The 247,336-nt window shown below is 50.4% G+C and overlaps 14 protein-coding genes, 2 long non-coding RNA genes and 1 other non-coding gene across 47 annotated transcripts; 8 read left to right on the top strand and 9 right to left on the bottom strand.

Annotated features, from left to right (window-relative positions):
- Positions 1–9,084: 9,084 nt before the first annotated feature.
- RAB26 (RAB26, member RAS oncogene family) lies at positions 9,085–29,905 on the top strand. Its single transcript, XM_052680188.1, has 9 exons — positions 9,085–9,307; positions 11,041–11,151; positions 24,741–24,782; positions 25,370–25,436; positions 25,518–25,570; positions 26,329–26,394; positions 26,817–26,873; positions 27,089–27,165; positions 27,294–29,905. The coding sequence occupies exons 1-9, from the start codon at positions 9,122–9,124 to the stop codon at positions 27,394–27,396; spliced, it is 762 nt and encodes a 253-aa protein (XP_052536148.1). The 5' UTR covers positions 9,085–9,121; the 3' UTR covers positions 27,397–29,905.
- Positions 29,906–30,353: 448 nt separating this feature from the next.
- LOC128079414 (small nucleolar RNA SNORD60) lies at positions 30,354–30,440 on the bottom strand. The gene has a single exon (XR_008206095.1). It is a non-coding gene; the product is annotated as a small nucleolar RNA SNORD60 (small nucleolar RNA).
- A 403-nt stretch (positions 30,441–30,843) lies between these two features.
- TRAF7 (TNF receptor associated factor 7) lies at positions 30,844–59,408 on the top strand. Of its 7 annotated transcripts, none has more exons than XM_052679780.1 (22): positions 30,844–30,996; positions 33,709–33,770; positions 40,062–40,180; positions 40,434–40,491; positions 41,576–41,667; positions 45,224–45,340; positions 46,647–46,739; positions 48,401–48,434; positions 49,652–49,835; positions 50,521–50,655; positions 51,485–51,702; positions 52,100–52,173; positions 53,213–53,261; positions 53,724–53,851; positions 54,929–55,011; positions 55,488–55,527; positions 55,848–55,964; positions 56,972–57,094; positions 57,852–57,971; positions 58,119–58,250; positions 58,373–58,492; positions 58,734–59,408. In XM_052679780.1, exons 3-22 carry the CDS (start codon positions 40,100–40,102, stop codon positions 58,746–58,748), a joined length of 2,013 nt encoding a protein of 670 aa, XP_052535740.1. In that variant the 5' UTR covers positions 30,844–30,996; positions 33,709–33,770; positions 40,062–40,099; the 3' UTR covers positions 58,749–59,408. The 7 variants fall into 7 exon arrangements, with proteins under 7 accessions (XP_052535740.1, XP_052535744.1, XP_052535739.1 ...); XM_052679781.1 differs by lacking the exon at positions 30,844–30,996 and adding an exon at positions 32,704–32,718; XM_052679779.1 differs by lacking the exon at positions 33,709–33,770 and having other exon boundaries at positions 30,845–30,996.
- Positions 59,409–60,773: 1,365 nt separating this feature from the next.
- On the bottom strand, positions 60,774–89,153 carry CASKIN1 (CASK interacting protein 1). Its single transcript, XM_052679777.1, has 20 exons — positions 88,985–89,153; positions 75,819–75,870; positions 74,104–74,201; positions 73,725–73,870; positions 73,495–73,590; positions 73,121–73,251; positions 72,934–73,042; positions 72,626–72,734; positions 72,418–72,512; positions 72,226–72,343; positions 68,809–68,916; positions 68,583–68,701; positions 67,488–67,575; positions 65,800–65,897; positions 65,366–65,476; positions 65,190–65,291; positions 64,648–64,786; positions 62,471–64,573; positions 61,971–62,364; positions 60,774–61,698 (listed from the first exon to the last, which is right to left on the bottom strand). The coding sequence occupies exons 1-20, from the start codon at positions 89,076–89,078 to the stop codon at positions 61,602–61,604; spliced, it is 4,407 nt and encodes a 1,468-aa protein (XP_052535737.1). The 5' UTR covers positions 89,079–89,153; the 3' UTR covers positions 60,774–61,601.
- A 2,364-nt stretch (positions 89,154–91,517) lies between these two features.
- Positions 91,518–97,287, bottom strand: LOC128079290 (hexosaminidase D-like). Of its 2 annotated transcripts, none has more exons than XM_052680310.1 (15): positions 97,020–97,287; positions 94,960–95,268; positions 94,695–94,791; positions 94,362–94,587; positions 94,167–94,276; positions 93,806–93,893; positions 93,446–93,610; positions 93,187–93,370; positions 93,019–93,090; positions 92,688–92,892; positions 92,528–92,610; positions 92,368–92,446; positions 92,174–92,275; positions 91,974–92,063; positions 91,518–91,872 (listed from the first exon to the last, which is right to left on the bottom strand). In XM_052680310.1, the coding sequence occupies exons 3-15, from the start codon at positions 94,787–94,789 to the stop codon at positions 91,689–91,691; spliced, it is 1,683 nt and encodes a 560-aa protein (XP_052536270.1). In that variant the 5' UTR covers positions 94,790–94,791; positions 94,960–95,268; positions 97,020–97,287; the 3' UTR covers positions 91,518–91,688. The 2 variants fall into 2 exon arrangements, with proteins under 2 accessions (XP_052536270.1, XP_052536269.1); XM_052680309.1 differs by lacking the exon at positions 97,020–97,287 and adding an exon at positions 96,715–97,008.
- A 256-nt stretch (positions 97,288–97,543) lies between these two features.
- On the top strand, positions 97,544–102,411 carry MLST8 (MTOR associated protein, LST8 homolog). 3 transcript variants are annotated; one of them, XM_052680464.1, is made up of 8 exons: positions 97,544–97,739; positions 97,971–98,022; positions 98,089–98,251; positions 98,328–98,403; positions 100,357–100,509; positions 100,677–100,801; positions 100,987–101,150; positions 101,683–102,411. In XM_052680464.1, the coding sequence occupies exons 1-8, from the start codon at positions 97,611–97,613 to the stop codon at positions 101,799–101,801; spliced, it is 981 nt and encodes a 326-aa protein (XP_052536424.1). In that variant the 5' UTR covers positions 97,544–97,610; the 3' UTR covers positions 101,802–102,411. The 3 variants fall into 3 exon arrangements, with proteins under 3 accessions (XP_052536424.1, XP_052536427.1, XP_052536426.1); XM_052680467.1 differs by lacking the exon at positions 97,971–98,022 and having other exon boundaries at positions 97,552–97,666; XM_052680466.1 differs by lacking the exon at positions 97,971–98,022 and having other exon boundaries at positions 97,571–97,679.
- Positions 102,125–107,478, bottom strand: BRICD5 (BRICHOS domain containing 5). 3 transcript variants are annotated; one of them, XM_052680471.1, is made up of 6 exons: positions 105,847–107,478; positions 104,823–104,954; positions 104,309–104,461; positions 103,955–104,062; positions 103,108–103,261; positions 102,125–102,674 (listed from the first exon to the last, which is right to left on the bottom strand). In XM_052680471.1, exons 1-6 carry the CDS (start codon positions 105,883–105,885, stop codon positions 102,580–102,582), a joined length of 681 nt encoding a protein of 226 aa, XP_052536431.1. In that variant the 5' UTR covers positions 105,886–107,478; the 3' UTR covers positions 102,125–102,579. The 3 variants fall into 3 exon arrangements, with proteins under 3 accessions (XP_052536431.1, XP_052536432.1, XP_052536430.1); XM_052680472.1 differs by having other exon boundaries at positions 103,982–104,062; XM_052680470.1 differs by having other exon boundaries at positions 102,577–103,261.
- A 111-nt stretch (positions 107,479–107,589) lies between these two features.
- On the bottom strand, positions 107,590–111,313 carry PGP (phosphoglycolate phosphatase). Its single transcript, XM_052680461.1, has 2 exons — positions 110,285–111,313; positions 107,590–109,884 (listed from the first exon to the last, which is right to left on the bottom strand). The coding sequence occupies exons 1-2, from the start codon at positions 110,976–110,978 to the stop codon at positions 109,559–109,561; spliced, it is 1,020 nt and encodes a 339-aa protein (XP_052536421.1). The 5' UTR covers positions 110,979–111,313; the 3' UTR covers positions 107,590–109,558.
- Positions 111,314–111,346: 33 nt separating this feature from the next.
- Positions 111,347–118,929, top strand: E4F1 (E4F transcription factor 1). Of its 2 annotated transcripts, none has more exons than XM_052680454.1 (14): positions 111,347–111,509; positions 111,649–111,779; positions 111,878–111,974; positions 112,322–112,527; positions 112,728–112,848; positions 113,133–113,285; positions 113,608–113,774; positions 114,206–114,430; positions 114,731–114,836; positions 115,172–115,389; positions 115,724–115,922; positions 116,347–116,507; positions 117,140–117,202; positions 117,833–118,929. In XM_052680454.1, the coding sequence occupies exons 1-14, from the start codon at positions 111,362–111,364 to the stop codon at positions 118,178–118,180; spliced, it is 2,343 nt and encodes a 780-aa protein (XP_052536414.1). In that variant the 5' UTR covers positions 111,347–111,361; the 3' UTR covers positions 118,181–118,929. The 2 variants fall into 2 exon arrangements, with proteins under 2 accessions (XP_052536414.1, XP_052536413.1); XM_052680453.1 differs by having other exon boundaries at positions 114,203–114,430.
- A 1,248-nt stretch (positions 118,930–120,177) lies between these two features.
- Positions 120,178–125,846, bottom strand: ZDHHC4 (zinc finger DHHC-type palmitoyltransferase 4). The gene is made up of 6 exons (XM_052680460.1): positions 125,459–125,846; positions 123,771–123,844; positions 122,465–122,643; positions 122,239–122,364; positions 121,366–121,610; positions 120,178–120,818 (listed from the first exon to the last, which is right to left on the bottom strand). Exons 1-6 carry the CDS (start codon positions 125,579–125,581, stop codon positions 120,534–120,536), a joined length of 1,032 nt encoding a protein of 343 aa, XP_052536420.1. The 5' UTR covers positions 125,582–125,846; the 3' UTR covers positions 120,178–120,533.
- Positions 125,847–136,671: 10,825 nt separating this feature from the next.
- GRID2IP (Grid2 interacting protein) lies at positions 136,672–157,199 on the top strand. Of its 2 annotated transcripts, XM_052680476.1 has the most exons (21): positions 136,672–136,769; positions 139,407–139,661; positions 141,015–141,100; positions 141,314–141,383; positions 142,187–142,281; positions 143,467–143,650; positions 145,710–145,887; positions 146,124–146,139; positions 147,426–147,527; positions 148,300–148,397; positions 148,814–149,350; positions 149,458–149,871; positions 150,647–150,734; positions 151,618–151,695; positions 152,314–152,510; positions 152,893–153,048; positions 153,810–153,896; positions 154,061–154,190; positions 154,833–154,951; positions 155,107–155,271; positions 155,450–157,199. In XM_052680476.1, the coding sequence occupies exons 1-21, from the start codon at positions 136,735–136,737 to the stop codon at positions 155,519–155,521; spliced, it is 3,162 nt and encodes a 1,053-aa protein (XP_052536436.1). In that variant the 5' UTR covers positions 136,672–136,734; the 3' UTR covers positions 155,522–157,199. The 2 variants fall into 2 exon arrangements, with proteins under 2 accessions (XP_052536436.1, XP_052536435.1); XM_052680475.1 differs by lacking the exon at positions 146,124–146,139 and having other exon boundaries at positions 145,710–145,864.
- A 1,975-nt stretch (positions 157,200–159,174) lies between these two features.
- SLC5A11 (solute carrier family 5 member 11) lies at positions 159,175–170,721 on the top strand. 8 transcript variants are annotated; one of them, XR_008206080.1, is made up of 17 exons: positions 159,175–159,420; positions 161,134–161,305; positions 162,031–162,102; positions 162,345–162,449; positions 162,633–162,692; positions 162,844–162,948; positions 164,020–164,125; positions 164,859–164,939; positions 165,479–165,684; positions 166,132–166,267; positions 166,488–166,595; positions 166,753–166,903; positions 167,082–167,250; positions 167,812–168,027; positions 169,188–169,350; positions 169,705–169,819; positions 170,420–170,529. XR_008206080.1 is itself a non-coding variant. In XM_052680455.1 (16 exons), the coding sequence occupies exons 2-16, from the start codon at positions 161,138–161,140 to the stop codon at positions 170,635–170,637; spliced, it is 2,064 nt and encodes a 687-aa protein (XP_052536415.1). In that variant the 5' UTR covers positions 159,175–159,420; positions 161,134–161,137; the 3' UTR covers positions 170,638–170,721. The 8 variants fall into 8 exon arrangements, 4 of the variants coding, with proteins under 4 accessions (XP_052536415.1, XP_052536418.1, XP_052536416.1 ...); XR_008206079.1 differs by having other exon boundaries at positions 169,188–169,963; positions 170,420–170,531; XR_008206081.1 differs by lacking the exons at positions 169,705–169,819; positions 170,420–170,529 and adding an exon at positions 168,349–168,459 and having other exon boundaries at positions 168,589–169,298.
- Positions 170,722–171,460: 739 nt separating this feature from the next.
- Positions 171,461–174,770, top strand: TEX47 (testis expressed 47). 2 transcript variants are annotated; one of them, XM_052680468.1, is made up of 7 exons: positions 171,461–171,602; positions 171,681–171,753; positions 172,386–172,489; positions 172,873–172,937; positions 173,345–173,573; positions 173,933–174,092; positions 174,497–174,770. In XM_052680468.1, exons 1-7 carry the CDS (start codon positions 171,495–171,497, stop codon positions 174,532–174,534), a joined length of 777 nt encoding a protein of 258 aa, XP_052536428.1. In that variant the 5' UTR covers positions 171,461–171,494; the 3' UTR covers positions 174,535–174,770. The 2 variants fall into 2 exon arrangements, with proteins under 2 accessions (XP_052536428.1, XP_052536429.1); XM_052680469.1 differs by having other exon boundaries at positions 171,467–171,602; positions 173,372–173,573.
- A 5,951-nt stretch (positions 174,771–180,721) lies between these two features.
- LOC128079360 (uncharacterized) lies at positions 180,722–185,162 on the bottom strand. The gene is made up of 4 exons (XR_008206083.1): positions 185,026–185,162; positions 182,479–182,794; positions 181,911–181,948; positions 180,722–181,610 (listed from the first exon to the last, which is right to left on the bottom strand). It is a non-coding gene; the product is annotated as an uncharacterized LOC128079360 (long non-coding RNA).
- A 1,877-nt stretch (positions 185,163–187,039) lies between these two features.
- ARHGAP17 (Rho GTPase activating protein 17) lies at positions 187,040–225,516 on the bottom strand. Of its 9 annotated transcripts, none has more exons than XM_052680446.1 (22): positions 225,364–225,516; positions 208,272–208,311; positions 205,868–205,972; positions 204,954–205,030; positions 203,802–203,913; positions 203,535–203,611; positions 203,214–203,325; positions 202,216–202,284; positions 201,982–202,063; positions 199,843–199,970; positions 199,393–199,504; positions 198,799–198,880; positions 198,363–198,443; positions 197,798–197,911; positions 197,455–197,546; positions 197,166–197,322; positions 195,703–195,945; positions 193,622–193,785; positions 192,611–193,225; positions 191,646–191,669; positions 189,757–189,801; positions 187,882–187,999 (listed from the first exon to the last, which is right to left on the bottom strand). In XM_052680446.1, exons 1-20 carry the CDS (start codon positions 225,414–225,416, stop codon positions 191,647–191,649), a joined length of 2,538 nt encoding a protein of 845 aa, XP_052536406.1. In that variant the 5' UTR covers positions 225,417–225,516; the 3' UTR covers positions 187,882–187,999; positions 189,757–189,801; position 191,646. The 9 variants fall into 9 exon arrangements, with proteins under 9 accessions (XP_052536404.1, XP_052536412.1, XP_052536406.1 ...); XM_052680449.1 differs by having other exon boundaries at positions 187,882–187,925; XM_052680447.1 differs by lacking the exon at positions 189,757–189,801.
- On the bottom strand, positions 217,596–220,095 carry LOC128079361 (uncharacterized). Its single transcript, XR_008206084.1, has 2 exons — positions 218,531–220,095; positions 217,596–218,417 (listed from the first exon to the last, which is right to left on the bottom strand). It is a non-coding gene; the product is annotated as an uncharacterized LOC128079361 (long non-coding RNA).
- Positions 225,517–225,751: 235 nt separating the features above from the next.
- Positions 225,752–244,655, top strand: LCMT1 (leucine carboxyl methyltransferase 1). 2 transcript variants are annotated; one of them, XM_052680462.1, is made up of 11 exons: positions 225,752–225,895; positions 226,833–226,924; positions 227,845–227,966; positions 228,922–228,998; positions 229,654–229,715; positions 237,050–237,152; positions 238,556–238,676; positions 239,419–239,520; positions 239,986–240,077; positions 241,693–241,790; positions 243,765–244,655. In XM_052680462.1, exons 1-11 carry the CDS (start codon positions 225,798–225,800, stop codon positions 243,785–243,787), a joined length of 990 nt encoding a protein of 329 aa, XP_052536422.1. In that variant the 5' UTR covers positions 225,752–225,797; the 3' UTR covers positions 243,788–244,655. The 2 variants fall into 2 exon arrangements, with proteins under 2 accessions (XP_052536422.1, XP_052536423.1); XM_052680463.1 differs by lacking the exon at positions 225,752–225,895 and having other exon boundaries at positions 226,848–226,961.
- The last annotated feature ends 2,681 nt before the right edge of the window (positions 244,656–247,336 follow it).

Below are 247,336 nucleotides of genomic sequence, written 5' to 3'. Positions count from 1 at the left end.
ATCCCTCCAGAGCTGCTCACTTTGCTCTGCCTGTTATGATGGTCCAGATCCTATAAAGTCCATAAAAGCCTGCTGGGTTTTAGGTACATGCATCATCCTGTTGAAACCAAAGGAGTGACAGCAGATTGTATTAGCTGGCTTCTGGCTTTCCTTATCTAAATGCTACACATACCTTATCTCAGAAGCCTGACAGCATCTTATTTCACCCCTTGGCGTAGCACTTAATGTATATGAGAATTTACTTTCTGAAAACATTTTGTGCCTTTTGAACTTGAAATTGACTTGAGGGACACATCACCGTCTTTTACATGATGCATCGTGCCCCAAATAGCTCCATTTTTGCTGCCTCCTCACGTGACCACTGCGTATTCGCTTCTGCTCTCTCAGCTGCAATTTGCTTTCTGTTTTTCTTTCCTAACCATTGGTGCAGGCAGCAATGTCCATATTTCTAAAGATAACAGCAGGGAGAAAATGTCCTGTGTATGGATGGTAATCAGATTAGGTGGCTAATGTAATCCAGTGGATGTAAGGAGGTTAAGGCCTCTCCCCCCAAGTGGGGCTGCCAAGCTGCAACACAGGCAGCAAATGGGGAAATAATGGAGCGAGTGGGGAAGAAGATGGCAAATGGTGATTGAGTGGCAGGAGAGTAGTTTGTTCACACTGAGCTGTAATTTCTGATCTTGGAGGAAGTTCTCAGCACTGAGCTGGGATGGATTTTAAAATGCAGCCTGTGGAAAATGATGGGAGTGGAAAATGCTATGGGTGGGGAGGCTCAGTGCAGGGTGTGCTGTGGGGAAGGGATCCTTCTGGTTCCTCCCACTGGCAGGCGGACGGAGAGTTTCCCAACACTGTTTACTTGGAGTAGAATTAAAACCCAACTAAGAGGGTGCTAATTCTCCCCTTCCATCCCACCAGCAATACAGGCTGAATGCACCCAGAACGTCTGCAGCAGCGCTTCTTTTCCATCTTAACCGACACTCCTGCACTGCAGGAGGAGAACAGTGTACCCTCAGTACACACCCAGGTGGGGAAGAATTGTCACGTTTTCTTTTAGGTGGGGTATGAGTACCTCAGAGGGAGCAAGGATACTATTTTCTCTGAGCAGGAAGCAGCAGTTTCCACCCCTGCAGGTTGCCAACGTGAAACACTATGGCCAGTCCCATGAGGAGGAACCTGGAGTTACCCCAGCAGAGCCATCACCTCCCACCCATGTCCACCTCCTGCAGCCAACACAAGCATTCCCAGCTGTTATCCACGACCCTGATGACTGCAGCCACCTCCTCATGCTCTGCTGCCTTTCCTCCAGACATAATATTTTCCTTGCCTGGAAGGTCTGGCAGAGAGGACAGCTGAAAGTCAAAACTTCATTCTATTTTATATTGTATTTGCCACCACGAATCTCCATTCTATCTTTCTATTTGAGCAGAGCTCTTTAGATGACTTCAGAGCATGAAGCACATCTGTCGGCTCAGTGTGCTGGTGTAGCAGCATCGAGACCTGCAGCTGAGACAGACTTCCTCATATACCAGCTGTTAGATGTAACACCTCACAGAGAGGGCTGAAAATTAAAAACAGAGGAGCTGCCAACTCCACGGTGTCAATTCAATAAATACCAGCCTGGGAACCTCCTCTGTGCCCCAGACAGCAGCACACAGCAGCACACAGCCACAGGAAGGCTCTGGGGATATGGAGCATCCGGTATCTGAGCTGTGAGCAGTGGGGCAGCAAGGCAGCCTGGATGTGGGCAGGGGTAGCCTGTGGCTGGGGAGATGGGCTGCTGGGCTGTGGAGGTGCTTGACTACAGTGATGCTGGGCTGCTCAGCTGATGGGGTACTGGGACTCTCAAGTACTGCAATATTTAGCTTGTGGAATGTTTGACTGTTGGGATGCTGGAGTGCTCAACTAAACTGGGATGCTCAGCTGCTGGGGTACAGGGATGCTTGGATATTTGGGAAGCTCAACTACTGGAATGCTGAGCTGCTGCGAACGCTCCCCTGCAGGGTTTTGTTTCGGGCCACGCGAAGCCCCGGAGCAGCGCGGCGGTTCGGCCGAAGCTCCGCTCCCGGCGCTGTCCGTGTTCCCCTGGCGCCCCCTAGGACCGCCCGCCGCGCTGCCGCTCCGCTTCTCACCCTCCACCCCCCCGCTCGGCCAATTAAACCCAATCAAACAAAAACAACAAAAAGCACTAACCCAAAAACGGGGGAAAAAAAAAACAAACCCAAACTGTCTCTAAAATCAGACACAACCCCACACGGGATGACCCAAGCAGCAATCCCCCATTCCGGAGGGCTCCTGGCTTTCACACCAGCACTCACTTTGTACGGGATGCAGAGGATGAGAACAGGATGCCCACAACGCTATGGGATGTGTGGGCAGTGCTCCCAGCTCATCCCTGGATGCCTGAGACCCCACCAGCTGTATCTGGGGCGGTGCTCTCAGTGAGACTTGAGGCTCAGTGTTGGGTTTTGGCTGCATGAGGATGAGCCCCCGTTGGGCTTTTTCTGGATGATTTTTGTGGGTGTTTTCAGCTCAAGAAGGGAATTTATTCACACCGAATGCTTTCATCCATTTGATGGAGCATGAATGCAAACCAGAGCTGAGCGCTTTCAGCCACGGTGCTTTCTGCTCAGGATCCAACTGGTGGCACTTCTGGCTTTATTCACCAAACGCTCATTCAAAGCAAACAGAACTTCAGGATCCCTCTCTCCACAGGGTTTGAAGTTCCAAGTGACAGGAATTCAGGGAATGATGCAGGGGCTGCCCAAGGGGCCGAGCACTGCTTCCCCCCAAATTGCTGCTGCTCTGCTCGTTGCTATGGCAATGCTGATGTCTGCGCACCATCAGGAGGCACCGCGGTGGTGTTGGTGTTTTTAATTGAGGCAAGTTCAGCTGGGTAAGCAGTCAGCAGGTGGCTGGAGATGCTTGTTCCACACCCCAGGAGCTATGGGAAGCATCTCCTCTCTTGTTCCCTGCTCATATCGCCCTCACTTGCCTTTCTGCATAGATCATACCCACACAAGCACAAATGTCACCCAGGAGATTGGTGATGCTGCTGAGCATCCCCAAGGCCAGGTCTGCATGGTGCTCACACTTGTGCCTCTGCCTTTCAAAACTTCAGAAAATTGAATTATTATTATTATTATTTTTTTTAACAAGGATTCAAAAGCTGCTCATTTGTAATGCAATGATGCAAAAGAAATAACTGTGCATTAATTAGTGCTGGTGAAGCTGAAGCCAGAGGGCAGCCAGCAAGAGGCGCAGAGGCAGAAAAGTGCACTCAAAGCCCTCAGGACCTGCTGGGCCCTGGGGAAGGGCAGGTGCTGGTGGCCTGAGGCAGCTCCCAGCACAGCTGGCAGGGGGACCGTGTGCTCCAGCCTGGAGGAATCGCTTGGCAGTGGTGATATTGCCTCCAATTGGCTGTGGCTGGTTGCAGTTGGCTGTGCCTTTCACAGGCAGACCTGATGGCTTCCACATGTGCTCAGCTGTTCAGATGTGATTAGTCCCTCTGATTGCAGGACAGCTGATGCAAATGTAATTGCCTGCAGACAAAATGTTTGCAGAGCTAGGACAGCCCTTAGCTTTGCTGGGGAAAAAGATGTTTCCAGCAATAAAGAAGAAACACTTTCAAACAAAGCAGGAAATTTAAAATCACAGTAAGCAGTAGCAGCAAAGTGCTGACTGCATGAATCCATCACAGCTGATTATGTCACAGAGTTAAGGGCACCTTCATATGCCTAGCTCTGGGCTGCCTGTGCTGCTCATTCACTGTCATCTTCAAGAAAAATGCAATTGCCCAAACTCACAAGAGTTCTGTTAATTGAAAACACTCAGCTTGCCTCAAAAAGTGTTAACAAACCCTATTAGCACATGTCTCTGCACCTTTGTAACCCTTGGAGAAATGCTGCTTGCTGACAGCCATGGGCGAGCATCATTGCAAGTGTGAGAGAGGACAAGCAGAAAGACAGAAGCTATTGATTTGGGCTGATAAATACTGCTTAGCCTCAGAACAGCGCACTGCCACTGCCTTGCTCTGATGGATGGCTGAATGAGATTTGGGCACGGAGCTGCATCTCCTGGCACACAGGAGCACAACTCTGCCCCAATCAGGGAGGTGAGGCTGCTTCTCCCTGATGCACAACCCACTGGCCAAGGCATGGTGCAGAACAGCGAGCAGCAGTGTAATGGCTCACTCCAGTAGGGGCTCTTTCCCAGCCCTGGCACTTAGCACTTCACCTACTGTCTGGATAGCAGCTTGATGAGCCTCTGCACACCCCTGTGCTAACTTATTACTACTGCTTATTGTTTTATAGGGCCCCAAGGAGTGCTGCACGTATCACTGAGCTGTAGCTGGCCCCAAGATGACTTTGGCCTCATAGTGCCTAAAACATAGTGTGCAAATGTGAGCTATGGGGGTTTATCTACTCAGTGCTGATGGTGAGATCCTGTGGGTGATGAAGCACAAAACAGCCCTCAGTCTGTCCTCTCTCTGACTCACATGTCAGAGGATCAGAGAATACCCCAAACTGGAAGGGACCCATGATGATCATCAAGTCCAGCCTCTGGCTTTGCACAGGCCTACCCAAAATTCAAATAATATTTCTGGGAGCATGTGTTCAGAGGATGAGCAGCCCCTCAGCACTCATCATGCTGTCTGCATCCAGAGCCTCGGCCATCTCTGCACCCTTCAGTCATGGTGCTTTCTCCATTGCTCTGCACCCCTCCTGCATTGTGCACCATTGCTCTTGCGCTCACTGTGCATCCGTGTGTGTTCTGCAGCACCCTGAGATCTGGCAGAGCACAGCCTCAGCTGGGATGAGGACATGAGCACCACGAAGAAGGCATGAAGCTGCTGCCTGCCCTGCTCCACATGCTGCAAACCTACCTGCGCATGTACTGATAAAGCTGACACTGTGCCATGTCTGCACACTTGCTTTTGAAATCATCCCCACGCCCAGACCTTCCTCACTGCAGGATGTCTCTGTATCTCACTACAAACCATCTTAGATGGTTTTAAGCGGAGATATTTCTAAAATATTTGATGTCTGTGGCGTATCTGAGAAGCATTTGAAATATACTAAATAGCTTGGAAGTATCTTCTGTCTCGGAGGCTGAGGGTTTGTTACTCAACCTGCTCTCTGTAGGACACATTTCAAAGGACTTTTGAATGTTTGATTTCATCACATCTGAAAGCTCTCGTGGGTGACTGCTGGAACAGAGCCAGGCTGAGGGCTCTTATGTGTTCGGTGCTCTGCTGGCTGAAATCATGGCTCGTTTCTGTCTTGGCACAAGGAAAACTAATTTCCTGGCCCCAGCCCAGACTTGCTGGGACCTGGCATGGTTGCCCTGGTGTGCTCCAAAGGGCTGGGCTGGCATGGTGCAGCATGGTGGTTCCATAGGGATGCTCATGGGGTGGTGCCAAGGCTGCTCTGCTGCATCCCAGCGCTGCTGGTGGTGATGTGGGGCATGGAGCTGTGAGAGCAAAGCCCTGCGAGGGCAGTGAGGTCCGTGCATGCTGTGAGCTGCTCATCCTGGGGACAGCTTCCACATCGAGTGCCATGAGTGGGTAACACCAGGTTGCCCCTCCAAGGGGACGAGGGGAAGCAGTGCCCCATTGTTGGCAGCTGCACCAATGGGTTCCCTTTCCTTCTGGGGGAGCAGGGATAGAACCCAGCGCCTGGTCGGTGGGTGACAGTCTGAGCTCAGCCTCTCGGCTGCTGGGTATGGTGCATGCGCTTTAGGGGTGAAGGAGGGCTCAGAGAGGTGGGCTAAGGATGGAAACAGAGTGACTGTGCATAGGAGAGACAGCAAACGAAGTAGCCAGACAGAGGAAGGAGGTCTGCAAAATAAGACTTGACTTGGCAACAAAAGAAAGTGGAAAGACAAAAACAGTCTCCCAGCAAAACATTGGAATTTAACTTTCACAGCTGCAAATGGAAAACAATCACTTCCCACACGAAAATAACTGATGGGCTGCATTGACGAAGAGATGTCTGAGGAATTTCAATTAAAAGCCAGTGACGCTGACAAAGGCAATGAGATTGAAGTGTTCAAAAGTAAGTGAGCAATGGGGAGGGAGGAACAGTAAGTGGCAGGCGGGGAACAATGAGTGCTCAGCTCTGCGTGGGCTGGGCCCCTTGCATGGAGGCAGAGGGAAAGCGCTGAGCTCTCAGTGTTTTGCCCAGGTTCTCTGTCACTACTGCACCATGGCAGCACCATGGGCAATGTGTTGGCCTTGTCACCATGGTGTTACCTTTGCCTGGCTGCTCTCCTAGGCCTCCCATCCGGGTGATGTTTGTCCTCTCTTTCTGTGACTTCTCTTTGGAGTCAGAGCTATGTTTGCTCTTCATTTGTAGGAGCAGAGAAAGCAGGGTGAGATACCAGGCCTTGGAGCAGCTGGGAGAATTAAAACTTGGCTGGAGGTACTGCCATAGGTGATGGCAGAGACAAAGCTGAGCCGCAAGCAGAGCATGGCAGGAGCCTGCATCAGCTTCTCTGCAGCTTCCAAGCCAGCCAGTGAAGAAGGCAGCAGACATGATGGAAGAGCACGTCCTTGTAAACTCTCTGCCACAAGGACAGCTCCACTCCACCTGAGCCAGCGATGGAACCAGAGACCAACAGGCTCAGGCTGCTGGGAGGGCACTGCCAGCACCCCCAGAAAGGAGACCATGACGGTCTCAACCACAGGTTTGGAATTTGCCAGCAAAGGCTCTGCCTGGGTCTAGCAGGAGGCTGAGAGCTGTGGTCCCTGTGTGTGCTGCAGCACGGCAGAGCTTTCGGGCTGATGGTCCTAATGGGGTTGTGCTGATCGGCTGCCTTGAGAAACAAATCCACTTACATGGAGATGCATGGGAGAAACAACCGACCGCTGCCGGCCCCACTCAGAGCCTGCCAGATCCTGCAGCCCTGCTTCCCCGAGGCACGCCGCATCTCCAGGCGTGTGTTGTTCCATTAAGCTATTTTTAGCAAACACATTCCCCTTATTTCAGCAGCAGTTATCTGATTAGTTCCTGTAACTATATGAGGAGCAACATTTCCAGGCATGACTGAGAGCTGTGAGCAGGCTGTGCCTCTTCACATGCATTTTCTCAAAGGGAAAAACTTGCTGGGGCTGCTCCTCCTGCTGTGCTCCCATGGCTCCGTGGCTCCAAGCGCCAGCATTGCATGCAGCCAAGCTCTGCAGCACGCGACCTTTGGCAGAGCAGCAGCCAGCAGGCAATGTCCCCAATGCCACCTGCAATAAGGGACCATCCCTGTGCCACGTTGCTGAGATGCAGCGACGATAAGCAGCTGGCTTTGTTTGCTCTGAGCATGAGACTCTTAAAGACTTCCATCATCATCAGCTGTAATGGGGATGGGGGAAAAACAAAGTCTCTTTGCTAACGTAGTGCTGGTCCCAGGGAGTCTGCGCACATTTCCAGCCGCTTTGTTGCTGCATGGGGACAAGCTAAAAATCCCATGGAGCCATTGCTAGCTCCACAGCATTGTACTTTGCTCCCTCCACCTCTATTGACCACAACTGTACTGGAAAATCAGATTATAGAGCAAAGCCTTGGCACCAAGTCTGCTCTGCCAAGTCAGGTCCTCCATCTCCTGGATGGATCATGGCAGGAAGAGGGTGAGAAGCCTCTGCTGTGACAGCTTTATCTCCAGCCTCAGCAGAAGGGAGCCCAGAGCTCTGCAGCCATGGCTGTGTGTGTGGCTCAGGGTGGCAGAAGGGGATCTCAGGGGGAACTGAGCCCAACTCATCTCCCCCATCCATGACAGAAGCTCTCAGAGCTCTGCTCTCTGCCTCCTCCCTCCGCAGTGGGAATGTTTTAAGAGAGCAGAACAAGAATTCACTGCAGCTTTAAATGCATTCAAAGCAGCTGTTCTGCTGCACGCAGAGAAGCACTGCCCCGGGGGCATTGCAGGTCCGGGAGGGGAGGAGAGGATTTGGGCTCACTGAGGTGCCCACTTATGCAGCTCAGCCCTTGGGGGCACCGAAGGTCCCAAAGAGCAGCGCTCGCTCTGACTGTAGCAGCAGTACTGTGTCACCATGGTGCGCTCTGGGCTCTGCCCATGGCTCAGGTTGGTGTGAGCTCCTTTGTATTGGCCATCAGCTCCTCCTGGGCTTGTGCAAGCCCTGTTACTTATTTATGCCTTCATTGTGTGCTTGCTTGGCTTCTCACCAGGGAGATTTATTTTCCTCTCCTGCTCCGATAGGACTGCTCGAGCCTCCTTCTGCAGGAAGGATAAGGCTGTGCCGCTGGAACTCTGTCACACAGCTAAAGACATTTATTTCAGTTGAGGGAGTCGCAAGTGCCTTGGGTGACACTTCATTTGCAGCTAGAAAGATGCAAAGTGTTCCTCACTGAAATCAGTTGCTGAGACACCGAGGATAGCACAAGTTGCCAGTAGAGCAGACAGCACCCGCTGCCCCCCAGAGTATGCTCTGCCACCCCAATTTCTATGCCTGCTCTTCTCTTCCCTGTGCTTGTCTCTTGCCCATGGCTCTGCCAGCTGTGGAGCAGTGCAGGAGCTCCAGCTGCCGGAATATGGACCCGGACCCAGAGAGCAGCCGCCCCCATGCACTGCTGTGAGACTGGGGTATGCAGCAGATCAGGGGCAGCAGGCAGAGCGTGGAACACAGCACTGCACCCACATGAGTGAACGCGCCCGTGCTGCACCCCTAGAGCACATGTGAGTGCGCAGTGTGCTGCTCCTTTTGTGGGTGCGGATGCACGGTGTGCAAGCATCCTTCGTGGGTGCAAACGCACGGTGCATTGCTCTCTTCGTGCCTGCAAACGCACGGTGCTGCTCCCTCCCTGGGGGCAAACGAAGGCCGCTGCTCTCTTCGTAGGTGCAGACTCACGGTGCGCTGCTCCCTTAGTGGGTGCCCTCGGGCCGCCCCTTCCCGCACTTGTGAGAGCCCGCAGCTCCGCTCCCCTCCCGCACGAGCACCGCTCGGAGCACAGCGCGCGGCGGAGCGCGGCCGGGGAGGAGCGAACGGGCGCGGAGCGGAGCGTGCCTGGCCCTCGCCGCCGCCTCCGCGGCGCTGCCATTGGAAGCGGGGCCGGGCCCGGGGAGGCGGCGGCGGCGGCGGTACGGCCCCGCGCGCTGAGCGCGGCCGCGCTGCCCCGGCATGTCGCGGAAGAAAGCGGCACGGAGCAAAGGCGGCGGCTCCGCGCCCTCCGCCGCGCTGCCTCCCCCCGCCGCCACCGCCCCGCGGAGCCCCGCGCCCGCTCCGGAGCTGCCCCGCAACGGCGGCGCTGCGCCCGGGCGGCCCTCGCTGAGCAGCAGCGGAGAGTTCTACGACCTCACCTTCAAGGTGCGAGGGGCTGTGGGAAAGGGACTGCCCGGGGAGGGGCGGGCCGGGCCGGGCCGGAGCAAAGCGTGGGGTTCCCGGGGTCATGGGGGGGTGGACCGTGGGGCCGTGCCGTGCGGTGCCATTACGAACCGAACCGTGCCGTGCCGTGCAGTTCGGAGCCGAGCCGTTCCATTCCATGCCGTGCTGAGTGCAGCAGCCCTCCCCGCGGCCACCGGCAAAGTTCCTCGGAGATGGGATGGCCGTAGGGCACCTACCGTCGTGCCCTCACCCCCCCACACTCCGTGCTTTGGCCGCCCGCTAACCGCTGCCATCCCCACTCCACATCTGCAGGGCTCAGCCCCACCACCCGACCCAAGGCGGTGTGTCCGGTGGCTCTGAAGGATGCTCCGTGGAAAGCCTTCCACCAAAGGGCTCCTGCTCAACTTTTGCAAGTGGTGACAGATGGCTTTCTGCTCAGACTGGTTACCATAACCTTCTGCTCCCTCTTTACCAAGATAAAGAATTGGGTTATAAACCAGGATGACAGTTTCTTTGCGTCGCATTGGATCTGCTCTGCCTGCTGTTGAACTATCTCCAGCTTGTGCTTTCCTGTAAGGGCTCAGCTGGCTCCGTCTCGCTGCTTTGGGTTCTGGCTTGTGAGCCAGTCTCATTTCCAACACAGCTCTCTGTAACCCAGCATGGAGCTCTAAGCTACAGGGAAGGTGGTGTTTGCTCTGGCGAGGTCCGAGTGTTGGTGCGCGGTGCCAGGAGCGCAGCACCTGCGGTGCAGCCATGGTATTGTAAGGATTTGAGATGTAGGTTCAATTCTTTGGGAGGCAGTGGTTGCTGGTACAGCTGCAGCAGCAGTGCAACAGCTGTGCTGATATGGAGCTGACCTCCTATGGATGCTGCCCTGAGCTCAAATAAACCCAACCATGCCGGGTAGCAAAGGGCTCTGCTCTGTGTCCGGGTGTTCCTCACTGATGGATGCTATGCTGTGTTTGGTGCCAGCCTAACCTAATGGACTTCCCCTGCTCCCTCTGCTGAGCTGCCCCACAGACAGCAGTAGCCCCCCAGGGCAGGCATGGGTCTAGTGCCTGCTGGCAGAGCTGCTGGGGGGAGCCCAGCCTCAGTGCTGCTGGGAATGGTGGGCTCAGGGGTGGGCACACTGGTGTTGGAAAGTTTAAAAAAAAATCAGCTCTGCTGTTTTGTACTAAAATTTTGCACACACACACACAAGACTTTTTTCTCCCCATCCCCTGGATCCACACACGTACATATAGGTTTATCTGAGCTCACTGTGTCATGGCTCTCAGTAGGGCTGCATGGGGCGGTTGCAGCAAGCAGCTGCTGTGGGGCACCCCAGGAAAAGAGCCGGAATGAGCCCCAGAAGAGAGGCATCCGTGTCTGGGGCTGTCTCCATCCAGGTGGAGTGGCAGAGCCCATGGCACTGGTTGGTGCTGCTGGCTCCTGTGTGGGTTTGCTTTGACCCAGGGCAGTGCCTGTGTTGGAATCGTTGATATTTGGTCACAGGCTGACAATTTTTGCAGGGACAATGGCAGTCGGGCTCATGGAGGCAGCACCGTGCCCTGGGTGTGTGGAGCAGTGCAATGGAGTGGTGCAGCAGCCCTAGTGCAGCCAGGCTGAGCAGCTGCTTGTATCCAGGATGGAGCTTTTGGGTTGCAGAGGGGTAATGGCTGCGGTGGGGCTGATTCAGGAGAAAGTTTCCTAACCCTGCTGCCTCCCTCCTGCAGGTGATGCTGGTGGGCGACTCGGGGGTCGGCAAGACCTGCCTGCTGGTGCGCTTCAAGGATGGCGCCTTCCTGGCGGGCAGCTTCATTTCCACCGTGGGGATTGACTTCAGGGTAAGTTGGGATGTGCCAGGTTGGTGTCTGTCTTCAGAACACCAAAATGCTGCTCCAGCCATGTGGAGCTCGGCATCCCGTACCCGTGCGTACCCCTGGGGCTGCGGGTGGAGGAGGCAGCTGATGGCTGCAGCAGCGTCTAATTATGGCTCTGCATAACAACGGGGAGTGAGTTCTCCCTCTGTGTGCCCTGGGGAGGGTTTGTGTACCACAACTGTTTGGCTCTGACCATCTGCCCAGTGAAAATATTTCCCTAAGCCAATGTCGTTGTTTTAAAAACTATGATAGAAAACAATAACAAAGTGACGCAACCCAACATCTCCTCGAGGCATCTCCAAAGCAAACCTTAGGGGCACTGTGCAGGAGCTCTGTGTCATTGATTGGGCTGCGCATCCTTAGCCCCATCCTACCCGGACTGAGGACGGTGGCCATTGCCCAGGCAGCATTTTCTAATGCTTTTGCCTTCGAGTACTCTGTTGGGAGCTGGTGACTGGCTCTCCCAGCTGTTGTTTGGTGGGGGTGTTGGATTGAATGGGGGACCTGGAAACAGGCAAGCAAAACTAGCATCCCCAAAGGGTGGTGGTGAGCCATGTCAATCTGGAAGCAGCAGTTGGAAGAAGAGTGGATGGACTGAGGTTTCAGGATGGATCCCATCCCCTAACTGCTCCCTGCAGCAGCTTGGGACATGTGGCACAGTGTGGGACAGTGGTGCTGTAGGTTCCTCTGTCAGCACCGTGGATGCCCCTGTGCTGCTTGTTCCATGGGTTGATGATGCAGAGTGGTGCCCTTGGCTGTGCTGTGCCCTCCCAGCTGCCTTTCTTCATTCAGAAGCTGCGCAGATGCTGTCCTGGGCACAGACAGAAGCTCTGGTGCCACTGTTCCTGCAGTTCTACCCCTTGCATGTGAGCCTGTCCTGCACTGCAGCTCTTGATGCAGAGTGAGGCCACGGGGGCCACAAATGTTGGTGGATTGAAGCCCATAGTGTTATACCAACATAATCACACCATATTTTGAGTGTTCTTAAAAGGAAAGCATTGTATTGCTGATCACAGTGATTGATACCAAGGGCAGTCTTACAACCTGTCACTTATTGATCAGAGTGCTGAAACAAATGCCACTGAGCAGCAATCAAATTAGGGTTAATTTACTCCTGTAATAGAACTGCTGGAGGTGCATGGGTCTGAAATGGGCGGATTATGCAGCGGGAGACATCAGGAGTGTGTCCTAAACCTCATTATTACCATCTCAGTAAGATGCTCATCATTTTTCAGGGACATGGAAGTAGTTCTGTGATTGTACATCTCCTCTGCCATTACGATAATCCTGTTTGCAGGCGCCGAGTAATTGTGCCCCTCTGCTGTTTGCATTACAATGCACAATTACAGAACTCCAGGCTGAGAGCACCAGAGGCTTCTGCTGCACAAGCACGTTTGGTGTTTAATTAGCATCCAGCTAATAGCGGAGCTGTCACGCTGCCCTTCCTTTGCCATCCCTGAATTCAAAGCCAGGTTTCTGGCTGAAGCCCTCAAGCCCATATGTGCCAAGGGGTGGCTCTGGACTTGGTATGGGCTCTGCTCTGCTCTGACCTCATCCAGTCCCTATGGGGCACCCAGAGCCCTCACCTGCATCCTTTGGGACTGCCTGGGCGAATGGCTGAAAGATGGTACTGCCTGAGCAAATGTAAATGAATAGAAATCCATATAAAATTAATCAGGCATTACAATTCTTAATGACCCCCTAGGTTTTTCCCTCCTACTGGTTTAAGTTACGGAGAGTCTCTCATGTTCTGTTGTTTGTAATTGTCTCCTAAACAAACACAAGGATGTTGATGTAAATACCAGTGTTTCCTTTTTCAAACAGACTGGGGAAATTGCAATGTTAGCATTAGGAAAAAACGCATCAGAGTGGAACCTTTACAGTTCAGAGATGCCCTTCAGCTTCCTATCCTGTAGTGATCCATTGATGGGATCTAGTGATGGGAGCATTTGGGAGTCAGAGCCAGGCTCCAGACACCTCCGTACATCCACACCTCTGCCTGTCATTGCCATTCTCCCCATCCCAGGGAGCACACCCATGTTAAACAAACACTTCTGACAGTGTCAGCTTTGGGCTCCCTGCCCTTGCTGGACAATAGGTACCCAGTTATTGCCTCCCACGAGCTATTGCTGCCAGGGCCGTGCTGAGCACTGGTCTACTTCTTCCCCCTGGGCATTGAGGTCCTGTGGGACATCTGGGTCCCCAAAGTTCCCATCCAGCATCTGTGCAGCTCGCCTCACCTGGAGCTCCCCAAAACTTTGTGCTTTAGGAGTTTCAGGCAGAAAGTTGCCCCGGAACAGAACCATGTTAGGAATCAGAGGGGTGAATCCCACCTTTCCTGGTGGGTCTGTAACATCTGCACTTTGGGAATGTGACAGAAGTGTGCACAGGAATGGGTGGCAGCTGACCTGGAGCGGTTCAAATGGGGCTGCCAGTGGAGCACAGCTGAATTCAGGGGTCTGTGCTAATTGGACCTGAAAGGAGAGAACATAAAAGAGAAAATTCAAGATGAGCCTTTTCTCCCTGGGAAGAGGCTCTAATGAGGTTCTTTGCGCTGAGCCGGGGAGATGCTTTTTGTGTCAGTCAGCCTTACAGACAGGTCTGCAGGGAGCAGCTCTGCCGCTCCTTCTCCCGACGCGTGCAGCGCGATCCCTGCGGGCGTGCAGATCTCGTGCTGCGGCCCCGCTCCGCCGCTGCATGGGCTGCCCCTGGCAGGGAACGTTTCCCGAAGCCCCGACCCAGCCCTGCTCGCAGGGACCGCTCTGCTCAGCCTTGGTAGCACTGCTGTTAATCTGCCCCCAGGAACAGCTCCCACGCTCGGTAAATAAAAGCTGTCACTGGTGGCCCTGAGCAGTGAGGGGCTGTGGTTACATCCTGTGCTGCTCCGGAGCTGCGATCAGTGATGTGTGATAGGATTTTTTTTTGCATAAGATATGAGTTGCATCTCTGTTTGCGGCTCTGTTTGTACGCTGTGCCAGACAGTGTTCCCATGCAGGGGCTGAGGGCTGTGCTCTGCCTGGCAGTGCTGTGAGCAGCAGCGTGGGGACAGGGAGATGTCCTCAGCTCACATCCCAAAAGGGCACTGCCCATATCACCTGGTGCTCGGTGCCCTGCTGGGGCTCGGAGGGAGCCTTACACTGGGTGCACCCCTCCGGTGGCTCTTCCTCTGCTTCATTTCTCGCTGCTGTATGGATGTTAATAAAAGCCAGTTGCTGATTTGCTACTTTTGCTTTGGTTGCTGTAAGGAGAGCTGGGATCCGTTCGCCCAGAGGAGCTTCCCACCCTGCTGCCAGCTTTCAGAGGGTTCTTGTGGTGCTGTTCAGGGACCCCACATTTATTTTATTGATTTATTTCATGTCCGATTCTTTGGATAGCAGCCATTGTGCAGCTGCTCCCTGCTCCCAGGACAGCCTCTCCAATAGTCGCTATTCCCAAACAGCCGAGCCCTGCTTTGCTTTCAGCTAGTGCTCCTTTCCCTTGCAGAGAGATGCAGCTTTGCAGTCTGCTCCCGATCACACGAAGGCAAAGCTGTCATTTGCATGCAGGGCTCAGTTGCCAAGAGATGCTGAGAGCAGAGCCTGGCGGGCTGCACCCTCTCCCTCCCAACTGCCGGTGTTTTATTCATGTCCCTTTGGCTCTCGCATTTGGAAAATAATAAACCTCAGTGTGCTCTGGTTCTGCAGCACGTCGGTGAGTTGTGAACGCCCGCGTACTGCTGGTAATCCCAGTGGGCAACAGCCTAAATTTCTGCCCTGGGGAAGGCAGAAAGAAATGAGACAATTGCATTCAAAGCAGAAAGTGCTCGAGTTGCTCTTTACGTGAGCCCCAGAGCCCAGGCAAGAAAACTCTCATGCAGTTTGCATGGTGATGTGAAGGTGATCTCTATGCACAAAGGGCTCTCTTATGATCCATAATGGATTTGGTACCTAACCCAGCTGTGAAGTCTTGCATCCATCCCAGCCAACAGTGAGAGCGCTGGGGCAGGGGGTGGATTTTGCAGGCATCGCTGCTCCCGGCTCATTGCTGTCCTGCAAGGAAGTGGCTCACAGCCCATAAAACATTGAAATAGGGCCAGAGCGAGTCTAAACGGTCTGAATATTTAATGGAATAAATTTGGCTTAATTTCACTTTCATCTTTCATTTGTGATAAAATATTGAATTCAAAGGTGCAGAACTGGGATTTTCTTTGAAAGCAGAGGGAAGTGGGGCCTTGTAGTCTGTCTGAGTGCTGGCTGCTGGGGGACGTCCCTCAGAGCTCCCCTGGGAACGGTGGGCGCTGACAGCAGCGGGGTCCTGGGTGCGGTGCTGCGGGTCCACGTGCACCCAGCACGGAGACAGCGTGGGCTGCCTCTCCTTGAGCTGTTGCTGACTCATTCGTTACCGCCGATTAATTATCTGCCCCCAGCAGGCTGCGGCACGTTTTGGAGTAAATGAGCCTTTGGGGCAGCGCGGCGCAGCGGAGCTCGGCGGGTGCTGGTGATATTGGCCATGCAGTCAGCAACCCAACACTTGGGGGAGTGCAGTGGGTGCTGCAGCAGTCGGGCTCCAGCAGTCATCCCCGTGTCTGGGCAGGGAATGGGTTTTGGCAATGTATGGCACTGGCAGAGCATCGTGTCCTGGCACTCATTGTGCTCCAGCACTGGGAACAGGCAGTGCCCACCAATGGTCATCTCCCTTCAGATGAAAATAGAAAACAAAAAACCTCCCCCCCTACCCCATTGGATAGTGGAAATATTTTTAATAAAGGATCCCATCTGAGTGCATGGGAGCTGTGTTTGTGGAGAGAAGGAGCTGTGCCTGAGCCATTGTCCATTCGTCCTTGGCAGGCAGTGGGGAGGGTACTGGTTACTATGGAAATGGGAAATGGGCAGATCGAGATCTTGTTTACCTGCAGAGCTCTGCCACAAGGAAACCAAACATTGAGCATGGTGCTGGTGGCTGCTGGGGACAAGGAGGATGGAGGAGGATGAGGATGGTCAGTGGGAGCTGGTGGGTTTTCTGTGCAGGACATCTCTGCCCACCCCATGGGAACATCCCTGCCCTCCCCATGGGGTTTTGCCTTTGGTCAGAGCTGGAGGAGAGCTGTACCATCCCTGCCTGTCAGCTCTATCCCAGTGGTCACCATGCAGAGCACTCCATGGCTCTGTTCATCCAACGAGGGCACGGAGTATTTTTAACCCTGGCTAAGCACCAAATCATTACCTCGAAGGACTTCAGAAACCTCTCTGAAACAACAGCAAATATTTCATATTTATGCCTGCGTGGGAGAAAATATTTCTCCCTGATTGCAAGTAATATCTGTCAAGAGCTCGTGCAGCTCTGGAGGTTGGTGAACACCCCAGGGCACAGAGCAGACCCACAGTGTCAGCACCAGCACAGCACCACTGTGGGGATGCAGCAGGTCCCATTGTGAACATCCGATGAGGTTTTGTTTCATTTTGTTTTAAGTTTTGTCAAAGCTGTTTAATGGAGGGTATCTGTGCTCAGATGCATTTGTGCAAACAATCCCACACTGGTTCCATGCCCTGCAGCGAAGCCATGGACCTGCAGCGAGCCGGGACCTTGTGGGCCTTGGTTGAATCCTGAGTGCAGCTCCTGATGCGTTCCTGCTGGCTCTCAGGCCCTGCTGTTCTTATGCCCAAGTGACACATTTGGGAAATGGAGGCTTTTGCTTTTCCAGCTTTGCTTACGCGGGTGTCTCTATGGAAACCGCTCCGCCATCCTCCCCTCGCCAGCGGGCTCCGATGGCTGAGGGAAGGGAAGGGCTTGTGGAACGTGCACTGTTTGGGCTCTGGCCCTGTGATCAGTGAAGCCACTCTGTGCTGCCAAGTCTTTTGGTGCTAGGATTTGTCACCCCATGGGATTGAGGCAGCTCTGCCCCTGCACCCAGCGCAGCCCTGCGCTGCTATCCCGACGGTGGTCCTCGAAGTCCTCTCCAACCCTGAGCGTTTGATGATTTTGTGATTTGTTCTATGATTCTACAATTGATTCACTGGTTCAATGATTCTATGAGTGATTCATTGATTCAGTGAATCTATAATTCCCTGTTCCCATCCTGCCATGGAGAGCTGTTGGCATCAGCATCATGTCCTTTGCTCTGAACCTTAAAAAAATGCCCATTCATGAATGCTCCCCTCAAATCCAGGTTGAAGGGGCTGCCAGGCAGAACCAGCCCCTCTTTGGGGTGCATTGACACTGCTGGCAAGGACCTTGCTTGGCTGCTTGGGTGGTGATGCTGAGCATTGGATTGGAATTGCTGTGTTTTGCTTCCTGGTGTTATGCTGATGGCTGCAGATGTGGCACAGTGGTGCAAAGACGCAGCATCCATTCATGCAGCCAAGCCAAGGTGATGGGACTTGGAGCACCAGTCTGTCTGCAGGGGTCGGTGTCACCCGTGAGGTCCTGCACATGCAATCAGCCCCATCCCTGTTCTGGGTTCACCCAGGTTGTGTCTGCCCCATACGTTTGGCTCACTTTGCATTTTCCCTGCAGTGCTCTGTGTGGTGTTGGAGCAACTCATGTGGGCTCCTCGGTGCACACAGCCCCTCTCACTGCACGCTTGCCGATGTAGCGGAAATGCTGAGGGCTCACTGCTACTCACAGCGCCTCTTTTTAGAGCTGAGCGTGGGTTTTGGCAGCAGTGCTGGGCAGCCCACGCGGCCTCAAGCAGTGCCAGCCTTGGGAAGGGCTGGCAGGAACATGGGTGCTGTGCCGTGCAGGACTTTCTTGAACCCATTAACATGCCGCATGTATTAATGTGCATGAATTAATGTGAGAGGTGCTTGACAGCGCCCAAAATAACTTTGTTCCTGAGCAAGTGTTACTGCATGGCATATGTGTTTTTACCCACTGAATACTGACACACGTGAGGTCACATTTGTGCTAAAAGCACAGCTCGCTCAAGAGACCCAAGCAAAACCCACCAAGGTGACTGCAGGCGGCTTTGGGTTCAGTTTTATTTGCAGGAGGGTTTCCACCCTCTCTGTGGAGCAGAGCCCAGTGGAGCACTGTCCTGGTTCTGGGACAGCAGTACAGGATTTGGGCAGATGCTGCTATTGGAGAAAAAAAGATTCGTGGATGGAGATTATTGTGGCAGTGCAATGCAGCAGTGTGCCTGCTGTGCCCAGCACCTTGCAGTCCCCTGGGAACTGCAGTGTGGTTGCATGCATGCACCGAGCCTGCAGCAGGGCTGTGTTTGCAGTGACTCGTGGCTTCTTACTGGACATTTTCATTTGACTTTTGCTGGGTAGCATCTGCACTGTGACAGCAGCTGAAGGTTGGTTGGGGTTCCACTGCCTGCAGATAGAACATTTTCCCAGTGGCAGCCGCTAGTCTCCTTTGCTTGCAGGGTGTTGGCACTGGAGGCGAATCTGGCAAAGGGAAAGCAGGAGCTGGCAGAAAGAGGAGACCAAAGCTGTGGATGCCAGGAGGTGCCCATCAGCTCCATTCCCAGTGCAGACGCTGCAGCACGGCCTGTGCCTGGCAGACGGCATCATTGCTATAATTGCTGCCGAGGTGCTGCGAGATGCCAAAGATAGGTCTGGGAGGGGCTGCGGGGTGCCTGCTCTGAGCCTCGCACCCAGACCGGAGCAGCCTGCTTTCCATCACAGCACTGTAGCACAGCTGTGTTGTTTCACAGAATCACAGAATCACAGAATCACCCGGGTTGGAAGGGACCTCAAGGATCATGTAGTTCCAACCCCCCTGCCTAGCAGGGCCACCAAACATACACATTCAGATCAGGTTGCCCAGGACCCCGTCCAACCTGGCCTTGAACACGGCCAAGGACGGGGCATCCACAACCTCCCTGGGCAGCCCATTCCAGGGCCTAACTACTCTCCTTGTGAAGAACTTCCCCCTAACATCCAACCTAAATCTTTCCTCCTTCAACTTGGATCCATTTCCCCTAGTCCTGCTGTTGTTTCTTTCTTCCCCATCTGAAATGTGCCAGTGCTCAGCAGTGCTGCCCAACACCTCTGGCGTGCCGTGGGTCCCGCATGGCTGTGGGACGTGTGGGGCTGGGCCACGGGTTCTGCCCCCAGTATTCCCCAGCTGCTTCCTTGCAGTCTCTCTGGGATCACAGCTGGCAGCTCCAAACTGATGTAGAAACCTTGCAGAGATCCCGCTTTGATAGCAACAGGAATGCAAGAGCTGGGGATATTGCTATAAAGCAGATCATGCGCTCAGTGCTGGCTTGCAGCAGGCATGGGTTCCAAGCACCAAGACCTTGTATGTGTGGGCCATTGCCAGTGGAATCATGGAAGATAGATTGCAGTCATTTGGTTGCTCTCTTTTCCCTAAATTCTTCCTTTGAAAGACTCAGCTGGACCCAGGTTTCCTGCTTAGATGGAGCTTGGCTTCCCAGAGCTGCCTGGCGGTGCAGCCGTGGGTGAAGGATGAGTGTGTTTGTGCTGGGATGTGATAAAAAGCTCCAGATCCATTTGTCAGATCTGTGGGATTATTATTATTTTTTTTTTTTTAGGGATGAGAAGTGCTATTTAATGATGCTGTTTGCAGTGTTGTCTGCAGAAGATGCTCCGTTACTGCCAGATGCTGCCAGGATTCTTTCCTTATTTCCTTTAATTGGATTGCAAAGTCATCTCTGAAACTTCAGGCAGGTTTCCATCCTTTTGGGTGCCAGATAGAAAGAAGCCTGGCTGCACCTCCAGCTGTAATTACAGACCCTGCTAATTGCATGCCATGGTGGATGGAGCCAGGGAGCCTTCTTTGGGCACATCTCTGTTGAGCTGAGGCACATCCCCTGCACCGGAGGAAGGCACAGTCCTGCAGCAGTGGCCACACAAGGTCAGTGCAGCCCCAAGGCTGCAGGGCTCAGGTGGGATTCCCAGGACCCTGATCCAAGGATTGGGACTATAATCAGGGCTGCTCCCCACCCTGTGGCTGTTGTAGAGAAAGCTGAACAAAGCAGATTGTTTCATTTCTGATGCTTCTCTAGCATAAAAACTGATGCAAGGTTTTGTTTTCCCTCAGGAGCAGAGCAAACAATTCCCTGTACAGCCATAATTGATGACCCATTTTTCATCCTCATAACACTGACAGGTGCTGTGTATGTTGTACGTGAGAATAGATGCCACAATAAATGTGCTGTGGAGATTCCTGTTCTGCTTTGCAGCATGCTGTGTTGTTGGTAAGGAAAATGAAGATAAATACGCTGAGCACCATGTTACTTATCCCCAGTGTTGGCACAGATTGGCGTGAGCCATCTCTGCCCTTTTGTTTCCAAGGCTCCTGGTTGGGAAGTCAGCATGGCTGTCTTTAAAATCTGTCTTCTGTGATAAAGCAGAAGAGGTGCAGGGGTGAGACCCTTCCACCCACGTCTCCTTGGGGCCATTCCCCAGGGCATCCCACTCTCTTAGATCCCAGTATTCTCATTCCATGGGCACTGCTGGGCTGGGATGGGGGAGGCTCTGGGGGAGGATGCTGAGGAGCAGAGCAGGGCCTTACTGTAAAACCTATGATCCTCAACAGATCCTCTTACCCCTAATCTGCCCCTGAGACGTGTCTCTCTGCTTCTTGCCAGAAAAACCTTTTATGTGCAGACTGATGTGAATAAAAGCTGATAAGCCCCTAATTCTTTGGTGTATCTGCTCTAAAAAGAGGATTGACTCTTATCTGCTGTGGGGCTGGCAGCCAGGGAGATGCTAATTGCACTTTAATGCAGTGTGCATGGCCCTAGAGGAGAGGGGCAGGTGGGCTCCTTCCCTGTGCCGTGCTGGGTGTTGGGTGCTGCCTGGTTCTATGCCTGTCTGCTGCTCCGCAAGGTGGAGACACCAACTTGGCATCATTCTGAGGGCTCATGTGAAGCTGTAGTAAGGGTTCAGCAGTGCTTGTGCTACTCCAGCGTCTGTTTGCAGTTGTTGGAACTTCAGTATTTGTTTAGATGTTGATTTCAGACCCATGAGCAGTGTTTGCCTGCTGCATTCTTGCTGTGTTTCCCCCATCAGACACCACAGGAGGTTTACAGTTAGCTGACTTGCAGGGCTGGCCCTGAGCGGGGCCGAGGGATGCTTTGGGGTTGAGGGATGCTCAGGGCCATGGTGACAGTAGTTCTGGTATGGGATGCATTCTCACCTGGGACCTTTCCTCCCTTAAAGCATCCTGCGCTCAGCCATAGCTCAGTGCTGTGTTATCAGTGTGAGCTGCGTGCCAGAATGTGGCAAAACTGCCATCCTGGGCTGCAAGTGAGCAGGGACTGGATTTTTTCCTTTTCCCTATCCACCCACTGAGGCTTCTTGAATTCTGGGGGGCTGTTCTTAGAGCATTTGTGCTGCCCCAGGCTGGGCTGCTGTGGCTGGAGTTGCTGAGCTTGCTGGCAGCACGTGTGTATTCCCTGGGGAAACTCCAGGGTTTTAATGAGCAAATTGTGGTGTCCTGCTGCTCTGGGCAGCTTTCCATATTGATCCTTCATCCATTTCCATCTCTGCTCTCACAGACAATGTGTGTGTGTCTGTCTGTAGGTGCAGTCCTGCTTGACTGTGGGGTGTCTGTGCTGGGGGAGGAATTTGGGGTCTGCGCACCGAAGGCATTTGGTGCCATTCTGTTCCAGCCTTGATGCAGGGGTGGCTGTAGTGTCCACCCTGTGGCTAAAGTCCCAGCCGCGGGCTGGGCTCAGTGCCTGCCCCTGCAGTGGGGTTCTCAGGGAGTGACCACGTCCCCATCCCTGAGTCTCCCTTTGCCATTGGTGTCTCTGTACCATAGCTGTGTATGGAGGCGATGCTGTGGCTGGGTTACCCTGAGCCCTCGGATGTGCTGGGAGAACCAGAGGAAGTTCTTCCCCTCCCCATGCTGGAGAGCTGCACTGAGCAGCTTTTGATTTGTCAAGTTTAACTGTGAAGCGAGTTAATCCATGTATCCAACTGAACGCTTAAGGCTTTAATTAATTAATGAGCAAATGAGCAGAAAAGCTGCAGGGAGGCAGAGAACACTGGGTCGGGTTGTCCATGCCATAACTGACCACGAGTTGGTGCTCCGGCCTTGGTGGGCAATGCATGTGGCTCCCAGTGGGACATCCTTGCACGGGCAGTGCCCCAGCAGCAGCTGCAAGCACAATGTTGGAGAGCAGTAGGCTGTGGGGAGCAGCCTGTGAGTCTTCCCTTCCTCTGCTTCCCAATGGCAGTGCTGGGTGGGTGATGCTGCCCATCTCTGAGGTCTGTCTGCACGATAATAGCATTGCCCCTGCATCTGTGAGGCTCCAGCTTTATTTATCTGATGTCTTGAGGACAATTTCACTTACAAACATCTTGTTCCTGCAGCAGCAACTCTCAGAGTGTTCCACACTGTAAGCTCTGCTAGAAAATGCTTTGACAGCACTGTCAAAGCCCGTGTGAAAAGCTGTGCAAGAACTGCTTTCCTGAACATGCAGAGAGCGACAGCAGAGATCAGTTGCATGGACAGCTTTGCTGCAAGCATTACGTCTGCTATAGTGCGTGTGTGAGCCTGTGCTCGAGCGCAGTGCTCCCTCACTTGTCCTGAGTATGTCCTGCAGTGGGTGACCAAAAGTATCGGCTTCATACTGCAGCCTCGCAGATTCATCCATTTTCCCCAGCCTGCCCCAGCAGCACCTCGATGCACAGCTCCCTGCTGCTCTTCCAGATGGTAATTAAGCTTAAGAATCCTCCCCTAACCCAAAATGTAGGGCAGTTGTAATTAGTGTGAATCCTGCTGCTGCTCTCTTGCTTTTAATTAAGCTCTTCCAGAGAACAGGTACTAAACGAGGTGTCAGCACTCAGAAGGTGGTTTGCGGAGCGAGGTTTGTGGAGTGAGGTTTGCAGTACAGCCACTGCCTGTTGTGCTCCAAACCCACAGCTGTGCTTTGCATCGCTCACTGAGCAGAGGGTCGAGGAGCTGCCACATGCACCCTGGGCTGCTGCCCCCCACTGCTCGGTGCCAGGCACAGCTATTGTCTGCAGCGTGGCTGGGATATGGGTATCAGCCTGAGCTGTGCTACAGGGCAGAGTGCTCTGCAGGTCCCCAAGCCGTCCTGCTGTGGGCAGCTGCAAGCTGTCGCCTGCAGGAAATCACCTGTGGCTGCTGGCAAATGCTTTCCTTTTGTCGAGCAATGAGCATAAATCTATGAAATATTTAGTGAGAGCTGGCTGATTACGACGAAGAAATGAACAGATATCTTGGAAAAATGATGTGCAATTATTGCAAGGTATTCTACATCCTACCAAGGCAAACTGCAAATGTGCTGATGCTTTGTTAGGAAGGCAGCAGCTCCAGGCTGGGCTAGGTGTTCACACTGCTGCTGCTTGAAGCTGTGATGCCGCAGATCCATCAGCAGCTCCAGCTGTGCACCTTTCCCTTTCCCTTTGCCTTTCCCTTTCGCTTTCCCCTCTGCAGCCACAGCCAGGCTGCCCACTTCTTCCACTCCTGGGCTGTGAGTCACTCCTCTCCCTCATCTCATCACTGCTTTTGAAGGTATTTATAAACCATGTTCATCTCCCTGCGCCGGCTTCAGCAGACAGTGTAAATTTAGCGTGCTTTTTCGCTCCACGCCATCCTCCTCATCCGCATCCTCATGGCCATGCTCTACTGGAAAGCAATGGGATTGGCATCACAGCAGGTGCAACCAGCATCCCACCTGGCCCTGTCATTGCTTGGGGCTTTTTTAATCATACCCCGGTGATTACTGTGCTAATTTCTGTGGAATTCTGCTCCTAGCTGTGGGACTGCTGTATGTTTAGGATTGGGTTTGGTTAACACACTGGGGATGCTGAGTGCCTCACTGTGCCTATCCTACAACTCTGCTGGCTTCAGTGGGGCTCTGAAAATCAGTATCCAGGGTGCTGGTGATGCTTTGCTGCTGCAGTCCTGGATCTGTCTGGGAGTTCATGGCACCAAATAGGAAAACTGTGGTTGGTGGTGCCAGGGATATCTGTGTGTCCTGTGCCTGCCTGGTCAGGCGCTGCTGCTGCACATCACATGGTGACAACTCGTGGCTCACCTTGGAGCCGGTCCACAAAGCAATCGCTGTTGGGGCCAATTAATTTGCTGAGCATCCTGGTGGTGTTGTGGGAGCTGCTGGATCATTATCTGCAGTTGTTTATGCAGGAAGAGGGCACCCAGCACCATGCCAGACCCCAGCTGGGGCACAGCGGGCATCACCTCACCACAGATGGCTGTGGGGACCGAGCCCAATGCTTGCTGGGAGAACAACAAGTAAAAGCAGCAGGAAAAGGAGTTCTGTGTAAGTTGCTAACTGAATATGGAGTCGCTTGCTGTGCCTTTTGAAGGCTGCTAAGATGGGATGCTGGCACTCGTTAATTTATTGCCAGAGGTGATCCAGCCCGAGCCACACACCACATTAAATCAGCATTGCAGACACGGATTTAAATATCCAAATAGATGTAACTTGCAGCAAACACAGGAAATGATCTTCTCGCTGTGCAAATACAAATTGCTCCAACAATTTGGGCTGTGATGTGCAAGTTTAAAAAATGGGGAGAGAATATCAGCAGTGCACTGGCAGAGTTGGTGTGGGGCAGCAGCTCCCGGTCTCAGCGCTGCTTCTCTTTTGTCTTGTCTTGCAGAACAAGGTGCTGACAGTGGATGGGGTAAAGGTGAAGCTGCAGGTGAGTCCCTGGAGCTGTGCTTACAGTGTTCAGGTGTGGTAAAACCCCTCAGAGCTCCAGGGCTGGAGACAGCCCCAAGAGTCCAATCTCTGTCCCATGTTTGGAAGCTGCCATCGTGTGTGTCCCCACTTCGCCAGCTGTGTTGGCATGTGGATGTGCACATGTGTACATGTGCAGCCCAGCCATGCCAATAGTGCCCACCTTCCCCTGATAGCAGCTCAGTGCTCTGGAAACATCGCTGTGCTAAAACTGGATCAATTCAGTGCACGGTCCCTGTGCATCCTTCTGCTGGTCAATTTCCAATGGAGCTCATGAGCCCTTTGTCACACACCCATGTCCCTGCAGTTGGATGTGCTGAGGAACAGGGAGGTGCTGCTTACATATTTATTCACTTGTCACTTCTCACCATTCTCAGCGAGCTCCTCTGCAGCTGCAAACTGCTCATGTGCAAATAGATCAGCCCCTGGGTTGCTGTTAGAAGCAAAATGCTGAAAAAACTTTGTGGGGTTGCAGTGTGCTATGGTCATGTGCTGTTTCCATCCTGTGAGTGGTGGCATGATGTTTCACCCCTCTCCTCTGCCTTGCAGATCTGGGACACGGCTGGCCAGGAGCGCTTCCGCAGTGTCACACACGCGTATTATCGGGATGCCCATGGTGAGCACATCCCCAGCAGGGCTGGGGGGCTTGGGGAGCACAGCATGGTGCCAGCACTAACACCTACCACTCTCTCCACAGCCCTGCTCCTGCTGTATGATGTCACCAACAAGGCATCCTTTGACAACATCCAGGTATGTGCGACACCTCCCAGACTGCTCCTGATGGCTTCGGGCAGCTCTGCGTGTTTCTGGGGTGCTATTGTTGCTCCCTAAGCTCTGAATCTCCAGCTGGTGCTCAGAGCAAACCGGTGGGTCATTGGCTGCAGATGGCATGGAGGTTTGGCAGCCTTCATGATGCTTTGTGCTGGAGATGAATGGGGTTCAGGGAGCCTGGGGAAAAAGAAAGCTGGAAGGAGCTGTGGCTGATGCTGCCCCACAGCAGAGGTGGTACTGTGGGAGGTGGCACTGTGGGAGGTGCACGCCAGCTGTGCGAGCTGTGGGCATTCCCAAAGGGCTGCAGACAGTGCCCCGTGTGCCCAGCTGGCAGCTGCTGAGGGGCTGCTGATGAAGATGCCGGAGGACACGCAGAGAACATTTTCACTTTCCTGGCAATCAGAAAGGTTGATGGACTGGGTTCAGTGACAGATTTATGCCACGTGTAATTACAGCACCAGCTGGATAGCTTGCTCCTGGTGATCAGGGGCAGCAAATGCCAGCAGCGAAGTGCTCCCTTGTCCCCACTCTGCTGCGATGTGTCCCCATGTTGCCCCATTGCCTTAGCAGCAGACCCGGGCAGAGGAGAGGACCACATCCCACTGTCCCTCATTCCCTGCAGACCCACAGGTTCCCCACACATGGCACCTGGTGCTCAGGGCTGGGCAGCCCCAGCTGACTCTTCCTATTCCTGAAGCCCATCTCACTGCATCCCATCTCTGCTTGTGTCTCTCCAGGCATGGCTGACAGAGATCCACGAATATGCACAGCAGGATGTGGTCCTCATGTTACTGGGTAACAAGGTGAGTTGGACCCATGGAGCTAGTCCTGCCAGGATGCTATGGAGATGGGCAGGGGTGGGTGCAGTGCAGCCATGCAGCTGCAGGTTTTGGGGCAGCAGAGGCGCAGAAAGTGACCACATGTCCCAGGGAGGGATGCAGTCATCACCAAAGCTGTGGTCCTGCCCATCTCCCTCCTGGTGCACAAAGCTGACTCCTGCTCTGCGTGCTGATGATCTGCAGAGTCTCTCCCAGGGATGCTGCATTGAAATGAGGTGCTGGAGATGGAAGCAGTGTCTTGTGCTCACCCTGTGGATCTGAGTCCCAGATCCCTCTTGCTGCCAGGGCATTGCTGCTTATGCTGATGGGACGGAATTCCTGGGGCATGAGGCTTATCTAATGCTGAGCTTCCAAATAATCTCCCTTTCTTCTTTTGCTGTTGGCAGGTGGATTCAGCCCAGGATAGAGTGGTGAAAAGGGAAGATGGAGAAAAATTGGCTAAGGTATGGGAGGTACTCTTTGCTGCATGTGGGTATTTGTTATGCTCAGACTGGGCAGGCAGCACAGCAGCCATGGGGATGACTGCGGAGTGGGATTCATCCTTTGTCTCCCTCTCTTCTCTCTCATCTGCTCATCCCTTAACCCTCCGCTGCCCTCCTTGGTTCGATGTCTTCACATTTCTTCTGAAGCTCTGTACAAATGCTGTCTTGTCCTGCAGGAGTACGGGGTGCCCTTCATGGAGACCAGCGCCAAAAGCGGCCTCAATGTGGAATTAGCATTCACAGCTATCGCAAAGTAAGGGGGGGGGTTCTGGCTGTGGGGAGGACGGCATGCAGCACCAGTCACTGTGAAGGGGCTGGTGTCACACAGCTTGGTAGCAAGCTGTATGGGCAGAGAAGTAAAGTGCTTTCCCCTTCCTGCAGAGAACTGAAACACAGGTCCATGAAGCTGCCCAACGAACCCAAATTCAAGCTCCATGATTACGTGAAGAAGGAAGTGAGAGGCTCGGGCTGCTGCAGGTTCTGATACGCTCGGTGCATTTGTACAGAGACTCATGCCACGTGTTTGTGCGCTCTCTCCTCGTGGACAGTGTGTGCATGTCTGTCTTGTGTCTGTATCTGCGTAAAAGGTGAGCTGAGATGTGGGGGTGAAAGCAGCAGAAGCTCCTCAGGCTGGCAACAGGCTGGCCGTGCTGCACCACAGCCGCTCCCCGAGCCCCGCAGCACCCACAGCCCCGCTGTGCTCCGCTCCTGCAGAGAAGCAGCACCTCTCGCAGCTTCTCCACTCCTGCCTTGCCCAGAGCCACTTCTCGGTGCAGCTGTGGCTCCTGGAACGATGGGTTCCTGCATCTGTTCAGCAGTGACAGTCCTTCGCCCAGAGCGTCTTCGGGTGCGTTAGTGTTAGGAGTGATGATGTCGGGGAGTGCCTGCTCCCCACCAAACATCCGGGCAGAAAAAATCCTGAATTCCCTTTTCCCACACCTTTGGAATTCAGCTGTTCAGATTCTGGGGCACGCAGGAAGGCTTTGTTTTCAAGGCAACCGTTTTTGTAGGTGCTTACTTCTGCCTGTCAGTTGTTCCCGTGTTGTAACATACCTCCTCGATGAAGATTTCTCCTCTTCCCCGCAGAAGACAGAGCTTAGATGTCTGTTTGAGTGAGCTCCTGCAAACACATCTGTTGTACAGAGATCTGACTGTTTATCTGTTTGGTAAAGGCTTTGGTTCTCTTACTACAGCCATTTCTAGTACTTTAATGAGAAGAAAGCTAATGTTCTGCAGCTTATTCTAAATACCTTTATGTAAGTGTGATAGCATTTTTAGACCACAACAATGCTTAGCTATCTCTGAAGTTCTCTTGGGACAGCTCTTTCTTCTAACAGAAGAAAGATGAGGAGAGTGCTGTAGGCATTGATTGTACAGGTCTAAGACTCTCCTGCCAGCTCTCTTCAATGGACTCCTCACCCCTTTTGTCTGGTGCCAAGCGTTTGGCTTTTGCTTTTTTCCAAGTTGCACTTCAAAGTACAGATCTGGATGATGTGTTTGGCCTTTGGCAATTTTCTTATTCAGCAATTCCACATGCACTAACACCAGGTGCCCACTGCATTGAACCTCCCTGCACTGCTCTAAATGGACCACTGAAGTCAACCCACCCTTCACTTCCCAAACACCAGCTTTCTCAGCAGTGAGTCGGGGTGCAGCTGCCCCTCATTGTGCCAGCTTGAGCTGCAGCAGCATTTCCAAAGGGCACTCAGCACAGGAGCCAGGCAGGCAGTGACAGAGGAGACCCCTCGGAGCTGCACTTCTCAGTGAGCTGCAGTAAAATAAGCAACATGCAGAGCAACTGCTGAAACGGGTCCAGCACAGTAATAACAGAGCCTAAAATAAACCTTTTCATAAATAGCTTTTTAGGGAGAAATGTCTTTCAGTTCTCTTATTTTTGTTAAAAACCTGTTCCTGGGGGATGTTTGCAGCTCGCAGCCTCCTGCCACCATGCATCCCCAGGCAGTGCCTGCTCCGTGCTGGCAGCCAGCACACAGGACCTGGGGAACAGAGCCAGGGCCTCTTTTTTCTCATCAGCCCTGTCAGGCACTCCTTCCCTTGCAATCGCCCTGTCCTGTCTAGCCTCAGCAGAGGCAGCCTCCAAGCATCACTGCAGCTGCCCTGCACTCTGATCAGACTTTATGAAGGAGTGGAAACCTACTGAACTGCTTTGTGCTGCTTTGTTGAGCTTTGTTGTGCTCCTGTAGCTGCTACCTGATCAGTACCTCTCATGATGCTGCTTAACAGCTACCTTCATTCTCATTCTGGGCTGTAGCACATGCTTGCTAGCTGAGGTTAAAAAAAGAGTGGAATTTTCTACAGCCCTCAGCCTGAAGGAGCAGCATTTTGGTATCCTGGCTGTACAGCTCCTGGGAATTTCCACAGAAGCACAGGAGACAGGCAGCTCCAACACCCAGATCCGTTCCCAAGCCTGCCTTCAGGATTGTATTTTCTCAGAATAATCTTAGCAGTGTAACAGCAGCCCCTGCCCCATGCTGCTAATCCCTGCAGACACTCCGCTCTTATCTGGGCAGGAACGCCTTGTATCTTGATGAAAAAGCTGGCAGTTACTGGTTTGGTTCTTTATGGGGGGACCAAAAGCAAGCTAAAAAAAAAAAAAAAAAAAGTGAAGTAGAGGAGATGCAAATGCTACTCCTTGAAGGTACCTTTTGGGACCTAAGCAACCAGCATAAACATCACAACTGTATTTGTGGCCTCTCCTAACACACCTAGGCTTCGACGAGGCGCAACTCCCCCTCTATCCCACCACAGACTGCCCACGCTCTACTCGTCCCCAGTGCCTGCATGCAGCGCAGCTCTGAAGCCCTTCCTCAGATTCGGCCATTTTATACACGGGCCTCGACTGCCGCCCAGCGACGGAGCAGTGCTCAGTGCACCACGCAGGCCAGACAACGCGGCATCACTTGCACTTCTCATTCGCGCTGGCTCGTTTATAGCTTTTATTTCATTCCTGTTAATAAATTTTTTTAATAATCTCCGTGGCTACGGTGGTGCTTTGGCTATTGTGGCACATACCCCCCTTGGTTAATCATTTAATTATCTAAGTTCACTGTGTGCCCAGAGCCAGAGGTACGATCGGTCTGTAGTTTCCCGTGTGACGCATAAAAGGAACAGAAGCAAAATTTCAAGCCTTCTGAAAGCTTTATTGAATCTGTAAGCTGTAGAGTCAGACCGGCACAGGAGCTCCAGTGGAAACACGGAGGCCGCCGAGCGGTGCGGGCCTCCCGACGCTCAGCCTGCACGTGCGCTCCGCACCGCAGCACGCGCCCACCGCGAGAAGCGTGCCGGGCGCTAAGGGAAGCAGCCCAGGCTCTCGCTGCCCCTCACGCCTCTGCGATCCGATTCCCGGCAGGTCCTGAAAGAGAAAAAGCAGCGCGGTGAGAGGGAGCCGCACCGCCCGGCCCAGCCCCGCTGCGGGGCCGCGAGCCTCAGCCGTAAAGCGTCAGCAGTGGCCGCGGCCGCCCGCCGCCCTCAGACGAGGTGTCAGAAAAGCAGAAATCATCCCCGGCTCGCCCCGCCCCGCCCCGCAGCGCCCGCTCACAGCTCACTCCAGCCACGCTCACCTCCAGCCTGGAAAGGCCGAAACACGCGCTCGCTGTAGAATTTATACATATCCCGCCGCCGCTATTGGTCAGGATGCCTGTGGACCCAACCAATCCCGAGCAGCTGAGGTGATCGCCGGCCCGCCTCTCCCAACGCTTATTGGTCGACGTTTTTCCTCTCTCCAATGGCGCCGCGCGGCGCAGCGTGGCCCGAGGCGTGGTCTGCTGTCTCCCGATTGGCTCCCGCGTGGCGTCAGGAGAAGCCAGTAGTAACAGTGATTGTAGTGAGGAGTGACTGCGGGAGCGCCAATCACCGCTCTGCCGAAAGGGCTGCTGGGAATTGTAGTCCCAGCGTCGCAGAGGCGCGGCGAGAAGCGGACGGACAGGACTACAAGTCCCGAGGAGCGCAGAGCGCCGCTCTTCTGGCCCGGGTGGCAGCTGAGCCGCTAGACGAGCGAGAGGGAGGCCTGGGGCCGCGATGTGCCGGGATCGGGGACCGGCGCTTCGGCCGCCGCCGCTGCCAGGTACCGCTGGGGGAGCCCACAGCCGAGCGGGGCCGGCGCGGAGCTGCGGGAGCGCTGGGTAAAGCCGGGCCGGGGATTGCGGGGCCTCACGCAGTGTGGGACACGGAGGGGTGGATTTCTGTCACCGCTCCCGAGCCGTTCCTGACACTGTACGGAAGCGTGGGCGCCTTCCAGACCCGTGGCTGTCCCGTAACGTCAGAGACGGCGGCTCAGGCTCTGCTGGAGCCGAGGAGAAGCATGGTACGAGAGCGGGGTGTGGGCTGGGGGCAGCAGGCCGGGCTGAGCGCTGTGCTGCCCTCGGAGGAGGTTCTGGGCACCTCTGCCTCGCGTCTGGCAATGGGAGGCAATTCTTTGCTCCAGCCCCGGCAGGCTGATTGTGCCTTTTCGTTTCCCCGCAGCGAGGTATTGCAGCATGCCCTAAGCAGCGAGCTCCTGTGAAACAGCTGTTGCGTGTTGGCCGTGTTTCTCCCGCTGGTTCCTGCGGACAGCCGCAGTGATCAGTTCGGTCGCAGTGTGTGAGAAATGGCCGTGAAAGCCCTAACAGAGGGAGGAAGGCAATGTCGGGGTTGGCTGCTTGCACGGTGGCTGCAGGAGCTGTGTGAGGAGAGCAGCAGATCGGGAAATGTGTATTGTGTGGGGGTACTGACCATGAGTTCAAAAAGAACAGAAAGTGCTGTCCTCATTGCACGTCTGGCAAGAGGAAATCGAAGAGCTGGGAGGTTTCCCAAGAGTCAGGCAGGAACATGTAGAATCTGGCTCAGCTTAGTGCCCATGAGTCCTGGGGTGTCCCTGAGTGCTTCTGTCCCAGGTGGGGTTGAAAATGCAGGGTAAATCTGGCTCACAGAAAGCTCTGGGTGGGCTGGTCCTGAGTGCTGGACATTTTGCAGTTGTGGCTGAAGTTGGGTGGTGTTCAGCAGTCACCTCGTGGGCTGAGCATTGGCTGAGCCTGAGGCACCTTGTAGCCCAGATTAACACTTTCTGAAGCCAAGTCCAGCTGTGCCAGGAGGAAGGCACTTGAGAGCAAATCCTGGTTTCACTAACCAAACACTTGAGTAATGTGAACATGCGCAGGCTGTCAGATCTCTTCCATCCATTTTGTTCCTGTTATCATCCCTCCTGTGCATTCCCTCACCATGGGCAGTGAGGTCCGTGCTGGCCGTGTTCCCCTGCGCTGGGGCTGGCTGGGGACATAGCAGCTGCCTGGAGGAAGCTGTTGTGCCATGGACCCCCATCCTCAGGGCTCTTCCTTTCTGTGCTAATGAGTTAACTTAGTTAACTGGTTTTCCCTGGAGCATCTCTGCAAGCACAGAGTGTGTCACTCTTTGTCGGGCTGCTCAATATTCAGTATTATGAAGCTTGAGAACTACCTAAAGAGGTCAAGACACTCAAACTCCCTTCAGTGTGAATGGTGGATGATCCTGCGGATTTCTCAGGTTGGAGGCATAAAGCAGTGCGTGCTCAGGTTGTTTTTGCTTAACCCCTCTGATCTGTGAGCAGCGCAGGGCAGCACGAGGATTGGCTGAGCTGTGGGATTTTCCAGCCGAATTTACATGTCGCCCACTGCTCTGCATGCCTTTCTGTTTACATCACTGGGGAGCAATACACACATACACAGCACCAGATAGCGGAAGAGGCATTCTGACTGAGGGAAGCCTGTCTGCAGCTCAGGAACTGGATCATGGTGGTGTGTCACCAGGCCCCGCTGTGCTGGGGCTGCCAGGGGTGAGTCCTGCGGGGTGGCGTGGGCACAGCACAACACAGGAACAGCAGAGCAGCACAACGTGCATGCTGTCTGGATCCCATGGGTCAGGCATGGTGCTCACTGGCAGCAGAGCGGAGGAACTGTTCTCCAACCTGTGCCATAACAAGGTGCAAGAGGTGTCTGAAATCCAGCTCAGAAGCTCAATTGAGGCTCATAAGCAGGTGCCTGTTGCCTGCAGCTAGTTGGAGCAGTGTTGAGCTAGTTTTGTGATCCTCCTTTGCGAGGACACGTAATATGTGTGCAGCAATGCGGCGAGTGTTTTCTGGGGTTGTTCCAGGTGGTTTCAGAAGTGTGAAACCCTCTGTTGTTTAAAGCAGGGGTGCTGGTGAGGCGAGGCAGCGTCTCACTGCCTCACCCTTGTGTCCCGAACCATTGTGACTGCAGTGCAGCTGCTGACTGTCTGCTGGGGTAATTTAAACACAGCCTTCCTAGCATGGTGTGGGACACTGAAGCTCAGTGCTCGGTGCTTCAGTGCTTGGTAGATGTGCCACAATTGAAGTGTTGATCTCTATTGATTGCTCAGGAATCAAAGATTTGGAGCTTGTTTATCTAAGGGCAGGACATCACTCTGCTCTCATGCTGCCTGTAAAGCACTACAGTTTCTGGGTTGCTGGCTAAGAGTTCCTGGCAGTGTTAGCAGCTTTGGATTGTGCCCAGTTTGTTCTCAGTGGAAAACTGTGCAAAATAACCCAAAAAGGGCACAGATGACTGAAATTTACTGGGACCTTTTATTTGGGAAGAAGCTGATGCATTTCAGATGGATCTTTAAAGTGCTCTGATTGCGCCCAGAAGGCAAACAGGAGCATGTCATCGAGTTTCAAAGCTTTGGAAGATGTTTGGGAAGAGCAGGGGAAGGAAGTGTGATATTTGGTACTTTTTGAGTAATGACAGGCTCGGATTTCTTGTGACTTTAACCTGGCCAGGTTACTTTCTGTTTTTCTCTCTTGCAGCCTTGCTGAAGTGCAAACTAACCTGGCCTCAGCCACCTGCACAGTGCTGGCAGAGATGAGAGGTGAGCAAGGCAGTCAGGAGCTGCTGGAGAGGTTTGCTGTGCATCCTCCTGCTGCTCCTGTGCTGCTTACTGAAGCCTTCCAGGCATAGGCTTTCCTTTCTCATGGGCTGTCCTGCCAGGACAGGGTGTTGGCAGGAGTGCTCCATGCCCTGGGCTTTGCTGCTTACCTGGTATGCCATAGAATTCCTTGTATGTAAAATGTGTGTGTTGGGGGAATTCCTTATTCCCTTCACTGGGTTGTGCTAGCTTTGTAGGGAGCTCCAAGCCTGACCAATGCTATTTACAAGTTTTATTGTGCATTTCTTGTGGGAGCTCTTTGCTGTTTCCAGTGGCTCCCAGGATTGTGAAGGAATTGGAGTCTTTCTATCTATTGGATTTTTGTTCTTTAAGTGAGAATAAGGGAAAGATCTGAAGTGTTTTAGGGCCAGTGTTAAGGCTCCTTGTGTGTAAGGGCCAGGTGTGAGAGCTCGGTTTGTGCCCATTCCAGCCATGCCAGCAGTGATGTGCAGACACTCAACCAGCACCAACCAGGGCCAGGCACTGCCAAACTTCATCTGCAGCTTCATGTGCAAGGAAAATGGTGTGGAAGGTGGATGCTTCCTAAAATGGAAGTAAAGCCTCAAGTATGGCTTTTGTGACATGGAAACAGCATTGAACTATGGCTCTGTTCTAACTCAATTCTAGCGTTTTGGGGAAAATGAGATGCTTTGTTCCACCAGAGCAGTTGGTTTTGATCCTGTTACAACCGCATTTGAAAGTTATTGCTTTAGGTTTTAGTGTCAAGTATAGCAAACAGCCAGTCTGTCCCAAGGGCTCGTTAACCTTATGGAAGAAAAGAACATTTACTGTGGAAGTATTTCCTTTTCTGAACTATATTTGCAGAAAGGAATGGCAGCGTTCAAACAGCTGTGCTTCTGTCACACTGCTGGATGTGCCCTCTCAGCTCCGCTGTAAAATGAAGCACTGGTAAAAGCAGCAGCAATTAAAAGTGTCACATTTATTTTTCTTGATGACAGCGCTGTGCAGCTCTGGTCTCACTTCAGCTCAGAAAAGTTTGTAGGGCTTTTAAAAGCAACGAAAAGACTTGTGCACAATGAAAAGCCTTTCTGTTCCGCAGAAGCGAGGAACCACCAGCTGGAAGTGCCACGCTCTGTTGGTAGGACGGAGCTTCATTTCACGTTTGATCTTCTGGCACTGACGCACATCTCAGCACACGTGGCTGGCTGTGTTCGCGTCACCCCAGGGGTGCAGGAGGTGCCCACAGCTCCGTGCTCAGCTGCAGCTCTGTGCGGCTGCCCTGCAAATGAAGGCTGTCAGCATGTGAGCCCAACCCCTTTCCAGCATCCATTTGCTTCATGATTTCTGAGATTCAGAGCAGATGGATTAGGAATGTGAGGAGCCATGTCCTCGGTGGATCCTTCCATATCCATTTATAGACCTGCTGCACGTTACTGAGCCCAGTCCTTTCTGAACCTGTCATTACTGCATTTCTCCACAGCGTGCAGCAGCAACAGGCACTGGTGTTCCCTGTTAGTGGGGTGAAGGAATGCTTCCTGTTGCCTGCATTAGATCAGCCTCCTGCTAGGTTCACTGGGCAAACTGTGGCAGAGGGCTGGGCAAATAACAGGCCCAAGTTTGGTTTACTCACAGGCTTCCTGACTTTGTAAATGTTAATTGGCACAGGAGAGTTTGTACAATCTGCACCCTTGGAGATTTCACTACTTATTCCGTAGATGACCACGGTGACTGAAGCTTACTCAGCAGTGCTTCTTGGGGACTTCATATTTGAAAGGTTTTGGTGTCAAGTATTGCAAACATCCCAAGGAATCATTAACCTTAAAGAAGAGAAGAATGTGTAGTACAAAATGATTTCCTTTCCTGAGCAAAGGGATCACCTGAGGAGCTGCACCCTCTCCTTCCCATGCTGTGTCCTACAGGTCAGACTAGATGCTCGTTGTTGTCATAATCACGGTGTTATTTAAATGCTGTTGCTGAATTTCACAAACACTTATGAAGGAATGCTATTTCCACCATAGACGCTGAGCAAGAAAGCCAGTGACTGCGCCGGTGTTATGAGGTGCAGAGAAACTAGGTTTTGAGCTCATGAGCCCTGCCTTGTGCTTGCTTCGTGCACGGCCCTCCCCTTTAGGCTGCTGTGGACCACTGAGAATCAGTTCACAGCTGGAAAACAACGAGAACACTTCATTAGTACAGAACAAAGCAGACAGAGTCTGCCCAAACCAGACCTGCAAGGAGAGGTCTGAGTCCCCAGCTCTCTGCACCCACCTTCTGTGGGGTGGTGCTCCATGTCCTGCCGAGCTGGGCTCCTGGAGCAGCTTAGCTGACTTCAACCTTTGTAAGTGTTTCCCCAGTGATGTACCAATCCTCTAAAGGATGTGTAACCCTTCCTGTTCTGGCTGTGGTGTAGTAGAGGAACAGAAACTTGTCTTTTACCACGAGTACATGGGCTGTGAAATAAGGAAATTCACTTTAGTGCAGCCCATTCCCAGTTTGTGGGGTAGCCCCAAGCCTGCCTTCAGCAACACATCGTGGCTCATCTGTCAGTGAGCACCCCTGTGGGTATGGTTTTGCCAGCCCTGCTGTGGGTGAGTAGCTTCAGAGACAGCTTCAGTGAATGGAGAGAGGAAGAAGGAAGAACAAAGCAGACACAGGGCACACAGCTGAGCTTTGTGGGCACAAAGTTCACTGCTGCCACTGTGCCCACAGGGTGGTGCCCGCACCAGGAACTGGCTGCAGGGTAAATTACATAGTATCCATGGAGGTTGTGCCCTCTGCCATCCCTTCTTGTGCCCTGTATCCCCTCAAAGCCCTGGCCTTGTTCTTAAGGGTGTAAGGATCTTCTGCTGAGCACTGGGAACTGCTGGGTGAGCTCTGTGCGAAGCCTTGCAACAGGAGGTGTCAGCCCTCTGCTATGGGCAGCAATCCCTCAGCAGGGCCCTCCCTCATTCAGGTGCAGTGTTAGGGCAGCAGCAGGAAACAGCCAGCAGAGAATGGCTCTGCTGGTGTCTTTCTGGGCTCTATGATGGGAGGAGTGCTGCCTTTCCCGGCTGTCTGCAGCTGCTGCTGGTTGGGTTTTTCCTTGCAAGGATTACAAAACTGGGAACTTCAGGGCTTTTCTTCTCCTTGAATCTCCAAAGCCTGTGTTGATCCCTGTGTTGTGCAAATGCTGAAAGTTAGCCCTTCCCCTACTTTGCATCTGCATCTGGTTGCTATCAGCCTTGTGATTCAGTGAATTACGGGTTCCCACAGCATCTTTTTTTTCCAAGGGAGATTTTTCCCCCCTCTTTTTACTGTCAAAAATAAACACCACTCCATGCACAGAATGCCTGGGTCACAGGCGGGTCCATGCAGGGCTGTGCTGCCTGGACACACAAGGGCTTCCAGCAGTTCTTCATGCACAGGGATCTTGCCCTCTTACTGTGGCTGCTGTTTTGCTGTCAGCCACAAGCAGACCCTGCAGAGTCCTGGGATGGAACATCTGGATGCTGTGTTCTGTGTGAGCGCTGCCGACCTGCTGCTCTGTGATGCTGCTGGAGATGCTTGGGATTTTTGCAGCCCCTTTGTGTTTGGTTATCTGAGAAAGACTTGGAACCCAAAGGATTCTGTGGTTGCTGGTATTTTTCAGTTACTCCTTGTAGGTCACAGAGTGCATGTCTTTTGTAACACAGGCTTTGACTGTGTTGTTGTCAGCATCTCCTGTGGATGTGATTCTGCTCAGATCCAACAGGTCCAGGTGCTAAGCCAAGGTTCAGAGATCTGGAGGGGATTTTGTAAGTGCTTTGGGAAGCTGCTATTACATCAGGAACACCATCTCTTCTCCGCTTCCTTTTAAGTTCTTTGATGTCAACTGACAAAGGCCTTTTTCAGTGCCTTGTGACAGTGCATTGGCAGGCTGCTCTACAGACACGTCTGCTCTGTTGAAGTCACTCCTGCATTCGATGGTTGCAGAGATTTGGGCTGAGGTTGGCTGTTTTTGTGGTAGCTGGCGTTATGCACATTAGCAAACATTCCACTTGATGTTTTTTCCATTGCTTGCATTCCCCTAGCTTCTATTCAGAGGAGACGGAGGGCAGGTTACCTCCTGCTGCTCACAGGTAGTTTGCTCAGCCACGCTGCAGGGTTTGGGGTATGAGCAAGGAGTAGAAAATCTCTGTGTTCCAACCCGTGCCCCTTTCCTTGCTTTGGATTTATCCATGATTTGTTGAAGTTGGATCTTGCATGCCTCTAGGTGGGCTTTGGAGCGAGGGAATGTGCATTTTAGTGGGGAGGTGCCCCTGAATGCCCCTGCTGCAGGCAGTTTGGAGCTGTTGGAGCTGCACTGCAGCTGGGAGGCAGCTCATTGATCTGCACAATGCAGCAGCACGGTCCTGCTTCATTCCTGCTGTTCTTGGACATCAGCAACTCTGCTTAGCATTTCCTAAGGGATCTGGCATTTGCAGGCAGCCAGGACAGAGCTTCATAATGTTTGGAAAATATTATTCAGATCTGTGTTTTTGAGATAGTCCTGAGCTTGGTTTGGGGGTTTTTGTTTATTGCTTTTGGTTGGGTTTTGGTTTGTTTTTCTTTTTTTTTTTTTTATCCTCTAGCTTTTCCCAAGAGTTTAGCTCCAAGGGCAGTGATCTCTATGAATGCTGTCCCATGCAGGACACAGTGTGCTGTGCCAGGCAGCAGAGCACTTAAGCAGGGGCTGGGGATGACTCCAGCATCATGTTCGCAGTGTTTAAAATGTGAGCATAGGATACATGCGAAGCAGGGGCTTTTGGGCTGTGACTGAAGGAGCTCTGAAGGGTCCCAGCTGCACTGCTTTGTCATGTCACACCTTGAGCCTCAGTTTCCCCATCTATAAAAGAGGTGATCACACACTGTTATGAAGTGCTTGGAGATTTGGGATATGTCACCCTTGGATAAAAGAAGATCCTTTGCTGTGAGGAGCCAAGTCACCTTGCTTCTTGATGAGCCTGCAGCAGGAGAAGCTGCATGGGGAGCAGCCCCAACCTAGCTGCAGGCTGCAGGCAGATGTTCCTGCAAGGAGTGGGACCAGGACCACTGCCCTGCCCAGCTGCAGCCCATGGTGTTGGCAGGAGGAGAGCCAAGCACCAGCAAAAAACGGATTTGGGCTGTGTATTTAGTCAACTGTGTCTGGTCAGTCAGTTCTCACTACTGCTGTTTGTTTGATCTGCCTGCTTAGCCCTTGGACTCTGTGGCTGGCAGGGAGAACACCAAGATTTTACTGTACCTTGGATAAAAAGGGATCCTTAATCGGGATTTTTCCTCAGCAGCTTATTCCTGGAGCATTGTGCGGGCTGGGACAGGCTGTGAGTGCCAGCAGTGACTTCCAGCTACGAGGATGAAGGGGCAGCCAAGGAGCAGAGCTCCCTGCTGTGCTGAGCCCACAGTGGGAACTTCTGTCCCAGGCAACATGGCAGCATGGAGCTGCAGCTCCTTCCTGGGGGAGCAGCTTCAGCACCCCTCCCTAAAGTTCTTATAGAACTCTCAAGCCAGCATCAGGTTTCAGCAGAAGTTAAAGAAAGCAAACTCCATGTGCTTCCACAGATTATTATTGTGCAATGCTTTGACTTCGCCAACTTGAACCCGGTAAACAGCTGAAGAAGAGCAGTGAGCCCTCTGAGGGAGGGGATTTCTCTCTCTGGGTGATGGTATACAGGCTGTTTCTGAACAGGAGCTGAGTGAGATCCAGAATCACAGGTGTGTTAATTGAAGTAAGGTTTCTTTCTTAGAGGGATAAGGGCTTTGCTGGTACAGCTTTTCATCCTTTTGCCCTCCGTGCATGCGCAGCTCCTTTGACACTCTGTAGGCACAGGCTTTGTCCAAGGCTTTAGCTCAGATCCCTCTGCCTGTTTGGAGTGTGGTGTGCTCTGTGCTGGGACTGTCAGACACAGCTGGCACATGCTATGGGTCTCATTGGGAACAGAGTGATAGTGGGGCAGTGGGATGCTGTCTTTCTTTGACTGCTGAGGAGTCTCATCTGCAACTGAAGTGATTGTACACTTGTAAAATGATGATGAGTGTCCCAGTACATGGGAGATTAAGGAGTCATTTTAAAAAATGCTGGATTTTTTGGAAGATGCTGAATGCTTCTCCCAGGAGTGGTTTGAAGGGGCCTGACTTTGACCTTGCCACTTGCTTCTGAAAATCCCGGCTCATGTGAGTTTAGGTAAATACTTGGATTTCATACTAGAGGAAAGTGTTCCCTGAGCCTGGAAGATGTACAGTGAACCTAACTCTCTTTCTGTCTTTTTTCTTCCACAGAGCAAACTTCCCATGACTAACAAGTGCTGGTCTGGATTATGAGCTCAAACAAGAACGCTCGCTTCAATCGTTTCTCCAGTGGCACACCAAACATCACTGCTTCAGAAAACACTAACGGGGTAAATGTGGGTGCCCTGAGCACTGGGCAGGGGCTGGGGCTGCTTCTGGTGTTCTCATCCTTTCTTTTGAGAAAATGATGACAATGATGGAAAATTTGATACTTTTTCCCCTGAAAAATCACAGTATCCACAAATGAAACTGAAGAATGCATACAGGCTATATTCATATATATAGTTGCCAGTTCAGGAGAAGTAGCAAGCCTTCAGGCTGTGCTGCACGGATACACTGACATTCATTCTGTCTATATTTCAGACAAGAATGGAAACAACTTTTGGGCCGGCGTTCTCTGCTGTGACCACTATCACGAAGGGTGAGTGCTTTTCATGTGTGGGGCTTCTTCCCAGAGCACTGGACAAGAATCTTAGGTTTCTTCTCGTCGTTGTTTCACAGCTCACAGAGCTGTTGGTACAGTCACTGTGTGTTCATTGCAGACAGGTGCCAGAGTACTGTTGTTAGTATTACACAGCTCAAGTGTTACTTAATCACGACATCTGTTCACCAGGAATGATGGAATGAGCATGAGCACAACAACTGGGAAGATCTTGCTGAAATTAGGATAGCACAACAGGATCTGATACAAAGCTTAGTTTCAAATCTTATTTATCCATGTGAATTCTCATGCAATCGTTACCAGGGCTGAAAATTCTGATCTTTGCCCGTTTGTCACTCTGTACACTTTGGTAAAATCTCTGTGGTCATTTTTAGCTCAGACAGGAGGGGGCGTGAATGTACCTGCTCATTTAGAATTCTTCTGCTTTGTTCTTCAAAGCCCAGCAGGTGAGGAGTCTGAGCTCTGGCACTCAGTGTGAATGTGAGAAGAGATCTGGTTTCACTTTGGAATAAAAATATCCTTACTTTAGTAAAGACAAGAAACTGGCACTTGACACCGATCTAGATAAGGAAATTAATGACCTTCCTGGAGGAAATGTTTGGATTACATGTGTAAACTCTGGATCATTTTGGACTCCTGAGTATTTACATCTAAAATTTTGTGCTAGTCAGTAATACTATCCTTATGCAAACCTCTGATTTAGTATAGCATGTTTCTGTTGTGCTACGAGAAGTATCCAAACCTCCCTAGATCTAAGTGATCTGACTGATCACTTGTGGGTGTGGAAGGTTTCCTTTTATTAGCATTTTTAACCTATAGGCCTGGGAGGAAATTATCTATGCTTTTTGTTGGGCAAGCTCCCTTTAAAGGATTGCGTGCACTTCAGCAAGCTGTCAGAGATCAGGATTATTGTGTGTGCTGATGTGTTCAGGTCAGGAACTGACGCAGGGGAGTCCCTACTCTTTCCTTTCCCAAGGAACACTTACAGCTACAGAAACCTGTAGCTTAGAAATGTTACTAAGGAGCTTTTTTTTTCTTTCTTTTCTTCTCGTTTGCCTTAAAGCTGATGGAACCAATACTTTTAAGCAGCATCGTCGGACTCCATCTTCCTCCAGTACACTCACCTACTCCCCACGAGATGAGGACGATGGCATGGTAGGTGTTGCCAAGAGGCCCCTCGTGACTGGCTTATCTGGTTGTATCTCAAATGACATCTGGTGTTCCTCTGTCTCCCTCTACATTCCCATGCACTGTTACATCAGTTACAGATGGCTGCGGTGGAGGCAGGAGCAGAGTTGGCATTTCCTGGCTGCTCCCATGGTGAGGCAGTGGGGCAGCAGAAGCTGCTTCTGACCTGTCTGCTGGGCCTCATTTTCAGACTGCTTGAAAGCAGTATGTTGTTACAGAGTTTGAGAGCTACAAATCCCACAGACCTACTGGTAAGGGTGTACCTGCCTTCTGTTGTAAGCAGAATGCCCTGACCTTCCTGGGCTGTAGGCACCAGTAGCTGTGGCTGTGTAAACTTCCATCAGCAGCACAGCTGATCCAGCAGCTATGACTAGAAAATACATTCCTCCTTCCACCTCCAGGTGGGGCTTCTGACCACAGGGAGCAAGCTTGAAACCTGCAGTGGGATGTACAGCCCTGTAGGCAGCTCAGCTCCTGGGGATTACATCAGCAAGGTCTCCTCAGAAAAATGTGCCCGTGTCCCACAGTGTCTTTGCAGGGAAGTACTGCCTGGTTTTGTATCCAGTTCCTCATTCAACTTACACACTACTTTTTTGGCAATTTAGTGACCCAGCAGCCATCAGGGTTAGTTGCTTGAAGAGAAATGAAATTGAATAAATCAATTAAATCAAGACTGGCAACAGCAAAGCAAACCTCAGCAACAGAAGCAGCACTTGATGAGGTGCCTGGTTACCTCAGCCCCAGCTCACAACCTCAGGCTGCTACCTAGATTTAGGCATATGAGTAGGAACCTCTCCATTTGAAGTGAGTGCATGTAGACTTTGTCAGGTCAGGAGACCCAGCTTCAGAGTCTGGGAAACTGATCACTGCTGCTGATTCATTTAGGCCCTGGGGTTGCAGCAACAGTGTGGAGCAGCAGCACTTCTTAAAATAAATTTGACACCAGATTGCAAAGAGCTTTATTGTCAGCATCCTATAAAGTTCCTTCTGTTGCTCAGAGATCTTGCTGTGTTTTATGTGAGGATGTGTTTGTTTTTCAAAAAATCCTTTGAACATTTGGCTCATATCCTTGACAGACACAGCCCTCCATCACATCACTGACCTCAGGGTGCTGAACCACTGCTTCAGAGAACCCCTGGGCTGCCAGCACCAACACAGTGGGCCAAATGCTGTGCTCACTGCTCTCTTTTCATGGCTTGTGCAGTTCTTATGGAGTAGAGATGAGGCTTTTCCTGACGAGCATGGATGCTGGGGACACTACGTTTAGCCATGTTTGATGGAAAAGCTCCCTGGCTCCTTTGAAAACCTGTGTTACACAATGAGGTGTGCAGCCAGTAGGGGAGGTCTCTCCTAGGACCTATTCTCAGTTGTCTTTCTTGGACAGATCAGGTCTACCTTTCCTGGAGTGCTAAGTATTGTTAAGCAAAAATAGCAAAAGGAGTAATGAGTGGTTCAGGAAGCAGCCTGCAGCATGAGATGCTAATAAACCATGAGCTGCTCTGCTCTGCCTGCTGATCCAGACAAATTTTTGTTAACCCCTTTATGAAGCTTTCTTTGCTTTGTTAAGAAATAATCTGGGATTTCCCTTCCTGGTCATTATGTTTACTATGTTTTATCCTTCTTCAGGGCTTGTCAGCCATCACAGAGACAGCTGGAGAGGAGTCAGAGCCCTCCTGTACCCCTCTCCCCCTTCTTTCTTTTTAAAGTTTCTCTTAATGAAACCTAAAGCAGAGCAGAGCGTTCTGTGTGCAAGGCAGGGATTAGTGAGCATCTGCTGTCATCCTCCCTGAAAACAGTGCCATGTGTTTCCAGCCTCGGGGAGCAGGAGCAAGGGCAGTATTGGAGCACTCATGGAGAGGGTGGGAGACGACCTGTTCTCTGAATAGGGTCTCTGAACTCTGCCCTAAAGATTACAGCTGAATATCGGGGCAAGTGTGAACGGCTAGATGATGGGCTTGCTGTGGCTGTCCAAGCTCTCAGCAGTTCACAGGGAGCTTTGCCTGTGGCCAAGTAACCAGCCAGCCACAGGCTATTCAATCAAAAGATGTGCGAGCACTCCATCCTTCGGGTTGTTTGAAGATGGTGTCTTACACCTAGCCAGGCCATGGCTTACGTCCAGCCTTCTGGAAATGCTCTTGGCTGCAGCCTGATGATGCACATGGGCTGTGCTGCTGCTGAAACTGCCTCTGCAGAGCCTGCCTTTGCTGCCCTCATCTCTGTCTCACTTCCAGAATAGGAGCTATGCACAGTCATTCTTCTTGTTTTAATACCTTGTGTTACGAGTGGTAACTTGTGTTACTAGTGGGGGAAAATAATAAATGGATATGCATAGAATTTATTTACTTCATAACTACTCTTCCTTGAGGTTTACATATTTAGCCAATAAACATGCCTTTTATAGAAGGAGCTTTATACTTTGCCTTCTAAGCAGATGCAGCATTGCTGATATCCTGGGATCCCAGGATCATAAAAATTACAGAGCGGAGCAGTGTGAAGAACCAGCAGGATCCTGTGCTGCTCCTCTCCTGCAGCCCAGTGAGGACTGTACTCCCCTTGCAGTGCACTCTCTCTGAAGCTCATTTTGCATCTTTTATTGCTGAATTTCCTGACTGCCCCTCCTGGCCTCTTTCATTGGTTTCACCTGCTCTTGGGTGTGATGTTCCATGTTTTCACCCAGGGCAGACTGAACACGAGCAAGGCATTTTCTGTATGCAGGGTAGCGGAGGGAGCAGCCCAGTGTGGTGGGGTCTGCTTGGAGATCCTCAATTAAGTTGCAGTAGCTGAGTTCCCAGCTGCTCTAGCCCCCTAGTCCCAGCGGTATGAAGTCTCCATTTTGGCTCTGACGTTGAGTTGTATCTCGGCTACGTGCTGCTGGTTGATACTGCACCCTTTGGGATGTGTTGCTGGTTAATATTCCAGTGGCAGCGTTCCCTCAAAACCAACCCCAAGGCTGCCGTAACCAGTGGGATTTTTCTTGATTGGTGCACGCAGTGTCCGCTGAGCTCTCCCCTCCCAAGCAGGAAGCGACAAAGTCAGCCTGTTGCTGAATTGAATAGAAGGAAGTCTGCACACTTACGCAAAAAAATTGGCAGAAGTTGGATCGCGAACGAAACAACAAGTGCTGCTGCAGAGATTAGAGAAATTGCAGGGGCTGGTAGCTGTCTCTGGGGGAGATTTACACAGCTTTCTGCGCAGGATTAATTCTTCCAAGCCATTACTTTGCGGGTGGGCGCAGTAAGTATCCAAACAAATGCACCTTTGAGAAAGGGACGTGCTTGGAATCTGGATGTCGGCTTAGTTGAGCGAGTTGGAGCTGGATGGTGGCCGTCCTGTCCCTGCGCGGCGTGGTGTCCCCAGCAGGGAGGCACGCAGAGACCATTCAGAGCAGCTTGGCAAAGTGGATGAACAAATGGAGCAGCTGAGTTTGGTGGAGGGGGGGGCTGAATTGAACTCTCTGTGCATAGGGTTTTGGAGCAGGGGGAGTTATTTGCAATAACAAGAATTGGTTTTTATCTCTTTGAAGCCTCCGATCAGCACCCCACGCCGCTCTGACTCCGCTATCTCCGTCCGTTCATTGCACTCTGAGTCCAACATGTCCTTGCGCTCAACGTTCTCACTCCATGAGGAAGAGGAGGAGCCAGTAGGTATTTGGGATTGTCGGAAGGAGCAGTATTAGGAAGTTCAGTGTCAAAAGAGTAACTTAGCAGACTCCTGTGAGTACATTCCGCTAGCATGGGGAGCTTTTCGTGTTGTCTGGCAACTAAGGTTCAGGACTCGTGGTTATAATTTTGTTTTCCCTACTGACTTCTGCAAGTTAGTTTGCTTCCTTGTGTACCATTTCCCCATATGTAAAGAGGGGATGATGGTGAGTCTTTTCTGCTTCTCTGAAAAACTGCTTTGCAGAGTGGTGCGTGATTCCCTGGCTCTGCTATAGAGCAGGAGGGAGCAGTAAATCTTGAAGCTGGTGATTGAGCCCCAGACAGGCTACACAATTCCTCCCTGATTCAGAGCCCCATCCTGCCTTTAGGGCTGTGTGGCACCCCACTGACTTAATTGTAAGCCCCAAGGGGGTGCAAGGAGTTGCCCTCATGTCCCTCCCTGTAGGGGAAGGCACTTCTGAGCAGTGCTTAGCTTGTGACCCAGTGCCTAAGCCCACAGTGGATGAACGAAAGGTCAAGTGGCATTTTGTCACAGATCCAGGATAAAAGCTTGTATTTCATATTTAGGAACCCAGGGGGTCATGTTTGCAGTTGTGAGAACGGTGTGGGATGAAAAGGCAGAGTAAGCTGCAGTGATTGGTTCAGAATGCTGCAGTGATTGGTTCAAAATGCCTTGAGCCCCATTCTGATCTGAGCTGTGCCAATCAGATAGGATGTGCCCAGTGCCCTTGCTCCAGCAGTCTCTGTTGGTAACAAATCTGAAGAGCTGGGCCCATTTGGGCAGGGCAGTGCTATTTCTGTATCATAAGGGAATGAAAGAACACTTCCTTCAGGGTGTTTCAAAATACGAAAGGGCAAGCTGTTTTAAAATGGCTTTTAAACTTCAGGCTTAGTACCCAGAATGTTTTTGACACCACACTGTTGAGTCCAACCATGCAGAGAGTACCAGGCAGTGCAGTGTATGCAGTTCTGGTGACTTGAATTTTTCACACAAAGGTGGTCTCTGCAGTTTGCTGTCAGTGTTCCAGTCCAGCCAGATACAAGTGACTCCCAGTCTGTGATGATCTGAGGGTCTCCAGACATTCCCAGTGTCATTCCTCCATTGCCTCCTGCATGCTGGAAACAAACAGATCCAAGGAAATATTTATTTAGAGATAATGACATCCTTAGTGTGTCCTGGCCCTCTGGCTCATCCCTGAAGAGTTGCTTTGCTGAGCCTTTTGCAGAGTTGAAAGCTCCTGGGTTTGCTTTAATTCTGCTCTCTGTCCTTTTCTCTCTCTTCTTTAGGAGCCCCTGGTGTTTGCTGAACAGCCGTCCGTGAAGCTGTGCTGCCAACTGTGCTGTAGTGTGTTTAAGGATCCAGTCATCACAACCTGTGGGGTAAGGCAGTACTCTTCCAGATCATGAGCTTGGCTTCCACAGATGTCTTAGGTGACCCACAGCCAAGCCATGACTGTCCCAGTGGCTGTCAGTGGCTGCAGAGATGCTGCTGAGCACGTGGCAGGTTTCCTAAAGGCAACTCTGAACCTGTCTGCATGAGGCATGCAGGGCAGTGCTGTTAGCCAGAGAAGCCCAAGGCTTGTTCACAACTGGTCTGCTTTTCCCTGAAGAAGTATACTGTCAGCTTGCCAGTCCTGGCCACATTCGGTCTCCCTGTTTTGGCTTCAGTGATGTCAAAGCTCCTATTCCCTGTGTGAAGGGCTCTGCAGGGTGTTGCTGCCTCTGGGCACCCTGGAAACAGTTGCTTTTCAGTTGTTAAAAAACTGTTTTCTATAAGACAGGAATGGCTTGAAGCTTCATTTAGTTAATGCTTGCAGAGGGATTTGGCATCCTCTAATGAAAGGCACAGAGTATTATGAATATTCTTCTATATTCCATTTTATTGAGATTTTAATAGAAGCTGTATATTATTACTGCTTCTGTGCTATGTTTGAAGAAAGATGGTTTTGTGACGGGCTCACTAATGCTTCTGATGTGCTTCAGATTGCTAGAATAGAGCTGTAACAACAAGCTCAGAGTGGGATTGTTTATTGTAGGGGGTGCTGTCCCTGGAGGTTCTGGAAGCTGGTTCAGTTTTGCTGCATCATTTCAATAAGCAGCTCTTTGTGGAGACAAAGATTTACTGGTTAATATTGGAAAAAATAATCTGCAGGAAGCAGAGTGGCTTCATTTGCAGTTCTGGTTTTGCAGCTCTGGAGAGAGCAGCATGCAGCTGTGCAGGGCAGGAAAAGGCCATGTGAGCAGGGCTGCAGAAACGCTCTGAAGAGTGCCTTGCAGTACCTCCAGTGCTGCTGCCAAGCCCTGGGGCAGGGAAATGTGGCTGAGGAGTCCCCAGGACCCCACCAGGGTGAGTTCAGGACCCATGAAGTGCCGCAGACATCGTTCCTTTCTTTATGTTCTTTAGCACGTTAGGTTGAATTTGCTACTTTATCAGGTTAAATAGCTGCCATACATTTCTGCTGTAAAAATGGAGAGTGAGCTATATCAAGGGGCAGAATTTACAGTGTATTTAATGGGTTTACAAATTAGCTGTCCCGTCCACCTGGCAGCTGGACAGCTTCATTAGAAGAGCTACGGAAGAGTGTGTATGATGGGCTGACTGGCCAAGGGCAGGGAGAGACTGATGCTCTTCTGCTTGGAGAGTGCTCAGGAAAAGGAGAGAAGTGGCATGGACTAAAATGGAGAGCAAAGTAGATAAATCCATGTGGTCTTGGAGGGTAAGAATGTCAGTATTGCAGGACATGTCTATGTCCTGATCTGAGTAGAGCAGAATCCTCAAAGCATCAAACATGTACTTAGTGCTTATCAGGAACAGGAGCTGTGCTGGAGTCTCAGCTGCCTGTATCAGCTGCCCCTCTAAGCCTGTTTTTGCTCTCTTCTACAGACCCAAGAGCACACTGAGCTACACAGCAGACTGAACAGCTGCTGAGATCCCTGTGCAACTGGCTTTGGGCTCTCCAACCTTTCCCATCATTAGCCACAGGGGATAATTTATCTGATATAGTTTATGCTGACACTGCTTTTCTTCTTTGTTTCCACAGCACACATTTTGTAGAAGATGTGCCTTAACATCTGGTGAGTACAGAACTGTTCTTGTGTGATGTAGCCTAACTGCTGTCATTTTCTGGTTTGTTTGCTTTCACTTAAAAGAAACCTGCTCATTTGGAATGATATCTGAAGGGCTTTAAACAAGCTGTCAGTCCCTGGCTACCACTGCAGCAGTGAGGGACTGGGACTCGGGTGGCTGAGCCGCCCTAAGCTTTGGTGGTATGCAGTGTAGCATGGGCACTGGAGGGCTGGGCCCAGCTTTTGGGCACAGGATGTTCTCAAATCCAGGAATAGGCAATGGATAATCCCAGGATAATACGTGTCTTGCCCACAGTTGACCCGCTGATTTCAGAATGAAAGCTTTCTGTGGCTACCCATCCAGGGAACAAGGGGGCTGTGTTTGGCAAGAAATCACCAAGCCCTCCTCCCCCAACCCATTAGTGCCAGCTCTCTGTCTGCATATCCCTTCAGTGCCAGCTCCGCCTGCAGAGCAGAGCTGCTGGAGCTCACCCCACTCTCCCAGCAGCCTGCTGGAGCCCCAGCTTCTGGCTGACAGCCTGGCCTGACCACCTCCCTCTTGGTTTGGTCTCTGCACTCCAAAAATTACTTCCCTTGGCATGAGCCTGTGTCCCTCTTGTTTCAGCACAAAGCCATTTGTATTACCAGAACAGCAAGCCCTGAGGAAGCTCCCTGAGGAGCCCAGCAAACAGTAGCTCTTTCTGCCTTAAGATGTTCATCTTCTGCATGTCAGCGAGTCGCTCTGCTTTGCATACCAATTTCTCTGTCACTGTGTCTATCCCAACCAACACTTCTGCAACCAAAGGCTTTGCAATTGTAGCCCTGGATTGTTCCTGTCCCTCAGCTTGTGTTGGCTATAGCTAGCTCTGGGCTGGGGTGGGAGATGGGATTATGTGTGCGCTATCAGCAGATGTGTGGGCACTTTCCATGTATACTTCTGCAATTCAGCATACACAAAGTTGCTTCAAGGAGAGTGGCATTCCTTCACTGATGATTATCTTGAATTGCCTTGAATTAACACAAAATAGAACTTTTCCAAGGCAAATCAGAGCTGGCAGTTTGCAGACCATGTGTGAGTATTCATGGCTCATGCCACTGTCACTGATTTGGGAGCTGGCCGTCTTGGATAGGGAAGGGTAAAGAATAAAATCTCACACACAGAGACTCTTTGAAGTTCTCCCGCGGCATCTCAGCCCTCACTGACTCTTTTTCTTCCCCACCTGCAGAGAAGTGCCCTGTGGACAACGCCAAGCTGACTGTGGTGGTGAACAACATTGCGGTGGCTGAGCAGATCGGGGAGCTCTTCATTCACTGCAAGTATGGCTGCCGGCCTGCAGCCAGCAGTAAGCCTGCTGCCTTTGAGGTGGACCCCCGTGGATGCCCGTTTACAATTAAACTGAGCGTCAGGAAGTAAGTGGTTTGTCACCAGCACACAGCCTCCCCATGCAGGGCCCCCACCACCAGCAATTGCTGAGATACCCTTGGGACAGCACAGCTCCCACCTGCAGCGTTCTTCTGGTTGTGCAAAGATGTGGAAACAGGCAGAAGGACTTGGGGGCGGTTCTTTTCACTATGTCTCAATCTGAGCATGGGGACAGATGGTCAGGTCTTGGGGAAAAGGTGCTGTTCTGTGTTCGTGGCTTACCTGGCAATCAGAATCAGGACAGGCAGTGTGAAAGCAGCCACCTCGCTTCTGGGGTGGAACATTGTGACTGTGGTCAAGAAGGGACTCAGGGATTCTTTTTGTAAAAGGAGTCATCCTGGTTGTATCCTGGGAATGTGCTTTCTGAAATTCATTTCTCTCCTTATCCTGTATCTATTCACTTTCCTGCTGTCACCTGGCTGTTGCCTGCTGCTAATAGCTAGCTGAAGGCTCAACTGACGAGCTGCAAAATTTAATGTTCCCTGCATAAATGTGACCTATTGCTCCCAACTTGCTGACCAAATAAAAGTTTAAAGCTGTAATTATGGCATTAGAATGGCAGGCTTTTTTATCACAGGTCTGCTTAGCTCCTTTCCTGATGATCTGTGTGATTTCCGTTAATTTTTTGCTTGTCACTGATTTTTCCTTCCTTTTGCTTTTCTCCATGAGCAGAGATCATGAAAGCAGCTGTGATTACAGGCCAGTCCGTTGCCCCAATAACCCCAGCTGCCCACCTCTCCTGAAAATGAACCTGGAGGCACATCTGAAAGAGTGCGAACACATCAAGTGTCCCCATTCCAAGTATGGGTAAGGAGCTGGTGCTTTTTAGTGGGAGGGATGCACTGAGCTCGTTTCCAAGCTGCTTTTTGGCTATTGCAGCCCTATGGTAGCCCCATGGGCTGTGAACAGCTCTACCATTGCAGTGCCTTAGACTGCAATTAGGCTGGCAATTAGAGCTTCCAGAAGGCAGCCTCCAGGCCTCTTGTTGAGAGCAGGTAGCTCATGCCACCCAACTGTAAGCTCTGCTGGCAGCTGGGATGAGGTGTGTGAGCAGCAGAATGAGCTGGAGGACAGAGCAAGTACCGTGGCAGTGTCTTGCAAGCCAGCCTTTCTCCCAGGGCTTGGGGACTGTTCAGAAGGCTGACCGCCACATGAGCAGAGGTGTGGCCTGGGCTAAGAGTTCTCTGCAGGCTGCACAGCTAAACTTTCTGTTGTGGTAATGATGTCTTGGCAGAAGCTGAGAAAGGAATTCCTGACTAAGCAGTCTTTACTCCTTGCCATGCTGCAGCCAGCACCACCTGAAGTCAGCAGCAGTTTTTTCCACTGGTTTTGATGGCTCTTAGATTGGGCTTCTGGTGAGCACTAGTGGACACCACATCGTGTCTCTTGCCTAAGATCTGCTGCTTCTTGCAACTACCTCGGTAGACAGACAGGCAAACCACTTTGGGGCCAGTACCCTGGCCAGAAGAATGGGAGCTACTTGGTCTCTGTAACCCAGCATGATGGTGAACTGCAGTACCAGTGCTCTTTGTAGGGGACAAACAGCTGGGGGCTCACAAAAGCCTGGAGCCAACTGAACAAGTAGGTTTCCCAGAGTGTGACCTGCTCCAAACTGGCGTCTGCCTTCCCCTTGTAGGTGTACATTCATAGGAAATCAAGACACCTATGAGACCCATTTGGAGATGTGCAAGTTTGAGGGTCTGAAAGAGTTTCTGCAGCAGACAGATGATCGCTTCCATGAGATGCAGGTGGCAATGGCCCAGAAGGACCAGGAAATTGCCTTCCTGCGCTCCATGCTGGGGAAGCTCTCGGAGAAGATTGACCAGCTGGAGAAGAATCTGGAACTCAAGTTTGGTGAGTCTGCATCAGATGAGCTGTCTGCTTGGAGCAGTAGGGACAGGGCAGCACTGGTAGGATGCTGTGTTATAGGATTCATTCTGTTTTTAAAACAAGAGGAACAAAGAGGGGTCCTATTGACTTCTGTGCTGCCTGTAATCATGGGGCCTCCAGTCGCTGCTCTTATGGCAAATCCTAGGAATGTCTGCAGACAGCTACCACCTTTCTTTTGTGGCTTCTTTCTGTGTAGTCCATTGGCACACTTCCCCATAAAGATCAGTAGAATAGCCAAAAATACTGGAGTGCCATGCCCAGCCCTTTCCAAAAGTTAGATGTCAGTGTGTGTCCTCTGCTCCATTCTCCTGGGTGCTGTGTGGGCCTCAGCAGTAACCATGATCTTGTCACTCCCTTGTAGATGTGCTGGATGAGAACCAGAGCAAGCTGAGCGAGGACCTGATGGAGTTCCGCAGGGATGCCTCCATGCTGAATGTGAGGACGGGGCCTTGGGGCTGGGCAGGGTTGCACTCAGTCAGATCCTGGCTCTTCTGTTCCTTGGGCTTCTCCTATGGTGGGGGGAGTCTTTGGGGTTCCCTCCAGCTTGCTGACTCTGCGCACCCCACCTTTGGGTTGTTTTTACAGCAACTGGTGTGTGGGTGAAGATTTCCTCTAGGCTGAATTACAGGCAGCTCAGTGGGTGTATTTAGGTACTGCATCTAGGTTGCTCTTTTAATTGTTTCTCCTGCCTTTTCTTAGCCTGTTGCTGCTCTTGGAAAGTGTAACCAGAGTAAAGGACACCTGCTGCACAGAGAGCACTGTGCTCCAAAGCCTGAATGCAGCTGTACTTTTCATACTGGCCAGGGACAACATGTCCTCCTTGCCTTCAGAGAAAGCAGGCAAATAAGCAAATCCCTGCTAACAAGCTGGGAGTGAGAGATGTCTCATGATTTTGGATCTTATTCAGGCACTGATGTTGGACAGACATTCTTCCTTAGCTCAGGCAGACTGCATCCCACTGGTTGTACTGATTAGGAGGAGCTTGCTCTGGTTTACCTAAGTGTATTGATGAACTGAATCCCCATGGGTACAGTAGTAAGTGGGCTGTGGAGGAGACTGCAGAGAGATCTTCCAGTTCTTCTCCAACAGTGTGGGCTTCAAAAGCCAAGCTGAGCAAGCAGCCCTCATAACTGATTAGATTATAGTTAGCAATCTGGTGAATGGCAGAGCAAGGACAGTATATTCTGAAAGGTGTTGTTGTGCCTGCATGAATACTGAAGAGTTTAGTGCAGGACTGAGGCGCTGACAGAATCCTGTGGTCCCTGGAGGAAGGTGACAGAGGGATGTAGACATACAGTCCTAGGGCAGGACATCTCTGATTGGAAAATGAGTCAGCTGCTGGGGGACAGCCTGCACAGGGAGTCAAAATCTGTCCAAACATGAGAGCTGTTTTAGCAGTGGATGGGGACAGTGCCCAGAAGGGCAGGCTGGTCTTGATAGCTCTGCAGCTCAGGCAGTTTGTTCTGTTTTTCAGGATGAGCTCTCCCACATTAATGCTCGACTCAACATGGGCATCCTTGGATGTGAGTATACCTGTGTTTTTCATCTGCTTGAGCTGGTTTTGGGTGATGGCAGTGAGCTCTTTCAGGCTGAGTCACAGGCAGGCAGAGTACCAGTTTTCTCTGCAGCAGTGATTTGTGCACAGGACCACCACTGTTGCAGGAGGCTGGTGGGACATGATTGCCAGAAGAGTTGGTTAATGGGTTGGCTAACTGACAGCGCTGCAGGTTTACTGGTTGCTGGGCTCAAGTGGGCTCTGCATCTCTGCCCTCCCTAGATCCAACCTGGAAGTTGCATAAGGGAAGAGAATCCTGGGGCTCAAAGCAGTGATAAGGCAATGAGCTGTAAGGGCAGGACGTGGGACCCTCCAGCCAGACTGCTGCAGCAGCTAGAAGCTCAAGGAAGGGGGGAGCTCTGTTCCCTCCAAGGTCACTCAGAGTGCTCTGGCTGTTTTCCCATGCTTACCTTCCTTCTTCTTTCCATAGCCTATGACCCTCAGCAGATCTTCAAGTGCAAGGGGACCTTTGTGGGGCACCAGGGCCCCGTCTGGTGTCTATGTGTTTACTCCATAGGAGATTTGCTCTTCAGCGGCTCTTCAGACAAAACCATTAAGGTAAGAGCTTTGCTTCTTCCACTTTGCATTTCTATATGTGCTCCAGGTGAGGCAGAAGCTGAGCTCCAGTTCAGCTGGGAGACTGAGGGGCATATTACTGCCCAATGTTCCTCCTGAAATTCTTAATGATTCTTTATGGTTATAGTTAGGCAAAATGTACTTCAGTTTTGCTGTAGGGAAGTGCTAAGTGATAGGGAAATCAAGACAAATCATGTTTTTTGTGAAGCCCTGATTAGAATCTCATTCCTGCTTTTTGTGGTTTTGCTTTATATGGTGTCTAAGGCATCTGAGCCCTGTTCAGCATCTGATTATATTTTCCCTTGTAACAAAATGTCACCTCAAAAAAACAAACAAACAAACAAAAACCTCACCATTTTCCCCTGATAAAATGAGCCTTTTTTTCGTTTTATGGCATGTTTGTTTTTCTTTGCCCTGTTTTCAGTAGCACAAACTGACAGCAGTGCTCCAGTGCAACCTAAGCAGCAGTTTCCAGTGTCACTGTGGTGGCTGCTGGCTGAGCTGGAGAGCCACTTGGGGTCAGGTTGTTTCAGGGAGAGGAAAGCCACATGGAAGAGAATGGATATTTCTGTGTTTTACTGGAGGAGAACAGCTTTCTCCCCAGTGCTGGCTGCTCTGGGCAACTCAGAGCCTGCTAAGCACGACATTCTCACATTTTCTCTGACAAGAGAGAGCTTAGTGGGGAAATGCTCTGTGGTGGCAGAGACTGAGGAGGCTGTGCTGTGTGGTTTGCCCCCAGGGACAGGGTGTGAATCGCTAAAACAGGAGCCAGAGAGCTGCTTCTGTGGTTCAGCAGTGTTGTTTTGGCCTGGGGCAGTGCTGGAGAGAGCTGGTGTGCGCTCCTCTTCAGTGTCTCTTGTTAACTTCAACCTGACCCTCTGCAGTAAATTTCCTCTCCTAGACAGGCTTATCTCTGCCTGGAAGACAGGAACACAGGTGCCCAGATGACAGCCTGTTTCCTCCTTTCCGTGCCTTTGTGGTCTGCCGACATCCTGCCCAGGCCCCCAGCTGCTGTATGTGCAGGCATGTGACCCTCTGCTGCCTTGTGTTTCCTGTTAGGTGTGGGATACCTGTACCACATACAAGTGCCAAAAGACCCTGGAAGGTCACGATGGAATTGTACTGGCTCTCTGTATCCAGGGGTGAGTGTTGAGGGACACCTGCCCTGCAGGACAGGGAGTGAGCACTGAGCCTCCTGAGTGCACCCTTATAGTTCCCATCCCAAGTCCTGCATGTGCCAGGACTGTGCGTGCATTTGGAGCTGGGGGTGGTGGGAAGAGGAGCCCATCAGTTCCCAAAGTCCTGGATCTCACCTTTAGATGGAACCCTTCATAAGTCTCACATCTTTAAAAAATGACAAACCACCTCCTGCTGCCGTCTTGGTTTCTTCCTTCCCTGCTCACCAGCATGATGCTGGGCTGCTGCTGGAAGTGATAATCCAGCACAGCCTCCCACGCAGCCCCAGCCCTGCTTCTGAGGCTGCTGCTGCTCTGGGACTTGTCCCAGTGAAGCTGTAGGGCTGCAGCTCCTGGCCCAGCACACAGCCTGGGAACCAGCTGAGGCCATGCGCTGGCTGCTGTCCTCGCTGACCTTCTTTTGTTTTGTGGTGACATTACAGGAACAAGCTATACAGTGGCTCTGCTGACTGCACCATTATTGTGAGTACCTGGGACCCCTGCTGTGCTTGGGAGTGGAGACTTGGGATTAATAGGGCAGCAGGGACCTGCATCCTGGTTTCTGTAACGTTTTTCAGCTGCTGGTGATAGGATTGGTATCTCGTGTGCTTTATGCCAAGCCTTTAACCAAGGTTCCCAAGGGTTGGATTTGGGTGTTCCCTGCAGACTGGGCACATGCTGCTCATTGATCTAGGCTGGTGGCTTACACCGGTGCCTGTGTTTTTGCTTCACTCCAGAAAGAAAGAGGAAGGGCTTCAGCACCAGCTCCTGCCCCTCATAGGTTCTCCTCCTTTCCTTTGCAGGTCTGGGATATCCAAAATCTGCAGAAAGTGAACACGATCCGAGCGCATGACAATCCTGTTTGCACTTTGGTCTCCTCGCACAACATGCTGTTCAGTGGCTCCCTCAAAGCCATCAAGGTAGAGCTCTGGGGTAGCTCCTCTTGGTTCACTTGGGGACTGATGCTGCAGGCTGTCAGGTAGCAGTTTCCAAATAGAAATCAAGTGACATTTTGGTCTGTATCTTATTACTCTGTTCTCTGGAGCTACATAGAGCAGCCAGTAGTGTGCTGTGTGCCGGTTAGAGATTTTCTGAGACCTGACTAAAAAGACCCTTTTGTTCCTTTTAATTCTGTAAACCTGAGGCTTCAGGTGGAGGACATTGGCACTTCCCCGATGTGTGATTCCCTGGGCTCCTTACACACCTACTCAGACCATTGGGAATTGTGCCTTGTGCCCAGAATTGGCTGGGGATTCAACCTGCCTGTTTGAAACCGCCTCCAAAGGATCTTGAGTCAGTGTTCTTTTCCCAAAGCATGCAAAAAATCAGGGAACAGCTTTGCAAGTTGCCCTTTAAAGCCTTGGCTAGACTCCATTGGTTCTGCTTCCAGCTCCTGGTGAGGCGGCTTATGGGACCGTCCATCTGTAAGAGAGCACATGCTCTTTTCTTTATCTGGGCCTGGAGTGGTTTTGCAGAGCGCTTGGGGCTGGAAGTGACAGCACTAAGCAAAAACAGCACATGGGGCCTTCTGTTTTTCTCATCCCCAGCCACTTTCTGCCACGTGAGCTGAGTGGGTCAGCAGTGCTGTTTGGAGCCCTGTTGATCCCTGTGTTCAGAGGGCTTCAGCCAGTGTTTTCCAGGAGCTGTGGGAATAGACAGGCTGTGAGGAGAAGTGCAGCGCAGGATTTGGTTTAGGTTTTCCAAGCCTATAGCTCTGCTAAGGAAGGGTCTGTGCCAGCAATAATGCAGGCTCCATTCAAACTTTCCCAGCCCTCGGGAACATGCTTATTCAGCATAGTTATTGTATCTGCCGGCCAGCGGGTTCAGCTGATTCCCATGGGGCTGGAGAACCAGCACAAGATTCCACTGTGTGAACTTTTAGGGCCCTGTACTGACTCTCCTGTGTGTGTGTTTGTGCTGTCCTTAGGTCTGGGATATCGTGGGTACCGAGCTCAAACTGAAGAAAGAACTGACAGGTCTCAATCACTGGGTGCGAGCACTGGTGGCTTCTCAAAACTATCTGTACAGCGGATCGTACCAAACCATCAAGGTGAGACTCGTGGCAGTTGTAAGCCATAGGCTGTCCCTGATACATATATGTATTCTGCAGCATGGGTTGGCTGAGCAGGGCAGAAGGCAGTGCTCAGAAGTGAGAACACTGCTGCAGCACTGCTGACATGCTAACTTTTACTGATTGCATCTTCGTAGGCACTAATTCAGGGCTCTGGCTGCTCCTTGTGAGTGCAGCTGCCCAGGGATGCTCACTAAGATAAAAGCGGCCACGCAGCCGTGGCGCCTCACACTGCCTCTGCAGCTGCCGCAGCGTTATCTGTGCTGACAGTGCTGCTGATAAGAGGAGAAGGTCACTGTCTGGCTCTAGAGTTACCATAAATCTGTACGTGCTTTGCAAAGTGCCCTCATCTGTGTTGGCTCAGGCTTTGATGAATAGTTCACCTCTCAGCATCTGGATGACACGAGAGAATTTGAAGTTTCCCTCCCTTATTAATAAATCCCCATTAATTTGCCCGCATCTGTTTCTTGTGCTCCCAGGAGCAGATTTGTGCACGTGTGTGCAGTCACAAACACAAAGCATGCAATCTCCGCCATTTTTTCAGCCTAGATATCCAAAGCTGGGCAGCTGAATAAGACAGCAGGACTTTGCTCATTGGCACTGAACGTTCCCAGCTGGACAGATCAGTCTGTAACACAGAGCAGGGCTGGGTGTCTGGGGGATGGTTTTAAGAGAGCTCCCTCCTGGGGAATGGTGCCTTTGTGGGTCTCATCCTTCACTCTGGTGGCTCTTTCAGATTTGGGACATCCGAAACTTGGAGTGTGTGCATGTGCTGCAGACATCAGGAGGCAGCGTCTACTCCATTGCTGTTACAAACCACCACATCGTGTGTGGCACCTACGAGAACCTCATCCATGTAAGGGCTGCAGGATTCAATATGTATGTCTTGGGCTGGGAGAGAGGGGCAAGGATTTGGGAGCCTGGCTCTGCTGGTGCACCCAGAGCTTGGAGATGTGGATGAACATCTTGTAATAGGTTATGATGACCTGCTCTCCTTCCACAGGTTTGGGACATAGAGACCAAGGAACAAGTCCGCACACTGACTGGTCACGTGGGTACAGTTTATGCCCTTGCTGTCATCTCCACACCAGATCAAACCAAAGTCTTCAGTGCATCGTATGACCGGTCTCTCAGGGTATGTGTCCGGGGCTGTGCAGCTGGGTCTGTGCTCTTGGCACTGTTGTTGTGACACAGCATTAGAAGGGAGAGGATGGATGAGTAATCCTCTTCTGTCTCGTGCCTTCTGTGTGCCCACAGGTGTGGAGCATGGACAACATGATCTGTACTCAGACGCTGCTGCGGCACCAGGGCAGTGTCACTGCCCTTGCAGTCTCCAGGGGCCGCCTCTTCTCTGGCGCTGTGGACAGCACTGTAAAGGTTGGTTTCCTTAGGCTTCTCCGTGATGCTTTGGTCTCTTAGCTAGAACTTGGGTGTTAAATGAAGGAGGAGTTGCCTTTAAGTAAACAAGGAGATGAGTTTCAGCGGGTGGGAGGTTGAGCTCCTGGCAGAGGTGCTGTGGGGGCTGAAAACCCAAAGAGAAACTCCATGAGATGACGAAGAGAAACCAGTGGAGCTGCTCAGAACTGTCATGACCACGGGTTGCTGTTGTCTCCTCCAGGTCTGGACGTGCTAGCGAGAGCCACCCTAGTTCTACACACTGAAAGACCAAAAATGCCTCCCTCCGTTGGCCTGCTGGGTGATGCCACCACTCCGAAGAACTGCTGCAGCTCCTCTCTGCACTGAGCACTGCCCGCTGCTGCCTGTCAGCTGCGGTTCTCCCCCCTTGCAAGGACCCCGGCGGGCAGCTCTCAGGATAGATCTGGCCCACGGATGCTCCAGTTGCTCCCTCGGATCTGCCACGTGGGAATGCAGAAGAGCTGCATGGTGCCCTCACCGCAGTGTGCCGGTCATATTGGCCAGCACCGGGACCCAGTGGTTTGGGTGGGCGCAGGTGGGGGCTGGGAGGTGGTCCCATGTAAATGGTAGAGCTGAGCATTAGGCCGTGCCCTGGGTTAGGTCCCCAAGCCCTTTCTGTCTCTAGTATTTAATTTTACTGCCAAGATGTCAGGCTGATCCATCTGGGAAGAGGTGTTTTCTTGAGTAGCCAGGTACGATTTTTACGCCACTGCTAGTTCTCAGATAACACAAGCCCATTGTTCACCGCCCTGTAATAATGGTTTCCACATTAAAGAGAAAAAGCCTCTGTTGCATTTTTACTCACATTTTCTACTGTTTTTAAGATTGTAATATAGATTTGATTATTTCTTCATTGACAATAAAAGTGGAAAGAGTTGTTCCTGGCCGGCGTGAGTTTTTGCAGGACGGTGGGCAGTCAGGTGGGGAGCACCCACAGCCCTTCACCCCAGGCTGGCACTGGCTCCCCCCAGGGCAGAGGCACAGGGGAGCTCTGGGCTGTGCCTCATATCCACCCAGCTCTGCACAATGAGGACCGGGAGCTCTGCGGCACCACTGTGACCCCACCATCCCCGATGGCATCAGGACCCTCGCACCAGGAGACACCTCTCGGGTCACAAACAGGGGTGGCAGCCCGGCAGGGTTTTATTTTTATTTTTTTTTTTTATTGTTTTTCTTTAAATATTTGTTGCCAGACTTTGTATAGGAGCAAACTTCTTCACAGCACCACGAGCCATCTACTATTCAGAATAGGAAGAATAAGACGAGTAGAGGTGAAATCTAAGCACAGAAGAGCAGGGAAAGCACCAAGATGCATAGCTTGACAGATGGGATACGATACAGAGTCCATAACTTAATCATAAAAAATATATATATGTATATATCCATCATGTAGAACTTTATGGATTTTTTTTTTTGGTAGATACATATTTTTTTTTTTTCCTTTCAACAGATATTTTCAGGCGGGTGATTTTTTTTTTTTCTTTTTTTTTTTTTTTTCTTTTTTTTGTTATTTTTAAAGTCTTTTTTTTTTTTTTTTTTGCGTGTGTGTGTGTTGTGATTTTTTTTATTATTATTTTTTAATTTTTTTTTTTTTTTTGTAAAGAAATTTCAAAGTTGTGCCAAACACATCTGGATCAGCGACCACAATGGGAAGGAGGGGGGGCAGGGCGAGCCCAGCCTGCGCGGCTCGGGGAAAAGAGAGGTATAGCAACACTTTGTTGGGAACCACAAGCAAAAAACAAAAAGATGCATTCATCAGAACTCAAGCGACTGAACCAGACTCCTGTTTATACATGAATGTACAGCCGTGCGCCGGGACGCACGCACACACCGCGTGCACACACACACACACACACACAGAAATGCCAAAAAAAGTCAAACGAAAACCTGAAGACACTCCGGAAAGAAACGAAACACCTCCAGTAGAAGAGTTAACAAAAACCTCCATAAAACAAGGCACATCCTTTGAGTTCTTAACTGTGTAAAAAGAAAGACGGTACACTGAAACCCAACGGAAAACCCGAACAGAACGGCTTGCACGTACCTTCCACCCAGATAAAGGTAAATATTGTGCTACTCGGAGAATGAGTTTGCCACAAGACACACAGCTTAGTATAATCTAATAGTTTTTCTCAAGCTAAAATCCAGTTCTCTCTTGATTTTTTTTTTTTTCGTTTAAACTGCTTTATATATAATTGCTAATATTTTTTTTTTAAATCTTTTAAATATATATTTGTTAAAGTTTATTCTTTTTTTTTTTATTATTATTATTATTTGGGAGATGGGGGAAATACTGCTTTATATCTCTCAGTCGTTTTTCCCCTCCAATAAATTAATACTTCGTTATAGCTTATGACGTCCTCTCCCCCGGCGGCGAGGGGCTGGGCAGGGGCACAACCTGCTGCTCCCCACCTGCCCCAAGCAGGAGCTCATCCATTTGCAACGGTACCGACAAAAAGCCCCTCTCCCACCCCGACGTGAAGAGCCCACAGCAGCAGCGCGGGGCTGGAGAGCAGCGGGTGCAGGGATCCGGGTGCTGTGGGGGTACCCAGCACCGTGCCCACCCCAATGCTCGCAAACGACAAAGGAAAAAAATGACAAAAAGAGAAAATGAAAAGAAAAATTAAAGAAACCTAAGTGCATCGCCCACCCGGACTCGCCACCAGAACAAGAGGGCACGGGTGGATGAATGCCAGCAGTGCCGCACTGGGGTTGTGCTACATTCGGGGACCGGGGCCGGCAGGGCAACCACGGGGCCACCGCGGGTAGGGAGAGAAAACCCCAAACCCGGATCTGGTGCGAGCAGGGCGCTTCAGGCCGGGTGGTGTTGCTTTGCTTCTTCTATTGTATTTTTTTGCTTCTGCAGAAGGGAGTCCTGCCGGAGCCGTGGCGGGCGGGCGCCGAGTCCGTGAGCACAATCCTGAGGTATCTTCTTCTTTGTGCAAACCCCGAGGGATGGGAGGTCCAGGAGGGGACGGCTGTACAAAGGGGATGGTGGGGCCGGGAGGTCGCGGATCATTGTGCCCTTGTGCCCACGTAAGCCCTGAGGTTCGCGGGGCCGTCGCGCCCCTCACTCCAGCATGGCATCCAGCTGGTCGGCCAGGTCATCAAACATGCTGCCGATGTCATCCAGGATGCTGCCTGTGCTCTTTGCCTCTGCAGTGGAGCTAGAAGAGTGGTGGGCACTGGGTCAGTGCATGCACTGGGACCACGTGGCTACCTCTGCCCTGTGCCATGGCCCTGACCCTCTGTGGTCAGCATCCCCAGTGCCACCACAGCCCCAGTGCCCTCCTATGCCCCAGTGCCCTGTCCCCAGTGTCACCACCACCGCCAGTCCGTGGTACTCATCCTCCCAAACCACCATCCCCACGCAGCCCAGAGCGCAGCCCCCAGCCCTTGCTCAGCTCCCTGCCATACACCGCATCCTCGCTGCCCTTACTCTGTTGCCTGGCTGTCCTCCTGCTTGATCTTCTCCTCCACTGCCTGCAGCGCAGCAGCCAGGGATGCGCTGGTCTCCTCCAGCTTTTGCTGCACCAGCTCAGGGCTGGCACTGTCAACAGAGGGTCCAGCGATAGCGGAACGCGGCGGTTTCACTGGCACCTGCTGGGGCTGAGCGCCGGGTGAGAGGGGCTTGGCAGGGCTGGAGCAGAGTGAGGGCGGTGTGCTGGAGGGCTTGGCAGTAGCACCCAGCTGCCGGGCGGGGGACGGAGTTGGCGTGGAGCCTGCGCTCACCGACTGGATGGCGGCATGGGGCTTGGGGGGCTTGGGGGCCGTGGGGGGTGGTGTGGGCTTGGGGGATACCGGGGGTGGTGTGCCGTGGACCCGCTTCACCTCTGTGGAGAGAAGGGAGAGGGAATGGGGTAGGATGGCTGCAGTGACGATGCAGTGCCCCGAGGGGCTCCCCACAGCCAACCATCCCCAATGCTCACGAACACCTACCTGGGCTGCCTGGGCTTGGGATGGGCATCTTTTTGGGGATAGGCACTGGTGGCCCAGGGACTTTCTGCGCTGGCTGCGTTAGCACAGGCTTGGGGGACACCGGTGGCTTGAAGGGTTTCTTGGGCTCGGCAGGCGGTGGGGTGAAGTCAGGGCCATCGGGGCGGGTGGCAGGCGGTGGGGTTGGGGGAGTCTCAGCTCCACTCAGCTCTGAAGCTGGCCGCCGCTTGACAGTGCCGGTGCCATTCTGGTAGACGACAAGAGGGGCTTGCTCCAGCGCTGGCTCCTTGTCCTTGGCCTTGGGCCGGCGCTTGACAGTGTCAGACTCGGTGAGGATGAAGCGGACGCTGTCCTGCTGGCTCTGCCGGGCACGGATGCGCCTCTTAAGTGTGGCACTGGCCTCCACCTTGGCCAGGTCTCCATGGCGGTGCGCTGGGGACAGCCCTTCTCCTGCCTCCACCCGGGCTGGTCCCAGGGCACGTGGTCGCTGCTTGATGGTGAGGTTGCCCTCCTCAGCAAAGGGGATTGTGTCTGGAGAGCCACCACGCTCAGCCCGCAGACGCTCGCTGGGGCCATCAGCGCCTGTCTCAGAGCGCACACTGTCGGCACGCTCGCGGCGTGCGGCCGCCACCAGCCCGGTGACAGGACCGCTGATGGTCCGGCGCCGGTTCACAACCTCCCCATCCAGCCCAATGGCCTCCTTGTGCTTGACGGTAGCCAGGACAGTGGCCACACGGGCACGCTCAGGGCTTCCCGGGGGAGCTCCTGGCTGCAGATAGTACCCATCGGGCCCCTTCCCAGGCACACCAGGCCCAGGTGGTTTCTGCAGGGCCAGCGCCCGCGCCCCACCACCGATGGAGGACATCTCCAGCATGGCTGCAATGCTGCGCACGCTGCCGGCGCTGCCCGTGTCCACGCTGCCACCCAGATCGCTGGCACGCCGCTGCTCCTGACGACTCTCCCCCTCAGTGCCAGGGGTTCCAGCAGCCACCTCACCTTCACCATCCTTGGGGAAGTCCTCGGCCATGCCAGCACTGGATATAGCAGAGCTGGAGCGCTTGGGGGGTGGTGGCGGGGGCCCCTTCTTCTTGGGGCGGATGGCGAAGGACTGGCTGCGGTTGACATTCTTGTCACCACCAGCAGGTGCCCGCACTGAGTGGCTGCGCCCCACGCGCCGCTGCACAGTAGCATAAGGCCCCGCGTCAGGCACCAGCAGCTCGTCCCGCTCCTGCTCGCTGTCGGAGGTGGCGTAGCGGTTCAGGCTGTGTGCCCTTTTCTTCGGCCTCCCCGGCTCCTCCTCACCCTCACCTGCTGGTGGCAGGCACAGCACCGGCACTGAGACGGGCAGGACCGGCACCCCTGGAGGGGCCCCCTCACCATCGGTGGGCTGCGGAAGGACGTAGGCAAAGCCACGGTGCGTGGGAGACTGGGGCAGGGAGCGGGGTGATGCGGGGCGCTCACCCGGTGGCAGCAGCTGTGGAGTGGGCTTCACCTTGGCAGTAGCATGGGGTGCTGATGGGCCCTGTGGGGAGGGTGGACGTGGCTTGCCAGGGGTCTGTGGTGGTGTCAGGTGCCCGGCAGTAGGCGGGAAGGCCTGCCGGGGTTTGCCGGGCACTGGCGGAACACTGGCACGCTTGACAGAGTGGCCGTGCCGTGGCTGGCGGAGCTCCTTGGTTGGCGGCACAGGGGGACCCTCGGGGGCCCCCTCTGCCAGGTACTCCTGGCTCTTGGAGATGGCGGTGCTGGCGGGGGCACGGGGGCCATCACCCAGCAGCTCCTGTGAGCTGCTCATCTGCCTGGCGCGGCCGCCCAGCGCTGGTGGTGATCGGTAGCCAGGGGCTGCAGGGTTGGCTGGTTTCTCGGGCGTCTCCTCAGGTCCTTCACCTGTCATGGCCACCTGCAGCTCACTGCTCAGCTCGCTGTCCTGGAACGTTGTCATCTTGGGTGACTGGCACTCGGGTGGCTCAGGTGGTGGGGACTCAATGGCCAGCACCTCTGGGCATGCCGCTGCCTTCCTCTTCAGTGTGCCTGGCTCATACTTGCCCAGCTCAGCCCGCTGCAGCTCTGCCAGCTTCTTCACTGCGAGCATCAGCTTCTTCTGGTGGCCTGGGGATGGCACAAAGCATCAGTGTCAGCCAAGGAACCATGGGCCACCACAGTGCTGTGTCATGAGACCTTACCCAGCTTGGTGATGCCGATCTCCTGCAGGTCCTCCCAGGTGATGTCAGTGATGAAGTCGATGTTCTCGTAGCCGTTCTCCACCAGCACCTTGTAGTACTGGGACAGGCCAATCATGGAGAGCCACAGCGCCAGGTTGGCCTGGGGGCGTGGGACACTGCTCAGCACCAGGTGGCACCGCATGCAGTGATAGTGCCACATGTGTCCCTGTGCTCACCGGGGAGGGCCTAGGGAACTCCTGCACCTCTGTGCTCCAAGGACCCCTTACTATGGTCCAGCTGATGGGATAACATCAAGGCGCAGACAGCATCACATCCATGTGGTGACAGCTGTCATTGGCCCAATGCCAATGCCAGGGACTTCAGCAGGGGATGTGCAGCTTCAGGACCATGGGATATGGGCTTCATCTGGGAGCAGTGAGCCAGTTCCCACTGCCACTCCCCCTGTGACAGCCCTCCCTGGATGGAACCTGCTGCAGGGCTCCCAGCACCGCTCTGGATGTGGCACTGTGGCACCATGGCACCCGGCCCCGCGCAGCCCTTACCGGCTTGTACTCGGGCAGCCACTCGGGGATGTTGAGGTTATTGATCTCAGAGGCAATCTTCTTCCTGTGCCCTGGCTTGGTGACACCAATGGCCGTGAGGTCCTGAGGGAGAGAGGAGAATCAGGATCACTCTCCACAAGCAGGTGGCAGTCCCAGGACTGCCCTTATGGCCTCACCTCTGGCGTCATCCGGCTGATGGTGGTGATGTCGTAGCCGGCGTTGATGAAGTTGGGTGCATAGAGCTGCAGCTGGAACTTACACAGCCACTGGTACACAGCTTCTGAGCTCTAGAATGAGAAGAGTGGCGTAGCTCGGGGCAGCCTTGGCACAGGGCTCTGTTGCTCTGTTCTTGTCACAGCCCCATGGGCTGTCCAGCTGCATGCTGGCCTCAGATCAGTCAGCACTGCAGAAAGGCCATGTAGCCCCTTGGCTTAGGCGTCCCATGGGCACGGCATCATGGCTAGCACCAGAACCAGCACTCAGCCACGCCAGCACAGGTGGCTGTGGCACAGCTCTGCCTGCAGCTGTTGGTGAGGGGGTGGCTGTGCCTATGCCCCCCATCACTGTGAACTTCACAGGGTACCCAGTGCACTCAGTGCTCCCCGCTCACCTTCCCCTCTGATGGTGGCTCCATCTTCTTCAGCTGCTGCTCGGCAGGTGGCTGGGGTGCATAGGGGGAGCTGGCCACACTCTGCGACCGCGACGAGCCTGCTGGGGGGGCAGCAGTCAGTGGGGAATGGGGCCACGGGTCTGCCGGGCCTCATGGTTCTAGGATCTTGGTCAGGCCCTCCTCAGTGCATCCCTAAGCTGCAGCCCCCAGACTCTGGCTGTGTAAAGCAGGGAGCAGAACCACTGCCAGGGGCAACAAGGCTAGGATAGGCAGAGGAGAGCAACATCCAGCCCCATGCAGCAGGGTGCCCTTACCTGGGCTGTGCTCCCTGGGACAGTACCATCCCTGTGCAGATGGTGCCCAATAAGGCCAGCAGGCTATCCCCAGGCTAACAGAGGAGGCTGTGCTGGCACAGAGCTCTGCAGAGTACCCAGGTCTCCCTGGCCCCCATGTCATTGTGAGCACAGCTCCCACAGACCGTGGCATCATTGGGGCATTAAGAGGATGGCGCTCACCTGGGGTAGCCAGGTGGAGGCTGAGGGCCAGAGTGATTTGATGGACCCAGCAGGAGGCAGACCCCTCCCCAGAGCTGCTTTCCTCGTCTGCCCACGTGCCCCAGGCAGCAGCCTGAGGTCCTGCTGCCCAGAGCCATCTGTGCCCACTCCTCCAGTCATGCCACTGGCACAGGGCTAGGCTCAGCCTCACTGCAGCCAGGAGACCCAGCACACTGCCACTAGCTGCCCTGTACCCCTGCACCTCAGCACAGGCATCCAGACACCCCTTGTCTTCAGAATGGTGGCCTTCAGCAGCCATCAGGTTGCACAGAAATTTCAACCTCATGTTTCTAATCCAGATCAACAAGAGCATCTCCTTCCCCCTGCTGGTAAGTGCATCCTCCTTCTATGTAATTGCACGCTGCGGGAGCATTTTCCTCTGTGTGTGTGTGTGTGTGTGTGCGCGCGCGCCTGCATGCATCCCTCTGGCACCTGCCTGCATCCTCCTTGTGTGTGTGTGTGTTTGTGCACGCTGCTCCCCCAATTCATGCGCATCCCCCAGGCGCACGCATCTCCCCCCAGTCTGCATCTCACTCGCGTGGGCACCTCCTCACACGTGCCTCCCTCTGCCATGTGCCTTCCCACCACATCCATCTCCCACTCATGTGGGCACCTTCCACATCTGTGCACTCCCTCCCCAATACCTGCACTCCCCCAGCATGCACACCACCCCCATCAACGCCTTCATCCCCCTATGGATGCACCTCCCCCTTGCAGCCTGGGCACCCCCCCGGCACGCACACCCGGCACGCGAGCATCGTCCTCCTGCGTCCCCCACGTGCCTCCCCCGCGGCGTGGGCACCCCCGGCCCGGCTGCCCCCTGCCGAGCCCCTGGGCGGCGAGACAGCGGCAGAGGGGGGGCCGGGGAGGGGAAGGGGCCGGGGAGCGCTCTCGCCCCACCGCCCGCCCGCGCCCCCCCCTCCCGCCCCCTCCCCACGGTGCCCCCACTAACCGAGGCAGGAGAAGGCCTGGCAGCAGCCGAAAGGCGAGAGAGTCATTTTTTACCCACACGTTTTCTTCTTTTGCGCCGGGTGCCGCGGCAATAAAAAAAAAGACAAATCACTCAGCCCACGGCAAGCCCGCGGCGGGGCCAGGGCTCCTCCTGCTCCCAGCAGCCGGGCCGGCAGCACGCACCTGCGGGGATGTCCTGCGCCTTGGCCGGCCCATCGCCCACGGCAGCATCTTGCGCAGAAGCCTTCTGGGAAAGGACCGTTGCCAGCAGCTGAAAAACACCCCGAGAAGGGGGGAGAGCAGGCGGCAGTGAGGCGAGCGGGGAACCGGGGGGTGCGCGGCGGGCGCTGCGGTGCTGCAGGGAGGAGCGCGACGGATCTGGGTTGCGGAGGGGAAAGCAGCGCTCGCAGCACATATGGTGCTCGCGGGTGGTGGGAGCCTGCGGCACCGCGGCACCCCGGCGCACGCCGGAGAGGGCTGCCAGCACGGCCCCCCCTGCACGGTGCAGCCGTGGTGGCCGTCGGCATGGGGGGCACGCACTGCGCTCAGTGCCCAGCCGGTCACAGCATCACACCTGTGGGGAGGTGGGCTCATGGGGCTCCCCGGGATGTGTTGGCATGGGAAGGGGCTGCTGTGCACGGAGTGCAGGGGGCAGCGAGCAGTGCGTAGCGTGCAATGAATGGTGGGCAATGTACAGTGCCGAAAGCGCAGCGTGCGGTGTGCTGTGCGCGCTGTGCAGCGTGCGCTGTGCGGTGCAGAATGTGCATCACGCAGTGTAATGTGTGGCGTGCAGTGGGCACTGCGTGCCATGCAGAGGGCAGCGTGTGGGCAGCAGCGTGCACTGGGCAGCAGCGTGCAGCGAGCAGATGGCAGCGTGCAGCGCGTAGCTGCAGTGGGCCGCGTGCAGATGGCGGCGTGCAGTGTGCGGTGCAGTGCGCAGTGCAGATGCATCCTCAGAGAGGCAGCAGAGATGCACAGCTCGGGCCTTGGCCAGATGCTGCACTGCTAGTGGGGGCTGAGCTCAGCGAGCAGCCAGCATGGGGGTGGAAGAGGGTGGCCGGATGGTGACAACCATGATCCGCGGCACTGAATGCCAACAGGCAGTGACCAGCTTCCCCACGCCACACTGAATGCCAACAGGACCTTGCAGCACGAGGTGCAGTATTGATCTCAGCAGAGGCTCTGCTCATGATCCCAGCTGCCAAGGAGCAAAGTCCCACCACGAGCCAGCACCGATGCCGGAGCCATGTGACACTGTGTGTCGGTGCACGGCCTTACCTTGACGCCCTCGGAGCCAGCATGCAGGGCATGCGCCCCGCTGCCAGTGCTCTGCCCACTCCCGGAGCTGCGGGCTGAGGCCACGCTGCCTGTGCTACCCAGGCTGCTGCGATCGCCACCTGCACAGGGAGAGGAGATGCCATCAGGGATCCGCATCCAGGCACGGGGACACTGCGGTGCTGCGATGCGTGCTGCCCTGGGAACAGGAGGGAAATGCCCACTGTACCTGTGAAAGGTTTCCGCAGCACCCAGATCTCCTCGGTGGGTGCAGGTGCAGCCGATCCACCCTGCGATGGTGAAAGGTGGGATGGGCTCATGTCAGCCCCACGGGACCCTTGGTGGCAGAGCAGAGAGAGCAGTGTCAGGCAGGTGTGACCCAGCAGAAGGGGCTCACAGCAGTGTGGCGTGGGGAGAGGTGAGCCCTGGCCCTGGGCCCATCACCACCATATGCAGGGGAAAAAAAAACAGTCAAAGGTTTTGGGGGATGCCAACGCTGTACTTCGGTCCTGTCCTCCTCAAGCAGCCAGCATGGAGTGACCATGTGCACATGGCCAGAGCCATGGCCCCGTCCTGCCAGGCACCAGTGAAGGACAGATCCACTGCAGGAGTTAGGAAAGAGGGACTATGTTGTCCCTGTGCACAGCAGGATGTGAACATGACCCACTGCAGGAGACAGGAGGCAACAGTGAGGACTCAGGCAGTCAGGACCACAGCCCCCACCCCATTGTCCCCAGCTGATGCAGCACAGCTGTCCCCATGTGGCCACCTGCCCCCATGTGAGGGTGCTGCAGGACCAGACACCAGAGTGCTGTGCTCCCCAGGGTTCCCTACAGCAGTAGGTGACACGGGGGTGACCCAGCTGCAGTGATGAGACCCAGCCCCATGCACTTCAACCCACCCCACAAGTGCAGCTCCATCAATGTGCTCCTCCATCGCTCCCTCCAGCCCCACTGGATCTCACTCACACTAGGCAGAGCTGGAGATGCCCAGCACGGAGCTCAACCCGTACCAACCCCCTGCAGTGAGATCAGGGTGTAAAACAGCATCGCGTGGTGATGGAGAGCAGCCCTGTACTGGATCTGTGCCCAAGCTGCACCCCTGTGCCACTGCAGATATTTTTATTCATGAGACCACTTGCCCAGCTCCCAGCCAGGCTGGAGCACAGGGCAGATGGTGCAAGGTGATAAATTCATGGTAGGAACGTGAGCAGGAAGCTGACAGCCACGGCGCTGTTAGGTTGAGATGTGCCCACTGTGTGTGCTGCGGCCATCTCACTGCAAGAGAAAATCTTAGGGAGCAGTGCTGCATCCCCATCCTCATCACACTGGGAAGCCACAGGCGTGGCCCAGTGCTCCTCCAACACACCGTGTGCCTCACATTGTGCAAGCACCCCCAGCCCCAAACAGCTGGCAGAGGCCCCTGAGGGCATGGCACAGTGTGCCAGCACAGAGGCTACAACCATGAGAACTCTTGGCTCCATATCTGCTCCCCAGTCACCATCACCAGCACCCACACCAGCAATGCCCATCACCTGCCTGTACCACAGAGATAGTCCCAAGGATGACGCTGGTCACTGTCTGTGGGGATCCAGCCCTGAGAGCACCCTCAGGACAGTGCCAGCCCCGCTCTGAATGCACAGACCCAGCCCTGTGGGCGCTGAACACTCCGAGAGGGGATGCTACAAGGGCAGGGGCTCGTCGCTCCTGCTGTCCCCTCCCAACCCGGCACCAGGAGGCTGCAAAGTGTTTTTGGGGGTGGATGCTGCGGGTGGGATAGCACACGGTCAGGGGCTCAGCGCCGCATCCAGAGCTGCCCGCGTGGCCAGGGATACGGGGGATGGGATGTGGCTGCAGCGGGGTGACAGCAGCAGTGCAAGGAGAGGGCAGCAGAGGGGCCGCTCTGCATGCACGCGTGCACACAGCCGCACGCAGCCGCGCACGCATGCACACACACACGCATGCACACATCTGCATGCACGCACCAGCACACGCCTGCAGGCGCACACACACCCGCGTGCAAGCACACGGCAGGCACCAAGGCACGGGGGAGAGAAGCCGAGCGGATAGAAAAGAAAAGAATAGATACACACTTCAAAAGAAAGAAATCCATCGAGAGAATGAAGCGAGCGGTGAACTACCTTGTCCGTAACGCGGCTCGTCGGCACTGCTAGGGGAGAGCCTGTGATAGCCAAAGGAACTGAAAAGAGTCTGATGGGAATGTGGTGGTGGAGGTGGAGGTGGAGGCAGGGAATGGAACGGATGGGACGAGGCGTCACCGTTTAGCACAGCAGCCCCGTAAGCCGGGAGCGGGATCTTTTGGTACTGTTGGGGGATTGTTACAGTCTCCCATGAACCTGATAACAAAACATAACAAGAGACAAAATGAAAAGAATCAAAATAACAGAGACATGTTCAGCACCACCAAAAAAAAAAAAAAAAAAAAAAAGAAATAAAAAGGAAAAAAAAAAAAAAAAGAATGAAAGGAAGAAAAAAAAGAAAATAAAAATAAAAAAACAGCTAACAAAATAAGCAACCAAAAGAAATTTGGAGGAGGCGGAACCGAGACCCAACTGAGAAGGAGTCGAGCCACGAAGCAACAGCAGAAGTCAGTACACAGCACAGGGCAGGGCATGACCCATGGGCACAGCCTGCAGACCCCCAACACCTCACAATGACACTGGGGGACATCGAGTCCCCACAGGGCTCCCAGGACGCCACGTGCCCTGCTGCAGGAGTGGGGCTGCAAGGGCGGCACCGCTGTGCCAAGCCCTGGAACAGCCCCTGTGCCATGTGGGGCTGTGTTCCTGGAGCTGCCACAAATCCTACACTCTGGAAACACCACTGCAACAAAGCCCTGGAGACACAGGCCTCGTCCCTGCCTCTGCAGCACTAGCATGCAACCTGCTGCCAGGCAAGGAGGACTGTGCAGATCGGTGCAGCCTGGCATGGTTCCGCTCCCCTGGACCTCACTGAAACGAACAGTGGGGTGACGTGGGGCTGGGAACATGCAGCAGCCCTGGGCAGTGAGCTGGTCAGTGCACTGCCTTTGAGTGCATCACATCAGTGCTGTGCCTGCACCACCACACTGCTCCTGGCACTGGGCACAGCCAAGAGCACCCCCTTGGGATGGGGAGCCACACGGCAGGGAGCAAGTTCCTCTCCCTGATACGGTCCCTGGCCACGGATAAGTCCTAGTGGGGCAGTGCCAGGTCCCTGGCACCAGTATCCAGCCCCACGTGCAGCCGCTGGGACCGTCCCTGAGCACCATGTTCCTAAACCACCGTAACACCCCAAACCATCCCCATGCACAGACAAAAACACTGCCCACCCAACACTCCTGGGCCGCCGGCACTGACCTCCCTCCCACACACACAGCGAGGGCATTGACTCTTTACATAACTGGGGGCTCTGACCCCCATACAGCAGTGTGCCCACATAGTGGAGACGCACAACGGGGGCTCCAGCCCCACACACCTGTCCCACCCTGTGCGGTGGGGACACCAAGTTCACATGCACAATGGGGACACTGCCCTTTGGTTCAGCAGTGGCAATGCAGCCCCTGAGCCCCAGCCCGACAGGAGGGTCCCTAGGGCTGGGCTGCTCCTTGGGACTGGTTTGGGAGGTAGAGGTGGGGAAGTATTTGCCTGTTCGCTTGCTTATGGCTTCCACGAGGCTGGAGGGGAAGTAGCCCACGCGGTCGTTGCCGGTCCGATTGTCGTGGATGCAGCCCTTCCAGCGCCCGTCTGCATGCTGCTCCAGCACCTATGGGCATGGAGTGGTAAGGGCAGGGCTGTGCCTCCCCACCTGCATGATGTCCCCCCAGCAACCACACTCACAGTGATGACGTCTCCAGCTTTCACATTGAGGCTGGTCAGGTCGTAGTTGTTGCAATAGTCCTTGACAGCCCGCACCTGCAGTGCAGCTGAGGCATCTGTGGGAACAGAGGGCAGTGTTGGTGGGCGTTCAGTGCTGAGATCCCCCCTGGAGGCTCTCTGATGGAGGTGTCCCACAGTTGATCCCAAGGTGCCCACCCTGCTCCCTCACCCCGCAGCATCTGCTTGATCTCCTTGCTGGCCTGGCTGGTGGTGAACTGGTTGACAATATCCAGAGCCGTCTGGTTGTACGTGTTCCGGACGTGGGCATTAATTCCACTCTGCAATGATATGGGGAGAGAGAGCTCGGGATGGCACACAGCTGGTTGAGACCCTCAGGGCCACTCAAAATGGAGGGAGTCATGCTGCCATGGGCACAGCTCGCTGCCCTAGGCCCTCCCACCAGGAGGTAAAATCCCACTGGGGTCAACCCTGTTCTGCACTCCTTCCCTGGGAGAGCAGAGCTGGGGGAGCCCTTACATCCAGCAAGAGCCGCACCACGTCCGTCTTGCCACACAGGGCTGCCTCGTGCAGTGCTGTGCCCGCCTTAGTCTGCCTGTTGATGTCAATGCCAGCTTGCAGGAGGAGCCTGTGGATGCACAGATAGGTCAGCAAAGGGTGGGATGGGAATGATGTCGGCCCGCTCCCTGCACATTAGAGCACCCACCGGATGATGTCGATGTGTCCATTCTTGGCCGCAAGGTGCAGAGGGCTGGTGCCATTGGGGTCGGTGGTGTCCCCTGGCTTAGGCTCCAGCAGTGCCGCACACATGTTGCTGTTCAGGAGCAGTTGGACCACCTGGATCAGCAAACACAGACGGAGCAGGGCTGCAAAGACGGCTCAGCCGCCCTGAGATGGCCCCCTGAGACCCAGGACAGGGGTGCCCTACCCCTGGTCGGCCCGCAGGACCCAAGAGCAGGAGATGCCCTTGCTGTAGTTCCTCCCTACAGCTGCCCCATGCCATCTACAGGACTCTCCACTCCAAGGAACCCACCACCCGCTTTCAGATCTGCCTTTCAGGGGGGCCCAGCAAAGACTTACCCCAACCCGGCCAAACTCGCATGCCAAGTCCAGGGGCGTCTTGCCTGAATTGTCCATGATGCAGGGGTTGGACTGGTGCTGCAGGAGCATTTCAGACTGTGGGTGAGAAGGACCAGGTACGGTGAGAGCAGGACATGAGCAGGGGCAGGGAGGGCATCAGCCCCACTGCTGTCCCCTGTGCCCCACCACTGTCCGTCCCCTCCTGTGCCCCACCACCGGCCCCGCTGTACCACGTCGTAGTGCCCATGCTGTGCTGCCAGGTGCAGGGGGATCTGTCCCTCATCTGATGGGATGTTCACAGAGGAGCCTGCCTTCAGCACCATCTTCATGGGCTCCTTCTTGCCTTGCCAGGCCGCATAGTGCAAGGGCCGCATGCCTACAGGTGAGCAGGAGGAGCAGCAGTGAGCCCTGCAGGGCACAGAGATGCTCCTGGGCAAAGACTGCAAAGGGGGCAGAGGGTGAGGGGCATGGGGCAGGACCCCAGGAGGGATGCAGCCTCCATGTCATAGCAAAGGGCATCCTTCACTTCCCACCCCAGTGCGCTCGCAGCCAGGCACAGTGCTCTACCCTGCATACCAGACCCAGGGTGGCACAGCCACAGGCACTCGCCTTTGTTATCCTTGATGTCCACCGCAGCCTGTGCCTCCAGCAGCAGCGAGATGAGCTCTGTGTTCCCATTGAGTGCTGCATGGTGCAGGGCAGAGAACCTGGGGAATGGGCGCAGTGTCAGGAGGGGCTCAGGCACTGTCCCTGTGGGCTGTCCACTCCAGCCTGCACCCACTGCAGCTCCCAGAGCACCTACCCTGCTCCTGCCAGCCTCCCTATGCATGCCTCTGCACTTCGTTGGCACCAAGAGAAGGAGCTGCCATAGGGACCAGACCCAGCCAATCCATATTATTTTGCTTTATTATTGTTATTTAGCATTTAGCTCTGGGAGTCCCAGGACTGGAGGCGAGAGGCCCAGCACTGCCAGGGAAGCGGCTGGCACCAGGGAACCCCTCCCTGCTGACCCACTTCCCCCAGCCTGGCCCCAGCGGCGCGACCGCAGGCAGCAGCAGGGGGGGCCCAGGCTGCCAGATGGCCACAGTGCCCCTGCCCTGTGCTGGGAGCTGGGGAAAGCCCCTCGTCCCACTGCACCCAGCTCTGCTCCCACCCGGCAGGCGCTGACCTACTTGCTTCTGGCAGCAGCATCCTCTGCAAGGCTGCACTCACCGCCCCACTGCTCCAGGCAGCATCCCCATCCCATTCTTTTGGTTACCTCAGCACCAACAAAGCATGGGATCTGCTGACCCTGAAGGCCCCATGTCCAAACTGTGGGCAGTGAGTGGCAATCCTGCCACCCCTGCAATCATCATGACCCCCAGCTGCACAGGGTCACATCCTCCCGTCCCCGCTCGGCAGCACGGTATGGCACCGCGGCCCCACTGCCTGTGATTCCCCATCCGCTCTCCGTCGGGCGCTGCGATGAGAGCAGACAGCTCGCTCAGGAGGCCGATCCCCAGCGTCTGCCTGGAAATGTCAGCGTTTTCCGCTCCAGCGCCCTGCTCAAATCGGCTCAAGATGGTGCAAATCACAACACCCCCCCTTCCCTGCTGCCCCTGGGCTGCCTCGGAGGCTTCTCCCACAACGGCAGGGAGATCTGCAGAGCTGTGCAGGGCCTGATGAGAGCATAGGGTCACCTGAGTATCAGCCTGGGAACCAGCAAGTGCTGCAGAGATGGGGAAACTGAGGCACAGCACTGGGACAGCTGAACTGCTGCAGGACTGCTCCTGCACACCCTGAGCCCATCAGGAGTTTGCAGGCAGAGTGCAGGCTCTCTCTATACCACCCCAGCCCCCAGAAGGCCTTGCATAAAGAGGAGCCATGGGTGACACAGCCCCCATCCTGCCCACGCAGCCATGTGCCTTCCCCAGTGCTGCCCAGCATACCCATACATTGCTCACACATACAGCCACGCTTGCATGCACACATACTCTCAGATGCACATCTGCATGCTGGTGTGCACCCATGCACGCAGACACATGCCCAGAGCTGACGCCCCAGCAGGAAGAAGGAATGGGTGCTTCCAAAGCACCACCATCACTCAGGGCATGAGAGGCAGGGGCTGGCAGAGCAGGAGCACAGCACACCGTGTCCTTCAGCCCTCATCTCCACTGCTATGCATGGCTGGTACACACAAAGCCACCTGCACATGTGCAGTCACGCTATCCGCATTGCACCAAGGATACCTGCATGAGATCCCCCACTCACTGCACCCCACAACATGCAAAGCCCATAGCATACACACTCAATAACATGCGCACCCGGAGCGGGGTCACACTCACCCATCGGTGTCCTGGAAATTGACATTGACTCTCTTTGCTGATCCAAGGAGCTCTGGGAGAGAGGAAGAGCAGACAGCCCGTTAACCAGGAGGCAGAGGCGGCACAGCTGGGCACAGAGTGTGCTGGGGAGGGTGACACGGCTGCTGGTGGGTTTTGCAACTTCTCCTGTAGGTTTTGCTGGCTACAGCCCAGGGCCAGGTGTGGCATGGGGCTGTGAGGAGCTGCCCCAAGCTTGTGGGTGCTGCAAGCATAAGGATTGAGGTCTGGACAGAAGGGTGGCCATCCACAGCATTTCAGGCCCAGGAAAAAGTTGCTCCTGCAAGCATCAAAATGCCCAAAGCAAATAGCTCTGGGTAGTGCTGCTTTACCCACCACCACTTGCTGACAGCCCCACAGCTGACATGGGGTTTCCCTCCCATTCCCTTACCCACAGGACTCTGCCACACCTCAAACCTCATGGTGCTGCCCTGCCTTCCTCTGCTCTGCCCGACTCCAACCAAAGGCGTGGGGGAATGGAGTCCCTCGCAGCAATCCAATTAGCGCAGCAAGGAGGGATGGAGTGAGATTTACATGAGATTTATCCACAAACGCCAGTCAGGCTTTTCAGTGAAAGTGCTCTTCCTTGTAACAGAGCAGGAACACAACAGAGCCATGGGGACATGGGACACCTCCAAGCTCAGCTGTGGCACCACTCCTGGGGCCTCGAGGAGGAGGAGCGAGGCTGAAGACTTGGCTGAGCTGCAGCCCTCTGAGGTGGGGGGGCACAGCCCAGGGCTGTGCAGCCAGGGGAGGAGGAACAGTGACCCCAGACCACGGGGTGCCCACATCTCCCAGCTGTAGCCATCCGTGTGTGCAGTGCAGCGAGCAGGCAGCAGTGCATCCCCACGCCTTGGGGAAATCATTCACTGAGGGTTGAGGAAAAGCAGATCACAGGCTGCTCCTCTGCCTGGGAGCACAGCCAGGCAAGGTGCTGCAGCACAGGCACAGCCCTGCAAGGGGCAATTTCAGGTGGAGGAGAGAGCACTATGGAAGGGCTGCTGGATCCTTGCTCATGATGCAGGCTGCAATACTCATCAGCACCTGAACACAATATTCAGTTATAGAACACAGAGGGCTGTGTCAGCACACCGGGCACAGCAGGATGCTCACCAGGTGCGGGCAGCAAGCAGCTGCTGCTGGCCCACCGTGGGGTCTGCATGCGCCAGTGGCTAGTGGCTCAGAGTGGGGTCCCAGCCCCCAAAGGCACCCTGCTCTGTCACCAGGGTCTCTTGGCACCCACCAGCACACTTTAAGGGATGCAGAACCGGGGTTGGGGGGGGCTGTACCCCCTTACCTGTAGCAGCATTGTGCCCTCAGCCTTGTCCCATTCAATCAATGCAGCATAGGACAGGTCTCACTGCAACGCAGGTAAAGCCAGTGCTGAGCAGCCAGAGTCTCTCCTGGCACGTAAAGCCCTGATTGAATTTTAAATCCCAGTCCGTGTGGTGCAGACAGGGCCAGGCGCATGCAGATGAGGCACCTGGGGATGGGGATCAGGCTCTGCCATCCCTGTCCAAAGCCAGCGCTGTGCATGGCACTGACCCACATGGGCCCCACAGCTTCATCCCAGCTAACTGACCCCTTCATGTATGTCTCTTTCCTGCAGAGGGAGGGATACGCCTGGTGGACGGTACCAGGCACTGGGAGAAGTTTCTCTCTGCCCACGCGGATGCTGCCAAGCTCTGTTTGCCCTCGCTCCCTCCTGCGCTCCATCAGCCGCCAGACAGCCCAACAAGCCGTACATTTGCTAACAACAGCGCAGCCCAGGGCCGATGGATGATAGATAAAGAGGATGGCTTCTGAATAGCAACAAATAGCAGCTCCCATCCATCAGATTCACAGCATCTTCTCCTGGCACAGTGTGACCAGGCAGCTACATGGTGGGTGGGGGCACCACAGGGTCCCCACGGCATGGGGAGGGCCAGAGGCCCCCAGTACACCCGGACCAGACCACTTGCTCCTTCTTCCCAAAAACCACACCATTAGAGCATGCCCCCCATGGCAAGGCAGCCCCCTCACCCTGGCAGTTCACCCTCCTTAACACAGTAACAAAACCCTCCAGCAACAAATCCCCATTGGTGCAGCCGGACCTCAGGGATGTGGCAGCCCCACGTCCCATCCCAGTTGCAGCAGAGCCTCAAGCACCAGGGCTGAGTGGGTGCCCGCCAGCCCATGGCTGCCGCCAGGCTCCCCAACAAAGGTGCCATTCAGGGCTGGTGGAGAGGTGCCCAGGGCTGCTTCCGCTGCCCGCTGCTGCCCCAATGAGCTGCTCCCAGTAGAGGGGCCGAGCCGCCCTGCAAGATGCAAATCGCCAGCGGACAAAGGCAGCAGGCTGGCACGCAACACTGGGTCCAGTCTTCAGCCCTGGCCCCAGGATGGGCCCCGCTTGCAGGACAGACAGATGGACAGATGGATGAGTGGTAGCAGGGCCTGTCCTCTCCCACAGGCTGCTCCCAGCGAGGGGCTTCCCCAGGAGATCAACACTGTGGGGTGCAGCAATGATGCCAAGATGATGCCGATCCCCGTGCAACCACTTTTGCAATCTCAGCTGGGATCAGCACAGGCTCATTTCCCAGCCAGCAGCTTCTAATTATCTCCTATTAAGACCCAAAGTGCCTTCTTTAAAACCAAATCAGGGATGCAGCTCCCCGAGGATGCAGCAGCTCAGCCTTCAGCTGCAGGCAGGGAGCAGCAGTGCCGGTAGCATGAGGGGCAGCAGCTATCACCGCTGTCCCCACCCAGCCCGGGGCTGCTGTGTCTGCCTGCAGGGACATGCACAGTGACAGCCCTGTCCTCACAGGGCAGTGCCACATGGTGCCCAAGCTGCAACCCCAGCTTTGGCCAAACCTGTGCTGGCCGAATGCTGAATAAACCAGAGCAGAGAAACTCTTCTCTCTGCACCTGCAGAAGAGGCTGCCACTGCCAAAATCTGTTTAGCACTTCAATAAATGCTCGTGCCAAGTGCTTAGTCAGTGACTTCCAGCCGCGCAGCGGTTTGACTTTTGTTAAAGCTCTGGCAGCAGCGGAGCACCCGCCTCACTCTGGCAGGGCTGCAGCAAGCACGGACCCCAGCACAACTCCTCAGCTTCTAACAGCTGGGCTGGGAGGCAGCTCACACTGATGGGATAACATCCTCAAATGGGCTGATGGAAATTGGAGTGGCTGCCGGTGTCCCCAGGAGGAGCAGTTGGGGGTGGTTCTGTGCCTCCCACAGTGCACCCCCGGGTGCTGCTGGCAGCCAGGTGCCCTCTGGCACAGGGGTGGAGTGCACGGATGATGGCTGGCACCCCTGCAGCCCTCACCATGGCTTCAGATGGCAGGAGCCAATGCAGCTTTGTCTCCAATAGAGAACCAGCCCTGTGCCTGCACCAGGGCCCTTACCAGAGCTTTGCAACAGCAGCAGGCAGGTCAGGGCTAGCAGAGCACCACACCAGCTAGGAACACCAAGGCTCCTGGGGGCTGTGGGGAAAACCCTTAAGGGTACATGACCCCATAGCCCTACAATTAAGCCCTTCTTGTAACGAAGACCCATACTTGACCAGTACAGATGCTGTGCTGGCTCTCAGAGATCCAGCCAACAGCACATCCTGGCACGGGGTATGGCAGAATGGTGCAGAAAGTTTAACTATGCAGCTAGAGCATGGCTGGATGCTCGCAGCAGCCAGGGGCTCGGGGTAGGACGGATGTCCCAGGATCAGGAAGGCACTCCATGCATGCTGCCAGATTTGCAGCCTCAGCCATGGCGTGGGATGCAGACTGCTCAGAGGGGGCAAGACACAAGAGAGCTCATTAATGGCACACAAGAACCAGGAAACTCCAAATAACGAGGGAGAAGAGAAGGAGCAGAGAGCGCTGCCAATTAAAAAGAGCAAACACAAAAGGCAATGGGCAGATGGGGAGGAGAGTGCAGTTCTGCACAGCCGCTGAGCCTGCTGCCACCTGCGCAGCATCTCACCTGCACCCAAGCAGTGATGGGGAACACCAGGCACACACAAGCACTCAGTGCTTTCCAGCAGTACACCATCTCCTTAGGGCATCCCCATGTCCCCACAGACTGTTCTGATGATGGATGTGCCATGCGGGAGCACAAAGCTCCCTGGGCCTGGCTCCCTGCTCTCCCTCACTCCATGGCCCAGCAGTTGATGTCTGTGTATCCTGCAGCAACGTGGGGACTTGGTAATGCGAGGCAGGGCAGGACCCTATCAGAAGAAGGAACTACACTGCTCCTGGGATCCAGCAAGCCTAGCACGGCCGGACTGTCTCCAGCCAGAGATTGCTGTGCACGCAGAGAGACGCAGACATCTGCCATAGACACTGACTATAAACAGAGTCTGCTGCGTGTAAACACCGCCTCGGGGAGCTAATCCCAGCTACTACTCTCATAAATGCCTTTACTTAAATGACGGGATCACAGTAGCTAAATGTACGCTTGGATTCAGAGCCCGGCGCGCAGGAACCAACCCCATCCTCCCGCCCCACGCGCTCCTGCAGGGCAGGATACAGTGAGCACAGCACAAGCAGCTGCATGTGCAGGGCTGCATTTGCAGGGTGAGCCATGCTGCCCAGCCAACTGCATCCCAGTGCCATTGCTCTGGGCACCCCAGAGCTGCCTGCTCCCCCCAGGTTGCATTGGGGTGATCACAGTGTGCCAGCTCGCAGGGAGCGGGCGTCTGCATCGAGAAGGTGGCTCCAACCTGCTCCACATCAACATCCATCTAATGAGGGGAAAGCTGGGCTGCCCCTCTGCCTCCCCACCTCAGTGGCCACTAATGAGCCCAACATAATGGGATGACCCCACGGATTCCCTTTGCTTCGTACGTCCACTCCCAGCCCGGCCACATCCTGCCAGCACCATGTTCCCATCTGGAGAGCACAGCAATAATTTCAGACGGTGCGGGGGGATCCTGCAGCAACATCGCTGTGAGCTGCCAGATAAAGGAAGCATCCAAAATAGCTGCTCTTAATTATATCCTTGCTGACGAGTGCCACACAAACAACGGGCGCTGAAAGCTGGCATTGCACAAGGAGCCCTGGCAAGAGCCGTCCAATTTGCTCTGTGTCACTGGGTCCCCAAGGGTGTGTGCATGGGCAGAGTGTGCGGCTGTGCTCGTGGGGACCTCATAGGGGTGCTAAGGCTGGGGCTGGTGAGGAGTGGGGAGGCTGTGCCCATAGGAGACCGCCCCTCACTACTGTCCAACAGCACAGCACATGTTCTCCTGCAGCCAAGGTCGGGCCAAGCACTGAGCCCCGCGCTATGCTGAGATGCTAATGAAGCCATTATCGTCTTCAGATCAATGTTGACGGTATAAATAATGCACCGGGAAGCTGGCGGACTGCTGGTGAGGTGCGATTGTAGCGGGGATGCGTGGGAAGGGGTTGCCTAGGGCAAAGAGGCAGTGGGGCTGGGATGGACCCATTGCACCCGGGCACTCGGTGCCCCTACAACTGGATGACAACTGCTCTGCACATCTGCACATCCACCACTCAACACAGCTGGACAGCAACAGTCCAACACAGATGGACACCCCAGCACCCACTGCAATGAGACAGCTGCCAGTCACAGCTGGATAGACATCCATTGCACCACAGCTGGGTACCCACTGCCCATCACAAACTGCCCCCTAAGACCCTAGATTTTCCACCAACATGTCACCAATCCCACTCTCATCCCAGCACACTGACACCGTTCAGGACAAGGCACAGGGTACAGGAGGACTGCGGTGGCTTCAGCGTGGCTCTCCTCCAGGGAAAAAGAGGCCCAGGGTGACGCTGAGGGGCACTGTGGAGTTGTGGGCAATGATTGCTCCTGATGCCCCGGCCCTTGCACGGAGCTTTCCCCAGGGAGCCAAGAAATCTGCACTTCAAAATCAATAGGCCGTGGCAGCCTGAGTCACGGTGCTGCAGCAGCACAGGGCTGTCCCCTGGGGCCAGAGTGAAGCAACTTAAATGCAGCTTTCAAGAGGCAGCGGGGACTCCTTTGTAATTTTTTTTTTTTTATAAAAAGGAAACTTTCTGAACCAAAGGGAGGAAGGACGGGCTGTCCCTCCAGGCTGCCAGGGATGGCACCAATGGGGGAGGATGGCACGCAGGGAGTGACGGGCGCTGAGGAGCTTGGGAGCACCAAGTGCAGAGCCAATGGCTGGGGCCAGATCCACTGCCTCGACCACAGCCCCCAGCACAAACCAACAAAACCCAGGCCCCTGTATGAGACCCCACAATGCCCACCAGCACCAGCGTGTGCTCACCGGTGGCCCCACCAGCATCCCTGCTGTTACTCATCACCAGGCCATATCCTCACCCGACCTCTGCCACGTGCCAGGGAGCCCGGCTGAGCCACACACCAGGGTCACTCCCATTGCCCCCAAGCCACCCCCCGCAGCTGCAGCCACAGGGACAGCAGCAGGGAGGTGGCACCGGCACTGCAGGGGCAGCACAGGGCTCAGCATCAGCAGCCCTGCGCCAGCCACACGCCTACCCCCAGCTCTGCTCAAATCCCTGCTGGTACCGTTTTCATGGAGCCTTAATTGAAATCCATTCTCCCAGCTCCAGGGTGATGTTAAACAGGTAATTTTTAGTAATCACACCGGCTGGAAGGAGTTACTGCCAACATGCCGAAGCTGCCGCACGGCACGGGACTGGAGGGCACACACAGGTCATGTAGGGGGAGGCAGAGATGGGGAAGGTGCTGGCACTGCGTGGGACAGACACAGTCCTGCCTGGCCCTGTCCATGTCCATACAACTTCTACCAGCCCCTCGCTCCCTTCCCAAGGGTGGGGAGCACCGGAAGCCCAATTGGGCTGCAAGAGGGGACTGGCAGCTCTGTGCACCTTAAAGCATCATTAACTAATGAGTAGACACTTTTACCTGGCCTCCTACCATCCAGCTCTGGGCATCGCTGGGGAGCAGTGGGGAGCTCCCCGTGTACACAGCAGCACTCGTACTTGTGCATGCAGAGAGCATTGCTGCAGGGCCATAACTCGAGCTCCCAGACCACAGCCCTGGGGTGTGCACCAAACACGGCACCCACAGTGCCATCATTTGTCCCTGTCCACTCATCACCACAGACTGCTCTATGCCCACCGCACAGCATGAGAACGCACAGCTGGGCTGCAGCAGAGGCATGCTGCTCTCAACGATCTCACAGCTCTGCAGGGCACAGGCAGGGCTCAAGGATCGCTCCCCAGTATCCCCAGTGTCACCACAACAGCACATACTGCAGGGAATTGGTTTGGGAGCTGGGGTGTGAGGGCTCAGTGAGAGAATCACAGAGCGTGTGAACGCTGGAGTGAAGAGAGCCAGAAGAAGAGCTGCTGCCGAGCAGCACGGAGCTGTGAGGAGCACGCCATAAACAGCCCAGCTGCAATGCAGGAGCCGGGCAGGTGCTGCTTTGTGCACGCCAGCAGCAGTGGAACAAGACCTCCATGGGCCTCAGTGAGGAGGCGGTGCAAGCTGGGCCTCCGACAGCCACATCTGGAAGGGATCAGCCGGCGGCTGCTTCTGCTGCTGAGAGCTGGCCCCAGTGTCGAGCCCCACGCCAGGCCGGGGCCACAGGCATGTGGAACACATGGCTGCAAGAGGCGAGCACACAGGCACAGGCTCACACACTGCACATGGATGCATACAGATGCACAAGGGTACGTGATGCACATGGATGCTGATGGGGCACATGCATGCACGCACACACACGTGGGCAGAGCAGAGCCAGTGCGGAGCAGCCAGCTGCAGGCATGATGCTCAGAATGGCAGCACTCACTGTGGCTGCACCCACAGTGCTGACCCCAACCTACTCATTCTCCAGCTGTTTGGGGCCCACGCACAGCACAGCACTGGGATCCCAGCAGCTCGCAGCACCCCAGTCCTCACAATAGGGACAGCTGTCACCACACAGCATGGTGACCTTGCTGGCAGGGCCCAAGGAGAGGCCGCTCCCCATAGCCCTGCACTCCCCTGGCCACGCAGCTCGCACTGGGCACAGCACCCATCCGTTACAGAGCCACAGCAGCAGGCTGCGCGGCGATGGTGCTGCATCCCTGCCTTCCCATTTTTCAGGCTGATTGCTCCTGTCGCTGCAGAGCCCAGTGTTAAACACCTCATTTTCTACTCCCATATTGAGTTGGAAAATACTATTAACATTTCATTACAGCTTAAAGATCCCTCTCAGCCTGGCATGAGAGCTGACCTGTTGGCAGCGCTGCTCCTTGCCCGGGCACGCTGTGCTGTCCTGCACATGTCCTTGCTGCAGGATGGGACAGTGATCAGGCAGAGGTGGCTGTTGGTGCAGCACACAAGCTTGGTAACTGGCCCAGCACAGAGCACCCCTCTGGAGCAATGGGACAAAGCAGGGATAGAGCAACAGAGCAGCAGCATCCGAACAGAGCACAAGCAGGTTTTGAATCTCAGCCTCCTTTCCTTGCCTGCAGGAGCCTGGTCCAGCAGTAATGCAGACCGGCCATTAAACATCAGCAAATCCATTCTTTAACGCACTCCCTACAGTGCTTTGAAGACTTGTGAAAGGCACCCTTAGCTGACCTGCATTGCAAAGAGGATGCAGAGCAGGTTTATGGTGAGTGTTCAGCAGGAGGGGCAGCAGTCCCTGAGACACAAAGTGCACTAATAGAGCATGCTGGCAGCAACAGGAGCAATGTGGAAGCTAACACACACACAGCCTCAAGCATCACCATCCTACATGATGCACCCCACAGCTCCTGCCTGCCACATGCTGAGCACAGCCACATTCATGGGCATCGCCTTTGCTGGGTCACAAAGTGGGACCCTGCAGGCACAGGGGAATAGAGAGATCTGGTGACACTCGGGCTCACTGATCCATAGATGCAATCATGGCCTTTCCCAGTGCCTGCAAGGGGAAGGGAAGGGTTAAAGGCAGAGCAGCCGGAGCAGGAGAGAGCCAGACGCCAGGCTGGCTACGGGAAACCACACGGCGGCTGTGAAGGGGGAGATGGGGCTGCATGCAGCACCCGGTCCCATGGCACTGCTGCAACCCCGAGAACTTTGTGGTACTGCCAGGACCCTGAGCTCTTGGTGGCATTGCCAGGACGCCAAGCCACTGGTGCCCAGCCTGGTCCGGGCCATGCCCAGAGTTTTCCCCCACCACTGAGCATTGTGCTGTGGGGAGCACGGTGGCACAGTACGAGGTCCCCGCAAGGGAAGCACCCTGAGAGCCCCAACACAAGAGGCTGCCTGCCTGCAGCAAAGGACTAATTGGTGCAGCCCTGAATTCACCCGGTGTGACATGAGGAAATCCAGGCCAGCACGGGAGCCCGGGACTGGGAGTCTGTATTCCCTGCTGCCCAGACCCTGCAGTCGGCCCCAGAACGGGAGCGGGAAGGGAGGGTTTGTGCCGGCAGCTTTGGCCCGGCCAGAGAGAGATGCAAGAAAATGTAAAATAAATACATGTCACCCCGAGCTGAGTAATAATCCCCCTCTGGAAGGAAACTTGGCGCACGCCGGCGTGCTCCCGGCTGCCAAGTCCCCGCTCAGAGCAAGGCTTCACACGCAGTTATAAACCCTGAAAAGAAGTTTATAAGGGAAGCACTGACACCTTGTTAAGCATTGCAGCAGTGGGAGCCAACTTCATCCCCTGTGCTGGGGGTGGGCATCTCCCCATGGCCCGTAACACATACAGAGGGCAGCATCCCACGTGGCTATCCCTGCAGCACTCAGGGGATATGCAACAGCAGGAGCCGCACGCAGCAGCCATGGATGGGGAAGTTTCCTGTGTTACAGGATGGATGAGGGGGAACAGGGCTGTTCTGGCAGTTGCCGGCCACGCGCGCCCTGTGCACTGCACCAGAATTGGATTTGCAGCTGCCCTGCCTTTTACTGCATGGAAATTGAATTGTAAAATGTCAAAGACATTTCCTAACTGCGCCATATTAGCCTGGTTTTATTAAATACTGTTATCAGAGGAGATTATTAATGCAATCAAATGCAGGCAAAAAAAAAAAAAAAAAAAGAAGCAGAATTAACTGGCCACCTCTCAGGATACATCAGAGGACAGGATGCTGTGTCCTGGGCCTTGGGCATGACACGGCTCTGTGGGGACCCCACGTGCCCCAAAGGGTCCAGTTCCTGCCTCCTGCCTCCGGCTTTCACCTGCTGACCCCTTCACATGGTGAAGCAGCAGGTGAAGCTGTGTTATGCCTGGAGGTGCCCAGTGCCCCGGGAAGGCAGTGCCCAATGTGGGGCAGCCTCAGAGTGTTTGCTGAGCTGCAGTTGCCTCCTGGTCCCAACGTCCACCCATGCTGCTTACTGCCCCATGCATCAACCTGCACAGAGCTGCCCAGCTCCTACACCAGCTGCTTCACTCATGGTCCCACCAGTGCCACACAGGACACGGTGCGGAGTGCAGGTAGCAACACAGTCATGCTGCTGTCCAGGGCAGAGGCATCCTGAGAGATGCTTGTGCCCCATGGCAGTGGAGTTAGGCTGGGCTGGGCCCCGTGGCAGAGAGTTGTGTGAGGTGCTGAGCCTCTTGTCTGTCTCCTGAGCCTGGCTCCAGGTGTCGTGGAGAAAGGGACCCAGAGCACATGGGGACATGAGCCAGGACATCTGTGCCACACAACCTGCTGCATGTAGAAGTGATTCACAGAACCCCCAGCCCAGCAGGTGGGAGAAACTGGGGCAGAGGGGTCCATCCCGCAGGTCAAGGCAGGGGCCCTACAGAAGCCATTTCCAAAGCGGGTGAGCCAACTGTGGCAGCAGTATCTCAAAGACAGAGCCCACCTGTCCAAAATACCAATGCTGAGGGTCTCCTGCAGCAGCACAACAAAAACCATCTCCTGGTGCCCAGCGCCCCAGGACAGACCCAGCTGGGGACACCTCAGGCCCCCCATCCCACCCCACAGTGTCCAAGCTGCGGACAGAGGCGAAAACGCCAAGTCATGACAATTCTTCGAGGTAGCACCAGGGAGGAGGGGACAGGGAGGGAAACAGTTTGCTGCCAAATCCCTGCATCTGATTTGCGTAACTTTCAGACAACCTCATCAATTATGGATGCCCGGGAAGCGAGCGCGGTGCGCGCTGCGGCCGGCATGGGCCCCACAAACTCTTACTCCACTCTGCTAAATTGGGCCCCACGTCACCATGGTAACCCGTGTTAATTCACGCAGGGATTTTTAAAATCTCATTTATTAAACCCCCACATGAATAGGATATTATCCAGATAACAGAGCTAGAGTTACAAATCTTCCTGGTGCCGAAGAGTGCAGGGAGTGCCCAAGGTGAGCAAGGAAGCTGCACATAGAGGGGATGGTGATATGGGACACCCCGGTGGTGCTCTGCATCCCCCAGCCCTGCTGCAGAGCTGCTCGCGTGTCCCCACACCAGGAGCACGGCACTACAGGTTGGGTTCTATGAGGAGCAGGAGTCACAGCACAAGAGGCTCTGGCACAGCTGGAGGCATGCAGCTCAGCTAAGCATGGGACAGGAGGGGGTTTGACCTCATGGGATGTCCCTTGTCCCCTTCCTGTAAGCCCAGCACACAGAGCGCTGCCAGTCCCCACAGCCACCCCAGCCCATGGGCTCTGCAGTGGAAGATGCAGCAGGGCTGTGGAGAGATGAATGCGATGCAGGAGGAGGTGGTAACACTCTGGCACCACTGCCTGTTGCCACAGCAACGCCAGCTGGGCACCCAGGCCGTGGGGTTTGAGAGGGGAGTGTGGGGACAGTGCCATGGGCCACACACAGTCCCATCATCACACACCACTCTGAGGCCATGGAATCAGCAGCACCTGAAGTGGGTTGGGATGAATGAAGCTCACAGCTGGAGCTTGTTCTCTCCCCACACAGGCCCTCAGCATTGACAGCACCTGGGCAACACCGGGGACATGCGAGACACCACAATTGTCCTATGTGGCATCTGGACATAAGGAACACCATGCCAACAGCTCAGGACACAGGATCACAACCACTACCCTGCACGGCACCGAGGGGACATGAGGGCCAGCCCTGCTCAGCACCAGGGCATAGAGAGCACAATGCCCTGCTCAACTAGAAACCCCAGTATACAAAAGGGAAAGCACACGAACCTACATGGCACTGGGACCATGGGGTGCCCACATTTAGGGCACACTGGGAGGGAAGGATGCAGAGCGCAGTGGCAGTGGGGCTGTGTGCTGTGGTCCCGTACTCAGGGACAGCCCCTGGCCCCGCACACCAGGCCAGAAACCTGCGGCTGCATCAGCACCATGAATAATTCAGTCCCAAGTGAAACGCCTCAACAGAGCCATGCACACCGAGCAGAGACTCCGGGAGCTGCACACACGTACGCAGCAAGACACGGCTACACCCCCGCAGCCCCGTGCACAGACACACAGATCGGTGTGCACGCACCGAGGTGTGCAAAGCCCCGATGCAGAGCTGCACGCAGGGAGAAACCCGTGGAGATGCATCCAAACACCCCCACACAGAGAAACACCAACACAGACGCATCCCAACACACATATGCCAGGGCACACACCGGCACGCAAACACAGACATGCACCCAAACACGGGCACACATGCACACCCGAACACGCACGTACACGAGCACAGCTGCACACACGTAGGCACACGCAGCTGTGTGCAAGCACCGGCAGTCCTGGTGCATACACACACACACACTGTCCATGCACACACATGCATGGTCTATGCAGACACACACTGCACACACACAGATGCTCAGACGCCCCCAGCCGTACACTGGGGCCGCAGCCCCTCGTCCCTCCCGATCCCCCCGCGGGCTGCTTCCGAGCACAGGACAAGGGCAGCCCGGCCGCTGCCTGCCTGCCTGCCCCGGGCGTATCGGAGCTGCTAAGGGGCCGTACCGGGACCGCACCGGGACCAGAGTGCACACGGCTCCTCGCAGCCCCGCGCAGCGCCCGGGGATACTCCGCCGCCTGCAGCCCCCCATATCCCCCCACCTCCGGGCTGGGCCGTGCCCCCGGGGCGCCGCCGGGAATACCCCCTGGCCCCCGCCCGCGGTGCCGCGGTGCCGGCGATGGGCACGGTGCGACTCGGCCGGGCCCCCGGAGCAGCGGGTGGGTGCCAATGCCCGGGGAGGAGGGGGGATGCCCGTGGTGCCGTCGCCCCCGCCCGGCCCGGCCCGGCCCCGCGTCGCGGCACTCACTGGCTTTGCCGGGTTTGGGCCTCTGCAGCAGCTTCTGCACGGCCGCGATGTCCTCCGCCTTCACCGCCTGCACCAGCTCCTGGTCCTTGCCCATGGCTCCGCGGCGCCGGAGCTGCCGGCTGCGGGCTCACGGCCCGAGCATCCTCCGCGGCGCGGCGAGGGGCGGCTCGGCTCGGCTCGGCTCGGCTCGGCTCCGCACGGCGCGACGCGGCGCGGGCCCCCCCTCCCAGTCCGCTCCGGAGGCGGGGGCGGCGGGCGCCCGGGGCGGGGCGGGGCGCGGTGGGGCGGGGGGCACCGGGAGTCGCACCGGGGCGACCCCGGGGGCGATGCGAGAGGAGAGGGGGGAGCCCCGGGAGGGGCCGCAAGGAGGAGCGGGGCCGCCCCGAGCGCGCGGGGAGGGGTCTGGCTGCACGGGGGGAGGAAAAGGAGGAGGAGGAGGAGGAGGGGGAGAAGGAGCAGGAGGGGGAGGAGGAAGGCGCGGGGGGGCCACCCCGGTGCCTGCGGGCGGGGCGCGGGGATCCCCTCCCCGGAGCTGGGGAAGGTGCCGAGTCCGGGGGAGGTGGCAGCAATCAGTGCCCCCGGAGCGGGGCGAACCCGCCGCTCTGCCCGGCGACAGCCCCCCACCCGCCTAGGGCCTGTCCCGGCTCTGCCCGACCTCTGCAGTCACCGCCGCCGGCCCCCGGGTGGCTGATAGCGGAACCGGGCTGAGCAGCTTTCCCGTTTCGTTAAATAAAGCTCTGATTGCTGCCTAATTTTCCACTGCCGTGGACGCAGTAGCTGGTGACATATGTCTCCGTGCAATTTTTTTGTGGCCTAAATGATCGGGACACGGGAGGTGATACCTGGCTATATGAAGATGCTGCAAACAGGCTCGGAAACGGGGTGATGATGGATGGCCCCATCAATGTGCCAGTGGTGTCCGGTCAGAGCTGAACACAGCACAGAATCACACTCAAATTTCTCTCTCTTGGGTGAGTTACTGCCTAAAAGCCTCACTAAGGGCCCAGCTCTGGCAAAATAACCCATATACAAACTTATTTATACATACATAAATATTTATGTTTATATATATAAAGCACCTATCACCTTATTTATAAACATTCTCTGGAAGCACACTGACAGAAGGGATAACCAATCTGCAGACCCCAAAAGGCTGGCACCCCACTGACATGCACAGGTCACTGCAGGACAGCAGGGGTGAGCAGCTGCAGGATATCCCAGAGAGCAACATATGGGGACAGGCAGCTGCAGGACATGGAGAGGTGCATGGAGCAGAAGAAAGGATGTGGAGAGCAAAGCAGCATCCAAATATAAACACAGCTCCCCTGCCACTGCCATGCCCCTGCCCACCCCAGGCCCGTCCATACCCTCAGGTTGCAGCCTAAGGACACCTTCTGCAGCCCCTGGCTCTCCCTGCAGCCCCCCTGCTCTGGATGACCCCCCACCAGGGTGCTTCTCTTTTCCCCACCCCCACTTTCCAATCCAGGACATTTAGGTTTCCAGCACAAAACGCTGCCTAATCTGTCCTCTAATCCAACAGGCTGGCACTGCATGGCTGTGTGGGGACCTGAACTGCTGCGGGGTTCCTGGGCTGGGAGCTGCCACCATGCAAGGACATAACCGTGTCTTCTCCACAAAGACCTCTTTGTACCCACAGCCCTCTGCAGTGAAGCTCTCCCATCCACAGCCTCCAAGACACCAGGATCCCTGCAGCTAGAACCAAGCAGCAAAGCTGTGCACCCCTCCTGCCCCTCTGAGCCACACTGCAGCAGCAGCCTCGGACAACTTTGTAACCCTGCAGCTCCCTCCAGGCTCTTGCCAAGCCCGTTTGGTCCTTGCAGAATAGAATTTCATGCAGTGAACCATCTGCATCCCTGCTCCGTGCACACAGAGCTGCAATCAGTGCCCTGCACTCAGAGAGCTGTGGATTTGGGGGTACACGGGACCCACCCCCCCACTACACAGAGCCCCTAGATGCAGCACTGCTGCAGGAGGGTGGCACATCACAGTGAGCATTGCCAGCACAGGAGGCTCCAGGCACTGGCTGAGAGGGAGGAAGGGAGAGATGAAAGGCTTTGGGAAGAGCTCGGTGCAGGAAGCGAGTGCTGCTCTCTTCCCTCCCAGCCATCAGGGAGTCAGTGGCGGCTGCTGCTTCTGAAAGCAGCCATGGAGATGTGGAGCAGGTGCTGGGGGACTCTGCCAGGCCTTCATACCGAGGCACACTGAGGCATGGAAAAGCCCAGAGCAGCCCTCACCTTGCTGCCTCTGCCCCCAGCATCACTTTCACTGTGCTGGGTGATGTACTGCAGGGAGATGGCCAGCCCCAGGAGCCCAGCTACACTGTGGGACAGTGGCTGCCCCCTCTCTGCCTGTAGTAGATGTTTCAACCAAACTCACCAGCTTCAGTCCCAGCCCCAAGCAGCTGAGACCTCCATGAGGAGCAGGGGTCCCCACAGGATGAGACAGGGATGATCTGTTCCTCCCAGCCCCATTTCCTCTATGCAGGCAGGGAGGGAGCACAGCTGCAGCCCCCCATCACTCAGCAGCATCTACGAAAATACTTTATTGGGAAGTGGGGCACGCCAGGGCTCTCTGTGCAGTACAAAACAAACCACAGTCATGCCTTGAACAGAAGAAGGGTGCAGGCCAGCAAACAGACCATTCCCATGGCCCCCACTGCCCAGTCCATGGGGAAACACAACCCCTAAGGTGCCTTGGGCTGGGCGTTGAGGCGGATGATGGCACGGTAATCCCGGACTAGGTCCCGCAGAGGGTCCAGGTAGGGGTTGACATTCTCCTCCATCCACTCCTCCACTGTGTCAGGGAAGTAGATACTCTCCAGGCGGGCATGCAGGTCCCGGACAAAGCTTTCCCACTCTTCATGGAGCCTGGGGTGGGGAGAGCAGAGTGGGAACACGCCACAGAGACAGACCAGGACCCTCTCCCAGCCCCCTGCAGGGCTGGGGGTATTCCAAGCCTCCACACATACTTGAGCATCTTGCTGCCAAAGCTCTCCATGTTGCGAGGGTTGCCAAACTGGTGCTTGCGGTGGTAGGGGCTGAACCAGCCCTTGATGGCACTGAAGAGACACAAGGGGATAGGAATGCAAGGGGGCACAGGACCACACCAGGCCCCATGGGCCCCCTCTGCTGCAGGGATGCTCATAAACAGAGCCTTCCCCTGTGTTACCTTTCCTCCTCCAGCATTTTGGTGATGCTCTCCTTCAGCTGTCTGTTCACCTGCTCCACCATGTGATAGATGTCTGCCCCAGGGAACGCTCCCCTTCCCTCACTGCAGGGAAAGCATGAAGAAGGGAGATTCCAGGACGGGTGGTGAACCCAGCATCCCATCCCTCCATGTACTCTTCCTGCCTGGCCACGCACCATGTGCTCTGCTCCAGCTGCATGCTGTGGAAGCCCAACACCTCCAGCACCTTTCTCCGTGTCTCTTCTGTGAATCCCCCTGGAGATGGCCATGCCAAAACAGAGGGGTGAAGCCTCCAAGGATGCTGCAGTGTGGAAAGACGGGGAAGAGGGAGCTCACCGTTCACCAGGGTCTGGAGGCATATCGCCAAGGAAGGAATGCCAACAGGCAGCAGCTCACACAGCACTGAGTAGTGGTCATACCTGCAGGATGGGAACGCAGTGCCAGGGCCTCACATGGGGTCACGTAGGGGATGGCATGCATGTATTGTGGCCCTCACCTCTGCCATCCGGTGAGGACAATGCCCTGGAAGCGCAGCGGGGCGAAGCGCGGCATGGCCTCGCGCACCCGCAGCCAGCTGAGCTGGTTCTTCAGGTGAGAGCTGAGTGGGGGCCAGCTCTGTGTAGGGCCCGTGGTGCCCTTGAAGGCACTGGCAAACCACACGGCCTCAAAGCCGCTCTCCAGGTACTTGGTGATGAACTGCCCTGCAGCAGTGGGGAACAGGGTGGTAGGCACAGGTCGGACGGGGACAGATCACAGTGGCAGCATCACCAGCCCCAGGACTGTCCCCTCTTGTTGAGCATCCCTGGGGTCCTGGCATGGCACCTTACCAATCTGCTCTGCGTCAAAGTCAGGTGCATAGAACCACACCACAGGTGAGACATGCTTTGCTATCCCAGACTCTGCAGGGCAGGAACAGTGACATGAACACTGGGCACCACTCACATCTCCACCACAATGACAAGACATTGTCCCCATCTCCATTCCCAGCCCCTCACCCTGCAGGGCTCCCACACTGATCTTCCTCAGCATGTCATCCCACATGAGCACCCGCAGTCCCCGGTACTGTGTGGAGATGAAGTCCAGCACCTCCTTGATGTGGTTCAGGTATATGGTTCCTGTGTCACCCTTGTTGCGGCTCATCCAATTCCTGGAGTCCTTTCCCTCCCCAAGGTGGAAGACCTGCATGTGGGGCTGGGGATGCTCAGCATGCCTGGCACCAGGCAATGTCTGGGTCTCATATAACCTCCCGCCCACCTCATCTGCACCAATGTGGATCCACGAGGAGCGCCTGTGCTTCTCCATCACCTGTGATAGGATGACCTTGAGCAATGCCAGGGTGTCCGGGACATGGGGGTTGAAGCTGTTGGGGAAGCGCTCCACCTCCCGCAGGTGCTGGTACTTGGTGTGTTTGAGGATGAACTGTGTGGGGAGGAAAACCACCATGGGGGGGAGGAGGACAAGAACCAGAGCTCCATCCCCAAGACAGGTGCTAGGGACTCGGGACACAGCCCCAGGCCACTTTGTGCTGTGACTGCCCCAACCCTGGAGGTGTCTCCACTACTCGGGGTCCCCATCCCACCCCTCAGCCCCCCCTCAAGCACTCCTGGCCCCTACCTCCACATGACCGAAGGTCTGCACCAGGGGAACCACCTCCAGCTTGTGGAGCTCTGCCAGCTGCTGGATCCACTCAACGTCCTCCTCACTGGGGAGGGCAGGGACAGCCTCAGTGGGGGCAAGAGTGTATGGGAACATTCCCTCCTTCTGCAGCACCCTGCCCTGCCATGCCCCAGATGCCCTGCTCCACCCCTCCTGGATTTCCATGCCTGAACTAAAGACCCAAATATTGACACCGTACAGCAGGAAATAGGCACGAATGCAGCTCCAGCACGACTATCTTGGGCACAGCCCATGCAAGTCACACCCAGCACTACCATCAGTGGTGCTGCATCTCCCAACCAGTACCAGCCCCGCTCACCTGTAAGCATAGGGGGACTTCAGGACCTCCAGCTCCCCCTTGAAGGGGAACATATCCTCGTATTCAATCAGGATCCCATTGGCTCCCAGCTGGGACAGGAGTGGGAACAGCTGTGGGATGGCAAAGTGAGCTCAGCAAGCAGGCACAGCCTGGTCAGTCTGACCCCAGGACTGCCCGGTCCCCAGGCACCCTCACCTGCTCCAGATAGGAGACCCTGGGAGCAGCTCCCTTCAGGTCCAGGTGGACGAGTCTCATCTCGGTGGCACTGAGGTCTTTGGGGAACTGCTGCTTAGGTCCCTGCCTTGGGGCCGTGATCTTTGCAGGTTGGACCTCCACAGCCTGACTTTGGGGGCCAGAGTCCTGCGCATCCCCCCAGAACGTGTTGTCCTTGCTGATGTGCTTGTGAAGCTGCAGGGTTAAGCTGCATGGGGCAGAGTGGAGCTGGGGAGGCACAGAGGTATACCCCCAGCACCAAGCCCCCACAGGACTGGGACACCATTTTGTGTCCCACTCCTGCTCCCACCTCACCTGTCACGGAAGAGGAACTTGATGCCAGCCAAGGCCACGAGGAGCAGCACAGCAATGCGCAGCAGGTTCAACTTGTGGCTCTGCTGGAAGGCCATCGCTGTGGGCACACACAAGAGGTTTGCTCATGCCACAGCACCCAAGCTGGGGCAGCCATAGAGACACCCCAAGCACAGGGCACATAGAGAAAAGGGACGGGGGGGACACCCCTTCAGCCACCCTGGTCCTCCTCAGGGCCATACTTGGAGCCATCCCATGTCCATCCTACCTTGTGCACCCCAGTACCTTTGTCTCTGCCTGTGAGCACAGCCTCCTTATGCTCCACCAATGCAAACAAGGCAGCAGCAGTGAGGCAGGTCCTGTTACTGCGTGCTCCTGTGCCACCGCTGAGAGTGATGGGATCAAGGCTGCATCACAGGGCAGGCATGGCACCTCCAGGACCTGTGCTCAGCTTCTGAGCGAGGCAGGAGCAAACACCCTCAGGTCTGAGCCCGGTGGGAGGAGCAGTGCTTTCCTCACAGAAGGCAGAAGGTTGACAGCACAACCACCCTGTGCTGTCCAGGGTCTGCAGGACACACTGCGGAGTGGGAGAGATATGGTGGATTAAACCGATGTTGGATCTCTCATGAGACATGTAGGACACGAGAGGTACAGGGAAGAGTTCCTTCCAAAGAGCTGTCACCATTAAGATTCATAAAAATGCATTTTATGTCTTTCCACACCCTCTCCCCAGACCACTTGGAACAACTCCTGAGATGGTGATCCACTAAACCCCGTGAAAATGATTCCAAAGAAAAGGCAGGCTTTGCAATGCAGGTTCTCCTTGCCCAGCCCCCTCTGTGTTCACAGAGAGGAACAGCACAGTGCTTGGACCCACAGCACAGTGCTTGGACCCCACGGTGCCACCTCCTCACTCTGGAGGATGCTGCCAGCTCTGACACAGAGAGTCACATCGGTTCCCATATAGCTGGCATTGCAGGAACCACTCTAGAACCCACATACACCTGCAGCTCCAATGCACTTCTTCGGGGAAGCAGAGCACATCCCATGCGCCCATTCCTGCACATAACCGTCAGACCCCCCAGCAGCGAGGCAGCTGCAAGCGGCCCCTTCTAGGGTTAAATTCAGCACTGACTGCATTTGGAAACTGAAAAAAAAAAAAAAAAAAAAAGATTTTGGTCGCTGCTGCTGCAGAGCCGCTCAGCTGACTGTGAGGTTTTGTTTGTGTTGCCAGAACGGTGGCACCAGGGGAGAGCTGCTGCGATCCGCCCAGCGCCGTGGGCTCTGAATTAGCCCTTTTCTAGATGCAACCCTAATCCCTGCCGACACCTCCTCCCGCGCAGCACAGCGCAGGGCAGCGCTGCACCCGCACCCAGCGTATCCCGCAGGGCAGCACGGGGCGCGCTGTGCCCAGAGCACGAGGCCCTGGCACAGGGCAGGGCAGGGCAGCAACGTGCGGGTGTGTGCTGAGCATCCTTGAGCCCATCGCCGCAGGTTGTGCCCTGCGCTCGTGTGATGTGCCTCGTGTGTGGCATGGATGCGCTTTGTGATGCTCCTGGTGTGCTACAGGGGACAACGGCGGCACTCGCTCTGTGCCATCCCATCCCTGCACCATTTCCATCCCGCCTGGCGATGGATGCTTCCGGCAGCCATGCGTCAGCCCTCGTGGGAGGAGCAGTGCGGGTGCAGGAGGGCATGGGGCTCCCGCGGTACGGGGAGCTCAGCACCTCTTGGCCGCAGGAAGGTCGTTAATAGACCAAGTGCTAATTGCACTGCCATGGCAACACAGCTCCTGATCAGAGCGCGTATAAATATTTGGACAGAGGCTGTCAGTTCGCCAAGACTGGGCGTTTATAATATACGTTATCTAACTCGAATTGAGCGCAGGTTGTCCGGATCAGATCCTGCTGGTGCCGGGCAGCAACACCGAGGGCAGCCGCGGCTCCCGCGCATGGCTGCGCGCACCTCGGGCCACCTGCCGAGTACCGCACACCCGCAGCGCCCGGCCCCGCTCCTCGCTTACCTCCCGGAGCCGCGCAGCGCTGTACCCGGCCGTCCCGCCGCCGTTGCCATGCGAAGCCCACGCTGCCGCAGAGCGGCGGTGCGTGCGGGGGCGACGGCGCCGAGCCCAGCCCTCAGCCCCGCTCCCGGAGCATCCCCGCCTCAGCCCCGGTACCGCCGCGCCCGGTCCCGGTCCCCCGAATCCCGCAGTGTCGGGAGAGGGATGCACCGCCCGCCTCGGGGAACTGCTGCGCCTCCCGGTGCGGTGCCCACATGGCATCCCTGGTACCCACCGGACAGCCCCAGTCCCCGGAGCGCGCCCCTTACCGGTAGGTGCGGTACCGGGCGGGCAGCCCTCGGGCGCGAGCACGGCCGCGGGTACGAGCACTGCCCCACGGCCGCCGCCGCCGCCCTTAAAGGGCCCGACAGCACCGCTGCACCGGCACCGGCACGGCGAGGCCCGACTCCGCGCTGGCTCAGAGCCCTGCCGGCCCCGAGACGTGTGCCCCGTGTGTGCCCCGTGTGCTTCCCGCGTGCACCCCGCGTGCCCCCACCCCGCATCCCGGTGCCCCGCATCCCCATACAGCCGCCACCCTCCCTCCATTCTGCTCGGTGCGACGAGGCCGTTTCCAGCACAGCGCCCTCTGGCGGCAGCGCTGGGCACGTAACTCGCTGCTGACTACACCCCGCAGTCCCGCCTCAACCCCCCCGCGCCCTGCGCATAGCGCTCACCGCTCGGCTCTCTGCGCACGCTCCTTCTTATGTCACCGATCGCGCGCCTGCGCGCTGAGGAAAAGTGCTCCGCGCTCGCGCAAAGCGGCCGCCGGCTGCCTGGCGCATGCGCAGAGCCTCCCGCTCCCTCCGCGCCGGCCGCCACCGGGCCGGGAGCCCAGAGCGGCTCCTCGCGGCGCCGCCGCCATGAACGCGGCACAGGGCACGGTGGGCAGCGATCCCGTCATCCTGGCCACCGCGGGGTACGACCACACGGTGCGCTTCTGGCAGGCGCACAGCGGCATCTGCACCCGCACCGTGCAGCACCAGGACTCCGTATCCTGCCACGGGGCGGGCGCCAGCGGGGGGGAGTACCTGCGGAGGGGGGAGTCCGGTGTGACACGGGGTTACGGTGTGACACGGGGGGGGGTCCAAGCTTGAGAGAGGGGCCCGGTTTGGGTGGTCGTGGTGCTGCAGTGGGATCTCTGTGTGATGGGAGAGGGAGTGTTTGTGTGACAAGGGATTCCTGCTGTGGGGTCCCGCTGCTGCCCTTAGCACCGCCGGCAGCAGGTGAACGCCCTGGAGATCACGCCCGACCGCAGCATGATTGCGGCTGCAGGTGAGCCCCGGGGTGCTGGGGGTCACTGGTACCCCCCGCACCGCTGAGCCTTATTTGCCCCCGCAGGGTACCAACACATCCGCATGTACGACCTCAACTCCAACAACCCCAACCCCGTCATCAACTACGACGGCGTGAGCAAGAATATCACCTCCGTCGGCTTCCACGAGGACGGCCGCTGGATGTACACGGGTGGGGAGGACTGCATGGCACGGATATGGGACCTCAGGTGAGGACAGGGCTTGCTGAAGGGGGACGTTCCTCTGCAGGCTCATGTGGGCTCATTCAGTGTCTTCTTGTTGCAGGTCTCGTAACCTGCAGTGCCAGCGGATCTTCCAAGTGAATGCTCCCATTAACTGCGTCTGCCTGCACCCCAACCAGGTACGCATTTGTCACTGTCTTTCCTGGAAAAGGTGATGCTCGCTAAATGCTTGGGAGTCTGAAGCATTGCTGAGCCCATGGGAAGGCTGATGGTCTTGGTTGCGTGAACTCAGCTCTTGGTGGCTTTGCAGGATCAGCAGCAGCAGCTCCAGCTGCACGTCCATCTGCTCCCTTGCAGAGCGGCTGCTGCATGACCAGGCTTGGTGCAGGTAGAGTGTGTCCCTGCCCCTGTCAGGGAGCAAACATCCCCGAGCAGGGCTGGCAGCCAGCAGATGTCCCTGGCTTGTGTCCGGCTCATTCTGCACGTGTGCTGCAGCCATGGGACTCTGCTGAGCTTGTTTGTGCTAATTAACCTGCTGGCTGTTGGACGGAGACAGCACAGTGCCTCTCGTCCCACTCTCATCCCTTTGAGACCATCCCATGAATAAAACCAGATGTGATGGGAGGGCAGCAGGTGGCACGAGAGGGGATAGCACTGCCAGCAGAAAAAAGCAGAGGCCAAGAGCCCCATTTAGGTCTGTGGTGTCTTCAGGGTTTGCTGGAGATCCACCACTCAGTTCAGAAGCTGTCAGAGAGGTCGCTTAGGCTAAGGAAATGAAGCTAATGGGGGTGGTGGGGATGCATTAGTGGGCATGGTGGTGAAAATCGATGCGTATCATTGCAGTGTTTGTAATGCATGTGGTCCATTTTGTATCCATGGTGCTGCAGGGTGGGAGCTGCAGACAAAGCAGCATAAGGTTGTTTTTTTTCTCAAAGCAAACCTTTTTAAAAGATGAATAATAGGAATGTTTCTTTGCTTTTGATTTTTATAAAAGCTCAGAATGCTGAGTTCTGCACTAAATGTGAGATTGGTCATTTGGAACAGACTTCAGCCAAATGTTGCTGCTGCAGCACCATAGGACTCAGAATGTGTTGCATTAAAACAAATATTGTACATAGATCATGCATGCAAAATAATCACTATGGCTGTGTTACTGAAGGAGCAATGGCTTGTGAACAGGACAGTTAGTTAGCCCAGAGGTGGCAGTATTTAATCAGATAACTCCGTCCTTGTCTGTGCAATTCATGCTGCGGAGCTGCTGACTCTCGGAGGGATTTCTCATGGCCTGGGTAAAGCTGTGGCAATGTTAGAATTGTTCTTGCAACTGCTGCTAAGAGTGGACTAGGAGATGCCCAGGAGATGCCTCTGCACTACACGGTCAGCTAAATATATCAAGGGATGATTGTCTTCCCCAGAAGCAAGCCATTGGTCACAGGTACAGGATTAGCTGCACCCGATGACCTGATCTCCTCTAGGGATTCTGCTAAAATTATGGACAGTGTAAGTCTGTCGATAAAAAGTCCTGGTTTTAATGGAGAGCTGCCAGCATTGTCTGCTGCTCTGAGCAGCAGGGATTGGAGCCAGAGCTGCTGCCCTTCAGCTGGCTCCTGGAGCAGGGGAGAGAGAGAAGAACCCACTTAGGCTTGTGTTCTTTAGGTGTCTGTATGCTCTTGAGTGCTTCAGCTGTTTACTGGCCAAACTACATCCTCGTACTCTCTGCTCAGACATGCTGTAAATCATTTGGCCTTTGTTGATGCTGTTTAGCTTCTGCTCCAAACAACAGTTCTGGAAACCAGGCACCTGTTCTCTGCAGTAGGGTTAATAAAATTAGCAAACACTTCTGTTAAGTTAAACAGCCTTTTTGCACAATGCAAGGTAAGACTGATGCCTGGTTTGCTGTCAGCGCATGGGGAGCTCAGCAGGCTGCAGTTTGCCTACGAGCAGGAGCTTTGAAACTATTCCCAGCAGCAAGCAGAGGCCCAGCTACTAGGGAGTAGTCCATTGGAAGGGGACCCCAATGCTTTAAAGCAGAGCAGGGCTCTGGTGCTGGAGGGGCTGGTTCTGGACCTCGGCTCCAAGGCTGCTGTTTGGGAGGTTCTTCCCAGAGGGACACAGTCACTGTTTTCTTTCAGGCTGAACTAATTGTGGGTGACCAGAGTGGGGCCATTCACATCTGGGACCTGAAAACAGACCACAATGAGCAGCTGATTCCAGAGCCTGAAGTCTCCGTGAACTCTGTGCACATTGACCCTGATGCCAGCTACATGGCAGCTGTAAACAGCTCGGTGAGCTTGGGCATGGGATGGGATTTACAGTTCTGGGTTGTCTTTGTGGGGCAGAGCAGCCAGTTTCCATGCACTACAGTTTTGCTCTGCTGTGATGGGACGCAGAGTCTGGGCTGCTTTTGGCTGAGGGCCTCAAAGCCAGCTACAGACCTCGCATCTCCTCACAGGGAAACTGCTACGTGTGGAACCTGACAGGTGGCATCGGAGAGGAGGTAACCCAGCTGATCCCCAAGACCAAAATCCCAGCACACAACCGCTACGCCCTGCAGTGCAAATTCAGCCCCGACTCCACGTGAGTGTGCTCCTCCACCAGATCAGTTCAGCTTGAATCTCGTAAGGCAGATGATATGGGGGAAAGAAATCTGATTACTAAGTACACAGGGCTTCAGTTCATTATTGCTCCAGGCCTGCATTAATGAGGCCTTTAAATGTACAGCATGACTAATAAGATTACCTGTGCCTATCATATCCTTGCAGGCTCTTGGCTACCTGTTCTGCAGATCAGACATGTAAGATCTGGAGGACTTCAAACTTCTCTTTGATGACAGAGCTGAGCATTAAGAGCAATAACCCAGGGGAAACCTCTCGTGGCTGGATGTGGGACTGTGCTTTCTCTGGAGACTCACAGTACATTGTCACAGGTGAGATCCTCCTTTCCTGCCTGCAGGCTGGTGGGGCAATGCTGGATGGTGACACAGGACCTAGCAGGTTCTCTTGGTGGAACACTGCCAAACCCTAGAGCACCCGTGTATGTAAGAAAATAAGACTCCTCTGTTAGAGCACCCAGTCTTACGCCCACTGCACTGTATGAAATCCCTCCAGCTTTCAGCCTGTGCTATAATAGGAGGCAACAGATGCTCTGTTAAAACTGGAGAGATGATCCTCTTGTGCAGTTCATTTCACCTGGTAGACATGCTGCTTGCAGCATTTGCAGTACAATAGTTCTTTCAAAACGTTATAATTTCCACAGTAATTTCTGTCTGAATTACTGAAAATCCCAATGCAGAAACACCAGGTTTCTTGCTCTGCACAGGTCCCTTGCCTATCACCATCAATGCTCATAACTGTCAAATGAAGCAAGAGGACAGTATTTCTTCTAATAAAAAAAAAAAAAAAACAAACAACTTGAAGTGTAACAATATCTCTCCCTCCTCTTTTCTCATTCTGTTCCAGCCTCTTCAGATAACTTGGCCAGACTGTGGTGTGTTGAGACTGGAGAGATCAAGAGAGAATACAGTGGGCATCAAAAAGCAGTCGTCTGCCTTGCTTTCAATGACAGCGTATTGGGATAATGATTGTATTGGAACAAAAGGACCTCTGCTTGTTTTCCCTTGTCTGAAAACAGCCAGCACCCTCTCTGGACCCTGAGATGTGCTTGTAGCCATCCCCATTCCCCTGGTGGAGAGGACTCACTCTGGCAGCTGCCTGGAGCAACACCAGACTTCAGCTTCAGGCAGACCATTACTGAAATGTGTTTGGCCTCCCAGGGAGGCAGCTGGGACAAAAGGGAATGGGAGGCACAGGGCCACTGAGGGGAGCTGGGTGCAGAGCAGCTGCTGGAGACATCCCTGTGGCTTTTGCTGTTGACAGCCTTGTGATTTTTTTTTTTCTCAAAGTGGAAAAAATCAGCCTTTCTAAATGATGGAATGGGCTGAACAGAGAGGAAAGGCGGCTGCTTTCTTGTTTTGCAGTCCCTTTATTCAAACATGTATTTCACAGACTTTCTTGGAGATCTGCTCTCTTAGAAAACCACCACCCCCAGCAAGTATAACAACCCAGTATCGAACAGGGCACGTGGCCACAAAACACAAGCTACTCCATGTGGTTCCTCTGTCTAGATCTACTGCCTACATACAAGATGCAGCCCTGGGTTGCAGCGGCAAATAAAGTTCTGTACCAACAGCGCTGAGCAGAGTTGCTTTACCTAAATTCTTCTGAACGGCAGCATGAAATCAGTAGGAAGCTTTTAGGCAGTGTTGTAGATGTTACCTTCCTTGCTGAAATCAGAGGCTTTTCAGGAATACAGTTCAAGTATGTAGAGCAGTGAGAGGGCATCTGTGGCTGCAGGGCTTAATCAGGAAGGTAATAGAAGCAGATAGACACACAAATATTGCTTGGAAAACATATGTCAATGCAAAGGTAGATCAACCGCTGCTTCCCTGGACCTGCCAAATGAGCAAGGACAAGAAACATGGTGAGAGGAATGCTTTTGCAGCCCTGTAGCTATGAGTCTCTAGAGAGCCAAACTCGTGGAATGCCTCAGGGAATGACCTTTCTCATTAAAGCACCAGGGTGAGAGCTGCAGATTGCCTCTAGGGAAAGTGAAGGTGACAGGTGTTAAGCCAACAGCATCGCAGAGAGCCAGAGCCGTGCTGCTCAGGGAAGGGGCACAGAGCCTCCAAGCAGCACTGCATCTCACTGCGGGTTGTGGGTGTGAGCCAGCAGTTCAGCAATGGCTGAACAATGGCCTGATTTTGAAGCAGAGGTCACCTGTCCCTGCCTTGGCAGCCCATTCACTTTTGTGCAGCACAGACCTGCTCTTATTGAGGTCCTCAACCAAAGTTGCTTTCCTCTTCTGCAAAAGGAGATGCAGCTTACCATCTGCTCTCTGGACCCAGAAGATGGACGTCTGCTCACAGAGAGCTTGGATGGCCTCACCCAGGCCGTTGGGGTCCACTTGTTTCCCTGCCACAATGCCCAGGAACTCCCTGTAGTACTTGGTCTGGTTATTCCGGAGTAGCAGTTTGTCACCCTGGAAAAAAAAAAAAAAAAAGCCCTGTTATTTCCCCCAAGCTCCTAATTGCTCCTTCAGCCTGAGCCCGGCTCCCACATCCAACTCACCCAAAAAGTGCCTCACATTAAGCGAAAGCACTCATTAAGGAGCCCCAGTTCCTGGCAGCTGCTTCCGTCCCCATCCATCCCTTTTAGAACTCAGAGCTGGCAGTTCCTATGTTTCTCTGTCCCGGCTGGGTTGGGGCAGTCCTGGTCTGAGGAAAGGGAGCAGCTGGCAGGGGCACAAAGCAGGCATCTGGCTGCTTGAAACAGGAGCTCTGCCCCCTCCATGCATCCATTAGCAGTTTGCTCAGAGGGTCTGTATACGTGATCGACTTCAATTTTCTTCCCTGCACACTGCTAACAAAACCTTTTTGTTTCCTTTTCCCCAGAATTTTGAGCAGGTAACCAAATACAGTGGGATTGGGTTCTGTGAAAGCTCTGCTATTCACACCTGTGGGACATAGCCCCCTTCCCCAACCCGCAGCTCTGCTCTTTCTCACAGATGGACTCTCAGCAACACTGGGAGCTGTCTGCATCCTTCCTTAGAGCCCTGTGGAAATCAAAGCATTGCCCAGAAGGCACTGTCCTTGGCAGGGAGAGCAGTCAGTATGCCAGGGCTCTATGCAAGTCCCTACTTCTGCCCAAGCAACTCTTGCTGCCCATCACTCACCCTCTGCTCAGTTGCACTCAGCATCACCTGTGTGGTTTCACGGTCCTCAGGGTCCATTGTGCGCAGGTAGCAGGCATGCTGCTCTGCAGGTCTGTAGCACACGTAGCCCTGGGAGACAGATGTGTCTTACTACAGCAAGCAGTGCTGCCCAGGAGCATTATTTCCCCCCTAACAAAGCATCAACTGCTGTGGCCATGCTGTGCCCAGTGCATCCTGAGCAGACTGTGGCTGCTTATCTCCAGTGTGATCCTGCAGCTCTGCACGGTGCTGGGGATGCAGACGGAACAGCAGCAGGTTGTGCTTTCCTGCTTTGCACCCAGACCCCAGCAGCAGGACACCATGCAGCACACTCACATGCTGGCTGTCGTACAGCACAATAGCACTGCGGTTACTCCGTGAGGTGATGTAATAGGTGACAGTGCTCCTGGACACATCAACTGTGGCTGTTTGGTTCCTCGGCACGTCCTGCTCCCCATGCAGTGTGATCCGGCTGAGCTGTGGTCCAGCCTGGCACAGAGACAGGGCAGTGGTGCCATCAGATGTTCAGCACCCACACACACACCCCGTCTCCCCTCCTGCATACCCACCCTGAATGTTTTGCTGCTCTATACTGCCTGGCGGAGTCCATTAGCAAATACAGCAACATGCTGGGAGCTGCGTGCTTAGCAAAATGCCAGCTTGGGTCTAGGTTTACAAATGAAGCGTGGAAGTTCCTCTAATTTAAGCAATGGTTCCTGGCAGCAATGCTGCAGGGTGAGCAGCAGCTGCTCAGCTTGCTGCTTGCCATGCTCTGTAGGCTGCAGGAGCTGCCAGGCACAGAGTGGGCTGTGGACAGGAGGAAGCTCTCTGCCCTGGGTGAGATCCTTACCTGGGCAGAGCTATGGGAGAAGCCAAGAATCCCCCCAACGCTGATGCCAACAGCTGCAAAAAGCAATGTGATGGACAAGATGATCCAGAATGTCCTGGGAGGGTTTGTGAATCGCGCTGCAAGTCTCCTGCCCTAGAAGCCAAGGAAAACAGGGAAAGAACAGGAATTAAAATTAAAGCTTCTGCTGCTTTTATCCTTCCCAAATTCAAAACACAATTCCTTGCTCACAAAAGAAATCACTGTGCAATCAGCTGGGGCTGCTTGAGAGCAGAACTGCCGTTTTGCAGCACAGCCCTGTGCTAAGGCTGCCTTCAGCCCCCAGGACGTGATTTGGGTCCTGCTGTGTGTTGTGCCATGCTGGCAAAACAGCATCCCGGCAGCCAGGAATGCACAGCACCCAAAAACCCTGCAGGAGGCTGGAGGAGGACGTGGCCACAGACAGAGTGATGCAAAGCAAGCAGTTACTTGAAGCAAAATAGCTTGGTGGTCATGCTAGCACTTCCCATGTCTTGATATAAAAATCACTTTAATTTTTATATTTAAACCATTTAACTTAATGGCACACAAAATCATTTTTACAAAGCGGAAGAAATGAGCTTTCAGCAAACCACAACTGTGCTTTTAAAAAGAAAAGAAGTTTAAATACTCCGAAGAACAGAGAAATTCAGTCAATTTGCAGGGTTAGATTTGCTGCGGGCCCATATATGGGCTCTGCAGCCTCCACGTCTGCAGCTGATTGTTCTCAGCACTGTGTGATTCCCAGATATATTCCACCAGGACAGCAGCGAGCTGTAATCAAGTTAGAGCTGTGCACAGCTGGAGGCTCATCAATTCAAATGCAATTGTGCCTCAAAGCCCACAGTAATGGGGAGATTCTCAACAGCCAGCAAATTTCCCCCAAGTGGGAAACCAGCGAATGAGCACAGGGGCAGGCAGACACTCAGCTCCCTGAGAAGAAGCATAGATACTGAGCAAGCACTGAACGAGAGCCCTGTGTGATCCTTTAGGGACCAGGGATACTCACTGCAGAGACAGCGTCGCTGGGGCTGTTCCCACCCTCCATCCTCCACTTCAGATGACAACCTTGCTCCTGCAGCTCTGTGTCCTGCTGATGCACAGACTGGGCATGATCTTGAGCTCCGAACGTGCTCAGGAAACTTAAGCACACACCTGCAAAACGTGAATGCGCGATCCTTGTGGCCAAAGGAGTTCCAGCCAGGTGCTCTTCAGCTCAGACCTGCGAGGAGGATGAAACCTTAGAGCTGCAGCCAGGGGAGAGGAGGAAGGAGGGGGGACAGCCAGGGGTGCAGAGTTATACTGTCAGTGGTAGAGAAGCACTCTTCCTGCTTACCTTGTGAGCCAGCTGGAGGCATGCAGGTGGAACATAATTGAGGGCTTTGTGCAGGGCCTCCCTGCTGGCAGTCCCCAGTAGCAGGACTGGGTGAGTCTCATTAAGAGATAAAATGAATAGAGAAAAGTGGCAGCCTGCCCTTGTCATCAGTTATTTCTACGTTTCAGCATGAACTCTGTGCTGCCAGATCCCCATGGGCTGAAGCCAACTGTTTATCCTGCAGACTGCTGCACTGCAAGCCTTGGCTGCACACACATTTGTGTTCCATATACGATTCTTTACTTGTCTTGATCCCAGACATGAGCTGCAAAGTCACCATCACATGAGCTGTGCTCATGCAAACACACTTCTGTGATGGGAAATACCTCACAAGAGCTCCCAGCTCAGATCAGTTTTCCTGGGCAGTTCAGAAACTCCTGTGAGAGGTTGGTATTTCTGAGCTGCCAGCCAGGAATACCTGGTCTAGTATTAAATGTGGAGGTTGGCAGCCCTGCCTGCAGCAGGGCGGTTGGAGCTTGATGATCCTTGAGGTCCCTTTCAATCCAAGCCATTCTATGATTCTACGAATAACCAAAGCCAAGGAGGCAAGGGAAATCCCAACAGAACTCCTCCATGTGGCACTGAACGGGATGACAGCTTTTGGACACCTCAAAAGCATGGCCCAGGATGGGTCACAGTCAAGAGGACTTAGCCCTGAGCTTCTCACCATTGCAGCAACAGCCATGCACTCCCCTCCGTTCGTGCTTTCTGTGCTTCCTTCTGCAAGTCAAAGCCTATTTGAGAAGAGAGCAGCACAATCTCCTAGCACGCTGCTTCTGGGGGACATGACTGCTCAGGTGCAATCAAACACCAGGTCAGCATGCCCCAACCAGCCATCTCAGACACTTGGTGTCCTGTGCTGCTGTTTTCTCTGATGCAAACAGGAACGATGCTGAAACAGTCTGACCACCAATTCTCCTTCTGCAAATGGAGATGTTAGAGAAAACATGAAGCAAACCTCCCACTGCAGTCCACCAGCTGCTTCTGCTGCAAAGCTTCTGCTGCAAAGCTTAGCACCCCAAATTGCAACACAGAAACAGCATGATCCCCATACTGAGACTTTCCATGTCCAGGCAGCAGAGTAAGAAGTTTATACCATGCCTAATCTAAGGCACAGGAATGAAACAATATCTACAAAATGTGGTGAAAACATCAGCATGAAGGGGAATCATTCAGCTCTGTGCTGAACAAACGTGATTCAAGCCAATGCTAAGAGTTCCATACAGCTCCAGGCACCCAAACAGAAGCTATGTACTGGAGGGCTGGCTTTATTCACTGATACTCTACATAAGGAGCAGAGACAGTCAACACAAACATATCCTTAACTCCCAGAATTTCCACCAGAGCACACAAAAGAGACTACAAAATAAGACAATGCAAGGGAAAAGCAGGTTTGCAAGTTTAATGTGAACTGAAGTAGAGGCTTAAAAACTGTTGGGAAGTTGATACAGAGTTCTGAAGCACAACTGACACCTTCAAGAATACATTTCAGCATAAGGGAATCGAGGTATGGGTTGTACAGTGAACAGTGCTCAACAGGGACAGCGTGCTGCACCAAGAGGCTGAACGCCTCACCTGGCATGTACTGGTTTACTTGACATATTCTGAGATTAGAAGCACCAAATGCAGGAAGTGAACTGAAGAACACATCGAGTCGGATCCTACCTGCAGTAAACCCACAATGTCCATTTCTGTGTAACCCAGGTAACATGAAAGTTTTCCTGACTTTTGCAAACCTTCTTGGATAGAGACGAGAACAGGGAAGAGGTTATTTGTGCTTCCTTACACAACTCTGAATTATGGAAGTCTTTTACAAGATCCAGCTAATACTTTCATAACAGTGAAAGACAATATGGGCTGCACAGTTATTGCTGTACCAACAAGGTGGTAAATCTACTCATTTCTAGTGTCTGAGTGGAGGGAAACGGCATTGATACAGCCAGAGCTATTCAACCCAACAATGGGAAATGAAGGAAGGTCAGTGCTTAAATTTAACTGACAACAGTTGAATCTATACATAAAATAACATTATTTGCATATATAATTTTTCACTTGATTCTGCAATACAAAAGCTTGGAACCGTAGCCTTCAAGTTAGCCTGCATAAAAATCTGTCCCATAGCCTGAGCTATGCATCACACAAAAGCTACCTAGGGATCAAAATAAAATCATTACCTGAGCAAGCAAACTCTTCAGCCAAGCAGCTTGTGCCAGGCACCCACACCAGCCACACAAGGAAGATATTAAATTCAGCTATTTAAAGGAAGCACGTGCTGTCGTCATATATAGTTGGTTCTCTTCCAGGTTTATTTCAGTGGAGAGCTGAAATGGGGGGTTCAACAGATGTAGACTGAGCTGTGACTCACTGAGGGAAGAACGGGAGCGAACCTGGAGTCTGATCAATCCAGTTACTGCTGGGGACAGCAGGAGTGAAGGACAGTCCTATATGGTTACATATTTTCTGCATTACCAAATGCATAAGCTTAATGAGAGTCAAAACTTTTGTGATCAGTGAATTACATTCCTCATAGCTTCCCTTCTGGGAAAGAAGATATATTATCATATACTATACTTAAATTTATATTTTAAATATATTCTGACATAGAGTTAGGATTAGGGTAGTTCTTGTATGTACATGTACTTTACACATACACCCAACACCCGGACAACTACAGTATACAGAAGACACCACTCGTATTTTGCATGTGGAATCACCCTAATCTGCATTACAAGTGCAATTTGTAACGGCCACATAAAGGAGACCGCTTTCAGTTCCTAAGTCACACTTAGAGTGGGCCATACTGCAGAACAGACCCAATCTGGGGTTAAAATAAATCAATCCAAAGGCCAAATACTAATTCTGTCAGCCACTGCAAGCATTTCCAAGCACAGCTGCTAAGTTACTAGACACTCCAAAAGTCATTTCCCTGAATAAATCAGACTGAGCCACAGTCTGTCCAGGAGGACATGCTGCAAGTTGCTGGGTTCTCTTCCTCAGCTCTATTGGCTCTGCTTTCCTCACCTCAGTCCAGAGGACAACATGACACTGAGTATCACAAATGTTTGGCTATACGTGTTGCTTATCATTTAAAAAAAAAAAAAAAAAACAAAACAAAAAAAACCTCCAAACCCACAAGACTTGGGTGACACCATAATGCCCTCTTTGTTTCAAAGTGCATTTTAAAAGACCAAGATGTAAACAAAATCATACCAAGAGGACAAAAGGGTTAAAAAGCTAAGGGCTGCTAATTTCAGGTGGTATCATAGCAAGTACGTTACTGTCACGAGATGATTAATTGGGGCCCTCCTCGGGGTACGGCTCCCAAGACTGCCAGCGTTCTGCTCTATTAATGCTCGAGTGCAGGAAGAAGGTCGGCTATGCTATCAACATAGTAATCAGGCACCAGGCTCTGCCGGGCAGGGCAGTCACTCTCCTGGTGCCCTCTCACTTCCTCCAGCGTGCTGACCCCGGTGAGTGTCAGCAGCGTGGTGAGGCCGCAGGTGTTGCCCATGAGGATGTCCGTGTCCAGCCGATCCCCCACCATGATGGTGCGTGCAGGGTCGATATCAAACTCGCTGGCCACGCAGTCAAATATATAACGGCTGGGCTTCCCGACGATGAAAGCCTCGCGCTCTGCTGCTGTCTCCACGGCTTTTACCAGGCAGCCGGTCCCTGGTGAGGAGAAATATCGATTAAGGACTGCAAATGACTCTCAGCACCCGCAGGAGATGGCACCCGGTTAAAATCATGTGGGTACTTCAAAAACCCAGGTTTGCACAGAGGGCTTCAGAACTTCACGCCCAGTAATTGAAAGCCTGCTAGGAGGGGAGGGACAACTCGCACCGAAATAAAGCAGGGACCGCCATGCCCGTTGGAAAATAAATCACAAAACAGCCCGGGCTGGAAGGGACCCGTACGGATCATCGAGTCCAACTCATGGCTCCCCGCAGGAACACTCAACAACCAGACCAAGAAGCACGGCGAGGAGCCGCCGCCCCAAAGCAAAGCCGCAGACAGGAGCGGCTCTCTCTGTCCGGGCGCCACCCCCCACCCCGATCCCCGCGCCCGGTACCGGGGATGGCGGAGCCGCCCTCCAGCGGCAGGCGGTGGTCTCGGTTGGTGCCGACGAGGAGGCAGTCGGGGCCGCGCAGGAGGTAGCGCAGCGCCTGGCACAGCTTGGCGTAGCTGAAGTGCTCGTCGAAGCCCACCAGCACGGCGCGCACCGCCGGCTCCAGCGGCGCCTGGGCCCAGTCTGCGGGCGCGGGGCCGGGCAGGGCGGCGGGGCCGGGCCCGAAGTGCGGGATCCCGGCGGCCTCCAGCTCGGCGGCGAGCGCGGGGCTGCCCAGCACGTAGGCGGAGGCGCCGGGCGGCAGGGCCTGGCGGAGGTAGCGGGCGGCGCAGAAGGCCGAGCCGAAAACGTGGCGGGGCTCGGCGGGTGGGAAGCCGAGGCGCCGCAGCTTCTCGGTGTAAGCGACCCGCGTGCGGCTGCTGTTGTTGGTCACGTAGCACAGCCGCTTGCCCGCCGCCGCCAAACGGCCCAGGGCCGCCGGCGCGCCGCTCAGCGCCGCCTCGCCGCGCCACAGCACGCCGTCGCAGTCGAACAGCAGCGTGTCGACATCGGCCAGCACAGCCCGGGCCGTCTCGCCCTCCAGCCGCCGGCACCGCCGCCCGCCCGTCGCCGCCATGGCCGCCTCACCGCGCTTCGGAGCGATGCCCGCCCCCCCGCCGCTCCCATTGGCCGCGCTCCGCCCGGCCTTCGCTCCCATTGGACGGAACCGGCCTCCCGAACCTTTCCCCGCCTCGCCGCGCGGCCGGCTCCGTCCGCTCTTACTGGGCACCCTCCTTGCGGCCTCGCCCCCCACGCGCCGCGGTTGGCCGGCAGCGGGTGGTCATCCGAGCCCGTTGGGCGGCCCCGCCGCCTCGCGTAGTAACTCGTTAGGCTCGGGTTCATGGGGCGCGGGGTCAAAGGTCAGCGGAGGGCACGCGGAGGCGCCGCCCGAAGGCCGTCGGACCGACAGCGCTCCCGGAACTCCCGTTCGGGGCCGCGTTCCCTGCCGAGCCCCTGTGGCCGCCGTCCCGCGGCACGCGGCCCGTTGTTATGACGACACGGCCGTAAAGCCGCCATCTTGGCGGTGCGGCGCGTTGCGACATGGAGGCCGCGGTGGCAACGAGCGCGGGGCCGGCGGCGCTTACGGCAGCCGCGGCCGAGGAGCGGGAGGGGGCGGCGGCCGCGGGCTCCGGGCCCGGCGCCGGGTCCGGCGCCTTCCTCGGCCTCCCGGCGCCTTTCGGCGAGGAAGGTACCGGAGGGGCCCGGGCGGAGCGGGGCCGGGGGGCGGCGGGGGCCCGGCCGTGACGGGCCCGGTAGGAGCGCCCGCAGCTCCGGTTTGGGCGCGATCCCCGCGATATCCGAACCCGCCGACCGAATTTACGTTGCAGACGAGGATGACGTGCACAAGTGCGGGCGCTGCCAGGCGGAGTTCACCTCCCTGGAGGAGTTCGTGCAGCACAAGATCCAGAAGCGCTGCCAGCGCGGCCCGGAGCCGGCCCTGGGCCCCGAGGAACAGAAGGTGACAGCGGGTCCCGGTGCCCGTCCCGAGGGTTGAGGGCAGCGCTGTGACTTCGGAGGGCTCTGCCCCTCCTGCTGACACCATCTCCGCCCCTACAGGTCGTTCCCGCGGTCGAGGAGTCCATAACCGTTGCTCATATCGTGGTTGAAGCATCCTCGATAGCAGAGGAGATCGGCAATGCGTCAGCTATCGTAGGTGAGTGTGGTGCTGCCTTTGTGGCCCTGTGTTAGGGGGTGGTTCGCTTTTCCAGCATCCTTCCCTGTGTTGTCTGTGCTGTGGCTCATAAATGGCATTTCTGTGTTATGCTCTTGGGGCTGAGCATTATTTTCAAGATGCAAAAGCCATTTTTAGATTTAAGCTTTCACTCCAAAACGTCTATTATAATATCAATAATACAAACTTTACAAAGACAAGCGTTCCGGGGTTAAAGCATCTGTTTTTTCCTTCCTTTCCTACCACTTGAAATTCTGGAGCAATACATTGATCCTAGGTAGGCATGTAAAGCTGCCTTTTGTACAGAACGGTCTGTGTCCTTTTCCCAGGTAGCGGGCACATAAAAGAAGTCATCGTGGCAGGAGACCACGTTTTTGAAAACCCAAATGGTCACGTTGATGGTGATGTCACTGAAGAACAAGGCAACCCCGACGATCAGGAGCAGGATATTGCCACAGAGCTGATAAAGGTTAAGCTTCTGGTCAACAAAGAAGGGCGGTATGTGTGTGAGCTGTGCCAGAAGACATTTAAAACGGTAAGTGTAACTTCTATGCCGTTTGGGTTAGCACTAAATTGAGGCTAGCTGTTATACTAAGGCAAGACTTGATAACAACATGCTTTTCTACAGTGTGATATACTTTGAAATTAGAACCTTTGAAAAAGAACACTTTTGCTCTTTATCACAGAAATATTTCACTTGTTGAAACTTCTTTCAAAATGTGATTTCTATCCCAGGCAAGCATCCTCAAAGCTCACATGATCACTCACAGCAGCAGAAAGGACTATGAATGTAAACTCTGTGGAACTTCCTTTAGGACAAAGGGGTCTCTGATTCGACACCATCGGCGTCATACTGGTAAGAGAACTTCAAATTGCCCCTTGTTGCTGGGGTGCACTGTGTGTTGTTATCCAGCATACTTTAGAATGGAGTTTATTGCTGCTTTCCATCTTCCACTGAGCTGAGTTGAGGCTGTTGAGTTCCCCGATGTCTGGGATGCTGGGAGGCAGTGCAGGGTTGTGAGATAAGCGTAATCTGCTTGCTGTAAGTAGTTGAAAGCACTCTTCTGTAAGTCCGTCACACAGAACTTAAACTGGCAGCTGTTGGTTTAATACTGTTATTTTGATTCTTGTCATTCCCAGATGAAAGACCTTACAAATGTAAAAAATGTGGGAAAAGCTTCCGGGAATCAGGAGCGTTGACTCGGCATCTGAAATCTCTGACACCTTGCACTGAAAAAATTCGCTTCAACATGAACAAGGAAATAGTAGTCAGTAAAGATGATCTGCCCGCAGGTCAGTGATGCTGTGAATAACTGCCTTGTGTCTGATAAAACCAAGCATGCTCCTGGCATTTGAACTATACGTTGTTTTTCTTTTAAGAAACATTTTGCATTGATAGTCAGTTTCTCTTTTACACCAGTCCTTTTTTATATAGATCAAAACTATTAATCCAAAGTGCACATAGTTGATGCCAGGCTCTAAAGAATGTTCGAGAATCCGTTACAAGGATGGTTTTAACAGGCATTTTGTATTCTAAAACACATTTATTGTGGGGTGCAGTAAACGGATGAGGGGTGGGCAGTACATCAGGTGATGCATTCTACTTTTCTTGAAGGATCCTGTAGTTCAAACTCAGAAACTGTTCCATCAATAGCGAGTGAATCCATTGAGACGTCACCTGTGATTCATCTAGTGACAGATGCAAAAGGCAACGTTCTTCATGAAGTCCATGTCCAAATGCAGGAGCTTCCTGTTGTAGATGCAAAATCTCTGGATGAAGATGTGAGTGTTATTTCTCTTGAATATCGTGTATTTTATGCAAGAAGTAGTTTGAAGGGTTTTACCTCATGAAATTTTCTTAGGTGCTAAGTGTAAATCTGTGCAGCGAAAAATAAATGGATAATTAGCTCCTCTCTCATCTGAAAGCAAAGAAGGCAAACTCTTCTTTGACCTTGTTTGAGTGTGGAGCATACATTGAGATGCATAGGGTCCCTTACTGGATGATGCAAAATGTGAGAAGCTGTTTACATTGATCATGCACTGCTGCAGGACGCTGACAGAAGCAAAAGCTTTTCCTCGAATGTTTTAAGAGTACAGACTGGTCTCATCTTCCCAGTTGAAGATCATTCTCTTTTTGATTTTTCATCCAAATATGTCAAAAGCAGCCTGTGCATTTGTTGTACCAAGTTTTGGACTATTTATTCCTCTAGCAGTCACATCCTAAGGAGCTGCCATGTGAGGGGGAAACAAACAGTGAGAATCTGCTAAGGCAGGCCATGAGGAATTCTGGCATTGTGATAGAGAGAGTTGCTGTGGAAGAAATGCAGAAGGCAGATGAGCCTGCTGTGGCTGCTACAGAAGAAATAAAAAATGAAGTGGTGGAAGCAGAAGAGGAGCCATGTGGGGAACAGCATGCTGAAGTAGAACCATCAGAGCCTGTATGTTTGCACTTTGTAGATTAATTTCTTAATCTTCTGAGCCTGCACTTGGTTGTGAGCAGTAGTGTAATCCTGACCACCCTGCACATTATCTTCCATGCACCTCTCCCTGTCCCTTTGTCTTTGTGCCAACTTTTGTTGCATGCTTTTCATGCATGTTAGTGCAAGCTCCTGTTATCAATATCAATCTTTTTTGGGGAGGGATGAGGGTGAAAGCTGGAATATTTAATTGGGAATTTAGTTATAAATAATTACAGAGCAGTAAAAAAGATATATACCTTGCCATTTTCTTTCCAATAGACAGATGCAGAAAGAACAAATGGCTACAGAAGTTACATTTGTCCTCACTGTACTGAAGCTTTCAGTGAAGCTGCTTCCCTTGAAACGCATATCAAAGGACATTTAGGTAAGGCTGTAACGCCCAGCTACTGTCTAAAATGCATCCTCTCTTACCTCTCTTACTCTCTCAAGATCTTGTGATCTTGAACACAATGTAGTTTTCACTGTTTCACATTCTTTGCTTTTAGACAAACGTCAGCCATACAAATTCTGTTGATGCTTAACACAAAACACGAAAAGATCAGAGCAATGGTTTGTGTTATTCTTTTACACTTTGTTCTAGAGCTTAACAAAAAGGCTCCATGCTTCCGGACCTGCCTGGCATCTGCAGAAATAGATTTTGTGAATTTTGTGAAAAGGCCAATTTAAGCATTAATGACAGAAATGCTTTTCTCTCTCTAGATTACAAGCCTTTTAAGTGTGAAGAATGCGGCAAAGAGTTCACTAAGGGCTACCTGTTAAAAAAGCACCAGGAGGTGCACGTCAACGAACGGCGTTTCCGCTGCGGAGAGTGTGGCAAGCTCTACAAGACTATTGCACACGTCAAGGGGCATCGAAGGGTGCATTCTGATGAGCGACCGTATTCCTGTCCAAAGTGTGGCAAGCGGTACAAAACCAAGGTGTGTCTGCCTTGTGTCAGGCTCGCCCTTAGAGTTTCCTTCCCAGAGCTTGGGTTTGGGATAAGCTAGGAGGCTTCACTGCTGAACAAACAAATGCCAGCTCCTCTCCTCTTACAAGAGCAGAAGACACTTTTGTATCAGTAGGGACAAGAAAGGCAGTCTTAATTCCTAGTTCTGAGGAAACTGTTCCTTCACATATGAAAACAAATAATACAAACATCTTTATCGTGCCTTAGGTGAGAAGTCCTCAAACACGCTGACTTTCACACTGAAAGCTAAAACACTGCTTGCTTGATTTAGGCATTCCCTTTAACTGGTACTTCTCTCTCTACAGAACGCTCAGCAAGTCCACTTCCGTACACATCTGGAGGACAAGCCTTACGTGTGCCAGTACTGCAGCCGGGGCTTTAGGGAAAAGGGCTCCCTGGTCCGCCACATCCGCCATCACACGGGGGAAAAGCCTTTCAAGTGTTACAAGTGTGGGCGAGGCTTCGCAGAGCACGGCACGCTCAACAGGCACTTAAAGACCAAAGGTGAGATGGCCAGGTTTATCTCTGTTGCAGTCAGGGCAGATGCACGTTTCTTCTGGGATCAGGTTTGGACGAGCTGATTCTTGGCAGAATGATGATGATTTTTCTGGGTGCAAAACATTCAGAGTGGTTCTAATGATCTTCATCAAAGGCCATTTATTTATCTGCATCTCTGTTGCATCAAAAGAGGGGATGCAGACTTGTTTTTTTGTTTTTTCCCAATCTACATTAATCAGTAATGAAGCATGGACCTCTTCTAGATCATTAATTGGCTTGGTGGGATTAAAGGCTGCTGATTGCTGGCCATTTGTCAGTGGTATCCTGTTAAAGGGGTCTCATTAGTGTTGCATAGCATTTGCCAGGTATCCCCATATTTGTGTTGGTTATGTAAATTGTCTTTTTATGGCATTTCTGGAATTGCACTCAGGTGGCTGCCTTCTGGCTTTGAAAGAGGTGGAGGAAGTGATGGTGTCTGAGGAAAGCCAGTCAGCTGACAATTTAGCTGCAACAGTCATCTCTGAAGATCCTCATACTGTTTTGGTAGAGTTTTCTTCAGTGGTGGCAGACACTCAGGAATACATCATTGAGGTAAGAAGCAAGCAAGCAGCCTTGTTGTCCTGCACATAACTGAGGCAGGAAAATGAGGATGTGGGGAAGGCTGGCAGTAATTAATTAGAAGGCTGAAACTAAGAACTTCTGACTATTCAAGATCTTCTGACCTCTCACACTTGCTTCAGCTTTCCTTCAACTTCAGTTTATTCTCCCATTTCTAGTTAGCTTATTTTGTCTGAAACAGTTTTTGTGACCATCAAAAAACAACAATTGATGCACTTCGCTTTCTCCTTCTTTGTGACAGGGAGCCAGCTCTTATCTATGCAGAATAACAGTCCATTCATTGAGCCTGTTTAGTGCTGCCATAGTAAACATTGGGGCTGCTACTAATTGGAAAAAAATCTGCCAGTTGGCAGAATCCTGCTGAGAGAGGATGCCCTCTTTCAGTTATTTCTGAGCACTCTGCATTACTGTGAAGTAGCCATTTATAATGGGATTTGGAGAAAAATTTAAGGAGTTGTCTCTAGAGTAGTTACTGCATTGTGGGGGGAAACAGGATGATTTTATAAAAGATCTTGATATTTTTTATCTTGGAAATAGAATTAAAAAAAACCAACAGCAACAACCTAATAATCTAAAAAAGGAATCATGCTATTTTGTCTTTCAAGACTGCTACTGAAGATATGGAGACCAGTGAAGCTACTGAAATAATGGAGGGAACAAGACATGAGGTAAAGCAGCTACTTAAACTGTTCTTTCTGTGACTCCCCTCTGAGTGTTATGAGCTCCTCTGAGTGTCTGGAAGTAATGCTAAATAAGCAGTTCTGCAGACTTGTCTGTATAAAATAATAACAGTGACCATACCAAGTTTGAACAAAGCTCAGTCTAACCCCAGATCCCCTCAGAGATAGAGGCTAGTAACCTGTAGTTCTTAGTACATGAGACTGAAGCTGCTAAGTAGAATTGTACAATGCCACTTCAGCCTTGAGAAATTATCCTCTTTGTGAATTCCTGAAGGCTAGAAATAGGGGCTGTTGCAAAATGAGAGACTCCTCACTTGTAGCCAGCCTGTCTTGAACAACTAAGTGTGCACTGTTAAGATTTTGCCACAAACAGTACTTTAAGTCCAGGAAGTACCCTGTTGGCAAAACACCTTCAGTAACACAAGATACGTGTTATAAGACTCTGCTTTTCTTGGGTTCATGAGAGCTTCAGGGAGCAGCTGGAGGAAATGGGAACTAAACGCTGCTTGCTGTACTGCACTGCTGATCATCAGACATGGTTTTCAGCTATGATGACGACTGTACTTCTAACAGTGCAACACATCAGGAAATAACACAGCCACTTTTCTCATAATGTAGGTTGACAGTCACATTATGAAGGTTGTGCAACAAATAGTAAATCAAGCAAACTCTGGTCACCAGATCATCGTACAGAACGTCACCGTAGCAGAAAACTCTGAAGTCACCACAGATGCTGCAGACACCATCACCATTGCAACCCCCGAAAGCCTCACAGAGCAGGTTGCTATGACGCTGGCTTCTGCCATTGGAGAAGGAGCAGTGCTGACAACAGAAGGCAGCATCGAGACAGAAGAAGCAACAGTGACAATGGTGGCATCAGAGGACATTGAAATAATGGAACATACTGGAGAGTTTGTTATTGCCTCCCAAGAAGGGGAGGTGGAAGTCCAGACTGTGATTGTGTAATGAACAGCATGCAGCTACTGACAGACCTTACACTTACTGTGTGCCTCCAGGCTGGGAAGTTTGATCAGTCCTAGGTTTGCCATTACAGTTGTTCAGAGCAGGAGTGCTTCTATAGGTAAATGGCTTAACAGGGTGGTACAGCCCTGAGGTGTTTTCTGTTTAAAATGGAAATGACAGTAGTTAAAGCCCTCTGCATGGGTTTACTCTGAAAGTGACCACTATGCCATATTTGACAGTCTGTTTTTTGTGCAGCTCCCTCAAATAAAGGAAATTCCTTTGCAAAGCATTTACCTCTGACCACAGAACAGTAGCATCTTGGTGTTTAAGAGGATTCAGAAAGTGAAGCAAGTATGTAGGTCTCATGAGAGATGACTAAAATTAATCGTATGCATTTAAAACAAACCAAGAAAACCAAACCTAAGGAGTTCTGGTGTGCATTTACCACCAGTCAAACGCTTTCATGCCTTTAACCTCACTACTTTACTCCTCCTAAGGCATGGTACTGCAGTATATATATATATTTTTAAAGTATTTTATATCCTGGACAAGTAGCCTTATGTACTGGTCTATAAAGAACACGTCATTGCACCCTTGCAAAGCCAGACAGGCTACTCTGAGAGCTAGCCTGTTGGTGTGTAAAGCCATATTGTACATTAATTTTTTACAGCCATGTATGGATTTGTAATTGCATACTGTACAGATTAGGCATGTAAATACATTTTTAAAAATAAAGTTATTTAAAGTTCTTACTACACTTTTCCTATTATTTCTGCTCTATTATCACTCAGAAGAATTTCTGGAAGGAAAAAAGAACAAGGCATATAACATTATGCTTAAGAAACCCTCATCCTTTGGTGAGTCAAAAACAAGTTTTCACCCCTAGCAAATCTCCACAAGCTCAGATTTGTGCCTGTCTGCTTTTAGAGATCTTTCAAGTGATCTACAGCAAAATTCCAGTCAGAGGGATTATAGGTTACTTTCATGGCCATAAATTTACTTCTCTCTTTGATAGTTAAGTCACAGGGTGTGCTTTTGGTTTTCTTCTTTTTTTTTTTTTTTTGAAGCCCACTGATAAGGTGCCCTTCAGAGTTCACCTACAGAATTTCCAGTACAGAAGTGGAAACCCATATTACTGCTGTACTTCTGATGGGGTCCATTTTGTGAATGCAGGAGGGCAGCCCAAGAAACAGCTTCAGCTGCTGTTAACTTCCCTTGCAGAAAAATGCCAGAAATGCAAAGAAATCCCTACAGCAGGGTCAGAATTTCAAACAGCAGAATGAAAATGAAAAATGCCAGAAGGATTAAGTTTGTAATCTGCCAGAATCTGCATCTCCAGAGCTCAACCACCATTTTTAATACTCTTTCAGGATGCTGAAATTTTATCAGAAGTCCACCATTTTAGTAATGCTAAAGCAACACCTTGTGAAATTGCTGAGAATGGGCATCAAAAGAGATTCAGCAGCTAAGGAGCAGCACTTGTAGCTTCCTTTCTGAAAATAAGGAGTTCCATAGTCACTCAAATTTGCAGTGTAACACTGGTTCTGCAAACTGCTGAATCTGAGTATTCCTGTTTTTTAGCTGAATATATGCAACTCCTACATACTGTTAATAGGTTAAACATTGGCCAAAGGTACTCACAAAAAGATGAAGCTTCCTCAGAGCTCACAACAGCTGTTAGCTCTCCCCTTGTTCCCGCATGGAGAGATTGATTCACTGCAGTCTGTTGGTCTACACTTGCACCTCCTGTCAGCAAGTTTGTTACCAGGACTTCTAACAGCTTCTCACTGAGTAACTTAAATCGAGTTCTGCTGAGGTACTGTTAATTAGAATATTGCTGTCAGCTGTGATCTCTCTGCAGGGCAAACACAGTGTAAGTAACAGACAAATCAGTGCATTCAGACATTTACCTCTTCCACATGCATGGCACTGCTAAGTTCCTCTAAGGTCTCCTGCAGGAAGATGTACATAAGATACACTAAAGTAACTCAGGAGCTCCATTTGCCAATTATACCATGGAATATATTTTGCAGCATACAAACAGTAACCATATATATAAAATCATTTTCTGTGTACATGATGTACCTTAGCTGAACCTAACTCGAGTACAGCAAGCTTCTGGACTGCAGATATGTCTGAGAAGACGAAAACACGTTGCTTTCACAGCTGATCTGAGCAGTGTTACAGACAAACTTGCAGGAGCTTCAGCTTTTTCCTTCTGGAAGACTGATCACGTGAGAAGTTTCCAACTAATTGAAATTGGTTTTTTTTTCTTATCTGAACAAAGTTCCCCATGGTATCAAAGCACGTTTTACAAAAAGTAAAAAAAATAACAATGCAATAAAGAGTTTTATCTTCATTTTTTCTTCTTTCTTTCCAGCACTGCATGAGACTTAAAGATTTCCTTTAAATTCATCCAGACTCCTTTAGCATAAGTGTTTTTGTAGACAACTTTTCTGTCACAAGGCTGCAGTGTTCGATGATGGGAATGCCTGTATCTTCTGAATTTGTACCATTCATTGAAAGTTTGGTTGGTTAAGGCCAAGTATAGGTTGAAACAGAAGTATGCACCCAGTATAAGTGTGAGAAGAATAACAAAACCAAGCATGAAGACAATCCTAGGAAAAGTCAAGAAAAGGTGCTGCAAGGAAAAGAAAATAATGATTTGGTTATAAAGCTGGGCTATTAAATCATATGGCTTAAGAGAGCATTCGTTACATATCACCTCACTGCCATGCTAAAGAAATGGATGAAGGGAATGAAAAGCAAAATGAAGTACCAGAGTGACTCAGCCACTCTTTGCTTAAATGTGTGAGAAAATATTCGAGGATCTAAATTTAGGATAGAAGGGTCCTGCTTTAACATACTTATCTCAAGGATTGATGGCCATTTCCGAAACGAAACTAAAACAGATGGTCATTGGAATATAGCCATTTTCATGTATCAGATCTGCTGAGTTAAAGCAGTGGAGACACAAAAATCCAAATGAGAATGTGAACAAAATGCTACGAGAAAAATCCCGTATTGTTATTCTTCAGTTTTCTAAACCTAAATAGCTGTGTAAGTCAGTAAAAAACTGCCATCTGTTTACATTCTGCCTCTGATAACAGGCAGACTTGAAGATCTCCATAAGCAAAGATAAAGATAAATCTTTTCATAGGCTAAGAGCCCAGCTAGTGTAAGCTTACCTGGATGAGAAAGAAAATCTCAACAGCATGCTGCTGTCCTTGGTCATCAATGTAACTCCCGTGCATCATATTTGACAGCAGCACCACTTGGATGAGAAATGCTGTAGTGATGACTGCAATGGTCGCAGCCATCACAGTCAGTGTGAAGAGGTAGAGGAAGAAATACTTTGCATTGAAGGCACCGATGCAGTTGTTGACCCACACACAGTGGTGATCAAAACGGTGCACACAGATATTACAGAAACCTGATCACAAGTGAGCAACAAGGCAAGTTCAGTTATTTGGTTTTAAGAGATTGATTCAATTTTTACACAGTTTAGGACAGCACTGCATTCAAGAAAAAAATGAGAATTGCAGTCATGATTTGGGTGATAGTGTAAATTAAAGGGAATTCAACTACTTACCACCAAACAAACAACATTAAAAACAAACATGTGTACCTCATTTCTTAATTTACCAAGACTAGAGCTCAAGTATTTTGCTTTCTCTGGCAGTACTGCCTAACACAGCATGTGAAAGGTATAGACTGTAACTAGCCTGCTTCATTTTAAATGATGATGACTGCAGCAAATTCTGCTAGTAAAACAAGAAATTCTGAACTCCTGTCAGACAATAATTTTTATTTCACCTCTAGATGTTCAACAGCTTGTCTATCCCTGGCCCAAGGCAATACCTTCAGAACTGGTCTGTGAGAACAAGTAATAGCACGAATGGGCAAAGAGCAGCTGTGATGTGGAACCCTGATGAAACTGAACAAAATTCTACGTGCAATGAACTGGGTAATAAAACAGATGCAGTATGAATTGCAATTACTGATAAAGAATTAATTTGGGAATGTATTATTTTGCTTGTAAAAGAAGTTAAAGTTCTTACTGCAATGTTTTGATCTGGCTGGCTTTTCCACGTTGCATGTAGCACACACAATGCCTTTCTGAAATAATACACCATCATACGCATAAGTCTTCATCAGTGATGCATGATTTGATTTTGTTATTATACCTGTGAAAGAAACAAGGCAAAAAAGTAGAAGTATTGGTACTATCAACATTTAAAGGTTCTATTTTCAAACAGCCACAGCCCACATTCAGCATGAGCTTACCAGGATTGGCACAGGAGCACAGAATGAAGCAGCCCATGTTCCCAAACAGCAGCAGGTAGGGCAGCAGCAGCAGCACAAGGTGGAACTCCAGTTCCCAGCAGTAAACAAACACTTCCCATGTGTATTCAGCATAAACTGCTGCTTGCAAGGCTATGTGCAGGACAACAAACAAATAGTTTCTGCAATAGCAAGGAGAAGGTCTAGTTAATATTCAGCATCCTGATCAACAGATCAAATAGGCTCAGGGAAGACTTTCCAAATGCAAGGAGACACCTCTTTCAGGTTTTCAGGCCAGCACAGATTGCATATTAAGTGTTCTCTCCACCCAGGAGCTTCACCTTCTCTTCGTGGCACTCCTTTAAATACGCCAACTAAACTCACATCCATTATCAGCACATCCTTTGGATTAATTTCCACCAGCTAGTCAAGCGCAGTCTCACAGTCCCCTGGTGCTGCCAAAACATGCCATAGCAATAGGCTATAAAACATTCTGCCAAAATACATTTGCTGTGTACTGCTATAAAACAGCGAGGTGAAGCAGTGGAACAGTTTGCTTGAAGGATCAAAGTGCCTCCAGCACAAATCGTAATCTAGCAGTGACAGCTACACCAAGCTCATTAGATAATTGCTCTGTTGCTGACTGCACATTCAACAGTGAAACCATTCTCTCTAGGGCAGTGTTAACTAACACCAGAAAATCTGCACAGCAGGAAACAAACAGCAGTGGTGTGCATTCAACAATTGGAAATATTACGCCCCTAAAGTACATGGCATACTTGAGTTTCTGCCCCCACAGGATGAGTATTTAAGAAGTTTCTGAAACAGATCTTAAAGCACCAGATCTTACAGGATGCTGCTAAATTCACCTCAATCCAGCAGGCTAGACATTGGCAGCTTCCTGTGAGCCACCCGCACATCCAGGCTGCAGGGTGTAATGGGATTTGAGGGGGAAGAGAGCAGGGATCAGCAGCTCTGCCTGAACTCATTTTGCAGCTGCCAGGGAGTTTGCTGTAATTCTCCCATGGATGTGGTTTACCACCAGTGTGATCAGCATCTGTTACAGTGGAAGTTGCTGAGCTACATTATTCATCAAATACATTCAGATGTTTCAGAGAACCATCTTCTCAACACAAGTAACAGCAAGGCAACAGCCTGACAAACCTTAATGGGAATCTGTAATCCTGATAATTTCCTGTAATTTCCTGATGGAAAGAGAACACCTAAGGATAATACTAACAGGACACCAACTGTAATCAGAAATATTAGCAAAAAATAATGTCAAAAGCATTAAGTAAATGTGCGTTACCGTGTGTGAAAGAGCCTGAGGAGCACCTTCTGTGTCACACTCTGGAGCCGAGTGGGGATTACTAATGACAGTACCTGAGGAAAATAAAAAGACTGTGTTTATCTGAATTGCACACCACTGCTACCTTGTGCACTGTTCAAATAAAAAGGTAAGTCGCTAATCCCTCAGTTATAGATCACTGCAGCCATATCACCAGGGAGGATGCTCATTTCTGGGGGCACACGAGCTCCTGATGGGCATGTTGCTGGGGCTTTCAAAAGGGAAGAGACGTTCTGCATTCTTGGAAGCCCAGCAGGCATAAACAAATGTATCTGGGTTAATGTGTGAAAGTTATAAGGAGCTTTTATCAGGTTATAGACTGTTTAACTGGCTAAGCAGGGGATAGAACTGAGCAATTTCTGAACTACAATATGCTTCATTGGGACATCTAACAGATGTAAGGGGAGATAAGCAAAGAGATAAAGCCTGCTGTTCTCCAGAAAGATCAACAATCAAATATAGGAAACCAAAAAGCAAAACAAGAAGTCAACAACACACACCCCAGTTCCTTCAGCTACAGCTACAGCTCAGTTTGACAGCTCCACATCTGCCTAATTGGCATTTCAAAAACAGCCAGACACGGGGAAGAAGAAAACTGCCTGTCTTCATTCAGCAGGATCCTCTGCAACTGTGTGTGACTGGGGAATTGTTTGGCTCTGCTGTTCAGAAGATGACATCTCTATAGCAACGCTCTGCTTTATCAGTGGAAGAAATAGAGCAGCTGAGCCTATTTCTAGCAGACAGGGAAAGAAAACAGAGTCACAGCTTTTTATCTCGGATGTGAAAGACCAGAAGGCAAAAGACATATGTAGAGTTGAGAAGATGCTCAATATTTTTCTTTTAACTGGTATGCCTCTTATCAGCAGCTCTGGTTACAAGTCTTTTCAAAAGAGACTGCATAGTGCAGCAAGGAGACATGCTACAGACAGAGCTACACACAACCTACCACACAACTGCAGAACGAAAACTAAATCAGCTGTGTGTTAATTACAGCTTAACCTTACATTCAAACCCATTATTTCCTCACTCACAGAACATCAATTCCTTGTAATTCAGTCCTTTCCTAGAGCAAAGCAAAATGCTCTCATGGTGGTGACAGAGGTACAAGGGGATGAGAGCCGTGCAGTGAGCACAACCACCCTGCACAACTGGAGCCCAGCAGGCAGATGGGGGTGGGAGATGTTGCAGGGCTGGGAACAGCTGTGCTGTGTGCATGTGGGTGACTTCCTAACACACAGAATAGTGTAAAGGATCTCAAAGGAGCACAGCAAAGAATGGCAATGCACTTCCAGAGTTACGCACTTCGTTCATTAGGGCCAGATATAAAAAAAGATAAAGTGCCTAGAGACACTATTCAGGACTACCTTTCTCTATTTCACGCACACCAGTATCAATTGTATTTCTCCAAACGGGGAGCTTAGCTGCTGATTGCCACGTTTCATACAAGTACACATTCAGAAATGTGGGGAAACAATACATTTCTCTCCACGGTGATGAGCAAAAAGCTGATACTGGGAATAAAATAGGATCAAAGTCCGCTTAGACTCTCATAAATTGCACAAGTTCAATAACCGCTTTAGTGTAAAGCTGTTCCCCCAGCCCCGCCCCGCGGCCCCGCTTCGGAGCCCCCCGCCGTGCTCAGCCCTTACCTGGCCGGCGCTGCGGGCTGCCCTGCCCAGGCGGCCGCCCCCGCTCCCCGCGTGGCTGCAGTACAGCACGGCGACGGCGAGCACGAGGCACAGGTAGAGCAGCAGGAGCGGCAGAAAGTCCATGCGCGGCTCCGAGGGCCGGGGCCGAGGCTGCAGGGAGGGCCGAGCCGGACCCGGAGAGCACCGAGATCCTCGGCCGCCCCGGAACTGCGAATCGAGACAGAGGCACCGCACCGCACGGCACGGCTGCACCCGGAAGCGGCGGCTGCGCCCGCAGTGCCGAAACGGCTTCAGCGGGGGGAGGCCCGCAGGCGCTGCACAGCGCTGAGCTGCTGCCCGGCCCTCGTCCTGTGTCCGCAGAGCGAACCGAGGACGAAAGCAGGCGAAAATAAAAGCGAAAGCTCTCGTGTCAGAGCGCTGTGCGGTTCTCGCGGTCCTGCGTGGCCCCGCTCGGGTGCAGCTTTGTGAGGTTGCTGAAAAGCCCTCGTGTTTGCTGCTTGTGGGGTGTTTGGTTTCCTGGTTTCTAACGGGAGCTCCAAGTGTTACGGTGCTGTTTAACAATGAATTGAAGAAACTTTACAGCAGAGTTTTGTTTTCGTTCAGCCAGGCGTTCCTTATTACAGTGCTGGGAAGCACTGGGGGTATTTCCACCGTGAGCACTTCAAATTCCTCCATTATATGGTACATGCTCATCAATTACACATGAAATAATTAACGTATACACACCCATCTCAGGTAGTGGTTTATGAGGTTTTCACTCTTCTATTCCGCAGTCTTTTCCACTGCCTGGCATCCTTCTAGCATCAAGACAGTCCAACCAACTGTTCCTTCATCCAGTGGTCTTCCTCACTCACCCTCTATATGGACTTTCTTCATCGATGCATGCTTGGTAGGAGGATGCCAATTATCAGTAATTCGTAGGTACCAAAATCATAACATTTTCTCACTTAGTACTTGGCTATTATTTCCAGACATCTGCTCGTCCTTGGGTAGAAATAAGTTTGGCAACCTGTGTTTTAATGATATATACTGGGGTGTTGGAAGATAAGGAAGTTAGAGGGGAGTATCTTGATGTCTGCCTGTTGCGTCCCAACATGCTTCCACAATGAAACATTTCAGCCTTGTGTAGAGGGCTTCTTTTGATGTTTGGTAAGCCTACTCACATCATCTCATCCCTGTGTTTCTTTTGCTGAAGGTTTCTTGTTAAAACAGAACAGCCTTACTTTCTAGTCAGTAATGCTACATCCATAACTATTAGAAACAGCTATAAGCTATTACAGTTTTGCAAGCAAGAATTAATTACAGAATGCAACAATTCAGCAGCTGTGTTTCTAAAAGGACACTACTAAAATATACGGTATATTTACTCCTTCAAATCAGCTATTTCTAAAAACATGTTATAAAACATGTTGCGGCCTTCTTCTTCAAAGCAACAAGGAGCTTCCTCAAGAACCAGCCCTAAAATCAGGTCCTGGCGCTGGATGGGAGCGGATGGGAGCCCAGTGCTGGCTGCTGCCCATGGCTGTTAGCTGAAACCACCCCGGCCTGGCCATGCCGCCCTGCTGCCAGCACGCAGCGATTGGGTTACTGTGCTGCGATAGTTTGCCACAGGAACTCAGCCAGGTGCTGCTGCCAGGTAACTGATCCAAAGCTCCGCGGCGCTGTGATGGTTTTGCCAGCTGATCCTCTGGGCACGCAGGTAAGGGCTGCAGGGTGCTGGGAGATGAGAAATGTGCTGGGCAGAAGGGGCTGTGGGGTGTGAGGGGCATTTCCCAGTTTGGATCTTGTTTTCCCTGATAAGCTCCTTTCGAGCAGCACACCGAGCTGGGGTCTGAGTGCAGCCTGGAGCAGCAATCTGCAGCAATCTGGGTCGTCATCAAGAGCTGTTTTTGTCCTCCTGATCATAGCACATATTCTGCACAGCTCTGGGTACAGCTGTAGGTTTGGGATGTTGGAAGGAACCATATGTATTTGGTGCAATGCTACGCTTGTGGGACACTCAGGGCTGTGCCATGTCTATGCACAGCAGAGCTGCATCCTGCTCTGCTCCCAGGCCTCCTGGGCTGTGCTGGGAGAAAAACAGCAGCAGAGGATTCAACCGTATGGTGAGCCTCAGCACAGAGCTCGCTCAGCCTGAACACTGTGAAAATCAATTAAAAGCTTTTTCTGATCCAAGTCTGGGAGATCTTCAAGGAACCACTTGCTATCTGTGCATTTAGATTGGAAGCTCACAACTAATTTCTTGCAAGGATTAAGAAAGAACATCTCTTACAGTTGTGCCAGTTGGTCGGTCAGCAGCTCAGACCCCTGACACTTTGCAGGAGTGCACTGAGGTAGCAGCATGCAAGCACCCAGCACACCAGCAGTGATGAGCAAAGTACAGTGTGCAGCCATGGGAGCTCTGCAGCTCCCTTTTTTAAGGATTTGTGCAACCCCAGGTAGCCCAGGTTTCTGGGAAGCTGCTCCATGTCACTCACCAGGAAGGCAGGATGGCTCTCTGCACTGTATGGGGGTGTGTTGTCCCTCTGCAGCCTCCTGCTCCTGCTGGTGCTGCAGCAGAACATGTAATACCCTAAAACCTCTTAGCATGCTAAGCCCTGGGATCCCTAAGTGCTGAGGAAGGAAAGGAGAAAATCAGAAATAGCAGCTTATGGGGGAGCTGGAGGCAGCATGGGGTCTGCGCTCAGGATGTGCCCCATTGTGAGGAGTTCTGCCCTGCTTCTGGCAGCCTGGTGGAGGCAGCGCACTGAGCAGCACCCCACAGCCAGTGCGGACCCAGTTCTGCAGCATGGTGTGTGTCGTGGAGTGGACACCTCTGCAGCCTCTGTACTCCTACCGAAATCCCAGCCCCAGGGGCTCAGAATGATGCATCCCACTGCTCGGCACAGCCCATCTTTGGATTTAGCCATGTGGGTAACGGATTTCCCTCCATGGGATCTAATCCGTTGTACCTCCCTTCAGGCCCTAATCTCCTTGAGCTGTAGGCTGAGGTCAGTGCAAGGCTCAGCCAGGGCTGGCGCAGCTATTGGTCCATCCGTAGTTCTCCCTGTGATAGCAATAAAGGCAATTAGGGCAGAGGGAAATAAAGGCAAAGAAAGCATTGCTGGGTGCCCGGCCTCGACCTGGAGCACCTGGGAGGGCTCAGCTGTGCCGTGAGTATATGGGGACACGGAGCAGCCGGCAGGGACCTCACTTGGCCATGTCACAGCAGCACAGGTGATGGAGGACAGCCGGGAACACCAGGACCTCATGGTGGGACAGACCTGCCCTGTCGGGCTGACTGGAGAGGAATTCTGTAAGTGCTGTAGCAGTAGGATATGGAGGTGGAAGGATGATGTGACCATGGCCATCAGCCCCGCTGTAATGTAGTCAGCACTGTGTGGAGGAGGGCATGGTTATTATCTTTAGTGCTGGTTTCCACAGAGCATTTAGTCCTTTTTAGCACTTCCTGATGAGGATAGCACCTGCTGTGTCCTTCCAATCTGCAGAGCAAGAAACTCAGAATACATTCCCAATGATGCTTCAGAGTGATTCAGTTTTCAGAGTTCCCCTAAGATAATTTGCCCAGATAAAATAGTCTGTTTCATTTTTGTAAACGCTTAATGTGAGTTAAGTAACATGGATGGAATAAACATGGGAATAAAAAGCATCTTCAGGCGGCTGAGATCAAATGAAGTGAAGCTCCGCATGCAAATTAATTGAGCGAGTGTCAGCAGACAGCAAATGCGTGTGCACTGCAGCAGAACCTGAGGGGCTTGGGAAGACACTGGCTGTGCTGATCCCATCTGGGGCAGAACGTTCTGCAGAGGTTTGGGGCTGCTGCACACTGAGCTCTCTTCCCCACTGCATTCACCAAGTGGATCCTAATACTGAAACTAACTACAAAATCAGAATTTGGAAATCATCATTTGTGTTTCAGGGTGCTGTAGCCAGGTTAGCACAGGGACACATTGGCCTTCACTTTCTGGGCAGGAAGAGATGCTTCAGGGGGCTGAGAGGGTCTGGCAGATGCTGCTGGAAATAGGGTTTGTAGCACTGAGTATTGAAAAGAGGCACTGAATGTCAGTTCACCAACACAGTGTGAATGAAGTAATGACCTCTATGGACACACAGCAGGTGCCCTGCTCCACTCCCTGGGCTGGGCTGGGTGCATGCCACATCCTCACTGCTAACTGTGGGAGAATAAGTACCATTTAGGGGGAAATACAAAAGAAAATTTCCTCTCCTGAAGCATTTTTGTGCCCCAGGGTGCAGTGTCATGGCACACCCAATGCGGCATCTCCAGCAGAAAGCACCACTCTGAACAGAACGCTTCCACACCACCGCCTCCCTTTGTGTCTTGCAGTTGCAGCCATGCCGACAACCAACCAAGGCTGGCCAGAGGCGTTTGGCTTCTCTTTGGGTGGCAGCGGGCCCTGCTACGTGCTGTGGGTGCAGGAGGGCAGCAGTGCAGCAGCGGCAGGGCTGCGCCCGGGCGACGAGGTGCTGGAGCTGGAGGGGCAGCCCGTCGCCTCACTGGGCTGCCCGGCGTTGCTGGCATTAGCCCGGCGCTGCAGCTCCGTGCCCCCCAGCATCGGCGTGCTGTCCAGGCTGCAGCGTGTTGACCTGCCTCCAGCCCCGCACCTGGGCTTGCAGCTGGTGGGCGGCAGCCCCCCTCGCGTGGCCAGTGTGGCCCCTGGCTCTCCTGCTGCCACGTGCGGCATCGCTCCTGGGGACCTGCTGCTGGAGGTGGACGGCGTGGCTGTGCGCAGTGCCGAGGCGGCGGCCGAGCTGCTGGCATCCTGCAGTAGGCGAGCGCTGCGACTGGGGCTGCTGCGGCCGCAGAGGGACCTCGGCCCCAGCGCTGCTGCTGTGCGCATGGAGAGGAAGCAGAAAGCGCAGGAGTTCAGCAAAAAGGTAAAGATGGGGTGTGAGGGGGGCACCCAGGTGGAGCTCAGCACCACGCTCCTCACATCCTGTCTCTGGCACACCCACACGAGGACACCCAGGGCAGGCTGATGGGGGTGGATTCATGGAATCGTAGGAATATTTGGGTTGGAAAAGACTTCTACTGTCATCAGTGCCAGAGAGAAGGGACCCATCTTGCAATGATTGCTGAGAGAATAAATGGGTGCTATGAAGAGCTTTGGGATTGGAGAGTGCTCATTCTTTTTGCTCTATGGGACCACATCAACACTTCCTGAGTGCCCTCCTTCTGCCTGAGCATCCCCGTGCAGTCCTACTGTGTGAAAAGGGAGAAACAGTGCTGCAGTGACATCTTCATTGTGCTCCTGAATGCTGCCTAGTGGGTAATTTACCAAACATCACCCTGCGCTAATTATGAATTTGATCGCAGTTGTTTTTTTTAATCTTTCTAATTTCCATTTCAAAGCAGCCTTTTAAAATGCTGTTATGAAAATAACCAGGCTTGTGTGTTTTTTGATCCCAAGCTAATACAGGAACAAAGCATTCCTACAGAGATCCGTGGGCCAGACCCCCTTGGTCAGCATTCCAATTACAGCCTCACAGGCACGGAGCTGTGGGTTTGCAGGCACTGCCCTGTGTGCAGATCCACTGCCTGCTGACTGCTTCTGTTCTAACAGTGCCCAGGTGGTGTTTGTAGGGCCGAAGCTGGGCTGCCCCTGCTGAACATTGTGTGTGGCAATCACCAAAAGTTGCTCGGGGTCTCAGTTGAGGTCATTGTTGCCCTCTGTCCCCTGCACACTGGGCACAGCACCTCAGCCTGGGAGAAAACATAACAGAACTGGCCCAGCACTAAACTCATTGAAACACCACATTCCTCGTCCTCACTGCGCTGGACCTTGAGACAGAAAAGTTTGTAGAGCCATCCATAGGGAGCAGCTGCTGTTCTGTCCCAGATTCAGTAACCTTGAAATGTACAGCACGTGGTGGCACCCAGAATCCATGGCAGGGGGATGGTTCCTGTGGCCACCTCCCTGGTGGCCCTGGTGGCCCTGTGGGCTTATCATGTTAGTGTCCCTTGTGCAGTGCTTATGGCATGCGGTGCAATGGGATTGGGGATAGGCATGAGATGCCAAATGACAAAAGTTTCACTTTCCTTGCCACACTGCTTCCCTTCCCATTGATTGCCCGGATGCTGACCCTAGTCAGATCTGATCTGTGCCATGTAGTCACACTTGTCCCCTCTCAGTGCCCCTTCGTTCTGTGCTGCAGGTGGATGCCATCCTGGGGGACCATCCCGAGCTCAAGGAGCAGGTGTTCGCCGCACTGAAGCAGTATGCAGCCGAGCGGAGGGTGGAGTGCTTGGCCTGTGCCCTGTGCATGCTGCTCACCCAGGAGTCCCACCAGCACCTCATCGACAGCATCAGGTACTGCCTGGCTGACGTCACCCATGCTATCAGCCTGCCTGGCAGGGCTGTGGGGGCAGGAGGCTCTGCGCAGGGCTGGGGGCCAGCTCCCACATCCTGGGCTGCCATGGTACTGCTCTGCTGGGGGTCCCTACAGTCCCCAGCACCTCTTCTGCCTTGGCAGAGTGTCTGTGTTATGGGGACCTGAGCATGCAACTGCACTGCTGTGCTGAACTCGTTGTGTCCAAGGATGGGGACAGGGCCAGGGACAGCACGCGGGCACGTGGCAGGGATTACAGCCAGGCTGAGACAGTGGCCATTAGGGAATCAGGTCTCCATCTGGCCCCGCTCTGGGCCTGGCTTTCCAATTCCTGCTTTAATCAGTGGAATTGCGAGATATTACCGTTACCATAACAACATCCCTGTGCCAGGGTATCTGCCTTGCTCTTGAGGTCCTGAAGTGGGAGAGTGAGTGCCTCTGAAACCAGGAACCCCTGGCACCTCCAGATCAGACCCCACTGAGGTACCCTCAGAGGGGCACCAGGAACCACCACCTGGAGAATTTTACGGCTTTTTGTTTTCCCCACAGAGGGGACTGCAGGAAGTTTTTCCATTGCCCTCCAGACCCAAGCCCCTCTGCCATGGGCACGCTTTCCCTGGGGCATCCCCGTCCCAGCAGTGGTCTGCTGTCCCCATCCCGAGGTGCTTTTCCCCCTGTGCCATGTGTGAGGTTGGCAGTGGGGCTGGGGCAGGATGCGTGGTGAATCGGGCAGCTCATCTCAGTTTAATGAAAATGAAATATTTAGCTTAGGGGAAAGATTTACCGTCTAATCTTGATGAAATGAATTGAAGGGAAAAAAAGTTGCTTTGGAAACAATGTTTCCCAGCTGAGGATGTATTGGTGGGAGCTGCATGCAGCTCTGTGTTTGCTTTTGTGCACAACATGAGCTGCTTACCCTGGAGTCCAGCATCAAGCAGGTTTGCTGCTGAGCAAGAGCTTTTAGTGCTTTTAATAACTCACTCAAAGGTGCTGAGAAGCTCCTGTGTGTTCTGGATGTGTAGGATGCTGAGAACGTATTTGGGTTGTTTCCACAGGGCTCAGGGCTCAGCCCCATGGCAGAGGTGCCCCAGACCCCCATGGCTGTGCAACCTTCCCAGTGCCCACAGCCCTACAAAGCAGGTGGGGAAACAGTGAGACCAACCCTTTCCATAGCATGGGGCAGGTGAGGGCAGTGCTCATGGGCAGGAAAGGAGGATGTTGGGGGGTGATGTGAGGGATGCTGGGGGTTCCCAGTGCTCCCCATGCCATCAGCTCTGTGTTCCAGCAGACTGGCTGAGCCCTGCATCAGTGTGCAGGGTGGCAACAGTGACAGTGACCCACGGGGGATGACTGTGTGGCCGTGCAGAGCTAAGCAGCAAGCACATCCCTAGTGCTGGTCTGATTGGATCTCTCCTGCAGCGCCGTGTTTATTCTGGGACCTGGCTGCCACTCTGCTCCTTCCCCACGCATCCCCCTGCCCAGCTCTGTGCTGCTGTGCAGTGTAACCCAAGACCCCCAGGCTCAGCACAACGCTGGGACCTGGGGCTGCAAGCATCGCTCCTCCTACTGCTGTCCTCAGGCTGTGCTTTTTCGAGTTGCTTTTTTTTTTTCCTTCTTCAGCTCAAATGGATTTCATCCCATTTGCCCAGAATTAAGCTCCCGCAGATTTTAATTTGCTGACATTTTCTTCATCCGTTGGGTTGTGGATAGCAGGGATAATGCACGTGCTGCGCCGGGTCCTCCCTGTGCGCAGATCCCCTGCCCATATGGTTGGTGGCTGTAGTAAAAGTGCACAATTGTAGTTCTGCTCAGGAATGATGAACACCAGCGGCGCGGGGGGAAGATGAGCTGCCTCGGGTGAGTAACAACGGACCCTTCCTGGGATCCTAGGGGGCTGGGAGGGGAACGGTTGGAAAGCTGCTTAATTCCAGGATCTAGCACTGCAAAAAGGAGATATGTGAAAAGTTAATCAACTCTTAGCAGCCGTAGTGCATCAGAGCTGCCAATGCCAGAGGCTCTGTGGGGTGGGGGAGAGGGAGATCTCTTCTCACTTTGTGCCCCTCTGTCACCTGCGGGCACCAGAGCCCAGCTGTGACCCAGGGGTTCATTCTTCTTCTCCTCATATCTGCCCCACGTGGGATGTAGGGGCAGCTGTGGGTCCTGGGGTTCAGCTCTTCTTCCTGGGATGTCTCCAGCCCAGGCAGAGCTGTGGTTCAGGCAGGGAATTGCTCTGACTCTGCTCTGGGCACCTTGCAGTGCCAGGGTTGTTGACACAAAGACAAGTGATGCAGACAGGATCCTTGCTGCATTTCAGAGGTTAGGAGCTCACTGAGCACCGTGTTCCCCTTGCTGTCTGCTGTGCCCTGTGCCTTTCCTCCCACACCAGCAGTGTCCCAGTATCCATGTCAGTGCTGTTTCAGCTCACAGCAGTGGCACTGAGGTTTGAAACATGTTTCAAACAGATGGACAACAGAACTGTGGAGCTCTGAGCACAGATCTCCATTCCCCCCATTGACCTTCAGTGTTCTAAAAGTTGTGCATGCCACTCCAGCTCCGATGCTCTGCGCACAGGCACCGTCCCATTAACCTGGATGCAATTAGCAGGACGTACCCATATGCTGGTGCACACCCCAGGTGCAAGAACCCATCGGGTTTTCAGGCTGCTGCTGCCATGGGGCTCCTGTAAGTCCTTCTGCTGTGCTTTGTTGCAAGGAGAGCACAGTGAATGCAGTTTGTTCCTTCCCAGCCCCTGCTGAGGGGCACCAGGCAGCCCCAGTGTCACTCTCGGTGCTGCAATTCTGCCTGCAGCCCTTTTGATCCCCAATGCAGACAACACTGCTGCCTGCTGGGGATTCTCTCATCTCAGAGAAATTCCACTGAGCTCATTTTAATAACACTCCCAAGACAATCTATTTGTCCCAGCTTGTTTTTCACAGCAATAACATCACTCGGCTTCTCCCCATATTAAAATGCTGAGGCCATCTGTGGCCACCTCTGGATGAGAAATTTCATTTTATCCACCAGGGTTTTACACAGGATGCACCGTGCTGCTGCCATGCCTGCCCCCTTCCCCAAGACTGCATGCCCTCACTGACAGCTCGTGCTCTGGTTGGGGCTGGGGCACTACTGGTGCATGGTGCAGCAGTGCTGTGCTGCTCTGCAGGGTAGAACTGCCACAAAGTGGGCAGCAGGAGGTGACTGAAGGAGAGGAGGTGGCTCTCATCTGCTTCCATTTAAAAAAATCCCTATTCTGATAGCTGGACACGTGTCCTATGGCACAAACAAGAGTTAGGGAGAAAATGTGCCACCAGTGGGGCACCAGTTGGGAGGGAAGTTCTGTTGGTTGCAGTCAAGTTCAAATGGGCCAAAAGGTGGTGGTGCAAAATCTCCTGTTAAGGAACTAATTTGGTTTGACAAATCAAGCTGCTGCTGTAATGCATTGCCTGCATTCACACCACCACGGATGTGCAACTTCAGTTTTGTAAAGCAGCTCTGTGACCTGAGGTGCGCTCGGGATCTCAAACAGATCACAGAAAATGGTTTCTGCTGTTCCTACACCGAAGTACACAGCAGTCATCAGCAGTTCCCCGGGGTGGGACCCGGCTGGGAGGGGCTGTGTGGCTCTGTGGTGAGGAAGGGCCCCATTCCCTCTAATGACTCTGCAGGCACATCTGTGGCACATCTGCGGCCCGATGAGCGATTATCGACCATCGGCTGCGGGGACGGGGAGACAGCCCTGTGTGCACAGAAAATCCATGGTGGGAATGCACCGCTCTGTGCTCGGGGGCAGCCACGGCCATCCCCCAGCTGCGTGTGTGCTGCAGGGTGCAGGGTGACCCGGCTGTCCTGGTGTCACAGCACTGAGCACTATGGAGATATTGGGGAAGAGATGCGGGGGACGGGGGGGAGAAGTAGGTGAGCTCTGAGATCTGTGCGATGCCATAACTCCTGTTGGATGGGTGAAGTTTTCTGTCTCAGAACCATGTGACATGGGGCACTGCAGCTTGCTCTCGGGGCAGAGGTGTTTTCTGGCCTGCGAGCCATTGGTGTGGCACAGTTTCGACATAATCCCAGTGTTGCTCAGTGTTTTCATCCTCCCTGGGATGTGCTTTCTGCACTAGGGATGCAGTCAAGATCTGCTCTTTGATAGCTGTTTTGAGGCAAAGCCATACATTTTTCATTTTTTTCTCCTTTGCTGCCTGGAGATTCTCTCGCTTCTTTAGCTCCAAAAGCCTCACATCCTCTGTATCAAACACTGTGTTTCAAGACGGTGGCATTTAAAACAGAGGATTTTATCTTCTATCCTTGCTTCCAAGAGTGGCTGTGGCACCCCAGGGAGAAGCAGTGCTCCACAGTGCTCTACATGTGCCGGAGAGCTGAGGTTCGGGTCCTGGTGCTGCTGCTAGGCCCATGGCTGCAGGGATGGGTCCAGTGGGTGCAGTGTGCAAGCAGCTCTGAACCCGCGCAATCACTGCTTGCCTTTAAGGTTTCTCACCCATTACGGCAGCATGTAATTTAAACAGAAGCACTTAGAAGTCAACTAATTAGCACCAGCGAGGCATCCCTCCGGAGTTCGGCGCGAAGCCGTGCCCTCCTTTCTGTGCAGCGTCCTTCCCAGAGAGATCCAGCTAGAAATCACACATACTGCAGGGTTAGGGAAAGCAAAAAGGCTTCAGAGCCGAGTTTTGGGGCAGCGCTGGCACTGGGGAGAAGGCAGAGTGAAACCAGCGTTGGGCACAGCGCGGGGCGAGAAGCAGGCACAGGGCTGTGCCCATCTGTCCGCTCTCTGCGTGCACGGCGGGTGCCAGGGCAGTGCCCGCTGGCACCGTGCGGGGCTGGAGCCGGCGTCGTGGGCGTGAGCCGGGGCTGAGCCTCAGCTGCATGCGGAGCTGAAGCGTCTCCTTTTGTTCCCGCTGCACCTTGGACAAATGGGGAAGGACCGGAGCTTCTCTCGGCATTTTCGGTACGTCTGCACTCCGTGCTGTGCCTGAGGATTGGTGCACGGTGTGGGGCTTGTGCTCCTGCGGTGTCTCCACGATGCACGGCCGTGCGAGGGGACCCCGCTGCCAGGGGCGCGAGGAGCCAGGGAACGTGGGGCGAAGCTTAAAGGAACGCTGGGGCCAGGGGCTGGGAATTGCACATCAGAGTCTGCTTTGGCTCTGTGCACGCAATGCACAGATGGGTTGGGGTGCTGTGGGGTTGTACTCTGCGAGCTTGTGGCTGGGTGTTGTAACCGGACGGTGCCTGTGGTGAGGGCGCTGAGCTGTGCGTACTGCGGAGCGTGGCACAGGGCTCAGCACCCACCACAGCTCCTGGGAGGCACCGCCTGGGTTGTGGGGTGGGTGCTGGGCTGCGGGGCAGGAGGGAGTCCCTCACAGGTGCAGTGGGAATATCCATTAGGAAATAAGCTGCAAATGAGCTCTCTGTGGGTTTTAAAGAATGAGACGGACAAAGGCTGAGCTGTGCCAAGCACGCTGTACCCAAGTGAGCATCAGAGCAGCTGGGGACAGGCGGGGCAGGCTCTGCCGGCCGCGTTTCCTGGCCTTGTGGGAGCACATGGCCCTTGGGGACATCTCCTGGCCTGGAAAATGCCCTCAATTTGTATTGATTCAGACTTAGTTCTGATGAAGGTGTCCTGGTATGACAGAGAAGGGCTGGCAGTGCTCTGCAGGGCTGGGTGCTGGCAGTCACCATGCCCAGGGCTGGGGTAACCTCAGCCACTGCACTCCAACAGGGAATGTGGGCAGTGCTGACAGAGCACAGGAGGAAGAGAGGGAGGAAGGCAGATCAGTGCTGGTGTCACATCAGCCAACGCCACCCATGTGCTGCCTGGATGGTGGGTCACTTGTTAAGGACAGATCTGAGTGCTCACCACATTGCATGCCATTGAAGCTCTAAAATACCTCCCTGCAGGTCTCTGAGAAGTGCTGTGCCCATCCTAAGGATGCTCTGCAAAGGGTTTTGGAAGAAGAAAATCTTTTGTGCACTTATTAGGATTATTATCACTATCATTAAGCTCCTCTCCCTGGTAGCACCAAGTTTCACTGCTAGCACTGAGTCAGTCCATAAAAAAAGGAGTCTCTGGGCCTGCTTTGAGCTCGTGCTGTGTTGCTGCTCTGTTCTCCTTTCTGCCAGCCCACAGGCAAAGGAACCACCCCAGCAAAGTGGGGCAGCCCTGTGGGAAGCTGTGGGACCGATCTCATTCATCCAGCTGAAATGAGAGCAGAGCATCTCTGCCCTTGGGAGGGAAGTGGGGCTCAGCCTGGCCCCAGCCCCTGCTGCCTGCCTGCTGCTGGGAAGCTGCTTATTAGCAGCATTGCACTCATTTCTCACTGCATTTCTCATTGTTGCCTCATCACAGATTGGCTGTGAATCGTGCTGGTGTGTTCACTAATTTTAAATTATCACCTGGCACTATGTGTGAACATCTGTCGGCCTTGGGACCAGGTGAGCTCTGCTTGCTCCGGCCCAGCAGGAGGGCATGGGCTGCTCCATTGGGCTCAGCCTTTCCCTGGGTGCAAACAGCTGTGTCCTAGTCTCAGAGGTTTGGGATCTGTGCTTCTCCTCCAGCTCCATCCTTGCTTTCCGATTCTTTTAGAGAAGATGCCCCAGGGTTGAGGACCCCCCAGTACCCCTAGCTCAGATCTTTTCAGATGCTGTCTGCATCCTGCTGTGAATCAATGCCACTCCATAACATGCAGTCCTGAGGTGCAGGGTGGTGACACCACATCCCTGCTCCCTGCTAATGTAGAGAGCATGTCCATGAGATGAGGTGTGTGCAGTAAAGAGAGGTGCCAGCGGTGCTGCATATGGAGTGGGCACAGCTGCAGCAGTGAGATGCAGTTTGGGTGCAACAGTTAGAGTTGCTATAGAAACATTGTGAGATAACATCTCCTCCAGAAGCCCCTAAATGTGCAAATGGAAAAGGTGGGAGGAGATGAATGGGGTGTCAGTGTTTCACAGCTGTGATGGGAAAAGGAAAAAAGAGAGGAAGGAAAGGCATCTCCATGTGTTGCAGTGCGAGAGGTGTGTGACACCCCAGACAAGAGCTGCAGGGATGGGCAGGGGGGACGTGGGCAGGGAGGGCCGTGCGGGGACAATAAGCACCTCACTGGGGTCCTGCAGTGTGAGAGTCTGCCAGGGTCCTTGGAGCACCTGTAACAGGGATGAAGGCAGAGAGAGGTCTTCTCTGTAGAGCTGGCTGCTGGGCCATAATCGGGTGGAAAACAACTGATCCAAGGCTTGAGCTGCACCTTGCCATTGGCCCAGCAGGACTAGCAGCTAATAGAGTCTGGGATGGGGCATCAAGGAGGAATGGAGCTGTTGCGATTGGTCTCTGCATAATGCTGTGCTGCAGAGAGCTCCAACCTTCTCACCCCAAGGAGCTGTGCATGGGACAGGGCAGGAGATGCAGCCAGCATTCATGGTGTCCCCTTGTATCCTTGGCATCCCGTGTTCCTGGTGCTCACAGGCAGTGCTGAGGCTGAGGGCACACAAGGGACTGGAGTTCTCCTTTTCCGCGCACTGCTGGATGCAGAGCTCTGTGCCATCACCCCCTCAGTCCCATCCTCACTCTCTGCTCTCCTTGCCCCTTTTCCAGGATTTTCATCCCCAAAAAACACCGGCAGCGCTTCGATGAGGTGGTGTCACAGAGCCTGATCAGCAAGCTGTGCCGCTCCAAGAGTGAACAGCACAGCAACCGCCTGCGGCGCAGCCGGAGCGAGGACCACCAGGAGAGGCTGCTCGTGTCCACCCGCGCCAGCTCTGTGCCCCGCAGCCACGAGGAGCTCAGCAAGAGCCTGCGGAAAACCACCTCGCTCATCACCAGCAATGTGGCCTCAGGGGCTGCGCGCAGGTAGTACGGCTCCTGGCTGCTGCCTGGGTGTGTTTGGTGTGGATGGCAGCATGGGGGAGATGCTGGGAATGGGGATGTCTTCTGTGCACAGGATGGGTGAAATCCTCCTGGGATGAGGCTGAGCACAGACCCTTCTTGCTTGAAGGGTGGGCAAGTTTGCACTCCGTGTCCCAGATCTAGGTCACCTTTTCTGTCCCCTTGTTGTTGCAAAGGTGTGTGTGGAGGTAAGCTGGCACTCAGAGGCTTGAAGGGATGGTGGCATGCTGGGTGGGTTGCAGGATGCCTGGGCATGTCAGCTGGGGTGCGGGATGCTTGGCCGCTCCGATGGCCCGCACTGCCAAGCGCACAGCAGGCTGTGCATGTCTCCCTGCCCTGCCCCAGCGGTGTCTGGGTGCCAGGCAGCAGCAGCAGGAGGAAGGCAGGACATGGCTGCGCAGGGGATTAACCCACTTCCCGCTGCCCAGATGGCCAGACCCCTTGCAGCTCATAGCATGGAGCTGCCCTGCTGTGCTGGCGCTGACTGCCGCTGTGCTCCCAGCCCCATCTCACAGACAAGCAGAGCGGGATGGGGTCTGTTGGGGGGCAGGGACTGCTCCTGGGGAGGCCCTGTGCCATTGTGGTTGCTCCGAATCATTCCCCTGCCTCCATCTGTTACTCTCAGGGTGTTTGGCCACAGCACACCTCCCTGTGAGGAAAATTTGTTGCTATGACTTTTCCAAAATTCAGTTCCAACACATTTTTCTCCCTGCCAGTGTAAAACTGGTCTCTATAGTGGTTTCCTGGTTGTGAATGGTCTCGTTGCTGTCACTTTCCCCAGGAAGCTCTCATCTCTTCCTGATGCTCTTTCCAACATTTCCTCACTGGATTTCACTTTTTTCTCATCAGTCTTTGGGCTCTTTGTCCTCCAGTCTCTCTTATTCTATGTAATGTATTATAGCCTGTGCTTCACTTTAAAAACACATTTGATTTGGTGCCCTGGGCTTTTTATGAGTGCAGTAATTAATAGAGTATCAATCAATGCTCACAGGCTCTGTTCCTTCAGCTCCCATCTCCAGCATCCCCACCTCCCCTGTGCTGCAACCTTCATGTTAATGTACATTCAGCTTTAGCTTGCAAAAGCCGTAACTGGATCTAAAGGCTCCAGCAGAGACCCTGTGCTCAGTAGCCACAGTGGCAGCACGCTGTCCTCATCCCAGGGGTCAGCAAGGGGTGTCCCTTTGGAAGGCATCAAAGGGACTCAGTGAGCAGCGCAGGAGGTACCCAGACAGAGGGGCTCCAGTGGGGCTGGGGAAGGAAACAAAAGCCCAACGTTTGTTGTGTTCTGATGTCACATTTGTTTTTTTCTGCCTGCAGGACAGTGCGAGTTTATAAAGGCAACAAAAGCTTTGGCTTCACGCTGCGTGGACATGCACCAGTGTGGATCGAGTCCGTTCTGCCAGGTAAGAATCCTGCTGGCCACCAGGCTCAGACCAACCTAGCTATCTATGGCGTGAAACAGAAGTGCTAAGTATATGTTGCTTGCTAGAAAATAGCCAAGGAGCTTTACAAGGCTGCAGGGTCCCTGCTCTGGGGCACAGAAGGCATGGAAGGGATGGGGCAGACCCCAGCCCAGGGGCAGCAGCTGCAGCCCCACTCCTTCCCTCTGCCTGCAGGGAGTCCTGCTGAGAAGGCTGCACTCAAACCTGGAGACCGAATCCTATTTCTTAACGGCCTGGACATGAGGTAAGTGGCTCCTGGAAGGAGTGTGCTGCTGTGGGAGAGGGCGCAGCGGTGTTCATTACTAACCCTCATAGAATAGAAGCCAGAGATGAGCATCCTTCAGAGCTATCTGCTGTGGGATGTGAGGGATGTCACCCCACATAGACACCTCCTGTAATATTCTTTCATGAAAACTGAGTATCAGAGGAATATTTCAGCCCGGCCTTGCTTGTCCTTTTGCATCACTGGTGCTGTGGCAGCAGCCTTTATTTCACCAGGTTGAGCTTTCTGCAAGGAAAAGCAAGAGCAAAGGGTTAGGATGGACTACAAGATAAGAGAGAGTGATGAATATTTAAAGGTTAAACATCTGATGCTGCTGCTGGCAGTGCTCAAGCTCTCACATTTCAGCTGATCCAGCAAACTGTTGGCTGATGCAGCAGCTCCAGAACAGAGCATACCCACCTAGAGGCTGTTCTCTGAGCCCACATTGCAGTGGCAGTGCCCCAGGTCAACCGGTGCCCTTCCCAGGGATGTATTTATCATCCACTTCACATCCTCTCCATGCAGAGTTAGGACAGGCAGAGTCCCCCAGTGCTCTGGCCTACATGTGAAGTTCACCTGCTGGGGCTGTAGATGCACACCCCACACCCATTGCTCACTGTGGATGCACACTCCATGCCCGTTGCTCACTGTGGCTGCGGTGATGCACGGTGATCTCAGCTGAGATCCAGCAAGAGGAGAGCGAGGGAGCTGCAGCCGGGGCACGGCAGGGGCTGTCTGTCTGCAAGGAATGGGGTGGCCCTGACCCAGCTGTCTGTGCCCTGCAGGAACTGCTCTCATGACAAGGTGGTGTTGATGCTGCAGGGCAGCGGGGCGATGCCCACCTTGGTGGTGGAAGAGGGCATCGTCAATTTCTCCAGCGGTAAGTGTGCTGCAGTGGGGGTGCCCTGAGGGTCAGGAACCCCAGATTCAGGAGTTCCTAAACTCCCTGTGTGCATCGGGAGCTGCCAATGCCCGTGGGCTCAAGGCACTGAAGGTACTGGACGCTGCTCCCCACTACCTGCAGAGCTGCTCCTTGGCTTTCTGTGGCCAGGCTGAATCCTGGGCTTGGCTGCTGCCCAGCAGCTCATTGCACTGTGTGATCGTCCTTGACAGCCCTTTCCAGTGTCCTTCATATGCAGTCTGTGCTGTGTACTTGACTGGAGTAATCCAACCCCGTGCATCCATAGTCGCTGTGCAGCTATCACGGCTGTGTGTGGACTGTGCTGTGCAGAACTGCTGACATGAATAATTCAGCTTGCTGCTGGGAGCGAGCTGGAGGGAGCAGGCTGTGCGTTGTGTCAGTGATTGCAGTGAGGTGCAGGAATATGGTCCTGCAGAACTCACAGTGCTGCATTCCCAATGCAGGGAGAGGGGCAGTGTGTTGTGGTGGTGCTGTTGAGTGATGCATAGGGCTGGGAACTGGTGACTGGATTGTCCTTCTGGTGCGGTGAGGGCTCCCTCGAGCCCTGTGCTATCCACTGCTTTACATGTGTCCTAGAAACAACAGCAGGAGCTGCAGTGCTCATCAGTGCACAGCAGTGGCACTCAAAGCCCCATGAAAGAAGCCAAGGCAGGGTGACACAGTGAGCTGCCCTGTGTCAGTACCATTCCTGTCATCACGCTGCTTCCCAGAGGCCAAAATCTGTCTTTTTTTTTTCCTGGGGTAACCACCCCTGCACCAGAACAACATGACTTGTGTTTCAGTGGAGCTGAGGTGCCTGTGCTCTAAGCTTTCCCGCCTCAGAGGGATTTCAGCTGCCCAACAGAGGTGCAGCAGATGTGAGCAGTCTGGGCTTCAGGCAGGGATTGGGAACACAGGTATTGGCCCAGAAGACCCTGACAAGGCCAAGCAGACTGCGTGCCATGCTCTCAGGCAGCTCAGTGCAGGGAGGGCAGTGCAGGACCCCCATATGCAGGTCACGGCTCTGCCATCTGCTTGGTTTTCAGGCTCCTGGGGGCACACAGCTGCCCCAGTGTCCTCCTGCCCTGTCCAGAGGATGGGCTATGAACTCAGCCAGCCCCTCTGCCTGTTCAATTCTCTTTTCTCTCTGCCTGCGCCTTGCAGACTCTGACTCTGCCGACTCCCCGACCAGCTCCTCTGCGCTCACCTCCCTGCAGTGGGTGGCAGAGATCCTCCCCTCTAGCATCAAGATTCAAGGGAGGACCTTCAACCAGCAGCTGGAGCACCTGCTCACCCCACCTGAGCGCTGTACCATCTGCAAAGCACTGGAGAGCTTCTTCCAACATCGGTAACTTCTTAGTGGTGCCATTCCCTTAGCGCCAGTTCTGATGGCCACAGCAGGGACAGTCCTGCAGCAGCACAGCCCTCAGCCCGCAGGCTCAGAGCCAGGCTCAGCTGTCTGCTCTCTCCAGCTGTGCATTTTTCCCAGAGTAAGAGCTGAGCAGGAACCCATCTCTCACTGGGTGTCCTGCCTGCGGACAGGGCAGCACGGTCACCTCTGGTCCCCCTGCCATACGGTGACCTCATCCCCTGCAGCACTGGCTCTCTTGCTGCCTGGCAGTCCCCACAATGGCCGTAGGTTCTGTTCCACCTCTCTGATCTCACTGGGCTTCATTCCCAACTCCTTGCTCTTCTCAGCATTTCTTGGCAGCAGAACAGCTGCAGAGTCCTCATCCCACAGCTGTACCCAGCTGAAACCCAGCCTCAGGATGTGTCATAGCAACCTGCTCTCTGCCCTTCATCTTCAGCCTTCCAGCAGGGACGTACCACCTCTCAGGGCACTGGGAGATATTCACTGCTCCTTCCCACAGCTCAGCACCTGCTCTGGGGATGCGCTGCTCAGAGCCAGGCAGGACCTGATGCTTTCATGTAGCACTCTGTTTCCATACAGACAGATAAGGATCTCAATCCTGTTTTGCAATGAAATGCAACAAACCCCTCTGTATTTAGGTCACTGGCAGCAATAAGCTCCCAAGGAGCATTGCTGGGGCTGCACCAACCTGATGTGATCAGAGTCGCACCCAGAGCTGCAGGTGCTGACTTGAGCTGCTGGAATCCCCCAGCGCCAGCTGAATGAATCCACTGGGGACCAGCAGTCAGCACGCTGAGATGATAAAGCAGAAATCATTGCTTAGAATCCCCTGAGACTGCTCTGCTCCTGCAGGATTCCCCTCTGCATGGTTGCAGCCTCTGGGACCTGCAGTGGGAAATAAGACCCAGCCCAGGGGGTTTTGTGCTTGGAAGAACCTGGATGGAATCTGAACACTCAAAACAAATTGCTCAGCCTTAGACAAAATCATCTTGCCTGTAGCTGCCCCAGTCCATCACCTAATCCATCAGCCTGCCCCAGCTGTGACCTGTACCTGCCCTGGTAAGGGCAGGTGAAATCCTCTACATGACATTTCTGCTGCTTGCAAATAGCAGCACTGCCCAGCAGTGAACACAGAAGGGAGTCAGGATGGTGGTGCCTTGTCTGGCATCACAGAAAAGGCAGAATACCCACATATAGAGAGCAGCTTAGCAGATAATCACTGTCATCTTTCAGCTCTCCCTCACACACCTGAGGGAGTTCAGTGATTAATATCAAGACAACAGATTTGTTCCTACATACAAAGTCCTAAATACAAAGTTTTCTATATGGAATTCTTGCTATTGCTTCTACATTAAGGCTGCAATAGTTGCAGTGAACTTTAACCACTGCTTTCTGCGTGAGTTTCTCAGTAGAAAAACATCCTGACCTTATCTGTGACCCAGCCTTGCTCAGCTGAGACCCACCTCTTAGAGACCAGTCCCTCTGGGACAGCCTTCTTTCCCTGGGTGTTTCACCGTCCTCACCACTTCGGGCACTCAGCCCCATTATCCTGAGCAGACCCTGTACCACCTTCACACCACACAGCATAGGACACAGCCCTCATCCCAGCTGCCCACACCTCAGGCCTTACCAGAGCACCTCTATGTCCTGGTGCTCATCCACCTACCCATCCATCCATTCATCCGTCTGTCCATCTATCCACCCACCTATCCAACCACACAACCCATCCATGCTGCCCCATACACACACAGCCTCCCATAGCAGGCTTTATGGTCTGGCTGCCAGGTGCTGCCAGGCCCTGCAGATTGCTGTCCCTGTCAGTCCCACTTGCACATCCCCAGTCCCCCACATCTCTCCCACCAGGATCTGTTCCTTGCCCACAACTCTGCTCGTAGATGACCTGGGCAGCTCGCACCAATGATGAGGCAATCCCAGCAGCAGAGCTGCAGGCAGATCGGGAGGCACAAAGCTGTGTGCTGGGGCTGTGCAGCTCAGAATGCACTCACTGCCCAGCCCTCTCTCTCCCATTTTGCAGGAACATTGACACTCTTATTGTGGATGTGTACCCGGTGCTGGACACACCAGCCAAGCAAGTCATTTGGCAGTTTATCTACCAGCTGCTGACGTACGAAGAGCAGGAGCACTGCCAGCAAAAGATTGCCAGGTTTCTTGGTTACAAGTCCTTGGCAGGTGAGAGGAAAGCTCCAGCTCCAGCAGGGATGTGCCCAGGGAGTGTGCACTGCTCAGTGCAGCTGCTGCTGTGCTCCAGCTCCTGCTAATAACCAGGGTTTGCTCTGTGAATGTTGGGCTGAAGGTTACTTCTTTTCCTTTTCTGTATAGTCTTGGAAGGGCAATTGCATTTTGAGAGCAAATGTGGTAGTGGTTTGGTTGCAGAGGTCTGGGTGCAAAGGGTGCCAGAAGCTCTCAGGCTGTTAGGAAGCTCCAAAAGGAATTGGTGCTCGAAGGTCAGTGTTCAGATAACAGGTGAATGAGCAATGATAGCATGGGGTCTGTGAGATGCCCGCAGCCATGCACAGCACCTGCAGTGAGCACTCAGGATGAAGTCTCACCCCAATAGAGCTGGCTCGGAGCAGCCATGTGCTGCTGTCACCATCCCTTATTGCTGCAGCAGCACGCAGCTGTGCCTCGGTGGGATTATGGGCTTTGCACTCAGACAGCAGAAAGGGGAGGGCAAATTTGGGCTGAAACGTTTTAATCTTTGAATCTGAGCTTCTTAATTGCTTCCAAATTCTTCTACTCTAGGGCATTAGTGTTTTGATATGTTTATTTTAGACTCGGTGTCAGTAAAATGGCACGAAAGAGGTGCTGTGAGGAGAGAGGCTTTGGGGACAACACTGTGGTTTTAGCACAGCCTTTTCCCTCACAGGGGGAGCAGCAGAGCAATCCTGCTGCAAATACCCCTGCTATGCACTGATAGGGTATTTGCTCACCCAGTTTGCAGTCTCAGTTATCACTGCTTTGTTGTGTGTAGAATCGTGCCCCAGTGTACCTAACTGCTGTATGTTCCCAAGAACACAGATCCTAAAAATGGAGTTTACGAACTTCCGAAGATCTGGGGGGAAATTAATGTGTGTGCAGATGGCAGCTGTGTGCCAGGAGTGCCAATGTGTGCCCCCAGCCCTGGCAGAGGAGGATGGCACTCTGTCCCCCAGGACCCGTCCCCCTCTGCGAGCTGCTCCCTGGCTCCCACCCTGGCAGCGAGGGGCAGTCTGTGAGTGCTGCTTGTTTTGGTTCATGATGTGTGTCCATGTGTGGGAGCATGGCCAGAGATCCATGAATTTGGGGTGATTCTTCCTCCTGTCTTCTTCCAAACTCAGTGGCAGTCTCTGATGCCTGTGTCTATTGGTCTGTCTGAACACCAGTCCATGGGACACGTCATACTGACGCTCCTGTATCCCCGTCCTGCTGTGAGTCTGAGCCTCTGAGCCATTCCACCACCAGAATGGTTCTCCCAGGCAGTGTTACAGCACTGCTCCCACTGCCCTGTGTCCCTCGAGGGCAGGTAGTTATTGCTGGACACCAATCCTGCTGGGAAAAGGAGCAATTCCAATTTTCCACTCTGTGCATCTGCGTTTGCAACTCAGTCTGCTTCCTGGCAGCAGCTTGAGGATGGGGAAAGCCGTGAGCACAGCTGTTGCCGAAGGGCTGAGGGCAGCCCTGGTACAAACAGTGGGGCAAGGGGGGGTCTGGTGGGTCTGTGCATGTCTCACCACTGTGTTTCCTGCTGCAGCTGAGCCCGAGGCAGAGGAACGCTACCGCAGCTCAGTGCGAGGGGCATCATTGTGCCGGAGCAGCCTCCGCACCAACCGCCCCGAGGAAGGAGGGGCTGCAGGTGGGTGCTGTGGGGCTGGGGTCTTGCAGACTGTGCCCAGGTGTTCTGGGCCACGCTGACATCCTGATCTGGGCACAGTTGGTGGGAGGAGATGGAGCCTTTGGAAATCCATATTTATGAAAGTTAAGCAGTTCCAATAAGAAGCCTCTTAGGCTGTTCCTGAACATTGTTTCCAGTCCCCTCTATTGCTCGGAAGTGAATTGCAAGGGCAAGCAGACCATGGGATTTGCAGTATTCAGAATCATTCCTCCCCTTCAGTGATGCGCATCTCCTCAGTGCTGCTGGTTCCCCCCTCTGGGGCATAGGCTGCAGCTTCCTGTGAGCTGTGTCAGACAGCACCAAGTTCATAGGCAGAACAGCATCTGTGAAACCACTGTGAGAAAAGCAGGTCAAAATGGCACTTTGTGACTATTGATGAAATCCATTCTTGGCTCAAACTGTTCCTCTTTTCAAAGGAAACCCCACATATCGCCCCTTGTCTGAAATGTCTGTCCTCCTGTGGTTGTCCAAACTCCTAAACGTGCACTGGATAAATGGCTCTTCTCTTTAATATCACTGTCCAGCTGTGCAAGGTACATCTGCAACCACAGCACAATCACAGCGCTGCTCAGGTGCTGAGGATTCACAGGAAACTTCCAAACCTGCCAGCATGGTGGCCAGAGAAATGCAAAATATTCTCATTTTATAACTGAGCACACGAATGTTCATGGGTCAGTGCTGTGGGGGCATGCACAGGATGGGCTGCTGAAGGTCTGTCTCTGTTTCCCAGCAGGGCAGAGTGACACCGTGGAGGTCCCGGTTCGCTTGATCCCCGGAGAGAGGCAGGCTGGCGATGGCACGTCTCTGCCAGAGACACCCAACCCCAAAATGGTGCGGGCACCACCTGCGGGCACCACTGCCCTGGAACACGGGATCTCTGCTCTCACAGGGAGCATCATCAGATCCCTTCCATGTAAACGTAGGAAAGCAGATAGAAGGGAGAGCAGGAGGGATGTGCAGCACTGCTGTCCATGCCTGGCAGCATCCCTGCCCCCAGGCTTTTCTCTGGGCAATCAGCTTGAATAACTTGGGGGTCTGTCACAGCCCTGTGAGCCGGAGGCTGCTGAGTGGGGGATCTCCAGAAAAGGTGAAGGAGCATCAGGTCTGGGTGGTGCAGTCTTCTACAGAGTGAGAGATGGGGGTGGTTGAGTCCATGGTGGATGTCCTGTCCCCGGGACATCACAGGTCCCTGGGTGTGTCACAAGCCAGGCCTTGATTCCAGCAGCTCTTTGCCCTTTTTCCCCCAGATGTCGGCTGTCTATGCAGAACTGGAGAACCGCCTGCTGGGCAGCTTCTCCAGCAAGGTGGGCAGTGCTGCCCTGCACCAGGCATCATCCCCAGCCCCCGACCCGGCGCATGCTGCAGGTAGCGCCCGATTTCCCTCAGCTCTGGAGAGAGGCAGACGTGGGGGGGTCTCCAGTGGCAGCAGGAACCGCCCGGCAGCGCCCTGTCCCACAGGTGCCCGCAGATCGGGGGTGCCCGTCTCATGGCCAAGCGACCCGCTGGCCGCCCAGCAGTGCTACTACCGCCTGCACAGCAGCCTGCGGTCCCCGAGCAGCACCGAGTCCAATCCCTACGTCAGCCTGGACAGCAGCCCGGCCCCGTCCCCCCAGCACCGGCCCTACCCGCTCAGCCCGCTGTCGCGGCGCAAGAAGCTCTTCACCTTCTCCAGGCCGCCACGCAGCCGCGACACCGACCGCTTCCTGGACGCTCTCAGCGAGCAGCTGGGACACCGTGTCACCATCGTGGATGATTTCCTCACCCCCGAGAATGACTACGAGGAGGTGAGCGTGGTGCTGGAAATGCTCCATCAGCCTTTTCCCGTGGGGGCTCAGAACATCCCACGATGGCTGATGGGAGCAACCTTCATCCTCTCCCTTCCTCCCCCCAGATGAGCTTCCACGATGACCAGGGCAGCTATGTCACCAACGATGTCAGCAGCAGCGAGTACATCAGCAGCAGTGACGAGGGCAGCTCCCTCACCTACTCCACGCTGTCGGACCACATCCCCCCACCTCCGCTCAGCCCCCCGCCCCCGCCGCCCCCCCTGCAGTTCCATGACCCCCAACCTGTCCCTGCCAAGGCCGAGCCCCCCAAGGCCAGCACCTCTTCTGCCCCCAAGCCCCTGGTGAGCCACCTGCACCCCGTTCCGCCTCCGCCTCCCCCCCCGCCTCCCCCACCTGTGCCCTGCGCCCCCCCCCTGCACCGGGGGCTGCTGCACCGCCGGAGTGAGACCAACCACATGAGTGTCAAGAGGCTGCGGTGGGAGCAGGTGGAGAACTCGGAGGGGACCATCTGGGGACAGGTATGGCCTGGGAGATGCAAGGGAGTCACAAGTTTATCAGTGGGGAACTGCAAATGTGGTTCACAGCATTGACAGGGAGAGCATGGAGAGCCCATGGGGGCAAAGAAGAAGCTAAGAGTGAGGCTCAGTGCCATAAACCTTTGGCACCACGGACTTGGGGCAATGAAAAGCTCTAGAGGTGGATTCAGGGCCCTGCAGGGAGATACAGGCCTTGGGAACTCAGCCTCCAGCCTAATGGAGCTCGGCTTCCACCCATGATGTTAGCTGGATGGCAGCTTCAAACAGCTGGACGGGAGCTGTAGGATTGCTCTCCCATCCTGCATCCCAATGGGCACGTCCCTCTGCCCTACACCATGGAGAATGAAATGTTTCTTCCCGGTGACTTTTGGATGCAAACAATTCCAGGCATCTCTGGAATTCTATGTTCTTAGTAAAGCAGCTGTTCTCCAGCAGCAGGCAGAGAGCAGCATGCTCTGTGGGGCTTCAGTGCAGGACAGGAGCTAAACAGATCTATGGGGCAAGGAGGCAGTGATGGATGGAAATGTGTCCTCCCATCTTCTCTAAAGAAAATGAGTAAATCCTGTGAGATGAGTGTAGAAGCACCTCCTTAGGCGATGAACGACTCTCCATATTTCTGCAGGGCATTGCTAGTGTTATAAATGTCTTATAAGAATAGTGCCATCAGTGTGGGATTTCCTGGGAACACAGATCTCCAGGTGGTGGTGGGGAGGGGGCACAGTGCCCAGGTTCCCACCTGCTCCTCCTCCTCCTGCAGCTCGGGGAGGACTCGGACTATGACAAGCTGAGCGACATGGTCAAATACCTCGACCTGGAGCTTCATTTCGGGACGCAGAAGCCAACCAGTAAGTGATAGAGCCCCTGGGTAGGTCCTGGGGTCAGCCTGAGAGGGGCACAGTGCTCCATGGTCACCAACCATTGCCTGACTCCGGCACCTGGAAGACAGCACCATTCACACACAGGGTGCTGGAGTGCTGGCACTGCAGACTATTAAGGTGAAGACCATTTCGCTGTCTCCCTTAATTCTCTTTGCTGCCGTTATCTGTTTTCTCTCTGCATTTCCACCAACCTGGGCAGCAGAGCTCTGCATTGTTCTGCTCCCAGCTGCCATGCTCAGTCAGCACCACGCCACCCTGTGTGCCAAAGCTGCTCCTCATTGCCACCGCAGGCCTGGCTTCCAACCTGCAGCACACGTTGTACCCATCTGTGATGGGCTCTGCTTATTGCTGTCCACACACGTGTGTTGCCCGCACACGTGGACGCACCGCATCGCAGCTCCGCTGCTCCCGAAGCTCAGCCCTCAAACAGCTGTGAACACATTTCTCTGTCCATAGAGGGCACCACGAGTAACACTTTTCTGTTTATATATGTAATAACACACAGTAATGGCAGCAGGCGTGGGCAGAGCCAATCTCACGCGGGCAGGTTCCGATGGGATGGATTGTGGGAGGGGGATGCTATGTGACCCTTGCCAGGAGCTGTCATTCTGGGGATATTTCTAGGATTTTCTGTGCGTTTCACCTCTCGTTTTACCTTTTTCAGCTCCGAGTCCTCCATTCAGGAGATCTTTGAATCGCAGAATTCAAGGATTCCCGGAGCCATTGCTGTGTGCCAAGCATCAGTCCTCCTATCTCATTCATGGTTTCACTGTTTTCAGCAGTTTTCTTCCCGCTGGAGACAGCTGAGCCTGTCCTTACCCACGATTATATCTCTCAGTTTCTCTTCCAGAGCCAACTTTCATGCCTGAAACATTTAAAAAGAAAGACGTGGTTGAAATTTTGTCCCACAAAAAGGCCTACAACACATGTAAGTAAACACTGTGGTGAATGTACCCCCAAACAGGCCCAGAGATGGGACCGGGGATGTAGAGAGCTGGAAAGGTAAAAGGAGGGAGGCTACATGAGCACCATCCCATGAGCACCATCCCAGCACAGCTCCCCTGGTCTGAGCTGCCCTTGTCACCCAGCAGAAGGCCCTGCAGACCTTGGCTCAGCCTGGGCAGCGGGCAGAGGAAGGGAAGGACAGGATGGAGATGGGATGTGACTCATTGGCCTGGGAAGAGCTTGCAGGGCTGTGGGCAGGGCTCAGCACCACATCTCAGGTGCTTGTGGTGGGGTGGGGGCATGGTGGGACCTGTGGAGTCCTGCTGTCCTGGTGTGGGGCTGGGCAGGGGCTCAGGGCACGGTGCCCTGCTGCACTGGAGATGTCCATGCAAAGCAGTGCAACAGTCTGACTGGGGGCTGTGGGAGACAGCGATGCCCCAGGACTCCCTACAGCCTCTGCAGTGCCTTGGGGAGTGGAAACCCCCCCCCCCCCCTGCTCCGAGCACAGATCTGTGCCATCTTGGACACAAGGCTAAGTCCACGCTTCTCGGCCATGCCAAACATCCTGCCTGCCGTGCCACTGACTGCATCCTCCCTGCAGCCATCCTGATCGCTCACCTGAAGCTCTCACACATGGAACTGCGTCAGATCCTCATGACGATGGAGACGGACCGCCTGGAGCCTTCCCACATCAAGCAGCTCCTGCTGTACGCCCCGGATGGGGAAGAGGTGCAGCGCTTCCAGAGCTACAAGGAGAACCCTGGCAAGCTGAGCGAGCCTGACCAGTTCGTGCTGCAGGTGCCTGCTGGAGGGAGGTGCTCTGTGCAGCATCCAGGTCATCCCACTGAGTGCTGCAGGGAAGGAGAACAGGGCAGAAAACACGCAGGGCTGTGATGCTGGGGGGGAGGCTGGGGGCACCCACCACAGGGACAGTGTGAGTGGTGCCTGGGAGCTGGCAGCATTGAATGTCCCTTGGCCAAAATGTGCCTCATTTTTTTGCTGCACACTAAGGAGTGACTTCGCCCAGCTCTGGCTTACTTTCTGTTGACCTGTGGGCATTGCTATAACACTCACTTTCCTACAGCATGATGACATTTTTAAGTACAGGGAAAAATTTCAATCTTCTAGGAGGGTCTGTGGTTCAAGGACAGGAATAATTTCCTCCTCCTTTTGCTCTCAGATGCTGTCAGTACCTGAGTACAAGATCCGACTGCGCAGCCTTCACTTTAAGACCACTCTGCAGGAGAAGACGGAGGAGATCAAAGCGAGCTATGAATGTATTTGCAAGGCCTCTCTGGAGCTGAAAAGCAGCAAGAAGCTGGCAAAGATCCTGGAGGTCAGAAGCAGCCCTGCTGTGGGGAGCAGCCCTTGGTGACCCCGGGGCTGGGCATGCTTTGCCATGCTCAGATGAGCTCAATGAGCTGCCCCAAATGATGGTGAACTCCCTCAGCTTTGCTTTCAAAAAAAAGTCAGGTGGGGTGAATGAGGATACAGTGTGACAAAAGGCATTTCCAGATGAGAGATGAATTGCCATGGGCTCCTGGCCAGTGACCCCCAGCACCTCACTAAGTGCTGGGGAGGAGATGCTGGTTGCATGGTAACAAAGAGCAAGCAGGGATCCAGAGCCCCAGGCTGGGCTCCAGGTGTTCTGAGGTCCTGTCCCTGCAGTGCCTCAGTGCTCCAGAGCCATAGTGTGAAGAGTCAGATCCTTAGGGAGGGACACAGCTCTGCTGGATTGCTGCTTTCTCTTTAAAGATCCTGTTAAAGATCCACACATAACATCTGCAAAAGGTTTTTAGGAGGAGAAGGATTTACTGGGCAGTGGGACATTCCTTACCCTGCAGACAGGGAGAGCTCAGCAGCCTCCAGAATTAGCTTTGATCCTGCAAGGGATGCTGCTGAGAGACAAAATCCTATTGTGCTGAAAGTGGCAAAGGCACTGATCCAGACCAGGCCCAAGTGCTGCAGGGAGGGAAGGTGCTCCTGGACAGTGCTAAAGTAAGCTGAATTTATTGAATATCCATCTGACCCAAAAGCAGGCACCAAAGGAGATGGGCACTGCCTGTGCTGCTCAGTCACTGTGGTTTCTCTTTGCAGTTTGTGCTGGCCATGGGAAACTACTTGAACAACGGGCAGCCCAAGACCAGCAAAACGACAGGCTTCAAAATCAACTTCCTCACAGAGGTAAGGACACAGAGCTTACTTTTCCTCATGCAGGAGGCAGCAGTGCCAGCAGCAATGCAATGAGAGATGGGCAGCACGGAGGAGCCTCTGTGCAGCCAGAGCTGCTGGGTGCTTCCCAGACCCATTCTGCATAGGGCCTACTTCCTTGCTTTGCTTTGCTGCAGCTGAACACAACCAAGACCGTTGATGGGAAATCCACCTTCCTGCACATCCTTGCCAAATCTCTCAGCCAACACTTCCCAGAGCTTCTGGGCTTTGCCAAGGATCTTCCCACAGTGCCGCTTGCTGCCAAAGGTAATGGAATACAAACATGTGGGAGCATCTACACAGCCTCATGGTTCATTGTGGGTGTAGGGGATAGGGTTTGGTGAATGGTTGGGTATTGGATTGGCCACGAGCTGCTCACCATTGGCACAAGCCGGGAGGAATGGTGCTGAGTGAGAGAAGGAGGATGCAAAAGCATGAGGTTAGCAACAGGGAGGTCCCAGCTGACCCATGCTGATGACTGCTGGCTATGTATGCTGTACGTCCACGGTCCAACCACAGGTACAGCCCAGGCTGAGGATCACAAGGCTCAGTGAGCTGCCGTAAAGAAATCACAAAGATTTTAGGGTCACCCTCTGCATGCTGGCACGTGGGATGACTGCAGGCAACCATGGGGGTCCTCATGGCACTCCATCTCCTCCTGGGTGGCAAGCAAATTCCCCTGGGAATTGGTGCTGCAGAGGATAAATAAAGATAAGATAACTCAGCCCCAGAGGTGCAAGTTTTCCCTAGATGAAGGTCTGTACTGGCAGCTTTCCCAGCTGGATTTTGCATGTGGCCTTGCTGCTGTTTAAACCCCACGGACAAGGCAGGGCAGAAGGAGATGTGCAGTGCCTGAGTTGGCAGCAGGAGGCAGCCAGAGCTGGGGAACATTGCCCACTCCTTCTGCAGTGAACCAGAGAACACTGACAGCTGACCTGAAGGACCTTCACACCACTGTCACTGACATCCAGATGGCCTGCCACAGCATGCCAGCCACCGCCGAGGACCGGTTTGCCATCGTGATGACCGTATCCTTCTGTAAAAGAGGCAAGTCCCCAGCACACTTGCTGCCCTCCAGTAAAACCATTTAGTGGCCGCTGTCCCTGCCTGGTAGCCATTAGAAGTGGTGATGTCCATGCCAGGCCCCAGTCTGGGTTGTTTTCCTTTACGCCATCCCTCCCAGTCCTTCCTGGAGAGCGCGCAGCCCGCCATGCGCTCACTGGATGACCTGCAGCACAGGGCCATGGAGGAGTTCAGCAAGGTGCTGTCTTTCTTTGGGGAAGACTCCAAAATGACAACTTCAGAAGCTTTCTTCGGCATTTTTGCAGAATTTATGAGCAAGTTTGAGGTGAGTTGTATTTTTCAAAGGCAGTCAGAAAAGGGTTTCCTTGCAGCAGCAGCAAGCAGCAAAATGGACATTTTTCCAACACCCAATAAGTTTGAAGCTGGTGCCCGATGCAGGGGGGACATTCTGCAGTGTGCTCCTCACCTCACCTGATTCTTTGCTATTTGCTCTCTCCCCACAGCGGGCGCTCACGGATGTGCAGGTTGGAGACAGCCAGCGCAGCCCCAGGATGACATCCCCCCTTGCCTGGTGACAACATGAGGCGCAAGAATTCATTGCCAATGAAGTGCAATTTGCTCCCATTGAGTTTGGTTGTAAATAGGCTGCTGCCACCTGCCACCTTCGAGCAGAACCGCAGGGGCCGGGGTAGCCTGGATGCTGAGCACACGTGTGGATGGCTGCAGATGGAGACGAGGCTGAGACACTGGTGCACAAAGGGAAACCCTGTGCTGGTTTGATGGCATCCTTCCTAGCATCCTTCATTTCTAGTTTATCACAGAATCAAGGATTGCAGACACATCTGGGTGAAACCCCGCTGCCCTGTGCTCCCATGGCACACACTCCTGGCACCAGGGCTCACTGGAGCCCTGTCACTCATCCCCACAGCCACATTCTGTGTGGTTGTGCAATGTCCCAGCCTCTCATGCAGGATGTGTCCCCAGTGTTCCCCTTGCAGGTGCAGAGCCCTGATACCAGGTGCCCGAGCTGGAAGCACCAGGGATGGGGTACACTGTGCAGCAGTGCTGAGGTGATGGGAAGAAATGAGACCTTGCAGAACCCCAGTGACACAATATGTAGTCCTAAATGAAGATCCAGGCTGGTTTTGCCCAGCTGCTCAGGGGAGCAAGAAAAGCCCCACAGCCCTTCCTGGCCATCAGCTTTGCATAAGAGTTTGACAGTGACTGACAGAAATTTTCCCAGTAATCTGATGTCATCAGCACTAGACTTATCCGAACTCACCAGGAGCCAGGGATCCCTGAGCATTTTGGCGCCTCCTTTGAAAGCACAAAATCTTTGGTAGCTTAAAAATGAACGGGAGCCCTCTGATGCCCTGGTACTGCCCTGAGAGCAGCAGAGAGCAGCCAGAAGCACCCCGTGCCTTCTGGAACCCACTCCCAGGGCTTGGGGATGTACAATGACTTGAGCAGGCTGTCTCAGGGGCCTGATGCACACCCATCCTGCAGCAGCGGCTGTTTGCTGTAATCAAGGCAATTCCCCGCCAGATGTCCCTGGACAAAGGGCTAGCAGCACCCTGCAGTCCGTGCACGTGCCTCCAGACCACGCAGCGCCCTCCAGCTTTGCGGCACAACACGGCAGTGCGTTACACAGCGAGGCTCTGCTCGGTGCACAGCGCAGCCACTGCTGTGCGCGTCCCACCCACCTGAGCCCCTCATTCGCTGACGCCTAGGTGACCCCCCATGCCGATGCCAGAGTGAGAGCTCTTACTGTGCTGAAACACACTGTTACCAACCTGTGCATTATTTATGGGAGACCTTATAACCCTCAAATCTTCTGTATTCAATACTTTTTTTTAACCCTTCTCCCCACGTGTTTTTGGTTTATACAGCTGTAAGTGCCAGGCGGTTCCCAGCCTCGTGCTGTCAGAGCTCTTCTCTCCCCCAGTGATGGTGCAGTGCAATGCGCACCCATCTCCACTTCATGGTTCGGATGTTCTCACTGCATTCAGGTTTTGGGTTTTGGTTTTGTTTTTTTTGTAAAAATGTATTAAAAATTCAAACCGCTGGAGGTTATTATGCAACCACCATTAAAAATGTGAAAGTGCTGTAAATAGATTTTGCTACGTGTTGTAACTTTGCAGGATAGCTAGAGCCCCGGCCTCCTTGGTGTTTTTATGTGAATATTTTCAAATTTCAAAACCCAGAACTTCTGAGATACGGTTCTATCATTTGATAATGGGACTGTGTGTATTCATGGTTCAGTATCTACCTGATGCCTATGTGCTGTTCCCAAAATAAAGCTGCTGCCTTCTGCATCCTGGCTGCATGTACATCTCTGCTCTGTTGAAAACTGCTTTGTACAACAGCTGCAGATGGAGGTGAGAGGAATTCTGCATTTGGCACTTGTGTGGCTGCACACCTCGCTATCAGTCCCTTGACCTGCACTGGGGAGGTGCATCATCTGACCCTGCTGGTATGGGGAAAGTTACTGCAGTCATGTAGAAAAGAGTTATTTGTGAGCAGAATTCAAGCCAGTACGATGAATATCAGCAGCAAATTCTTAAAATAGTAGGGATTTTTTTCTGCAGCCTTCAGAAGAAAACAGCTGTGTGTGTGAGAGCCAGTGAATTGTTCCCCTCTGAAAAGGAATTCCTGGCTGCAGCTGAGGCAATGTCCTTGGGGCAATTTATCTCTCTTTATGCCACCAGCAGAGATAGGGGCTGGTCTGCTATCAGATCTCCTAGTTGCAGTTTAGCTTGTTTACAGCGGCCTGCTCCATGGCAGCTGCTCCCTGGGGGCTCTGCACAGAGCTGGCACCAACCTGTGGGTAGAAGTCAATCCTGGGCACACGGATTGTGAGTCAGCCTCAGCAACACTTGCCATGTGCTCTTTGGTTTCTTCCTGATAACTTCATGAGTTAAGCAATCCTTTCCCAGCCCCATGCAGCAGGTGGGAACTCCCAGCCCTGCCCAGCCCATCCTCAGCACCACAATCTTGGCCGTGGGTCACCTTCTTGGGGAGTGTGTCCTAGGAAAGGATCCACCTACCAGGCAGCCCTGAGGTGACCCCAGGCTGCACTTCACATGCAGGAAGGGGTTACACTCTTTCCTGCAAGAAATGGGGAGGATATTAAAAATAAAATAAAATAAAATAAAATAAAATAAAATAAAATAAAATAAAATAAAATAAAAAGAGTTGCTTCAGCAAAGCCATGGTGAAGTCCTGGCCACAGCTCCAGCTGGAAGACTGGCTGGGATAAACTAGCACCAGGATGACCAGATGATCTCCAAAGGTCCCTTCCGACTCTGTGACGTTTCCAAGCCATGCTGGAACATGTCTGAACGAGTCTCCTGTGTGCATTGTTAGAAGTGCCCTAAGCTGTGCTTTTTTTCCTGGACCCTGAGAGCTGCCAAAAGGACAAATTGAAGTTTCAGCTATGGAGGGGAAGGGCTGGAAGTCAGAAAGTACCACAGCTTGGAGGTAGCACAGGGCACCCGGGTGCTCGGCTCATGGCTCCTGAGGTTCTGTGTTGTTCTAACACAATTTAGGAAATCCTGGCATTTCCACATTCTAGCAGATCAAACGAAAGCACCTCCAGCCACAAGATTGGTTACATCCATCAGTGTGATCTGATCTAAAAAACAGGTTTTCCTACTTTCCTTCTGGCTTGCTTTGGGGTGCTCCTTTTCATCACTACATATTTAACTTTCCTCCACTGTCTGTCTAGAAAAGGAAAGGTGAAAGTTGTAATTCTCATTCTAACAGCAGAGGTTTTAAGAGAGGCGAGGTTTCCCGAAAGGCAGCACAGAGAGCTGTGGCATGACACGACCTGCAGGCTCTACTAAAGGGCAGCCAGCGATGGCAGTTCTGCCTGGCCGTCAGCTGCACCCATGCCTGGGCATGAGCTGCGCCCCACTTCTTGCCGCAGCCTCTCCTTTTGGAAGGTCCCTTCAGCACCATTCAGCGCATTTTATTTGACTGCAAATGCTTATCCACCCTGATCTCAGAAAGGAACTCAGTCCTGGGGTTCACCTACAGGCTCGCAGACAGACCCCAGCCCACGGCTGAATCCTGCCCTTTGTGAAGCTCAGGCACGCATTCAGACGCAGGGCTGTCAGCTCCCTCCTGTGTCTTGTGGTGTCAGCCTGCGAGGACATCGGCGCTGACTTTCATTGTTACTTGTCCCTTCATGAGCTGCACAGATTGCTTAAGAGGATGGCACTCTTTGGAGTTTGACCTATGAGCGCTGACGGTGAAAATAACTGCTTCTCACCACAGCCTCGGGAGACCGAACGGGTAACTTCGGGCAATTAGTTTAACTTTGACTATAAATATTCCTCCTCGTTCCTTGTGACACTGTTAACAGCTCCGCTGGCAAATCCCCATTCTCTGGCAATATTTAAGCTGCCAGTCAGTTGGCAGAGGCTCGGTGGTGCCTAGCGCGAGGGAGCAGAATGAGACCCAGCTGAGCGCAGTAAGTCCTCCGGCTTCTACCTCGCGGTCGGGCGCTGGGCTGTGGGCGGCTGCGGGGCGGACCCCCTCGGGGGCGGCGGTCACTGTAGGAGGGATACAGAGCTGGGAAAGCTTTAAAAAATCCCCTTGCAGCGGCATTGAGAGATACAGCGCCGGCTGTGGCTCGGCACCCACGTGGCCGCGTCTCCCCGGACCATTGATAAAGGCCGGCTTCAGCGGCCGCATTTCAATGCCACGGATGTTCCTTGCTCACAATCTCTGGCGAGGAAAGCGCTGCCGCCTGTGCCAGGAACCGAGGGGGACCGCGCTGTGACCTGAATGCACAAAACGGGCAAAATTTCCACTGTGGCAGAGTGAGGATTTGAAGCCAGAGCAGCTGAGCTCACTGCATTCGTCCCTGTGCTCTGTGTGGCGCCCACAGACACAGCCCGGTGTGGGACACCCCCAGCACGTCTCTGCGTTCCCTCGTTGGTAACACAGGAAACAGCTGGTGGTACTCACATTGCAGAGGGAAAACATAAAGCCAAGCCCTGCATGGCACTGAACTCAGGTAGCTCAGTGCAGACTGTGCTGCAAGTGCACAGCACCTGATGTGGGAGGTGCTTTGGGTTGATAAGAAATGGCAGAATGAGAGCTCAAAAGAGAAAGCGGGAGGTGGCAGAGGGGTTAGCAGCTCCCGTGGCTGGCTCACCAACGGGCATTTCTCTTCTCCAAGTCAAGTGTGCCAGCACAGCCTCAGCGCCGGCCCAGACGTCTCTCCTTAGGGAGGTGCAACACCAGCACTCCTAGAAGATGCGGAGGGACCTGAGCATGTTATAAGGCACAGGAAAGGCTCTGCAGCCCCATAGGTTGTGCTCTCAGCACTCACCATTTAGAGTGTGGTTCTGAATGGGCTTTGGCACTGCAGTTCCAGGTTGTGGCTACCGCAGGGCACAGCTCACCTGCTGCGTACGGCAGGGGATGGGACTGTGCCTGAAAACCACCCACTGCCCAACATTCCCATAAACGCAACCCCAACCTGGGCTGGGGCTGATCTCAGCAGGGACACAGGACGCTTTTCTGTGCTGCCCAGTGAAATTGTTGCATTTTCATCTCCAGTGCATTTGCAACATTGCCTCGATGTGTAGGGATGGTGAATGTGCTTTTGTGTATCCATTCCCACTCTGCTTTGTTCACACACTTGGGCTTTATGTACCTGGCCATGCCAGCGATACCCAGGAGCAGCTGCTTGCACTTCAGACAGCTCTTTAGGCACCAGGGAAGGTGAGAGTCAAAGCTGCATTTTCCTGTATCAACAAACGGGTGAGGCCAGAGAGCATTGTGAAAGCCATGCGCAAGGCACAGGCAGATGTCTCTGTGCTGTGCTGGGCGCTGGGCTCAGGGGAAGAACCTGTTGGGCTGCTCCTCTCCCCAGCAGCAGGTGACACCGCCTTTCCCTGCCCCACCTTTTCCAGCATTTTGAGGTGGGAGCTTATAAGTGTCACCTTACAAGTGCAGCAGTAGCCAAGGGACCAGGCATAAGGAGCAGAAGGAGGAGTGGGCACTCGGTGTCCTGGTGGTGCTGTGGGCCCAGGGGACATCTCCTCAGCTCAGCAGGGTAATGGAGAGCAGATCCCGTGGCTGGGCAGAGTAGGGCACCCTGGGGATGTTCAGGAGCAGTCAGCAGCTTCCCCTTCTGCCAGAGTGCTGCAACCACACAGCCCATGTTTTTCAGATCTATGCCCAGAGGAAGCGCCCATCCTGCACAGAGAGCCATGGAGAGCACCAGCAGTACCCCATCACTGGCGACACCCCAGTGGGATGTGTTTCCCCAGAAGACACTTGGCGCCGTAGACATCACTATCCTCGTGCTGTACTTTGTGTTTGTCCTGGCTGTTGGGCTCTGGGTAAGCATTTAACATTCAGACTGCTGTTACATTGAAGAATATGGCTGTTTGGACTTCAGCTTATTTTACGTCGGCTTGAATCAAGCCATACTTCACTGAATTCAACTACATGAGTGGAAGGGCACAGCTGACAGGTCCTTTCCCCTACTTCAGCATGGAGAAGTGCCCTCACTGCACCGCAGGAGGGCTGTTCAGCTCCAGTGTTTGTGGAGGCACTGAGAGCATTTGTGAGGAAGAAGTCATGTACCCAGTACTACTAATAACGTTTTGTTTATTCGGGAAGGAACTGCTGTCCCATGTATCATCTGTGTTTGTCAGCGGTGAGGTCCTGCCAGCAGGTTTTGTAAATTAAAAATAGTCCCCACATACAATTACGGCAGCAGGAAATCCTCCTGACATGGCTTTGCAATAGCAGAAGCACAGTCTGGCTGTCACAAGGCAAGATGAATGGCTGCTGCCTCCACATGCGATGCAGAACTCACCATTTCACATGAAAACCTTTGAGATCTCTGAAGAATGGGAGTCAACATGTAATACATGCAATGTGTAGCGCTCCTCCTGATAACTGCAGGTGCCCACAACTCTTGTCCAAAATTGCTTGCCTCACTGTGGGTTTGGAGTGAGGACAGGACAGGCTCCTGCTGGGGGAGCAGCCATGCGCTCTGTGCGGTTCTGAGCAGCAGCTGATAATGGTGATCTTTTGTTCTGCTCTTCTGCTTTCTCAGTCCATGTGGAAGACGCAGCGCAGCACGGTGAAAGGCTACTTTCTGGCTGGGGGACAGATGGCGTGGTGGCCTGTAAGTATCTTTGTTGTTATCCTGCTTGTGCTCCTAGGTTACAGTGAGACCTTTGTCTGTGCAGAATTCATTTCTCCAAAAGGAAGAAAGATGTGATCCATGTTTTTGCAAAGACTCTGTAACAGTGCTGGCTTTCTCCAAGACCAGTGCATCTGGCTGGCACAGTGTCTCCCTGCCACCTCCCCTCTGTGCACCCCCAGCTTCCCAGGGACACAGTGCCTGACCCCTGCCTCTCTTCCCAGGTGGGTGCATCCCTGTTTGCCAGCAATGTTGGAAGCGGGCACTTCATTGGCCTGGCAGGGTCAGGAGCTGCATCAGGAATCGCTGCAACAGCCTATGAGTGGAATGTGAGTGTGGCATTGCATGGCATGGCATGGCTCCATATGTGTGGCAACCCTTCTGCTGCCTCTACCAGCTGCTGGGGGGCCTGAAGAGTCCCCAGGTCTCCATGCCCCTGAGTGCCACATGCTCTCCCCACCTGACTGCAGCCTAGAGCAGCATTTTGACCTTCCTTTCCACTTGTTTTGCAGGGCATGTTTACTGTTTTGGTGCTGGCATGGTTATTCCTTCCCATTTACATAGCAGCAGGAGTAAGTAAATGGGCCGTTGTGTCCATCAGTCACTTTCTGGCATTCAAATCCCCACGTGGCTCAGGAGCTCAGCCATGCTCAGTTGCAGCTGCATGGCTCCCAGCTGAGGCCCTGTGTGCTGCTGCCTTTCCAGCATGTCTGTCCCACACAGGTGACCACCATGCCAGAGTACCTACAGAAACGCTTTGGTGGAAAAAGAATCCAGATTTTCCTGGCGATTCTCTACTTGTTCATCTATATCTTCACCAAAATATCAGTGAGTAGGAAAAAATGGTAGGAAGTTGAATTCAAGCTGCTTTGGAAGAGTGCGTTACCCAGCCAGGCTGAGATCACAGAGATATAGTATGGTTTGATTGGAAAGGACCTCTGAATGCCGTGTGGTGCCACTCTCTGCACTGAGCAGGGACACCCACAGCTCCATCAGTGCTCAGAGCCCCATCCAGCCCGACCGTGGGTGTCTGCAGGGATGGGGCACTGCCTCTCTGCCCTTACTGCAAACAGCTTCTTCTTTAGATCCAACCTGAATCTCCCATTTGAGTTTGAAACTGTTTCTTCTTGTAGGTCTGTAGTGACAGACCCTGCTACAGTCTGTCCCCTTCTCTCTTATAGCCCTGCTTTAGGTACTGAAAAGATGATGCAATGGTTGGCCCTTCCCCAGATTGACAGAAATAGAGGTGTATTTTTAAAGTACCTGAGAAAGGTGAACTGTAGCTGTTTAGAGAAGCTACACAAAAATGATTACTTTTTTCCCCATTAGGGATTTGAATGCTTGCTACAGCAAGGGGAAAGCTAGATGTCAGCATCCTGAGCAATTACCCATTGGAAGGTTAAGCTGAGTGGATGCTCTGTTGTTAGATTTGTATGCCTGGCTGGCTTGCCCAGTTTCTTCCCTTTGCATGTTCATTTCCTGCACAAACACCCACTGCTGCTATCTGCAGGATTAACAAGAATGCAGGAGCTGGTATGTGCTCAGGCAGAAAGAGCTCCGTGATTTATTGCTGCTTCCCTTTGATGCAGTGCCTGGAATGAATAACAGGAGCAAGCCTTGCACAACCCCATGAGCTGCTCATTAACTGTGCAGCACTGCACAAGCTGGAGAAAGTGGAGAGGTCTCTGTCTGTGATTTTCCTGTGCACACAGGGCACAGGTGGGCCGGGAGCCTGGCGCACACCTGCCTGATCCCTGGGAGCACTGCATACTTGGGGTCCTGTGAATGCTCCTTAAGAACATCCTGTGATGCTAATCACTGCATGTCCATTCCCTAGCATCACCAGCTTATAGGGGTTGGGTAATGTCATCTAGCAACTGCCATCATTTTTGTTCATAGGTTGATATGTATGCTGGGGCCCTCTTCATTCAGCAAGCTTTGCACTGGGACCTCTACATTGCTGTGGCAGGCCTGCTAGCAATCACTGCTGTCTACACCGTAGCAGGTGCGTGGCTGAGTTTCAGGTCGGAGCACAGCAGCTGCTCAGCGTGTGCATGTATTGCACAAAACAGCCTCATGCTTCTGGTAGGAGCCCTAAATTTCACATTCTATCTGTTTTTGCCGTGAGTACAGAAAAAGGGGAGAACAGCAGATGGTAACTCACCTGTTAAAAAGTACTACCAGGAGTGAATATGCGAACGTCCCTTACAAGGCCACGCCACATATGAATGCATGGCAGTCTCTCCTTAAGAGAAGTGATGCTCATGGCATTTGCCCAGTGCAGCTCCTCCTCTGGGCTTTTTAGAGTATGAGGGATTAACATAGCAATGAGCTGCGTAATGCAAAAAGCATTGTCAGTCCTGGGTGCCCTTTTGGGGCTTAACAGTGGCCAAATGGAACAAAGCCATGCACGGAGCGAGCACAAATCCCACACAAACAAAGGTTGCTCCTTTCCCAGCGCTCACCCCTCCTGATGCTGCTCACAGAGATCACCTCCACCACTGCTGTTTTTCCTCCTCCATATTCAGCCTGGGCTTTGTTTTGGAGTTTTTCCATGCATTTCCCATTGCAGTATTTATACCGGACATCAGCTTCTTGGTGACAAAATGGTGATTCATTCTGATTTGCAACACGAGGTGCAGGGATGGCTGAGTGCGGGCAGAGCAGCACGGCGCTGCTCCCCGGGATGCTGCCGAGGGGTTCGGAGCAGATTCCAGCTCTGCTCTCTGCTCCCACAGGTGGTCTGGCTGCCGTCATCTACACGGATGCATTGCAGACCCTCATCATGCTGGTCGGTGCCATCAGCCTCATGGTCTTCAGTGAGTGATCCTCCTTGCTGAGCTTACAGAAGCTTTAGCACTACAGACGTGCTGGGTCATTACAAGTGTTTACTTGTTTGCTGTTCTGAGAACTGCTTTTTATGTGTTTTTTTTTCCCTGTAGAAATATGTGTTCATGTAATCTTATCAAGTCAAATAATCTTACAGTAGTTCTTAAGTGGCAAAAATGCACGAGAACTCCATGAAAAATTAATTAAAGAAATAGGTTCTGAGGTAATATAAAAGATGAACAAGCATCATCTCTAGCCAACAGGTTTACAGCGTGATGCCATCCCCTGCCCAGCATTAAATTTGTAGAATAGATTACACTGCCATAATGTTGGGTTGGAAGGGACCTTAACAATCATCTCATTCCAACCCCCTGCCATGGATCAGTTGCCAAGCCAGTAACTCCTGATTTTAAACAATGCTTGTGGAGGATTTACAGAGACCACAGCTATCCATCTATCGAGCAAACTGTAGAGACTAAAAACCAAGGGCACAGAAGACGTGATGACTGCTTCTCGTGACCTATTTTAGGCTTTGTTGAAGTCGGCGGTCTGGAAGGTCTGCAGGCAAAATACTTTGATGCCATTCCCAGCACCCGCAAGGAGAACAGCAGCTGCGGCTTGCCAAGGGAAGATGCTTTCCACATTTTCCGGGACCCTGTTAACTCCGACCTTCCCTGGCCAGGGGTGCTGGTGGGGATGACCATCCCGTCCCTGTGGTACTGGTGCACTGACCAGGTGCGTCGCTGCTTCCGCCTCAGTTGGGTTTTGAGGACGTGTTCTCGGCTGTTTGACTCCGATGGCAGACCTGAGGTGTGCAGCATAGCCTACACTAGTCACTATTTCTGACAGCAGCGCAGTAAAACGTGTTGCTTTCAATCCTCAGACTGCAAAACTGCAGAAGCACAACTAGGTTTTGTGAATTATTTCAAGGTAGAAAGAGGAGAGAATGTGTCTCATTGTTAATCCCAGTCCATAAGGATGAGGCACTCTTAAACTCTTTCAGCTCTGCAGGGCTCTGATCACCTTCACCCCAGTGCTCGCTTTTCTACAGTTGCGATAGTTTAGAGAACACAATACATAAACAAACACAGCGTGCCAAAGAGCAGTGCGTGACCCAACCCCACCACCAGAGCTGGCTCTGCCCCACCCAGCAGCAGATCCAAAGTGTTTCTTCCCCTCCAGGTCATCGTTCAGAGGTCCCTTGCTGCTAAAAACCTCTCACACGCCAAGGGAGGCTCCCTGATGACCTCCTACCTGAAGATTTTGCCCCTCTTCATGATGGTGATGCCAGGCATGATCAGCCGGGTCCTCTTCCCAGGTCAGTGCTGAAGGAGAGTTCTGCTCCCTCTGACAGCCGCTACAGGTTGTGTCCATTCTGTGCAGCTGAGACAGCTTTTGCAGGGCATCAAGTCTCAAAGTATGACAAAACTTCCTCCCAGCTACAACTAGCAGAATGCAAATCCTCCTGCAGCAGCCTTCAGCTATACTGTTTCTTGTGACCCCTGAATATTGCTTCTCACCTGCCTTGCTTATTTCAGACCTGGTGGCTTGTGCAGAGCCAGAGATTTGTGAGAAAATCTGTGGCAACCCATCCGGCTGTTCTGATATCGCTTACCCGAAGTTGGTGATAGAGCTCCTGCCTGTAGGTGAGCAGCCTGGGCAGGAAAAGCCAGAAAGGAAAAAACCTGCAGCTGTAATTTGGTGGGGCTACATTGGGCTAGTCGGAAGTGTGGTGAGGGACAGCATACAGCAAGTGGTTATTTGGGATTCTCAGTAAGGCTGCACTGATCTTTCTGCTTCCAGGACTCAGGGGCCTGATGATGGCCGTGATGATAGCAGCCCTCATGTCCTCCCTCACATCCATCTTCAACAGTGCCAGCACCATTTTTACCATGGACCTCTGGAAACATTTCCGGCCTCGATGCTCCGAGTGGGAGCTCATGATCATTGGCAGGTATGTCATGAGGGATCCACGATAAGGGAGAACGGGCTGAGAGCCCCATAGTGCACAGGTTTGCTGCAGAGCTAAAGCTGAGGCCTCGTGGTTACAAGTGATCTCAGAAGGAGTTTTGTGAGATGGACAATTGGAAAAGAAACATCTGAGCTAACAATACCGACATCTTCTTGCTTAGGGTCTTTGTGCTGCTACTTACGGTGGTCTCTATCCTGTGGATCCCACTGGTCCAGGCTGGCCAAGGCGGGCAGCTCTTCATTTACATCCAATCCATCAGCTCCTACCTGCAGCCCCCTGTGGCAATGGTGTTCATATTGGGCTGCTTCTGGAAGCGAGCAAATGAGAAGGTAACAGCCCCTCTAGGCAGTGCTGGACAGTCATCCCTGAGGCAGGAATTCCTGGTGCTTTTCAAAAGATGTTTTGTAAGCAGTGAGAGGACTGCATTGCTTGGCTGCAAGGTGCCCTTCATAAAGCCTGAAGCTCGTTAGGGCCTTGCTTGCCCTTCATTAGATGCACTTGTGTGATCTGCACCAGGGGGCCCACATATTTAAGGAGCATGGCACCAGGAATCCAAAGCCTGCAGCTCCTCACCTGGTGCTGAGTATGGGGTGTAAAGCCTTCTCAAACCTGGCTTCGCTTTGCTGGAGGGCAGTCAGTAGCACCTGTGGTTAAAGCAGCCATTGGGATGCAAACATCCCTCTTGAATGGCCCTCTGGCCTCCAATACAGGGCAGACACCACACTACTGTAACAGCAGCAGCGCACCTAGATAAAACAGCACAAGTGGGAAAAGGAGGGATGGGAGGCTGCCAAACAAACAAACAGGAAGGAGAAAGCCTGGCAGCTGATAGCCCTGAGTCCTGGGCGGGCTGACATTTCCTGCTCCAGCAAATAACCCTCCCTTCCCAGGGCGCGTTCTGGGGCCTGCTGATCGGGCTGCTGATGGGCGTCATCCGGTTGGTGCTGGACTTCATCTTCCCTGAGCCCCAGTGCGGGGAGCGGGACACGCGGCCGGGCGTGCTGCGCTACATGCACTACCTCTACTTCTCCATGGTCCTGGGGGCCGTCTCCACGCTCACCGTGCTGCTTGTCAGCCTGCTGACGGAGCCCCCCTCGGAGGAAATGGTGCGTCCACCCCTCCCATTGCTTCCCTTGTTGGTGAATGGATGCCTCTCGTTACACCCATGGGAATGAGGCGGAGATAAATAATCTGGAAATGGGCGTTTCCACCCATTCTCAGTCCACCAAAACACTTGTAGCAACCTGTAACAGCAATCCCTCCTTTGCTCCAGCGCCCTGCTGCTTTCCTTTTAAGGTTTTGGTCCAGTATATCCACAGTTCCACCCTGGAAACAGTTCAACAGTTGATGTTACAAAGAGCTGTTCTTAAGTTCAAACGAATGTGTTTAATGCATAACAAACTAGCTTTTTCCCTCTATTTTCCAAGAAATTCCAGATTCTGGGTCATCTTTATGAACTCTTACTAATTTAGTGAGGAACCATTTTTACTCGCAGAAAAGAGAAATCAAGGGCAGAGAGCACACTTCCTCTGGAACAGGTTTGTGCCAGTTTGACTACTTTTAATAGACATACTGAGGCTACAAAAAAAAAACGTAAATAGCAGAAAGGAGGGCCAGAAGGGACCTTCAGAAATCGTACAGCCAATGCATCTCTTGCTTCGAGACAGGACTAACCTGGCATTTCTGAAAGACCCGTGGCGAACTCGCTCCCATAAGCCCCCAGAGGGAGGTGCCCAGGGAAGCGCACCACCAGCTCAACATCCTGCCCCTCTTTGCAGAAGTTTTTCCTCTTCTCCAACTTGAATCCTTCCAGCTTCATGTTGTGCTCATCCCTTCATGTCTGCCCTGTCACTGGTATCGAGAACACTCCTCTTTAATGAGCCTTTGACATATTTCAAGAAAATTATCCTATCTCCCATCTGTCTTTTCTTCTCTAAACAACTCCCGTCCTGTGAATCATTCCTCACTGGCCACAGTTTCCATTCTTTTGCTCCCTTCCCCAGCCCGCTCAGGCTGCATCCAGCGATACCCACGCAGTAACCAAAAGTGAAGACCTCCTTCCTTCCAAGAGCTCTCAGGCTGCAGATAAAACTAACCCAGCGCCGCTCTGCTGCCAGCAGCGGGGCACTGAGCCGTTCACCTGCTCCAGCAGAGCGGGAGGACAGACTTCAACCCCTCACAGTGTTCTCTCTGCAGGCTGCTGTACTGCTCAGGCAGTTCTTTAAGCGACCGCAAAGCAGTTTAACACCACTCTTCATGCCATCAGATAAGTCGGCTTACCTGGTTCACACGTGGGGATCCTCCAGCCAAGAAAGACCTAGCGGTCAGCACTTCTCCTGACACTGCCAAAGGAGCACGCGAAGCTGAGCGCCCAGCTCTCCAGATTGATATAAGCATTGCTTCTGAAAATAGTACAAATGATAACAAATGTAAGTGCTCCAACACCATACCCAGTAACACCCACAATTAACAACCCTAGGCATTGTGCACCCTGAAGACAAGAACAGTTAAAACTGCTTCCTCTGGATTTCTGTATCTTCAGGGCATGCTAAAGGGTTTTACCTGACAGTTTCACCTAAGCAAAAGCTTAGTTTCTTTTCCATCTCTTGATGGCATTACATATGCTTGAAATCAAGAAGGAGCTGGATGGGATGCAGAAAGCCATGCCACTGTTCTGCATAGAGCCTAGTGCTGCCTGCACCTGCTGCAAGGAGAACTGATTGAAAGGGGAGGGTGGAGGAAAAACACAATTACTTTCATGAAATTCCATTTCTGTTTTTCAGTGATGTTTTCTGATGGACTCTAGCAGCAGGGAGAACCCAGAGCCCTGGGCGGAGTTCTTGACAGATCAGTGAAGGAGGATTTACATTTTTTAAAACTTGTGCTTGTCGGTATTAGGTACAAACATGCACAGCAACTCACTCTGCATTTTCCAGCAATGGTTACCATCACTTGTTTTTGCCAAGCTTGGGACACTGTTTATGCAACTGTGCAGCTGTGTATTCCTCTGATCTATAAAAAGCTAAGGAAAAGATCAGTAAGGTAACGAGGAAGTGAAGTGCAGATCTCTCAGTGCTGAGAAGTCTCGTTCTTGTTGCAAACTGATGCTTTGTCACACATGGCCCAATCCAGCCCAAAGCTGGGAGAATTTCCTTTCCACACATGTAATGTGGAGTAACCCTAACTGGACAAAGTATGCACGTGGCAAAGGAAGCTGGTGGGCTCCAAATACTTAGAGATGGGCTTTTAGATTGATGCTGTTACTGCTTCCTAAAATGTTGGGAAGAGCAGAGCTTGAGCTCAGATCTCCAAGGAAGAAAGAAATAGGCATACAGCCCAAATAGATGTTATTTGAAGGGTTTCCCACACCTCAGAGTAGCTAGTGTACTTGTCTGAAGAGTGAGAATGTACTTCTGCATCAAAGCCCTTTGTGCAGGGCCATACTGACATAGATCTGGGATCTGCAGTTGGTGACGCTTACTCTGTGCTGCCCTGTAGGTCCGACTGGCACCAAGAAGGACTCAAAGCTGGTGAGAACCCTCCTGTGGCTCTGTGGGATGGAACGCAGACAGGAGAACCCTGAGGACGTGGCGCCAGCCAAACCCGAGTGTCCCATGGCTTCCCTGGAGGAGAACCCACTGGTGAAGCATGTCCTGAACATCAACTTGATACTGAGCATATGTGCAGGGGTCTTCCTCTGGGCCTACTTCGCATAGCAGTCCGCCGCTTGATCCCAGATGACATCAACTAATGTTAATTGGTGTAAATAATAATAATTAGCAGAGGATTAATGTAACTCATATTGCTTTCTAAGTTTTATTTAAGAAGACAGACCCTTCTCCCTAACGCAGCCCTCATTTCACCTCTAGCAGCACTCGGCACAGCTGCAGACCTGAGCTGGATGCACGAAGCTGAGCACGATGAGCTGAGGCGGGAGCGCGGTGTTGGTTATTCCAAGTATATAGTTATGCTTTTTGGGGTTAAAGCACTACCTGGCACTTAGGACATCTGGATTCTGTTCCTATTTAACGTGTAACCATACATAAGACACGCGGCTTCCCTGCGCTGTAGCCCCTGTAATCGCCAGGGTGCACAACTGACCTCGGGGCGCGGCTTACAGCCTGGATTCCCGTATCCACGCCCCGCGCTCCGCGGTTGCTGACCTTCCCACGGGACTGCGCTGATGGCAGCGTGCTGGCAGGCGGTGGGGCTGATATTGCCGGAGCAACTCAGGAGAGGCGCAGCGATGGCACGAGCGGCGCTGAGCCCAGTGGCACACACTCCTCCAGGGTGGGCTGGGAACGGGCGGTGCAGCGCGGTGAAAGCCTTCCGCCAGGAGAACGGATGTGCTTGGAGGTGCATCTCGTCCTCGAGAGGAGAAACGTAACCGGGATGTGCCGCCGACTCCTTCAGCTCGGTATCCAACCCATCCCCAGGGCCTCGTGTGGCTGCCGGAACTCGCAGCATCTGCCCGAGCCGGAGGCGTGGCCCTGGCGCGCGGCACAACGGCCGTTCCCCGGCTCCGCGAGCGCAGCGCGGCCCCCACCGGCGGCTCCCGGCGCAGGGCCCGGCCATGGAGGAGGAGACGGGAGCCGTGCGACGCGGCTGTCCGGAGCCGCTGGAGTTGGAGCGGAGGAACCTCCTGTCCGTGCGGCGGCGGCGGCTGCGCCGAACCTTGCAGGTGGGCGGGCGGCGGCCCGGGCGGCGGCGGCGGCGGCGGCTTTTGTGGTGAGCTGTGCGCGCTGTGCTCTGCCCGCAGTGCCGCGTCCCGCTGCAGCGGCTGTTGGTCGTGGCCCGACTCCGTGAGGAGGTGACGGAGGAGGAGGTGGCAGGTGGGTGGCTCTGCTTGTGAGGAGCATTAAGGGAGTTGGGTTTTGTTTGTTTTGTTTTGTTTGTTTTCCCAGAGCGTTTGTATGAGCTGGTGCCAATGTCGGGGAGAGGCAGGAATTCAGCTGCACGTGCACAAGTGTGGCTGTGCTCCATGCTTGGGGCCTGCAGGCAGTGCATCCACAGCAACAACGGTGCAGCTGCACGTCTGGAGTAAAGGAGTGGCACAGGGTGCCCAGAGAGGTGGCAGTGCCCCAACCCTGCACACAGCCGTGGTCAGGCTGGACGGGGCTCTGAGCACTGATGGAGCTGTGGGTGTCCCTGCACAGTGCAGGGAGTGGCACCACGCGGCATTCAGAGCTCCCTTCCAACTCGTGATTTTGTGATTCAATGAATGCCAACAGGAATTGGACTCCAGCTACGCCTAGTAGTGAGGTTTGGGTGCAGATTTAGGAGCTGACACAAATTGTAGTGCTGCATGCTTCAAGAAGCAACCTGCATGTTCCCGTTAAAGTGATGCTTTAATGCCTCTGAATAGAAAAAGCATAATTTGTAAATCTGAGCACTCAGGACAGAGAACTGACCTGCTGGAACTCACATTGTGGGCGTTGTAACAAACTACTTCTTTTGAAACAAGGTTATCACAGAGAATTGTTTGAAGACGCGTCGGAATACCACACAACAGAAGGAGTTTCGGGGCTGCTGCTTCTCAGTTCCAGACATGTTCTTCATGTAGTGGAAGTAAGTTAAAGGAATTCCCAGAGGGATCCAATGGCCTCAATTCAGCTTTGTACAAACGAGGCTGTTCAGATGCAGCTGACTGCAAACATGTGACCGCCTCTGACTCCCACTGGTTTAAAGTGAGAACTAAGAGCTGAGGGGTGTGGAGTCGGCAGCTTTCCTCTGGAATTTGCTGCCCCCTGTGCTGAAGCGAACTGCCCCAGAGCAGGGAGGGATGTGACAGCATGAAGTGCTGTCAGGCACGATGGGAACATGCTTTGTCCTCAGAGCGTGGGTCTCAAAGGCAAGGACTATTTACAGGATGGATACTGAAGAATTACTTTTTATTCAGATAGTATTTTATGATATGCAATTTCATAAAAACTCTACCCTTTCCTCTGCAGTCTTGCAGTAGCACAATACATTTTCTCATCCGAGCTCTTGCTTCTCTCCAAAATCAGGGTCCTAGGTGAGTGGTTTCCATTACCTTTGCTGAAAAAAAAATTGTAACAGAAGTGGTAGGCAGCTCCTTTCGGGTTAATCAGAACGTTAGGTACAATTACACTGACTTTCCATTCTCCTTCTGCGTGCCATGGGCCCAATAGCATCCCATACCTCCATTTGCTCACTAAATCCCGCCTGCGTTTCTGCTCGTTTCTTACCCTCCCATCCACCTGTCTGCTCAGACCCTTGCACAGCTGTTAGAGCACAACTGGAAAAAAGCTTCTGTTGGATGATCCGCTTCGCCCAAGGGCCAGGGTGGGAGGTGTGCAACACGTGCAGCACGTTGTGCTCGGGAAACACTGGGTGCAGGTCACGCATTGCTTGGGTTATGAAACATGAATGTGATGATACAAACTGCTTGCTGTTCTCAAGGGCAGAATTCACTCCCTTTCCACTCAGTGCTCTTCTCCAGGAAATCAAAGCCCTGGTGGTGGCACACAACATCCCGAGCAGGCTGTTCGCGAGGTGGGATGTGGCAGTGGTGACGCCTCCTGCGACACATCCAGAAGACTCAATGCAATCACAGTCTATAGAAGAGGTGGTCGCAGAGTGTCTTACGCTCCTGGTCAACGTGGCAGACTATGTGCTAAAATCTGCTGAGGTAAAGTTCAGTTTTTCCCCCCCAGCCCTGCACTCCCCCACACCATTCAGCAGCCGCAGAGTCCATCAGCACGCTCAGAGGATTCTGGAGGCAGCATGGAAGCATCACAGAAAGTCATTCTTTATTCTGCGCTGCTTCTCAGACCTGTGTCTGCCTGTTTTGTGTGGTTGTTTGAGTGAGATCATTTGAGATCATTCACACTGCCACAGGCTTGTGTCCCATGAGTGCCTCTCCTGGGCTTTGTCCCTGAGAGCTCCCAAAGGACACAGGAATGGGGAGCAGCTCCAGTCCTGCTGCTTAGGTAACCTGTAGCCCTGTGCCCTTGCTGCACCTGCATCAAAATGCTCTTTGTTCCACAGGGTGACAGCAAGGCCAGCAGTGACAGTCTGCACATTCTTGCCCCTGAGCTGCTCATCCCAGCAGAGACTATTGGCTACTTGTGCAAAGCTGAAGAATGTTCAAGCCCTGTAGATTTTCTGAGAATGTATTTGAGTCCTATTCAGCCTGCCCTGGATTCAGGTACGTTGCATGCAGTTTTGGGGACAAACATCAAATTTAATCACACAGCTAGAATCTTGACTTGTAGCTCTGAACTTAGAGTTTGGAAAACTTGTTCCAGTGGCAGAGCAAGGACCTAGAGCAGGGAGCATCCTTCCTGCCACAGGACACCCGAGCAGAAGGAACTGGGCAGCTGTGGGAGTTTCAGGCTGCAGCAGCAGAGAGAGCAACCAAAATATTGGAGCATGTCAGCAAGTGCAATGCATCCTCTATGGAATGCAGTTTGATTTTGCAGTGAGGCTTTAGGTCTAGTTTAGTAACCTGAATGAAACATATTATGGAACATGATGGAATTTATAGGTTAACTAAATTAGTCCAGTGAGTTATGTGACTATTGCTGTTACTTGCTCTCCTTTCATTCACAGAAGCTGTATGGCCCGTTCCCTTGCACTTATCTGCCTGATGCAGTGTGTTCCCAGTGCTTCTTCTTGCACTCTCCTGCTTCACACGAATTCAAACACAAAGATGCATGGTTTCCATTGCAGTCCATGAGGCAGGAGGAGCTGAGCAGCAGCAGCCCCGCAGCTGCAGAGCCCAGGGATAACTGCACTGCTGTGGGTGTGGAACTGCCATCTCATGGGCTGCAGAAGTGGCCACATTAGTGATGCACTTGAATAAACATACCTTAAGTTGACAAAAGATGATCTTTAAGTTTATTATGGAGATGCCTGGAAGCCCAGGGGGATGGTAGGGCTGAGCAGCACCAGGCCTGGACCCTGGCATGACTGTGCACTGAGAACTGCACCCAGCAGAGTCCCTGCGTGTCCTCAGGCTGGGCTGAGGGTGCTGCTGCTCCCTGGAACAGTGGGCAGCTGCTGCTGGGGTTCAACTGCCATCCTCAGCCCAGGGAGCAGCCAGAGCAAACATGAGAAATGAGGCATCCACCAGCAGGCAGAGCTCCTGCTGCCAGCTCCACATGCACACAGCAGCTGGGCACAGGAGCTGCATCTGGGGGTGCTGTGGCCCCACTATTCCCCACAGTCCACATTTCCAGCTCTGTCCCCGCAGTTCCAATCCTGATGCTGTTCACTCCAAGTAAGAGCTCTGGTTTCCCACAGCTCTGCTGGCGGCTGCATTTCTACCTCTGCCCACATCCCACGTTCAGCCCAATCCAGCATTTCAGCTCACGACCTGTGCCTCATGTCAAGATCTGTATTTCCAGGGCACCTTGGGAACGCCTTGCGTTTCGGTTTCAGATCTGCCCCATCTTACAGATGCTGCAGTCTGTGGAACAGGAGCTCTACCTTCCGACAGCTCCAGCTGCTGGATGTGCCATCTGCTTGCACGTTTACTTTGGCTCAGTTCTGGAAAGGTGCAACTCACATTGTGCATGTCACCCCCAGGAGTTGGATACTCGAGCAAACAGCACCCTGGCTTTACACTGCACTGTCTGAAAGTGAAGTTTTCACACCAATATTTCCTCCAAGAATCTTCGCAACTTGTCGTCTCTGTTTCAGATACAGCTCCGCTTCATCAGATCCAGGCAGGAAATGCTCCAGCAGATGGATGTGCCTTCATGGCTGCACTGTGGGCTTCAGGAGCAGCTCTGCACTGTCAGCTCATGCCACGATGTTACCACCTCAAGCTTTATTTCCAGCTCACATCCCATTATTTCAGCTCCTGTCCTATTTCCCCTGTGAAATTTTGTAAGAAACTCACACCAGCGATTTCAGCTCTTGTGGATTCTGCTCACATCTTTATTCTCAGCTCCTGCTCTCATTCAGCTCCAGCACTGCACAGCTCTGCCTCACTCACACAGCTTCACCCCTGTGCCTGGGTTCCAGCAGCAGCTCTGCGTTACCAGCTCATACACACTGATTTCAGCCCTTGCCCTGTGTCCCCTCACAGATCCTCATTTGCAACCCACGTCTCGCCCTATTTCCCCCAATGAAGAATTGTAATAAACGGACACCAGTGATTTCAGCTCTTGCCCCGTTTGCCACAAGATCTTTATTCTCAGCTCCTTGTCTGCTTCAGCTCCAGCTCTGCTCCATCAGCCCCAGCACACTGTGGGTGTGCTCCAGCATTGCACAGCCCTGCTCACACACCTGCATGCCCTGAGCTGTCAGTTCCTGCAGCAGCTCTGCACTGTCAGCTCATGCCCACGGATTTCAAACCTTGATCTCTGATTCCCCCCCTCAAATCTTGATTTCCATCTCACACCCCACAATAAGGACTCTCATTCGATTTCAGCGAGCTCAAGGCTCTGTAACAAACTCACACCAGTGATTTCAGCTCTTGCCCCGTTTCCCACAAGATCTTTATTCTCAGCTCCGTGTCCGCTTCAGCTCCAGCACTGCACTCCAGTGAGATGCCCTGGCTTTGTGCAGCTCAGCCTCTCCAACACACCCTCACACCATGCTGTGGGTTCCAGCAGCAGCTCTGCACTGTTACCACATGCTCTGTTTCCCGCCTCAATTTTTATTTTGAACGCATATTCTGTTCTTTCATTGCCTCCCTTTTTGTCCCCATGAGGCTTGATTTCCACCTTATGCCCCACGATTTCAGCTCTTGCAATATTTGCCCACAAAACCTTATAGGAAGCTCACACAAGGATTTCAGCTCTTGCCCTGTTTCCCATAACATCTTTATTCTCAGCTCCTTGTCAGCTTCAGCTCCAGCACTGCACAGCTCTGTCGCACACACAGCTTCACCCCGTGCTGTGGGTTCCAGCAGCAGCTCTGCACTGTCCGTGCTGCTCTGTGTTTCCCACCCCAATCGTTATTCTCAATGTGTGCCATCATTTCAGGGCTTCCCCTCTGTTCCTCCCATGCAGCTTGATTTCCAGCTCATGCCCCAGGATTTCACCTCGTACATGATTTCCCCAGAAACCTTATAGGAAGCTCACACCAGTGATTTCAGCTCTTGCCCTGTTTCCCACAACATCTTTATTCTCAGCTCCTTGTCAGCTTCAGCTCCAGCACTGCACTCCAGTGAGCTGCCCCAGCACTGCACAGCTCTGCCTCATATTCACACAGCTTTGCGCCCGTGCTGTGGGTTCCTGCAGCAGCTCTGCATTACCAGCTCATACGCACTGATTTCCGCCCTTGCCCTGTGTCCCCTCACAGATCCTTTTCCCCAGGGAAGTGTTGTAACAAACTCACACCAGTGATTTCAGCTCTTGCCCCGTTTACCCAACAACATCTTTATTCTCAGCTCCTTGTCCGTTTCAGCTCCAGCACTGCACACTGGAGTTGTGCTCCAGCATCGTACAGCTCCGCTCTGTCAGCTCACACCGACTGATTTCAGTTCTTGCCCTGTGATGCCCCCAAATCTTTATTTCCAGGGCACTCCCCATGATTGTAGCTCATGTCCTGTTTCCGCCCAAAATATTTATAATAAACTCACACCAGTGATTTCAGCTCTTGCCCCGTTTCCCACAAGATCTTTACTCTCAGCTCCGTGTCCGCTTCAGCTCCAGCACTGCACACTGTGGTTGTGCTCCAGCGTTGCGCAGCTCTGCTCACACACCTCCATGCCTGCGCTGTGGGTGCCAGCAGCAGCTCTGCACTGTCAGCTCGTGCCCCACGTTTCCCCCTCAAGCTTTATTTCCAGCTCACATCCCGTTATGTCAGCTCTTGTCCCATTACCCCTGGGAAGCTTGATAAGAAACTCACACCGGCGATTTCAGCTCCTGCACTTTCTGCTCACATCTTTATTCTCAGCTCCTTGTTTCAGCTCGCAGCACTGCACGCTGCACACAAGGTGTTGTGGCTGCACGCAGCTCTGCCTGCTGGACGCATCTCTGTCCCGTGCTGTGGGTTCCAGCAGCAGCTCTGCATTACCAGCTCATACGCAGTGATTTCCACTTTGCCCTGTGGCCCCCAAGGATCCCATAGCCCGACTCATGTCTTGCCCTATTTCCCCCAGACGTTAATCACAATCTCACACCAGTGATTTCAGCTCTTGCCCTGTTTCCCACAACATCTTTATTCTCAGCTCCTTGTCCGTTTCAGCTCCAGCACTGCACACTGGGGTTGTGCTCCAGCATCGTACAGCTCCGCTCTGTCAGCTCACACCGACTGATTTCAGTTCTTGCCCTGTGATGCCCCCAAATCTTTATTTCCAGGGCACTCCCCATGATTGTAGCTCATGTCCTGTTTCCGCCCAAAATATTTATAATAAACTCACACCAGTGATTTCAGCTCTTGTGGATTCTGCTCACATCTTTATTCTCAGCTCCTGCTCTCATTCAGCTCCAGCACTGCACAGCTCTGCCTCACTCACACAGCTTCACCCCTGTGCCCTGGGTTCCAGCAGCAGCTCTGCGTTACCAGCTCATACACACTGATTTCAGCCCTTGCCCTGTGTCCCCTCACAGATCCTCATTTGCAACCCACGTCTCGCCCTATTTCCCCCAATGAAGAATTGTAATAAACGGACACCAGTGATTTCAGCTCTTGCCCCGTTTGCCACAAGATCTTTATTCTCAGCTCCTTGTCTGCTTCAGCTCCAGCTCTGCTCCATCAGCCCCAGCACACTGTGGGTGTGCTCCAGCATTGCACAGCCCTGCTCACACACCTCCATGCCCTGAGCTGTCAGTTCCTGCAGCAGCTCTGCACTGTCAGCTCATACCCACGGATTTCAAACCTTGATCTCTGATTCCCCCCCTCAAATCTTGATTTCCATCTCACACCCCACAATAAGGACTCTCATTCGATTTCAGCGAGCTCAAGGCTCTGTAACAAACTCACACCAGTGATTTCAGCTCTTGCTCTGTTTCCCACAACATCTTTATTCTCAGCTCCTTGTCAGCTTCAGCTCCAGCACTGCACTCCAGTGAGATGCCCTGGCTTTGTGCAGCTCAGCCTCTCCAACACACCCTCACACCATGCTGTGGGTTCCAGCAGCAGCTCTGCACTGTTACCACATGCTCTGTTTCCCGCCTCAATTTTTATTTTGAACGCATATTCTGTTCTTTCATTGCCTCCCTTTTTGTCCCCATGAGGCTTGATTTCCACCTTATGCCCCACGATTTCAGCTCTTGCAATATTTGCCCACAAAACCTTATAGGAAGCTCACACAAGGATTTCAGCTCTTGCCCTGTTTCCCATAACATCTTTATTCTCAGCTCCTTGTCAGCTTCAGCTCCAGCACTGCACAGCTCTGTCGCACACACAGCTTCACCCCGTGCTGTGGGTTCCAGCAGCAGCTCTGCACTGTCCGTGCTGCTCTGTGTTTCCCACCCCAATCGTTATTCTCAATGTGTGCCATCATTTCAGGGCTTCCCCTCTGTTCCTCCCATGCAGCTTGATTTCCAGCTCATGCCCCAGGATTTCACCTCGTACATGATTTCCCCAGAAACCTTATAGGAAGCTCACACCAGTGATTTCAGCTCTTGCCCTGTTTCCCACAACATCTTTATTCTCAGCTCCTTGTCAGCTTCAGCTCCAGCACTGCACTCCAGTGAGCTGCCCCAGCACTGCACAGCTCTGCCTCATATTCACACAGCTTTGCGCCCGTGCTGTGGGTTCCTGCAGCAGCTCTGCATTACCAGCTCATACGCACTGATTTCCGCCCTTGCCCTGTGTCCCCTCACAGATCCTTTTCCCCAGGGAAGTGTTGTAACAAACTCACACCAGTGATTTCAGCTCTTGCCCCGTTTACCCAACAACATCTTTATTCTCAGCTCCTTGTCCGTTTCAGCTCCAGCACTGCACACTGGGGTTGTGCTCCAGCATCGTACAGCTCCGCTCTGTCAGCTCACACCGACTGATTTCAGTTCTTGCCCTGTGATGCCCCCAAATCTTTATTTCCAGGGCACTCCCCATGATTGTAGCTCATGTCCTGTTTCCGCCCAAAATATTTATAATAAACTCACACCAGTGATTTCAGCTCTTGCCCCGTTTCCCACAAGATCTTTACTCTCAGCTCCGTGTCCGCTTCAGCTCCAGCACTGCACACTGTGGTTGTGCTCCAGCGTTGCGCAGCTCTGCTCACACACCTCCATGCCTGCGCTGTGGGTGCCAGCAGCAGCTCTGCACTGTCAGCTCGTGCCCCACGTTTCCCCCTCAAGCTTTATTTCCAGCTCACATCCCGTTATGTCAGCTCTTGTCCCATTACCCCTGGGAAGCTTGATAAGAAACTCACACCGGCGATTTCAGCTCCTGCACTTTCTGCTCACATCTTTATTCTCAGCTCCTTGTTTCAGCTCGCAGCACTGCACGCTGCACACAAGGTGTTGTGGCTGCACGCAGCTCTGCCTGCTGGACGCATCTCTGTCCCGTGCTGTGGGTTCCAGCAGCAGCTCTGCATTACCAGCTCATACGCAGTGATTTCCACTTTGCCCTGTGGCCCCCAAGGATCCCATAGCCCGACTCATGTCTTGCCCTATTTCCCCCAGACGTTAATCACAATCTCACACCAGTGATTTCAGCTCTTGCCCCGTTTACCCCAAAAGATCTTTACTCTCAGCTCCTTGTCCGTTTCAGCTCCAGCACTGCACACTGGGGTTGTGCTCCAGCATCGTACAGCTCCGCTCTGTCAGCTCACACCGACTGATTTCAGTTCTTGCCCTGTGATGCCCCCAAATCTTTATTTCCAGGGCACTCCCCATGATTGTAGCTCATGTCCTGTTTCCGCCCAAAATATTTATAATAAACTCACACCAGTGATTTCAGCTCTTGTGGATTCTGCTCACATCTTTATTCTCAGCTCCTGCTCTCATTCAGCTCCAGCACTGCACAGCTCTGCCTCACTCACACAGCTTCACCCCTGTGCCTGGGTTCCAGCAGCAGCTCTGCGTTACCAGCTCATACACACTGATTTCAGCCCTTGCCCTGTGTCCCCTCACAGATCCTCATTTGCAACCCATGTCTCGCCCTATTTCCCCCAATGAAGAATTGTAATAAACGGACACCAGTGATTTCAGCTCTTGCCCCGTTGCCACAAGATCTTTATTCTCAGCTCCTTGTCTGCTTCAGCTCCAGCTCTGCTCCATCAGCCCCAGCACACTGTGGGTGTGCTCCAGCATTGCACAGCTCTGCTCACACACCTCCATGCCCTGAGCTGTCAGTTCCTGCAGCAGCTCTGCACTGTCAGCTCATACCCACGGATTTCAAACCTTGATCTCTGATTCCCCCCCTCAAATCTTGATTTCCATCTCACACCCCACAATAAGGACTCTCATTCGATTTCAGCGAGCTCCAGGCTCTGTAACAAACTCACACCAGTGATTTCAGCTCTTGCCCTGTTTCCCACAACATCTTTATTCTCAGCTCCTTGTCAGCTTCAGCTCCAGCACTGCACTCCAGTGAGATGCCCTGGCTTTGTGCAGCTCAGCCTCTCCAACACACCCTCACACCATGCTGTGGGTTCCAGCAGCAGCTCTGCACTGTTACCACATGCTCTGTTTCCCGCCTCAATTTTTGTTTTGAACGCATATTCTGTTCTTTCATTGCCTCCCTTTTTGTCCCCATGAGGCTTGATTTCCACCTTATGCCCCACGATTTCAGCTCTTGCAATATTTGCCCACAAAACCTTGTAAGAAGCTCACACCAGTGATTTCAGCTCTTGCCCTGTTTCCCATAACATCTTTATTCTCAGCTCCTTGTCAGCTTCAGCTCCAGCACTGCACAGCTCTGTCGCACACACAGCTTCACCCCGTGCTGTGGGTTCCAGCAGCAGCTCTGCACTGTCCGTGCTGCTCTGTGTTTCCCACCCCAATCGTTATTCTCAATGTGTGCCATCATTTCAGGGCTTCCCCTCTGTTCCTCCCATGCAGCTTGATTTCCAGCTCATGCCCCAGGATTTCACCTCGTACATGATTTCCCCAGAAACCTTATAGGAAGCTCACACCAGTGATTTCAGCTCTTGCCCTGTTTCCCAAAACATCTTTATTCTCAGCTCCTTGTCAGCTTCAGCTCCAGCACTGCACTCCAGTGAGCTGCCCCAGCACTGCACAGCTCTGCCTCATATTCACACAGCTTTGCGCCCGTGCTGTGGGTTCCTGCAGCAGCTCTGCATTACCAGCTCATACGCACTGATTTCCGCCCTTGCCCTGTGTCCCCTCACAGATCCTTTTCCCCAGGGAAGTGTTGTAACAAACTCACACCAGTGATTTCAGCTCTTGCCCCGTTTACCCCAAAAGATCTTTACTCTCAGCTCCGTGTCCGCTTCAGCTCCAGCACTGCACACTGTGGTTGTGCTCCAGCGTTGCGCAGCTCTGCTCACACACACCTCCATGCCTGCGCTGTGGGTGCCAGCAGCAGCTCTGCACTGTCAGCTCGTGCCCCACGTTTCCCCGTCAAGCTTTATTTCCAGCTCACATCCCGTTATTTCAGCTCTTGTCCCATTACCCCTGGGAAGCTTGATAAGAAACTCACACCGGCGATTTCAGCTCCTGCACTTTCTGCTCACATCTTTATTCTCAGCTCCTTGTTTCAGCTCGCAGCACTGCACGCTGCACACAAGGTGTTGTGGCTGCACGCAGCTCTGCCTGCTGGACACATCTCTGTCCCGTGCTGTGGGTTCCAGCAGCAGCTCTGCATTACCAGCTCATACGCAGTGATTTCCACTTTGCCCTGTGGCCCCCAAGGATCCCATAGCCCGACTCATGTCTTGCCCTATTTCCCCCAGACGTTAATCACAATCTCACACCAGTGATTTCAGCTCTTGCCCTGTTTCCCACAACATCTTTATTCTCAGCTCCTTGTCCGTTTCAGCTCCAGCACTGCACACTGGGGTTGTGCTCCAGCATCGTACAGCTCCGCTCTGTCAGCTCACACCGACTGATTTCAGTTCTTGCCCTGTGATGCCCCCAAATCTTTATTTCCAGGGCACTCCCCATGATTGTAGCTCATGTCCTGTTTCCGCCCAAAATATTTATAATAAACTCACACCAGTGATTTCAGCTCTTGTGGATTCTGCTCACATCTTTATTCTCAGCTCCTGCTCTCATTCAGCTCCAGCACTGCACAGCTCTGCCTCACTCACACAGCTTCACCCCTGTGCCTGGGTTCCAGCAGCAGCTCTGCGTTACCAGCTCATACACACTGATTTCAGCCCTTGCCCTGTGTCCCCTCACAGATCCTCATTTGCAACCCACGTCTCGCCCTATTTCCCCCAATGAAGAATTGTAATAAACGGACACCAGTGATTTCAGCTCTTGCCCCGTTTGCCACAAGATCTTTATTCTCAGCTCCTTGTCTGCTTCAGCTCCAGCTCTGCTCCATCAGCCCCAGCACACTGTGGGTGTGCTCCAGCATTGCACAGCCCTGCTCACACACCTCCATGCCCTGAGCTGTCAGTTCCTGCAGCAGCTCTGCACTGTCAGCTCATACCCACGGATTTCAAACCTTGATCTCTGATTCCCCCCCTCAAATCTTGATTTCCATCTCACACCCCACAATAAGGACTCTCATTCGATTTCAGCGAGCTCAAGGCTCTGTAACAAACTCACACCAGTGATTTCAGCTCTTGCTCTGTTTCCCACAACATCTTTATTCTCAGCTCCTTGTCAGCTTCAGCTCCAGCACTGCACTCCAGTGAGATGCCCAGGCTTTGTGCAGCTCAGCCTCTCCAACACACCCTCACACCATGCTGTGGGTTCCAGCAGCAGCTCTGCACTGTTACCACATGCTCTGTTTCCCGCCTCAATTTTTATTTTGAACGCATATTCTGTTCTTTCATTGCCTCCCTTTTTGTCCCCATGAGGCTTGATTTCCACCTTATGCCCCACGATTTCAGCTCTTGCAATATTTGCCCACAAAACCTTATAGGAAGCTCACACAAGGATTTCAGCTCTTGCCCTGTTTCCCATAACATCTTTATTCTCAGCTCCTTGTCAGCTTCAGCTCCAGCACTGCACAGCTCTGTCGCACACACAGCTTCACCCCGTGCTGTGGGTTCCAGCAGCAGCTCTGCACTGTCCGTGCTGCTCTGTGTTTCCCACCCCAATCGTTATTCTCAATGTGTGCCATCATTTCAGGGCTTCCCCTCTGTTCCTCCCATGCAGCTTGATTTCCAGCTCATGCCCCAGGATTTCACCTCACACAAAATTTCCCCGGAAATCTTAAAGGAAGCTCACACCAGTGATTTCAGCTCTTGCCCTGTTTCCCAAAACATCTTTATTCTCAGCTCCTTGTCAGCTTCAGCTCCAGCACTGCACTCCAGTGAGCTGCCCCAGCACTGCACAGCTCTGCCTCATATTCACACAGCTTTGCGCCCATGCTGTGGGTTCCTGCAGCAGCTCTGCATTACCAGCTCATACGCACTGATTTCCGCCCTTGCCCTGTGTCCCCTCACAGATCCTTTTCCCCAGGGAAGTGTTGTAACAAACTCACACCAGTGATTTCAGCTCTTGCCCCGTTTCCCACAAGATCTTTATTCTCAGCTCCGTGTCCGCTTCAGCTCCAGCACTGCACACTGGGGTTGTGCTCCAGCGTTGCGCAGCTCTGCTCACACACACCTCCATGCCTGCGCTGTGGGTGCCAGCAGCAGCTCTGCACTGTCAGCTCGTGCCCCACATTTCCCCCTCAAGCTTTATTTCCAGCTCACATCCCATTATTTCAGCTCTTGTCCCATTACCCCTGGGAAGCTTGATAAGAAACTCACACCGGCGATTTCAGCTCCTGCACTTTCTGCTCACATCTTTATTCTCAGCTCCTTGTTTCAGCTCGCAGCACTGCACGCTGCACACAAGGTGTTGTGGCTGCACGCAGCTCTGCCTGCTGGACGCATCTCTGTCCCGTGCTGTGGGTTCCAGCAGCAGCTCTGCATCACCAGCTCATACGCAGTGATTTCCACTTTGCCCTGTGGCCCCCAAGGATCCCATAGCCCGACTCATGTCTTGCCCTATTTCCCCCAGACGTTAATCACAATCTCACACCAGTGATTTCAGCTCTTGCCCTGTTTCCCACAACATCTTTATTCTCAGCTCCTTGTCCGTTTCAACTCCAGCACTGCACACTGGGGTTGTGCTCCAGCATCGTACAGCTCCGCTCTGTCAGCTCACACCGACTGATTTCAGTTCTTGCCCTGTGATGCCCCCAAATCTTTATTTCCAGGGCACTCCCCATGATTGTAGCTCATGTCCTGTTTCCGCCCAAAATATTTATAATAAACTCACACCAGTGATTTCAGCTCTTGTGGATTCTGCTCACATCTTTATTCTCAGCTCCTGCTCTCATTCAGCTCCAGCACTGCACAGCTCTGCCTCACTCACACAGCTTCACCCCTGTGCCTGGGTTCCAGCAGCAGCTCTGCGTTACCAGCTCATACACACTGATTTCAGCCCTTGCCCTGTGTCCCCTCACAGATCCTCATTTGCAACCCACGTCTCGCCCTACTTCCCCCAATGAAGAATTGTAATAAACGGACACCAGTGATTTCAGCTCTTGCCCCGTTGCCACAAGATCTTTATTCTCAGCTCCTTGTCTGCTTCAGCTCCAGCTCTGCTCCATCAGCCCCAGCACACTGTGGGTGTGCTCCAGCATTGCACAGCCCTGCTCACACACCTGCATGCCCTGAGCTGTCAGTTCCTGCAGCAGCTCTGCACTGTCAGCTCATACCCACGGATTTCAAACCTTGATCTCTGATTCCCCCCCTCAAATCTTGATTTCCATCTCACACCCCACAATAAGGACTCTCATTCGATTTCAGCGAGCTGAAGGCTCTGTAACAAACTCACACCAGTGATTTCAGCTTTTGCCCTGTTTCCCACAACATCTTTATTCTCAGCTCCTTGTCAGCTTCAGCTCCAGCACTGCACTCCAGTGAGATGCCCTGGCTTTGTGCAGCTCAGCCTCTCCAACACACCCTCACACCATGCTGTGGGTTCCAGCAGCAGCTCTGCACTGTTACCACATGCTCTGTTTCCCGCCTCAATTTTTATTTTGAACTTTCATTGTTCTTTCATTGCCTCCCTTTTTGTCCCCATGAAGCTTTATTTCCACCTTATGCCCCACGATTTCAGCTCTTGCAATATTTGCCCACAAAACCTTGTAAGAAGCTCACACCAGTGATTTCAGCTCTTGCCCTGTTTCCCATAACATCTTTATTCTCAGCTCCTGCGTTTCAGCTCTAGCACTGCTGCACAGCTGCCCTGTCTTCCCTCAGCAGCCCACCAGCAGTCCTTTCCCGCTGTGACTCCATCTCCACCCAGTGTCCACAGGCACTGCACACCGCACGCGGCCCCCACCTAAATCGCTGCGATGGGCAACAGCCCATCCGTTCATCACTTCTCCGACCCCGAATCGCAGCTTCCCAGCCAGGCTCACCGCACTCCGCTCTGCTCCCGGCTCCGTTCCCTGCTCTGCCGCCGCCGCCTTCTCACCTTCGCCGATACTCCCTCATGCTGCGGCACGCGCTTGTATTTCACACCTCCTGTTCCCGCCTCGCTGGCTCAGAGCCAATCACTGCCTAGATGGTTCCAGCGGGAACCAATCCCCGCCGCAGCCCAGTCAGGGCTTGGCCCGCCCCCCATTCCCGCCTTGCTCCTCTTCGCCCAATCCGACTCGTGGACACTCCCGCCCCGCCCCGCTTGACCCGCGCACTCGGCCAGCAATGGCTTCTGCAGTTCCCCTACGGATGTGATCGAGCCTGAGAGATGGCACAGGACCCGACTTTCCAGTAGCAGCAGCAGAACGGCTGCGTTTGGTGCTCGGAAAACGACCTAGCCACCTAGTACGGAGGCTGCCAGAGCGCTGACGGCCCCTATAGCAAGTTGGGCCGGGCAAAACGCGGAGAAGAGGCCGCTTTGTTGTTACTGGGCCAGGATTGGGCAGGGCGGCACTAAGTAGGCGTTTCCCACCTGAGGAGAGCGAGGACGGGATTGGATAGGGCGGCGTTAGTTGGGCGGTTCCCGCGTGAGGGGAGCGGGGACGGGATTGGACAATACTCCTGCTGGGCCCCAGAAAGGGGGGGGCGGGGGAGGCAGTTTTGGCGCGCGGAACGAAGTGGGGCTCAGGTTGACAAAAGGCGGTCTTTTATTTTATAAACGTTCACCCAACTGATGCATCAAAACAGATGTTCAAAGAATTTTTTTTTTCTTTCAAAATCCAACCGTTTCCTATGAAAGCACGAAACCACTTCCACAGCTTTTTCTCCAAACAGTCATTAATTCCACATAAACAAAAAGCAGGCTGGTTAATACAAATAACTATGAAATACAGATTAGGTACTGATCACAGAGTAGCGCTGAAATGATTACAATACAGTAAGGTTCCTCCTGCAGTCACAGTCCGTCAAGGCACTGAGCACACACAGCTGTGAGCAGTGACAGGGCCAGCAGTCACCGCCGCTGTGCCGGCTTTGGTTCACGTCTCAAAAACCTGCAGCAAAGCAGTGAGGGAATGTCTCTCGCAAGGCCTCTCCTTGTAACGCCTAACAACTAGAATAAGAATCTAACCGCGGCATTAAAAAGATTACTTCCGTAATACATGCACTTTAAATAACTAATAATTCGCTTCTTAAAATCGGTTGGAATTTCGCTAATACCGTTGGTAACAGCAGCAGCTACACTTCCTATGCACGCTTCTGCCGTGATTAATTCCTTCCATCGGGGGTGTGGATAACTCGAGGCACACAGATCATTACACCTCTCCTGCACAGCTCCTCGCCCTGCACTGAGGTGCACACAGGTCTCCGTGCCGCCAGGAGAAGCTTTTCACTGTTGGCTCTGTCAGTTTTCCCGTCAGGAAAGGAAAGCGTGTTTTGGCTCCCTTCACAGAGCAGTGCTTTCTGTGTCATTGTCAATATCTAGAGGGAGGTGGTTGTGCAGTTCTTTGCCCGCTGCCTCTGTAGGAAGCTCTGCAGAAGGGTTTTGAAGTGGTTCTGGAATACTGGAATTGGAGTCTGCACAAAAAACGGAAGAGCAAGTTTAGCACTCAGGACAGTGACATCTCAGTAGTGCATTGCTGGTGCATTTCCTTAGGAAGAAAAGGGAAAGAAAGATCAATGAGGGCTTTTACCAACGAGGGTTTCTCAGACAGAGGGCTGGCACGCACGCTCACATACGACAGAAACACTGGGCTAACCCAAACTAGAAATCTCATCCTGGGGTCATTTCTCCTACATGCCTTCTTTTAGCCATGTACATAAGTGTATTTATTTGCTTTCCACCATTCGTAGGAAATACAACAATGTCACGGTCCTCAAGGCCCCCAGAAAGTAATGCTATACCTGGGCAGTCGCATCAGACCCGGATGGTCACTGAGCATCAATGGGCACCTCCACACCAGAGGGCACCACCCAGAGCTTTTAGAAGTGACAGCAGGAAGAAATTATCCAAGACAACATTCATCTCCGGTGTGCAACTAGATCCTGTTCTTTGCCCCCTACTGATGAAAGGAGAATTTTTTTCAAGCTAAGGTGTCCAAAGAAGGACAAAATGTTCCTGGTGACTGACTGTACTGGCAGGTAGAAAATTAAAAAAAATCCAGAACAGTTTAAAAGATGTGAATGAATATGTTGTCATTGTAAGTCAGCTTCGTAGAATAGTAAGCCATGGCACTACTTACTGCAACAATCCAAACAGAAAATTGTTTAGATCGATAAATCTAGCTAAGTACCTTGCTTTTAAAGTCAGGTAGCAAAGACAGGAATCTTTTGAAGACTTTGAATCCTATCATTAAGTCTTAAATTTAGCCCAGAAGTTACACCGCAAGCATTCAAGTTAAAAACTTCTGAGCTAAACAGCACGGAAGAGGCCCAAGCAGATACAGAAGTGATGCCCAAGGCAGTGCCTCCTGCTCCTTTCCCAGGCTCACGGGCAGGCACTCTCATATGAAGAAGTTTTGTGGTGGCACTGCTAACATGACAGCTGCAACTCCATCACGTTGTTGCCTGACACCAACTGCCTGTAGTGCACAACATGACACTCTCCCCACTCTGAAAACCAGCGCAAAGTTACTGTTCAGCAGACCTCAGAGAGCAATGAAGAAAATAATGTCTGTGCTACTTTCAAACCAAGCCCCTGTTCACTTCGTCTCACCATCCACGTGTTTAACATGAAAATTTAAGTACTTTTACAATCAGTTGAGTTAAAATTAAAATTGTTTAAAGGTCAGATGTTTTAGGCATTTTACTACTGTCATCAGAAGCACCATTACATACAAAAAACTGTAGCCGTGTCCCAAATTCCTACATATTCTCTTGCTCAATTCCCCACATGCTATGCCCAACCATGGAGAAGGTGGCACTGATCTCAAGCAGCAGAGACACTACATTCTCCCCAGTATCTGTCACTACTGCCAAGTTTTCATTCACAATATGATTCAAAAGATGCAATTCTGCTGCTACTGCATATCAAGGGACGAGATCTTCTCAAAAAAGAGGTAACAGTGTGAGATGACACAGGAAGGGAGTATTTGTGATTAACAACACAGCTAAGCTGGACACAAAATGAACTTCTGTATAAGATACACGGATTTCAAACTGATTTTCAGTAAGCTGAAGAAGTAAAATGTGAAACTGGCCAGTCAAAACAGGAATTTTACACATTCTAGTCTTCAATGCTTTTAGTATGTTAATGTAAAAGCAAGCATAAACAGCCATGCTTTTTGCATGCCACACTAATGATAATGCAAGCAAGCAGTGTTATTTGTGACAGGTTAGTAGTGGGCATTAGCACACACATGATTACAAATTAGAGACATTTTTGGCCAATCATATGCCTTTTCCTTACCATTGAACTTTCCAATACAGTTCATACTGAAAGCAGGTCAAACATCTAGATTATTTAATAAAATTTTTGATTAGAATATTCTTTTCTAGGGCTCATAACTTTAATACTGCAAATAGAATTTGAGGCATTACTGTCCAGAATATGGACAAAGAAATTCAATATTATCCTGAAAACAATTCAGAATTCTCATGCTGATATTATAAAGTCTGCTGGCACCTAAATTTTCATTTCTATTATTCCTGGTTTCCCTTGCTCCATTATTTAAAGTTAAAATTGAAAGTAGTTATTTCACACGGTGAATCAGATAAGCTAGTTTATAGTACCAGCCAGTGCTTAAATATAAATACTACATGTGCGTGTGTAAATGTTAGAGCAGATACTCTTATGTAATACGCAGTGGTGTTAATTCAGAACAAATATTCTCTAAAGCAAAATAAAAAGGACTGATCTGGGAAAGCTGGATGATCCTGCACTGAGCGCACTGCGCTAGACAAGCCCGGCTGTCACTTCAAGTGCTCCCACTTCTCGGTTTGTTTTCAAAACACACCAGGTTCTCTAGATTCCTTTACCAGCTCTGCTAAAGAATCCTTCATCATCAGCTTTCCTTGACAGACTTTTCTGTGTGGTAGCTTTCCTACTGTTGTTTACCATACACCATTTACCCAGCCGACCTACTAAGGTTTGCACGTGGGAAGACCGATATCTATTAATTCTTTTCTAACATTTTCAGGTTGATAAACAGATCTTAATGATAGTGTTTTTTGGTTGGTAGTTTTTTTCAACTGTATCCAAACAACAAGACAGCTGTGGTAATTCACACAACCACTATCGCATGGCAGATGCTCCGTGTAACTTAAACTCCCCCACTAATGAAGCAGCCCCCTGCATACCAGCTGGTTATTACTTAGAAGGCAAGCACTTCTCCAGTTACACTGAAGTAAAACAAATTCTGCTTGACTGCTCGCACTAAAGCAACTTCCCCAGAATCAGGAAAATTCTCTTTAATTGGGAGTTTGACTCATCAGCATTGTTCCCATTCTCAACTTCTGTACAAGTGCTGTAAAGATGCAGAGCCTACAGACTTAAGGCCAAATTCAGTTTTGAAGTGAATTGCCTTTGTATTTTAAAGATGTTGATAAAAAGAGCAGGAGTACAATCAGGAGATATCTTATTTTAAAACGCAAAGCTATCTTTTAGTTGGTTAGCTGCTCATTTATTGCTAGTTCCTTGTATACAAAACTATACTCCTGATCTTGAGATAATTCTGGAATGGAACCTCAACTTTTCCAGCCTGTCATGCAGTTGTTACCTTAGAAAGGTAGCATATTTCTGAGCTGCTATGCATCAAGTGAGATTATTAATGTGCTGTTTGGCAGCTGTGATTGAACAGACTATTAGCGAGGCTGGGGCTGACAGAATGCAAATATGCCAGAATGCAGATGCTGCTGCACCTGCAAAGGAGTTTAGTCACACAACTGAGTATTTTGCCAAATAAGGTGCAAGTAAAAACAACTGAAAACCTAGAGTGAAAGCTACACTGAAGTGCAACCAGAAAAGACTGAACTGGAAAAACTATAAGCTGCAACATTTGCCTGCATTGATGAGAAGAAATCTATTTTAAATGGGTCACTGCTTCACACCAGGTGATTGTGGGAAGTGCTATTCACTACAGTTATCTTTACCATTTGTTCTAAAGTATGAATTAATATTCACAGCACTATCGAAATTAAGCACAGGTCCTAATATGTCTTACAAACAGAATGACATGAGAACATACAGAGTTGACAGAGCACGTATTCCAAAGCGCATATACAAAATAAAGCTACAAATAAAATACTGCTGCGCGGGAGCATTTTAGCTTATATTGCATGTTTCTAGTAAGTACAAACCTTATTCGCAGTAACCATCCCCACCTGTGAAGGCACCATGGGGTAAAGCTGTTAGGCAACAGAATTTACACTTTGCATTCCAAAACATTAGTTTCATTGTTCAGAAGCTGCAGTGTCATTAGAAAGTTTTAACTATTATTGAACATGAGTAGGTTTAAAAGCATTAGTCTTACATTTGCTGTCTTTTCATTCAGAACTTCCTAAACCAAGCAAAGACTCACCAGGAGCACATTTCAAGATCTGCTAGCTTTTACTTTCTTCAGCAATTGACTTTTTTCCAACATTTAAATTAATATTATCTCTATCAAGCTAATAACTATGAGCTTCGTTAAGTTCTTGTGAGAAGACAGAAAATTCATCTTTAATTCATCAATGTCTTAGAGAAAAAGTCTGCACATAAAGAATGAAGATCAATCCACAATTTAGTTAAGTCTATTTGATTCTTCAGCTTCCAGACTTAAAACCCCACCAGAAAGCTTCATCTCACAAAGTAAAACATTCGGTGTTAGCATCTGTTCTACTAGAACACATCAATGATCGCTTCATTGATTCGCTATCTCCTGTAAATCCCAAATATACTATTCCTGATAGTATCTTCTGCTTTCTCCAAATTATTTGCCTTTTCTGCACACAGAAGCATAAGCCTAGGAGATTGCCATGATGCTGAGGCTGGAGAAAGCCCTGTGGAGTTTGTTGCTACTCCAGTGTCTTGCATCCAGCACTTTAAAAAAAAACAAAAGCAAGCTAATGCACACTTCCCCCCACATCATTCAGCCTGACGAAAGGAGACCTTCACTATGGAAGACCCCCAAGTGAAGAACAGTTGTGTGTGCATTCTAACTGTAAATAAGCAATTCAGTATTTTAACTGTTGCTTGTGCTTTCTTAAAAGATTACGCATAGCTACAGACATTTTCTTCATTTCCACTCCCTAAGGAGGCACTGAAAATGAAAGAATCCACTCACCTGTTACTATTTTGGAAGCTGTTTGCGTGGGATTTGCAATAATACCGTCTCCAGCCAGCTGAGAAGGAGGATGAGGAGGAGGGGGAACACTGGGTCTGTTTCTGGGCTTGGGCACAGGCCGCGGCCTTGGCAGCGTGCCACTGTGAGGTGGAGAGTGAGACTGTGAAGTGTCTGGAGCAGATGACTGCGGCTGTGACAGCGGGGAACTAGTACTGTGCTTGCCTAGGGGGGGTGTATCAGGTGGTGTTGGAGTCTGCGGAGGAGTGTAACAGGGCTGCTCTGGTCCATGTTCACTGCTGGGTGCAGCAGGAGATGCTTGATTGTTTGCTTTGGGCTGCAGTGGAGGAGTAGCCTGCGTTGGGGGCTGTGGTGGTGGGTGGCTGGGAGCTTGGATTGGGGACAGGCTGCTGGAGTATCGCCGAGGTGCAGAAACCTGGGAACTGGAGGTCAGGGCTGCTCCCTGGTTTGCATGTTGGGCAGGAGGAGAAGAGCTTCTGGCAAGTGGCTTTGGAGAGATTGAAGGTGGCTGAGCAGCTGGAGCAGAGCTTTGGCTTCCTGGCTGCCCTGGCGGGGGGTTAGCTGGCTTGGGAGGTGCTGGCGCAGGCTTTTTAACAGCTGTGAATGGAAGAGGGGAGATTTTATGGCAGTGTGTTGTGAAACCAAACTCCTAAAAGAAGGAATTCATAGCTCTATGAAATACTTAAGTATATTACTGAAATAAAATGGTGCATTACAAAATAAAAGTGGTATCAGTAGGAAACTACAGAAATGCAAATATTGGCTTACTAATCAGTAGTCAAGTGACTTCATTAAACAGTGTTGATAACATTACTAGCAGCACTCATGAAGGAATCCAAAGATATATACAGGTCCTAGTGAAAGGCAAAAGAACTGAAGTCTGGAGTAAAGGAAGGCATGATGGTAAAGTAATTTTAGTAAGCATTTTTGTAGTGCTTAAAGAACAGTTGGAACTTAGTGCTTCAAAAGCCAAACAAAAAAAAAAAATCATACCTCTCCTCACTGAATGGGGACTGGGACCTGCTGCATTCTGTGGCTGATTAACAGAAAGCTGATTACTGCTACTTGCTGACTGGTTTGGGGCAGCATTCACATGCCCACCGTTTCTCACGGGTGGAGGAGTAGCTGAAGATGCGTTGTCCTTAGGTTTTGAGGTACTGAAAATCAAAAGTCTCAAGTTAGAAGATAATTACAAAATGCCTTGCGCAGATCAACTGCACCTTTAAGGTTTACGCTATAAACCACGCTCCAGTTCTGGCCCTTACATATCTTAAAAACCTTCTGCACTGGCTGTTATTACTGACAAACTGAGCACTAAAACTCTTCAAAAAATTCACAGGTAGGTTTCAGGCAGACCTGTACAAAAGATCCATTACCAAGTTAAATCAGGAATCCAAGTAGTTCTGTAACATCACAAAGCCTGTTTGAATTAAATACTGGTACTCAGAGTACAGCTGCCACACCAGAGCGCCCTTTAGGTTCTTTAAGAAGTGCCCCACCAATAAAGTTCACATAAAATGACTTTTCTCATTTCCTCATTCAAATATAGTCACTACTCCTGTAACTGTTAACTTTCCCAAATACTCTGTCACAGCACCACATCCAATTCACTGGTAAGGAGTAAGCAGTGGCACTCTGAAGCTTTGCCAAAAAAAAAAAGAAAACCAACTTGCTGCATAACTCACACAGACTAGGCAGATGCAGCCCCCACTGCTCAAGTCTGCAGAGCCTTTGGAAGCCCTCAGAGACTGCAAAGGCTGTGGGTGTGCAGAGAACGGTGGTTCCCCTCCTTCTGGCTGAAACTCCCCACTCTATCTGGAATTAAACTTTCACCCTGCTTCCCGTGATCAAGGGAGTCCAGTCTGAGATGAGCATCCAAGAGAACAATTCCAGTAAAACCCCCAAAATTCAGATCGGGACATCTCAGTTCTTTCTTCTTGATATTGGAGAGAAACAACAATCGAGTATGAACCAGCCAAGGTGGTTCTGCACAGTGCCTCCCCATTTTACTTCCTATACACTTACAGTTCTTCATTCATCTCTCTTTACAACATCTCCATCTCAAAATGGCAAAAACCTTTCAATTACTTACTAGCAAAACATAACCCTAATTTTTCTAGATGCTGTTATTAAATTTCATGTAGTTTTTAGATGCTACACTTAAGGTTTCATTTGAGCTTTCTCTGCCACAAGAGACATCACTGGAGAAATACTGGTCTAGAGGGGATATTTAAACGAGATATTTTTGCAGAAGCATCACCTGGATCCAAAAGCTACATGCCAAAGAATCAGCGCTGCATAAAACTCCGTGATGGCTTTTTAATGTAAGGCGTTACGCAAGAGACTGATGGCTGGGGAGCACCATGAGCATTTTTATGCATTCACTACATCTCTCAGATCTCAAGAACAGTAAAAGCAAACTGCTGCTTTAACTGTCCGTGAAAGTAGGAGTCAAAGCTACTGCAATTTTTCTTGGAGTCCGTGTATTCTGATACTGAAGATATGATCACACAGTTTCCATTTGTAATTAAGTGGCAGAAAAGTCTGTATACACACTTCTAAAGAAATATGACAAATTGACTTCCAGTTTTCTAGCGAGTCTGGTCACCACTAACACTTGCCACAGAAGAAGGCGACAAATCCAGATAACATGAACAAGAAACAACAAACAAGACCAATGGGTTTCTAGCATTGCCACTGGCAGGTTTTGATCTTTCGGCAGCAAACTGACAGTCATGCTGCATGGACACCTCTGGAGTGTAATTTGGAAAGGTCAGCATGGGCAGTAAAAGATTTTTTTTTTTTTTTTTTTTAGCATTTTTCACAATTTTTTCCTTAAGAAATTCCTTATGTTAGGAAGATCGATTCTGGAACGTACGTTCAAATTAAAAGATCATAAATACATGTAGAAAGAGAGCTCTTTTACAGTGCTTCTGCCCACACCCAAAAAGACTCTGCATACAACATGTCCTCTAATCAGAGGATGTGCCTTGTGAAGCTGATACAGCCGACATCATCAGTTTGCTGCTGAAGCAGCCAGCTAAGCCACTGCCAGCAGAAGCCATACCTCTTACCTGACATCCTCATTTCCTTGGCTTTGTAACTGTTCTGCTGTGCCAGCAGATAGGGCAAAACCAGCACCCACTGGGCTTGTTTCAGCCACAGCAGCTTGTGAGTGCTGCTCTGCTCCAGAATGAGCCAACATGCCAGCCTCTGTGGGTGGAAGTGGTGGCTGGAAAGCTGGGGATGTGTGCTTTCTATTTATAGTGCCACATCTCCGAGGGTTTGCTTGGAAGTCCATAACCTTGACACCAAAGCTACAGAAAGAAGAGAGAGTAAACACACCACGCCAGCCAACACCAGTTAACTAAAGCAACAAGACAACTGGCTGTTACAACCCACAAAGACAAGTGCAACCCCTGTTGCTTAGCATGCAAAGCAGCAACAAGGAAAGCTCCCACTGTCTGCATATAACACCATTAATGTTAAGACATGCAACACTATTTGACTTATCTGCACAGAGGGTAAACATAAGAGGAACAAATCACTCAATAACATTTGAAGACGGACTGATGACAATGAGGTCAAAACATTCAGTATTTTTACATGTAAATACATACATTTCCTTTCACACCAGAGTATCTACTGTCTAAATATGGTATGTAATAGAAACAAAATTCATGTGTCAAAACTTTTAATTTGTTGTACAGATTTCAAGTTAGACTAAAAATGACACTGGATATATGCTTCCACGATTTGGCCAAAGAAACAGATGCCCTTATTTAACTATGGATAAAGAAACTAACAGGTTTGAGAATGTGTTTAATATATTCAAGAACTGAATTTTATGCTTGTTGTGTTAAAGACAGTGAATCCTGAACTGACTTTCTTCTGCTCCTTCTGTCAGCACTGATAAAATTACATGTGGCTACCCACAATTAACATTTAGGTAACAATTTAACACTTGCATAAGTAGCTATAAACAAAACAGCACATCAGTATTCATGGTATGAGTGATAAATAAGTGTTACACTACATGTTATATGGGAAAACAGCATGTTTTATTTATTTTTTTTTTTTAGCAGTTTACTATTTGCCATGGCATACTGTACCATCTTCAAATCAGAAGTCTTATCATGAAGGCACCAGGTAACACCACCTCGGCTTATGGGCTTTGAAAAGAAGCCATGGAATACCAGAAGTTAGACACTGACAGATGTTACTACACACACTTCTGTTTCACTGGATTTCAGACCCCCCACATCTGTAATAGGAAGATGGTGATTGGAAGCAGTGGTATCTGTTTTTTTTTTTTTTTTTTTTTTTTTAATTTTAAGTCATGCACAGAGTATATCTAGTACATTACCTTTGAACCTTCCTCAGGCTGCAATAACATGGGGAAAATAAATCACTCTTGTTACCTACAATATTTTCACAAAATTCTCCTCCTGAGACCACTAAACATGTTAAACTACAGCCTAAGGAGTCAAGTTCTCAGGAGCGAAGACTTAAAACCTCATCTGAGAACGAAACGTACCTTTCCTTCTTCAATAAATCCCCCTCCATTACAGCCATACTAACAGGCCTCTTCCGTTCCAGTGTCCCAGAATCATATTCATTCCCAGTGTGTGACAAATGATTTGAATTAACAGCAGGAACTGCAACAAATGCCCCAGACACATTGAAGTCTTGATCTGGATAAAAGACAGACACCATTCATCAGATGACATATATATACAAAATGGCACTTCAAAAAAAGTTACTGGAGGTTTACCTGCAAAGGGTTATCACAAACCAGAATTCTTTTAACTACAGCAAGAATTTACCTCCAGGGAAGAACCAGTCTGCATGCTGAATAATTGGCTCAATAATTGCTACCACGTGGACTGAAGTTGCTGCTGCCATTTCAGCAAGGGATCTGTGGAAGAGATGCGTAGAATAGCATATACAGTTCTATCAAAGTAAGAAAATAAGATATCTGGCCTTAAACAACACGTTATGCTAAGCACAATGAACTAGCACACCTCTAGGTATCACATAGAGCAACTTTGAATTATTTTTTTTTAGGCAAGTACTCTGTTGCTGTCAATAGTCTACATTTAAAACAACCTGATGGGAAATTCTACAGCTTCATGGAAGTTGTCTTTTACTTTTTCTAAATCCACTTACCCTTCGGTTTTTGCCCACAACAAGTTGGGGCCCAGGACTATTGCGACATTGCTGGGTGTCATTTTGTTGACATCACTGTTCTGTGCAAGCTTTGCTAAAAATTTGATTAAATACCTAAAAAAAAAATAAGATGACCAAATAAACACCAGTGAGTTTTCTCCATGTGATGGAAGCTAGTATGACACTGAGAACATAATTAGCTTTTATAGCAAGTAATAATTCTGTTCATTTGAGAAGACATTACCAACTGACAGTTCTTATTGACAACAAGGCCAAAATTCAAGAACTCCATTACTGCCAAAACCATGATCCCTTAAATGGAAGAGTTCTGTGCATCACTATTTTGCAGTCAGCAGTGAAGTAACTTGACTGAAAAATTCTACCAGTAGCAAACTATTGTACATCAACTACTTGATGAAGCAGGATGTCATTTTATAAATCTAATAAAATTTGGCCAAGTTAAAAAAAAAAAAGAGGATTATAGTTTCAGCTAATTAATATCAAAACTAGCTGCACAGTGGCTTTGATGGTTGAGCACTACAAGTCAGTATATGTGCACACATACCTGAAATTAGCATGAAAATGCTTAGGTAATTTGTTACAAATCCTCCATAACTCTTGTAGCTTCTTATCCTGGTCCTGAATACTGAAAGGGGAAAAAAGAAAATGTATTACATCTTTCTCACAGATTACAAGAAAGTTATTTCTGAAGAGAACAAAAAAAAAGACTATAATTTTCCATTTATGCCTAATCAAAACACATCGTTGTACTCAGTAATTCAACAACCTGCTTTTCAAATGTTCGAATTATCTCAACCTTCAACAAAGCTAAAACTGCTTAAGCATCAGCACAATCCACAGAAGTCTAACTAATTTGCTAGAGAAAAAAAATGTGTTCAGAAACAAACAACGTTGAGTTTGGACTTTTGAGTTTACCTGAGGATCCAAATTTGATAAAAAATGTAAAATATTTTTCTCATAAGCCTTTGTAGCATGCTTACTTTGCAGCTTGTGTCCACTCTTCATAAAGACTGTAGGTCATTAAAGGCTCTGGCAATTCTCGCAAGTAGGACTTCAAGGCACCTGCAGAACAGACAAGTTTCATAGTCAATGCTTCCAGTCTATTTAAAATTGAAATTCTATCTATGCAACAGTACTCAAGCCCAATGAAACATCAGGACAGTCCGGCACTTCCATAATCTGTTCAACAGTGAACACAAGAGGCTTGTTAGTCATTACCATAATTAGACAGAAATGTATATTATCGAATTATGAAGCATCCTTCAGAACAACCTTATTAAAGCTACGTATGGCTCTGGTCTCATGAGAATTACTAGCATGATCAAGGGAGAAATATGATATTGGAATCACCACAATCACCTGAATTTTAATCGCTACGCTGGCATGCAAACGTATCAAGTATGGTCAGCATGTATGCCCTATACATAACCATGTTAAATTATGCAATTGAACTTTCATTATACTTCCATTCACTGCTTATCTGCACAGAGGTCAACACCGTAGCAGAATAATGAACAGAATAAATTTGTGTTCTACCCATTTGTCTCTGTTTTGACTCAGAACATTCACAGTACCTGCAACAGCATGGGGATCAGAATAAAATTCATCAAGTTGTGAAGTTGAACAGTCTAAGGCAGCTTTGAGCTTTTTTAACTTGGAGGCTCCAGCAGCAATTCTGAATAAGCCCTGCATGATAAAAAGTGAAAGATTTATGACTCTCTCAAAACAGTTCATAGTTCAGCGTCATCTTCACTTTATATTGCTTTACCAAGCTGACTCTTGATGTGCCACTGCCATCTGATAACACTTTGGTCCATCATCACTCTTGGTCCATTACCCATTTTTCATTCTAGTCATGTCAAATATACTACAAATACTGCTGAAGCCTTTATGTTACGAGACTTATTATCTACATTAATGAGAAAAGTTACTTAAGCAAACTTAAAAAGCACAGATATCAGTTCATGAGTTTCACTACATTCTTCTTCTTTCCTTCATAGAGCATGATATAGTGACACACTTACCTCCTCCTTCATCCCTGTCTCCAGAAGCATCATTACACAGGCTTCAATAGGGATTGCAATTTCACGACCACTGCGCTTGAGATGCTCTTCCAATGGTGTTCCAAAGGCTGGTTTTTCAGTCCATTTGTCTAATTGAAGAGTATTAAAACACTGAGCAAAATATCTAACAATCACTTGGATTACATCCCAGGCAAGAAAAGAAGAAAGCCTCTAGCTAAGAAATCTGCAGAACACGGTAGGAGTTGTACAGCCCTTGACAGGTAACATCTCTCATACGATGAGTAAAGAGAACACGAGCCTGCCAGTATTCCCCATAAAAAATACTTCTGCATCTTTCCAGATGGCAAACCAAACGCACATCTTCCATGTAACTGAGAGCACACATTACTAGGCTGTCACATCTGAACATTACATTGATTCTGATTTGCTAAGACTCCAAAAGTCTTAGGTTTACAAGAATCTTTGAGAAAAACTTTGCCCAGATTTCAGGACTTGGGCTGATTTGAGTTTTATCTAAGATAGATATAAACAGAGCTGTTAATGTAACATTAAGTTTGTTGCTGATTTAAGAATCAGCAACTTCAAATAGGTGTGAATAATCTTACAATCAGAACATTTGCAGCATATCACTAACACCTGCACAGATTTTCAACTTCACATCTCCCAATTGTCCCTCAGCTTTTAAAGTCAAAATTGCTACACATTTCTCCAAACAGAATGTGAATTTGTTTCCATTTTTCACCATTATTTCTGCTGTTTTAATTGAAAAATGCAGATGTAAAACAATGCAAAACGTTATTAATTGTTAGTAAAGATGCATTCTTTCTCTCATATGGAAAAAAAGTTAAGATGTTGAAGGAGTCTTCCAAAGACACGATGCACTTCTGCAAAGAATTTTTTTTTTTTTTTTAAGAAAAAATCCCAGCAACATATTAACTATATCCCCTTCACATGGCTTTATTTCCCTTCATTCAGTAATATACCATGAGCAGCCCATGCTATTTTCATCAGTTTTACAAGGTACAGCAAACAAGGAAATCTTAGTAGTTGCTCAAAGTCACAGTAATTTAACTGCAGCTAGAAACAACCGCAGTCACATCCTACACAGAGACACTGGACCACTCAGATGGCATCCCCCTGGGGGCACCTTCTAAGGAAGGCTAATCTGTATTGAAGCACTCACCATATGAAAAGCTTTGCACAAAGCAGCTAAGCAACAAAGAAAAATTAAACCAGTTGGATCTGTATCTTGTAAACGGAGCCTTCCACACAGCCATAATGCAGCCCTCATGCTGCGTAAGTATCGTTTGTTACTTTGCATTTCATCAGATCCACAGAGAACAGATTATTCTCTATCATTTTTCAGCAAGATGCTCACATTTCTTGGCATCTTTAGTTTACTGGTTCATCTTTCTACAATATCCATATGATCTGCTACTGAAGATAGTCGAGTCTCGTTCAGCTCCAAATGTCACTCAGACTTCATTCAACCTACTTCTACTGATCAGTAGATTAAGAATCAGTACAGACAATTTAGGATAGTTATTTCAACAGCACACAGTGCATCTCCAGATCAAACCATTACTGACTCTCCTTATTTTATGCTGACAACGAAAATCTTAATAGCATGGGGAAGAGATGAAACTGTCTTACTAGCCCCTTAACTGCTGATATTCAACACAGCAAACTCAACACTGCAGTGTGCACACTGGGAAAAAAGGTTGCATAGGAGGAAAAAAAGAAAAGTTCTTTAGAATCTTGGGAATTTTTCTGCTGATTGTCTACTAGTTATTCAAGAAACAAAAGACCCTGAAGTTCCTAAATCACAAATTTTCATCATCTGGAAGAGTCAGGTATAAATTAGCAAAAGGTCACATGAGAAATAGAAAAATCCTTCCTTTGTCCTTTTGGGTATGAGACAGATCCTTAGTATTCTATTAGCGTGTTAAAATATGGCTGGAGAACTCCAGAGAACAGAGCAAAGATGGAATTATGCTTGGGAATGCAGAATTGTTAAGTAGATCAAAATGACCTGATTTATTAAGACTGCATGCAAAAGAATCAAGATAAAGGAGAAGAATATTGTGCATAGGTGGCACAGGCAAGGAGAAGCATCAGCCAGAGCACAGTTTACTTTACCTTGATGGGCTTGAATTTCGGGTAGGACCTTTTCTATGACTGTTAATGCTTTTCTATGGTAATCTGCTTGTGCTTCTAATAACTGAGAACAGAAGCCACATTTTAAAAAACAAAAAGAGCATTAGCTTCTGATGAGCACATAAGACTAGGTTTAGCACACAAAATGTAATCTTTGAGAATTGAGTGTCTATGCATAAGTGCTGCAGTCAAGTTCATACTGAAAAAAATACTCACCATAACAAAAAACTTAGCATATTCTCCTTCTTTGGACACAAAGTTATACATATCTGCTGCTAGTTGATCCTTTGAAAAAAGAAAAAGATGCAAAATAGCAATTTAAATTTACAAAGGTACTTCAACTTATACACAGAGACAGTATGTACATCTGTTTTGCCTACACTATGAACCGTTGATTCAGGCTGCACAGACAGTCAGTAATTGCCCCACTCTGCTATACACACTAAGCAGTAAGCTTGAAATGAATTCATGGCATGAACTATTGGTAACTGCTAACTTCTCCCCAGGGTTAAAATCAGACATTTTTAGACAGAATCTTATAATTGTGTGGGTGAACACAAGATACAATCTATATTCTACTGTTTTTAGGGAAAGTACACGCCAGAGCACACTTCATTTCTGAATAGTTAGTAACATGCTTTATGACCACACAGTTCATTTTTTTTAAAGCAAAGTGCATTCAAAATGCCTGCTTAATACATCAAAGAAGGGGGCCACTGAGGTAAGCAATTGGATTGTATGGCAAGATTATTTAAAGCCTATCCTGGAATGAAAAGATAAGCACTATTAAAAGGTTTTGGAGCTCAACTGCATCATAATCTAGCACTCAACTACTGAGAAGTGAAAATGAATGTGAACTGCTCAGAGCTGTGCTACCTCCTGGCTACTCAGTGGCTAGAGGTACACAGATACCCTGAACTTTTAAGTCAAGGCTTAGGCAGTTTCTTCTTATAACTGTTTCAGACTAAACCAGCAAATAATATAAAATACTTATCCTAAAAAGTAAAGTTCCTCTTAAATGAAAAAACTTCAGTGTTTAACTAGTCCTAATTACATCTTTAAAACACTTGGTTTATTAACAGACTCGTTACTTGTGACTGCAAGAAGCAAGATAGCTAGTGCCACAAGCAAGGCTTATGAAAGCAGCCACACTCTGATTGCTATTGTTGCTAATGAGAGAAATGTGTAAACAATAGAGATGCCTCTTGTTTTACCTTGCATTGCTCTACTTTATTTCCAGCTTCATCCATTTCTTCCTTAAGGGAATCTATTTTTGAAGGATGCATTTGAAAATTTGTTCCTGAAGTTTTGTGGGCTTGGTTATACCTGCAGAAGAAAGGCTTCAGTCATTTGATGAAGTCTAGTATCAATCAACAACCTGCGCTGAGGGCTCACTTCTAAGACTGTTTTCTTTTGACCAGAAAAAGCCAATCATTTCAGGGGTTTTCAGGTAAGCAAATCTTGAAGTCAGATCAGGTATCAACAATAAGCCCACGTGAACAGTGTAGGACTAAGTATTTGAAACTACTTCTTACCTTCCCCTAGCAGAATCCCAGTCCAAAACCAGTTTCGCAAGCTGTTTCCTCTGCTTCTGAATGTTGGGAATTTCTACCTAGAACCAGAATTCAAGGCATACATTTATTTCTGCAGAGTGCAACATGCTACATTTTGTAGATTTCATGTCCACTTTCCACCACTAACTCACTACTATCTATCTTACTAGCAATGAGATAAACCCTTTTTTGCTCAGTTGATAAATAAAAATCCGGATTTATTTCTTCAACCAGGCTCATATGACTTACCTCTGTTAGCGTGCTCAGGGGTTCTAGAATGTCCTTTTCAATCTGTACTTCGTGATGGGAGAGCTCCAATGCCAATTTATTCTCTGCATCACCACACGTATCAAGCATTTTCCTTTAAGAATTGTAGGAAATGGTTGCAATGTGAGTTACTATTGACTGAAGAAGAATGATTTAAAATAACAATTGTGGGGCTTTGTTCTTTGCTACCCTTTCGGAAAGTCTGCATTGTACAAAGCAAGCCTTTAATGCATAAAAACAAGCTGTTCTATGCTGTCACTGGCAAACTCGGAGTGCTATTAAACTGTAATTCCTTAACCATTGTAATAGTCTTGGAGGCTTTAAGTCTCTAGATGATTACACTGGTCGCAAGGACAGAAAAGTCAGTATTTATTTTGAAGCTTATCTTTCCATCTTACCAGGCACTGAAAAAAATTGCTCAATACAGTATTTAATTTTCTCCTAAGCCACTTTGATACAAAAGAAGTCTTAATGCCATAATTGTTGGTAATCAAAAGGAAACAGCTACAGTTCCAAAAATCATACTTTGACCTTTGCTTCAACCTTGTTTTAAGGGAAACATGTTCTTTATAATTTTTACCCAAGTTTAAATCTCATCCAACAGCTCACAAAAATGCATGCAAATGTTTCTGGGCTGTTCACCCTGTCTCCATTAGAATCTCCATCAGCAACAAGAAAACAGTTGCTTCAGGAATTCAGCATATTGATGGTTGTTTCAACTGCTTTCCTGAAAACAGCAAAGAAATACTTTGCCAGGCTAAAGAAACTGGCGCTGCTTTAAACTAGAAGCCATTGATGCAAATCTGCAGAATGTAGTATTTACACCAGATTTTGAACTTTGAACTGGAGTAATCATTTTAACAGTCCACAAGGAGATAAGTTAATTTTCAAAAGCTTTTACAACAGCAGAATGTCAGAATCCTCTGGAACGCAATTCAGAGCAAACTTACAACTTGTTTCCAGAAAAGTTCCAGAAGAATTGCTTGCTCACTTCTTATTCCCATGAGATAGAGAATTTAGAAATATTAGTCTCATTAGCTTGAGAACAACCTTTGTGTATATAAAGTCTCTAATTAGAACTCTGCAAGCAACAAAATCTCAGACAACTTCTTATAAAGAAAGTCAGATACTCACCCCAACAGCGTTTCATCACTTAGCTGGGCAGATCCCTCTTGCATATTTTGAGCAAGAGCTGTTAGAGGAAGCTTTTTCTATGGAACAGAATGAACAGTGCTTAGTTTACTTAATGCTATTGACCCTTCCCAGTTTTTCCAGTATAAACCCCCTAAACTTTTCTTCCATTTTGTTTCTCTTATACATATATGCAACTCATTGCTTGACTTTAAGCAAATGCAAAGTCACAAGAAGTTTCAAGCCGAAAGATTCATGTTCTCGGACACTGTGAAAAGCAGTCTGAGTTGGAAAGTCTAGTCCAAATTGCACCACGACTGTAACAATGCTAAATAGCTTTAACTTGAGATTTTTTTAAGCTTGAGCATTAAGCAACTAGATCATTCATTTCATGGCAGAGAAATGTTTTCTGTGCCCATTTTCAGAATAATTCTTCTTCAGTAAAAGGAGAAAATTTGAATGTTAATCATTTCTGGTTTTAATGCATTAAGAAAACCTTCCTGTGGCTTTGCTAAAGAAAGCTAAGGGGCAGAAATCAAGTATACCAACCAAAGGTTTACGGTTCATTTGAGAAATCTGTGCTCAAAGGCAATTGTAAACACGAGGAGCTTGATCAACAAGGCAAAGCATTGCCTTTTGTTAGCTCTTATGAATGCTTTCAGTACTCAGCACAATGCAGAAATGGGCACCCTGACAATACTAAGGTATTCTAAGTTCATGTTATTATACCTGGATGATGAACTATAGTTAGTATTTTACCAAATAATGTCAAAATGTGGAATTTATATATATATTTTTTCTTTTTCCACAGTCACACTTCTCTTGGATAACATCAGGCACAGTGACTGATCAGAACAGAGAAGGCCAACCTGTATTCAGACTAGTCTCAGAACAACCCAAGGAGCAGCTGTACTTACATGTCTCTTATCAGGGTCTGTACCATACTGGCCCTGAGAACACGCAATTAACCGTTTCTGTGCGATGTGGAAAACAGATCTCACAGTGTCAAGGCGTCTCTCAATCTAGGAGGCGGAAGGGGGACAGAGGAGGAAAAGAAAATAAGAAACAGAAGTCATTTTCGTGGCCTCAGCAGAAAAACCTTCCTCCTATATCACATTTAGTTCTGGCTTGCTTATTTCTCAAGTTTTGTAGCTTACAAAGAAATTCAAATGCTTTACAGAATGCCTGACAGCAAAAACATGGCACGTTCCAATGAACGCCAATTCTGTAAATTCACATCAACAACAATAGGCATCCAGGTAATATTGACACATTTTCCCTTTTCACTAGGTTTATTATGCACTTGTGGACAGTAGCTGCTGGGATGGGATATGCAAACATCTATGCAGCTGCACTGGGAAGCATGCAGTCAGTCCCAACAAAAGCAAGCAGCGCAAACTGCAGCTGCTAACAGGGGTAGCAGCTCCAGCAGAGAGGAACCTGTTCTATTTTGTTCAAGTCAAGATTAAAAGCTACCAACACATTCCAAACCAGCCTCTATTTGTGTACGTCTTTTTTTCTGAGGTCACACAGTTGAGACTTTTTAAAACACCAAGCACAGGTTTTCATCCCCACATGAAGCGCAGTAACCCCAGCGAAGGGCCACCCCCAGCACACTGCCAGCTCACAGCTGCCACACGTGCTGCTCACGCTCCCCAAAAAGGCTCTGGAGAGCTGACATTCCACCAGCCTCCTTCCAGGCAGCCAGAATACCAAACCCAAAGGGCAGAAAGACTGATAGGAAGAACTTGACCCCAAAACTTTCATGACTATATACTCTCTGCTGATCTGCTTTTGAGCTCAAAAAAGACATGAAAACCACAAGAGACATTAATATCCATTAAGCTACCTGTGAACTGCAAATGTGACCTCAAGGCCAAGTTGTTTGCAACCACAGAGCATCTTCAGTGTACAAAGTATTGAGTGACTGCTTCACTATAGGCTACAAGGGCACTCCAGAAAGAGGGCCCATTGCAGAAGCCTTTGCAGTACTGAATCACACTGCTTCTCTTCAGATGGGAACATATTTAACAGCGATACCTGGAAATGGAGTACTACTCTACACAAAACAGTAAAAAAAAAAACAAAACAAAACAAAAAACAACAAAAAAAGCTATGACAACCCTATGTCAAAGCTAGTGATAAATATAAAAAGAAACACTGGAACATTTACAAGATGAACAGCACCATGCTTTTAAGCTCTTTAGTTAGATAAGAGCCTCCCTGCCCTCCACGAGCCCCCAAGTGCAAACAAACAAGTGAATAAATTCTTCCACTTGGGTGTAGCCAGTCTGCTGTGTGCCTGGGAAAGCCCTGCTTGCAAAATTTTTTTGGCAACAAGCAGCAGAATTTTTGGCTTTCACTTCTTGTTGCTATTCTGCAGCCAATGAAGAAAACACACGGGCCCCTAAAGGCTATCAAGGTGTTTTAATAACACCCCTTCTATCAGTTAATTGTGCACACCCTTCTAGAAATTAAAAACAGCGTTGTCAAACTGCTGAGACATCCACAGCTCAAATAAAGCAGCCCCATGGAAAGCAGAATACAGTGTTTCAGGTCGGATCACTTCACCATTACTCAAAATGACTTCATGTGCTGTAACTGAATTCAAGTTCTAAAGCCGGTACATTCTCTCATCTTCTACTTTAATCAGAACAGCTGGAGAGAGATAAAATAAAAGTAACACCTCATTTGTTTGGCCTCTGTGTCTCCTACACAGCTCTTGAACTCCAGCATACTGAGATGCTTAGTAAACGACTTGAAATAACTGTACCACTGAAGGCTGAAGGAGCAGCTGGCGTACCTGACTCCAGCCAACTCATCTGCCTTTTTTTTGCCTTCTTTCTTCTTTTTAAAAGCCTTTTGCAAAATGACCAAAGGAAGAGAACAATGTAGAAGAACAAGTCTGTAGTCACTTTGTTTTGTGTAATCAGCCAACCTTGTAATGTAACAGCAGCAACTAGAATTCCACCACGAAACATTTGACGAGATGGCATATATCATGAGAATGACAAGTCTGCAAACAAACGTCAGTGTGACAAGTCTGAGAACAAATACTGCAAGCTAAACTAGAAGCACTTATGCACTCAGAACAATTCCAAAAACGACACCTGTTGGCATGCTTTTTGCTATTTCTTTTAAGGGCCAAGATGGTCCCTTCCAAAGTGGCACAAGTGAAGACAAACCAGCTGTGCCTAATCACTGCTCCTTCCCACATCATCATGCTCCACCAATTTTTTTTAAATTGGTACTCCCCAAAATTCAGAAGGCTCAAACTTCACAAACAGAACATTAAGCATATGTGTAACTGCGTTACAATACCTGCAGCAGGTCTTCACTAAGCACCTCTGTTTTCTCAGCCCTAGGTAAGAAAAAAAGAACATTGTCAGACAAATTAGCAAAAATGACTACAATGCTGTTATCTGTTCACCTGAAGGTAAAGGAATATAATGAGAAATGTAGGACAATCAAATCCATCTTTTTATATTTTACTTTGGCAGTAGTAAATCAATTGGCAATCAGCATAAATGGAAGCGTGACCACCTTACCTTCATCTTCCATCAACATGACCTTCACCAAAAACCCTCCCATGACTTCATTTTGCTTGATTCCCCACATCTTTTCTATCATTTTATTATTATCATTGAAAAAAATAAAAAGTATCAAAAGTTAACAGCTTTCCCAGTAAAGGTCTGCTCTCAACAGAAAAATATCGGAACGCTTCCAGTCAGAATGTTAAAGGCTGCTATATAATTGTGCATACACACACATTAAAACCTCTGGCATACAGTTCTAACCTTTTTTCTATTCCCAGCTTACACACAAACTTTGAACTGTTTAATGTTGAACCAGATTTGCTTGGTGTTTATTTTTATATAACACTGCTTTAAAAGACCTTTGTTTTAGCTATAGAATCAAGAGAAACCCAGCCCATCCCATCTCTCACTGTAGGGGGACTTTGAGGTATCCCGGTAGTTCATTTCTTCATTCACAAAGTAGCATGTCAGTTTGTCTATGGCACTGTGCCCCTTCTGCTCTTAGGAACTGTTCAATATCTCACTGCAAGTCTGACCATCTGCAGAAAGTCCATTCTATTGATGGAGATTCATCAGCTGAACACAACATTCGTTCACTTGAATTTTTTCAAAGGTATTTGACTTCAATTTCATGGCGCATTATCTGCTCGAACTGCTGGTGAACCATTAAGTGCTCAATAACTGAGCAGCAGAATACAGCGATGCTCAAAACCTCAGCAAGACAAAAGCCATAAATACTTTGATAGAAATGTAAACTGCAAGAACTGTAACATTTATTTGTTTAAGAAAATACACACAAGATTGATAAACCTCCGCACAACTAGAACTAGTGAGCCTGAACAGAATTACATCCTGTAAGAGGTCAGTCATTTAAATGTTGAGGTTAATGACCAGGTTAGCACTCTTGCCAAATCCCACCGGAAGCTCCAAAGAACTGGAAATGCTCCAGTAACAGCAGCACATTCTTAAACAGATTTTGTAGAGGGTGCTCACTGTAAGAACAGCCTAAGCTCAAGTGGCAACTGGCATCCACATCAGCTAGCTGAGCTGACAGAAGCACACAACACTAAGTAGCATTTGTGTGAACGAGGTATGCCATGACTTCTACACAAAACCAAGAATTCTACAACAGCTGGAGAAGTGTTCCAGCCTCTGATCATCTTTCTAGTTGTCTTCTGGACATGTTCCAACAGCTTCACACCATCCTTATGCTTCGGATCCCAGGCCAGCATGCAGAACTCCTGATGGGACCTCATGAGGGCAGAGCAGAGGGGGACGATCCCCTGCCCGCTCCACAGCCATCCCTCTGCTGATGCAATCCAGGATGCAGTTGACCTTCCCAGCTACAAGTGCACACTGCTGACTCACTGCCCAGCTTCTCGCACACCAGGATTCTCATGTTCTTCTTGGCAGGGTTGCTTTCCATAAGTTCTTTTCCCAGTCTGCATATATATTGAGGACTGCCCTGACCCAAGTACAGCACCTTCCATGAAGCTTTGTTGAACCTTATGAGGCTCATGTGGGCCCACTTTTCAAGCCTGTCAAGGTTGCTCTGGATGGCATCCCTTACAATAAACTACAGCATGAGTGATGTGAGAGCAGCCTTCTCCCCCTTCTTCACATAAATCCAGGTCTCAGTTTCCTCCTTCTACCTAGAAATCTGTTTAAGAAGAAAGGCAGCTGGTTTCCACATCTACTACATCTACTTTGTAATTAATGTTTACACTGACTCCCCTCTACACAGCTCTAGCCTTTAATTTGGCTTAGTGGAGAGGAACAAATTAGAGGAAGGTATTTCAACAGTTTATTTACCCTCTATGCTGACCCACTTTTATGTATTTACGTGGTATGAAACAGCCACCTCCAGAGAAGTTCTGGCACTCCGGAAGAGAACACACGTTAACCTAACAACCAACTTCATGATATGAAGCAGCCACTTCAGATGGCACAACGCAAAACAATTTCTAAAAACATTTAGAGTACCTACAACTGGATATGTGTGCATCATTTAAACCATGAGCTGCAGTAGATCTATGCCCTAGCAGGGAATACCACTTAATATTACATTAAAAAGCTTTCAGTTTTCAGGACCGAGTTCACCGGGTTTTCCTCCAGCCATGCTGCAATAATCAAACTGCTGTAACCACAGCATTTTACAAATTCCCTCTTAGCTACTGGGAGTCACAAAACGCATTTTACATAAGTTACCTTCAGAGGAAAAAAGACTCCTAATATTAACACATCTTTGTGTTCCTCAAATCCTTCCTTACACTATTACACTATTGCCATTCCTCTTTGCACATGTGGTTGCTTATCAAAGTATCTGGAAAATCCAGAACGTGGTGGGCAGGGGCTGCTGCTCCCAGTCCTGCGTCTGTTTAGGAAAGCTGCTGATTATGTCAGGTTTGGAACCACAGAGGAAAGACCTCACCCTTCCTGCAGGCCCACATTCCACCTTTAATAATAAAGGCAAGGAAGAGCCACCAAATAGCACTGTTTCTCAGTGACCACTACCATCAGGCAGAAAATGCAACCTTGTGACTGCATCTTGCCTCAGCAACAGCCCCAGGTTTTCAGTTGAAACATCGATTCCAAAAGCAAAACTGAACAATTGCACGGTTGCAGCTATAACCACCTCCACAGCCCACGAAGAAGGTAAGCACTGAGCTCTTAAAATGTTACTGAGGACAGCAAGCTGTGCTCTTAACCTGAAATATGCCACACCGCAGATGCTGGTGCCATTTTTTCTATGGGAGTGGCATGGCAAGACCACGGTGCCTTAACTCACTCCAAGGGAAAAACAACCACCAAGAGGTTTGAGAGAGGAAAGGCTGTAACTTTAACGAACGAACTACGTTAATTAAAATACCTCAGCTTGCTATGACATTTTACAGGTTTATTGCATGTGTTCTCAGCCCTCCTCTCCTGTGTTTTATAGCCCCATGCATTTCAGACACTCCCATCTCTCCAACAGGCCTCAGGGCGCAGTGCAGCGCTGCTGCAGAGGCCAGGCGCCAGGCACTGCTCACCCCAGCCCCAACAGCAGCCCCCCCCATCACTGTGCAGGGAAGACCTCTGGCTTGTGCATCTGGAAACAGCAGAAGAGAATTCCTGAGATAAGAATGCTCATCTTCCATGGTGGGGAAAAAAAAAAATCTACATTTGCAGGTATAAAATTTGCAGAGCTGAAGAGTTAAAAAAAAATTGAAGCTGGTTCTGAACAATACCTGACATCTCACTAGCTGCACAGCAGAGTACTGTCACTACCACAGCACCAGGACTGACCAGGGAACATCTCCTGAGTGGTCAAAGCTACAAAACCAGTGGAAATTTACACTCTTGACAGGCAAACAAGGAAGGAACAAGAGCAATCCTGCCATGCGGGGCCATAAGCCCTGGGCATCCGCAACAGAACAAGTGACTCAGTGCAGGAGTGGAAACAGAAACCCTGACTCACACAGCAGAGCTGGTGGAGGCGATGCCAGGGAGGGCAAGGCTGCACGGGGCACCCTCCAAAGCCTTCACTGGAAATTAGGAGATACCTACCAGGAACATGAGATGAAATTCAAGCACTCCTTCTTGCTGCTTGATTTTGCTTACAGTTTTTGTTTGTTACCCAGAGTAACCAGATTAGCACTCGCCGGCAAGTTAACGCTTTGCAGCACATCCTGCCTGCTTCCCACAGCACAATAGCAGGACTTGTTGCCAGGAAAAATGAAGGAATCAGCAGCTCTACTCCAAAACAAGGAGCCCAGGATTAGGTGACAAGTTCCCTTCTAAAAGATTTGCTTTTTTAATACTAAGTCAGGCCTCACAGAAAATGAAACTCAATGTTGCGGGACTAACAGCTCTGTTCAACACTGCACTGAATTTCAGGGACAGATAGGCTTTTTAATCAGTGTTAACGATAAATATAACCCAAATTTATGGAGTCTCATTACTAAACGTGTCAAAATGGAAAGAAAACTTCCATCAGGGGAAAAGAACTGAACAAGACAAGGGGCATTGGGTGGCTCCCTTCCAATAAGGACACAGGAAAACAGCTCCAACATTGAGAATCCACTCCCAAGTACCATTTATCAACACTTGAAATGACTGCTTTAATCAGCATCTGAATGTGAAATAGAGTGGCAGCAGCTTGCCCAAGTTCAGCTTGAGTTTGACTTCTCAAGAGGGCAGGGGGACACAGGAAGCCCCCAGTCCCAGCTCTGCTCTGATCCACAGCAGCCGCTCGCACCGAGCCCTGCTATCTGAACGGGTGTCAAGCAATGCAGGTTGCAGTGCAGGTTTAACACCAGTCTCCCATTTCCTGTGTTCTATCGACAGGCTGCATTTCCGTACACTTCTCATAAGCTGAGCTCCATAATACCCACATGTTAAAAGAAACTTCTGTGCCTGAAAAGCAAAGCTTCCACAATTGCAGACTCTGTAAATGCATATATCAAATGTCACTTTTCAAAACCACTTTATAATAGAGGATTTATTTTGCTTTCTTTGGCAGCGTTCTGCTTTCTGGATGCACTACAGGAGTTTGCTTTCACCTGTGCGGCATTTTGAGGACAAGCCAGAGCTAAAACACTTGGCCATGTCCTCTCAAAACCACAGAAACCAACTTTGTGTTACACAAGCTCCAAGTTAATCCATTGGACTCCCTTCCACAGCAAAGCCAGCAGCCACACTGGGAGCAGGGTGACAATTTGGAATCCTCACTGCAGCTGAGTTCTTTCCAGAAGACACCAACACAACACAAATTCTGCAAAGTTCTCTTTCAACCCGCTTTAACATCCCTTCAGAGCCACGTTCAGTTGATTACAACCTTCTTTCAGCATTTACTTAAAATTTAGAGAAACCTCTTAAAAAAAAAAAAAAGCCACTAGCCAGACTTCAAGTTTGTCTACTGCCCCCATTTTTCACCCAAATTAACAGTACAAACCTATGCAGAAATACTGAAAATGTTTATTGTAGATCCGGTGGCCACGGCCGCTTTAGCAGAAGTAGGATAAATCATTCTATGGCTCCTGTTTTGGAGGAGATACCCACGAAGTGACTTCCTAGAGAAGGTCCTCAGGCAGATTCAGTTTTCATACTTCTGCAATACTCAGGTCACCAATTTTAACCCATGTGGTTACTGCAGGTTTAGTGCTTCTAACCCTTTAGGAGTGCTGTAACAAACATGGCAACATCTTCTAGGCACCAAAACACATCATCAGTCACAATCTACATACTCAGAATCCCTGTGTCTGCCAAACTACAACTTCACCCTCACTGAACAGACAACTGTTTCTGCTCCTCTGCCTTCCTTCATTTTACTCACTGACTTTCTCCATCAGACTTTGATCACTCAATCTAGAGGCCACAACCTTGACCTCTTCTATAATCTCAGGCAGCCAATTTTGAAGAACGAAGCCTTTCTGCTCAAATTAAAGACAGACCACGCTTTAGGAAGATAATCATCTTGGAAACAAAGCAGACTGCCTCCACAGCAGCAGGGAAGCCCATGACAGCCTGTTTGCATTACTGGGTTGAAATTCCTCGCTCAGTGAAATGGATTCAAGGCTCCTCTCCAGGCAAGGCAATAAATTTAGCTATTGAGAACAGCCACAACTCGAGCCAGATCCTATTTCAGGGCCATTCTAGGAGGCACAGCACCAGCAGAGAGGCTTGCACTACTCTCCAACCCCATTCCTGTAAAAAAAAAAAAGTTGTTAATATTAGAAGTTGGGACTTAAACTGCATATACTGTCCATTCGAGAAAAAAATAAACCAGTTAATTTTTATAACAATTCTAGGCAAATAATTATGAGTGACAGCTCTTACAAATTAGAGACAAACATAGTCGAGTTTCCTAGATGACAAAGTTCCAACTGGGGTCTGAATACAGAAGAAGATTTAAAGCAATTCTGTCCTAATGGAGAAAGGCACAACTCAGTGAGCAGTCTTTGACAAGCCCGATAGTTTCTCAACATCTGGTTATAAATAAAACTTTACAATTAAGTGCTTCCAGTTGTTACTGTCCCTGTCCACTGAGTATTTACTGCACCTCTACTGTTTTATACCATTACAAAGCTTTAACTCAAGTTCTTCCTGTATTCCTACTTCCAAAAAATCAAACAGAAAGAACCCCAATGCACATTAGGCCATAAAGGTAATGTGGTTTCTCTTTCAAAAGTGCATTTTGTTCTGAAGACACTGTCATATAAATACTTTCTGAAGGTGCTGTGGTGAGGGATTAAAATTCTAACTGCTTCAATCCAGCCAGGGTGAAATCAAGCAGCAGTCATGTGTTTGTTCCCAAGTAAAATCTCTTGTGTCAAGTTGTAAAAAATAAGCAGCAAAAAAAAAAAAAAAAAAAAAAGTTAGGATATAGAAGAATAGTTTTCTCACCTGGTCAAATCCCAGCAAGTTTTCCATGCCTTTCTTTTTTCCCTTTAAGTATTACAATACAAATTTGTCATGCTGAGTGCACTCAAATACTTAACAGTACTGTGGAAATTCCCAAACGTCAGGTTATTGATATGAGTTAAAATTGCATAAAACACCCTCATTAAAAAATCTTTATTAAAATACTATATATTTAACTGCACAATATTTACATTTAAATGGTGGGTTTTTGCCCACCCATGTAAGACCAAGCAAGCAACCTTTTCTCCCACACAATACTTATACCTAAAATTAGATGGATAACATTTTGATATAGAAAATAGTTGGCAATAAGCAATCTAATCACACAATCATTAAGGTTGGGAAAGATCTCTGTGACCATTAAGCCCAGTTTGATGATAACACAGTCATTGCACACTGACATGGACATCGCTGCTGCCAGGACGAGCATTCCCACCACGCTCCAGTAGTGCCCACAGCACCCCCAGGAACTTGGCCCACTTAAAGCAACCCCACCTGGGATGCATCACAGCAGCAGCCTGCAGCCTCATCTCTCGCAGACAGCTCTGTAGAGCTGCTCTCTCTGCCCTTGCAGCAGTCTGGGCTTGAGCCAGCTGCAATCAGCAGGAAATTACACTGAGATAAGGGCAATGGTTGGACTGCTGCCTCAGGTGCTTCCCTTCAGAGTTCCTCCTTCCTGAGTACTTCCTAAAGCAGCCCCATCTCGTGTCCTGGTCCTCCATCCACCCATCTAGCCACTCCTGCATCCCAAGCCAGCAGCCCCACGCTGATGGGTCAGGGCCACATCCCACACAGCTCATCCTCTGCTGCTGCTCCCCACAGGCAAAGGGCAGGGGAGTGGCACCTGCTCAGGCTTCGAAGGCAGAGGTGAAGTTTGTCCCCTTAGCAAGGAGCTGCTTAAACAGCCACTGCTGTGAAAGCACAGCCTGAGGTCAGCTCTGCCTCTAGAGTGAGGTGCAGCCAATGGGCACCACCAAGAGCTGTGCCCTCAGGCTGCTGCTCTCCCCATCCAGCACCACCACAGATCCAGCTGAAAAATGACCTGCTTGACAGAAAAGATGTTTCTCAGCCAGACCAACTTCATCATAGTGGTCACAGCTGCAAGCACAGAGCTGGGAACAAACAGACAGGAGCACAGGGGCACTGTACTGAGCCACCACTGCATCTCAACAAATACGAAGCACAGCTGGTGGGCAACATTTCAGTGGGTAACAGAACAGCTCTGTGATTTCCTACATGTGAGTTTGGCAGCTTTTCATTTCAGACAAGGACTGTCTCCCTTGCCAGATGACCAGCAGACTGGAGAACCCCTTCAAAAGTAAAGAGAAAAAGCAAGTTTGATTTCTTCAGCCAGCATTCAGACTGCTACAGAATAAGCAAATTGCCCACACGCTCGAAACATTTCAAAATTCTCATTTTATTTAATCAGAAATTCTGCATTATCAATCATTAGAAGGGATAGGAAGCAGTACTACCTTCCACAAACACGAAATGCTTTCAGCACAGACAGCCTCATCCTTGTACTGCATATTTACCCTACCATAACGAAACGCAATGAACCGCTAAAAAAATCTGCCTTTTCTTCTGCATATTTGTTTGGTTGTCGGGACTTTGGCAGGGTGTTCCAGCCACATATTACATTGCATAAGTGTCAAAAAAATGGAATCCAAAATGAGCACTTCAAAGGTAACACTGCTCTTAATTTAACACCCTGTCCAGACAGGCCTATTTTAAGTGCAGGGATTCGCAGAGCTGGCAAGTGAAAGCCTCTGAAAAGGAACCAAACTGAATCAACAAAAAAGGCAAAACAAGGAAATAAAGAAAATGCAGAAGAGTGAAGCAGGAATAGAAAGTAACAATGTGAAAAGGAATTGGAAGCTTTGAAACAACAGTAAAAAAAAAGTCTCGGAGAATTCTGCTCCATGCTCACCATCTTCCAGTGAAACCTTTGCACAGATTTGCTGATTAACAATTAACAGCGGAATCCTTTACTGTGTTTCACCAAGCAGCAAACCAGCCTCTAACTGAGCCGAGGCTCTGAAGATTAGCCTGCAATTGAGACTGCTCATCCAGTTGCAGGGTTTTACAGCACTGGATGTCCAAGTGTTTGCACACTGCCTAGATGCAGTACATACGAGGCCACAGTAATGCAGGTAACACAGATGTGCGCCATTACACCCCGCCATGTGCTGCACACCATGGCTTTTGCTGTTCTGCCACGAAACTGAAAGGTAACCATCACAAAGTTTCTGAGAAGGAAACACGAGCCTCTAAGAGCCCAGTAGAGATTTATTAACACTTAACACACACATTCAGACTTCCTGTTACAAAACCAGGATTACCTTATCCCTGTGCTCCGTTCCTACAAAAAAAAAAAAAAACCATCAAGAGTTCAGAACACTTAATCTGCATTCAAAATCAGCTTACAGAGGACAAATCAGCTCAATGTTCAACCGAAACAACCCTGCAGCAGCTTAGCTTGTGTGTTTCTTTCCCCTGCAGAAATGAAGGGATGGCAGAACACTAGTATTGGAAAATAGCTATATGGAAAATAGCTTGTAATCAGTTGGATTAGCGTTTCCTATGGACTGCTTGATAACTGGTTCATTCCACAAAGCTGGCATCTGAGTAAGCTGCTGCGCTTTCCCAATCTATGTAACAGCTACAGCCTTCAAAGGCGCATGGACAGCAACTTATCCTCTAAAAAAGAGGGCCAACCTCTTAACTTAATTCTCCTGTCACTAGCTAAACTGACATGTTTTTTCTGTATCCTTAACCCTGTTACCAAGAAGGTACAAGCCACAAGTGGCATGCTCCAACAGCTTTAATGTTTTCTTTAAAGCTGAGCTGAAGAAGTTATCAGCTTTCCTTGCAATAATTTTCACTCTGGAAGTATCACTGGAATCTTGAGAAATACACAACATGGCCAAAGAGCATCTTTACACAAATATCTTTATCAAGTGATTTCTGGTGCAGGACAACCCGTAAGACTGAAGGGAAAATCTCCTCCTGCATTGACCCTTCTCACTTGGAACTGACTCAGATATTCTGCACACTCTGCCCAGCAGACCCCTCTGCTCCTTGATTCACTCTGCTGCAGTCACTCCAGGATGTTCCTGTCATTTTGCAATGCAATTAAGTGCACAAGAAAACAATCTATGTCAAGGAAAAAAGGCTCCTCCTCACTTAAGAGAAGAACTTGTGACCTCACCCAGCTGGCTTGTAGTTACGAACACCAGCTTCCTGTTCAGACAGCAGGACTGTCCAAGCACAAGATGCACTACTATTCTAACATGCTTTTATCAGCAATGGAATAATGATTACAAGCCCAAATATCTACATTTGGTTCCTAAGGAATACATTTTAAAATACTTTAAGTCAACAAAGCACCATTGCAGGTTAAAAGGATACTTGGAAGTTCCCAATTCTTCCTTGTCTAGACACCCAGAGCTGCTGTAAGCACACCAGTGTTGCTGAGGATCAAATTCAGCCTTGCTTTCAGGACTGGTACGTGCAGCAATCAAGCAGCCTTGAAAAATGAGGTAATCAAGCACATTAATCTGGTAAAAATCACTCAGTATGTCATCGCTGACTGCTGTAAAGCTATTTGGTCTGAGTTGCAGGACATCAACCACAACTTACCCAATTTAGCTTGTACTGTTCAACTCCCATGGGCTTAGAGCAGAGCTGCGCTGTGGCAAACAGGGACAGCTAATTCGTGTGGAATGGAAGGCAGCAGAGCAGGCAGGAGGTTCTCCTGAAGATGCTACTTTTATCAAGCCACATAATCTTTTTCTGGAAAGCACACAGTGCTAGGAAACGTCTAATACACCAAGATACTTTTTTTACTTGACCATATCCTAAAGAGATCTTATGTGTTGGGCTTTAATTAGCTAACACAATGATCTCTAATCTGAACAGTTCTGTTACAGATCCATTAGTATTAACATATCTAAAAATACCATGCAAGTATTTAAGAAATGCATTTGCTTTCATAAATCCCAAGCGTATCACATTACCACATCATGTGGAAGCAGCTTGTTAGATCCCTTCTAGCTAATTTAGCAACTTCAATCATCACTATTTTAGGATTTCAGCTCTGGGTATAACCTGAACTAAAAATTATTTGCTCTAAGAGCCACCACCAGACCAAGTTAGAACTAAGGAATCACAGCACTGTCCACAAAGGGGCTAAATCTGAGATGTTTGTATAAAGATGTGCCACAGGCACCAGCCCGGAGACAGCCCTGGCCCCAGATGCAGCATTGTGCTCAAGCAGATTCCACGAACTTTCTGTTATGTCAGATACCAAAACCTCCTCCTCAGGCACACCTGATATCAGCACTGGTTCCCTCCAGCACTTCACAGGCACAGGGATACCCCAGGCTGTTTACACACCATAACAGAAGCGCAGCATGCCAGAATTGGCAAAATCATCACTGTGCTCCCAAAGCCCGTGAATCAACGAGAGAAATAGCTGCACTGGAAAGCTTACACTTGATTCATTTCTTTAAGGCAACATAAAACCATGCTCTCCTCAGGCAAGTGCTCTGTTTGGCCTTGCCACGCATCCCTGCCCTGGGGGCACTCAGGCAGCACATCACAGTCGGAGGTGATTCGGCTCCAGCTGAGCCCACGGACCTGGCTGCCTTTTGTCATTAATATTTTATCAGTCCTCTGATCTGTTTCAGCAAGCAGCAGCATGATGATCACAGCTACATGAGATGGGAGCAGGCAGCTGGAGGCACACAAAATTGCCACTAAGAATTATCAAATCCCTGAGTTTTGAGTCCTGTTATTTCTTTTCCTGTAACAAAAATCTCAAGCATTTACCCACTGCCCACCCGCCAGCCAACAGGCAAGCCTGCCCCTGCATTATGCAATGCTTTTTTCTTCTAACAGCCTCCAGACAGTTCTCTGCTAGAAGGCACAAAACTTGAAGATACCTTCAAGACACCAAAATTAAACTAGAATGACACAGCGGTGAAGAGTGAAAGACTTTCTGCTTCCACGAAGGGGAAACAAAGTAACTTGAAGATACCTGCCGTAGAAACACTTGAAGCTGTACCAGTGTATTTGCAACTTCCATTGATAAGTAGAACAAGGAGCAGAGCCAAACTGGAAACTTGGTAGCTGCAGGTTTTCCTATAATTGGGAATTTTACAAAAAAAGCAGCTGAAGAGCTGCGCACTGTGCTACATTGTGTCAGTGTTTTCTAAGGAGTGCAGGAAACATAAACACGTAGATACCAAGAAACTTTTGTTGATACAGAATAGGATGAGAAGCAGGCTGAAGGGCTGCCTGTGAGCCAGTTGCACACTTCCTTCTCAGATTAAGAAATTCTACAATACAGCATTTCCAAGTTTTGCAGTCTGAAGCTGATGGAGCAAAGGATGCAGAGCTACACGCGCTGCTGCAGCCCATGCAAGGCAGAGCTGCCTCTTGGACTCCTCAGGCAGGCAGATTTTTAGATAACGCATTCCTTCTGCTACTGGTGCTTTGACACTTACATGCCAATCAGTCCTGGACAGTTACACAAACCATGAAAGTCTGCACATGTTTGGGAAAATAGACCTTTTCTAATCCAATCTATTCAGACTCTTTAAACTTATCATTAAGTCATCTTCTAGAAAAGTCTAAGTTCATCTTCTGATTCCAAAGACCTCAAACTTCATTTGGAGATAAACAGGAAATGTTTAGCATGACTATTATAAACACTGAACCCAAGGATTTCTTTTTTTTTTTTTTGTAAGTGCTGAGACAACCACTAACCTACAGCAACGCCACAAGGTCAATTCTCCCCTGAATACATTTCAATGCCATTCACCAGTTTCTCAAATGTGTTTACCAATTGAAAGCATTTAATAAACTTTATCATACTAATTGAAAGAGCAAGAAGAACATTGAAGTAGCATCTCTTCAGCATGTGCAATTTTTTTATTTTTTTTTTAATAGCACTGTAGGGTTGATGTTATATTCAAAGTGCTTCAGAATTACTGGAGATGACAGAACTTATTTAACCATCAAGAGCTCAAAAAACAGCTGGTCTGCAAAGAACGACCAGATGAGCAGGACATAAAAGTTTCCTTAAGCAGTAATTCACAGAACACTGAAAAAAAGTTATGACCAGACACAATGAACAACACCAACATGGTGGAAAACTAACTTGGTCCACCTCGCTTTCCCACAAAGCATTAGCAGAGCACACCAAGTCTGAGCTGCTTACTGCGCAGTCACTCAGCACGTCACTTGAACATAACTTGCTTTAGTGCTGTGTGACAGGGACACCAATCCCAGCCCACTGCTCACAGACTGCCGAGTGCCTCGAACAGCTCCTATATATAGGCCAGCACGGCACCTTCCAAGCACAGCGTGAGCTATTAAAAAGTCCGTGCAAATGCTCCTGGCGAGCCACAGTAATGTCATGTGAACAGGGCCAGGAAAAACCTTCCTGTGCATAAGACATTGTATTCAAACAGTGGACAACCAGAGAAGAAGCTGCATTCAGTTTGTCTCTTGGTTTGCAGCCTCTTTCAGACTGTAATTAGCCAGAACTGCAGGTCCTGGTTTAAGCAGCACAATGTCCTGACAGGAGCATCCCTGATAGTAAAGGTGAGCGCACCATCCCGGCAGCCTAAAGAAGCCATCAAAGATCAAGATCCAAACTTTCCAGACCAGCTGTCTAGAATAATTTTTAATCTGTACAGTATGCTCTCAGTTGTACCTAGGAGATGAAAAAATTAATGAGAACACTAATGGCTGTGTCCCCAAAGGCAGAGAAGCCAAACTTGTGCAGAATTATTAAATGGTTTATCAAATGTCATTAATTACCAGCCTGTTTTTCTGTAACTAAACAGCAGGACACAAACACCTCTGAGGACTCATTTCTCATCAATTACTTGACTAAGGAGCCCAAATGCTTCTTAGTGCATCATTAAAAACCTTTAATGACAACATTTCTGAGCACTTATTTTTGTTAGAGAAGTAAAATATCTCTTGAGCTTCAAATCAAAGTCTGTCTCCTTTTGTTATTTTTACTTCATGCATTAATTAGAGCTTTGTCATCAGAAATGCTTGCTTGAACATCTGCATCATTTACAGATAAACTGTCAAATAAAAGAAATAAATGCTCAATGGCAGATTGAATACTTCTCTTGTTTAAGGCATGCAACAACATCCTCAAGATAATTGCTGTTGTATTTAATACCGCATCTACTAATTATCTTGGAATCCCGCTCCACTCAGATAATCCCCCCTTCAATTAGTTTCCTACGTATGTTTCATAATGCTATAGAATTCTACCCATGCAGACTCATAGGCTTCCCATAAATGCCATTCCTCTGCTCTAGTGAAATGCTGGACCATCTCTTCTTCCTCCTTATTCCTCACACTGAGGCATTACCTCTCTGATACCAAGTCACGCTGTGTGCCTTCAGAAGCCAGTCCTAAGAAAGGCTGCACCACTCACACATGCGACAAGCTGAATGGAACAAGCCATTGCTATTCTAGAGTTAAACATCCCCCCATTAAGGTATGAATGAAACCACGTGGTAAAGACATCACTGATGCACAGATGAAGTTTGCTGAACTCCCTGTAACACAAATCCTTATCCCAATTTTGAGGACAGAAGTTCAGAATGAGTGAGAAGAGCAGAATACTCCCCTTTCTAACACAACACCACAAAACCCCAAGTCATAGATTGCTCTGCAAAAGCAAGGGGTGGCACAGAAGGGCAGATGTCACAAACAAGGCCAGTAGCAGTAGGTGTTCTGCACAAGGCCCTGCAGTGCCACAGGTGAGCCAGCAAGAGGACATGACCAGCTGGTCCTGTCAGTGAGTTACAGCAGCACCAAGCTTGCTTACAAAATCCCAGCGCACCTGAAGGCAGTTTGCTTAAATTCAACCATACATACACAAAAACCACAGACAGAAAGCAATGCAATTCTGTTTTCAAAGTTACAAAATAGAAGTGATTCACCTCCTGCTTCTGGTACCCAGTGCCACAAATACTTTTATCTCTGCTAATACTATAAGTCATCATCATTCAGCAACGTTTTGCAGGCTCACCCCCCACAAGTCCTTCAGTGCTTATCAAACACACATAGTGCAGAACTGTCATAAACTGGAAAGCACAGCACTGCAAATGAAACCAATTACAAGCCTGTCACTGCTAAGAGCTTTTACTTTGGGAAATGAAATAAGACCCTGATGACTTTTGAATTCTCAGCTAGTACAAGTAATGCAAGGAGGCTTGCATGCTAAATATTCACCACTGGATTTTAATAGCACAACACCACTTGAAACAAAATGGTTCTCAGTGTAACTATTATTAAAGCTGTAAGTTAATATTCTTCTTCGCGTACTGCTTGCAGTAATTATGTTCAATTTCTTGATTCAGTGTCACAGTGCTGAGACATTTCCTTCTTCCTCCACTGGGAAAAACCACAGCAGTGCCTGCGAACAACACTTCTACAAATCAAAGCCTTCACTCAACTGTGTACTTTGACAGGCCTTGAAAGCAGCTCCTGCTTCAAGTACTGCCTGTATTCAAGTGAATACCTAATGCAAATGATTCATTTCTACAACATTTTATCTTGAAAGTGCGATATGAGCACTGTAATAAGCCAAAAACGTAAAGAAAGATAGGTTTAGATGAGAAGTAGTATTTGGCTGTGCACATGGAGGAAGAGACAGCAATCTGGGAACCATGCCAGTCTTCACTAAGCTTCCAGTTTTATAGCTCCCTTATGAACAGGTGATCACACTGGCAAAACCCAACACCAACCTCTCCAGTTCTGTTTCTTTCCCTCCCATCCCCAAGCCATGCCCATAAACGAAACCTCCTGGGTTTCACTGGAATTAACACAGATTTGCAGAGATGAAAGTTATTTCAGCTACATAAGCATTTTCCTTTAACTTGGAAAGACAAATATTCAGGTCAGCAGCAAATGAGTAAGGAGTCCCTAGAATTAGTAAGATCATGGCAAACAACCCCTAAAATGAGTCAATTCAAAGCATTTGCAAACATAAGACTATAATTTACATGCAAAAGAGGCAAAAAACACTGGTCAAAACTTTATGATCATCCTCACTTTTCAGAGTATTCTCACTTCTATTTAAATAGCTTGTATGTTTTTGGGAAAACAATCCATACCATTAGCTGAACGCTCTTAAGACATTGATTAAAACCACTTTATAAGCAAAGACAGACTCAATAAGAACGTGCTTGGATTTAATGCAACAGGAAAAGGAGAAATAGAGTTTAAACTGATTTCAAAGTAACTCCTAATGTTAAGCTTATAACGACAAATGAGTCAGGGTCAGTAGAAATAGCTTTTAATGAAAAGCAATTACAGGTGCCCCTTTGTGTTACAGTGACAGCAGGACACCTCACTGCTTGAGCAGAATAACACTCAGCAGCACCTGGCACAGACCAGAGCACCAATTCCACAGCCACACCCTGAGCACCAGCAGGGAAACAACAGACAGCCACAGCCACACGGCGGGGTGTCAGCTGCCATCAGTGGAGGGTCAGACAGAGGGAAGAGCTTCTGCTCCCAACCCATACGAGGCAACACATTGCTCTTGGAGTTAATTCTTATTTCCCCCCTCACACACACACACCACAAAGTGGACTGAGACATTCAGCCTGCTCAGCGCAACACAGATTACAGAAATTCCATTTGGAGCTGAACCAAACATGTGCAAACAGGAACCCAACAGTCACTTCAATAGCTTTAAAAAACAAAAAGGCTAATTCATGGAGAAATCGCTACGTGAAGCGGGAATGAAAGAACACAGAAGACTAGTTTAGAAGTTACGCTCTAATAGCAAAACAAACGCCTATTAAAGTCTACTGCTTCACCATTATTAGCTGACACACTTGACTTTTATATAAAGCAGGCCCCAAAGAAAATAGATGCTGTATTAATGTGTTACTGCAACAGAGCACACAAATATAAACACGGATCATTTGAAAGCATAAACTTTTGGATTAAGCTCTCATTAAAAGCTGAGAACAGTCCCTGAGATTAAAATGCACCGCTGCGGTTCGTTCCCATAGAAGCAGGCTGCAGGCCTCCTAGGCCCAGCCACGCCGACCTCACAGGCAGCGTCTCACACAAGTTTACTTTGCTCGCACAACGCGCGCCCTGCAGTCCTCTCAAGGGTGAAAAAGCGACGGAGCTGAAAAAAGCTGAACCAAAGGCGGCAACAAAGGAAACGAAAGTCATGAACGAACGCAGACAAGGCGCCCGGCACAGCCCCGGGCCGGCACCTGCCGAGAGCCTGCCCGATTCCCAGCGGAGCTCCGCATAGCGAGGCCCACTAATTATTTCTTTAACCGGCGATGACGCCGGACCCCGCACCCTCTCTCGGCTTCCCTCAGAGCCCACCACAGACTGCCTCCCCAAAAGGCCTTCAGAGGATGCCGCAAGCCCGCTCCCCACAAGCACGCCCAGCCCCAGCCGCCCACCTGCCGACGGTCTGGTTGGCCAGCTGCTTCATGCGGTTGAATTGCTTCTTCATGGCGGCGGCCGCGCCCCGGCCTCCCGCCGGGCTCCCGCTGCCTGCGCTGCACTGCCTCCTCCCTGCTCGCGGCCCCGCCGCTCAGCCCCGCCTACCGGAATGCGACGCCACTTCCGACCCCGCCCGACAACCCGGATGGCCGAGCGGCGAAAGTTCTACTCCCGGCGTGCTTTGCGGTATGATGCCACTTCCTGGGCGGGGCATCGCAGATCTCGCTCTTCCATTGGATGCTGTGGGAATGGGCGAAGCCGTGAGCCAATCGTGACGGCGCACCGCCGAGCTTCGGCGCACCGCCTCGTGCAGGCCGCCCAATGGGAAGCGGCAGGGGGCGTGCCGCAGGGTGGTGGCGGCAGTGGCGGGCGGGTGAGCCTCGCGCCCTCTATGGCGACCGCCGCTCGCGATCAGCTGCCCGCTGCCGGCCTGGACGAGGCGGATGAGGCGGTCCGGGGCACGTGCGAGGACGCATCCGTCTGCAAACGGTAATGGCTGAGGGGTGGGGGCAGCGCGGCCGGGCGTGGGGCGTCAGCGAGGCGATGGCCTGCCCAGTGCTGGCTGTGTGAGAGCAGCGGGATCGGGAAGGAAAAGGGATCGGGGAACGTTGAGGGCTGTGGTGTGAGCGGGCGGGTATTGGCTGCGAGGGCCTACTGTGGGCAGTGCTGCTGTCAGCTCCCGGCCCTGACCTGCTTTCATCTTAGAACCTGTTTGTAAGGTACCATCAGCGATAATTAGGGTTGCCGATAATTAGAGCTGTCCTTACAGCAAGAGCCGAAAATGTCAGCGACGTGCAAAACTCAGGACAAACGTCTCAGTGTTGTTCAGAGCTCTTTATGTGGTCTCTTCCCGAGGATGTGCGCAGGGGATGATGGGCTTGTTGCCCTCTTATGTGCGGTCTTGAGTTTAATTCAGGTGTTGTTGTCACTTATTTCCTTTGGTACTGAGGTAATGCCAGGGAGGGGTGTTGGAGAGTTAACCTGCTTGGCTATGAGGTCAGAAAGCTGTATTAGAACAGAATGGTGTTGTTGGCTGCGTTAAAGTGGAACGTAGAAGCTCAGGAATAAATGTAAACAGTTTGCAGTGTATAAATGTACAAAAGCTGTCTGTACCGCTTAAGGGAATTTTTAGACACATATCCTTTTTTGCTGCATTCTCAGAAATATTTGGAACTTGGGTCTTGTGTAAGTTCATCAGGTAGTGCAAAGGCCATTGAAAAGATACTTACGCGTTTAGGAACAGCCAGAATTTTTAACTGGGCATCCTGCAACTTCCTATACTTGCATACATTTGGTAGACTTCTGAAACCTTGTCTGCATGTAGGCATGCAGGTCAGAGAGTCTCCTCTGAAGCTTGGTTATCTTTTGAAGTATACTTTGATGACCTTAATTCACAACTTTGAATTTTTCTTCCTCTGCTGGGCAGGTTTGCTGTAAGCGTCGGCTATTGGAAGGACCCTTACATCCAGTATTTTGTGAGGCAAGCCAAAGAAAGAAAAGCACCTGAAATCAACAGAGGCAAGTCAGCAAATAAGCATGGATGAGGACAGTACAAGTATGTTTTAAGTGTCCCTTATAGTGGAAATGCTAAGTTATCACCTGAAATGGTGATCGAGCACCTGGTAAGAAGGCAGAGCCAAACCATGGGAGCTCAGATACATGCAATGCACCTGTGTGAGCAAAAGGGGTGGAGCCACGGTCCACTCCTTCCCAGTCCTCATTTAAGGGTTGGCAGTGGAGGTAAGGGCCTCTTGCTGGAAATCCCTGTGAACCTGAGGGTAAACTGGTTCTTTCCTTTGCTTCTGTGTCCAAGACTGCTGTTTTTGAGTATTTCCTTACTTCTACAGCCTGGGAATTTGCTACTATGCTCTTATTGCTGTGCTGTCCTCATGTTGCGGTGTTACAAACATTGAAGCATTCTGGTCTTAATTTCTGTACTCTATGTGTTTGGAGCATAGGGTGTATGTAAAAGTAAGATATATACCCTCTGTGTTAACATTACTTGCTGTGTGAGCTTCTTAATAGCTTTTCTTGTTATTGAAGTTCTTATTATTTGTTTTCTGTATTCTGAAGAGGGTATCCCTATGTCTTGGTTAATGTGCAGTACTCTGTACAAAGCAATCAGTAACACTACTTGAGTGGGGACAGCAGTGTGGGTCAGTTCTGGTCTCTGCAAGAGTTCAGTGTGCTCAACAGCTTGAATTAATTTGGTCTGTTCTTCATGTACCCAAGGAATTACGCTTTTTTTTCCCTTATATTGGGTAAGATAGTAACAGGAAAAAATAATAATGTTTGTGAAAGAGTGTATTCTTCTTCTAAAGTAGTATATTTTTAAGTAGGCAAAGAGTTTCCAAAGTTGCTTTAAAAAATTGAGTATTAAGCATTCAGTATTATACTAAAATAGTAATTTAAAAATATAAACTTTTCTTTGTTAATAGGCTATTATGCTCGTGTTCAGGGTGTCAGTTATCTGCTTGAGGCTTTTCTAAAGAAGACTGAGTGCAACTGTCAGATTGTTAATCTTGGTGCTGGCATGGATACCTTGTTCTGGAGATTAAAGGTGAGTGATAGCTGAGAGGAAAGAGCTCAGCTGAAGGCAGAGATTTGTGTGGATGTTTGAAGCACTCTTCTGTGAGCGCTTATCAGTACTGCTTTCTGTAGCACAATGTGGAGGTGTGCTGTGAGGCTGTGTACGTCAGCAGACTGCTGGGGTGGTTTACTTTATTCTCAGCTTGTTTAGAATTAGGTGTCTTTAAACTGCAGTGCATGAGGAGAGGGTTTTTCACTGACCTTCCCGAAAAAAATGTGTGACATGAAGCTGACCTCTAGTGGACTTTCAGGAACTTCACATCTTACTGTCATCTTTAAGCACAGGGTTTCGCCATCCTAGTTATATATTGGCACACAAGTATGTTATAGAGGTAGAGTGCTGTGCATGTTATTTACTCATTTCTGAATTATGTGTATTTATGTGAATGTGAGATTATAGACACAATTATTATGTATCTGCGTGCATTTACGTAGTTGATGATAATTTGTGATTCTTATACTCTGTGACAGTATTCAGAATATGCAGATGCTGTGTAATTGTTACTTACTAACTTGTTTAGTTAGTTTTTTCAAGGAAAGCTAGAAGAGGCCAGTTGCATTTTGCATGGTCACAAGTATATATGTTACACTCAGTGGAAGGGAAAAGTTCTTTCTGAGATGCAAAGCTTTTCTTCTGACGTACACTTCTGTGAAAACTCTGTGAATATGAGATTGTTTCAACTTTTATTAACTTGAATCAATACCACTCCAGTGTCCAGGGTGTCTTACCTAAAAATGTTAAATATTTTGTTTGATTCCTAGAGAATATTTTAATGATTCTCAACTTCTATTTTTTAAGTTGTGTGTTTAAATATACTGTTGTTAACAATGCCAATGTAAACTGAAACAAAACTGCTTGGGACTTAAGGCTATATCTTCTTGTTATGTGGGTGTTCCTAACTCTATTGTCTTAATCCAATTCTCAGGATGAAAATCTTCTCCCTAGAAAATACTTCGAAGTGGATTTTCCAATGATAGTTGCAAGAAAAATACATAATATAAAGTAAGTGTAAGGCTCATGTTAACCTGTGTAGGACTGCATATGTAATTCAGCAAAATGTAATGAATTACGAGCTATGAGTTTTAATTATTCCATCTCTCTTCAGAGGAGTCCTTCACACTCTGTGATTTAGAATAAAGCTTTGATTATTCAAGCTAAGTCCTACAGAAGAGATTATTCTGTCACTGTTTCAATCTGGGGAAGTCACTATGTGAAAGCTGTAGGAAGGCACACTGACTTAATTCTCAATTGTCTAAAATACAGTAGACAGAGCGAGTCTCAGGGTGATTGGGGGCAATTAAGTCTCTTTCTCTTCCAGCTAAATACAGAAGGAAACTTTCAGATTTGCATGTCAAGTTAGAGAGAGGAGTTAGCTGATACAGTACTTGAATATTATTTGAATAAATAAGTTTTACGGGGAATACTTTAGGGGAGTGTCTAGATTTGTCTTGAAAGAGTTATCTCAGAATTGTAGGAGTTGGTGGGTATGAAACTCAACTGCAGCATATTGTAAGTCTAATCTGCAAGCACTTTTCTTTCCAGTAGAGGGCAGAGGTATTCTCTTGTCCTTCACATGTGTTTGAAAGAAAAATTTTTTTGGAAGCACATGGTTAAACAAGCCTAACTGCTCAGAGCTGCTTCTTCCTTCTTCCCACAGATCAAAACCTCCCCTGTCAAAACCAATCATAGAAACCCATTCAGGGGACTCTCTTCTAATAGGTGAGTCATCTTTAAAATAAGTCGCAATGTACTGCAGCACTTTTAAAACTTTTCTGATCACTTTGTTCTGATATGTGGGCAGGCTTTTAATGTTTGAAGTGCTGTTTGGACAGAGAATTGGGAGGGAAAAGAGGCTTATTTCTTCTCTTACAGAATCATGCCCATTTGCTCTGTGTCATGTTAGAAATATTGTCTTTTGAAAAGGTTTTATCCTGCTAGAAAGTTTTTTCTTTCTTGTATGTAGCTTAACTTATGTTTCACTCTGTCACAGAAAAAAAAGAATGCTAATGATAGTCATGTGTGCTTGATTAAAATGAGTGCTTTCCTCTGTCTTTCAATCTCATTAAGAGCACAAGTCTTTGTGTTACTTCTGAGACTCCACCAAATGTATTTTATGAAGTTATTTCTTAAGAGCCAGTGCTGCTTGTTATGTTTCAGTATTTTAAAAGAGGATATTAGACTCAGATGGTATTGTGTGCTCATTGTCTTCGCTTACAGACTAGTAGTGTTGTGCCAAGAGTTTAATGTAAACATTTCTTTTCTTACGGGGAAAAAATAGATTCTTCTGAGTAACCTTTGTGGCGCCCAAATTGTAGATAGTGTGCTGTAGTTATTTGTTCTGGACTGTTTAGGAGGAAGACAAGTTATCTGCACCTGCAGTGTCAACTAGTTTGTGTTAGCAAGCGTAACTGTGAATCTGAGGTTGTGTATTTCCTGTTCTAGTTAAATCTGAGTGTGATTTTTATGAGCACTATTCTAGCTGAGGGTCTGGAGGGCTCAAAGGGGCCGTCAAGAGAGTGAGAGGATGTGCTTGTCCTGCCAGTGACTTGGTGTGGGTGCTCATCTGAGGTCTGTTTAGTGCCTGAACTTGGATCAGAGTACTGCCCTGTGTGCCTGTCTCAGAAAAACAGCTTCTAAGTACTGCTGAGTTTCAGAGGGAGACCGTACAACCATGTGATACAATAGACATGCTGCATAAGCACTCCTGAAAATGCAGTAATATAAAGTAGATCAGAATGGTTCAATAGTGTTTGTGTAACTGAATAGCTCTGTAGATACCTCTAGTACAGCAGAACAATTGTAAAGTCATCAAGTTGCATGTATTCCAATCAAAAGCTTCTAATTAACAATTCGTAGCAGTAAACTTCAATTAGTGCATCACTGCTGAATCTACCGAACTGGCTTATTTCTTTAAAGCTGTTCATTTTGTTCTTTCCCAGTGCTGGGTGTTGGGTGCCTTAGTGTCGGAATTTGTGTGGCTAAGTTGGTGTAGGCTGTACTGTGCTGAGACATTTGGGTTGTAGCCCAGTGTCTGGGTCTTTGGAGGTGCTGGAAGTCTGCTGTGGCACACAAAAGCCATAGATAAGCTTGTGTGAAATCCCTCTGGGAACTCTTTTTTTTTAAAGACATATTAATAGAACTGCTTCCTGTGGAAGTACCACCAGAAGAGGACATACACAGACAAATGAAATAGTCAGATGAATCTTGTATGGCCCTAAAGACTTCTCAACAGTTCTAAAGGAACTTGTCAATGAAAACACTCAGCTACTAGCTGGTGTGTGCCTTCTCATTTTAAAATTGTCTTAGTACCTGAGAACTGGAAGATGGCAGCTGAGGCTCAAATGGCCTCCATTGGTCTCTATGAGCCCAATTCAGGGAGCTGCAAACCAGTAGGACTGATGCCTCTACTGGACAAGTTAGTAGGAACTCTAACAGACAGTGAAACCCCAGAATGATGTAATGTGTCGAGAAATAGTTAACGTGGCTTTTGTAAAGGTAGGTTATGCTTCACAAACTTACTGGAGTTAATGAATGTAGTAGAGAAGGGCATCCAATTACTAATATAATTGGATTTTAAAAGTGCATATTAACAAAGTTATTTACCAAAGTTTGCCAGCAAAATTTTGTTGTTGTGAGGGGGAAGGAATGGTTCTCTCTAAAGAGCTGGGGATGAAGAGTAGGCATATGTGGTTAATTCTCATTGTAGAGGGAGGTGGAAATCTGGCGGATATTATTCGATGCTAAGAAACAATTGGGAGGATAGAATGAATACGAAGTGGCAGCTTGTTGGCAAGACCAAACTCTTCAGAGTGGTAAAAAACTGCAGAAGAATCTTGTGAAATTAGTGACTTGCTGATAAAATTCAATGCAGATGAATATAAAGTGATGCACATGGGTGGAAGGAGTAGTTTGTGCCTCACGTGGAAATGGGAGGCTTCTGGCTGATCATTGCTACTGAAGTACAAGATGTGCATGTCATAATATGTATAATGCTTATAAAATGAAAGTGTTGGTCCAGTAATGGTCCAGAAATCCCAATCAAACTTAAGAATGTTTAGGGAAAAGGATAGAAAACAGCAGTATTAGTAGCAGGTGCTTGGCCTTTTTTTGTCTCTTCCCTAAATAGTGGCTGCTGGTGTCTGTGGGAGGCAGGGCGCTGTGTGGGATGGACCTTTGGTGTGACCTAATAGACCTGTTAGAAAAATTCAGTGTTCTCAAAGTGTCATCTGTCAGCAATTATAATGGGGCATAATGAAGCAGTGCTTCCAGACAGTAAAATGCTAGTTATTGCTTAGCATTTTAGAATCTTGGATTTGGTGGTTTTGGGGTTGGTGGTTTTTTTTTTCCTCCTCTTAAATCAGGTCCACACTACTGTCTCTTGTGCACAAGGAACAACTTGTTTAATTGCTTTGGAATTTATTTCTCGAGTTCCTATAATATCCACTGAAGTGATTCTTATACTGAGTTTTTTCCTTGCAGTAAGTGTTTTCATTTTTGGAAGCAGTGCTAACAGGCAACTTTCTTGGCTTCAGGGCAACATTTGTTTTCTCCTTTTTGTTCGAGCGAAAAAGTGGCAGCAAGGCTTGCAGTTCGTGTGTAGATATTTATGGCCTCTGCTCTTCAATGCAACAAGATGACACTTGTCATTGAATAGCTCTGTCTTTTACAAGGCAATGTTAGATCTCCAGGGAGAAGCCGTGAATTTGTGCAGTGATAAGACATAGTTGTGGCAGTGACAGGTTAAATAGCTTCCTGAGTTCAGTGTTGCTATCTGGTTTATAATGCAGTTGTGAGCATCAGGAAGCTCTACCTTTGTTGCCTTTCAGGTACAAACTGTACTTCGATGAACTGTTACCTTTGTGTCACTCATGAACTTTTTGATTTAGAGAGTTCTGAATACTTGTAGTAGAGGAAGTGCTGTGCTGTGATGCTGTGTTTTATGCACCTGTGGCTGTAACTTTGAGCAGTGCTGATTCAGTGGACAATTTAAGGTAGGGAGTGAGTGTCTGGCCATCATAAAGCAGGACATTTATTTACTGGTAGCGTGGTTCTTTGAAGGGAAGCTTTATCGTGGAGAGGTCAAAAGACAAGTAGAAACAAATCTTACTGACATTCTGTGAGTGCAATGACATTTAAATTCCAGCCACTTGTATTGTTAGTTCCATGCCAAAAGTCGTGGAAACTGTACGTGTGAGTGGTATGATCAGGAAAAATGTATCTGTGCGTGCTTATGTTATCTATACGTGAGGCTGAAAGGAGCCTTTGGGTCACGGGGTGGGTTGCAGTCATGGGGTTGGTTTTCTTCCTCCTCTCTCTTCCCTGATGTTTCCCAAATGAAGTCTGAATCTGATATTTTGCACAGCTTGGTTTCAGAAAAGTACAAGACAATCTACACAATTGAATATGTTGAATGTGAGCATCACAGAGAAAACTGTCAGATAATTCCATGCTGTAGGAAAGAGTGAGACCAGTCAACTATGCAGCAAAGCCATGATGAGATACTGGGAATGAGTGCCTGGAATACGAGACTTTCCATGGATTCAGCCACCAAACACCACTGGGGCTCTGCCAGCATTAGGACAGTGGCCTGAGTCACAGTGAGGTGGCCTTCTTTGTTCAAAAACAAGGGACGTGGAGCTTATAAGGGAGATGACATGTAAGTCAGTGACAAAAAGGAAGCTTTTCATATGAACTGTTTTGGTTTTGGGGACAATATCTCCTCTAGGACAGAATGCACATGCACGGTGTGCTTGTTACAGGAAGCCCTTCCCATTCTCATTCTGCTTTCCTTTGCTTCTGGTTCTTGTGCTGATGTTTCAAGGAGCGAGATTATAATGAAGGAAGAAAAATAGTTTGTTTTTCTAAGAACACCAACTATTTGATTCAGTTAAAAGAAAAAAAGATTTTTGCTTAAGGAAAAAAAAAAAAATAAATTGAGATGATGTCCCTGTCCTACCAGGCTGAGTTTTGTTTTCATTTTCCTTTTTCAGTTACTCTGCAGGTAGGTATTTTACAATGCATTTGCAGCAATGCTGTTTGTTCAGAATGACAGCTATTTCTAAATACTCATATTTAGAGCATCAAGCTATGCTTGTAAAACATAAAGTAAAACAGAAATTGGTGCCAAAGACCATGAAGTAGGATCACATTATTTTCTCAGGCGCCTATGACTGTGCTTTGACTTTTGGCCTCCAGGCTGGGAACAGTGGCAGTGCCAGCCGTCATCAGCTGTCATTGCCACCTCTATGTGAAATGATGGAGCAGCTGTCAGACTGATTTTGTTGAAGTATTTTTCCCTGGTTATGTTTGATATCTTCATCTCTTTGACTTGATTTTTTTTTTTTTTTTTTTTACACCATACCTAGGCCGAAAGTAGAAGAAATCTTATGAGGAATTTTAGAGATTTGCCTTAAATTCTTTCCTCAGACTTTTATTTCCTTTTGCCTTTTTTCATTTTAAAATTGACTTGTGCAAACTATGCAAATTCTGTATCCTTCCATGAGAATTCCTCTGAGATAAAAGTATTGCTTGTAAATGTTGACATGTGTGAATTCTGAAGATATTTAATGAGATGCTCTCGGATACATTTCAAATGCACAACTTCTAGCAATTGTATCAGCTTTCATATAATGTGTGTGCAGCTCTTCTTCACTTTTCATCTGCGGTTGTGTTTGCCAACAGCCATCAATGGAGATTTGAGGGAAGCTGGCAGGAAAACGTGTGGAGAAACAAGTACATTCTGTTTGAATGGACCAGAGAGGAGCAAGGCAGCCCAGGCACTGGAAATAGAAGTAGTGTCTGCGTTTGGAGCAGAAGGCTTTTGAAGAGAATCCGTTCCTCATCAGCTTTCTTGGCCTTTTAGAAGTTTTTGTTGTAGGGAGTCCTGTGTGTTCTCAAAGATGTTCCTAAGCATTGAGTATGCTTAGCTTCAATGTAAGAAATATTTCTCCTGAGCCAAATTGCCTTTAAGGAAACCTGCTTGTTTGTTTTTCCTTCTGCTGTTGGTTTTGTAAATTATTTTATTATTTTTTCCTCTGGTAGGTAACTTGAAATAAGCAGGCTGTGTCTTGCTGGCTGTTATTTCACTTGTCCATACAGCTTTGCACTGGGAAGCAGCCAGTTCATGGCCATCCCCTCTCTTACCCTGCCAAGGCATGACTGACACTGAATTTGCTCATTGTCAGCAATTGTGCTGAAATTTGAGCAGTTGTAAAGGACAGCTTTAACCTAAAATGTGGGAGGTTTTGCTCTTTCTTGCTCTTCAGTGATAGAAATTCTCAAATCAACGTGGTGTGTGCAGAAAACATTTATTTCTGCCTCTGATGAAATGTTTGTGGTGTTTCCATTATTGGAGCACTTAAATTTTTGCAGTTTATTTTTGGTCATCATTAATATACTGGTGTGCCCAAGTCAGTGAAGCTGGACAAGAAGATTGCATCAATTCCATACTGATTGTGATGGCTGACGCGTACTTTGCTGTGTCTCCAGGCAGCGCACAAGTCACTATATAAGTACTTTCCTGTGTGTGGAGGGTTTTTTTTTTTTTCTTGGTACCATTATCATGGCCTTGATAATAACTTAAATAGAAGGGTGTGGGAAGCAGTAAAGCTATTACAGAACATGCACATGGAGAAAAGCCTTGACTGAAAATGTTGAATCACTTGCTGCACAACCTTTCCCACTCCCCTGTAACTCTGCACAAACCATTCCCTGTCCCTGTTCAGAACTGCTGCTGGAAAACACCACTGTGACTTACAGGAGCCATTTCCAGAGCTGGTCACTTGAAAACTACATGGAGATCCTTCTTCTGGAGGGTTTGATGTAGTGCTTAGTGTAATGAACTGCATGGTATTTTTTTTTCCATCATTTTTTTTTTCTTCCCAAAGTGCAAAACCTCCTTTATCCCCTCTCCTCAGTCACTTGGCTCTTCTTTCTCTTCACCCAGCACATGACATCTGTTCCTGTGTCATTGCTCAGGACTGTGTGCCTGCTGTGGGGTCCCAGGAGCTGTGCCCATGCTGCAGATGGCCAATGAGTGTCCATAACAAGACTGTTCCGAACTCTCACATTGTTCCCCCCACCCCGTCTAGCTTGCTTGTTTTACTGCTTGCTCTGATTGTCACATGCACACAGTAGGAGGGAAAAATTATGTGCTGTTCTGCCCTCACGTCTTCCCTCCAGTAGTACAGTTCTTGAGTTAAAGCACGAAAGAGCAATCTGTTACATTCCCACAGAACTTTGTCTTTAAGTGGGTTAGATACTGTACTTGTAAAACGTGTTCTGCAGGGTCTGGTCTTGTGTAGCTCAACTGATTGCAACTGATTGTCAGCAATGAGCGCATCTTGCTGTCAGTAATTCTGTTGGCCTCCTGACAGTTCTGCTCTGTAGCAAAGTGTATTTAGGCTTTAGGATTTCTTCCTCCTTAATATGGGGAAACAATTTGGAAGCTTGCTGCCTGCTGTGCCCCAGGGTGAATATATGCATCACAAACTGTCTGTATTTTGACTCTACGCACGTGATACTGTTGCTGCATCATACAGGGGGCCTCAAATAACTTCTGACCCCAAAACCTGTTTCTGATACTCACCTGTGTTATATAGTTCTACATATTGCTAATTTGTATAACTATATCTTGTTAGTTTTGGGGACATTGTTACTTTAGTTTTTCAGTGATTAGATAGGAGATGTACATAAAAAGTGTATTGGGTGATTTAAAAAGAAAACAAAAACCTTGCCTTGAATCTTCACATTCTTTCTTTCCTCTCTGCTTTCCTTGAAACCATGGTAACAGATAGGATAACCTCTCAGCATTGTCCTGGCTGCAGAGCACAGGACCAGGTGTTCTGCAGTCTGATGCTAACACAGCAAAATCTGAAAACCCCAACAGTCCATTATGAGGGAAATTAATGCTTTTAAAAGAAGAGTTTGCAGTTAATTGCTAGGTAGAACAAACTGAGTTTTGACTTCATGTGTTCCTGCATGGTTTTTTAATTTATAATTTCAGCATGTCTGTTTTTTGTAACTGTTGGTCTCTGAAAACTCTGAACTTGCAGATTCCCACAGCTTAGACTCCAGCCGATACTCCATAGTGGGAGCGGATCTTCGCTTCTCATCGGATCTAGAGGAAAAGCTAAAGAAACACAAACTGGATGTACAGTAAGACTTTGTTATTTCTGTGCAGGTTTTTGGCAAGGGCTTACAGAGCAGGCTGGCGAGTGCAAAGTCAGGCTTGGACATAAAGTTTCTGCATCCAGTTCCCACTGTGCTATTTCCATGGTTACCTTTTCCCAAGTCCTTTGAGCAGAAGACACTGTGCAGACCCAGCCTGACTGAGCCAAAGCTGCTGTTGCTGCAGGGCTGGTGCTTCTGCAGTCCATCCTGCACACTGCTTTTTTGTCACCTGTGTATCAGTATGTCATGAACTTTTTCTGAGGAGTGGAGTCTTTTAATGCTGACTAATGGGAGTACCTCGATCAGTGGATGTCTTCCACCACTGTTGTTTTAGGTGTGTGAGTCAGGATTTCTGGGAGCATCAGCTGGTAAAATGAAGAATAATTCTGTCAGTGTTAAATCATTTTAGAATTTTGTCTTTGTAATCATTTTATATTGCCTCTGCTTAAAGCCTGTACTGTTCTCTAGACCTTTTGGGAAAGAGATTGCTATGGAATCCTTTGAGAACTTAACTCTGGAAGCTAACGTTTGACATTTTGCTCAAGCATTAGGCTTCTAGAAGTGGCAGGATTTAAGTTTTTAAAGCAGATGATGGACATACTTTTCAAATATAATATATATAAATAGTGGCTATCTGGCTGGGTGGGAGAGAGCATATGGGAAAGCAGAATGCATCAAACTGCCATTTAAATCTTTACATTTTCATCTTCTGAAATCTCGCCTTGTTTATATTGCTGTTCCTTGAGGAGGTTCTCCTGCTTCTAGCGACTTTTCTTTTTCCCAATTAAAAGAAAACTCTCCAATTCTGAGCAAAATTACTCATGTAGCTATTTTGGTGATGTGTTGGTTTTCTTTTGTGGATGGAGGGGGAAGAGACAAAGTGCAAAGTGTAGATTGCATTTTGTTAGATAATAGTACGTGTCACTCTTTTTACTTACATGGAACCAATTTGTCTAATTATAATTCTTAGAACTTTTTTAAAAAATCTTTTTTTGTCCGTACTTTATTCCTAGTTTTACTAATCTCTTAAAATAGAGTGGACTGTGTGTGTGCAGGGTATGGTTCTCCCCAAAATGAATTTCAATGTGTGCTATGGTTCATGCCATCCCAGCTCAGAGGTGGCTTAAAGGATACTTCGTCAGCATGTTGCACATCTAACTGAAAGGAGAGCTTCCTAACATCTCCATTCTGGAACCAAGGGAGGCCCCTGTAATTAATTTGTCAGCTGCCAGAAAACTCATTTCTTGTCAACTTAAAGTGATTTCATTCATTCTGAAGTGTCAGGTTCATAATAGCAGAGCTCTGTTAAGAATTTTGGGGAGCATGAATTGCCTGCTTATGATTCTTGTTCTTTTGCTACAAATAGTTCTCTTTTTTCTATTTTGAAGTTTGCCAACACTTCTGGTAGCAGAGTGTGTGCTGGTTTACATGACTCCACAACAATCTGCAAATCTTTTGCAGTGGGCGGCGAGCACTTTTCCAGTGGCGATGTTTATAAATTATGAGCAGGTAAAACAAAAATGGCATTTCTGAACTGCTTTATTGACATAAAAATTGCTCTCAGAGGTGGGAATTGTGTTTGTAAAGTAAGAATAGGCCATATTCTTTTCTACAGACAACAGGTTCTGCTGAAGTTCTTTGGTAATGAGTTTTATCTTGTAGATCTGTTATCTCATTGCGAAGAATAAATGTCTGTTCTGAAGGATGATTTGCTAAACTATACTGAACCAAAACAGTTGGGCTTAATCCTTATGTGGGTGAGCCATAGAATATTGGTTTAGATAAGATAGTGGTAAATGAAGCAATGCTGCATGTTGCCTGTGAGTTTATAGCATTAGAGAATTAGTAGAGCAAAAATTCAATCAATGTCAATATTGCTGAGGGAATCTGGGGGGTTCCAGTAGTGAGGAACAGGACTTCCATGTTATATATAACTTCCATGTTATAAATTACTACCAGAGAGCTCATGTGAGTCATAAACAATTTAAAGCAGAGTCAGTTTTCGGTGCACAGTCCATGTGCCTGAAAGAGACATACATTGCCATCATCAAAAAAGCACTTGACTTGTAAACGTGATGTGGCTGAGGAGGGTGTGCCAGTGTGGAATGAGACCCAGTGTAAGAATGTAATTGTTATAAGTTATCCTGTACATTTTATGACAGACAACTAGAGTTTAACCAAGTTACTGCTTTTCACTGCGATGATGTTCTTTTCGGAAGGCGGAACACTTTTGTCTCATTCTCTACCTGAGGTGAACATGGCAGATCGGTTCGGACAGATCATGATTGAGAACTTGCAGAGACGACAGTGTAACCTGGCTGGAGTGGAAGTCTGCAGATCCTTAGAATCTCAGGTAATAGGGAGTGCAGCTCTGCCTGTTTGATGTGAGAACAGATGAATCTGATAATGCAGTGTGTGCACTGTAAGGCCCAGAGCAGTGACTAAAGCAGGTCTGGGGCAGCTGCTACCTACTGGAAATGATTTACCTACTGGATGGTTTTTAAGGTCCTCTCCAACTTAAGCCATTCTGTGAAATCCTTTCCTGACCACAGTATAACAGTTCCCTGCTGTTAGTGTCATGCTTGCTGAATACCACTTAGTTTCTGCAGTTGTACAAAAGCTGCAGTAGATCAGAGTGCAGCTCCATCTAACCCACTGCCATGCCTCAGTAGAGGTTTGCAGCAAATGCTTATATGAAGAGCAGTTATAGTCTTCTCTAACAGGTCAAGTAGTTGCCCTACAGAATCCTTAGGGGAAGAACTGTTTTCTGCTGTCTCTTCCTCGTGTCTTCTGTAAACACTCCTCGTTTATTTTGCAGAAGGAACGATTGCTGTTAAATGGATGGGAAAACGCACATGCCATTGATATGATGAAAGTGTACAGCTTCTTGCCACAGGCTGATGTCAAAAGGTATTGCTGATAGCTTGCTTGCAGTCAATAGTCATCTTCAGACACCATTTCCAAGATTGCTCTTGTCAATACTTAATATGGGATTATCTCGCAAATCAGAGGAGAAGCTTCATGTAGGTGCTACTAGCTTGGCAGAATATGTTTGAGCTTGAAGTTTTTGCAGAACCTTAAGGAGAATGCTTGTGTTTTCTGTGATGAACATCCAGCCTCAACAACACTAAATGGGTGGGATAGGGCCATGGAATAGAGCAGGCATCCATTCTTCATGTTCTCAAGGTGGAGACAACATCTGTGTGTTTGCTCCAGTCTTGTAGGCATACATAAGATTACTTGCCTTATGTTCCTTCTACTACAAGTCAGTAGAAAATGGCTGCATTTGTTCTTCCCCTTCCCCGACAGAGGATTTGGGTAATGAGCCATGGTAATTTATTGCTAGGACCTATGTACAATGCAAGCAAAGAGCAACAGAAAGGTGTGCCTGGCATTATGTTATTAACTTTAGGTACATAGTATGAAGTGTGAGTTGCTACAAGTAATTCATTAACATTCATGTATGTGGATTACTGAAAGCATGGGACTGAGCAGGTGAGACTGAAAATCATAGGTTGTTTAAATAGGAATGATGACTGAGCTTGTGCCATATGGTGCTTCTGGAAAGATGTAGTTTGTACTTCTTTACAGTGTTTTTGACTGTTGTATCAGTTTAGCTCTTTCCACTTGATCCAGGAGCCAATGAGTAGGTTATGTAAACTGTTCCTCAGTATTAATACATGGCAAATAATACTTTCAATTTATAAGAATCTTTACCTACAGTTCTGCAGCACGTGCACCTTGGTAAGTGCATTTAGGAACAGTCTCCCCTCAGTCACATTTAATCCTCACTAGCAGCCATTCTAAATTTCTACCAAGAAAAATAAATGCTTTTGATATTCATGTAATCTGAAGTGAGAGCAGAATATGCCATATTAAACTTCTTTGAACAAGGACAGCTTGAGAGAAGTTTTCTCGCTTGGGCGAAGTGGAAAACACAAGATCTTACTTCAAAAAAGATCTTACTTCAAGAATCTTTGGTAGGGACCATTTTAGGAAAAAAAAATCCTCACATTTTGTATGCACCATTTGGTTTGTGCTTTGTCATGAGCTCATGTGGGAGAGTTGTTAGGAACTGCACTGGTGTACCCATCACTCACCGAGACATGATATGGACTTGTGATTGTCTGGAGAAAATCCTATCTTCTGCTGTTAGCTGTTAATCCTTTGCTTGAGATAAATCTCCTTCTCTTAGGCTGTGCTACATAAGTCCAGCAAGACCAGATGCAGAGTAAAAAGGCTTTGAGGAAAAACACTGATATTCCTGAGAAATTACACAGTTTAATCCTGAAACATTAAATTTCTGTGTGTGGAAGTTAAAAATACCTTTTTGATCATTTGTCTTGTACATTGGCAACAAAGGTTAGGAGTGATGGTATCATCATTATGGACAAATATCTGTATTAATTTACTGCAAAGATAACTACTCTGAATTATATCTTTCATGCTGTAAGAGTGAAAAAGTGTACGTTATAAACTACACTGATACTTCAGTTTAATCACAAGTTTTATTTTGTTTCCACAGAATAGAAGAACTTGAATTCTTGGATGAAAAAGAACTCTTTGAACAACTAATGCAGCACTACTGCATCTGCTGGGCCTCAAAAGACAACAGTAATCTGGGTAATGTTCCCCAACATCTCAGAAGTAACCCTTCACACTGACATTTTACGTGGAGAGACTGGGACTCCTTGTACCAGTCCTATGATAGATGCATTGTGTAGCTGGAAAATGGGGTCTGTTTCTCTGAGGCTGTGAATACCTCCTGGGTGGAGACTGTTTCTCCCCAGGCTTCTGGGAGATTTGTATAGCCATCTGAATTGCCTAACTGGAAGCCGGTCTGGTATTGGGGAGTTAGAGAGCACCTGTCCTATGAAGAAGAGCTGAGGAAGTCAATCTTGTTTAGGTTGGAGAAGAGGAGGCTCTGGGGAGACCTCAGTGTGATTTATTTATTTATTTATTTATTAATATTTAAAGGGAGTTCATAAGCAGGAGGGGACTGCCTTTTTACATTCTGATTGCAGTCAGAAAAGGGGTAATGGCTTTAAACTAGAAGAGGGATGATTTAGGCTAGATGTCCAGAAGAAATTCTTTCAGTCAGTGTGGTGAGGTGCTGGAGCAGATTGCCCAGAGGTAGTGGGTGCTTCATCTCTGGAGGTGTTCAAGGCCAGGCTGGATGGGGCCTTGGACATCCTGAGCTGGACAGGGGCAGTCCTGCCCATGGCACGGGGTTGGAACTGGGTGTCTTGAAGGTCTTCTCCAACAGAAGCCATTCTATGATTTATTTTACACTGGAAGATGCCGTATGGGTTGCTTTAAATAACTGTTTTACACTATCAGTGCTAATTGAAAGGATTACAAATTGCATGTATGTAAAGTACCATATGGGCACATGTATATAAAATCATGGTGTCCTGACAACATAAAAATACATTTTGTTACTTAGCCCAGGCTTCTTCTGCACTGTCACCATTTACATCCATTTAAGGCTGAAGATTTCCATTCTTTGGGGGGAAAAGAAACCCTCCAAATTTAACGTTGTTGTTGTTGTTGCTTTTAAAATTGTATCTCCCCTGGAATTTCAATTTTATGTAACGTTATTCATGTTGCTTGTACTGTTGAAGAAATAGTAAAATGAAAACGAATTGTAGTTCAGGTGAAGAATGGGTGTCTGCAGCCATTATTTGTCCAAAGCTTGGAAGGCGACTCTATTGCACTCGAGTCTCTCTAGTTCTGTCTGCAGTATCTGGGTTTCCAGTATTTCCAGAAAACTGATATGGCTTCCAGTTCACATCTGTTTTTTCTTTCCTTTTCTGCCCCTCCCTTGTTCCTGACAAAGTGGTATTCAATAACAATTTATTTTGCTTTTCCTCATTAATTGTGAATAGATGAAATCTCTGCTGATGTTGTGGGTATTCCTTAACCAAACTGAGCACTAAAACATCTGGTAAAGCTAGATGTACAGTATCCCATTACTGTAATAACAGATCTCAGCTTGGAGTGTCTGCTGTCCAAGATGTTCACTACTCATAGTAGCCAGCATTCTTGGGATCACCAGCATAAATTTCTTTTCTGATTAAAGTAGTATTCAGGACAATTTTGGATACTGAGGTTAAATGCTGCAATATTTAGAAGTCAGGAAAGACAACTCTGACAACTCTCAGAGATAATCAAATGTGTAATACTTGGATATGTCTCAGTTTAAGCTACTTTTTCTTTATCCAGTGTAAAATCAGTGTCCCCATTAATGGTCCTTTCCCCATCTTTCTCTTGTTAATTCTATGGACAGATCCTTACTTCTGTCTGCAGTCTGTATTGCTCCTTTTGTCACAACGTCAGTACTGCTTCAGATTGATTTATTCAGATCAATTGCTGAACTGCTGAAAAAAAAAAAAAAAGCTTGGAAGAGAGTTGATCTGCACTTTCTAATTCTTTTCCTACCACCAGGTCCTTTGTATTTGTATTTTGTTTGTTTTTTCAAATAGTAATAATCTGAAAGCATCCCTCTTTCTGTGTCTAACTATCTCAGTAATGAAATATGGGTGGCATAAGAATTAATGCTTATTTCCTCCCCCACACCATCATTCTTTCCTTCAGGTCTTGCAGACATCACCTTCTGATGTACTTGCTCAAGGGAAGCCGTGGGTCCAGAAGCCACAGCTGCTGCCTTCTTCTTGAGACAAGGTCACAGAAATGATGGGGCTGTGCATGTGCTGAGTTCAGTCTGCTCGTCTGTGTAAGCAGTGCCAGTGAAGAAGGTGACAGGTGCTGCTGATGTTGACTGTCCTGTTGGCTTTTGGTAGTTTGAATTTTTTTGCCCATTTTAAGCAGCTGTTATGAAGCAAGATTCGCCTCTCATTCCTGGATATGTGTATAATGACAGGCTTTTGTAAGATGACTGTAGTTCCTGTTTAAAGGCTCACCTTCCTCAGTTTAAAACTGTGAGTGTTCTTGGATTATATTCTCCACTTTCATCTCCTTGTGGATGTGTAAACTGTATTTGTGATAGAAAGATGGAAAAATATATTGAACTGCATTAGTGGATTTCTCTTTGCACTGTGCACGGCTGATCATGAAGGTTAGTTTTGTTAATTTTCTTTCTGTTTGGGTTTAACTCTTAGGAAGTGTCAACCTGTAAGCTTTCTCCAGGCTTTTACTATTGCTACAAGGCTGTCACTATGCTTGGTCTGCCCCTTATTGGGAAGAGTGAAAGAAGGAAAGGGTCCATGATTAAATTAGACTTTATTTAGCTGGGAAGGGCTCAGCTTGGCAGTTCAGCATGGGGATGGCTGTGGTGAGAAAGGAAGTAAACTATACTTGCACTCCTGGCAGTATTTTTACAGCAGTCTCTTTTTCTTTCTTTCCCCTTAAAAGAAATGAGCAAAATCCATTTAGTAACAAAAAAACCCCTAACCCACCTTCCTACTGTTTGGAATTGAATCCTGCAACCTTCTGAGAATAATAATAATAAATGTTTAATATTTATAATGTGCCTACTGTCTTATTTATTAGAAATGACCTATTCATTTCTGGTTTGACTGCATTTTGCCTTTGGCAAGTGCTTCAACAAGAGCATTTTATTAAAAGTTGCTGCAAGGATAAACTGATCTTTGTACTCTGTGCAACTTCCTGTAGAGTAAACGTATCTGTTAGGATATAGTTGATATGGGTTTGGACGGATGAACAAGCAAAGGAGGTTATTGGGGTGGTTGGTTTGTTTTTTTTTTTTAAAAAAAAAAAAAAAGAATTTCAAGGGAACAGAAGTAGAAAAAAGAAATGGCTTTCACTTTGCTCTCAATGCAGAATCAAGTACCAGTTTCAGTCAGTAGGAACTAGAGGCTGTTCCTACTGTTATGTTTGTTTCATGCTGAGTTCTCAAGTGACAAGGCACAGAAATGCAGTATTTGGTTAACACTCTTCTCAGTCTTTGCAAAGTATTCACTTAAACTCATTCCCCAAAGAGAAGAGATGGATCCTTTGTGCAGCAATGAAAGGAACTCAAAACTTTTGCTTCTAAGATAACAATCTCAACAGCATGCTTATGCCTGTGCTTTTTGTTGGAGCTTAGCTGTACCCCTCCTGTTGAGAGGCACATGCAGGCTGCCCTGGTCTGCATTAGTGTTGACCTTTTCTCTCTGCCAATGCAGGAGCCCAGAAAGGTATGTCTCTCTTTCTTGCCTTGCTATCACAGTTCCTTTCTGTGCATAGCAGCTACAACCAGAGACTACAGGATTTGCCACTGAGTGATCTATTTTTTCCATTGCTGTTGCCTGCTCTGTAGATTGGGGAAGTAGACTTCCTTATGAGCACTTCTGTTTCCAGTGAAGCAGGGGACAGTCAGCCTGCTGCTTTTCATGGCCTGCAGCTTTTTGTCTCCTGTTTTCGCACTGTTTTTGCTTAGAGGTTTTGAAATTTCTTTTGTTGTTCCCACTGTGCAATTGCTCTGTCAGCCTAACATGAACCCAAGGAGCCAAGTTCAACAACCATCTGTGAATTTGTCTTAATTAGATCAGAGTCCTTCAAATTTACTGCTTTGCTAAATGGGGGAAAGATAAAAGGATCATGATTGTGCCCATCTTCAGAGTGCAATTTCTCCTGAGTTTGTGTGTGTGGCAATGTGTGGAGTGGGCATTTGCCTGGCTGGAACACCAGTGTGTAATGGATTTTTTGGAGTCTGCCCCTTCAGAAGGACAGTGCAAGAAATTGGCCTCCAAAGAGCAGCAAAGTGGGTTCTGAAACCTTGTGTTTGGGTAAAAACAGCACACTGATATTGCCAGAAGACAAGGGTATCAGTTACAAGGGCAAAGTTGTATGGATAAAACATTATTTGAAACACTGCCAGTGTAGGACTATATCTGCAGTTGCTACAATGAGCATAAAAATTGGAAAGGTTCCTCATGGAAACGTGCCTTTGTTCTCACTCTGTACCACTGTTTTTGTTTAAGAGGCAAACAGAGCTGAAGGGTCTTGAAGAATTCAGTGGGACACTGACAAAATATCAGTGGTCTTTTTCTAGGCTGAGATGCATGCTTGAGAAAAGGTATAAAGAGCTCAGTTCTGCTGTATTAGCATTTTTTTTCTTATTCTGTCTTGTTAGTCACAGTTGGAGCAGCAATTGTTTTTTTTTAATATGGATGTGCTGTCTATGAGACCAGCCTGCATTTTCATGGAAAGATGGGTCTGATTCAGCAGGCCAGGAGCAATTTACTCACCAGTTCTGCTAACATGGCTTGGTGCTGCCCAGATCACTTTCTGATATCTGAAGCATGGTTACTCTGAAGATGTGCTCAGCTCTGATCTGTTGAACTTTATTCCCAGCCCTTTTCCTTTACACAGAAACTATAGTGTCCACACCTGAGCCTTCTATGTGGCTGCTGTCACCTTCCTGCTTTTTTGAAGCTCCTCAGTACTGCATCTTGGATCATGCTGCAGCCCATTGAGCTGCTTGTCTTGCTTTTAATGAGCTTATAGCATGCGAGGCCCTTCCACCTACAGATCTGTGACTCACGAGGGCTGTGCTGCTGTGGGGTGTGTGTGCTGCCTTGCAAAGCCCTTTGCTGGATTGAAGACACAGCATTATGAAGGCATGCCTACAGGTTGGGAGCACGTAGGTTCTTTCCATTTCTTAGAAATGGTGTAGTGCTTCTGAAGCAGATAGCAGTAAATATTTCATCCCTTGCTCAGAGCTGGCTGCAGCACCTGGGGATGTGGCTGTGCTGGGTCTGTTGTTCAGCCAGCCTGGGCTGTGTTTCCAATTCATTTTGCTTCAGGTGAGTGGAGTTGATGGAATCTCACTCCTTTTTGATCATCAGCATTGCTGTCACCTGGACGGGTTCCTGACTGCTCTGCCCTCACTATGTGTGTTATCACTTGGAAAGGCCTTTCCATCATTTGTGAAGAAGTCATGTGGGATCTGCCCCACCACAGGCACTGCCAGATGAGCCTGTGAGATGAAGCTCGACCACTGGGAACCAGAACTCATCCCCTTCCACCTCAGCCTTGCTGCAAACCTGGCTGACTTTGAGCTGTAGCTGTCTCTGATCATCTCTCAAAATTCTCCTTCTAACTCTACCACCTTTCTAATTATCCTACTTGTGTATTCATGCAGATGCTATTTTCTTCCTTGCTGTTCACAGAATAAGAACTTACAAATGAATGATCAACTTGTG

This window comes from Tympanuchus pallidicinctus, unplaced genomic scaffold (genome assembly GCF_026119805.1).
Source record: "Tympanuchus pallidicinctus isolate F22 unplaced genomic scaffold, pur_lepc_1.0 scaffold18, whole genome shotgun sequence".
NCBI lineage: Eukaryota > Metazoa > Chordata > Aves > Galliformes > Phasianidae > Tympanuchus > Tympanuchus pallidicinctus.
The sequence above is the reverse complement of the archived record's forward strand: the minus strand, read 5'-3'. Positions and strand labels throughout refer to the sequence as shown.

What these genes read in the sequence shown, in the direction of transcription:
- RAB26 (XM_052680188.1), top strand. Translation starts at nt 9,122, where the DNA reads ATGTCGCGGAAGAAAGCGGCACGGAGCAAAGGCGGCGGCTCCGCGCCC. An exon ending in CCGTGGGGATTGACTTCAGG is followed by an intron (nt 11,152 to 24,740) that starts GTAAGTTGGGAT and finishes CTTGTCTTGCAG; the next exon opens with AACAAGGTGCTGACAGTGGA. An exon ending in ATGGAGAAAAATTGGCTAAG is followed by an intron (nt 26,874 to 27,088) that starts GTATGGGAGGTA and finishes CTTGTCCTGCAG; the next exon opens with GAGTACGGGGTGCCCTTCAT.
- TRAF7 (XM_052679780.1), top strand. Translation starts at nt 40,100, where the DNA reads ATGAGCTCAAACAAGAACGCTCGCTTCAATCGTTTCTCCAGTGGCACA. An exon ending in TGTGACCACTATCACGAAGG is followed by an intron (nt 40,492 to 41,575) that starts GTGAGTGCTTTT and finishes TTTGCCTTAAAG; the next exon opens with CTGATGGAACCAATACTTTT. An exon ending in CAACATGGGCATCCTTGGAT is followed by an intron (nt 53,262 to 53,723) that starts GTGAGTATACCT and finishes TTCTTTCCATAG; the next exon opens with CCTATGACCCTCAGCAGATC.
- CASKIN1 (XM_052679777.1), bottom strand. Translation starts at nt 89,078, where the DNA reads ATGGGCAAGGACCAGGAGCTGGTGCAGGCGGTGAAGGCGGAGGACATC. An exon ending in GCTGCGGAAACCTTTCACAG is followed by an intron (nt 68,702 to 68,808) that starts GTACAGTGGGCA and finishes CTCCCTGTGCAG; the next exon opens with GTGGCGATCGCAGCAGCCTG. An exon ending in GGCGCAGGACATCCCCGCAG is followed by an intron (nt 65,898 to 67,487) that starts GTGCGTGCTGCC and finishes CCCCCCCAGCAG; the next exon opens with GCTCGTCGCGGTCGCAGAGT.
- LOC128079290 (XM_052680310.1), bottom strand. Translation starts at nt 94,789, where the DNA reads ATGGCCTTCCAGCAGAGCCACAAGTTGAACCTGCTGCGCATTGCTGTG. An exon ending in CAGTGTGGGAGCCCTGCAGG is followed by an intron (nt 93,091 to 93,186) that starts GTGAGGGGCTGG and finishes CCTGCCCTGCAG; the next exon opens with AGTCTGGGATAGCAAAGCAT. An exon ending in CTTTGACGCAGAGCAGATTG is followed by an intron (nt 92,893 to 93,018) that starts GTAAGGTGCCAT and finishes CCACTGCTGCAG; the next exon opens with GGCAGTTCATCACCAAGTAC.
- MLST8 (XM_052680464.1), top strand. Translation starts at nt 97,611, where the DNA reads ATGAACGCGGCACAGGGCACGGTGGGCAGCGATCCCGTCATCCTGGCC. An exon ending in CCGTGCAGCACCAGGACTCC is followed by an intron (nt 97,740 to 97,970) that starts GTATCCTGCCAC and finishes CACCGCCGGCAG; the next exon opens with CAGGTGAACGCCCTGGAGAT. An exon ending in TCTGCCTGCACCCCAACCAG is followed by an intron (nt 98,404 to 100,356) that starts GTACGCATTTGT and finishes GTTTTCTTTCAG; the next exon opens with GCTGAACTAATTGTGGGTGA.
- BRICD5 (XM_052680470.1), bottom strand. Translation starts at nt 105,885, where the DNA reads ATGGAGGGTGGGAACAGCCCCAGCGACGCTGTCTCTGCA. An exon ending in TCTCCCATAGCTCTGCCCAG is followed by an intron (nt 104,462 to 104,822) that starts GTAAGGATCTCA and finishes TCTCTGTGCCAG; the next exon opens with GCTGGACCACAGCTCAGCCG. An exon ending in TGAGTGCAACTGAGCAGAGG is followed by an intron (nt 103,262 to 103,954) that starts GTGAGTGATGGG and finishes TTTTTTTTCCAG; the next exon opens with GGTGACAAACTGCTACTCCG.
- PGP (XM_052680461.1), bottom strand. Translation starts at nt 110,978, where the DNA reads ATGGGAGCGAAGGCCGGGCGGAGCGCGGCCAATGGGAGCGGCGGGGGG. An exon ending in GGGCGGCTCCGCCATCCCCG is followed by an intron (nt 109,885 to 110,284) that starts GTACCGGGCGCG and finishes TCTCCTCACCAG; the next exon opens with GGACCGGCTGCCTGGTAAAA.
- E4F1 (XM_052680453.1), top strand. Translation starts at nt 111,362, where the DNA reads ATGGAGGCCGCGGTGGCAACGAGCGCGGGGCCGGCGGCGCTTACGGCA. An exon ending in GCATATCAAAGGACATTTAG is followed by an intron (nt 114,837 to 115,171) that starts GTAAGGCTGTAA and finishes TTCTCTCTCTAG; the next exon opens with ATTACAAGCCTTTTAAGTGT. An exon ending in CAGGCACTTAAAGACCAAAG is followed by an intron (nt 115,923 to 116,346) that starts GTGAGATGGCCA and finishes AATTGCACTCAG; the next exon opens with GTGGCTGCCTTCTGGCTTTG.
- ZDHHC4 (XM_052680460.1), bottom strand. Translation starts at nt 125,581, where the DNA reads ATGGACTTTCTGCCGCTCCTGCTGCTCTACCTGTGCCTCGTGCTCGCC. An exon ending in CAGCCCGCAGCGCCGGCCAG is followed by an intron (nt 123,845 to 125,458) that starts GTAAGGGCTGAG and finishes TATTTTCCTCAG; the next exon opens with GTACTGTCATTAGTAATCCC. An exon ending in CTCAGGCTCTTTCACACACG is followed by an intron (nt 122,644 to 123,770) that starts GTAACGCACATT and finishes TTGCTATTGCAG; the next exon opens with AAACTATTTGTTTGTTGTCC.
- GRID2IP (XM_052680476.1), top strand. Translation starts at nt 136,735, where the DNA reads ATGGGGAAGGACCGGAGCTTCTCTCGGCATTTTCG. An exon ending in AGCTGGCAAAGATCCTGGAG is followed by an intron (nt 153,049 to 153,809) that starts GTCAGAAGCAGC and finishes TTCTCTTTGCAG; the next exon opens with TTTGTGCTGGCCATGGGAAA. An exon ending in GGTTTGCCATCGTGATGACC is followed by an intron (nt 154,952 to 155,106) that starts GTATCCTTCTGT and finishes CATCCCTCCCAG; the next exon opens with TCCTTCCTGGAGAGCGCGCA.
- SLC5A11 (XM_052680455.1), top strand. Translation starts at nt 161,138, where the DNA reads ATGCCCAGAGGAAGCGCCCATCCTGCACAGAGAGCCATGGAGAGCACC. An exon ending in CATCAGCCTCATGGTCTTCA is followed by an intron (nt 164,940 to 165,478) that starts GTGAGTGATCCT and finishes GACCTATTTTAG; the next exon opens with GCTTTGTTGAAGTCGGCGGT. An exon ending in GGTACTGGTGCACTGACCAG is followed by an intron (nt 165,685 to 166,131) that starts GTGCGTCGCTGC and finishes CTTCCCCTCCAG; the next exon opens with GTCATCGTTCAGAGGTCCCT.
- TEX47 (XM_052680468.1), top strand. Translation starts at nt 171,495, where the DNA reads ATGGAGGAGGAGACGGGAGCCGTGCGACGCGGCTGTCCGGAGCCGCTG. An exon ending in GGCTGCGCCGAACCTTGCAG is followed by an intron (nt 171,603 to 171,680) that starts GTGGGCGGGCGG and finishes CTCTGCCCGCAG; the next exon opens with TGCCGCGTCCCGCTGCAGCG. An exon ending in ATGTTCTTCATGTAGTGGAA is followed by an intron (nt 172,490 to 172,872) that starts GTAAGTTAAAGG and finishes TTTCCTCTGCAG; the next exon opens with TCTTGCAGTAGCACAATACA.
- ARHGAP17 (XM_052680444.1), bottom strand. Translation starts at nt 225,416, where the DNA reads ATGAAGAAGCAATTCAACCGCATGAAGCAGCTGGCCAACCAGACCGTC. An exon ending in TGGGATTCTGCTAGGGGAAG is followed by an intron (nt 203,326 to 203,534) that starts GTAAGAAGTAGT and finishes TTTCTTCTGCAG; the next exon opens with GTATAACCAAGCCCACAAAA. An exon ending in AGACAGGGATGAAGGAGGAG is followed by an intron (nt 199,505 to 199,842) that starts GTAAGTGTGTCA and finishes TTTATCATGCAG; the next exon opens with GGCTTATTCAGAATTGCTGC.
- LCMT1 (XM_052680462.1), top strand. Translation starts at nt 225,798, where the DNA reads ATGGCGACCGCCGCTCGCGATCAGCTGCCCGCTGCCGGCCTGGACGAG. An exon ending in AGAAAAATACATAATATAAA is followed by an intron (nt 228,999 to 229,653) that starts GTAAGTGTAAGG and finishes TTCTTCCCACAG; the next exon opens with ATCAAAACCTCCCCTGTCAA. An exon ending in AGGGGACTCTCTTCTAATAG is followed by an intron (nt 229,716 to 237,049) that starts GTGAGTCATCTT and finishes CTGAACTTGCAG; the next exon opens with ATTCCCACAGCTTAGACTCC.